Source organism: Perca flavescens, chromosome 9 (assembly GCF_004354835.1).
Source record: "Perca flavescens isolate YP-PL-M2 chromosome 9, PFLA_1.0, whole genome shotgun sequence".
Classification (NCBI taxonomy): domain Eukaryota; kingdom Metazoa; phylum Chordata; class Actinopteri; order Perciformes; family Percidae; genus Perca; species Perca flavescens.
The window spans coordinates 3,681,094-3,901,887 of record NC_041339.1 but is presented as its reverse complement, the minus strand read 5'-3'; the positions used below and the strand labels follow the sequence as shown (position 1 = coordinate 3,901,887).

At 40.4% G+C, this 220,794-nt stretch overlaps 16 protein-coding genes and 3 long non-coding RNA genes across 29 annotated transcripts; 10 read left to right on the top strand and 9 right to left on the bottom strand.

Annotated features, from left to right (window-relative positions):
• Positions 1-11,454: 11,454 nt before the first annotated feature.
• On the top strand, positions 11,455-24,528 carry dhcr24 (24-dehydrocholesterol reductase). 3 transcript variants are annotated; one of them, XM_028587552.1, is made up of 9 exons: positions 11,455-11,662; positions 18,652-18,807; positions 20,157-20,262; positions 20,759-20,877; positions 21,375-21,638; positions 21,723-21,866; positions 23,119-23,316; positions 23,409-23,587; positions 23,782-24,528. In XM_028587552.1, the coding sequence occupies exons 2-9, from the start codon at positions 18,688-18,690 to the stop codon at positions 23,933-23,935; spliced, it is 1,284 nt and encodes a 427-aa protein (XP_028443353.1). In that variant the 5' UTR covers positions 11,455-11,662; positions 18,652-18,687; the 3' UTR covers positions 23,936-24,528. The 3 variants fall into 3 exon arrangements, with proteins under 3 accessions (XP_028443353.1, XP_028443354.1, XP_028443352.1); XM_028587553.1 differs by lacking the exon at positions 11,455-11,662 and adding an exon at positions 12,224-12,310; XM_028587551.1 differs by lacking the exon at positions 11,455-11,662 and adding an exon at positions 13,309-13,636.
• A 108-nt stretch (positions 24,529-24,636) lies between these two features.
• On the top strand, positions 24,637-29,775 carry si:ch211-121a2.4 (transmembrane protein 205). Of its 2 annotated transcripts, none has more exons than XM_028587443.1 (4): positions 24,637-24,934; positions 26,193-26,421; positions 27,188-27,351; positions 27,438-29,775. In XM_028587443.1, exons 2-4 carry the CDS (start codon positions 26,322-26,324, stop codon positions 27,738-27,740), a joined length of 567 nt encoding a protein of 188 aa, XP_028443244.1. In that variant the 5' UTR covers positions 24,637-24,934; positions 26,193-26,321; the 3' UTR covers positions 27,741-29,775. The 2 variants fall into 2 exon arrangements, with proteins under 2 accessions (XP_028443244.1, XP_028443243.1); XM_028587442.1 differs by having other exon boundaries at positions 24,637-24,998.
• Positions 29,776-48,362: 18,587 nt separating this feature from the next.
• Positions 48,363-56,985, bottom strand: slc35d1a (solute carrier family 35 member D1a). Of its 2 annotated transcripts, XM_028588315.1 has the most exons (13): positions 56,584-56,985; positions 56,249-56,282; positions 56,051-56,137; positions 55,886-55,953; positions 55,680-55,751; positions 55,444-55,512; positions 55,091-55,193; positions 53,279-53,371; positions 52,492-52,559; positions 52,147-52,225; positions 51,977-52,059; positions 50,313-50,406; positions 48,363-48,512 (listed from the first exon to the last, which is right to left on the bottom strand). In XM_028588315.1, exons 1-13 carry the CDS (start codon positions 56,691-56,693, stop codon positions 48,363-48,365), a joined length of 1,110 nt encoding a protein of 369 aa, XP_028444116.1. In that variant the 5' UTR covers positions 56,694-56,985. The 2 variants fall into 2 exon arrangements, with proteins under 2 accessions (XP_028444116.1, XP_028444117.1); XM_028588316.1 differs by lacking the exon at positions 48,363-48,512 and having other exon boundaries at positions 49,597-50,406; positions 56,584-56,976.
• Positions 56,986-61,297: 4,312 nt separating this feature from the next.
• aqp12 (aquaporin 12) lies at positions 61,298-62,931 on the top strand. Its single transcript, XM_028588317.1, has 3 exons — positions 61,298-61,892; positions 62,574-62,690; positions 62,777-62,931. The coding sequence occupies exons 1-3, from the start codon at positions 61,298-61,300 to the stop codon at positions 62,899-62,901; spliced, it is 837 nt and encodes a 278-aa protein (XP_028444118.1). The 3' UTR covers positions 62,902-62,931.
• Positions 62,932-63,283: 352 nt separating this feature from the next.
• Positions 63,284-65,475, bottom strand: rpp21 (ribonuclease P subunit p21). Its single transcript, XM_028588190.1, has 5 exons — positions 65,247-65,475; positions 64,994-65,094; positions 64,433-64,515; positions 64,120-64,254; positions 63,284-63,905 (listed from the first exon to the last, which is right to left on the bottom strand). Exons 1-5 carry the CDS (start codon positions 65,301-65,303, stop codon positions 63,814-63,816), a joined length of 468 nt encoding a protein of 155 aa, XP_028443991.1. The 5' UTR covers positions 65,304-65,475; the 3' UTR covers positions 63,284-63,813.
• A 246-nt stretch (positions 65,476-65,721) lies between these two features.
• Positions 65,722-79,220, bottom strand: pak2b (p21 protein (Cdc42/Rac)-activated kinase 2b). The gene is made up of 15 exons (XM_028587471.1): positions 78,570-79,220; positions 76,821-77,179; positions 76,069-76,175; positions 75,779-75,929; positions 75,032-75,063; positions 74,822-74,935; positions 73,727-73,859; positions 73,513-73,576; positions 72,193-72,241; positions 71,397-71,509; positions 70,615-70,732; positions 70,386-70,485; positions 70,098-70,294; positions 66,953-67,090; positions 65,722-66,820 (listed from the first exon to the last, which is right to left on the bottom strand). The coding sequence occupies exons 2-15, from the start codon at positions 77,008-77,010 to the stop codon at positions 66,734-66,736; spliced, it is 1,593 nt and encodes a 530-aa protein (XP_028443272.1). The 5' UTR covers positions 77,011-77,179; positions 78,570-79,220; the 3' UTR covers positions 65,722-66,733.
• A 411-nt stretch (positions 79,221-79,631) lies between these two features.
• Positions 79,632-82,209, bottom strand: pigx (phosphatidylinositol glycan anchor biosynthesis, class X). Its single transcript, XM_028587472.1, has 6 exons — positions 82,053-82,209; positions 81,675-81,765; positions 81,429-81,564; positions 81,067-81,280; positions 80,544-80,644; positions 79,632-80,426 (listed from the first exon to the last, which is right to left on the bottom strand). The coding sequence occupies exons 1-6, from the start codon at positions 82,117-82,119 to the stop codon at positions 80,289-80,291; spliced, it is 747 nt and encodes a 248-aa protein (XP_028443273.1). The 5' UTR covers positions 82,120-82,209; the 3' UTR covers positions 79,632-80,288.
• Positions 82,210-82,437: 228 nt separating this feature from the next.
• cep19 (centrosomal protein 19) lies at positions 82,438-84,684 on the top strand. Its single transcript, XM_028588232.1, has 2 exons — positions 82,438-82,773; positions 83,449-84,684. Exons 1-2 carry the CDS (start codon positions 82,644-82,646, stop codon positions 83,793-83,795), a joined length of 477 nt encoding a protein of 158 aa, XP_028444033.1. The 5' UTR covers positions 82,438-82,643; the 3' UTR covers positions 83,796-84,684.
• A 960-nt stretch (positions 84,685-85,644) lies between these two features.
• Positions 85,645-89,734, bottom strand: ing5a (inhibitor of growth family, member 5a). The gene is made up of 8 exons (XM_028588357.1): positions 89,067-89,734; positions 87,786-87,857; positions 86,907-87,073; positions 86,567-86,678; positions 86,386-86,485; positions 86,050-86,185; positions 85,861-85,922; positions 85,645-85,736 (listed from the first exon to the last, which is right to left on the bottom strand). The coding sequence occupies exons 1-8, from the start codon at positions 89,101-89,103 to the stop codon at positions 85,697-85,699; spliced, it is 726 nt and encodes a 241-aa protein (XP_028444158.1). The 5' UTR covers positions 89,104-89,734; the 3' UTR covers positions 85,645-85,696.
• LOC114562102 (pleckstrin homology domain-containing family B member 2) lies at positions 88,595-94,662 on the top strand. Of its 4 annotated transcripts, none has more exons than XM_028588360.1 (8): positions 88,595-88,820; positions 90,424-90,476; positions 90,630-90,782; positions 91,395-91,497; positions 91,995-92,034; positions 93,762-93,848; positions 94,240-94,351; positions 94,445-94,662. In XM_028588360.1, exons 2-8 carry the CDS (start codon positions 90,440-90,442, stop codon positions 94,576-94,578), a joined length of 666 nt encoding a protein of 221 aa, XP_028444161.1. In that variant the 5' UTR covers positions 88,595-88,820; positions 90,424-90,439; the 3' UTR covers positions 94,579-94,662. The 4 variants fall into 4 exon arrangements, with proteins under 4 accessions (XP_028444161.1, XP_028444160.1, XP_028444159.1 ...); XM_028588359.1 differs by lacking the exon at positions 88,595-88,820 and adding an exon at positions 89,204-89,332; XM_028588358.1 differs by lacking the exon at positions 88,595-88,820 and adding an exon at positions 89,779-89,990.
• Positions 94,663-95,917: 1,255 nt separating this feature from the next.
• LOC114562103 (pleckstrin homology domain-containing family B member 2) lies at positions 95,918-100,701 on the top strand. Of its 2 annotated transcripts, none has more exons than XM_028588362.1 (7): positions 95,918-96,535; positions 97,325-97,377; positions 97,492-97,644; positions 98,642-98,744; positions 98,901-98,940; positions 99,827-99,932; positions 100,041-100,701. In XM_028588362.1, the coding sequence occupies exons 2-7, from the start codon at positions 97,341-97,343 to the stop codon at positions 100,175-100,177; spliced, it is 576 nt and encodes a 191-aa protein (XP_028444163.1). In that variant the 5' UTR covers positions 95,918-96,535; positions 97,325-97,340; the 3' UTR covers positions 100,178-100,701. The 2 variants fall into 2 exon arrangements, with proteins under 2 accessions (XP_028444163.1, XP_028444164.1); XM_028588363.1 differs by lacking the exon at positions 95,918-96,535 and adding an exon at positions 96,541-96,625.
• A 2,347-nt stretch (positions 100,702-103,048) lies between these two features.
• On the bottom strand, positions 103,049-117,899 carry LOC114562100 (vacuolar protein sorting-associated protein 4B). Its single transcript, XM_028588356.1, has 11 exons — positions 117,697-117,899; positions 115,999-116,110; positions 115,719-115,863; positions 110,545-110,603; positions 110,274-110,393; positions 110,042-110,198; positions 108,667-108,815; positions 107,925-108,006; positions 106,637-106,856; positions 103,406-103,546; positions 103,049-103,324 (listed from the first exon to the last, which is right to left on the bottom strand). Exons 1-11 carry the CDS (start codon positions 117,715-117,717, stop codon positions 103,223-103,225), a joined length of 1,308 nt encoding a protein of 435 aa, XP_028444157.1. The 5' UTR covers positions 117,718-117,899; the 3' UTR covers positions 103,049-103,222.
• A 383-nt stretch (positions 117,900-118,282) lies between these two features.
• Positions 118,283-131,101, bottom strand: ankrd29 (ankyrin repeat domain 29). 2 transcript variants are annotated; one of them, XM_028588076.1, is made up of 10 exons: positions 130,939-131,101; positions 129,229-129,339; positions 128,846-128,944; positions 128,177-128,275; positions 126,937-127,035; positions 126,294-126,392; positions 125,962-126,060; positions 125,027-125,122; positions 118,784-118,882; positions 118,283-118,688 (listed from the first exon to the last, which is right to left on the bottom strand). In XM_028588076.1, the coding sequence occupies exons 1-10, from the start codon at positions 130,948-130,950 to the stop codon at positions 118,599-118,601; spliced, it is 903 nt and encodes a 300-aa protein (XP_028443877.1). In that variant the 5' UTR covers positions 130,951-131,101; the 3' UTR covers positions 118,283-118,598. The 2 variants fall into 2 exon arrangements, with proteins under 2 accessions (XP_028443877.1, XP_028443878.1); XM_028588077.1 differs by lacking the exons at positions 129,229-129,339; positions 130,939-131,101 and adding an exon at positions 129,073-129,153.
• On the bottom strand, positions 122,206-124,434 carry LOC114561916 (uncharacterized). The gene is made up of 3 exons (XR_003693407.1): positions 124,396-124,434; positions 122,391-122,450; positions 122,206-122,242 (listed from the first exon to the last, which is right to left on the bottom strand). It is a non-coding gene; the product is annotated as an uncharacterized LOC114561916 (long non-coding RNA).
• Positions 131,102-132,742: 1,641 nt separating the features above from the next.
• Positions 132,743-138,738, top strand: cts12 (cathepsin 12). The gene is made up of 8 exons (XM_028587114.1): positions 132,743-132,782; positions 134,215-134,360; positions 134,454-134,573; positions 135,402-135,566; positions 135,662-135,883; positions 136,381-136,549; positions 137,631-137,736; positions 137,868-138,738. Exons 1-8 carry the CDS (start codon positions 132,752-132,754, stop codon positions 137,965-137,967), a joined length of 1,059 nt encoding a protein of 352 aa, XP_028442915.1. The 5' UTR covers positions 132,743-132,751; the 3' UTR covers positions 137,968-138,738.
• A 17,840-nt stretch (positions 138,739-156,578) lies between these two features.
• LOC114562202 (uncharacterized) lies at positions 156,579-157,278 on the top strand. Its single transcript, XR_003693453.1, has 3 exons — positions 156,579-156,825; positions 156,937-157,096; positions 157,207-157,278. It is a non-coding gene; the product is annotated as an uncharacterized LOC114562202 (long non-coding RNA).
• Positions 157,279-157,649: 371 nt separating this feature from the next.
• LOC114560930 (uncharacterized) lies at positions 157,650-158,635 on the top strand. The gene is made up of 2 exons (XR_003693281.1): positions 157,650-157,731; positions 158,010-158,635. It is a non-coding gene; the product is annotated as an uncharacterized LOC114560930 (long non-coding RNA).
• Positions 158,636-162,153: 3,518 nt separating this feature from the next.
• On the bottom strand, positions 162,154-191,813 carry osbpl1a (oxysterol binding protein-like 1A). 2 transcript variants are annotated; one of them, XM_028587823.1, is made up of 29 exons: positions 191,484-191,813; positions 187,767-187,897; positions 187,592-187,677; positions 187,409-187,483; positions 187,141-187,252; positions 186,911-186,996; positions 186,051-186,195; positions 185,049-185,116; positions 184,903-184,947; positions 183,911-183,984; positions 183,644-183,707; positions 183,427-183,528; positions 182,386-182,514; positions 182,159-182,240; positions 180,390-180,496; positions 177,085-177,247; positions 173,229-173,412; positions 172,244-172,319; positions 170,574-170,708; positions 170,116-170,213; positions 169,831-170,013; positions 168,817-168,924; positions 168,465-168,554; positions 167,619-167,745; positions 166,672-166,785; positions 165,975-166,098; positions 165,791-165,881; positions 163,530-163,550; positions 162,154-163,034 (listed from the first exon to the last, which is right to left on the bottom strand). In XM_028587823.1, exons 2-29 carry the CDS (start codon positions 187,888-187,890, stop codon positions 162,932-162,934), a joined length of 2,916 nt encoding a protein of 971 aa, XP_028443624.1. In that variant the 5' UTR covers positions 187,891-187,897; positions 191,484-191,813; the 3' UTR covers positions 162,154-162,931. The 2 variants fall into 2 exon arrangements, with proteins under 2 accessions (XP_028443624.1, XP_028443625.1); XM_028587824.1 differs by lacking the exon at positions 163,530-163,550.
• A 269-nt stretch (positions 191,814-192,082) lies between these two features.
• On the top strand, positions 192,083-220,578 carry impact (impact RWD domain protein). Its single transcript, XM_028587498.1, has 11 exons — positions 192,083-192,271; positions 194,863-194,991; positions 195,086-195,138; positions 195,260-195,322; positions 197,827-197,912; positions 201,876-202,001; positions 203,282-203,376; positions 205,914-205,987; positions 207,092-207,182; positions 215,733-215,867; positions 219,352-220,578. Exons 1-11 carry the CDS (start codon positions 192,224-192,226, stop codon positions 219,409-219,411), a joined length of 960 nt encoding a protein of 319 aa, XP_028443299.1. The 5' UTR covers positions 192,083-192,223; the 3' UTR covers positions 219,412-220,578.
• The last annotated feature ends 216 nt before the right edge of the window (positions 220,579-220,794 follow it).

Genomic DNA, 220,794 nt, shown 5'->3' with positions numbered 1-220,794 from the left:
TGAGTCTGAGTTTTGTCAGTGTCTAGAGGTAGAAAAAGCCTTCATGACGGATGGTGCTCCTGGCGTCTCTCTTGCTCTGTGCTGGACAATGAGCAGAACAGATCTTGTTTAATTCCGCAGGCTATGGTAAGCCACGTGCATGTGTGTCTGCTGTTTTTATCATGACCTACTTTTATAATCAGTCCATAATCAGGAAATGTGTTGCTTTCCGCTTCTCAGTGTCACAGGTCTGTTTTCAAGTTCCTAATGAGATTCGCTGCTCTTTGCCAAACTGCACTATAACCAGTACGTGGTGGTGTGTTCAAGAGATCTGTTCAACAACAAGACCATTTGTCAGCTCAGCTCCCTAGATGGTGTGTTCTGGTATTTGTCTGTATGTGTGTTAGTTTATCTTGAATACCACAAGGGAAGCCTGGAATGTTCTTTGCTTCCATTGTTTAAGACAGCAAGGTTTGTTTATCTATAAAAATAAGGGGGTTTTCTACGCTCATCGTCCCCTGTGCCAGCCAGGGGTTTCCAACCGTTTTAGCCATGCCAGCGGCATGGCAATATCAGGCGGTTGGTCCGTGGGACCACCCCTTTGGACCAAGCAGAAATAACTATTGGATGGATTGCCATTACAGATACAGTATTAGTGGACCACTAAAGCCTATATAAAAGAGACTTCAGATACAGTATTAGGGGACCACTAAGGTCTATATAAAAGAGACTTCAGATACAGTATTAGGGGACCACTAAGGTCTATATAAAAGAGACTTCAGATACAGTATTAGGGGACCACTAAGGTCTATATAAAAGGTCTTCATATAAATTAGGGGACCACTAAGGTCTATATAAAAGAGACTTCAGATACAGTATTAGGGGACCACTAAGGTCTATATAAAAGAGACTTCAGATACAGTATTGTTCCACTAAGGTCTATATAAAAGAGACTTCAGATACAGTATTAGGGGACCACTAAGGTCTATATAAAAGAGACTTCAGATACAGTATTGTTCCCACAGGACAGTTGCTACTTACTTTGGTGAACCCCTGACTTTACTTTTAGCGTCACCATGAGGTTGACCTTTGTGGTTTTACATAAAATATCTTCAATATATCGTCAACTATTTGACGGATTACCAGTTCAACTCCCCTTATGATGTAATGGGCCTATCTTTGGTGATCTCTTAATCTATCAATTTCACTTTGTCCAGCACTTTAGTTTATGACCCAATACCTGCCAGACTATATAGTGACATTCCCATTAGCCTCAATTGTCTTCCACAGGCGTTTTGCTTGTTCCTCTGTGCATGTGTACCTTTGTATAGCCAGGGCCTGCTGTGGGCTGAAGCGCGTGCCTGTGCGGGGGTGCAGGAGGTGGTGTCCAGGCACTGCCACCTGGAGATTCTTCATTGACATGCAGAGTCCACTGACCATCATTGCCACACCCCCCAGGCCCAGGAACAGTCCGATAAATAGTGCAGCAGAGTGGTGGGGGGGCACGTCCACGCACAGGGCAATGACCCCCCCAGCAGTCATCAGCAGCATGCCCATGCAGAGCAGTATTCCCTGGGGGCGCGGCATCTCCGGAGCAGCTGCACCTCCACTTCAGCGGCAGCCAGTCTACAGGAGAGGAGATGGATCAGAGTGTGTGTGTGTGTGTGTGTGTGTGTGTGTGTGTGTGTGTGTGTGTGTGTGTGTGTGACAGGAGAGGGATCAGAGTGTGTGTGTGTGTGTGTGTGTGTGTGTGTGTGTGACAGGAGAGGGATCAGAGTGTGTGTGTGAGACAGGAGAAGTATCTGTGTGTGTGTGTGTGTGAGACAGGAGAGGAATCAGAGTGGGTGTGTATGTGTGTGTGACAGGAGAGGGATCCGTGTGTGTGCGTGCGTGCGCGAGCAGAAGCAAAAGGAAACGGACACCAGGGGGAATAATAAATGCAACACGTAAATCGATCGTCTCTGCGCGCGCGAGTGCGTCTGTGCGTTAACCGTCGACCCTCTCCCTACCTGCGAGGAGCTGCTCAGCAGATGCGGGGACTGAACGCTTCACCAACTGTTCCCTCGTCTTCTTCAACTTTCATTCCGCTCATGATGCCCGTATGTCGTCCTGAAAAACAAAAAGCAGAACCAGCTCCCCCGCCTCAATCCGTCTGCTAGCCTATATCCTGCGCCTCCGCCGCCGAGCCTCTCTCATCGTATGCTGCTCGGACGCTTAAGTTGCTTTTTCTCCCCGCAGAAGAAGCATATCCGGTTTTGGAGTGATTACGGTACAGAATATCTGTAGGAGAGAAGTTGATGTCGCCAAGTGGGCTGGGCACTGTTTGGTTTTCATCTGGCAGCAGCAGCAGCAGCAGCAGCAGAAGAGCCGTGCAGTGTGTGAGGAAGTGTGTGTGTTTTTATGAGGAAGGGTTTCCAGTGACGGGGAATGGAGGGCAGGGCGGTCGCACGTCTGAACACTGTCACCTTGCCTCTGTTTGACCAAAGCTGTTTCCACACGAGAGAGTTATAGTCCCACTTATATAAGAACCGGTAAACTCTGTTTGTCTTTAAGCTGATGTGGAGCTCTGCTGGGGGTGGAGCACGGGGATCTTCACAGGCCTACATCATAGTAGATGAAGTTCTGGGCCCTGTAGAAAGGCATTTTCTATGGGGCCCCTCTCCGCATCCACAGCTATTCATTCTAGCATCTTTTTGGGCCCTCCTCACATGAGGGCCCTGGGTACTCAGACCCATTCCCCCCCCCCGTCCGACGCCCCTGGTAGATGCTCCAAATATTGGAAATATGCATTTCCTCTGCGTTTCATCTCATTGCCCCCTCAAGCCCCCCAGTTGCCCTTCAATTTTTTTTCACTTATGATGATCCTTGTTTCTTCATTTAATAACTGTATTTTTCAAATATATTTTTTATGAACCTCTGTCCTGAGTTTCTCGTTCTGTGTGGATCAATGCCTTTCCATAAAAAAAAACAATAGGCCTATATATGTATATCTATATGTATGTTATTCACTCATGTTCCTTCATATTCCACCCTACACTTTTGCAAAACAAATTCTATTATCATAGCCAAGTGTGTAACTTTCGGGATGTTTGTTTAGGAATTATGCAAACAAATATTTGCTTGCCACAGCATTGAAACTAGGGCTGGGCGATATGGAGAAAATCAAATATCACGATATTCTTGACCAAATACCTCAATATCGATATTGCGGCGATATTCTAGGGTTGACAATTGGTGTTTTAACAAAATATCTTCACACTTAGATTTTAGATAAATAATCACCTGTAATGTGGATATAATGTCTAAGTGGGGAAAAGGCAAATAATAGAACAGCTAGAACAGTCTGATCACTTTACTGTAATACAGCCTTTAAAACCAGGAAAAGACAACGTTTATGTCATATCACGATATTACGATATCCAAAATCTAAGACGATAGCTTGTCTCATAGCACGATATCGATATAATATTGATATATTGCCCAGCCCTAATTATTGGGAGGGTTGTACCCACCCCCCCCGTATATTATGCCTATGATCACAGCAAATATGGATCATTCCTAATGAAATGTCAGGACCAGGGCGGAGCCAGAAATTGTAAACATTCGGGTCTGGGGGGGCCCCGAGGCATGCTCCATTTCCAAAAGCTATATGCACTACTTTTTAAGCCATTTGATAATAGAATGCTTAAAAATCTGTACATCATTTGGGAAAACAGGGCAGTTGCCAAGGAAAAGAATCATCCTGTAAAGCCGACATCCTGTTTTTATATCTAACTGTCTTCATCGTTCTGAAACCACCTAAAAAAATTGGCTGATGTTACTATTTTTAAGTTATACAATGTAGGTAGGGTAGGATATTTGGCATAAACAGCATTACTAATCTTAAAACCTAGTTCACAGAATGAAGGACGATTTCCCCAGTAACCAAATTTTACTCCATTGATTTGCTGGTTCAGAGGGGAAATGACTCAATGTTGAAGTTATTTTAAAACCCTAAAATATTTGGAGCTGGAGCCTCAGAATCCGCCCCCTCGCTCCACCCTTTGTAAGGACCAAGAATGTGTGCATGGTTTCAAACTTGATTGTGGGATCCATTCTCACTGTGTGTCCTCACTGTCAGAGTGAATACAGACCTCATCCACTGATCCTGTTCCTTTCGTCTCTTTACACCATGAGATATACCTGTGTCCATTATTGATTATTATTTTGGCCATTTTAGGCCTTTATTTTCATAGGAAAGCTGAAGACATGAAAGGGGAGAGAGAGGGGGAATGACATGCAGCAAAGGGCCGCTGGGCGGAGTCGAAGCTGCGGCCGCTGCGTCGGGGAGCTACCCAGGCGCCCCCTATGTCATGTCCATTATTTCCAGTGAGTATTAGAAGACAGCTAAAAAAAACACAGACCAGGGTCATTTACCATGGCTGGTTAATGAGTCTGATATTGTGTCCTTAATCACTAATTTATTAAACAAAGTTGAATACATGCACATTAAAAACATTTAAAAAAAAACATATTTTCCCTTTTTTTTTTCATAGAAGCATGCCTATTCAGAGGTAAGAAACAGTCCTGAACAACATGGTGGTTCTCCTGTTGCAGCAGTGTGTGTGGGACTTCTTCACCGCACATTTAATTCACTCTAGCCGTGCGAGGGCTGATATTTAACACATGCTGTCTATCATTGTATTCCTTTATGACAAACTTCATATTTTTGTAACTTTAACAAAACAGTTAATAAATGTCAGTACATCAAAATAAATAAAAGGAACCTTCTTGTGTTTTTGCATCATTTACATCATGATACATACTTGGATTTTTGTGCATTTTTATTAATAACATTCTATTCATCTCATTATGGCATGAAAATCAACCCGCATATACTACAGATGTGCATAAGTAGGCAAACCATCATGTTGATTGTCACATCACTTTTATTTCTTAAATTATTTGTGATTAACAAAGATATACATTCATTCGGTGCATGTTTTGTCAGAGCGGTTTACATTATATTGTGAGTTTGAACCTTGAATCTGAATCTTTATATACAGCCTATGGTCTGAACTGGGTTAAAAGGTCTCCCGTATTGGTTCAATCATGTCCTGGTGGGAGCAGTTTTTTTTCCACAACTTCCATGTTTGACTTTACTGTGATTAGGCCTAATTACCTTCCCCCAAACAGGTTTAAGGTCTCTGCAAGTTGATTTGCACATTCCATTGAAATGTATGGACGTCTTGAAGCAGTGGTGTAGTCTACGTCAGTGGTTCCCAACCTTTTTTCCTTGGCGCCCCCCTACTCATGTCTAAGAAAAGCTGAGCGCCCCCTCCCCCGAAACCGAAGTTAAGGTAACTCTCGAGATAGAGCCTTACTTTCTTTTTTGATACAGAGCAGTTATCAGCACTTTTACGTTTCTCCGCCACGTTTCATTCATAAAATAGTGATGCCGTGGCGGGATGATAGCAGCTAGCAGCTGACCTGATGACAGCAAGGGTCCCAGGTTAAGAGGTCCTGGAGGTTTGGCCTACTAAGTAGCCTGCAGCCAGAACAAAAATATATAGTTTATACCATTTTTTGCTTCCCGATACCGATTCCGATACCTGAATTTGCGTATCGGCTGATACCAAGTACCGATCCGATACCAGTGTGTCATATATTTTATTATGTTTTAACAACTGTATACTACTATCCCTGTATGAATGTCATATGATTTCTATCTTTGCTGTCTGGCTCAGGTTAAACTCTTTGTAAAACATGAACAAACACAAACAATGAATGTTGTAGAACTTTCTTTTATTCTCCAGTTCGGTTATAACGGAAAAAGAACCTAAATAAACTACTTTAACGTAGATTTTCTTTAGGGCTTTATTACATGGTATCGGATCGGTGCATTAACTCCAGTACTTCCCGATACAGATACCAGCGTTTTAGGCAGTATCGGAGCCGATACCGATACTGGTATCGGACCATCTCTAGTTTTCATACAGACTGTTGTATACATCATATATTCTAGTGTATTATCATAATTTGTTTAACATGCGCAAATACTTTTTTTTTTTTTTACCTCAACCTCAAACCAGATAGAGACTTGCGGCCCCCCCCTGTGATCTTTGCCGCCCCCCTGAGGGGTACCCGGACCCCAGGTTGGGAACCACTGGCCTACGTGAAACACAGGTATATGCAATATACCCACTAAGAAAGATACCCACTTAAAACGCAACAACATACTTTCCATTATATTTTTGATACATTTTGAATTGTCATCTGTGTTTTACTTTCTTCAAATAGGCTAAATAAAGGTATTTCCACCATAAATTGGTGCATAAAAGTGTATCCCAATACAGGAAATGAAGTCGTTGATGCTCAAAATTTCCCTGGGGGAGGACACCCAGACCCCCCACTATGATATGGCCCCCTCCCCCAAAGGCAGATTCTGGCCAATATATATATACAGTACAGTACACCCACTACAATACGTTAGACTACACCACTGTCTTGAAGGAAAGGAAAACGTTTTAAAAATGTGTTTGTTGCAAAAACACTCATATGATCCATTAAAATAGAGGGATTCTATGGTTACTTAAAGCTCAGGCCGTGTTGCCGGTGAGCTCCAGTGGTCTAGTGAGTGGTGATGGAATAACTCATGGTTAGATGAGTCATAGTTCCCTGCTTTCAACAAACCACTAGTACATATGTGGCACACAAACTACAAAAAACAAACATCTATGGGCCTGGGCACTAGTTTCCTAAAGTAAATTATCATCATATCCATCCTGTGTGTGAAGCGTGTAATCCTGATGGGAAAAAAAACATTTGTTCAGGATGACGTTTCCGACATTTCCAGAGAACAAAGGATCACTGCGTTGTTTGATAGATGAGGAAACAGAAAGAAAACTGTCCTCTGCAGCCACCAGGGGTATCCCACAAAGGAGGTCTATCCAAATTTGGTGAGCTAAATTGAAACGATATCCTGGATTTCCTGTGTGCTTCTGTTACCATAGCAACTAATTCCTTTATTTGTGACCTAGAAAATAAGAATTTATTAGCATTATTAGTTTTTTCTGTACTTAATTCCAATTAAATACAGCTAATAATAAAGATAATTTCAGACCAGGCCTGTTAGTTTTCACCATATGGAAGTGATTGTGTTACCATAGCATAAGCTAGAAGAAATACGCTTTCTAGAAAATATTACTTCAAAGATGTTAATTTTATTTTATTGGGTTAGACACAAACATTGTATTTGTTTTTTTACGTTCACAGGGCTGATCCAACATTATATTGGTTGTTTTGTGTATAACATCTGCTGCCCTGAGTCAGTGAACATTATTTGTTTAAATGAGTCTTCTTTGGTGTAAATACATGTGACCTGTGCCTGATGTGTCTGGTCTGTGTTAGCTTAGCTTAAATGCTGGAAGTCACTTGCCAAAAAAACTAGTAGTTTTATAGTTAATTAGTCCAGCATGTAACCCCCCCCCCCCCCGTCAGACCATGACTTGTTTGTATATTTCGGTCTGCTAAGGCTGAATTCGGTGTGATCTACCTTCCATTTCACCATATATTTAGATATGCGTTTACACCTGCATTGTAATTACAGAAGGTTCCAAAAATTTGGGGAAAGCATGCTACGACCCACTGGTCAACGTCAGAAAAAAAGCATGCTTCAAGTGTTTGATCAAGTTTGTTTCTATCAGAACAGAGTCTGAGTAAAAGCCCCAGTGTCATGACCATTTATCTTTTCTTCTGATGAACAAAAAGGTGGGGTGTCCGCAGGGGCGTTGGATTGGGGGGGGGGGGGAACATATAGTGCGTTCCATTTGTACTCAAAAGTCGGATTTTCAGAGGTCAAAGTTGGAAACATGCCCCCCTGACCTCGGATTTCAGAGAACCTCGCAGTACCCCTAGCTCAAAATCCGACATGCCTCAACAGAAGGCTGTAGCTGTAGTAACATACAGTCATTAGCATTTCTGTCTTTTTTTGTGTCTCACTAAATCAATTGTACACACAGTCCTGTCCAACTTCTAACCGTGGACATGTTGTTACGCTATATGTATGCACAAAAAAACAGCGTAATGCGTTGCCACTGGTATTGCTAACAGTTGCTAACCTGGCTAGAGATAACCGCACCATGAAAAATCTGAATATGGAAATGGAACGCATTCAACTCGGGGGTGACGTCATTCCCAGCTCCGACTTCCAAGTTCCGAGGCAGCCTAAATGGAACGCACTATGAGTACCCAGGGCCCTCATGTGAGGAGGGCCCAGAAAGATGCTAGAATGAATAGCTGTGGATGCGGGGAGGGGCCAATAGAGAATGCCTTTCTACAGGGCCCAGAATGTTGTGCTACGCCCCCTGGGTGTCCGTATTGTCCAGCGTCACACCTCAAAGCTGATCTCTCTTGAACGTCCAAACAGGGGCTCTGACGCCAGGTGTGTGTCTGAGTATGCCCGCCGCAGTTGTGTAGAGCTGCACGTGGTTTTGATGGCAACTTCGTAGGGAGGCGGGGGATCCTGCCACACAGGAGGGTGAGGCGACGGACTGAAACCCCCAGGGTCCATGGGAGGGTAGTCGAAGTCTTCACCGCGAGCAGCATGCCTGTGGCGTTCCATCGTCCTACACTCGAGAAAACGGTGGCAGTGAGAAGTCACGTGAAAACAATCACGTGGAAACACAAATACAGTGGTCGTAGAGATCTAGATAGCAGATGGAGTCATGCTCTGTTGGTAGCAGTGTTTCCTGCCAAATACAGGATTTGGGTTTCACAGAGATATTATGGACATCGTGGTTGTGCAGGATAATAAAAAGCTTTTGAATTAAAGCCATTAACATGAGCCATATACACACCTTTAACCAAACAGCAGGAGCTAATCAGATGTTCTCAGTCTATGGATTACAACAGCACTAGCTCCTGCATCCTACTAAGTTGAAGGAATAGTTTGATGTTTAGGAGATAAGTTTATTCATTTTTAATATAAAAAACGATTACCACTCTCATGTTTGTACAGTAAATATAAAGCTACTGTGAGCAGCCTGTTAGCTTAGCATAAAGTAAACTGTAAATTGGGGGAAACGGCTAGCCTGGGGCTGTTCAAAGATAACAAAATACGCCCACCAGCAATAAATACTTTATATCTTGTTTGTTTTATATGTACACAAATGTAAAAAGTGTAAAAACGATAATTCATCGCCTTATGGGGTTTTCTTGGGTGGGACCAGTTACCAGCAACCAGCAGAGACCCTAAGAAGCTACGGGTCCCAGATAAGAAACATGATTTGTTCAAAATCGCATACCAACATACTTTGACGTAAAATTGAGTATGTTGTGCGTTTCAACAGGCAGAAAAATGTTAAATTCAGTGGAAGAGGGAATGTGGATTTACATTTGTCACGTATGTGATTCCGAACACAATCAAAGTGTGGGCATTTCTCCTGAAGTCGTGCAGTTGATCTGTGTGCAAGCCTCTGGTACAATTATGAACTGCTATACCTCCTAAAAGCAGAGGACCCTGAAAGTGAGGACCAGGAAGGACCCTGAAAACTGACAACTGAACCGCTGACGTCATCAAACAGAGCTGCACCCATAGATATAAAACAGTTTCATATCTATGGCTGCTACAGGGAGAATGTATTAGAATGGCAAATTGGACACAGTGTTTAGGGGTGCTTTATAAAATCTATTCTTTGGGGTAACAAAACTGGTTTTCTATACAATAGCCTACAGACAATGCATGTAGCTACATTTAATAAATAGCCTAGTTGGAGTCTTATTTTCTGGCTTTAGGATACAATTGGCCATCTTAAAAATAGCCTAGATTGAACTGTGCAAAACAGTAAAAAAAAAAATCTAAACTGCTGTTTTTCTTTCACCCACCTGGGAAGAAACACCGACTGGGATTCTGGGAAGCGGCTCCCTGGGGGTGTGAAGAGGGCATGGCTGCTGAAGCTGGGGTAGTCGTATGGATAATGTGGACACTCTGGGTCAAACTCCCGATGGTTGTAGTTTGCGGCACTTTTGCTGTTCATAGCCCAGAACAGCCCCAGGATGAGCATGACCACCCCCAGCACCACGCAGCAGAGGGAGAAAGCCTGAAGGCGACTCTGGTAAGAGGCCAGGAAGGCTGTGGAGCCCCCGGTCACAATGAGGAAGGCTCCGACAAAGATTGCTCCGTGGTGCAGGGAAGGCATCCTCCTCCAGGACCGTGACAGTTTCTGAGGTTTCTGTGAAGGCTGCGGACGGCTGGATAGTGTCACTCACGTACAAATAGTCCCACAGAGTGCGCTCTCCATGCGCTCTGACACTGACCAGACATCCAAACCTGTTATGACAAGGAAAAGCTCATTGAATCTTACTTATTTGTTACCATCTCCCATACTGTTTAAAAAACAAATCACGATTGATCACAAAGTCCAACGAGTCCTCACTCTGTAGATCTCCAGTTCCTGGCGAAAAGTGTTAAAATAAAAAGAATGGTTTGTTGAAGAATAAAGAAAAAGAAAACGGTGAAGGCTTTGATGCGCATCTGGCTAAAGTGGAATAGCTGTGTTTATCAGCGAGGCAGATGGACGAGAGGACGGCAGAGCCCATTAAGAAATCTTTACTGGTGCCCCACCCTCCCTCTGTCTAATGTGTCCGAAGGGTACCACTTTAGCCCTGTCGTGTGTATGTGTGTGTGTGTGTGTGTGTGTGTGTGTGTGTGTGTGTGTGTGTGTGTGTGTGTGACAGCAATTTCGCAAAACATAAATGGACATATTGGACATGAAATGGTGTGGAATTTAGACATCCTCATACAAGATGACGTGCTTTTGTAGCCTCATTGATTTATAAAGAAGGCCCGATGTATAACAATCACTGGGAACTGCATCCCTGCGATGTTATTTAATACAATTTGTTTCTATTGTTGACCAAACTGGCTGATGAACGACCTACAGAATTTATTAAAAGTAATAATTAGTATCTAGGCATGCCAGCAAGACGCTGTTGAATTTGTGGGGTGGCCTTGAAGGCTGAAAACCGTGACCTATATTGCAACCATTGAGGATACTGAGGTCTTGTCCTGTTTTCAAAATGTATTTAATTCTGAATTTGTTGGTTTTAGCAACCAGGAGAGAATACACTTTGTCATGATTCTACAATTTAAAAAATACTGTGTAATTTTTTAAGTAGATTACTTTTTTTTAGATTCAATAGCCTAGATTTAGACCAAATAACATTAAAAAGGAAAATAACATATCTATAAATGCAATAAATAAATAAATGCTAACGGCAACATGCAATCCTGTTTATGTTAAGCACAGATGGGGACTCGGGTTTGAGACTCGGACTCGAGTTGCACTTAAAGAGGCACTATGCAGTTTTCTCTACAGAGCTCCCCCTACAGCTTCGGAATAGATATTTGGCAAAGCTGTCGTAAACACTCGCTCGCGACTCTCCCCCCTCCCATCTTCTCCCTCTGGTCATGTGCATTTGTTTTCAAAGAAGCCGGTGAATGCACGGAGCCATGTCCACTGAGGTTTTTCTCGAAATATTACCTTAACTCCCGGGTCCGTAACATTATTCTTTTTTTCCAACAATGGCCTTAGAATGCTGTCGGAGCAGAAGCAACTTGCGTTTGCTAACATCAAGCTGACAAGAAACTCTGTGGCAGATAAAGTTTCTGATCAAAGATACTTTACAACAGCAAGAGCGCCAGGTCAGCATCGGATTTTTCAGGCTTCTGTTTGTCTCAGTTCTCGCCATTCTAAAAACGCGGCTCCGATGTTTACTCGTGTCTGACTCCTCGATCGGTCAGTCTGCCGTTTCCTCTTTCTCTGTTCCTCCGACAATGCTTTCCTAGCTTTCTTCTTTTTTGTGAAAAACTTGCTACCTTGTACTTACAACTAGCCGGTTTCTGGATGGGGCCGTGTATGTGCACAGTGCTGTAAAATAATTTGTTAAATCGCGAGACCTGATATCACGCAATACTTCCTGACGCTGAAGTTGGCCGCCCGGCGGCGATATTACGAATCCCACTATGGCCACGCCAAGACCCGCCCTTCAATAGCGTTCACACACTACTATTGGCCAGGCGTCCATGCTTACGTGTACAGGTCCTATCCCCTGACCAATCCCCTAACCCTAACCTTAACCACTCGAGGTGAAGTGCCTAACCCCAACTGATCGAGCTGCTTTGTAGGGCGGGTCTTGGCGTGGCCTTAGTGGGATTCGTAATTTTGCGGCCCAAAGTTGCAAGGGTGTTTTTTTCGCTCACAGGCGCTACGGGGGAAGCGAGGCGACCACCATTCAACTCGAAAAAAAAGTCATATAACCATTCCAATGACTCCGAAGCTGTTTAGTTAAGGTAAATTAAGCTAAAAAAAACTGCATAGTTCCCCTTTAAATTGCACACAGGGATTCAGACTTGACCTGAGACTCATCCTCATAAGACTTCAGACTGGATTCAGACTCGAGATGCAGGACTTGTGAACATTCTTTATTTTTAGGAAATGTCTGATGAATGTCCTTCTCATCCCTGCGTATCCTCTAACCTTACGTAATCTGTAAGGTAGCCTATGTGCTGCGCGGCTACACATGAGAGAGGACATAAAAGAAGTGCTGAATGTGAAAAGTCAGAAGATCACCAAAGTAATTACAATTCTCCCTGAGTGGAACGTGAATGTTTGAACCTCAAATTTATGGCACCCAATAGTTGTTGGGATATTTCAGTATGGACAAAAGGGATGGACAGACAAATATTGCCATCAATAGAGCCATGCTGCTAGTATGGCTACAAATGAAATAAAAGACAGGTAATGAAACAGTCAACTTAACAAATAAATTATAAAAAATACAAACAACCGTTTTTTCAAGGCCTCAGTATTTTTTTTTAAAATCTGATTACAGCCCTACTATTAATATATTACAACAACAACAAAGTAGAGCTGATTTAGATAATGATGGGAAAATCAGTTACATATCGGCCTGTATTCATGCACTGAATGGCATAGGCATAAGTTTAGTGTCACTAAAGACTTTTTCGCTATTAAAATGTATTTATTCTTCTAATCTGCCCGTCAGACATTCTCATGGCTGATATGGACAACAGATGGGAACAGGCTGCATGGTGTGACAGCCTCTCTGCTTTATGATTGGTAAAAGGTTAGAAAGGCTACTGCTCGCAGTCACTTGTTTGACCAATGAGCGTGAAGCGTTGGCGCTCGGTCCCGCCCCGTTGGCAATTGTAACCAATCGGTGTGGAGCAGAGGAGGGGCCGACCGACCACCTAGCAACACTCACCTATCGCAGTGAAGGGGTGATCGGTTTGGGTTTGGCATAATCGATGCAGAGTTTCCCCGTATCTCCCAGCGGTCAGTTTAATAGTTTAACTAAAGAGTGTGTCAGATAGCCTAGGCTACTTTAGTTTGGAGAACGTTTGGATCGGAACTGTCCACAAACGATGGACTCGCTGTTGTATTTAGCCGGCTTGGTCGTTCTGTTCCTGCTGTGGATCAAAGTCAAAGGTCTAGATTACGTGATCGTTCACCAGCGGTGGATCTTTGTGTGTTTGTTTCTGCTGCCGCTCTCCGTTATATTTGATGTGTATTATTATGTGCGGGCATGGCTCATTTTCAAGATGTGCTCTGCGCCCAAACTGCACGACCAGCGCGTGCGGGACATCCAGCGACAGGTGAGCCATCATCATCATCATCGTGTGTGGTGTGTGTGTGTGTGTGTGTGTGTGTGTGTGTGTGTGTGTGTGTGTGTGTGTGAGAGTGTGTGGTGTGTGAGTGTGTGTCATAAAAGGACAAGGACCAGATTTTTGTCTTGACATAGACCTTCTGAACACACAACAGAATTAACAGGATCCGTGTGTGTGTGTGTGTGTGTGTGTGTGTGTGTGTGTGTGTGTGTGTGTGTGTGTGTCAAAAAAGGACAAGGACCAGATTTTTGTCTTAACCTTCTGAACACACAGAAGAGCGTGCAAAAGTTTGACGTTTATTTTCATTTGGTGTGATATAATGCGTAAACAGTGGTTTTTGAAGCCCTCCAACACAAATTTGATTAAATTATCCTAATGGAGTTTTATAGTTTTAGTAATATCTAAACCTTATACCAGTGTTGACATTTGATCACACAGTGTCTGTTGTTCATGAAAGTTATGTAAAGTGTATGATTGGTACAGTTAAGCCTATGATACTCAGGCCTACTTGATGAATAAAGTGAGGAGTCACCTATGTTACATTTGTTTTGCAAGGAATCATGGGTAGTGGAAAACTCACAGCATGTAAAAGTTTGTTGCTCTATCGCTGTCAAAAGGTGTTTTATATCTACTTTGTAGCTATTTTGTGAGAAGAGGCTTACACTTAATTATCAAAACATACATTTTCTGTAGAGCCCCATAGCTGTCTCAATAAAAATTGTTACTTAAAAAATGAGAGGCGCAGTCATGCCATGGCTGTCTTAGAAGACAACTGTTACATCATCGTTATGGCTTTTATAATTTCAATATCTGATGGTAGTCCTGTTAAAATGTATTCTTGATGTGTATCTTTCGATGATAGTGCTGATTAATAGCCCACTGATTCTCCGTGAACCATCACCTTATCGTGGTGGAGAGGTTTGTGTGTCTCTGTGAACCTGAGGGCTGTGTTGTCTGGAGCTTTGTGCTCCTGGTAGGGTCTCCCAAGGCAAAGTGGTCTCAGGTGAGGGGCCAGACAAAGAATGGTTCAAAAACCCCAATGAAAAAGCTAAGCAGAGATGGAGTGACCCTGCCCGGAGGAAGCCCGGGGCCCCCGTCTGGAGCCAGGCCCAGACGGTGGGCTCGTCGGCGAGCGCCTGGTGGCCGGGTTTGCCACGGAGCCCGGCCGGGCACAGCCCGAACAAGCTACGTGGCAACTCCCTCTCCATCCCATGGGCCCACCACCTGTGGGAGGAACCGTTGGGGTCGGGTGCGATGCCACATGGGTGGCAGTGAAGGTCAGGGGCCTCGGCGGACCAGACCCGGGCAGCAGGCGCTGGCTCTGGGGACGTGGAACGTCACCTCTCTGGGGGGAAGGAGCCGGAACTGGTGCGGGAGGTGGAGCGCTACCGGTTAGATCTGGTGGGGCTTACCTCTACGCACAGTCTTGGTTCTGGAACCATACTCCTGGATAGGGGTTGGACTCTTTTCTTCTCCGGAGTTGCCCAGGGTGTGAGGCGCCCGGGCGGGTGTGGGGATACTCACAAGCCCCGGCTGAGCGCCGCTGTGTTGGAGTTTACCCGGTGGACGAGAGGGTCGCCTCCCTCGCCTGCGGGTTGTGGGGGAAAACTCTGACTGTTGTTTGTGCATATGCACCAAACAGGAGTTCGGAGTATTCGGCCTTCTTGGAGACCTTGACTGGAGTCCTGCATGGGGCTCCAGTGGGGGACTCCATTGTTCTGCTGGGGGACTTCAACGCACACGTGGGCAATGATGGAGACACCTGGAGGCGTGATTGGGAGGAACGGCCTCCCTGATCTAAACCAGAGTGGTTGTTTGTTGTTGGACTTCTGTGCTAGTCATGGATTGTCTATAACGAACACCATGTTCGAACATAGGGATGCTCATAAGTGTACCTGGTACCAGAGCACCCTAGGCAAGGTCAATGATCGATTTCATAATCGTTTCATCTGATCTGAGGCCGTATGTTTTGGACACTCGGGTGAAGAGAGGGGCAGAGCTGTCAACCGATCACCATCTGGTGGTGAGTTGGGTCAGAGGGTGGGGGAAGACTCTGGACAGACCTGGTAAGCCCAAACGTGTAGTGCGGGTAAATTGGGAACGTCTGGAGGAGGCCCCTGTCCAACAGACTTTCAACTCACACCTCCGGGCGGAGCTTTTCGTGCATCCCTGTGGAGGCTGGGGGCATTGAACCCGAGTGGACAATGTTCAAAGTTTCCATTGCTGAAGCTGCAGCGAGGGAGCTGTGGTCTTAGGGTCTTAGGTGCCTCAAGGGGCGGTAACCCACGAACACCGTGGTGGACAACGGTGGTCAGGGAAGCCGTCCGACTGAAGAAGGAGTCTTTCCGGATATGTTATCCCGGAGGACTCGGAGGCAGTTGCAGGGGTACCGAAGGGCCCGAAGGGCTGCAGCCTCTGCCGTGAAAAGGCAAAGCAGCGGGTGTGGGAGAAGTTTGGAGAAGACATGGAGAAGGACTTTCGGTCGGCACCAAAGTGCTTCTGGAAAACTGTTCGCCACCTCAGGAGGGGGGGGGGAACCATCCAAGCTGTGTACAGTAAGGATGGGACACTGTTGACCTCAACTGAGGAGGTAATAGGGGCGGTGGAAGGAGCACTTTGCAGAACTCCTGAATCCGACTAATACGCCCTCTATGTTAGAGGCAGAGCTGGAGGATAATGGGGATTGTCGCCGATTTCCCAGGCGGAAGTCACTGATGTAGTCAAACAACTACACAGTGGCAAAGCCCCGGGGATTGATGAGATCCGTCCAGAAATGCTCAAGGCTCTGGGTGTGGAGGGGCTGTCCTGGTTGACACGCCTTTTCAACATTGCGTGGAAGTCTGGGACGGTGCCAAAGGAGTGGCAGACTGGGGTGGTGGTTCCCTTTTTAAAAGGGGGGACCAGAGGGTGTGTGCCAATTATAGGGGTATCACACTTCTCAGCCTCCCTGGTAAAGTCTACTCCAAGGTGCTGGAAAGGAGGGTTCGCCAATAGTCGAACCTCGGGTTGAGGAGGAACAATGCGGATTCCGTCCTGGTCGTGGAACAACGGACCAGCTCTTCACTCTCGCAAGGATCCTGGAGGGAGCCTGGGAGTATGCCCAACCGGTCTACATGTGTTTTGTGGATTTGGAGAAGGCGTATGACCGGGTCCCCGGGAGATACTGTGGGAGGTGCTGCGGGAGTATGGGGTGAGGGGGTCTCTTCTCAGGGCCATCCAATCTCTGTACAACCAAAGCGAGAGCTGTGTCCGGGTTCTCGGTAGTAAGTCGGACTCTTTTCAGGTGAGGGTTGGCCTCCGCCAGGGCTGCGCTTTGTCACCAATCCTGTTTGTAGTATTTATGGACAGGATATCGAGGCGTGGTCGGGGTGGGGAGGGGTTGCAGTTTGGTGGGCTGGGGATCTCATCGCTGCTCTTTGCAGATGATGTGGTCCTGATGGCATCATCGGCCTGCGACCTTCAGCACTCACTGGATCGGTTCGCAACCGAGTGTGAAGCGGTTGGGATGAGGATCAGCACCTCTAAATCTGAGGCCATGGTTCTCAGCAGGAAACCGATGGAATGCCTTCTCCAGGTAGGGAATGAGTCCTTACCCCAAGTGAAGGAGTTCAAGTATCTTGGGGTTGTGTTCGCGAGTGAGGGGACAATGGAGCGGGAGATTGGTCGGAGAATCGGGCGCAGCGGGTGCGGTATTGCATTCAATCTATCGCACCGTTGTAGACAAAAAGAGAGCTTAGCCAGAAGGCAAAGCTCTCGATCTACCGGGTCAGTTTTCGTTCCTACCCTCACCTATGGTCATGAAGGCTGGGTCATGACCGAAAGAACGAGATCCAGGGTACAAGCGGCTGAAATGGGTTTCCTCAGGAGGGTGGCTGGCGTCTCCCTTAGAGATAGGGTGAGAAGCTCACTCATCCGTGAGGAGCTCGGAGTAGAGCCGCTGCTCCTTTGCGTCGAAAGGAGCCAGTTGAGGTGGTTCGGGCATCTGGTAAGGATGCCCCCTGGGCGCCTCCCTAGGGAGGTGTTCCAGGCACGTCCAGCTGGGAGGAGGCCTCGGGGAAGACCCAGGACTAGGTGGAGGGATTATATCTCCAACCTGGCCTGGGAACGCCGATCCCCAGTCGGAGCTGGTTAATGTTGCTCGGGAAAGGGAAGTTTGGGGTCCCCTGCTGGAGCTGCTCCCCCCGCGACCCGACACCGGATAAGCGGACGAAGATGGATGGATGGATGGATGGATGATTTCCTTGGATTTGGGCCTGCAAGTTAATGTTCACTGTAATTCAATAACAATCTAAATCTGCCTGCCTCTATGGGAATTTAACATAGGGGTGTACTTACTTATGCCCCCTGTATTTTAAGGAAGAAGATTTATTTATTTACCAGACATTATTCATTCACAAAGAGAATTGGTGTCCTTAAAGGTTGTATTTTCCTCATTTTTTTTAATTAAGGCATTAATATCAATTCCCAAAAGATGATTTTTTTTATTCCTCATTTTAGTCAACTTTAGCATGGGTTCATATAGTTATAAGTGCCACTATAGGCAAAATGTTAACACTCTGACTATGCTGAACACGCAGACTATGTAAGAGGGAGCGCACCATGGTGTCAGAGCAGACTGACAACTACCTTGATTACCTAAAATAATTTGGTCAGGTGAGAGGAATCTGACACAAAGTACAGCTAAATCAAACTAGCCACAGGCCTGTGAGAGTTTTTGCCGGTCATGTGGACTCTAAGGGAATAATAAAGTAAAGACACATACAGGCTCTCCACAGTGGAATGAATGAGTTGCAAAGATCACAAAATATACTTTGAGGAGTTAAAATGAGCTGCCAAGGCCTTTGACCTCAAAGAATGTCCTCAGTCTTTTATGACATAAAGCCTTGGCAGACAGCCTTATTGGTGGATTAGTGAAATAGGTAAATAGTCAGGTATGCTGTGTATTCCTCGTCACTTAAGAGATAATCATCCGTTCTTCTCGGTGTCATGTGTTCTGATTTCAGGTGCGTGAGTGGAGGAAGGACGGCAGTAAGACCTACATGTGTACGGGTCGGCCCGGCTGGCTCACCGTATCTCTCAGAGTGGGGAAATACAAGAAAACCCACAAGAACATCATGATCAACATGATGGACATTCTGGAGGTGGACACAAAGAAGCAGGTAGGAGGATTCAACAGACACGTTGTGTTTAGGGCTCACTAACACGCTAAACTAAGATGATGAACATAGTAAATATTATACTTACCAAACACCTGCATGTTAGCATTGTCATTGTGAGCACGTTGGCATGCTTACATTAGCATTTAGCTCAAAGCAGCACTATGCCTAAGCATGGCATGGAGCCACTCGCATGGCTGTAGACTCTGTCTGGTTACAGTTTTGTTCATCATTTACTTTGTACTCATTAAAGTAACTGCTTAAATTATAAGCCTAACCAGCCCTAATCAACTTTATTTAAAGGTAAAATTGGCTTAATAATTTTACAGTTTACTATCTTTTTCTGACGTGGGGGTTTGTCTAAAACCTGTATTTGATCATCTGACTGCCTCTGTTTTGGGCCACATTGGACTTTAAACAGCGGCGCTGTATTCCCAGTTCTCAGCATTTAAAGGAACACGCCGACTTATTGGGATTATATTTAGCTTATTCACCGTATCGCCCAGAGTTAGATAAATCCATACATACCCTTCTCATCTCCGTGCGTGTCCTAACTGTCTGACGCACCCACCGCTAGCCTAGCTTAGCACAGATGCTGGAGGTAACCTAACCTACTAGCCTACTGCTCCCAACAAAATGAGACAAATTCTACCCATATACATACTGGGATACATTTTCCTATTTACATGTTATGATTTGTATAGTCACAGCGTGTAGAAATAACAAGGTCACATGAGAGAGCCATATTCTAACCGTATACATACTGGGAACTATATTCTCAGAAGGCGAAGCACTGCTACTTCTGCTACTTGGACGGAGTGATTTGCTCGCAGCACCTGAGGAGGAGCAGAGAGTTTGCCTGGAGTTCTCAGGTTCTCATAGTTGGAGTAATATCACTCCGCCCAAGTAGCAGTGCTACACCTTCTGAGAATATAGTTCCCAGTATGTATACGGTTAGAAGATGGCTGTGTCTCGTGTGACCTTGTTATTTGTACACGCTGTGACTCTACAAATCACAACATGTAAATAGGAAGGGTTGGCGTTATTTTGTCAGTTATTGGGAGCAGTAGGCTAGATGGAGCCGGTTACCTCCAGGATCTGTGCGAAGCTAGGCTAGCGGTGGGTGCGTCAGACAGAGTTACGACACGCACAAAGATGAGAAGGGTATGTATGGACTTATCTAACTCTGGGGGATACAGGGAATAAGCTAAAGTCCCAATAAGTCGGCGTGTTCCTTTAACCTGTTGAATTTGAATGTTACTTTAAATGTTACTCATTAAAATGTAGCTGGCTGGATTTTGTATTGTCAGCCTGATGGCGGATCTTTACTCAGTGTAATCTTTGTTTTTTAGGTGGTGAGAGTAGAACCGCTGGCCAACATGGGTCAAGTGACCGCTCTCCTCACCTCTATTGGCTGGACACTGCCTGTGCTGCCCGAGCTCGATGACCTCACTGTGGGTATGTCGTTCGTATTACTGTGGATTATTTTCTGGGGAATCGTCACAGAGTGGCATCGTCTGTGGCTCTTGGGTTTCCAGAAATAGACGCACTGATGATTTCCACAGCTCATTGTTCAATGAAGCAGGTCCCGCATCTCCTCAATCAATCACTGTATCCTGTTAGGAGCACCAGCGACTTCTCTAATGCTGTTAGAGGATTGATAGTGTAGCTGGAAAGATGAAACTGGGAGGAAATGGCTGCAGTGTTGGAAGCACCCCCGGATCGGGTTTCATAATGGATTTCCTGATGCCATAAACTGTGCATCAACAATCTAATGTTTTCTCATCAGGCCACGGTACATTCATTTATCCTCATGCCCCAGCAGGCACATACTTACTCTCTCCCAGCAGGCAAGCGCTGCTTTCTGCTTGTGTGTTTTCACGCTGTTGGGTCTCACCTGTGAGGATATTGAATTACTCCGAGCAAATCTTTTATTCTCTCTCTCCTCCCTCAGGTGGTTTGGTGATGGGTACAGGCATTGAGTCATCCTCTCACATTCACGGGCTGTTTCAGCACATCTGTGTCGCATTTGAACTGGTTCTAGCTGATGGCAGCTTAGTACGCTGCACTGAGGTAAGTATTGAGTATGTGTGCCGTGTGTTATGTTTAACCAGTGATCCCCCATGGCAAATTCATAAGTACTCCACTCATGGTTTAAATTGAACTTGTGAACTCGCATTCACAAGATGGGAAGTCATTTAGACAACTCGTCAAGTCTGAGCTTTCAGAAAATTTCCGCTTACGATGTTGTGTATGGGGGGGCGCATTCATATGGACTTTTCTCATAAACACGAGCCCACTTGAAGGCTCGATAAGCACTCTTCCTCTGTCACGTGAACATACTCGTAGCTGGGCTGGACCTTATGTTTAATACAGACCCTCCCCAGGGTTATTATTATTTGCTTTATTTACTCCCCTTGACTAAGGAAAAATTGCAAATCCATCCTTCGTAATTTTTCAACGCAAATAGTGCATCCAGCTGTTTTCTATTTTGGAACCAAGAACTATGAAATGAGCTCTGTAATATTTCGTTCTTGTTCAAATAGACAATTCATTTGTCTGTCACCTAGGAGGAGAACCCGGACCTGTTCCACGCCGTCCCGTGGTCCTGTGGAACGCTGGGGTTCCTGGTCGCAGCGGAGATTAAAATAATCCCAGCTAAACCCTGGGTGAAGCTGCGCTATGAGCCGGTCAGAGGGCTGGAGAACATCTGTAAACGGTTCACTGAAGCATCGGAGGACAAGCGGAACTCGTTTGTAGAGGGCCTCCAGTACAGTCGGGACACCGCCGTCATCATGACGGGAATGATGACTGACCACGCCGAGCCGGATAAGGTACAATGTTTAGGAGCGTGTAATCGACTTGTTTTCACAGGTTACATCCCATTTAACCTCCTCCATTTTCCTCTCTGACATCAGGTCAACAGAATCGGCCTGCACTTCAAACCATGGTTCTTTAAACACGTGGAGGGCTACCTGAAGGGCGACTACGCAGGAGTTGAATACATCCCTCTAAGACAGTACTATCACAGACATACACGCAGCATCTTCTGGGAGCTTCAGGTACTCACAAAATCACACAGAGGCTGTTTCCATGACCTTTACTGCACATATCTGCCAGATATTTGCTTGTCATCATCTTATCCTTGCTCACTTCTCTTTATTACACTCTTATGCTTTTTCTCTACCTTTACACACACACACACACACACACACCCCATTAGCCATTAGTGAGAAGGGCTTGGCATCCTTTGTTTTCTGAGACAGTAAATGGCTGATGAATTATGCATCGTCGTGGTTTGACAGATACCGACAGGAGCTGGCTCTGGGCTTTTGGGTGCTCTCTGTTTTTGAAAGGTTTTTGTAGACCGTGCAAAGGAAAGTCAGGCAGAAAGAGAGCTGACCATCGCTTTGATTACATCAACAATTTGTGATAGACATAATTAATTAGGGTGCTGGTCCAGCACTGGCAGCCCACTCACTCTGACATCTCTCCATTTTTGCATGAATAGGTCCTGAGCATGTCTGTGTGTATTTCAGGCCTGTGTGTAGTGATTTCTAACAAACAGAGTATGAATTGTAATTTCCCCACTGGGGATCAATAAACAGTATAATTAATTAATTAATGTGTTGGACATGATGTAAGAGAGTGTTGGAAGGCTGCCCTCTGCTGGAATATAAGAGCAGTACAACTGGATTGTATCTGTGTGTTATCTCTTTTTTTTTATTATTATTTTTTGGTCTTTTCCGCCTTTATTGGATAGGAGATTTAGGTGAGAAAGGGGAGAGAGAGGGGTAAGACATGCAAGAAATCGTCACAAGTCGGATTTGAACCCTGGACCTCTGCGTCGAGGCATAAACCTCTCAGTATATGTGCACGTGCTCTACCCACTGAGCCAACCCGGCCACGTCTGTGTGTCATCGTAATTAAGCTGGAACAGATATTATAGCAAATGATATGCTCATGTAGAAATTCAACATTATATGATTTAAAAAAAAAAAAAAAAAAAACACAAGATTGTTTATTTTTCTTTTTCATGGAAAGTTGTTTCCAACATAACATCTTGAATGTACTTCTGGTGTCTGGCTGACAGCCCAAGAAACAGAGAAAGACAGCAGATCCTCACATTGAGAGACTGAAATCAGCAAATATTTGGCTTAATAAATTACTTAAACAATGGCTTATTATAATTGTTCCCCTAACTGATTCATTGTTTCAGCACTAGTTAGAACGCAATGCATCTCAGAGCCTTTTTGCCATTGTCGTTTAACCCGTTTATGTACGTCTCTGTGTATATTTGTGTCCTTTCTATAGGATATTATTCCTTTCGGCAACAACCCAATATTCCGTTGGCTTTTTGGATGGATGGTTCCTCCGAAGATCTCACTGTTGAAGCTCACCCAGGGAGAGACCATCAGACGGCTTTATGAACAGCACCACGTGGTCCAGGACATGCTGGTACCCATGAAGAATCTGCAGGATGCCATCACGCGCTTCCACCAGGACATTGACGTAAGGCTCAGATGTGAACGAAGCCTCTAAATACCTGCTGTTTTATAGAACATACTCCTGTTTGAACTCCTGCACGTTTTGTGTAATTCCAGGTCTATCCTCTGTGGCTGTGTCCATTCCTTTTGCCACCAGGCAGAGGGATGGTCCACCCCAAAGGTCAAGAGGAAGAGTTGTATGTGGATATTGGGGCTTATGGAGAGCCCAAAGTCAAACACTTTGAAGCTAAAGCATCAACGCGTCAGCTGGAGAAGTTTGTTAGAGATGTGCATGGGTAAGTCTCAAATAAAAATAATACGTGAAATGTAGCGTTGGTAACTAAGGTGAAATCTTTGTAATGATATTGATAATGTCACGCCCGTGACTAGTGCTGAAACGATTAATAGCTGGAACATAGAAAATATAATGACATTAACATTCACGCTGCGTCTTGCATTTATATGTACATGTGCCATCTGCCTCCTGCAGGTTCCAGATGCTATATGCAGATGTGTACATGAACCGAGAGGAGTTTTGGGAGATGTTTGACGGACAGCTGTATCACAGACTGAGAGATGAACTAGGCTGTAAGGAGGCCTTCCCAGAGGTTTACGACAAAATCTGTAAATCTGCCCGACACTGAACCCCATCACTGGTACCTGACCTCGCCCCGAGTCACAGACACACTCAGGCTCTGACTGCAAGTCATGTTTGCCGGCAGCTTCTGGTTTGGGGATGTTTCAACAAAAACAAAAAACTGGTGTGGCAACTAAACTGTCTTAAGAGGCCCTTCTATCAATGTGAGGCAAGAGCACCAGTGTTGTTATACTTTTGAGTATGATGAATGTATTTTATTTTGCCCTTTTCTGTACACCTACAGCTTGTTTCAACATGCATGTTCTGATTCCATGTGCTGCTTAACACCCTATGTGTAACTTGTCCTTGTTGGGTACATATTGCACCAAATATTTTTCCCTTCTTTTTTTTCTTCTTTTTTTTAAATGTGTATGTTCGGCCTTATCATGACAGAACCTTTGCATTTCTCTGTTCTACATCTTTTAATAACAGGTCAGCCTTACCTAGTGCCATAGACTTTGAAAACATGACTTCCTGAATAGTGTCATATCCATATTTTAAAATATATAGGCTACTTTTGTGATATGAAGAAATCAAACAAACTATATTGTAAGCTACCTATTTTGATATCAAAATCCCTTATCACCAGGACAGTGTGATTGAATTAATTCATTAAAATGTCTTTTCTGGAATAAATATCATTCTTGTGCTTTTTTTAAATATAACGTTAGATTCTGTAGTTAATGGGGGCCCAATACCATGTTGCACTAGTAATATCTTAAGGGTTCACAGATAATATCCACAGCTGTCACACAAATCTAGTCGACAGTCTGAGCAGATTTGTTTGACTATTTGAATAACAGCACAGTGCAAAGCTGAGTTTTTCATTAGTTTTGTTTCTGTATCCTTCAACTTCTTTTAAATGGGAGTCTGTTAAGAACTGTTCGGGATTTTTCCAGAGCCCATTGTGACCATAGAAATACTGATGTTACACTTAGGGTTCCGCCTTCTTCTCCACTGACTTGTAAAATGAGTTAGCAGCGAAGCTGTTAGCCACTGTCAGCAGGTAAGTTTACTTCCAGAGCCGAAGATCTCTGCAACAAGCTGTCTGGAGTTCTTGTTCAACACAGGTAGGCTGTACTCAAAAGAGTTTTTACAATAAAAGTTACAAGATTAGAAAGGTGACGGTTGCTGACTTTAAGGACTGTGAATGTGAACTGCAGCAATAGTTTTCTAAGTAAAGCTAACTTCCACAGTTAACTGAAGCTAACGCTAGCTGTTAGTCTATTTTTATCATCTGCTACACGGTGGTATTTTTGTACATATATAACGTTAGCGTTAGCAGACATTAATAGCTGGCGTTAGCTTACGAAATAATTTGTTTTCGCAAAGGTGACTTGAAGATTTGGTGCTGCCTCGTCAGTCACCAAACGTAGCTAGCTGCTGTCGGGGTTGTTTGGACTTAAATCATGCAGCACTGTTTGTTTTTAGCCTGCAGACTTTGAGAATTAGCCGGGTTAGTGAGTAATATTATTTTTTCTATTGGTCTGTTTGATATCTGTACACTGCGGTACACTGAGTTCAAGACAGCAACCTGGTTTCCTTGACAACAATGCGGAAGTTTAATTTAGGGTGCACACTTCTATGGGTACAAACTGTCCTAGACACCTTCCATTATTGACAGAAATACAACACTAAGGTTACCCTGTTGGTTGTGTTGTCTACTTGGGAAGCTGGATAAGCTGCCGCTGTCCCAGTAACAAGAGGTGTGTAGTTCTTATCTAAAGGTGTGGATGAGTAGGCTACACTAAGTTTCAGTCTTTATAGCAGTAGGGCTGGGCGATATGGAGAAAATCAAATATCACGATATTTTTGACCAAATGCCTCTATATCGATACCGCAACGATATTGTAGTGTTGACTAATGGTGCTTTCACAAAATATTTACACAATGAGAGTTTTGATAAATAATCATCAGTAATGTGGATATAATGACTAAGTGGGTAAAGGCAAATAATAGAATAGTTACAACAGTCTGGTAAGTTCAGAAAATGACATCACTTTACTGTAATGCAGCCTTTAAAACCAGGAAAAGACACTTATGCCATATCACGATATTACGATATCCAAAATCTAAGACGATCTCCAGTCTCATATCACAATATCGATATAATATCGACATATTGCCCAGGTCTACATAGCAGTAATCCTTAAAAAAATTGTCCTGCATTGACTGGGGTTAAACCATAGAAGCTGTGTTCTTACTATATGTTGCATGTTATCACATCCTTAATATACTGCTTATGATTATGTATTGTTTTGCAGAGGCTTTCGAGTGGAGCATCAAGTGCTCCCCCCACCCCCCTCACAAGAGAAAGAAAGCATTACTGGTCTTGCCTGACGGGTCTGTTTTGGAGACTACAGACTGGAGAAGAAAGAGGCTGAGCAGGAAGCATGTCCACTGACAATGAGCCCACGTTCACAGTCAAGCTGCTGCAGCTGCTGCTGCTCTCCACCTACTGGGGAATGCAGATTTGGGTCACCTTTATTTCAAGTTGGTACCATGCACACAGACACATACTATAAAAGTACACAAGAACGTTAGAAACACACAGGAGAGGGATGTTGTCATGCTGTATTAACAACACAAAGATGACTGAAGTGTTCTTTTCAATGTGCGTTTACACCTGTATTTAGATCTGTCCACTTAAGTCAAGTGTGAACAGGACCTCAGTGAAGCACCTTTTTTTCTTCTTATTATTATTATTATTATTGCAACCCTGTTTTTTTATTGGTCGCCTTTATGTCTACTCCCAGACCCTGACTTGTTTTTCCTTTAGCTCAGTCACCAATAATGCAAGGTCTACTCTACATGCTATCCAGCATAGTTGTATTATTAACGGAAAATGACCCCTTGATCCCCAGTACATTGCAACATCTGAGCTTCCTGCCAGTATTTAACCACACACCTTATGTTTTTGTCACATTTCTATCGTGGTATCCAGGCAAACACAATGTTGTAACAGTCTTAACTTCTTAAAACCATAGAGCAGAGTAAGCATGTTTCAAGCATTTGCGTCTGAAATTATTGGGGAAATTCTGTGTGATTAAGTCATACTAGATTTGGGATACCTTACATCTTAATTTGATTATTCAAATTAATTAACTTTGACTTAATTAGGGTAGAGGTCATCAGAAATATTTATTTTCAGGATATTTCGGTTCCATGTAAAAGTAGTCCCCTGTCCCATGATAAATGAGTGTTTTTTATGAATTAAGAGCCCTACAGTGCTAATGCGTTGTTCTGTTTTTTTGCTCAGGCTTTGTAATGGACAACCACCTGAACAGACACACTTATGGGTTTATCCAGAGTCGCCTTGTCCCATTCTACCTCCACTTGGGATCAGCTTGTGCCTTCTTTAACCTCACTATCTACGCTGTGTATCATCCCAGCGACAAGCTGAACGACAGAGAATCATTTCAGGTGTGTTGCGTGTTCAACATCATCGCGTTGCATAAAACCAATTTTCAGAACATTTCTTTAATCTCTGACTTTGCTTTCCCCACCAGATCTTCATCTTCTTTGTGTCGGTGACAGTCGCGGCTGTCAACGCTCAGTGGTTTGGCCAAATGACATCGGAGATCATGGCGGACATGCACCTTATCGAGCAGGCGTGCGGATTGGGTCAGGACATCGGCCTTTCGTCGAACCGCGAAGCTTACGCCAAGCTGTCTGAGACGGACGTCAAATACAGACACCTCAGCGGTCGCCTGTGGCTGTACAGACTGCTGTCCTCCCTCTGTAACCTCTGCTGCTTAGGCTGCAACTTCTACAGCCTCTGTTACATCGCCGAGAACCTCGTCACACTTTGAACTGACACATAGCAGCTGTACTGTTAACTCTTTGAAAAATTGTCCAACTGACTAATCTAAATGTATATTTTTGTGCCAAACCTGTATATATTTAATACATAGTTTTTTGTCTCTCTGCGGTGTTAGGTATTAAATACAAAGTCAGGTAAGCCTTGTTCTCGTGCTTTGGGGATTAATGACAGGATACAACTGCCATGCTAAGATTTTGGACCTCGATTTGTGTTGCTTTTGAAACAAACGGGGCCACTAAAGCTGCATTTCTCTCCTTAGGTTGTAGGGAGACAAATCAGTTTCTGCAATGAGTAATGCCTCACCTTTCACCTAGTGTGGCTGAGGCTTGGTGGCTGCCTTGATACTTTCCCTTCACTATTACAATTTAGTACCTTTCAGGAACCTAAAAGCATTACATTAGAGATGTTTTATAATTGCAGTACCAGAGAAATTATAACAGAAAATAGCCAAATTTTTTTGCATCTTTTTATGTGTAAGCAAAAGAAAAACATCAAGATGTGCTCCCATGCTGCTCAGCACTGCTCTTCCTGTTTGGGTGTAGTTTAAATACTTTGTTCACAGTGTGGTGTCACAGGTTTGTCTGGCTCACCTTTATGTTAACTTAAGTAAAGTAAGTACTATCTTTAGCTCTCCTGGCTGCTTTTTCCTAATATGGTTTAGAATCAATTCTGCTTTTAGCCTTTTCAAACCACACTTGCACCAGTGGTTTGTTTATTGGTATATTGGAATTAGGATTAATTGGTGTTCGTAAACAGTTCCATTGTATTGCCCTGTAATTATGTAGATGCTATAAGATTGGTTGCACAGCAGGTTGGTCTAGTTGTGAGAAAGGATGGTATGGTAGAAAGTATTGTTTAGACTTGCTGAGGTGATGTGGGTCTATTACGACAATAGTATGGAGTCCCCAGAAAATCACAGTGGGGAAAAAGGTTTCTAAACTAATTATGTGTTCCTGTGTATTAACTTTTGCGTTACTTCACAAGTAGTCTCGCATTGCCAGACCCATCTCCACAGCGCGAGTATGGTCTGGCTGCACGTGTTAACATTCTGGTATAGCTGGAAAAACGCTCTGGATTGTTTATTTCTTTAAACCAATCACAATCACGTTGGGCGGTGCTGAGACCCAAATGCAGCCACGGTGCTCTTGCAAAATGGATATACTGTAGATATAACATAGAGCTAAAGGGGAGGAGAATGCCTGGCGTGCAGGATGTCAGGCTTTACACCCACACCCCTTTCACATCAGATCTACTATTTGAATTTCTCACATGCTTTGCTCTGTTCTCTAACACCTCCGTGTCAGTCATTATGTGTTCAAACTGCTGTGGGGAAAATGTATGCAGCCAGGATTGGAAATTAAGCCAAATCATTTTTGAGTTGTACTCGCACTAGAGTTGTGTTCTGTGAAGTACTCTTCTCAGGTGTCAGATTCTTTTTTAGTCATAGTATGAATATCTTTGCGTTGTTTGTTTTGTGTGCAGAGAGGATCTGTGGTGTGGTGAACAAACCTCTCCATGCTATGATGTCCTCTCCTTTTTGACTTGTCCTAGTTCACCTAAGTAGCTGCTTAGGTGAAACTCTTCTATCAATATGTTTCTTCTTTCTCCTGTTCCTTTAGTTTATGTTGGCCTGTGATACATGTCCATTAAACCAAAGTAAAAAATGCCATTAACATCAACTACCGTTACGTAATCAGGGCAAAGGCAGCCGAGTACTAATTCTGATTACTCTTATTTTTGTCCAGACCGAACTGATAAAGGTGACTCTTGTGTGCCCATAACTGGCAAATATAATGCACTATTACCTGGTTTTAAATTGCACAAATTTTTTTTTTATTGTGTTGCTTGTTAGCTTGGGCAGTTTTAAATTAACAAAAAACTTCAATGCAAATAATTTCAATGTTTTGTTCATAAACAAATAAGCTGTATAGTTTAATTGTAGAAGACCACTTTACATTATTTGTGGATGTTTCTGCCAGTTTAATGTTTGCGATAATGTGTTATAATAAAAATAGTTCATGTGGCTTTTGTTATATTGAATGTAAGTTGCCTGAAAACCGATGGAAAAACGTTGTATGTCAAAAAATGCCATAGTATAGTATGTCAAAAAAGGTCATAGTATAGTATGTTGAAAAGAGTCATAAAACGTAATTGTATAGTATGTCGAACAAGGTCATAGTATACTTCGTCGAAAAAGATCATATGACCTTTTTTACATACTATACTATGACTTTTTTAGACATACTCTACTATTACTTCTTTATTACTTTTTTTGACAAAGTATACTATGACCTTGTTCGACATACTATACAATGACGTTTTATGACTCTTTTCAACATACTATACTATGACCTTTTTCGACATACTATGCTATGACTTTTTTGACCATGCTATACTATGTTTTTTTATTACTTTTTTCAACATGCTATACTGTGACTTTTTATGACTTTTCGACATACAATAGTATGACTTTTTATGACTTTTTTCAACATACTATACTCTGACCTTTTTCAACATACTATACTATGACCTTTTTTGACATACTACACTATGACTTTTTATGACTTCTTTCGACATACTATACCATGACTTTTTTGTGACTTTTTTTAACATATTATACTATGACCTTTTTCGACATACTATACTATGACTTTTTTTAACAGACTATACTATGACTTATTAGACAAACTAGACTGTGGCACACTATATTATGGCTTTTTTTTGACATACTATATTATGACCTTTTTCAACATACCATATTGTGACCTTTTTCGACATACTATACAATGACTTTTTAGTCATGCTATACTATTTCAATAAGGAGAGACTTCATTTTGAGTGAACAATTATTTATTGACGTGCACAATAAAAATTATGAATGAAAACAATTCTTTCATGATTAGACCCCATTGTGACATCATCAAATTCCCATTGTGACTTCATCATATAACCTCCCCCGATGGAGGTTAGACAATGATGGGGCTGGATGAGAGGATGCTGAGATCTGGCTGAAGGAGAAGAAGAGTGAGTTCTGGTGAGCTCAGACCTGGGCACTGGAAATGATGAACTGGAGGTGAACGGGGAGGAGGATGGTCGCCATTAATGCCAAAATGACAGCTGACGAAGAGGAGAACATTTAAATATTGACAGCAAGAACATATGCTTTGACCTTTTTTTACATACTATACTATGATTTTTTCGACATACTATACTATGACTTTTTATTACTTTTTTCGAACTATTATGCTATGACTTTTTTAACATACTGTACTATGACCTTTTTCGACATACTATACTATGACTTTTTTATGACTTTTTTCAACATACTATACTATGACCTTTTTCGACATACTATACTATGTCCTTTTTCGACATACTATACTATGACCTTTTTTAACAGACTATACAATGACCTTTTTAATATACTATACTATGACCTTTTTTAACAGACTATACAATGACCTTTTTAACATACTATACTATGACCTTTTTCGACATATTATACTATGACCTCTTTCAACATACTATACTATGACCTTTTTCAACATACTATATGATTTTTTATGACTTTATTCAACATACTATACTATGACCTTTTTCAACATACTATACAGTGACTTTTTTAACATACTATACTATGACCTTTTTTCACATACTACACTATGACTTTTTATGACTTCTTTCAACATACTATAGATATGACACCTTTTTGACATACCAAACTAGACTTTTTTTCGACATCATATACTATGACTTTTTTATGACTTTTTTCGACATACTATACTATGACCTTTTTCGACATACTGTACTATGACGTTTTTCGACATACTATACTATGACCTTTTTCAACATACTATACTATGACCTTTTTCGACATACTATACATGACTATACTATACTATGACCTTTTTTTCAACAGACTATACTATACACGTCCTTTTTGACATTTTCACTATATTATGACCTTTTTATACTATGACCTTTTTTCAACATACTATACTATGACCTTTTTAACATACTATACTTTTTATGACCTTTTTTAACATACTATACTATGACATACTATACCTATTTAACACTATACTTTTTTTTCAACATACTATACTTTGACCCTTTTTTATACATACTACTATATTTTTTTGATACTTTTTCAACATACTATACTATGACCTTTTTTTTAACCAGACCTTTTTTTCAGACAACATACTAACAGACTAACATACAATGACCTTTTTTCAACATACTATACTATGATTTTTTACTATGACTTTTTTCAACATACTATACAATGACCTTTTTCAACATACTTTTAGACTTTTTTCAATACTATACTATGACTTTTTATGACTTTTTATACAGTGACATACTATACTATGACCTTTTTTTCAACATTTTTTTTTAACATGAACAAACTATGACAATTTTTTGACATACTTTATGACTAACATACTATACTTTTTTATGACTTTTTTAACATACTATACTATACATACTGACTTTTTTCAACATACTATACTATGACTTTTTCAACATACTATACTATGACCTTTTTCGACATACTATACTATGACTTTTTTTCAGACTATACTATACTATACTTTTTTTTCACATACTTTTGACCTTTTTAATACTATACTATGACCTTTTTCGACATACTATACTATGACTTTTTTTTTAACATACATACTATGACCTTTTTCAACATACTATACTATACTATACAATGACCTTTTTAATGATTTTTATGACTTTTTTTAACATACTATACTATGACCTTTTTGACATACTACACTACTTTTTATGACTTTTTTTTTTCAACATACTATACTATGACTTTTTTCAACATACTATACTATGACCTTTTTCGACTTACATATACATTGACCTTTTTAACATACTATACTATGACCTTTTTCGACATATACTATAACATGAACTTTTTAACACACTATACATGACTTTTTAACATACTATACTATGACCTTTTTGACACCATTTTTGACACATACTATGCTATGACCTTTTTCGACTTATTATACTATGAACTTTTTTTATTGTGACCATTTTTGACATACTAGATTTTTTACTTTTTTCGATTACTAGATTTTTCCCGACCATACTATATAATCACTTTTTAGTCATGCTATACTATTTCAATAAGGAGAGACTTCATTTTGAGTGAACAATTATTTATTGACGTGCACAATAAAAATTATGAATGAAAACAATTCTTTCATGATTAGACCCCATTGTGACATCATCAAATTCCCATTGTGACTTCATCATGTTTCAAAGGGGGTGGATATTATAGGATACCCCCGATGGAGGTTAGACAATGATGGGGATGGATGAGAGGATGCTAAGATCTGGCTGAAGGAGAACAAGAGCGAGTTCTGGTGAGCTCAGACCTGGACATACTATACTATGACCTTTTTTGACATACTACACTATGACTTTTTATGACTTTTTTCGACATCATATACTATGACTTTTTTATGACTTTTTTCGACATACTATACTATGACCTTTTTTAACAGACTATACAATTACCTTTTTTGACATACTATACTATGACCTTTTTCGACATACTATACTATGACCTTTTTTAACAGACTATACAATGACCTTTTTAATATACTATACTATGACCTTTTTTAACAGACTATACAATGTCCTTTTTCGACATACTATACTATGACCTTTTTTGACATACTACACTATGACTTTTTATGACTTTTTTCGACATTATATATTATGACTTTTTTATGACTTTTTTCTACATACTATACTATGACCTTTTTTAACAGACTATACAATGACCTTTTTAACATACTATACTATGACCTTTTTTAACAGACTATACAATGACCTTTTTAACATACTATACTATGACCTTTTTCGACATATTATACTATAACTTTTTTCAACATACTATACTATAACCTTTTTCAACATACTATATGATTTTTTATGACTTTATTCAACATACTATACTATGACCTTTTTCGACATACTATACAGTGACTTTTTTAACATACTATATTATGACCTTTTTTCACATACTACACTATGACTTTTTATGACTTCTTTCAACATACTATAGATATGACACCTTTTTGACATACTAAACTATGACTTTTTTCGACATCATATACTATGACTTTTTTATGACTTTTTTCGACATACTATACTATGACCTTTTTCGACATACTATACTATGACCTTTTTCGACATACTATATTATGACCTTTTTCGACATACTATACTATGAACTTTTTCGACATATTATACTATGACTTTTTTCAACATACTATACTATGACCTTTTTCAACATACTATATGATTTTTTAGGACTTTATTCAACATACTATACTATGACCTTTTTCGACATACTATACAGTGACTTTTTTAACATACTATATTATGACCTTTTTTCACATACTACACTATGACTTTTTATGACTTCTTTCAACATACTATAGATATGACACCTTTTTGACATACTAAACTATGACTTTTTTGACATCATATACTAGACTTTTTTATGACTTTTTTCAACATACTATACTCTTTTTCGACATACTATATTATGACCTTTTTCGACATACTATACTATGACCTTTTTCGACATACTATACTATGACCTTTTTTAACAGACTATACTATGATCTTTTTTGACATACTATATTATGACCTTTTTCGACATACTATACTATGACCTTTTTCGACATACTATACTATGACCTTTTTCGACATACTATACTATGACCTTTTTTGACATACCATACTATGATCTTTTTTAACAGACTATGCAATGACCTTTTTAAAATACTATACTATGATTTTTTATGACTTTTTAACATACTATACAATGACCTTTTTTGACATACTATACTATGACCTTTTTCGACATACTATACTATGACCTTTTTTAACAGACTATACAATGACCTTTTTAATATACTATACTATGACCTTTTTTAACAGACTATACAATGTCCTTTTTCGACATACTATACTATGACCTTTTTTGACATACTACACTATGACTTTTTATGACTTTTTTCGACATCATATATTATGACTTTTTTATGACTTTTTTCGACATACTATACTATAACTTTTTTCAACATACTATACTATAACCTTTTTCAACAAACTATACTCTTTTTCGACATACTATACTATGACCTTTTTCGACATACTATATTATGACCTTTTTCGACATACTATACTATGAACTTTTTCGACATATTATACTATGACTTTTTTCAACATACTATACTATGACCTTTTTCAACATACTATATGATTTTTTAGGACTTTATTCAACATACTATACTATGACCTTTTTCGACATACTATACAGTGACTTTTTTAACATACTATATTATGACCTTTTTTCACATACTACACTATGACTTTTTATGACTTCTTTCAACATACTATAGATATGACACCTTTTTGACATACTAAACTATGACTTTTTTTGACATCATATACTAGACTTTTTTATGACTTTTTTCAACATACTATACTCTTTTTCGACATACTATATTATGACCTTTTTCGACATACTATACTATGACCTTTTTCGACATACTATACTATGACCTTTTTCGACATACTATACTATGACCTTTTTCGACATACTATACTATGACCTTTTTTAACAGACTATACTATGATCTTTTTTGACATACTATATTATGACCTTTTTCGACATACTATACTATGACCTTTTTCGACATACTATACTATGACCTTTTTCAACATACTATACTATGACCTTTTTTGACATACCATACTATGATCTTTTTTAACAGACTATACAATGACCTTTTTAAAATACTATACTATGATTTTTTATGACTTTTTAACATACTATACAATGACCTTTTTCGACATACTATACTATGACTTTTTTCGACATGCTATACTATGACTTTTTTCAACATACTATACAATGACCTTTTTTAACACACTATACTATGACTTTTTTATGACTTTTTTAACAGACTATACTATGACCTTTTTTGAAATACTATATTATGACCTTTTTCGACATACTATACTATGACCTTTTTCGACATACTATACTATGACCTTTTTCGACATACCATACTATGATCTTTTTTAACAGACTATACAATGACCTTTTTAACATACTATACTATGATTTTTTATGACTTTTTAACATACTATACAATGACCTTTTTCGACATACTATACTATGACTTTTTTCGACATACTATACTATGACCTTTTTTAACAGACTATACAATGACCTTTTTAACATACTATACTATGACCTTTTTTAACAGACTATACAATGACCTTTTTAACATACTATACTATGACCTTTTTCGACATATTATACTATAACTTTTTTCAACATACTATATGATTTTTTATGACTTTATTCAACATACTATACTATGACCTTTTTCGACATACTATACAGTGACTTTTTAACATACTATACTATGACCTTTTTCACATACTACACTATGACTTTTTATGACTTCTTTCAACATACTATAGATATGACACCTTTTTGACATACTAAACTATGACTTTTTTCGACATCATATACTATGACTTTTTTATGACTTTTTTCGACATACTATACTATGACCTTTTTCGACATACTATATTATGACCTTTTTCGACATACTATACTATGAACTTTTTCGACATATTATACTATGACTTTTTTCAACATACTATACTATGACCTTTTTCAACATACTATATGATTTTTTAGGACTTTATTCAACATACTATACTATGACCTTTTTCGACATACTATACAGTGACTTTTTAACATACTATATTATGACCTTTTTTCACATACTACACTATGACTTTTTATGACTTCTTTCAACATACTATAGATATGACACCTTTTTGACATACTAAACTATGACTTTTTTGACATCATATACTAGACTTTTTTATGACTTTTTTCGACATACTATACTATGACCTTTTTCGACATACTATATTATGACCTTTTTCGACATACTATACTATGAACTTTTTCGACATATTATACTATGACTTTTTTCAACATACTATACTATGACCTTTTTCAACATACTATATGATTTTTTAGGACTTTATTCAACATACTATACTATGACCTTTTTCGACATACTATACAGTGACTTTTTTAACATACTATATTATGACCTTTTTTCACATACTACACTATGACTTTTTATGACTTCTTTCAACATACTATAGATATGACACCTTTTTGACATACTAAACTATGACTTTTTTGACATCATATACTAGACTTTTTTATGACTTTTTTCGACATACTATACTATGACCTTTTTCGACATACTATATTATGACCTTTTTCGACATACTATACTATGACCTTTTTTGAAATACTATATTATGACCTTTTTCGACATACTATACTATGACCTTTTTATGACTTTTTTAACAGACTATACTATGACCTTTTTTGAAATACTATATTATGACCTTTTTCGACATACTATACTATGACTTTTTATGACTTTTTAACAGACTATACTATGACCTTTTTGAAATACTATATTATGACCTTTTTCGACATACTATACTATGACCTTTTTTCGACATACTATACTATGACCTTTTTCGACATACCATACTATGATCTTTTTTAACAGACTATACAATGACCTTTTTAACATACTATACTATGATTTTTTATGACTTTTTAACATACTATACAATGACCTTTTTCGACATACTATACTATGACTTTTTTCGACATGCTATACTATGACTTTTTTCAACATACTATACAATGACCTTTTTTAACACACTATACTATGATTTTTTATGACTTTTTTAACATACTATACTATGACCTTTTTCAACATACTATACTATGAGTTTTTTCAACAAACTACGCAATGACCTTTTTAACATACTATACGATGAGCTTTTTCGACATACTATACTATGACTTTTTTCAACATACTATACTATGACCTTTTTTAACACACTATACTATGATTTTTTATGACTTTTTTAACTTACTATACTATGACCTTTTTCGACATACTATACTATGACCTTTTTCAACATACTATACTATGACCTTTTTTGACATACCATACTATGATCTTTTTTAACAGACTATACAATGACCTTTTTAAAATACTATACTATGATTTTTTATGACTTTTTAACATACTATACAATGACCTTTTTCGACATACTATACTATGACTTTTTTCGACATGCTATACTATGACTTTTTTCAACATACTATACAATGACCTTTTTTAACACACTATACTATGACTTTTTTATGACTTTTTTAACAGACTATACTATGACCTTTTTTGAAATACTATATTATGACCTTTTTCGACATACTATACTATGACCTTTTTCGACATACTATACTATGACCTTTCTCGACATACCATACTATGATCTTTTTTAACAGACTATACAATGACCTTTTTAACATACTATACTATGATTTTTTATGACTTTTTAACATACTATACAATGACCTTTTTCGACATACTATACTATGACTTTTTTCGACATACTATACTATGACCTTTTTTAACAGACTATACAATGACCTTTTTAACATACTGTACTATACTATGACCTTTTTTAACAGACTATACAATGACCTTTTTAACATACTATACTATGACCTTTTTCGACATATTATACTATAACTTTTTTCAACATACTATACTATAACCTTTTTCAACAAACTATATGATTTTTTATGACTTTATTCAACATACTATACTATGACCTTTTTCGACATACTATACAGTGACTTTTTAACATACTATACTATGACCTTTTTCACATACTACACTATGACTTTTTATGACTTCTTTCAACATACTATAGATATGACACCTTTTTGACATACTAAACTATGACTTTTTTCGACATCATATACTATGACTTTTTTATGACTTTTTTCGACATACTATACTATGACCTTTTTCGACATACTATATTATGACCTTTTTCGACATACTATACTATGAACTTTTTCGACATATTATACTATGACTTTTTTCAACATACTATACTATGACCTTTTTCAACATACTATATGATTTTTTAGGACTTTATTCAACATACTATACTATGACCTTTTTCGACATACTATACAGTGACTTTTTTAACATACTATATTATGACCTTTTTTCACATACTACACTATGACTTTTTATGACTTCTTTCAACATACTATAGATATGACACCTTTTTGACATACTAAACTATGACTTTTTTGACATCATATACTAGAATTTTTTATGACTTTTTTCGACATACTATACTATGACCTTTTTCGACATACTATATTATGACCTTTTTCGACATACTATACTATGAACTTTTTCGACATATTATACTATGACTTTTTTCAACATACTATACTATGACCTTTTTCAACATACTATATGATTTTTTAGGACTTTATTCAACATACTATACTATGACCTTTTTCGACATACTATACAGTGACTTTTTTAACATACTATATTATGACCTTTTTTCACATACTACACTATGACTTTTTATGACTTCTTTCAACATACTATAGATATGACACCTTTTTGACATACTAAACTATGACTTTTTTGACATCATATACTAGACTTTTTTATGACTTTTTTCGACATACTATACTATGACCTTTTTCGACATACTATATTATGACCTTTTTCGACATACTATACTATGACCTTTTTTGAAATACTATATTATGACCTTTTTCGACATACTATACTATGACCTTTTTATGACTTTTTTAACAGACTATACTATGACCTTTTTTGAAATACTATATTATGACCTTTTTCGACATACTATACTATGACTTTTTTATGACTTTTTTAACAGACTATACTATGACCTTTTTTGAAATACTATATTATGACCTTTTTCGACATACTATACTATGACCTTTTTCGACATACTATACTATGACCTTTTTCGACATACCATACTATGATCTTTTTTAACAGACTATACAATGACCTTTTTAACATACTATACTATGATTTTTTATGACTTTTTAACATACTATACAATGACCTTTTTCGACATACTATACTATGACTTTTTTCGACATGCTATACTATGACTTTTTTCAACATACTATACAATGACCTTTTTTAACACACTATACTATGATTTTTTATGACTTTTTTAACATACTATACTATGACCTTTTTCAACATACTATACTATGAGTTTTTTCAACAAACTACGCAATGACCTTTTTAACATACTATACGATGAGCTTTTTCGACATACTATACTATGACTTTTTTCAACATACTATACTATGACCTTTTTTAACACACTATACTATGATTTTTTATGACTTTTTTAACTTACTATACTATGACTTTTTTTGACATACTACACTATGACTTTTTATGACTTCTTTCGACATACTATACTATGACTTTTTTCAACATACTATACTATGACCTTTTTTAACAGACTATACATTGACCTTTTTAACATACTATACTATGACCTTTTTCGACATACTATACTATGAACTTTTTCAACATACCATATTGTGACCTTTTTGACATACTATGCTATGACTTATTATTACTTTTTAGACATACTAGATTTTTACTTTTTATTACTTTTTCCGACCATACTATATAATCACTTTTTAGTCATGCTATACTATTTCAATAAGGAGAGACTTCATTTTGAGTGAACAATTATTTATTGACGTGCACAATAAAAATTATGAATGAAAACAATTCTTTCATGATTAGACCCCATTGTGACATCATCAAATTCCCATTGCGACTTCATCATATTTCACAGGGGGTGGATATTATAGGATACCCCCGATGGAGGTTAGACAATGATGGGGCTGGATGAGAGGATGCTGAGATCTGGCTGAAGGAGAAGAAGAGTGAGTTCTGGTGAGCTCAGACCTGGGCACTGGAAATGATGAACTGGAGGTGAACGGGGAGGAGGATGGTCGCCATTAATGCCAAAATGACAGCTGACGAAGAGGAGAACATTTAAATATTGACAGCAAGAACATGACTTTTTTTATTACTTTTGATGAAGGAGAAGAGGAGCAAGCTCTGGTGAGCTCTTGGAGGTGAACAGGGAGGAGGGTCGGCCCCATTAAATGAGAGTTGACAGCAGAAAAAATGTTTTATGATATTAAATAATTATGATAATAAAGAGGTGTTTTACTTCATAGGCAGTGTATTTGTGTTATTACATTATCTGGGTCATATTATACTATGACCTTTTTCGACATACTATACTATGATGTTTTATAACTTTTTTCGAGATACTATACTATGACCTTTCATAAACGTTTTTGACATTCTATACTATTCAAAAACCCTATGGAAAAACAAGGTAGAGATGGAGTGACCCTGCCCGGAGGAAGCCCGGGGCCCCCGTCTGGAGCCAGGCCCAGACGGCGGGCTCGTCGGCAAGCGCCTGGTGGCCGGGTTTGCCACGGAGCCCGGCCGGGCACAGCCCAAACAAGCTACGTGGCTCCCATCTCTCCAGCCCATGGGCCCACCACCTGTGGGAGGAACCGCTGGGGTCGGGTGCGCTGCCACATGGGTGGCAGTGAAGGTCAGGGGCCTCGACGGACCAGACCCGGGCGGCAGACACTGGCTCTGGGGACGTGGAACGTCACCTCTCTGTGGGGGAAGGAGCCGGAACTGGTGCGGGAGGTGGAGCGCTACCGGTTAGATCTGGTGGGGCTTACCTTAGGGTCTTAGGTGCCTCAAGGGGCGGTAACCCACGAACACCGTGGTAGACACCGGTGGTCAGGGAAGCCGTCCGACTGAAGAAGGAGTCTTTCCGGGATATGTTATCCCAGAAGACTCCGGAGGCAGTTGCAGGGTACCGAAGGGCCCGAAGGGCTGCAGCCTCTGCCATGAAAGAGGCAAAGCAGCGGGTGTGGGAGAAGTTTGGAGAAGACATGGAGAAGGACTTTCGGTCGGCACCAAAGTGCTTCTGGAAAACTGTTCGCCACCTCAGGAGGGGAAGGGGAACCATCCAAGCTGTGTACAGTAAGGATGGGACACTGTTGACCTCAACTGAGGAGGTAATAGGGCGGTGGAAGGAGCACTTTGAGGAACTCCTGAATCCGACTAATACGCCCTCTAAGTTAGAGGCAGAGCTGGAGGATAACGGGGGATTGTCGTCGATTTCCCAGGCGGAAGTCACTGATGTAGTCAAACAACTCCACAGTGGCAAAGCCCCGGGGATTGATGAGATCCGTCCAGAAATGCTCAAGGCTCTGGGTGTGAAGGGGCTGTCCTGGTTGACACGACTCTTCAGCATTGCGTGGAAGTCTGGAACAGTGCCAAAGGAGTGGCAGACTGGGGTGGTGGTTCCCCTTTTTAAAAAGGGGGACCAGAGGGTGTGTGCCAATTACAGGGGTATCACACTTCTCAGCCTCCCTGGTAAAGTCTACTCCAAGGTGCTGGAAAGGAGGGTTCGGCCGATAGTCGAACCTCGGGTTGAGGAGGAACAATGCGGATTCCGTCCTGGTCGTGGAACAACGGACCAGCTCTTCACTCTCGCAAGGATCCTGGAGGGAGCCTGGCAGTATGCCCAACCGGTCTACATGTGTTTTGTGGATTTGGAGAAGGCGTATGACCGGGTCCCCCGGGAGATATTGTGGGAAGTGCTGCATGAGTATGGGGTGAGGGGGTCTCTACTCAGGCAAGGCAAGGCAAGGCAAGGCAACTTTATTTATATAGCACATTTCAGCAACAGGGCAATTCAAAGTGCTTTACATAAAACATTAAAGAGCAGTTAGAAAACAATTAAAAAACAATAATAAACAAATTAAAAACATTAAAAGAAAAGAATAAAATTGATAGTGCAGTATAAGAATAAAAGTTACAGTGCAGTATAAGAAATTAAAGTTAATAAAATAGATTATTTAAAGAAAATCAACATCAAAAAGATAGGTCTTTAGCTTAGATTTAAAAGAACAGAGTTGCAGCGGACCTACAGGTTTCTGGGAGTTTGTTCCAGATATGTGGAGCATAAAAACTGAACGCTGCTTCCCCCTGTTTAGTTCTGACTCTGGGGACAACAAGTAGACCTGTCCCAGACGACCTGAGAGGTCTGGGTGGCTCATAATGTAGTAACAGATCAGAAATGTATTTTGGCCCTAAACCGTTTAGTGATTTATAAACCAGTAAAAGTATTTTGAAATCAATTCTTTGAGGCACTGGAAGCCAGTGTAGAGACTTCAGTACTGGAGTGATGTGATCCACTTTCTTGGTTTTAGTGAGGACTCGAGCAGCAGCATTTTGAATCAGCTGCAGCTGTCTGATTGATTTTTTAGGGAGACCTGTAAAGACACCGTTACAGTAGTCAAGTCTACTGAAGATAAAAGCATGGACAAGTTTTTCCAGATCCTGCTGAGACATGAGCCCTTTAACCCTTGATATATTTTTAAGGTGATAATAGGCTGATTTTTTAATTATGTTAATGTGGCTTTTAAAATTTAGGTCTGAGTCCATGACTACACCAAGATTTCTTGCTTTGTCTGTTGTTTTTAACATTGTCGTTTGAAGCTGAGCGCTGACTTTCAATCGTTCCTCTTTTGCTCCAAAAACAACCACCTCCGTTTTTTCTTCATTTAATTTAAGAAAGTTCTGGCACATCCAATCATTAATCTGTTCAATGCACATATTTAATTGTTGTATTGGGCTATAGTTCCCTGTCGATAAGGTTATGTAAATTTGTGTGTCATCCGCATAACTATGGTAACTTATTTTGTTGTTTTCCATAATAATAATGAGGAGTTGCAGTGTTCACCTAACTGGCCCACCTGCTTCTCTTCATAATTGTTAGACTAATAATACATAACAAAGTAGAGGGAGGCAGGCCAGCCAAGCCCGATCCGGCAGGGGGAGAGTTCTAAGCCCGAAAAAGCTACCTTTCCTTATGACCTGTCTCTCTTAGTTACGCTGTTATAGTTACGCTGTTATAGTTCTATACTGCCGGGGGACTTCCTTCCTTCCTTTGACACACTGAGCTGCTCTCTCCTCTCCCTTTCTATTACTTTTACTATTACTATTTGTGTGTATCCAGTCCCAGAAATGCTTGTTACTAATCCTAGCTTCTGGGGAGTTTACTCCCCGGAGTCCTTATGTTTTTTCCCCCAGCGTATTTCCTTGGAGAACGTTGGCACCAAGATCCTGGTTCCAGCTGTCGCCGTGGTCCTGCTGCACTCCCTGCCGAGCTCAGCGGTGCCCTGCAATGTCATGCTTCTTCCGGCTGAACCCTGCAGCTTCCCGCTACATCCAGTCACTGTTCCATTATTAATGTGACTATTATTGCCACTGTTCATCACACCCCCAACCGGCCCGTCAGACACCGCCTACCAAGAGCCTGGGTCTGTCCGAGGTTTCTTCCCAAGAGGGAGTTTTTCCTTGCCACTGTCGCACTGCTTGCTCTTGAGGGAATTACTGTAATTGTTGGAATTGTTGGGGCTTTGTAAATTATAGAGTGTGGTCTGGACCTACTCTATCTGTAAAGTGTCTCGAGATAACTCTTGTTATGATTTGATACTATAAATAAAATTGAATTGAATTGAATTGAATAATCTGAGACAGTGGAAGCATGTAGATGTTGAACAGAAGAGGCCCCAGAACTGAGCCTTGGGGAACTCCGCACATCATATTTGTATGCTCAGATGTATAATTACCTATAGACACAAAGTAGTCCCTATTCTTTAAATAGGATTCAAACCACTTTAGTACTGAGCCAGAAAGACCAACCCAGTTTTCCAATCGGTCAAGCAATATGTCATGGTCTACCGTATCAAATGCAGCACTGAGATCAAGTAATACTAAGACTGAAATTTTGCCACTATCTGTGTTTAAGTGGATGTCATTAAAGACTTTAACAAGAGCTGTCTCAGTGCTGTGGTGTGGTCGAAAACCTGACTGGAAGGCATCAAAACTGTTGTTTAGCGATAAGAAAAGGTTGAGTTGTTGAAAAACCACTTTTTCTATGATTTTACTTAAAAATGGAAGGTTTGATATTGGCCTATAGTTGCTCATTAGTGTCATGTCTAGATTGTTTTTTTTTAGGAGTGGCTTGATGACTGCCGTTTTCAGGGCCTGTGGGAAGATACCTGAGAGCAGAGATGTGTTTACAATCTGTAGAAGATCAGAAGCCAAAGAATTCGAAACATTTTTGAAAACACCCGTTGGTAGAATATCAAGGCAACAGGAGGAGGTTTTCAGATGTTGTATTATGTCCTCCAGGTTTTTAAGGTTGATCGGATGAAATTGTGTCATGTTGGAATTGGTTTTGCGTGCACACTGTGACAACACATATCCTGTACTTGATATGGAAGCACTGACTGTTTGTCTAATTTTCTGAATTTTGTCTGTGAAGAAGGAGGCAAAGTCATTGCAAGCCTTGGTAGACAACAGTTCAGATGCTACTGGTACTGGAGGGTTTGTTAATCTATCAACAGTAGCAAACAAAGCACGTGAATTATTATTGTTTCTGGCAATAATGTCAGAGAAAAAGGACCGCCTTGCATTCCTTAGTTCCAGATTATAAATGCGAAGTCTCTCTTTATAGATGTTAAAGTGGACCTGGAGATTAGATTTTCGCCAACTGCGTTCAGCTTTTCGACACTCTTTTTTCTGTTCTCACAACTATAAAATTTCTCCATGGAGATCTTTCCTTACCAGAGACAGCTAGAGACCTTAGTGGGAGCAATAGCATCAATAACATTCGTAATTTTACAGTTGAAATTATCTACAAGCTCAGTGACTGAGGCCCCAGTGAGGGTGGGTGTAGAGGAGAAAAGCTGAATGAATGATTCACTGGTGTTTTCAGTGATATACCGTTTTCTGATTAACTTTGTTTGAGCACTTTTGGGCAGAGAGATAGTGCCGTTAAAGAAAACACAGGAATGATCAGAGAGAGCAACATCAGTCACCACAACCTTGGAAATGTTCAGACCCTAGGAGATAATCAAGTCCAGAGTGTGCCCCTTATTGTGCGTGGGCTGTGTCACATGCTGAGTCAGTCCATAGCTCTCAAAAACACAACACAGTTCTTTGGTCCCTCGGTCCTGGGGGTTGTCAACATGAATGTTGAAATCACCAGCAATAATTACACGGTCAAAGTTAATACAGATTATAGACAACAGTTCAGTAAAGTCGTCAAAGAAGGTTGCACTGTATTTAGGTGGCCTGTAGATATTTAGAAGTAGAGCTTGAGGGGAGGATCTTAGCTGAAGAGCCACATATTCAAAAGAAGCAAAATTTCCGTAAGATATTTGCGTACATTGGAATGACACATTAAACAAAATGGCGACTCCACCTCCTTTCTTATTCACTCTATTCTCACTCATAAGCCACTCAGGGCCATCCAATCTCTGTACGACCAAAGTGAGAGCTGTGTCCGGGTTCTCGGCAGTAAGTCGGACTCGTTTCAGGTGAGGGTTGGCCTCCGCCAGGGCTGCGTTTTGTCACCAATCCTGTTTGTAATATTTATGGACAGGATATCGAGGCGTAGTCGGGGTGGGGAGGGGTTGCAGTTCGGTGGGCTGGGGATCTCATCGCTGCTCTTTGCAGATGATGTGGTCCTGATGGCATCATCGGCCTGTGACCTTCAGCACTCACTGGATCGGTTCGCAGCCGAGTGTGAAGCGGTTGGGATGAGGATCAGCACCTCTAAATCGGAGGCCATGGTTCTCGGCAGGAAACCGATGGAATGCCTTCTCCAGGTAGGGAATGAGTCCTTACCCCAAGTGAAGGAGTTCAAGTACCTTGGGGTTTTGTTCGCGAGTGAGGGGACAATGGAGCGGGAGATTGGTCGGAGAATCGGCGCAGCGGGTGCGGTATTACATTCAATCTATCGCACCGTTGTGACGAAAAGAGAGCTGAGCCAGAAGGCAAAGCTCTCGATCTACCGGTCAGTTTTCATTCCTACCCTCACCTACGGTCATGAAGGCTGGGTCATGACCGAAAGAACGAGATCCAGGGTACAAGCGGCCGAAATGGGTTTCCTCAGGAGGGTGGCTGGTGTCTCCCTTAGAGATAGGGTGAGAAGCTCAGTCATCCGTGAGGAGCTCGGAGTAGAGCCGCTGCTCCTTTGCCTCGAAAGGAGCCAGTTGAGGTGGTTCGGGCATCTGGTAAGGATGCCCCCTGGGCCCCTCCTAGGGAGGTGTTCCAGGCACGTCCAGCTGGGAGGAGGCCTCGGGGAAGACCCAGGACTAGGTGGAGGGATTATATCTCCAACCTGGCCTGGGAACACCTCGGGATCCCCCAGTCGGAGCTGGTTAATGTTGCTCGGGAAAGGGAAGTTTGGGGTCCCCTGCTGGAGCTGCTCCCCCCGCGACCCGACACCGGATAAGCGGACGAAGATGGATGGAAGGATGGATATACTATGACCTCTTTCGACATACTATACTCATAAAGAGGAGAACATTTAAATACTGACAGCAAGAACATACTATACTATGACTTTTTTATTACTTTTGATGAAGAAGAGGAGCGAGGACAAGGGTCGCCACCATTCATACTGAAATGAGAATTGACAGCAGAAAATTTTTTTATGATATTAAAGAGCTATGATAATAAAGAGAGGTGTTTTACTTTATAGGCTGTGTATTTGTGTTATTACATTATCTGGGTCACATAACCGATAAAAAAACGGAAGATGTATCCTGGAATTCAAAAAACTTAAATTTGTTTGAAAAAGTAATTAATAAATAATATTTTAAAATTTGATTGAACAATTATATTGTTAATCGCAATTAGGATTGGAATTGTTACAGCTCTAACAATGACTTTTTTTTTGCTATGACTCATTTTAATTTTTTTGACATGTTATTACTGTAGCTCAGGCAATATCCAGGTAAATAAAAATGCTTCCAATAGTACAGGGAATAATAATCCTCGACGTTCCACTTCCAGGATTCTTTGTTATAATTTAAACTTCGTGGATTTCTGAGGACTATGGTTAACTGCTCCTCAGATCTCTGCAGGGTAAATCCAGACAGCTAGCTAGACTATCTGTCCAATCAGAGTTTTCTGTTGCACGACTAAAACTACTTTTGACCGCACAAGTTCCTTCCTGAGACTATTTTGCAGCGGCTCCATCCAAGACGATTGTGATTGGTTTAAAGAAATGCCAATAAAGCAGAGGACGTTTTTCTCCCATCCTAGAATGTTGTGTAGACTAGCCCGACCCTCCTGTGAGACTTTTAATATAGTATTAAAATAGCACCATTGGTCTATTCTGTTAATTGCATTGTTTTATCTCCTTAGTGTCAAACTGAAAGTGAATTTTTACTTTATTGCATCGGTCCAATCCAATGTCAAAACAAACAAGCAAAACGACAGCTTCAATGTTTTTCTACACTCTTTAGTACCGATAATTAAGCAATTTTGAACATTATACCTGGGGGACTGGCGGCCATCTTGGATTTGAAAGTTGGTTGTAAATGAGACGGCCAAAGAAAATCAAACCACCTATGTAATGTGTAGGATTTTAACATTGGATTTTGGTGACTCCTAGTGGTCGTAAAAGAAAAAACAACGGACTGAAAAAGCTACACATTTGGACAACCTTTATTATTGACTGAATGGAGCCGGTGTACAACTTGGAAGCCAGAGTGACTCACATAGCTAATGTAATCCTGTCTAATGTGATGTTGTGCCAGATATGACGGAAGGGGGAACCATTGCTCTACGGTCATCAGCTGCAAATACAAACAGAGCCTCAGTTACAGAATTGTTAGACCATTGAAAAATAAACAATTAAAAAAAAATAAAAAATAAGAGACTAAAGTTGGATATAAAAAAAAAAATGAAGAGTATCCTGACAACAAATCCAAAGGAATACGTCATGTCAACAGAGGGTTTTTTTTAATGTAAAAATACATCATTGTGTTTCAGCTACAAATCCATGGTTACTGTGTTTGAGATGAGATCAGCATCAACAATTCACAAGCCACTCCACCTACAAAATGAATATTATTCTAAAAAAGTAATAAATATAAAATCATGTAGATAAAAATGTAAACAAAAAAAAAAAAAGTCAATGCTCGTACCTGACTATTAAGGTTTAGAAAAACATGTTTCACTTGCAATACTTAAAAAAAGTAAAACATACATTTCAGAAGAATAATCTCAATCGATAATGTAACAGGAGGTGAGGCAAATCTTTAGCAGGGGCTCCCTCAGTTAAAAGTGCGTTAACACCGTGTCAAGAAATAAAAACAAGAAACAGTTACAGCCTTGGTGAGTCCACAACAAACTACAAAACAAAAGTAATACTGAGGGAAGAAAAATGTAAACCATAATCTTTAAATCATCTCCCAAAAGGAGGCAGAAACATTTATTTAAAGCCACAATCCTTGATGGGAACTGACAGCCCATTGCCCATCCACATTGGTTTGAAGGATGAGGTTAGACAACTGGCATTAGCCTGGCTGACACCAGCCCCTTCTCAGTTGTAACCGAGAGTGGGTCTGTGGAAGCTTCATTCACAGCCCATTTCCAAAGGGGCGTCACCAATGGACACCGCTCAAATGCCTCTGGGCGCAACTGGATCATCAGATCAACGATCCGGGTGACATAGTAGCGACAGCGGCATCAACGGGTTGCTGCCATGTCGGTGGCCGTCGTGTTGAATGTAAACAAAAAGATGCTCGCCGTCGCTGGGCTATCGTCATTGTGTAAAGCCCGCCTCAACGGTTGTGATTGGTGCCTCGATTTTGGAAAAAAAATGGAAATGGGCTTGAATGGGCTCTTGGCCAGACTGACTTGCAGCGCAAATCTCAAATTTGCCAGAAGTTCGTCCGGGTTTTCCCAGGCTAGACTGGCATCACCGTTCGTCTGTAACAAGCTTATAAGTGTATGCGCAGAAATAATAAATTGTACTAAAGACTGAGACAACAGATAATGACAGTGTCAGTGCATCTCACCGTGCTTAGAAGGCATCTAAAGTTACATTCCTCGTTAACAGCAAAACAGAAAATGCCATTAAATGAGTGTGCCTTCAAAAAAAAAAATATTGTAATTATATAATATTTAATAGTCCCAAGATTCATCAGTACACATCCATGCTTAAGTTACTGATAATTCCAGCTGTTCACTCCTGTATTCAGGAAACACTGTCATCCCAACTTTTAACTTTCAGTTTGTCTAAGTGTCAGGAAATGTTGTAATATAAATAATATTGGTTCCATGTTCCCTTGTTCTCAATGCTCACATGTACAGTATCAAAATACAAATATTTAAAAAAAAAAAAAAACATCTAAAAACCAACCCATAATCCCTCTGGAGTGTTCATCACCATGGCAGCAGCAAGAGAGGCGTGGTGATGGTGTGGCTCCATTTCCACACAAACACAGAAAGAGGTTTCCCCCAACATTATTCCCATCATGCCACGCCTTTGCTGCTAAAATACGCCATAAATAAAAGTTGTACTAAAAATAGAGTTTTCTCGTTTGTCAGCATAAAAAAAAAAAAATCCAGTGTGTCCATTATACAACCACCTTGCCCTTGATGTCCAGCTTGGCGTTTTCACTTGCTTTATTGGACTGCTCCTCTGTGAGAGTGATGTAAGAGTACACCAGGCTGCCTGCAATACTGCAACAACACAGACAGTGGCCGTGTGTGAGAATACAAACAGTTCACACCCGTACAAGAACTCCTACATCTTAATGTTGGCGTTTAATCTAACCGAACAACTAAGAAACCTGTTTTAGGATTAATGTTAAGAGAGGCTACAAAAAACTTTTCACCGGCAAAATGAGACATGTCATTTGTATCTAACATGTTGCAGCACATCATAAAGTTCATCAGATTTCTGAACGAGAACTAGCATGCACATATAAATTCCTGCAGCCAACTGGCACATTAGTATGAATAACATCTGCATCAGCAATGACCTTTGCCTTTGCTCAACAGAGACAAATCATTTAGGAGTTCACCTTTTAGGGAGGACCAGTCTGACACAATATTAGTGGACCCGTCCTTCCTTCCTCAGTTGTTTAAAACCAGAAATGAGAACACGCTACATGCATAATGAACCAGTTTTTCATGGAATCCATCCAATAGCTGTTGAGATATTTGAGTCTGTACCAAAGTGGTGAACTGAGCAAGCTCTCCATCCATATAGCATGGCTCTATGGACGGAAAGTGTGGCTAAAAACAACACAATATGATAGTTAATGGTATTTATAGTTCTTGCTCATGTTTATATGTAACTGAGTCAATCTGCCGTGTGGCCATACAATTCAAAATGTATCTCCTGGAATGCCCGATAGGTGAGGGTTTTTGTTGGAGGGAAATTCTACTTAGGGTCCCGAAACAACTTTGGGTGTCCCCGGGTGTAGGGCTGGGCGGTATATCGATAGATTTACAACAAGATATAGGATAAGACAAGTTGAGAAGGATATTACCCCTCTCCGGGGGAGCAAAACTTTAAATATTCCATATTTTAAAGCATCAATCTGATGCATTTTGAGATGTATTTTTTGCCAACCAACAGTGTAATATTTCAATATGCACTCATTAAAGTTAATTTGACTGGCAAAACAGTTAAAGTCCTTCTGACATTACACAATAATAAAAGTCATAATTTTTAAAAACTAAAAAGTTTTGGATCAATTTTTACTTCTTTCAACTATATGTTAAATTAAGAGTCATATTGCAATAATATCATAATCCTACAATGAATCATTGTGAAGACTAAACTTTACTACTTTGGCCAGGCCATCATCAAAAAAGCGAATTAGTACATTCATGATTGTGTCCATGTAGATATTAGCTGCTTTATTTACATTTATTAAAAACGTCGCATTGTTTATCTTTTCATATAGCTAGACGTCTAGACTCTGGGACAAGGCCGTTATGTTTAAATACCTGCCATGCTGACTCCAAACAGACAGCTTTGTCAAGGCAGTTTGGGCTTCAGATAGCTTTTACATCGTCGTCATCATCGTTATGACAAATCATGTTCCAGTATGAACGTGCACACACGTATTCACGGTCGGTCAGTAAAGGAACAGTCGCAGTATATATATAGTGTATACTCTGTAAAGAGATATTATTTTTTTGTCCATATTGCCCAGCCATACCTGGGTGAAAAAAAATCTATCCATCTATGAAGACAACTAGACATTTCAGCATAAATTATAAAACAGACCATATATACCTGATATTCAAACCTATGAAGTTAGTCCAAGAGAAAATGTAGTCTCCACTGAATACCATCCCAATGTATGTCACCAGGACATTCTGCAAAATGAAGGAAATATTAATGAAGCTAATTAAGTTTTTTTTTAAGCGCATTTAACTATTACTTCCCACTAATGTGCAGTTTACCTTGATGCAGCCCACGATCGTAGTTGTTAATGCAGAGTTGTATTGTGTACAAAGCACAGTGGAATACATCAGAACAAACCTGCAAGAGAACCACGTTTCATATTACACATGACTCAACACTTTGCAAGCACAAAGTCAGAGTTTCACAATGTCGATGCAACATGGTAGACAAAAGGCCATTGTGAGCTTCAAACACTCAGCAATGGCCTAGAATCTAGATTTCAGCCACTGATAATATGGTGACACCACAAATATTTGGTATAATCCAGATGTTCAATTCTGGCACAAAACACTATCCTTGCGCACACATGCACGTCACACATAAGCCTTGGGCTGTATTCTTACCCCATGATGCAAGAGAGGATGAACTGGGCGAGGAAAAACATGTCTGACCAACCGTCATATTCCACCGCCTGACAAGAGAAGCACAGCATGAGAAACGACGTACTTACACATGTACATAACAGCATTTAAAAAAAACAGAAGTACATTTAAATATGTAGGCTATTGTGTATTACAAATCAATTGAGTTTAAATATTCCGTTTGTGTAGTAAAAAACTCAAAAGTCATTCCTTAAGTCTGGTCTGGTATTCAGTGGAAGAAAAGAAATATTAGATTAACTGAGCTCTGCAGAGTTGTTGATCACATTTTAGAGAGTGCTTACAACTAACCCTTACATACTTAAAAATTCAACACAGAGTTTCCAATAGCTTTAAAAAAAAAAAGGTAGTAGTCTGTGTCATTAGGGAGGTTTTTCAGTCAAAGGAGGCTGTAGGCACTGCTGTAATAACTCTACTAGGTGCATAATAGCAGCTTTGTGCCTTCATGGCTGCTGGGCCCCAGCTGGGCAAACCAGAAGGTCTCTGCCAACACTGACCAACTCGCAGACAGCCCCTACTTACGGCACACACCCATGCTTAGACATATGTGCACTCACTTCAATTTAGGATTAAACCTTGCAATAACTGATCAGTGCCAAATCCAACTAAAGTAACTAAAGTAACTTCTAAGACTTGATGGTTTAACTACTGATCAAACACTGACATCTGCCAAGCTTGAATATATGTGTAGGGTTTAAATGAAGATAATTAGAAATAGAGCTTATAGAGAAGAAAGAGTCAAACTACTTACCTTCTGCATATCTCCAGTCACATGAGCCAACAGTAGTGTGGGAACTATCATAAATAATGCATTATAATACAACAATCCATATTTCCCCAGCTCCTGTAAGAAAGAGTATAGAAACAGATGGGCAGGGAGCAATAGGAACATGAAAAAATAAGCAGAGCCAGAACAGAGAGGGTTATTCACAAGTCTTTTGAGTGCATTCCTCACTAACTAGCATACACATGTCATGCATGGCCAGCCCACTGCACTACCTAGAACCTCTTGTTTGCATCAGTCTGATGCCGCTTCACGTGGCTCCATCCGTCAATCCCTCACAACATCGCTCACACACCCACACACACAACTCTCTGTCTTGTGCCATATTAGCAGATGGTGCTCTCACAGACATCACAGACTAAATCTGTACCCAGTCTGCTGTAACACGAGAGCTGAGCAGTCTGCTCATGTGACATAAGGCCCCCTGCACACTGCCTGCGTGGCGTGAGCGTGGCGTTTCTGTTGCGTGGTGTTTTCTATGTCTTTGCACACCAGAAACGTGTCTGACGCAGCGCTGCTGCTGCTAGCCTCGTCTGTACACATGTAGGTTTCCCATAAACATAAATATATACCGATTTGATTACAGCAAAGACAACGTCGGCAGTATTGACGGCAAAATAGGCTACAGAATATTTCGTTCTGTATTGACAGGTGCAATATTTGAAAATCTGTAATTTTATTTTATTGTTTTAAATTACATTTATATCTGCATTTATGTCAAAACCTAGAGACTTTCAAACATAAAAATGTTTATTAATATGTATTTGTGTCAAAATGACATATAAACAACTATTCCTATTCTATTTTGCCTGGAAACGCTTCCAACACGCTTGCGTGTCACGTGAAAAAAAGGCGTCGGCTCGAGACGCGCCTGAGACATGCGTGTCACATAGGCAGTGTGCACGCTCTAACCCGTTAACATGGGAGCCGCGCAGCTGACACGCTCACGCCACCCAGCCAGTGTGCAGGGGGCATAAGAGACAACTGAAACAAGCTACAATACTTTTTATTTGACTTAACAGTTAAAGGAACACGCCAACTTATTGGGAATTTAGCTTATTCACCGTAACCCCCAGAGTAAGACAAGTCGATACATACCCTTCTCATCTCCGTGAGTGCTGTAACGCTGTCCGCCCAAGTACTATATTCATCCGCCTGAGAATATAGTTCCCGGTTTGTTTACAGTTAGAAGACGGCTGTGTCTCATGTTACGTTGTTTTTTGCACACGCTGTGACTCTATAAATCACAACATGTAAATAGAAACATGTTGGCGTTATTTTGTCACTTATTCGGAGCAGTAGGATTACTGGAACCATTCACCTGCATGTTCTGTGATGGCCTGATGCTGCTGGAGCCGTCAGACAGCCTTACAGCAAGCACGGAGATGAGAAGGGTATGTATGGACTTGTTTAACTCTGGGGGTTACGGTGAATAAGCTAAATTCCCAATAAGTCGGCGTGTTCCTTTAATCTGTAATTAACCTGACTGTTAAAAATAATGCAAAAAAAGTAAAATAAATAGTAAAGCAGCACAACTTGTATAATACACTGGAGTAATAAATGATTATTTCTTTGCAAATAGAGATATAACAGTGATAATCAAATCAACTTAGTGGGGAATGAAAAGAACCAACCCACGGTGTTTGTGTACACAGAGTACCTTTAAACCAGACGCTGAAGGACCGTTTGGGTTCTCTATATTCACCAACATCATCTCAATGCCAAAAACAGCTCCGACCCAACAATGGATACTATTCATTGGATGGCGCTGCCACATACCTTTGCATCTAATTTTTGCTTCACATAGGCTCCATTGGCTGCAGTCAGCACGTCGTTCAGGAGAATGAACACGTAGCCTTGCAGGTCAAAGGACAGGTCAGAACTACCAACAGAGAGGAGAGAAAGCGAAAGAAAGTGTCCGGGCTGTAAATAAGTGTTCTGTAACTAATGATTTAGCTTTGGGCATGCTGTTTCAGAGGGGCTCCTTTAACTACAGTTCTACAACTATGTCTAATGACCCTGAAGACAATATCACTAAAGCGAGGACATATATCAGGAGAGGACAACACTTTGTAGTGAAGGTTATTCTGGTTGGGTTAACAGCCAGGACACCTGGATGTAGTAGGACTTACCTTGCGGCTATAAACGCCCCGAGGATCATTGTAAATACTGTCAGCTGGACTGGCCTGGAGAATTTCTTCCTGTCAAAAGGTCAAACACAGTAGAGCAATGAAATTCTATCCGGCTGCTTTGAGCTGTAAAAGAAAAGCCTCAGATACAGTACAAAGAGGAAGGCTTGGTGTCCCACTGAGTAAAGGAAACCGTAAATGACTGAGAAAAATGGGTTATCTTTCACGTGAAATCTTACTTGAGAAGAAGTACCTCAGCCAGCATTGTGAATAAGATGGAGAACCTCCTGAGGACAGTAAACATCGGCAGACTGGCGGAAAAGGACAGAAATTGCTTTAACTTGGCCAAACATCAACAGCCATGCCCAAATGAGCTCACGATGGCACTGAATCAACTTCCCTTTCACCATCATTCAGCCTAAATAGTTTAGAGATGAGGACTTACTTTAGCCTTTTGGTTCCGAACAGACCAGTGATTTGATTTCCCACATAAAGGAGAGGTAGAGGAAACGTCTGTAAAACCAGGCAAAATAAAAAATGAAAAAAAACCCTGAACCGATCATGGTGGAAACTGTAAATAATGATTGTATTGATGGATAGGTGGTCTCACCTTGCGAGGTATGCTCTCATCACAGTCTGGGAAGCTGATCACCCTCGCAGCCTTGCCCACCCACAGAACAACCACTGTGGCCAACATCTGCACACACATTCAATAGAACATTATTTTATCTCTGCCTGCTTTCAGGGACTGATGTGGGTTTGGAAATTCATTGTACAAAGAGGGGGGCGGGGGGAGCATTCAACTTACTTGTCCAATTCCGACACATATTGAAGAAGGGAACCTGAAACAGCAGAGTTGAGTCCCCGTTACAAACAGTGAACGGAGTACGTCGTAGCTAACCTAACGTTACTTTGTTACCAGTGGTAACGTCAGGTTAAAATATAGCGTCCTAAAATGCTACTGTAAATTAAGCTCTCCTATTTCAGTCTGTACAAGACCTCGCTAGCCAAAAGTTGCCGTTAGCTAATAGGCTCAACCGCTATCTAGCCGACACAACTTCCAGTTGCTAGGTTAACCGTTAGCTACCACGGTAGCTTCTGAACTAACTCTATAGCCGCCATAAGCGTTAGCAAACCCGTTACCTGTAGTTGGTGAGGACACTTTTGTTCACCACGACGATGAGAAACGAGCTCACGCCGTAAAATCCAGCGGCAAACAGCTTCACGAACAGTGTCAGAGGTCTGTCCGCCATCCCCGACAAGTTCTCATTCCTCTCTGAGTATCTGCTCTTCCCCTGCCATCACTTCGCTCGCTCGCTCGCCCACCGCTACACGCGCGCACGCACACACAAAACACGAGGATGTCGACGTTTCCCAAGTTCCGCCTCAAATCTGAACGTGCGTTAAACAAATTTAAAGCATGGGTTATTTCCTATTTCGGTTATTTACTGTCACTGAAATTAACGGCAATTAACGTGCGGTCTATCGGTAGCTAAAGTCTACATAAGAGAGAAAGCACACTCATACGGAACTGAAAATGCCAACGGCGGATTGCTTTATTTGTTACATGGAGGTCTGTAAACGTAAAGCTGGATGGAGATAGTTATCTTTTCTGCTTTTATCCATTACTTTTACCCTTGAATGTACTGGATTGACAACAAAATGCATTTCCTGCATTTTAATCTTACAGGTGATCTTTATAATTCAATCACAAGTTAGGAGGTAGGCTACAATTCCTTCATGTTACAATGAGAAATAGTTACACAGCCAGTTGTTAGGGCAGTTTTAGACTGTTAGTGCTATATTAGGTTGCTAGTTAGCTTTACAATATATAGACTTTAGACTTACATTAATTACATTTACTGACATCCCGCAGTAAACATGTCCTAAAACAAGTATACAACTGTTATATTACCAGAAGCCAGAGAAGAATAGAGTAATCACACACATACAACATACATCATAACAGGATGATAAAATAACAAATAAGAAAAAAAAAACAAATCCACATGAATAATATGGACGATAAAATAAAAAATACACATGAATGTGCTATAAGGGATGTATAAGCATGAGAGGCTTGCAGTGACTGTGATTCAGTCTGCATGGTAAGGTGATCTATGAGAGGGTGTGTCATGGTGGTAGTGCAAATAAGTCCAATAGTGCAAGGAATATAGACATAGTAATATAAAAACTATATAGGAGTGCAAGGATAAAGTTTTAAAAAAAAGACAGCATTAAATATGGCATTAAATGGGAATAAAGTGGGCAGTAGGATAGACACAAATCAACAGTCAATATTACAGGTTTGAAGTAATAGGGTTACAGCCACTGTTCAAGTATTAAGTCAGACCTCAGTCCAGGCTGGGGGAAGGAGGGAGGGAGGGGATGTGCATATGGGCTAATATAGCCAGTAAACAGGGTAAGCAGTAACCAGTGGGCCAGTGTACATAACTGTTGTTATAGGAGGTAGTGGAAGTGGTGGAGAGGGAGGAGAGGCAGACAGACTATGCACAAAAGTCTATTTCTCCTCTTCCTTTTTGTGAAGTATTGTAGAGTTGTATGGCCCTGTGGACAACTGACTTTCTCAGTCTGTCAGTTGTGCATGGCATTGTGATAGTGCTGTGGAGTGGACGACAGTCATTGTCCAAATGCTCCTTTGATCTAATATTGAAGTGATGCACTCCAGTTCAGCGCCTACGACAGAGCCAGCTTTCCTTACCAGCCGGTCCAGTCGCCCAGCATCCCTCTTCTTAGTGCTTCCTCCCCAGCATACCACAGCATAGAAGAGGACCCTGGCAACAACAGACTGGTGAAACATCCAGAGGAGCTTGCTGCAGACATTAAAGGACCGCAGCCTCCTCGGGAAGTACAGCCGGCTCTGCCTTTCTTATAGAGTGCATGAGTGTTGGCTGACCAGTCCAGTTTATTGTCCAGGTGTATCCCCAGATACTTGTATGTGATTACCACCTCCACATTGACCCCCTCAATAGAGACTGGCAGCAGAGCAGGCTCAGACCTACGGAAATCCACCACCATCTCCTTGGTCTTAGAAGTGTTGAGTTGTAGGTGGTTGAGTTTGCACCATTGCACAACGTCCTCCACCAGGCCCCTGTACTCCTCCTCCTGCCCATCCCTAATACACCCCACAATTGCAGTATCGTCCCAAAAACACAGACGTGTACAGGGTAAACAGGACTGGCGAGAGCACAGTTCCCTGTGGAGCTCCAGTGCTACTGATGGCTGGTGGCTGGTGACTAAGTGTAATCACCAGCCACCAGTGTATGTATGTATATGTGGCTACAATCAGTGTAGCCACACTATCTGTGGTCACCTTGTGGGGGAGGGGTGCATCAGCCTTTGATGGTGGGGGTGAGTGTTGCACTGAGAGTGAGGGGGACCCTTTTTAGGGGGGCTCAGCCAACCCTAAGCATCATAATAATACAAAAATTTTAATTAAAAAAGAATAAATTAATAAAAAAAATCAATTTTAGTGCTTCAAGTTAGGACAAGCAAACTTGTCTGTTAGTGACAGAGGAAAAACAATTACAGGTTCAAAGGGCTTGAAACAGGTTTAATATCCTGTGTCGCTGTCACCGATGATATGCACCTGTAACCCCGTCAAGGAAAGGGTTAACAGAAACTGTTCAGAGGTGGTTTTGCATGGCACTGTACCCGTGTCGCATTCTCATTAGGGGCTGAGCCCCCCTAAAGGTCTGATCCTAGAATCGCCCCTGTTATGTAGTAACATTCACAATGACTGAGTGGGGTTTGGGATGAAGTTTTGGGGCTGCTCACCTCTCTGCATCCACAGTGCTGTACAAGAAGTTCCAGCAGGACACACACACTAGGAGATTCCACAAGAAGTTGTGTTCTATCACCGAAACAAATATTCCATGAAAATTCCAGAAAAAACAAGCAATTAGACATTGATAAGAAAGCATGCATAATATATTTTCTATTTATTTTAAGAGAAAAACATTTCATACATATAAAAATAAGATGGAGCTGCAGGACCTTGGACTCAGGGAACATCTGATCAATGATCTGATCACATGAGCAATCTTATGCACAACTCTTTCAAGTCATATCCCTGAATGTGGCTCTTTCAACCTACAACACATTGTGCGCAAACATATTATAACATACCCCGAAAGTATATATTTTTTGAGAAAGTTCATTTTGAATATGGGAAACGTGTGTTATTTTGTGTCCTTGTGCTGCATGGATTTACAAGTAAGGGCCCAAAACAAATGAAAAAGCACATAACCCAGTATACGAGATCAACTATTTGTTTCTTATCTGTTTCACCGACACTGTCTCTGCTCTGTCTCAGGCAAACAAGGGCCTCGAGACTGAGAGAGGACAAACCCTGTCTGCTGGAGTCTATAAACAACAAACAGACGCTGCTCAAGGAGAAGTAGGAGGAGTGGGTAGAAAAGCAGGGATGGCTTGATGGAGAAATGTATGAATCTTGAGTGCCAAGTGGAGGAGTTCCCGAAAAAAAACCAAACCGATATCACTTCCTACAGCTATTTGAAAGAAGTAGAAGGACCTCAACGCCACTGCTCATTTTTTTATACCATAGACAGTACAATAAATGGACACATCGACGCCATGGACTTCGACTGAGACCAGTGAAGTCAATTAGAAGCACTTTTCCGGTGATGGTTGAGTGTTACTGCGCAGCCTCAAACTGAGCTTGAAGACGTAGATTTGATGTGAGCAACCTGTCTGTAAGTCTTCTGGTAGCTGTGCCAAGAGAAATCTGTTCGTGGATAAATGTTACTTCATATGAATTCACTTGCCGCATACCGAAGTATTTCCAATCCATCAAAACTGTGCTGAAATATTTTGTTCCGATGCTTTCATGGACTCTCTATGGGTTTCTCCCTTGACTGTATGCCTCCACATCCCCCCCGATTGCCTGTGAGCTTCTCCTGAGTATACAGTAATTTATCTGCTGTGCGACAGAATGTCGCGTGGTCATGACACAATCGTTACCCTATTTTTACAAAAACGTACGGAGCCATAACGTGAGGTACAAGGTTTATACATTGTTGTGTTTCTTTAGAAATAAACAATGGACAAATAGAGTCTTTAAACGCTTCAGATGTAAAGTTATTCGCTGTCAAAGTGACGCCAAAATGAATGGGAGTCAATGGAATGCTAGTGGAATGTAATGGCTTGTTAGCCTACAATCCTCATCCTCCAAGCTACACCCCTTCTTCTACTGAAAGAAAAAAAAAAAAACTTAGTTTATCATGTCAGACTTTTCATTTTCTATTTTCACACCACCAGCTGCATATGGGCCTATAGGTGAGAATTTGTATCTCAATTTTATTCTCGATAGATTTAAAGTAAAACTAATATATGATGTTTACTGTAAATACCTCAGTCTTTAGACCAATTTGTCACTGTTTTTGATGAAACATGCTTGCTTAATTGTACTTGTGTGTGCACTGGACAACTAGGCTACTAAGTAAAAAAGTTGATGTCCTACAAGATAGCCTAACATCCCACACATTTTTGAATCCAGTGCGGGCATGTTTTCATTTGTATATTAATTAGTCGTCAGAAAAAGAACATTTACACTATATCCTGTAGAGAGGGGAAGGAAGCATTTAACCGAAGCTGTGATCTAATTATACATGAACACCGAATGAAGGCCAGCTTCTTGACCTGACCTTGTGTCAAGGCCCATGTGTATTTTGGCAGGTGGTTGTGGGATAAAAACATGACGTGTCTCTGATAAGAAATGTGTCTCTGCCATGTGCCACGTTGCCAAACAGACAGCAGAGTGGTCAAGTCAAACCCTCATTCATTTCTTTTGGAAAAGAAACAGCAGATCTGAGCCATGTCGGGACTGAACGCATCTCTCGGATACTTCTTGGCTGCTGTCATTTTTGCAGCCTTGGTCCGAACTCTCCTTAAAAAATGGCCACGGTTTGGCTTCATTTTGGAGTTTGCTTCCTCTTTCACGCTGGTGGCATGTCGGCTGGAGGTGCAGACCATTATGGATGTGGGCGAGTGGGCCGGGGGCTTAGGTCCTGATGTGACTTTTACCATACTGTTTGTGGTGCTGCTGACCCACGGTGTGGTCTGTGGTGATGCGTCAGGGAATCCCACCCTGGTTGTGCTGAAGTTCCTGCAGCTGGAGGCCACCACCCTGCCCACCCTCCTTGCTGTCGCAGCCCAGTTTCTTGGGGCCCATCTGGCCATTCTTGTAGCTGTATACTACTGGAGTCTGGAGCTGACAGACATGCACATGATCAAAAACCTGATGTCTACAGAGTGCAGCACATCTCTGCTGGTCTCTGTGCTTCACGGGTTCTTCACCGAGTGCTTATGCACGCTCTTCTTTCATCTAGTCCTTCTAAACCTGCGACACAGACCTGCTCTGATCCGAGTGCCCCTAATCGCTGTCCTCCTCACTTTCCTGTCCTATACAGGTAAGTTTCAGGGGAACCCCTCCTTTATCATCACTGCAAAAAAAAAAAGGTTAAAAAAAAATCGGCTTATACAAAGAAACTTTGTGCTTTTAAATATGAGGATATAAGTGCAGGACAATTACTGAATTACAAAAAAAGAAACTTTTGCTAATAAAACAAAATATTATAGAAATATGGGAACCCACTGGGAAATCAGGGCAACAAACAGTATCATCTGAGATCACATTTTTTGTGCATCTACATAATGTCTTGCCCATTACTTTAAACGGAAGCCTAAATCACCTGCAACCTTTATTGCCTGATAAAGCTACCAGAAGAAATTTACAACTTACTTTTCCATTATTTACTACTAAATGATGGGTTTCTTGGACTCCATGTTGGTGTTAGTCATGCATCTGCCTCCCCCTTAAAACTGCTCACCAGGTGGCCAGGTTGGTCCAGTGGGTAGAGCAGGCACACATATACTTGGAGGTTTATGCCTCAACGCAGAGGTCCAGGGTTTGAATCCGACCTGTGATGATTTCCTGCACATCTTCCCCACTCTCTCGCTCCCCTTTCTCACCTAGCTGTCCTATCAAAAGTAATCTTTAAAAAAAAAAAAAAACTACTCAACTGTTTAACAGCATCAGCACAATACGGATCGACTAACGTACACTTTATTTGTCCGGTTTTTTTGTGCAGCCAGAGGCTACACCTCAGCCTACATGAATCCCACCTTGTCGTATGGCCTCACCTTCCACTGTCCTGGATTTACCTTCACAGAGTATGCAGTGGTTTACTGGCTGGGCTCTCTCACAGGTATATTACATCACAATGAAATGTACTGTATGTGTTCATTCTTTTAAAGTGAACACACTGTTTACAGTTACCGTCTTGTTTTCTAGGCATGGCTCTGGCCCTCGTCTTGTACATGGGACATATTCCAAGAATCTTTGCCAAGAACCTAATCTATTCTCAGAAGACACGTTCTCGAGTGCCAAAGGGGGACAAAGGAGAAAAGAAAATATGAAACTACACTTTTTTTTTTTTTTAAAACAACCTTTAACCCTCCTGTTGTTCTCAGGTCGAATTTGACCCATTTTCTAAAAGTTTCTATATCAGAAATTTGCGTTTCTATCTACCAAAATGTCCAAAAAAATAACGTAGATGGTTCCATTCGATGCTCTTCACAAGTAAAATAAATGATCAGTTCACTACTTTCATTGAATTTGGGTGTTTTATTCAATTTTATAGTATTTAAAGAAAACAAAATTGATTGAAATGACGGAAAAAGCTTAAAAAACTAAAATGCCATAAAAGGGCAGAAAAAAAACTAAAAAAGTCAAAAAAGCGCAGAAGTGACAAAAACATCGGAAAAAGAGAAAAAAAAACAAGGAAAAAAGTGACAAAAATGACGGGAAAAGCGTCAGAAAACGTTTTTTTATTTTGGATCGAGGAAAACAAAAGGTTGCATAGTGGGTGGGAGGACAACACGAGGGTTAAGTAAAGTAACGGGCAACAAATTGTTAATGGTGAAGAGATTTTTTGTGTACAGAAAATAAAAGATAATGTTGAATTCATTCTTCCATTCTTGTCGGCATCTTTTTAATACAAGCAATACCATCGATAAAGTTTTACTTTTTGAAAAAAAAAACAACAACACAAAAGTCTCAACACCAACACTGTTCCTTTAAATCCTACATGTGTACATGTGTAGCACGCCACACGGTGGCCATCTGTTGGTGGCATTCAAAAAACAAAAATATTTTCACACTGTGTACACTGCAGAAAGATACTAAAAATGATATCACAGAGGCCAAAAAGTTACTAAATCAATAAAAATACTAAAACACTGGAGATCTATGTAACCTCATAGCTACACCTATATTCAAAAAAATTAATATCAGTCCTTCATATGTCACGGTCAGAAAAAGAACTGCTGCTACGTGCTGGCAGTGCTCTGGGCAGCGCTGGGTTTAGAAGACACGTCAGGCTTTGTGTTCTTTGGCTGTTTTTGAATAGAAGGGCCTGGATCTGTGGGTGAGAAAGATTAAATAATGGTCAGTTGCCCTTTTCAAGTCATCGTTGGCTCAATGGGAGTTGAAACATCTTATAAAACAATAAAACAGGGTATATATAGTACTATTATTGATGCTTCAGTGCCGACTATTGTTTAGATGAGGACAGTATGTGTATGGAAACCATCCTCTGCGAGGCTGGTGTACAGTGTCGAGTTGAGCTCGGTCACCTGGCTGCTTCTGTTGCTCCAGCTGAGCCTCGGGCTGGTCTACCCATAAACAATGATCGGGATCATTCAGAAACGTTTTGCTCTGCCCACAGCTGAGGCACCGCACAACAGTGAAGCGGGTCCTGCTGTTTTTTCCTGATGATATAAGTTAACAAATAGGTTAGTGTCATTTTTCTTTAAATTCATCTAACAAATAGAGATTAAAAACACATAAATTAGCTGTTTAGGACATCACCAATCTAAATGCATTCGGTATGCAACGCAAGGCAGCAGCAGGAACTGGACTGTCGCTGTAAATGACGAAGCAACTTACTCCGTTGTCTTGTTGAAGCAGTTACACCAGGGATGAGCAATGAGCAGCACTTCTTACATAATGTTCTCTTCACGGATGGGTCTCTGCAATAAAATCCACAATTAACAGATGTTGAAAACTTATTTATGAACAGGTTAGACCAAAAGGATCAGGCTGGTGTTATTGTATACTTTTATTGTTGCTGCTCATTCCCAAGCCCATTGGTTCCTACTGAAGATGTATATCTTTTAAAATGGGTCACAAAAAAAGTTTCCTATTTAAAATGGCTCAGTACATTTTTATTAACAGATTGGTCATGTAGTTTACAGTAAACATCACTCAAACTAAAGACTGTTGTCAGCTAAGATTAATATACATTTGTTGCTCTAGTAGTGAGCTATTAACGGTGTTTGTGGGATTGACACAAAATAAATAATTGTCTGTGTGACAGGGAAACAAAAAGGGACGCAAATAAAGTCAACACTCGGAAGTGACAGCGCATTGCTGTAATTCGGCCTTCAAAATAAAATCAATAACAGACGAAAGAAACAACTAGACCATATTGAAAGAAAATTAACTTACTGTCTGAGAACTAAACGCCTTGCAATGGTCCTCTGTGTGAAGCAGTAGAAACGAGCCAGCTCCACATTCTCCGGGCTTTGGGATAAAACACAATGCGCTGCCTGTAAAGAGATAAAACCGGTAGAGTGAAATCATTACATGGCTGCTTAGCAAAAAGTAGCTAGCATGTTAGCCACGTGAGTACCGCCAAAGAATTTCTAATATTGGAATGCTACCATGACAGCGAATAGCTTTTACCTTATTTATTTCCTACCTGGTAAAGATAGTTCAGTCTTTGATAAGCGTCTTTGTCTTTCAGTTGGAGTGCCATTACACACAAAGGTAAAAAAAAATACAGTAGCAGTTTCGTTACAGCGGCTTTTGAGCTACAGCTACTACCGCCTGACCTCAGCGGGCATCTAAAACGGTTACACTTCCGGGCAGAAACTTCAGAATTAAAGCGCAGTTATCGCACACCGACTTCGGCAGCATACTACTTCACACCTCGAGCTTTGCCACCTACATCCTAATTTTGTATCTGCACTGCCTGTAGATAATCCAGTTTTAAAGCCATAAAGCCAACATTGGTAATAAAAGAAAGTCTTCATTGGTTCCACCTAAAACATTCAGGATAGATAGGAATTGTTATGCTATATTGCACTACACATTAGTCTAGTCTCACTGGTTTCCTTATGGTTTAATAATAAAAATAAAAAAAAAATGATATTACAATCACTTTCACTCTCAAATCACAAAAGCACAAACAGTTGCATTTATTTGAGTGCGCAGACAAGGCTGTTAGTCGTCCAGAAGAAGAAAAATAAACAGAACAAATCGTCTTTACAAGGCTTCGACAGCTAACCCCTATGATATGGTCAAACTAAACATTAACTACACAATATACACATGGAAAAAGCACATTTGTTTAGTCCAGAAGAACACAAAGGACAGAGTTCAACATACAATACTAATTTTTTTTTTTAATAACAATAAAGGAAGAAAGTATAAACCCTGTCAATCTAACATTTTAATTTGCCTGTAAGGTGCACCTCTGGTATCAGGAGACTAGTGATACAGGGGAAGACTGGTACAGTAGGTCTGTCAGGTGTGGCGATCGTAGAACGACACAATCACAGCACGTGTTCACGATGAACAACGTACTGAAATGTTTCCTATAAAAATAAGAGAAAATGTCCATAAAACACGAGTCAATGTGGAAATAGCAAGAGTGTTCATTGAATGAGACCAACTACATAACAAGAAGGGGGACACATATGAAATTCAAGTATCAAAATCACTAAGACACGGACATGCTGAAAAGGTCAATTACAAAAGGTAGTAAAATCATGGGAAGAGAAACACTGACACAATCAACAATACATTAGGCAACAATCTGCATTTCTTTAAGGCAGTTGATTAAAAAAAACTAAATAGAACTAGGCATCTTTTTCATTCCAAGTTAAATACAAGCCTAGCCCTAACTTATCACCAGGAGAGTTGTTGTACAAAAGAACTACGACCCGACTCTGAAGCTAAGCACTTTAGTTTGACTTGTCTTCTGACGTGAGAATAGAGTTCACATGGAGCGGTGGAGTTGTGCTCTATATTTTTGGTCTTCTTCACAGTGAGGTTTGTCAGGGCTTATAAGGCTGGTGCATCAGGAGTGGAAAGTCACTCTCAGCCTATTGTCTGGCACGAAATCTAAATGGTTGGCACATATCTGTGCACAGCATGGGAAGGCAGGGTAGCTTGTTTCATCAGCTAACGGTTGCCCTTCATGGCTTCCTTGGCTGCCAGGATGAGAGGTGTGAGACTGGAGAGGGGCTTCGCCAGCTTCAGGAACGGATGCTGCACGCCACGGCAAAGATCATAAAAGAGAAGGCGAGGGAAAAGGGAACAACCATTGAATCAAGTGCACGTTTAATCAAAACACAAGATGAGTTCAATGAACATAATCTCACAACAGCAAGAGTTTTTAACCTGCAGCAGCTCTTTGCCTCCGCCTCTTTTCTCTACGTCCATTTCCAAGCAACGGTTGAGGAAGTCTCTGAAGACCGGAGACAGCTTCTCTGGGTTCTGAAGCTCGGGTGTGCCGTTTGTGGCAATCAAGTATAATGCCTGCCAAAGGGTAAGAGACGAAAGAAAAAAGAAACAACTGTGAAATCTAGTTTCAAGAAATAAATCACGTGCAGCAAGTGAATCAAGTCAAATTGGTAAAGCGAGGACATTTTAACAGTCTTGTCTGTTTTTAATTAAATGTTACGAAAGTGTTGCACTCCGTTTTGTAAACCAGCATTCACACAGCAACCATAAAGTCCTATTCTTTTCCATAGGGCTTAATGACAGCTCAGTAAACTGACTTTACAAAGCCATACAATAAACTGTAGGGGATATGGGATAACTGGCTTACAAAAGTTAATAACCTGTTGACCCTGAAGGTTCTAATCCAGATTACATAGAAGTTTGTAACATGCAATGTGAACACACCAAGAGCAGTGTGTTCAGTTTGAAATGAGGTGGGATTATTAAAAAGGTACACTGTGTAGGAATTTCTCCCATCTAGCGGTGAAATTGTATTTTGCATTCAAACGAATAGTGCTCTCTAGCTCCTCGCTTTTTCAAATGCGTGTTGCAACTACGGTAGCTGTTATGTACCAAGAAGCTATGACAACACGTCTTCCAATTTTCCCTTTTTTGGTGACGAGGATTCCTTCTCCCGTGGCTCAGCATTAAGTATGATCCTCCATTATGAACTAAAGGGCAGCGACAAGCGCCTCTCACTGATCTCCTTCTCAGCTGGTTTCAGTCACGTGACGCTGGCTCTAAACGAAAACGCGTTGTGGATTAGCTAGACAGGTCGGCTAGTGCTCTATGTCCCTCTCAGCGATTATAGTTTTTCAAAAACGAGATGGAAGCCTCCTTGGACATGCCCGTCCAATGTAAACACAGATAAGAAATGATTTGCTTACGAGGATAAGTCAGATCATTGGCAGAGGTCATTTTACACCAATGAGGACATATTTATGAATGAAGACATTGATTTTAGCTAATAAAATACTTAAAACACTACACAGTGTACCTCTAATGTACATTGATGTGCAGACATGCTAGGGCTGACACCTTCTGGTCGGCTGGTCCATATGCGTTTGTCGGACCAAATTCTCATTGGTCGGACAATCGCTGGTGTTACTTTCACATGGCGTGTCCACCAAAGCGTTTTTTTTTACCCAGCTGAAAACGCACAGCTAGGAGTCTCTGCTGATCTGCAGAAGTCAAAATGTTGGCACAAGGTAGAGTACTTGCTCTGGCCCTTGCTCTAGATGAAGAGCACACTGAAGCACGATAATTCATTTCTCTATTGTTGTTGTTCAGCACTTGTGTAGGATGTGATGGTTGGTCTTTGAGGTATTTGTCCCGCCCCTCCTCCACTGGGATTGAATGGCTCAGTAAAAAGGGATCGTGACGAGCGCAACGTTTAACCCAAAGTTGAATTTTTTTTCAACTCTCTGTGAGCGAAAAAAAAACCCTTCACTCTCAGCGCAGAAGAGATGCCCAGTGCCACGTCACGCTGCTGGTATTTGTAGCAGTGTAAATACACAGCACTCTTGGAAAAAAACGCTTTGGTGGATGCATATACTGTACATAAATCACTTCTGGTATGTACTGTATATCATTAAAATATTTACACTCTCTGCTCTCCCACACACCCTTGCACTAGCTGTATCCCTGTTTACAGTTACAGTAAATTTGATCTGTAGATTAACAATGTATATTACTTATATTGCTTATATGCGTAAGCATACTTGGCCAATAAAGCAAATTCAATAGTTGTTGTACACAACTAGAATACAAAACACTATTCAACAGGGGTAGCAGACAAACTGGACAGACTGTCTGTTTGCATCTTGACAACTTCTGCTAACAACTAACAAGTCAACTTTTGAACGCCTGGCTTATTCCTTGAATGCTGCTGTTAGTTCATGTGTAGAGCAGGACAAACTCATGACACTTGTGAGGACTGCAGCTGTTCAGCAACTGTGCCAAAGTCTGACACAAACAAATCATTTATCCCATTAGTAACTAATTATTTAAAGTTTTTGATAGGGGTGCATGATATATTGACTTAATATCCTTATCGCGATATTACGTTGCGCAATATTATATCAAAAGTGTCACAATAAGTATGCAATATTTTGTGGAGCGCTGCGCCCCGTCCCTTGGCTGTGTGGCTTAGTTGTGTTTGATTTAGAGCCCGCTTGAAACGCTGTAATGACCATGTTTCATTGGCTAGTTACCGCGCCACTTGCACATGTTAGTGCACGTCAGCGCACGGGTCCACTACGTGACAAACCCTATGGAGCGTACCACGTGACGTGTGTGCATATTTCGACAGAGTGACAGTGTAAGTGAAGAAATAGATAGAGACAACAAAAAGGAACGAATCATGAGTGCACGATATTATCCCAAAAAAAGACCTGTTGCAGTTAATACGCCAGAGCTAGCCAAACAAGCCTTGCTAGCGAGTGTTTCTGCTAGTGGCACATAGTACGACAAGAACTCGAAGAGACATACCAAAATCACCAACGCTATAACGTATTATTCTGCCAAAGATATGATGCCCATCCACACAGTGGATAAAAAAAGGCTTCAAGGAGCTTCTGAATGAACTAGACAAACCACATCCCATCCCGCACCTATTTCTCACAGGTAGCTTTCCCGCAACTTTATAAAAGGCGGTACAGGCAGTTTGAAGTCGGATAGATGGAATATTTTTCATTCATGACCGACCTGTGGTCCAGCCGCACTACAGAGCCATACAGAGTCTCACTGTGCACTATATTGTTATTTGTTAACTTTTGTAATTTTACATACGTTTAAAAATTTCGAAATGAATATTGATAACGTAATATTCATAGTCAATATCACATTTTGTCAATATCGTGCAACCCTTGTTTTTGATATATGATATGCTTATTATGTACATTACACTGTGCCTTTGAAGTGAACCTCAATCTTTTAACAGGGTTGCTTATTGTACAGATGATTTGATTGGGATACTTTCATGTCAAAGTGTTGGAAATGAACACAAAAAAAGGCACAGTTGATTCAAAATGTTCTCACTCACTCGTAGTGGGTTCTCGTTCAGGTAGGGAGGCTCTCCTTCAACCATCTCAATGGCCATAATGCCCAGTGACCAAATGTCTACTTTAGGCCCATAGGCCTTTCTGGTCACCACCTCGGGAGCCATCCAGTAAGGCGTGCCTACCATGGTGCTGCGTTTGCTCTGCTCTGGAGTGATCTGGGCACAGAAGCCAAAATCGGCTGTCGAAGAGATGGAGAAGAGTAAATGCACAGTTACAGTGAAAGAACATACAAATGGGCGGCTCTGGATGACATCAGAACAAGGACTTACTCAGCTTGACAGAGCCATCCATCCCGAGTAACACATTGTCACTTTTGATGTCTCTGTGAATGACCTGGTTCGCATGCAGGAACTCCAATGCTTGTAAACACTGTAGGTATGGAAGAAAGGGAAAAGTTGTTGACAATTGAGTTTTTTGTTTGGCCAATAAGTTTTACATGAAGAGGGACTTGGATTTGATCTCTTTTACATAGCCATGGTTATAAGGAGTGCAGTGTACCTCTCGGCAGACAGCGGCTATCTGGGCCTCATCCATACAGGTCTCCGTTACCACATCTGTCAGTGAGCCGCCAGCCAGGTACTCCATCACCACATACAGCTCCTCGGCCATCAGGAAACTGACACGCACACACAAACACACGGACGTCACACACTGGTGTCCAACCGCAAACTTTTTGGATTTGTTCAAATTATGACTGGATGTTCTACTCGGGCTGCAGGTTTACTTTTAGTCTTACACCGGGAACAAACTGCAGGCCTAAGTGTCGCGTAGCGTAGATACGCCCGATTGTGCACCTGGCCTTTCACACCAGACATATATTTCTACGCGCCGGTCACAAAGCAATCCTTCGGCTCTCTCTGTCTCTCTCTCTCCAAGAGAAAGAGACAGGATGAGTGTGTGTGTGTGTCACTTTGTCTGTCCGTCCGTCGGTCTCTCTCTCTCCGTGTGCCTGATCGCATGTCTCGCTGTGAGAAGTCAAGACCGCCGAAATCACCATGAACCTGGGCGTTTTATTTTGAAATGTGCTTTATTTTTGTAAAGAATCCGGCTGCACTGTGGTCTTCCTGTATGCGATTACCTGCCTGGTTTGACACATACGCTTGCGTATCGCGTAAGAAATAGAGGAGACGACGAAACTATCACTGCAGCGCGCGGGGATACATGGACGTTACGTGCCCGGTGTGGCCGGACAGATTGGATAACATGGGCGCCCAAATAAGAATAGCTGCGCCACGCTGCTATCCGCGATGCTTACGCCTGCGGCGTGCTCCCGGTGTTACCTGTCTAAAAAGTTGACGATATTGGGGTTCTTCAACTCCTTCATCACTAGAATCTCATTGATGATCAGCTCCTTCTTTGGCTGCTTTTGTAGGTTGATCTGTTTGATGGCGACCTGTAAAAAGGAAGAGCGAGAGACCAGATATTTGGAATTACTGTTACTGAAGGGACCACGTTAGTATCAAGTTTAAATATCCAATTTCATTTTCCAAACTCTCCTTTGGTCTTTATTATGACAGCATAGGTATACAGTATGTATTGTGCATGTTCAACTGCTTTCTCTAATTGTCTGTTCTCTCTCACAGTAAAGCATTAAAGGAAGACTATGCAACTTTTGAAAGAAGAAATAACAGTCTTCCTCTTACAAAGGAAGACGTTTAATTCATAATAAATAAAAACACACCCTTGCTCAATTCAACAAACTCAGAAGTTTTGTTAATACAACCATATTGGTCTGGCAAGGTAGCATATGAAATAGACATTGCGGTGTAACTAACAGTACCGGGTCACTTTGCTAACTTGATTACTCTTTACTTGTGTTGCTGTTACAGTATGTAGTACTTACCATTAGCTTATAATTATCACTTGCTGCCACAGTGGCAGCTGTTTAGCAAAAGTTACATAGTCTCACTTTAAAGCTGTATTTCTTGTAGAAAAAGTGCTATATCAATAAAGCTTATTGCTACAAACTATTAGCATATATATGTGTTAACTTATGTTTATGTATTACTGCTGTGCCCCTGGTTAGTCTTTTTATATTCTCCACATGTCCTCATAATGCATTTCGTCACTCTTTACCTCCTGTCCTGTGGCAACATCAATGGCTGTGAATACAGTTCCTGATGCCCTGTGAGACAAATGAGATCAGCAATTTACTTCAATTCAGATTTAAACAAATAGTCCACTCAAATTAGTCTACACATACTGTATATATTAAACAGTTGTATTTATGCTTTCGTGTTTTCACATAAAATCCCTGATGTTAAACAGAACATATGCCCCAGAGCCATGATTCATCTATCATCGTTGTGGCATGACACTTTGTTTGGAATATTACTGACTGAGAAAGTTAGGATCTCAATGGAAGTATCTGGCTTCATAAACCTGACACTGATGAAGCTAAAAAAAAAAAAAAAGCCACAATCTCACAAAGCTCCGTTAACTCTAAAAACTTTAACTTAGCCTACTTTGGATGTATCGTGAGCTAAACCGGGTATCACTGTCACTGTGTGACGAGCCAAAGCATTACAAGATTCTTGTAGCAACCAACGTAATAACTTTGATTAATATAACGCATTTCATGAAACCCAAGGGCGCTTTACACAAGAACAGGGGGACAAGGGAAAAGAAAAATAGTAGGCCAACACAAACACGTACTAAAAGGAATAAAACGTCAGCGCTAAATGAAAGTGGGACGTAATTTAATGTTGGCTACTGACGTAAAACCACATCGCACATTATTCTATGAATGAAATTACATACTTGAGGGCCAATTTGGGGACATTTTTGAATTATTTACAATCCCGTAATTGTCTCCCTCTATTGAAAGCCCAACCGAGATTGACTTGGTTTCGCCCATTGTCTTTCACTTTCCCTTTTAGCTTTTAGTTGTCCTTTGTTTAATTTCCTTCTTTTCTGTGATGGCCCTGCCCCAGTTTCAGCCATAACTACAACATATAACTTCTAAAATAAAATTAAAAATACAATTACAAGTTTTTTTCCCAATGAAACTATGACTCAGACAATGTATATTTCCTGCTATCAAGACAGGAATATTAGGATTCAATAATCACAAGTAAAATATTTAGTCCTGGTACTAACTGGCATCTATCCATTTGCTCTACTTCGGTAAAGAGTATACCTAATGACAAATTGACTGCAGCTTAACAACAGTCAAAATCGATATCATCCAAGCGTGTGTACATAGTGGGTAGAAGTTTAAAAAACAAAACAAAGTAATGTTGATACAGAATAATGACCAGTTTTGTTGAGAAAGAAGGTCATATTATTATTATTATTATTATTATTATTATTATTATAAAATCAATATTATATAGTACATATTAAAACTTAAATCCTATCACACGTTCTGAATCCAACTGTTGGATCTGCACTCACCCCTGACCAATTTTTTCATATCTGGTGTACTTCTTCTTAGGATCTCCAATGCTGACTATCGTTCCTGTAAGACAGATAACAATCACATTATGTAAAAGGAAACAATATAGCAATATATAATGAATACAAAGCAAATAAATGTAACATGTAGGATTGAAACGGCTGTATTGTTGTGTAACAGATTTGGAAGATTAATGATTTATTAATCATTTACTCAGTTTGTCCATGATCTCCTCATCCGACATCTTGCCCTTCTTTTTCTGTCTGTCTGCAGCCTTGGACGCACTTTCTCCGTCTGGACACATGCTCGGAGCAGGGATGGGGTCAATAACAGAGCGAGTATACACCTGTACAATAAAACCATAACCAAAGACAAACATTCAATAAATACCTTTCAAGTCAGTCTTTCCTCTATGTTGATTTTGTAGTGGCGGCCCGCCATGGCAAAATTTCTGCCGCCACGGTATCAGAAATAAGGCAGACGCAAAATGTAGTCGCGGTTGACTTTTAAATTATCCTGCCGAGGGCGCCTGGATAGCTCAGTTGGTAGAGTGGGCGCCCATATATAGAGGTTTACTCCTCAACGCAGTGGGCCCGGGTTCGACTCCGACCTGCGGCCCTTTGCTGCATGTCATCCCCCCTCTCTTCTTCAGCTTTCCTCAATAAAGGCCAAAAAAATGCCCAAAAAAAATAATCTTAAATTATCCTGCTGACATACTGCAGCCCCCATTGGCTGACGCTCACATTGTAATTTAACAACAAGTAGAACTATTGAGAGGTTATTGGGTCTGTCCAGTTTAACTCCACATTCTGTTGTGTTGATGTAGTTTATTGTTAAAACGTTTGCTTTCTTCCGAGTCAACTATTAAACGACCAGCTCCACCAAAAACGTCCCCGCGGTGGGTCCGTTCTAATTGGACAACGTTCAACTTGGACAACGTTCAACTTGTCAGTTCTGTCAGCTCATCGTCCTGATATCAAACATCTGGAAACATTAAAACGGCAAGTGAGTCAGCGTAATATAATATGGTTTCCCTATGAAGAATTTCTTGTAAAATTCATTTTGTAGACCTGTTGTAGATGTTAAGTTTGCCCTATAGTTCCTCAAAAAGGTGAATAAATATATTTGTTTGTGTTGTTGTTCGGACAGACCTGCTCCCACTGCTAAAAAAAAAGTCCTAAAAAGGAAACACTGCAAGCTCACAAAGAATGCCCCAGAAAGTGAAATATGATGTAATGATGATTTTTGTTTTTGTTGATGTCAAGAAAATCACTGTGCTGTCAAGCCTACGAAACACAGGTGACTTACACTCTTTGTGTGTTCTGGTCTCGGTGCCACAACAGGAGGAGGAGTTTCATCGTCGTCGTCATCGTCAATGTCTTTGATATTCGGAGAAGAGGGTTCAGTGCCTTTTTTGACAGGCTGATCGAGAGTGAAGGAAAACGGTTGTTAGCCTTTGTCAAACCAAACATAGTGCAAATAAAACTGCACGTGTGTTTTAAGTCTTGAAGTACTTACAGACTGAGGCCCCGGAGTGAATGCGTCTTTTTCTGTAAAAAAAAAAAAAAAAAAAAAAAACAGAGGCAGAGTTAGAAAAAAGATGTTTTATGAGTACTTCTTTCAAGGCTAACACATTGTACTGTTTTACTCAGTACCGGCCTGGTCACTCATTGTTTTAAGTGAGATAATATTGAGCAAATTCCTCTTCATGAGAATGCAATACAAATCTTATCGATTTGAAGACAAAAGGGTAAAGTGTAATTTTAGGCAATAATTAACGTGTACCTACATACATGGTGGAGTCATAATGCCCTGCAGGTAACTAAATACACGTAATGTGTAGGGTTGGGCATCAAGAACCGATTCCCACTTGGAATCGGTTCAAAAATCATTTGGAGGATTTGGTTTCAAATCTGATCATGGGTTCCAAATTTAACATGTGCTTGAGTTTTGGTTTCTGTAGCAGCCAGGCACTTGTTGTGTTGCAGCCATGGAGCATAGTAAGCGGCACTGTAGTGTGGCTTTATTTTACGTTGAAAAAGCCCAGTAAAACTGCAACCCACCACTGAATCAAAATAAAATGTTCCTCTTATTTGTGAAATAAGCATGTACCCCGCATTTCCCCCCGTTTCAACTCAACCCCTCAAAGAATCGGAATCGAGAACCAATAAGAACCGGAATCGAAAGGAAGAATCGCAATTGGAATCAGAATTGTTAAAATCCAAACAATACCCAACCCTAGTAGAATTTAAATTGGAGCCTCACCAGAAGATGAGAAGCTGAGGTACTTCTGACGACCGTTGCCGGTAGAGTCGTAGAACTTAAGAACGTCGAGCACGGCCTGTGGGTTTTTCTTCTGCTCCGACTTGGTGATGTTTGAGGTCTGGAGTAGTCGAGCCCACTGCTCTGGCATACCCTGCGTATGACAAAAGATGACGTGGTGTCAAAATAACGCAGACGTATGAAGTGATGTTAATGTGTGTGTGTTTTTGGTAAAAAATCAAGTGTCAAAAAGCATGTGTATGTGCGAGAACAACCAAACACTGAAAACTCACAGTGAACTCCCCCGTAACAGCATCAAACCCAACATGTATGGTGTGTTCAAAATCTGAAGGTGGTGAGATCTCTGGTCGCTCTTTGTCTCGATCTTTCTTTCTACCACCTGAAAGTAACCAAAACCTCATTCAAAAAATCACACATGACCACATTTAGACTAGAGATGTTCCGATACCGATACCAGTATCGGTATCGGCTCCGATACTGCCTAAAACGCTGGTATCGGTATCGGGAAGTACTGGAGGTTATGTACCAATCCAATACCACATAATAAAGCCCTAAAGAAAATCTACATTATAGTAGTTTATTTATGTTCTTTTTCCGTTATAACGGACTGTCAAACTGGAGAATAAAAGAAAGTTCTGGGGCATTCATTGCTTGTGTTTGTTCATGTTTCACAAAGAGTTTAACCTGAGCCAGACCGACAACAAAGATAGAAATCATATCACATCCATACAGGGATAGTAGTATACAGCTGTTATATCATATCACATCCATACAGGGATAGTAGTATACAGCTGTTATATCATATCACATCCATACAGGGATAGTAGTACACAGCTGTTAAAACATAATGAAATATATGACACTCTGGTATCGGATCGGTACTCGGTATCGGCCGATACGCAAGTTCAGGTATCGGAATCGGTATCGGGAAGCAAAAAAGTGGTATCGGGCCATCTCTAATTTAGACCGATTGCAAAACACAAAAATACATTTTAACAGTAAATGTATTTCGGGCCAAACCCACCTTTTTCAGCCCCGGAGAAGATTGAGATGATCTTGTGGCGAGGTTTTCTCTCCTCAGGCACAGAAGGCAGGGGTTTAGAGCTGTGGTTGGCTAAGAGGGAGTCTTTGCCAGAGCTGGTGCTGAAGATGGTGCTGCTCACCCTGACCGGAGGGGCAGGGGGTTTATCCTCAGGGTCTCCGTTATCACACATCACTACAGGTCGTTGGGAGCCTCACAGGGCTAAGAAGGCAGGGGAACGCGGCGGGCGAGGATGGCAAACAGACGGGGAGCGCTCACATCAGCATGAGGCGCGGGTGTGCTCATGCGCTATAAAATGCCTGAAAATGACTGCGGAAGAGAAAGGAAGCACCAAGTGGTACCTGGCAGAAAACCAGACATTCATTAAACCATACACATGCTACAATAAGGTTACATATACAGCAGAATGTGGTGACCAATAATCAGGGAACCACTCTCTACTATAAAACAATTTAGTTTATTATAGGATCCCAAGGGCACAGCTACTCTTCCTGGGGTCCACATCGTCACATAGTGACATGTATTATTTAGGCTAAATAGTATAAGTGAAGCTGGTCTAGTATTTGGTAATTGGGAAAACCCCCCATCATCTTGGGCCACAATATTGTAAGGAGAACCCCTACACAAGCTCTTTCCATCTCTTTATCTCAGTATACAGACAATAATGTTTTAATATAAGGAATTGCCACTACTTAAAAGTACAAATAAACAGCTCATAAGGAGGGCGACTGCATTGAAGCATAAAAATGATTGTGTACAAACAAATCATTTGGCAATAACTAGCAGTGCTGGTGAAGAGCAGACAACCACCAGTACTTCTTGACACATTTTTAAAAGAGAGATCTTGCAGATGTCCTCATCATAATAAGGGCTTGTGTTGATCTGGGCATACATGAGGTTTAACTTGATATTGTTATTTGGCAAGTAAGTTATGGTGCATCTCAGGTGATGTTACGGAGTAATCCAAAAGTAATGTAACTAGTTACTTTCAGCAGTGAGTAATGTAGTAAAGTAAGGCATTACTTTTGTAAAGTAACTAGTAATGTGTAATCTATTACCTTTTTTTGAGCAAGGGTTAGGGTTACCCCCCTAACCTCAACACTGACTAGCTAACTCATAGTGAGGGGGAGTGCAAAGACTGTTAACTTCATGTTACATATAAAAATTTGAGACCACAGCTCAACTTATTCCCTCTGAACCCCTACTATTAATCTTTATAAGGTTGAAAATATTTTAAGTATTTATAAGTAGATGCTTTTTTGTGTCCAAATGCTACATGGGAATAATGCAAGTTGCTCTTCTCCCAGTGCACTTGATACAGACATGAAAAGCTGACACTTTATTGCTTATTGTTAAGATAAAAAAATGTCAACATATCGACGTTGAGCCCGTTATTTTCCCTTTAAACGGTATTTCTGTCAAACATGCCCTTCAAATCAGTAACAACAGGGGCGGCTAGCAAGCTAACGTTAGCACGAACTACTTGGCCAACAAGTGTGCTAGCTAAAGCTAACGTTAGCATGCCAAGCTACACCAATGCTTGCAAATCTACAAGATCAGCGTTAAGCTTTAAGCTAATGCTATCCATCTAGTCTGACAACCAAAGCTATGGCTTTCCCCCGACATATTAACATGGCTAAGAGGTGGTTTAGAGAACACCACAGAGGCTGCAAACTATACAGTAAAAAAAAATCTGCTTTATTTGCAGGCTAACAGAGCAGCAGAGCTCACCGGAGAGTCCACACCAGCTAAACTTGAGTAACGGTAGAACTTGACTTCCGATCCTCGACGGCTTGGTAAATGTTTGTAAATCCGTTAAAAGTACCTCCTCTGGTTACATGGGGGCCTTGGTGGCACGCAACGATTACAAATAAGTTAATAAAAATGTGGCTACAACTATTTACAAAGCAACTTTTCGGCCCTTGGATAATTCCGCTACGGCGAAGGGGAACCGGAACTACCGACCCAGCCCTAGCCTATTCAATAAATGTTTCTAATGAATGGTGTGTATGAACTTTGTCTGCTGGCTGTCTCCAAACGTTATACAGCCCGTGTGTAAAACTACCCAGAGCTCTAATAACACGTTTTGACCTTTGGGAATACTAAAAGCGAGAAACACCTTAAAAACAGCAGAAACTGGAAATTAGAAGTTTAATTTGATCGAATAGCATTTAAGGTAATGTAGTTCAACATTTATATGTGAAGAGGATACTGATTGATACACAATCATTTCCATCAGAAGATGGAGAGAAAATGTATAATGTATTTTGAGCAATACCTGCAAACTGGACTGGAATATATTTTAATCCAATCATGCTGGCCCATCAACACAGTGTGGTCTTTTTAAGTTTTTAAATCATGATACACACTTTTGTCTAAAATAAATCATAACAGCACTGTGACAAAAATGCCAGCTGACATTTGCCATACCCAAATAGACATAAGGTACGGTAAGGATATTATAACCCCTTAACACACAGTTTCCTTTATTTCCACTTAAGAGAGCTTTATGGTTTAACCCCATCTTATTCCATATTGTCTGACAGTACCATATGTATACATATTTTATATCTGTGTATGTTTACACTGAGTGAAAAGTCTCTGTGTTTTCATGTGTATTTGGAAATGAAAATCCACAAGACTTTAAAGTAAAGTTATGTGGGTTTCAACAATGTGTGGATGCACAACATAAATGTTTACTGACAGACTGAAGAGGATAAAGAAAGTAGTAAATGTAGCGGACCATGATTTGAGTTAACTAGAAAGAAGAAAAAAAATCCACAAAGATTAAAAAAAAATGTTTTTTACATTCTTTACACCAACCATTTACATCAATGTACATATTGTGCTGAATCTGCACACTCTGCAATGTTCAACAAGTGGAGTGAGCAGATTTTTATTATTGTAGAGTTTAAAATATTGTTTGCAGTTGGGGGAAAAAGTATGTCATAGGGACATGATTTGTGGCCATATACAAATGTTTTAAATTCAGTAAATAAAGAAGTGTCATCTTCACGTAGGCTTGGGCTATGCTCCTACTTCTGAGCTGAAATTATTACAGGTGCAAATCTTCTAGAGACGTTTACTTACAGTAACTGGGACATATTCCCAGAACCTGGTTAACTGAACTATCTGGATTATTATACAGAGTAAAAACCAGGAACCTCCTCCATTTAGAAACCTGGCCTGATGTAAAATAGTCCTGTTCTCTGTTTGTCAGCTCACAAGATAAGGTGTTTTATGCATATTTTCATTCAAAATGATTCATATACACCAGACCTTTTCTATCTGTGCCTATTAATGTCTGTGTGCGTTATCATTTATGGCCCTTTGATTGTTTACGTCGAAAAACTTGATCACAGAGATGCCAGAGTGAGAGTGAGTATCTGACAGAACTGTATAATTAGAGGATCATGAGTTGTTTAACACAAGATATGTTGACAATCACTGTTAATTGATACGATATTTCCACATGTGTTTGGAAAGTGCCACACAGCAGAGCAGTGTGACTAAAAGAGTCCCACCGCACACAAGCGTCACCAAAGACCCGTCGCCCACTGGAAACTGGACACCCATCGGGCCTCGCTCCTACAGGAGACAAGGGATTTTTTATTTTTATTATTAATAAAAGAAAAGGAGCAATAGACAATTATAAACATAAAAAGTTGGACGCTTTATATTTTAGATAGATTTATATAGAACCACCTGCTGATGCTGGAGTTTGACCCACAGACATGTGCTTGAATTGTCGGGAGTACAGGGGGCGTCCACGGCAGTATGAGGCTCTTTGTTGTCGAGCTGCGTACCTAGAAAGAAGAAGAAAAAGTTTAGATTAAGACAAACAATCACTTCATTTTCTGTATCTGTCAGATACCTTTTCCATCCAGTGTTTCTGACAACCAATAAGAAGGGCCTTTATTAATCAAGTTATTGTTGAACCATACAAATTTATGGTATATTCACTCAACTAAACATAATAATAAATAATATTAAAATATATTTGATATAGTTTCTGGGAAGCGAGACACATATGGCTACAGAATAAAAATGACCCACTTGGGCGCCCGGATGGCTCAGTTGGTAGAGCGGGCGCCCATATATAAAGGTTTACTCCTCGACGCAGTGGCCACGGGTTCGACTCCGACCTGCGGCCCTTTGCTGCATGTCATTCTCCCCTTTCATGTCCTCAGCTGTCCTGTCAATAAAGGCCCAAAAATGACCAACTTACATTTTTCAGTCCGCAGCAGCAGCTCTGGAGGTTCTATGTCGACAGATGTAAACGTCTCGCCAACAAAAGAAGGCTTGTGGTAGCGACCGTGTACGGGAATTGTTACTTTTAACAATCTGGGAGTTGGTCCATCAGGGCTGGGATACATATAGGTGACAAATCCCACAGTCTTGTGAGCAGGCACCTCTAGGTCAATGGCTGAATCTAGCAATATCTTACAGAAGACATAAATTGTTAAATTATACAAGAAATACATAGTGTACATAAATGTGGCTTGTAATAATTATTTCCACAAATGTGCTACGTTCCGGCTCAGTTACTTAACATAAATGAAAGCAGAGTATGACAAGTGTCAATCTTACCTGCCAATCGCTTTGATCGCTCAGAGATGCAAGTTGGTACGGATCAACAAAGACACCTCTGGGCCATCTATGGACCAGCAGAACTCTGACCCCACTGAGCACATCAGGGCCGAGCTCAACAGTGGTTACCACCTCCCTGAACACACATCAGAAATCACTTATCCACTGGCAAGGAGCCTTAAAGATGGTTAATGTTTGAAAATACACCTGAAATAATAATAATAATAATAATAATAATAATAATACCTGTGAAAACCCTTCTTGATGATCTCCACTGAAACTAGTGAGGATTTAAGCCATTGCTTTAGAAGACCACAGTGGTTCTCATTCTTCTCATCTACAAACACATGGAGGTTGTATTGGTCAAGACCATAAGCCAGGACATAGCAGACTTTAATTACTGTCATAATACATTTAAATGCATTATTTGTTAGTTCTGTTAAAGCATTAAAAAAAAGTTAAGGATGCCACAAAAGTGGGTTAATGGGGGCCAGATACAAAAGGTGAAATTATAAGTCAAATTTAGATATGTCAGGTTTTCGGACAGGGAAATTAAGTTTGAGTGACACACAAAAGTAATGTTTATCCGGGTTTAGCTACTGTAGGTCTAACAATATACCTTACCCTTTTCGATGAAATGGCAATGGCATGTCGATAAACAAGCCAAGGCATAAAAAAGTACAAAATACATCAAGTAATGGTGAATTACAACAAGCTTTTTACAGCCTTATGTATTCTATTTAGCCAACAACTGTAATACTCGACGCTCTCTTTCAAATTGTTTACGGAAAAGAATGTTGAAGGACCCTTTTGTAGTTCTAGGGAAGCTACGACAGTGCCTGACTAGCGAGACAAAATAAACAGGCATTTCGGGAAAGCTCTGAGACAAAAAATATGTATAAAAAGGGCTGCTCACACACTCAAATATCAATCATCACCGTCATTCTCAGTGAAACAATATGACTTTAAAGCATTTACTAGAAATGTAGGCAGGCTTCGGCCAAGACAGAAAGGTTGGCGACCGACTAACGATAAGCAGCACCCAGGCAACGTTAGCGCGTATCATCCTTTTACTGTCTATGGTATTATCTCTGAAGCTCGCGTCAAATATTCATTGAAAATATATGAATTATGGTTCAAAAGGGTTAGCCTTTTACCGCTGTACTTCAAGTGGACACCAGTTAAAACTAGATTGCTGTGGACATTCAACAGAAGATGAGTTTCGAGGCAAAGCGATGTGGAGTGCAGTTCACTCCTCCCTCTATAGTTTTAATTTATGAACACAAGGAAACTAAACATGTGCGAAAAAGAATAATACCTGTGCGGAACTTCTCAAAATATTCTGGTAAGGAAAGACAATTATTTTGCGACTCGTATAAATGTATTTTTTTTATTGGTCCCCTAGAATCGTTACTGCTATCGTATTCTTCTCTTTTTCTCTGTTATTGATCATTAACTTCGTTATGTCATTTGTATCTTATGTGATTTAATGTGACAAAAATGGATTAAGTGTGTTCAATTTAGACTACCCAGTGAAAAAGTGCCACAACTGCCTCTTGACTCCAGACCCTAGGGGCCCCTCAAGGCTCCATAATGATTAACTGCAATTTGCATGGGAACACGCACCATTTAAATACCTTGTAAACTGTAAGGACAAGGGTTTTAAGGAGGGTCATTTTTTCTATCTGATACTTATTGTTGAGGGCCCTGTACCAAAACCCTGATTATTTCAGTTTGTATTATGCTCCCTTGATCCATATTCCTATATAAATAGGTTTCATCAAATAACCACAAACTGGGCACAAAGACCACAGCAAAGTTTCTGGGGCCCTGGGGAAAATAATTAACTTGCCCTTTATAGTAAGATGTGTGCACACAATGTACCCAAAGGATATGGATACATACATGATCCAGTGTGAAGGAACAGGGGGTCAGTAGGGCCCCTTAGCAGGTTCATCTGACCACGAAGACTTCCACAGAGCAGTTTGAATCCGTGATGCCCTCTCTCCTTAACTTCCAGACTACAGCATGGCTGCAGAAAGGCTGAAGAACCACCCTCGGCACAGGGACTACCTGGAGGGTGTGTCCCAGAGCCAGTTGGAGAAGCTTCACATCATCCTGCGCAATCACATGCAAGGCTTCAGCTTGGAACACAGCATGGCTTCGTTCCGCCTGGACCCCGACGAAGACCTCAACAAACTGGACGACGACGAGCTGGCTCGCAAGAAGGGCCAAATGGACGAACTGTTCGAAAAGAACCGGAAGCGCAAAGACGATCCTGACTTTGTTTACGATCTGGAAATGGATTTCACCAAGACCGCCCAAGAAAACTGCAGCTGGGACGACGAGTCCGATGATGGATTTTGAAACTTTGTTATTCCAATACTTTCTCCGACCTTTCCGACTGAATGATCAGTCAACACACTGATGTTCTATTAGATAACAGGGAAATCTGACAGATGTTTTGTCCATCCCAGGGCCATTTCCATCAACAAGGGAGGTAGCAACATGGCTTTGTGTAAACATACGCGTCACTTTCCTAAAGCCAAGTGGCGTGTTATCTGTACGCATTTTGAGCTATCCCCGTGTATGTCTACACTGTATACACATGGGGCGTCGTCGGGTTTAGGAAAAGAACATTGGGAAAGGCTTTAGTAACACACAAAAATGACAAAAACAACGGTGATGTCAAATGCTTAGGGAAACAATAAACGGTTGGATTTAGGAAAGAAACATCGGGGAAGGTTTAAAAAAAAAAAAAAAAAAAGGTTGAAAAACGCCACACGTGGGTTAAAAGTCCTGTTTTACCGATCCACCGCCTCAACCAACCTCTGCGGACTTACGTCCTTTCATACTACTCGCTACGGCAAAAATTCACACGTCGGTCAACGGCGTTGATAAACACGCTAAAAGCGATTATGCATCTTGATAACACGCCAAAATGGCATAAGAATTTGCGTGTCATACACACGCCACTTTATGAGATCAGTCTGGAGGTAGACTAAATATTAGAAACGCCACAGCGCTTTTCCACAGCTACAGTGGCTGAACAGAAGAATAGAACACTATAGCACATAACATGTTTTGTTTAAGAATGGCAATGAATGAGATACTGCTTAAATAGTGAATATTTATTTTGTTATAAAATACTGAATTTTATAAAATACAAAGACTTTGGCTCGTTTATTTGTGGCTTACACCTAAGTGAGTGATATTCACAGTTGAATAGAAGATGCTAAAATCCTATTAAATAAAATTTGAGTACAACAATAATACAACATTATATATATATATATATATATATATATATATATATATATATATATATATATATATATATATATATATATATATATATATATATATATATATAGTTTGAAGTGATGCACTATGGCAAAGCTTTAAATGAGATTACCTATATCATAAAACCAAGCCTGCGGTATCGAACCTCTTCAGGGGAAAATTTCATTCAAAGTGCTTAAATACCTCATTCAGTTGACATGAGACACTGACTGACTGACCATTAGTACCAAAATACATTCAAAAATGTCGCAGGTTCTTTGAAAATCAGTAAAAAGAATGAATTTGCATTGCTTGTTTGGTTTAAGATAATCAAAACATAATTGTTTACACTGGTATCAATTGCAGTCATTTATGCAGTGCTAATGTATTCCCTAAGGAGGTAGGTAACTAAAAATCTTACACATAATTCCTTTTACCACCAACATTTGGTAAGGACTTTAGGTGTTTAAAATTGGGAATTCTCAGCAGGCTGTTAATTTGTTTAAAAATAGTTCTTTATAAAATTGATATTTCAAGTATGTTAAAGCCACGATCCAAGAATATGTTAGTTATGACAATATATATACAACATAGGACTTGAGAGGAAGGACTTTCTGATTGGTAATAATTTGTGCAATTTTTAAATCCACTGCCCAGACTAATTTACCCAGAGTGCACTGATGATATACAAGTGAATTGTGTAGCTATACTTCGAATCCAGATTAGGCCTTTGAAGAAAAAAAAAAGAAGCTGTATGACCCACCATGTCTATGGAGGGCAATAGGAACTGAATATGAATGAATGAATGAGTATATATATATATATATATATATATATATATATATATATATATATATATATATATATATATATATATATATATATATATATATATATATATATATATATATATATATATATATATATATATGCTACACCAAAAATACATACATTATTAGTTAAGCATTTCTTAAAAGTAAGAAATCTCATTTCTTCTTCTTGTCTTGGGTGCACCTCGGACAAAACCTGAGAGATTTGAGAGGGGAGGGGAAAATGTTAAGGCACAGAGGACAATCATGAGGTCTCTGCATTAATAATGACAATCTTTTTCTCTAGGTTAACACCCTTTAAACTGATTCAAAGTTCTTACCATTTTCCTTTGGGTTTTGAGGCGAGATCAACACAAGCAAAGTGAAACCACTCGATCGGACACTGAGGGATGGAAAAACAACGTCAGTGTTGGTAATCTCTCGCTGAAACAGGCTGTCAAACTGGCTCCCATAGTAAAGAAACGTGTCAAATTGGATTTTAGCGAGAAAGAAGCACTGTAAAAACCTACATCTGGGTTATCACATCCAATCATCTCTCCATAGGACACCTGATGGCATAGGCAGTAGGTAGGCTCATTGGGATCGACTGGCATGTCCAAAACGTCTGATGGTTGCATAGGCAGGAGAGCATCACTCAGGTCTGGGCTAGAAGTCCAACATAATACATAGAGCATGAATTAAGCATGATTAAAAAGTGGGCGTATTAATTTGTCATTGGTAGTATGTATTAAGAGGTTTTAAATAACATAGAATTTTCAGGTCTGATCAAAATTGTGTAACGCAGATTTCTGGAAGCTGCAAACTATTAAACCCTTGTCCGGACTGCACCACCAGTCCAAACATACCTGTTTTTTATCTTTTTCTTTTTGGGGGAATCTTCATCAGAACATTTCCTTGCTCTTCCTCTGGATACACGCTTCTCTCTCAGCCCCCGGGATTCCCCCTCTGTGGAAAAGGTTCACATTTATAGATGTGCATCAATCGGTTTTTGCTTATGGAGGAAAGCCTTTCAGTTACCCAACTTACTTTTCGGTCCTCTTCCGTCTGTACTTTCGTAGCCGCTCACTTCCAGTTTCTCCTTCAGCTCATTCTCAAACCGTGCCAGATCTGCATCCAGTCTGCGGATGTGTTTGTCCACCTGCAGTAAACCGGTTTCATGTAATTAGAACCAGACCACGTGTATGGTTTCATTAGCAAATTAGTAATATACTATATGAAAACCATTTCATACAAGAAAGTGTGACTTAACACTTCTTTTCAACATGTTGACAGGAAAAATCTTTGGAATAGTAAATCTATTTAACATGACAGTAAACTCATAGAATTGACAAGCGACCAAATACCCGTAGGTCTGTTTTGGACTGACCATTTCGTATGTCTGCATTGCAAGCTGGACTTTATCGTCGCTGAACTCTTTGCACTTGCTGTAGGCATGTTGGATCTTCTGCAGGTGTTCCACTCGCTGTTCCGAGGCCAAGTTCTTCACCTTAGCAATGTACTCTTCAGCCAGTTTGTCAATCTCTCCTTTCTTTTCTGTAAAATATGATAACTACAGTGCTAAAAAAACAAAAACAATATTGATTTGCACAATACTTGCATGGCTCCACCTTAAGGAGGAAATAAAACGACCAGGGTCGATAAAAAACATTTTGGGATGGTCGCGGGATGGAAGGTAGACCTTGGCCACACCCACCCACCCACCCACCCACCCACACCCACACCCACACCCACACCCACTACTATTGGTTTTAAACGATACAACACAAGAATACTACACTTCGAGGCGATGCACACCTACTCGGATGTTTTCAGTTATTATAGCTGATAAATATTCTTCCACAGCAGACATTCTGACTAAGCAGGAAAAGCACAAGTGTAATAACAATTCAGGCGAGGAAGGTCCAGGGTCCTGATATTGTTCATGCTGACCCAATGGCCTGATTTGTTGGGATACTTAACAGATCTGAGCCATTGCTAATTGTATTAGTTACAAAGACAAATCACATCTGCTGTGAAAAAGGTCCATTAGATCCTTGCTCAGGTGGACGAAGGTGGAGGAGCTATACTGACAATAACAAAGTCACCAAACTTCATACACTTGCAAATATCATAAAAGCGTAAGGCAAGAAAATGCCAATCAAGCTCGGTCTGTGCCCACCCACATGTGTGACCATGTGTGTTTGTAGGAGCCTTTAAATCCATATAGCATTTGGATGATAATAATTTAATGAAATTAAATGATTACCTTCAGTCTTACTGTCCAGGTCCCGCATCAAAGTAAAGTTTCTCTGTAGCTCACATGGTAGGTTTTCAATACCTAGAGAGGAAATTGACACAAGGATGAGGGAGAACAAGAGAGAGGCATTCCATCCCAACAGTTCACTTATTTATCCACTTAATCATCCACTCTAGGTAAAATTCAACCGATTTCCATGAGTGTTGTAACTATAGCCTGACCTATAAGGATTTTTAAAATGTTAAACCTGCAATAATCATTCCTTCAATAACAATAATAAATCAAATGACAAAAGGGTCAATCACAATGTAGTATTGTGGTTTCAAAAGTCTGAACTGCTCACAAACACAACTATAACCGAATGCTTCAAAAACATCAAAAATAAAGTTATTTACCAATAAATAAACAATATTGTACAGAAATGATATCCATTCAAACTTCAAATTAAACGTGCATTTCTATACTTATTCAGTAATTTCTCTTGCATTCACAATCATTTACATTGAACAAGAATTTGGTTAAGGATAACTGAACCAGTGAATTCAACATTTATGGACTGCTTTAAGAGGTCTTTGCAAACAAAATAACGTTGAATATACCGTTCTGTACTTAAATACACCATAGTATAATCCTAACCCTATAGTATAATAGTATATAGCCTAATGTTTACCACAAAAAGAGACATGGGTGAGCTGGCTCAGGCCCACAGAACAAGAATACTTTCCGCCCTCTTATGTGACGCACTTCAAACACCCCGCCCCGGCGCGCGACTGTACGGGAAACGCGGTTATCAACAGGTTGCAAATGTATGGTGCCTGCCACCCAAAAGCAAACACACATTTTGACCAAAATGGGCGTTATCTAAAAATGTTATAAGATTGAGTATGAAAGCATTTCTTAACAACCTTATTAAACCATTTGCTAGTTTCTAGGTCACCCAACACGTTAGCTTCTTTGACAGAACCCGAAATGGACAGCAACCGCGAGCTACAAACGGTGTTAAATATCTGCCATTGTCCAGCAAATTGTTCCATTACCACCTGAGTGAGTCTAACGCCATTTAGTAGAGTTTGCCTAACTTTACACCACCGACGGCTATATAACGATGCTAATCAGTTAGCTAGCTATAGCGAGCTAGTGACCTAACTGCTAACTGTTAGTTGCTAACGCGCTGTGCAGCTATCTGCCCGAAGCAAAAACAGTATTTGACACAGTAAAACTAGCTAAACCTCAACAGACATACGATGTTTAAAATGTCAATACCAGTACAGTGTATCACCGGATACTCACTATCAAGGTAATGTTCCAAGTATATTGCCGTCGCCATTTCAGGTTGACGTTATTCTCGTTAGCTCTCAAATTGTTGGCCGGAGAGCTGTTGGGCTTGTTTTATAACCCTCGGTCGCCCGTCGGTCAGTGGCACTGGTTTGGAGATAACCTTTTACTTCTGTCTGCAGTCTGGGCGGTAATGAAACGACGCTCGCTAGTCACGCAGAATAAGTTTCCCTCCAGCGCACACACTCGGGAGCCGTGCAGGATACAACTTCTCTGCCTGTGTGAGTTTGTGACTCGCATGCGCAGCGGATAGCGGCTTATCGAACGGTTGTGTGCAAGTATCCTACTGCATAAATAAAATAAAACTGTTCCTCAGATCAACTATTTACCTCAGTATTAATATATAGTATGCACTCGATCTCCACTGCTACAGGGCCTTTCTACAGTTACTACACGTTATTCACTTGATTAACGTACTGTACATTTAAATCTACCAGCTCTCAGTGTGTACTTTACTCGGCTGAGAAAACATCTCTTTTAGCCAGGAAATGATAACCCAAAAGACGGTGAACTAGATTTGCAATCACTAATCAATTTGCTCCTTATTAATGGTTAAAGAACTGATTAAATGTCTAGCAGACGGAATAACCAACGAGCACGCCCTCGTTGCGTTCGCTACCACTTTCCAACAGCTGATGGGTTACGTCATTCAAAAACAAACGCCTCCCTCTCTCTAAAGAGACTGGACGTATGCGAAGATGCTACGCGGGCGGGGCTAAGAGCAACGGTGTCCACTCGGTTTATTGGTCAGGCTTTTGGACTCGCCAACGACGAGCATTGACGACGAGGGGGCATCGTCTTTTTTGTACATCTCACTTCCGTGTTTGCGCTATCCTGTCGAAATACTTAATATTTTTCATAAAACATACAAATAATCAAGTAAGTAGCAACATTACCCTCTGCCTTAACCAATACATGTACTGTTATATTCGTTTCTAAGGACCAGTATTGGTGTTTTAGATAAATGAACATTGTGAGGACATGTAACGTTACGCTAGCTAACTTCGACTGCGTTATTAGACAAACATATCAGTTGCTTTGAGTGATTACAAGGTTATTGTGCTTCACGTTATATGACCAGTATTGGACATTCACGTTATCTTTCTATTCCAACTTGTATTAATAAGAAAGGAGGATGACCTATTCACAACTGGCCTATTGATACTTGAAGCCATCTGTTACCTTGATTTATGCTAATAGTGCTAACAGTCACGAGGTTTTGTTTGGCTATGCCACGCCCAATCACCAGCCCCTAGCTTGTGTCATTATAGTGACAGATACTGACTGATATGTGTGTATTTTATTGTTTTAGGTGTTGCCTGCCTAAGATGGCTATGGTAAAGAGTGGTTGGCTCCATCGACAAAGTGAGTAGCCAGACGGTCTTTAACAGTTTACCACATGGATTTAAAGTAATACTTATTTAATGCTGTTTGAAGGTTCTGTGACATTTGGTATGATATCCTGTATTAATGAATTGAGTTTGGATTGAACTTGACTGTACTTTATTTTCATTAAAGGTACCATACTGCGTCGGTGGAAAAGAAACTGGTTTGATTTGTGGGCTGATGGACGGCTTGTGTTCTATAATAATCAGCAAAGGCGTGACATGGAGGATGACATCCACATGAGGGTTGACTGCATTAACATCCGCAACGCTGTTGCTTGTCAAGGTACTGGTCATCTGTTGCATGAGGATGTCATAAGTCTATATCAACGACGTTTGATTTCCGGGATGGTTTCCGGTGCCGCCGGAGGTTCCGCCAGATGTCCCTCATTTAGGCCGGATGTCCGTCACCTTCCGCTTTCTTTGTGTTGACGTTCTAAACTCTGTTGAATTCATGAGGACTATTGTTAACTGCTCCTCAGATCTCTGCAGGGTAAATCCAGACAGCTAGCTAGACTATCTGTCCAATCTGAGTTTTCTGTTGCACGACTTATACAACAACCTTTGAATGTACACATGTTCCACCAAAACAAGTTCCTTCGCGAGGCTATTTTGCAGCGGCACCGCGGCTCCGTCTGGCGCTTAGTGACGCCCAAGACGATTGTGATTGGTTTAAAGAAATGCCAATAAACCAGAGCACGTTTTTCTCCCATCCCAGAATGCATTGTGGACTAGTCAGACCCTCCTCCGCAGCGCTGTGGAGGAAGGTCTGGCAATTGCGAGTCTAGGATCTCATTGGCTCACACTTACGAGTGTTAAACCTTAAAATATGAACTTTTGTTCATATTTTGAAACATGTCACCTCTATTTATCCTGCTGTATTGCTTCTCATACCCAGAGCTGAACCCTCCAGAGGGGAAGATGCGTGATTCCTTGCTTCAGATAGTTTGCAGAGATGGACGGGTCATCAGCCTGTGTGCAGACAGCGCAGACGATGCTCTGTAAGACAACACGTACATGCTGAGTCATTATTTTGGCCGCTCTCTTTTAGAGCTGGGCGATATGGGGAAAATCAAATATCACGATATTTTGGACAGAACACCTCGAAACACCTTGACTTTTGGTGCTTTCACAAAATATTTTCACAATGAGATTTTTGACAAATACTCATCATTAATGTGGATATAATAACTAAGTAGGTAAAGGCAAGTACAGTAATAAAACATCTAGAATAGTCTGGTAAATTCAGAAAATTAGATCACTTGACTGTAATGCAGCCTTTTAAAAACAGGAAAAGACAACACTTATACCATATTACAAAATCCAAAATCTAAGACGATATCTAATCTTGTATCACAATATCGATATATTGCCCAGCCCTACTCTCCTTTTGTTTCTGTGTTGGTGAAGTTGAATGTTTCAGTTGTTCTGGGTTCATATTTCCAGATTAGAAATTATTTAACTTCTAAGATGACATGATTTCCACTTTGTGTTGCAGGGCATGGACCATGGCACTTCAGGATGCCAGAATTAATGCGGTGAGTTTCTGCTACATCTTAAATGACTTAAATTTGGACTTGATACCAAAATAAGAATAGGAAGTTGTTGTAAAACAAGCCTGTCTATTTTAATGTCTTATTAATTTGACTTTAAACTAAAAAAAATATTATTTCCGTGATCTAAGATGAAACTGGCTGTGTGAAACAACTCTCATATTGTTTGTTTTTCATTATCAACAATCAATCAATCAACATTTATTTATATAGCACTTTACAGCAGCCAGCAGAAGTGCTTTACATCAGGAACCAAGATTAAAACAACATATTATACAATAAAAAGATTGAAACATAGAAAACAGTAAAATCGGAAAATGTTACATAGAAACAGGAGGAGGAGAGGGACATTGTCACACCACTACTATGTATTAAAAGCCATTCTAAACAAATGGGTTTTGAGTTTGGATCTAAAAAGAGCTACGCCTGTAATAGTACAACTATCAGGGGGTAACTTGTTCCAGAGTCTCGGGACAGCAAGTGCTAAAGCCTGATCACCCCACCGTTTATACCTTGATCATGGGACTTCTAAAACCAGTTGATTTGAAGACCGCAATGACCAATTGTGCTCACACAGGGTTAAAATCTCGGACAAATACTCCAGGGCCAGGCCATTTAAGGCCTTGAACACAAACAATAAAATCTTAAAATTGATTCTAAAATGCACAGGGAGCCAATGTAGGGTGTAGAGAACGGGATTGATGTGTGCACGTCTGGATGTATTTGTTAAAAAGCGAGCAGCAGCATTTTGCACAAGTTGAAGTCGTGAGATGGAGGTTTGATTCAGACCACCATAAAGAGCATTACAGTAATCCAACCTTGAATTAATAAAGGCATGAACTGCCTTTTCTAGATCATGCCTGTTAAGGAAGGGCTTAACTTTAGCCAAGAGACGAACCTGGAAAAAGCTCATTCTAACAACATTGCCTATCTGCTTGTCAAATTTCATGCTGCAATCAAATGTAACCCCCAAATGTTTGACAGCAGGCGTAGTGTATGAAGCCAAAGCTCCCAAACTCAAAGCTTGACCGTTTGGTGTACATGAAGTACTGAAGATGATACACTCAGTTTTATCTTCGTTCAAGTTAAGAAAGTTACGTGGAAGCCACAACTTAATATCATTAATACAACTAAGCAGAGAGTTTAGTGCGACACTGTCATTCGGTTTTCATAGGCAAATCATCTGCATAACAATGAAATGACAGGTTGTGCTTGCCTATAATAGCCCCTAAAGGCAACATATATAAGGAAAACAGGATGGGGCCAAGAATTGACCCCTGAGGTACCCCACAAGAGAGTGGAGAGGTCACCAATCATGACAGAGAAGCTCCCATTTGCCAAACAGGAGCTAAACCATTGAAGTGGCGAACCTCGGATTGCCTACACAATGATCAAGGCAAGAGAGGAGGATTGCATGGTCCACTGTATCAAAAGCCGCTGTGAGGTCCAAAAGCACTAAAACAGCAGGATTCCCGGTATCTACAGACAAGGCAATATCATTGTGTACTCTCAACGGTGCAGACTCTACATCTATACCTCTGTGATGGTAATGGTAATCTCAGTGCAGTAGAATAAATTGTCTTTATGAGCGTTTGTCAGAATTCCTTTTCTGATTCCATTCGTCCAAACGTCATGTAGCTCAGTTTTGTTGGGTGTTCATTCTCAGCTTTCAGGTGAATGTGGCCTCATTTGTGTTTTTTGTTTTACTTTAGGTGGTCGCTACACCTCAGATCGGCTTTGCACAGGAAGTGATAGCATCTGCTCCTCCCCCCTACTCAGAATATGCTCCACCACCTCAGGTAAAAGGCATAAACAGTATGCATATGAATTTGTTTCATTTCAGGCTACAAAGCTCCTCTTTACCTCAATACATTTGTCAAACATTGTTTTATTATGTACAATATGATTATACTGCCTTCATACTTTGTGCTGCTGTACTGTATGTGTTCTACTACACAATTTGGCTTGGTCTGACAAGATCCTTTTTGAGGGAAAATCTAATGAAAACAACACCCAAGTAAGTTGATATCTACTACCATCTACTGGTGTAGTAATGGAAGTGTTGAAAAGCTCCACCAAGCACTATTTGTGAAATCAACATTGAATCGAATGACTCTTAGGTAATGTTAAGGGCTCGTACTGGCATCCCACAAAGGATCAACTGTGTCTTTATAGCCTTTTTTGTTTCAGCAGGGTTATGCCCTGGGACCGTATGGAGAATATGTTGCACCTCCGCCACATGCTACACAGATTGTCTACTCTGCTGATGGGCAGCCCTACGCTTATCCTTATCAGTACCAAGGTAAATAACTGCACATTTCCCAGCATAAGTGCAGAAGTAAACAACGTTTAAATTCCATAATTCCAAACTAAAAAATGCTGTTGTTTTTTCTAGGTGGGTACACCACTGCTGGAGTGAACCACGTTGTTATTCAACGCCAGCATGAAGACCGAGGAGACGTGGCTTTGGGCATGCTCGCTGGAGCAGCAACTGGTTTGGCACTTGGCTCTCTCTTCTCTGTCTTCTGATGTCTTCCTTAATGTACATTTAGTAGCATATACTCCCTATGTGTTCTACACAGTAAATACTGTTAGCACTTTCTCATATGCCCTGTGTGGCAGTTTCCCATCCCCTTTGTGTTGAATGAATGTCTCAAAATGAATGTTCTTAACCAAAAGTACAATTACTCACTTTTCAAGAGTTATTTAAATGACAGGAAATACATTACTCCTTTTGTGTACTGTACATTTCAGGTCCTTACTGTTTTCAGGTTTGTTTCTGTTTCATGGAGCACATTTGTCCTTTTTATATTTTGCAGAATCATCTAAATAGCCATGACTTGGTGTTTGTTTTTTACAGGTTTTATGTTCACTTCTGTGTACTCTACCTTTTACTTTGTCTCACATGTATTACTTGTCTGTTTTGGTTGGGAATACGTGTTTTTTCAGTTCCGCGGGTTATTTGTGGTGGAGGCAGTCTGAGAGTTGTGTGAAAGAGGAGTGTACACACACACACACACACACACACACACACACACACACACACACACACACACACACACACACACACACACACACACACACACACACACACACACACACACACACACACACACACATTGTAGCACTTTGAGGTTCCATCCGTTTGGTGGATCCTGGTTGTGATGGATGTCTGTTTTCACCACCACAAATAAGTCTATATATGAGGAAACACTAGCATTTACACAATGTGCTTTGAAGTGAAAAGGGACATCACTCCTCTTAACTAATATTTGCATGCATTATTTATGATCATTGTTTTCATTGGCAGCTGTTGAATCATACTTTTCATTTCATTTGAAATGTTTGGATGGATATTTTGGTTTTCATTTCAGTAGCCTCGGTACGGTCTACACAAATGCAAATCAGGCCAATCAGCCTCTAGAGATTCAGTTACATTTCAATTGGCCTAGGATTTTGTTTTCACTCCAAATGACTTGAATGTTGTCAGATTTTTCCATTATTCATGTTCGTCATGACTACATTTATTCACTTTGAATAGCAACTTCTGCTACATAGAAAACCTTTTTGGTCTGCTCTTCAAATATACTGCATATCATTATTAATGGCCTTTGGATGTTTAAGACTTTTTCCAAATCATTTCAGCAAATGATCAGCTTTGTGTAAGCAGCGTTACATTAATGTCATTTTTCTAAAGGTCTAAAAGATGTATTTTAACATATAACTATATATATGTATTTATATATATATATATATATATATATATATATATATAATCAAAAATAAAGTTAATAATGACTCGTGTTGTTTTGTTTCGTGTCTATTTAACCCTGAGACTTTCGTTCACAGATCATGTCGTGTAGGATACAACAAAAGTGCAATTAACTAGTTTTAATGATGTAACCAGTAAGAACGTTACTTCTGTCTGCAGTCTGGGCGGTAATGAAACGATGCTCGCTCACGCAGAATAAGTTTCCTTCCAGCAGCGGATAGCGGCTTATCGAACGGTTGTGTGCAAGTATCCTACTGCATAAATCAAATAAATCTTTTCCTCAGATCAACTATTTACCTCAGTATTAATATATAGTATGCACTCGATCTCCACTGCTACAGGGCCTTACTACAGTTACTACACGTTATTCACTTGATTAACGTACTGTACATTTAAATCTACCAGCTCTCAGTGTGTACTTTACTCGGCTGAGAAAACATCTCTTTTAGCCAGGAAATGATAACCCAAAAGACAATGAACTAGATTTGCAATCACTAATCAATTTGCTCCTTATTAATGGTTAAAGAACTGATTAAATGTCTAGCAGACGGAATAACGAACTTTCCAACAGCTGATAGGTTAGCTACGTCATTCAAAACAAACGCCCCCCTCTCCAAAGAGACAGGGCGTGTGTGAAGATGCTACGCGGGCGGGGCTAAGAGCAACAGTGTCCACTCGGTTTATTGGTCAGGCTTTTGGACTCCAACGACGAAGGTATCGTTTTTTTTGTACATCTCACGTTCCGTGTTTGCTCTATCCTAACGAAATACTTAATATTTTTCATAAAAGATAAAAAATAATCAAGTAAGTAGCAAAATTACCCTCTGCCTTTACCAATACATGTACTGTTATATTCGTTTCTAAGGACCAGTATTGGTGTTTTAGCTAAATGAACATTGTGAGGACGTGTAACGTTACGCTAGCTAACTTCGACTGCGTTATTAGACAAACATATCAGTTGCTTTGAGTGATTACAAGGTTATTGTGCTTCACGTTATATGACCAGTATTGAACATTAACGTTTTCTTTCTATTCCAACTTGTATTAATAAGAAATGAGGATGACCTATTCACAACTGGCCTATTGATACTTGAAGCCATCTGTTAACCATTTTATTAGCTAAAAGTTCCACGAGAACCAAAATGTCTGAACGACTACCTGATGGCTTGAACAAAAATTTACAGTCCTGGCACTGACAATTATCTAACGTTTATAGGTTCTGCTAATGTCCATATGGTGTCAAACGTTTCTGTTCATGCATGAGCTCATGTTAAGTTGCTATATCAAAACTGTAGGTCAAACCTCGCCATTGGCTTTATATCTTAAACTGTAAATCAATAAATTCAGCCGTCTGCAAAGAAGACCAGTGTGCGTACTTCTTTCTCGATTTTCCGTTAAGTTCGCGAGGTTTTGTTTGGCTATGCCACGCCCAGTCACCAGCCCCTAGCTTGTGTCATTACAGTGACAGATACTGACTGATGTTTTTGTATTTTATTGTTTTAGGTGTTGCCTGCCTAAGATGTCTATGGTAAAGAGTGGTTGGCTCCATCGACAAAGTGAGTAGCCAGACGGTCTTTAACAGTTTACCACATGTGTGACATTTGGTATGATATCCTGTATTAATGAATTGAGTTTGGATTGAACTTGACTGTACTTTATTTTCATTAAAGGTACCATACTGCATCGGTGGAAAAGAAACTGGTTTGATTTGTGGGTCGATGGATGGCTTGTGTTCTATAATAATCAGCAACGGCGTGACATGGAGGATGACATCCACATAAGGGATGAATGCATTGACATCCGCAACTTTTATGCTTGTCAAGGTACTGGTCATCTGTTGCATGAGGATGTCATAAGTCTATATCAACGACGTTTGATTTCCGGGATTGTTCCGGTGCCGCCGGAGGTTCCGCCAGATGTCCCTCATTTAGGCCGGATGTCCGTCAGCTTCTGCTTTCTTTGTGTTGACGTTCTAAACTCTGTTGAATTCATGAGGACTATGGTTAACTGCTCCTCAGATCTCTGCAGGGTAAATCCAGACAGCTAGCTAGACTATCTGTCCAATCTGAGTTTTCTGTTGCACGACTAAAACAACTTTTGAACGCACACGTTCCACCAAAACAAGTTCCTTCCCGAGGCTGTTTTGCAGCAGCACCGCGGCTCTGTCCAGCGCTTAGCAGCGGCCAAGACAAATGTGATTGGTTTAAAGAAATGCCAATAAACCAGAGCACGTTTTTCTCCCATCCCGGAATGCATTGTGGACTAGCCAGACCCTCCTCCGCGGCACTGTGGAGGAAGGTCTGACAATGCGAGACTAGGATCTCATTGGCCCAAAGTCCGGACTCACAGACTCACGTACTTTGGTGCCTTGGCCAAGTGGAAAGCAACAAACTTAAAATGAAAATCCCTAAACCGGCAAGTGTCAGCAACATCTTTGTTATTAAACGTCGCCAAGGTAACGTGATCTCGTGAAGTGCTGTCCCAATCCCATTTATAACTATCTGAGCCCATGTGGCCTCACACACTCACTCACTTAGCACCTGAGATCAATTAAGCCTGTGAGTCTGTGAGTTGTATTTTGGTGCACAGCCTGTGCCCCTAGTGTTTGTTTGATGTTTACGACCCCTGTGTTGTCTCCCGAGACCGGGCTTTTTCACGGTGTATTCAGGGGGCAGGCAGCTAGCGGATCAAGGAGAGATGCCTACGATTTGAGACAAAGATGAAATCGCGCTGAAACCATGCAGGAATTAAACCAACTTTTGTTCATATTTTGAAACATGTCACCTCTATTTATCCTGCTGTATTGCTTCTCATACCCAGAGCTGAACCCTCCGGAGGGGAAGATGCGCGATGCCTTCCTTCAGATAGTGTGCAGAGATGGACGGGTCATCAGCCTGTGTGCAGACAGCGCATATGATGCTCTGTAAGACAACACGTACATGCTGAGTCATTATTTTTGGCTGCTCTCTTTTTGTTTCTGTGTTGGTGAAGTTGAATGTTTCAGTTGTTCTGGGTTCATATTTCCAGATTAGACATTATTTAACGTCTAAAATGACATGATTTCCACTTTGTGTTGCAGGGCATGGACCATGGCACTTCAGGATGCCAGAATTAATGCGGTGAGTTTCTGCTACATCTTCAATGACTTAAATTTGGACTTGATACCAAAATAAGAATAGGAAGTTGTTGTAAAACCAGCCTGTCTATTTTAATGTCTTATTAAGTAAATAGCTTTGACTCAAAACTAGAAAAACTATTATTTCCATAATCTAAGATGAAACTGGCTGAGTGAAACAACTCTCATATTGTTTTTCATTATACCTCTATGATGGTAATCTCAGTGCAGTAGAATAAATAGTCTCTGAGCGTTTGTCAGAGTTCCATTTGTCCAAACGTCATGTAGCTCAGTTTTGTTGGGTGTTCATTCTCAGCTTTCAGGTGAATGTGGCCTCATTTGTAGTGTTATTTATTTTACTTTAGGTGGTCGCTACACCTCAGATCGGCTTTGTACAGGAAGTGATAGCATCTGCTCCTCCCCCCTACTCAGAATATGCTCCACCACCTCAGTTAAAATGCATAAACAGTATGCATATGAATTTGTTAAAAGTGTAGTTTATTTTTTTTTTATTTATATAGCTATTGGCAATGTACCTGTGCATTTCAGGCTACAACGCTCCTCTTTACCTCATTTGTCAAACATTGTTTTATTATGTACAATATGATTATATTGCCTTCATACTTTGTGCTGCTGTACTGTATGTGTTCTACTACACAATTTGGCTTGGTCTGACAAGATCCTTTTTGAGGGAAAATCTAATGAAAACAACACCCAAGTAAGTTGATATCTACTACCATCTACTGGTGTAGTAATGGAAGTGTTGAAAAGCTCCACCAAGCACTATTTGTGAAATCAACATTGAATCGAATGACTCTTAGGTAATGTTAAGGGCTCGTACTGGCATCCCACAAAGGATCAACTGTGTCTTTATAGCCTTTTTGTTTCAGCAGGGTTATGCCCTGGGACCGTATGGAGAATATGTTGCACCTCTACCACATGCTACACAGATTGTCTACTCTGCTGATGGGCAGCCTTATCCTCATCAGTACCAAGGTAAATAACTGCACATTTCTCAGCATATACAGGTGCAGAAGTAAACAACATTTAAATTCCATAATTGCAAACTAAAATGAGACCCCATGTTGCTGTTGTTTTTTCTAGGTGGGTACACCACTTCTGAAGTGAACCATGTTGTTATTCATGAACCCCAGCATGAAGACCGAGGAGATGTGCCTTGGGGCATCCTCGCTGGAACAGCAACTGGTTTGACACTTGGCGCTCTCTTCTCTGTCTTCTGATGTCTTCATTAATGTACATTTAGTAGCACATACTGCCTATGTGTTCTATATATATATATATACACACACACACACACACACACACACACACACACACACACACACACACACACTAAATACTGCAATCACTTTCTCATATGCCCTGTGTGGCAGTTTCCCACCCCCTTTGTGTTGTCTAAATATGAACTATTATTCCTTTTGTGTACTGTACATTACTGTTTTTCAGGTTGGTTTCTGTTTCATGGAGCACATTTGTCTTTTTTACATTTTGCATAATTATCTAAATAGCCATGACTTGGTTTTTGTTTTTTACAGGTTTTATGTTCACTTCTGTGTACTCTACCTTTTACTTTGTCTCACATGTATTACTTGTCTGTGTTGGTTGGGAATATGTAGTGTTTTTTCAGTTCCGCAGGTTATTTGTGGTGGAGGCAGGCTGAGAGTTGTGTGAACGCACGCACACACATTGTAGCACTTTAAAGATTTTTTTGGGGGGGCATTTTTGGCCTTTATTTATTATTTCGACAGGACAGCTGAAGACATGAAAGTGGAGAGAGAGGGAATGACATGTAGCAAAGGGCCGCAGGTCGGAGTCGAACCCGGGCCCTCTGCGTCGAGGAGTAAACCTCTATATATGGGCGCCCGCTAGTCTGGCTATCACCAGACCGAGCTCAATCGTTTAAGATTGAACATTAGTCTGGGGAGTCTGCTCTGTATTTTCTACTGCACAAGAGGGCATAGTTCAAATGACTCTGTACGCAATTGGATAGTCCTTCAACCAATCAGACCAACCATCTGGGTGACGTACTTTTAGGGTTGCTGCACTTCGGTGGCCGCCATGTTGAATGTAAACAAGAAGCTGCTTGACGCTTCTCTATCGTCATCGTGTTAAACCCGCCAATAGCGCGTCAGGTGAATACGCCAGTTTTTGATTGGTTCCCGCAGATTTGTAACGGAAGCAGGATAGACAAATGTACAGGTTTCCAGCCTGAGCTGCAGGGAGAAATCAAATCACCGGCAGATTGGGCTGGATTTACCCAGTCTAGGCGCCCGCTCTACCAACTGAGCTATCCGGGCACCCACACACATTGTAGCACTTTGAGGTTCCATCCGTTTGGTGGATCCTGGTTGTGATGGATGTCTGTTTTCACCACCACAAATAAGTCTATGTACTGTATGAGGAAACACTAGCATTTACACAATGTGCAAATGTACACAATCACTCCTCCTAACTAATATTTGCATGCATTATTTATGATCATTGTTTTCATTGGCAGCTGTTGAATCATACTTTTCATTTCATTTGAAATGTTTGGATGGATATTTTGGTTTTCATTTCAGTAGCCTCGGTACGGTCTACACAAATGCAAATCAGGCCAATCAGCCTCTAGAGATTCAGTTACATTTCAATTGGCCTAGGCTTTTGTTTTCACTCCAAATGACTTGAATGTTGTCAGATTTTTCCATTATTCATGTTCGTCATGACTACATTTATTCACTTTGAATAGCAACTTCTGCTACATAGAAAACCTTTTTGGTCTGCTCTTCAAATATACTGCATATCATTATTAATGGCCTTTGGATGTTTAAGACTTTTTCCAAATCATTTCAGCAAATGATCAGCTTTGTGTAAGCAGCGTTACATTAATGTCATTTTCTACAGGTCTAAAATATGTAGAACAGTTAACTAAGAGATGTATTTTAACATATAATCAAAAATAACAAAGTTAATTATGACTCGTGTTGTTTTGTTTCGTGTTTATTTAACCCTGAGACTTTCGTTCACAGAACATGTCGTGTAGGATACAACAAAAGTGCAAATGACCCCCTTAACTAGGTTTAATGATATAACCAGTAAGAACCTCTAAACCCCCCCAAAAAAACATATATATGAATATAGACATATTTCAAACCCACTGAGCATATTGACAGGATCTATGAGTAATTCTGAACATACAGTAACCCACTACCAAGGACTGAAAGTTAAAACTGTATAAGTGTAGAAAATTTATGTATAGACAAATTTAGAAATGCTTTTAAAAAAATCAATATTGTATATTTTATGTTTCCTGTAAGATGGAATGACTCAATAGAAACCCAAAAGGCCCTGAAGCTGTTGACAACTTTGTATATAGAGAAATAAAAATAACCAGTAAAAGGTTATTTACATATTTAAAAGAGAGTGAGCATTCTTACATTTTAAAGTATGAATTCTCATTCTAAAAGCCAACCCCCCACAACGGATTCTGTTACAGTGCAATAAAATCCCCATTAGACCATACTAAGAGGTATATAGTGTTGAAAATGTGCATTTACCCAGTGTAGCATCGCCATCTACTGTACATATGTGTGATGGAGGTAAGGCTGTTCAAACAAGTAGAGATTATTATCACTTTAAAACAATTTAACATACAAGTAAAAGAAATATTAAACGCTACAAAAGTGTAGATGTAAACATGAGCATCAGTGGATTGACAAATTAGTGATAAATAGCGCTGAAACAGTTGATTAATTGATTGGCCAAAACGTCATCAATTAAGATAGATTATCGATTAATAATTTTAGTCAATTATCCAGTTAAAAAATCATCATCTGAAATTGTTACCTTTTAATATACGCTTGTTTTCTGTTACTTCACATCATAAAATCATGGGCATTTTTGACTGCTAATCATATTAACTAAGAACTTTAGTTAATGAATTATGTTTTTTTTTTATAAATATCTAATACTAATTTGCTTTACATAGTTAAAGACATTTCCACCATAAATTGATGCAGAAAAAAATTCCTAGAATGCATGATATGAAGTGTCTGACATGCTCAAAATTTCAATTTTGCTCAAAAGTAGAGATCTCAATACCCCAACCACCCCCTTGCCACTCAAAAAAAAAAACTTTAGTTAAGCCCTTGGGCTCCAGTAACCTGTGATGGTCATTTTCCAACATTTTTGACACACAAAAATTTATCAAATAATCACAAGCATAATCGACATAGACAATAATCGCCTGTTGCACTCTTATTAACGAGTAGAGAGACTGAGTGTTATTAGCCTTCTTGACCAAAATCCTCCGTAAACTTCTTCAGCTTCTCCAAGTCCTGCTCGTTGACTGTGGGCTTGGTGTTTGTCAGTGACCTCAGCATGTCGGGCTGCACGGAAAACATCACACAGGTCACAACACATGCTGATTAACACTGATCAACGTTAACGCATTGGACGTCTTTTCTTACCATGGACACGACTGCCTCTAGGAGTTTCTCCGAGGGAACGTCCATCCACGTCATCTTTATGGCGTTGGGATCACCCGGCGAACACGGAGTCAGGAGGTCTTCCACCACGACGTCGGGATTCTTCCATGATGACCCGCGGACCTTAATTGGTGTGCGTTTGTGTGTGGATGGACAGAAATTAGAACACAAAGAAACATAAGTAGTTCCGAAACTGTTGTAATGTCTCAGTTGGACAGATTCATACAGTTGTACAGGCTAGTTTAGGCTGAGAACGAGGAACTACTCTAACTTTTTTTCAATGAATAATGTCTCCCAATAAGTGAACTCTCTTGTTAAAGAAAATAATTTATTTGTTTGTTCATTTTTTGTTTGTAAGAACTTAAAAACCCAACAAGAGCAATGGAGATAACTAGGGCTGGGCATCATTCAAAATCTTTTCATCCGGTGCCAATTTCGATACCGCATATTCGATGCCGGTTCCTAACGATACTTTTTTCGATACCATATGTTTTAAAATCCATTTCAACATCAACAAAAATACATTAAACACAAAACTTTTATTTTCCAACTTAATTGTGAATTAAAACAGTTATCAAAATGTAAAAATGCTGGTAACACTGCTCACTCAGAATAACATTAATAAAGTTGCCTTGCCTTACAAGCTCAGCCTGTCAGGATCTGAATCATCAGGGCAGAGAAACCACCGTTGTGCCTGCTTGTCTAAGAGGAAGTGTAACGTCAACAGCACCGCGACTGCCTTTGGCTCGCAATTAATATCACATCACCGCAAACGCTGTGTAAGTTTGAAAAACTAACCACACTTGAAACCCCTTTATTGGCATCGCTGTGACTTCAACAAAACTACAGAGCTGACGACGTAGTTTACTCGGTCCGCACCTCTGTGTGTGTGTGTGTGTGTGTGTGTGTGTGTGTGTGTGTGTGTGTGTGTGTGTGTGTGTGTGTGTGTGTGTGTGTCGGTTGGAGCTATGCTCTCTGTCAATATGCAGAGAGGACATATAAGCTTGCGCTTACGCGTTCAGACGCTTTTGGAACAGAAATTTGGCACCGAAAGATTAATAATTTTTCGATACTCCTAGGATCGGATAATTTTTTCCGGTGCAATAAAAGTATCCATGTTCGGTGCCCAGCCCTAGAGATAACCGCAGCGATTTAAAAAAACAAGAGTCTACAGATGTGCTAGCTGCTCTGTGAGGCTGGATTAGGCACAGCAGTGCTTTGAGCTAAATGTCAGTGTTGGGACCGGAGCAGTGTGGTTAAACACTATCTGTTAAACAAAGACCTCAGAGCACGTGGCCTCTGGAACAAAGGAAACCACATGAGGCAGGCCACAGGCCCTCCTTAAACAAAGACATGCGGCCTCCGTGGAAACTTAAGAGCCTAAAAGTCACACCTACAGACAGTGTAGTTCACACCTTCAAGAACTCTGATTCCCGATTGGTCAGGGGTCCCTGAACGCAGCAGGGGTCCGTGCCCGAAGATATAAAATACCCTGGTCACTCTCTCCTCATTGTCATCCGCTGTATCGGACTATTTTTCCAGTGGACTATTTTTGCAGAAGAGAAAATGACGTTTCTCTACAAGAAAATCGGACAACACGGACACCGCTTTTCTTCTGAAGTCAACGTAACTTGTCACCCGCTGCCTTTGGGGAGAGAAACGTTTTATTTTAGAAATAGGTGTGTGTTATTAACGTCGGTACCCGCTAATTCTGCAACTTTGTTACAACATTGAATGTGATTGATTAATAGGTGCTACTGGTGCACGTCTGACTATTAATCCGACTGGGACCACCGGGTCCAATTTATCGCTGTGAAAGTACTGGATCACGGTACTTGTTGATGATGTTGTGTTGGATACTGGAGCTTGTTTCAAACTGTAATTGCTGCACTGCCAATCTCCCGCCGCGGAGAAGTTCAGTTACTGTACTAAGTGAGATAATAAACCTTCCATTTGTCATTCGGACCACAGCGCCGCGACGTAACGAGAACGTTACCTCGTGGCCCTGTGTAGACAAAGGGACCGGTTATCGCGCGAAAAGTCAGCTATTAGCTCGCCAGAGGCAGAGTAATAAACATCCCCTCGTTGGCCAACTTCTCAGGCCCCTGCCATAACGTCAAGTTAGACCAGAGTCCTGAGTGAACGAGAGGGTTGGTTATTATCAGAACCTCCAAAATCAAGATCCCAAGTGGTGTTCTCTCTCTAAAGTGTGCTTTCTTTCCTCTTTTACACACTAAACCTAACACACATACATTAGCTAACCCTACCCCATAGTCACGTGGTGTGCAACCAAGCTTCACTACCCGCCACATAAATAGCCTTTGTGTATCTTCCTTGAGTAGCCATTTTTCGCCTTGCGCTAAAAACTACAAAGAGCCTTACAGCTCGCGGTGTTGCATCCGCCATCTTGATCTTGCGGCTTAGCTACCCACGTGAACTCGTCTCTCTCTCTCTCTCTCTCTCTCTTTCTCTACCTACCTACCTCAACAAGTATATTTGGTTTATTGATTGAACAACTATTGATTGACAATAATTTGGAAGTTAAATAAATTTTATTATACTTTAAAGAGCAGTTGTTTGTGATTATTTGTGTATCTGTTGTAATAACAGCTGGTTGAACAGGTCAGCGCTCGAATTTCACCCGTCCCGTTCACTTTACAAATATGAGATAAATTAATCAAATTAATTCCCACCTATGGGACTGTTTTCACAGTTCAGTTATTGGTCCCTGATTCCAGGGTGGTGCCCCGTTTTTTACTGTTTGTCAATTACTCATATTCATAACTTTATTAATATTGATAAAACATCTTTGATAAATTGCCAATAATTGAATCTGTACCTTTTACCAATTCCCAACATCAGCATGCTAACATGCTCACAATGACAAATGCTAACATACTTCATGTTTACAATCTTATTAGTTAAGCATGCTAACATTTGCTAATTAGCACAAAACACAACAGCTGAGGTTAATGAGAATGTCACTAGTTTGGGAGGTATTTAGTTGGAAACGAACAAAAAGTACTGGACAAAATTAAAATGTTAACCTGATGATAAATTAAGGGATTATAGTACAGATTATAGGGGCGTGCATATGTTTATCAAATTATAATGCAATCCTTCCAATACGTGATGAGACATCTGTCTTATTTTGGAACATATTTTCCTGCTCAAGTGCTGTCTTTTGTCAAGTGCAGTTTCTTTTTTTTTTACCTTTTTGAAGTGAGTGGCTGACTGCACCTTCCTGACAGGCTGCATGAGGGCGTCCCTCACGATAACGCTGATGTCCGCCCCTGAGTAGCCCTCGGTCTTGTCGCCCAGAGTGATGAAGTCGGCCTCCGTCAGCTCGTTGGGGGTGGAGCCCAGATGCAGTTTGAACATGAAGGAGCGGGCGTGCTTTTCGGGCAGAGGAATGTAGATTCGCTTTTCAAACCTAAGACACACAAAAGATTCAATCGTTACCCCTTAAAGTTTCCCTCGAAGCCCTTGAACGTTTCTGAGAACTTTTCATCTTTTCCAGTGGCAGGAGATAAGGGAACTGATGTTTTCACTACAGAAAAGATGGTAGAGTGTGAGACTGTGTGGTGCCTTGTGGCACTCCAGCAACAATGTTCATTTGGTCTAATTAGAAGTTTTTGACTCTAACTAAAATAGAATGCAACCTGACAGACGTGTAATAAAACTAGTTTAAGACCATGCCTCAGAGGTCTACTCTTTTTTTTCCCCCTCAAATTGATAAGAAGGTTATGTCGGCCACATGAGGAATTCCAAGTAATGACAACAAAACTGTCGGTGCGTCCACATAATAGAAGCCTTCCGTGATTGAGCACCACCCCTCCATGCAGTTGCTTGTAGCCAAGGAGGACACGGAGGATTACAAAACATGAGACACTGGACGACACATTCTTCTGAACATAGTCATACTGAGAAATACAGAGAGAGTTGTTTGGAGCTGATAGTCTTATTTAGCAATATGACTTGAATGTAACAGACGTTAATTAATATCAAAAAGGTACGCGCTAAAGCTTTAGGAATAATAATCAAGAATTGTCATTTGCGATTCTATCCTTGCACTTTTTAAAGAGAACATAGTCATTATTTTTTTGTTTATATCCTCGACATTCCACTTCCGGGACTGCTCCGTTGCAGACAGAAATTCCGCCAGATTTCACTCATTTAGGCCAGATATCCGTTGCCTTGGGCATTCTTTGTGTTGGTGATCTAAACTGAGTTTTCTGTTGCATGACTAAAACAACCTTTAAACATTCCACCAAAACAAGTTCCTTCCCAAGGCTATTTTGCAGCGGCACTGCAGCTTTTCCCGTTACTTAGCACCGCCCAAGACAATTGTGATTGGTTTAAAGAAATGCCAATAAACCAGAGCACGTTTTTCTCCCATCCCGGGAATACAGTTTGGACTAGCCAGACCCTCCTCCGCAGCGCTGTGGAGGAAGGTCTGGCAGAGCGAGACCATTATTTTTACACAGTAGGTGAAACTAACCTCCTCCTGATTGCAGAGTCCAGTGTCCATGGTATGTTTGTGGCTCCGAGGACCAGGATCCCCTCATTATCGTTTCCAACGCCTGAGAGGAGGAGGACATTTTTTTTACACTTCATAAACAAACTACTGCTATTCAGATTCAGATCCCGAGCAGGGGCGATTCTTGGATCAGACCTTAAGGGGGCTCAGCCCCCAATGAGAATGTGACACAGATACAGTGACATGTTATTGTTAACCCCCCCTGCTAAATCAGTAATTTCATTATCTGATCATCTCTGAGCGAGCTACTGAACAACAACGTCAGCTAACGTTTTTTTAACACTATGATAGAACCTTACACTATAAGTCACAGTAAGAACAACCAATTTGACACAATGTTCTAACATTCAGCAATTTTAGTTGCTTACGTTTCAATTTGGGTTCTAATCTGCGCCATGAAATGACCAACTTCTTCTCTCGGGACTACCAACGTTAAACTTCACACCCACACTCCTGCTCTCCCTCTGACAGATCAGATAGAGACTCAGCCAAAGGCAGGAGTCTGGCACAACCTCTTCCGATTGGCCAAAACTAGGTTTCTGTTAAATCCTAACTGTTTGTCCTCTGTCACTAACAGACAAGTTCACAAACTCTAACTTTAAGCTTTTTTCAAAAGGTGGGGCTGAGATGAAATTTAAATTTAAAAAGGGTCTAAAATCGCCCACGAATCAGAGTTATTTTAAGGTTGTCTCTTCTCGCTCACCTTGCATCTGGACAAGGAACTCCGTCTTGATTCTGCGCGCTGCTTCACTCTCGTTCTCGCTCCTGGAGCCGCAGAGGGAGTCGATCTCGTCGATGAAAATGATGGATGGCTTGTGTTCTCGGGCTAAAGTGAACAGGCTCTTCACCAGCCTGGAGAGAGAGACACAGTAGATGTTTATTGTCCGTTTATCGTATTCCCAGTCTTATCGTCGTGTAAAGCAGAGATCTTCAACGGGGGGACCTCAAAGTTACTGCAGGGGGAGGCCTCCAAATTATGGTATGATGTATCATAATTTGTATAATGTTTTAAAAGTTTTGTCAAAAAATAAAATGTGAATTTTGAACATGAATCCAACATATTATTAGCAAATATAAATTGGCCTATTTATGAAAAAAAAAAAAAAAACACATTGATGATCGGCTTGATGGCCTATAGGTAAGGTAGTCACTAAGGTAGCCATCCACAGATACGGTTCATCCTAAGGATTTACGTACCACATGTATGCTTAACATTAAACATGATTTATAAAATCATGCCAACAATTATTTTATTAGCTTAGTATTCTATGCACTAAAAAAGGTATGTATAAAGGCTTTAGGCCGCCAACACGTTATTGCAGCCCCAGTTTAATATGCTACTTCATTTTATACAATATATGTAGTAGGGGGTCCCTGCTCCGTCTCTCTCAGTTAAGGAGTCCTTGGCTTAAACTGCTCATATTATGCTCATTTTCAGGTTCAGAATTGTATTTAGAGGTTATATCACAATAGGTTTACATGGTTTAATTTTCAAAAAACACCATATTTTTGTTGTATTGCACATTGCTGCAGCTCCTCTTTTCACCCTGTGTGTTGAGCTCTCTGTTTTAGCTACAGAGTGAGGCATCTTCTATTTCATCTTTGCTGGGAGTCGCACATGCGCAGTAGCTAGGTAAGGACTACTAGCCAGTCAGAAGCAGAATATGAGGGCGTGCCCTGACAGTAGCTAGGTAAGGACTACTACCCAGTCAGAAGCAGAGTATGAGGGCGTGCCCTGACAGTACCTAGGTAAGGACTACTAGCCAGTCAGAAGCAGAGTATGAGGGCGTGCCACGCTAGCAGCTAGGCGAGCATTATAACGTGTGTTCCAAAGTGACCACGTTTGTCTCTGAAGTAAAGGCTGGACTACAATAGAGCTGTTTGGAGCAGTTTGTGAACAGTGTTTTCTGTTGGAGATGGTAAGTGCCTTTGGGGTGGACTTTGGGTTTTTTCACTTTGTAAACCTATAACATGCACAAAAAAATATATATAACACAATAAAGGAAAGGGGAAAAAAGCATAATATGAGCACTTTAAAAAACGTTGACGACCCCTGGCGTAAAGAACCCGGGCCTCACTTTTCGCTTTCCCCCAACCACTTGGACACAAGGTCCGAGGAGGAGATGGAGAAGAAGGTGGAGTTGTTGGCTTCTGTGGCCACCGCCTTGGCCAGGTAGGATTTCCCTGTTCCTGGAGGGCCAAACAGAAGGATCCCCCGCCAAGGAGTTCGCTTTCCTACACAGACAGACACTGTATTAGAAAAATAAAATTCATTTTCAGGAGGTTTAAGAGGTCTCTTGTTTTCAGTACCTTTGAACAGATGAGGGAATTTGATGGGCAGGATCACGGCTTCTTTTAAGGCTTCTTTGGCACCCTCAAGTCCAGCTACATCGTCCCACTTAATGTTTGGCTTTTCCATGACAATGGCACCTGAAAAAGGGATGGGTTTAATAAACACTTTATAGATCAAATCATTCATTATTTTCAGAAATGTCATGCAATGATGATGATGTGTTGCACGTCATATTTAACTGCTGCATCTGCCTCTATGTTCTTTCAATGCAGTGACGGCGTCATTCACCTGAGAGTTGATTTTCAAACTTCTTTTTCTCTGCGTCGTCCCCGTCACCATTTTCATCCCTGAAATGAAATGACAACAGTCCACCACGTGATTTATTGGCACTTTAATAAACAGTGATTTGTATGGTATGCACTATTGATTCTGCAGATCCCCTAGTTTCCCTATCATTTCTTAGAAAGAAACAGATATGACACTGCACATTCTTAGGAAGGTCACTGAAAAAGTTTCTGTAATGGGTTCTATTTATAAGTATTCATTTGGTGCACTTTGAATTAAATAATTTCATTGATTAAAGCATGAAAAAAAATGCCAAGTTTGTCTGCAGGAAGTTTTAACAATGGATCTCTGTCAGTTATTCCAGTCATTACGATTTCAGCCGTTCTTTCAAGTCAAATCAAACAACTTCTTTTAAACTTAAAAAGGTTCTTTTTTTTTTTTTTACCAATAGTAATGCTATGGAGCAATGTTTTTATGAATGGCTTCCCATTTTTCCTCTTGTGCATAAACATGGTTGAAACAGTTTCAAACTGTTTAATAAATTGGCTTTCAAAAATAATTTATGCAGGCACACGCACACACACACACACACACACACACACACACACACTTCAGCCCAAGATTCTTTATTCTGGGAGATGGTTCAGTCCTAAGTGGGATAGATAAGCACATAAGAAGCTGGGTCCAGATTAGTTTAATGATAGCCAGACAGGATGGAGGAATGAAGGGGTGCCGTCAATCAAGGAGTGGGCTTGTAAGATGGCTAGGGTGGGGGTGTTTGAAAAAAAAAAGTCATATAAAACGGTTTGCTAGACTGGATGTCTATACTAGAAAATGGGGAAAGCACCTGAGCTTTCTGGAGGGCTCCTAAGAAGCTTTGTGTTGGGGACAGACATGTATGATGGGCTTATGGAGTTGTCATTTATACATATGCTTATTTGGTTTTATTTTATGAGGACTATGGTTAACTGCTCCTCAGATCTCTGCAGGGTAAATCCAGACAGCTAGCTAGACTATCTGTCCAATCGGAGTTTTCTGTTGCACGACTAAAACTACTTTTGAACGTACACATGTTCCACCAAAACAAGTTACTTCCTGAAGCTATTTAGCAGTAACCTGAATCCGCCAGATAGATCGCTTCGCATTTGCTCGGCATATCCATCTGGGAACTTTCCGTTGGAGAACTTTTGGAAGGGGTGAAAATACTGGTTAGCTGATTGGATAAACCATCTGTCTATCACCTATTGGTGATAGACGGGCCAAATCAACCAATCAGATGCACAAAGCATATGAAAATACAACCACAAGCCCGCCCCTGCTGCTGCAGGCAAAGCATAGCAACATGTCGGTAAAGGATATTTGCCGTTTGTGTAACGAGAATTTAGGAATAAAAGGCACCATTTCAGGTTCCCGGACCGCTGTCTGAAAATACTGGTTAGCTGATTGGATAAACCATCTGTCTATCACCACCTAACTCGCCTCAAAACCAACGCTGATTGGCCCGGTCGTTTGGCTAACAGCTCCAAATTTTCTCTATCTCAAGATGCCAGACTGATCTGCGAGGGGAGAACTGGAGCTCGCGAGATCAGGACGGTCTCACGAGGCTATTTAGCAGAGGCACCGCGGCTCCGTCCGGCGCTTAGCACCGCCGGAGATTATTGTGATTGGTTTAAAGAAATGCCAATAAACCAAAGCACGTTTTTCTCCCATCCAAGAATGCTGTGTCGACTAGCCAGACCCTCCTCCGCAGCACTGTGGAGGAAGGTCTGGCAATGCGAGAATAGTGGGATATTAGTCTATATCCTTGACGTTCCACTTCAGGGATTGCTCCAGTGCTGCAGGAAATTCCGCCAGATGCATGTATGTCTGTTAACTTCCTCTTAGCCTGACAAGCCAGACCCACATCAAGATGTTGGGTCTGGGAACACACCAGTGGCAGGGCTCAATCCGAGGGGCGGGATAAACAGTTGTCTTTCAAATTCCCTCTGCACGCAATAGGATAGCGCTACAACCAACCAGAGCAACGAAGAAGGTAGCAAAGCTAGTTCCTAGATTAAACTTTTGCTGTATCTGGTCGGCAAAACTCTGAACGCATCTTCCTTTTTTAAGGCCGGTTACACACTGGATGCGTCGCGCGAGCGTGTCAGCTGCGTGGCGTGTCCGTTTATATTTTGGCTCCAGTGTTAACAGGTTAGAGCTTACACACTGCCTGTGTGACACGTGCGTCTCAGGCGTGGCTCTAGCCCCGCTGAAAACACGCGGATGCTAGAAATCCAACCAACGCCTATTTTTCATGTGATACGCAAGTGTGTTGGAAGCGTTTCCAGGCAAAATAGAATAGGAAAAGATGTTTATATGTCGTTTAGACACGAATACATATCAATAATTGACATGTTTGAAAGTCTCTAGGTTTTGACATAAATGCTGATAGAAATGTAATAAAAAAAAATACTGCAAATATTGCACCTGTCAATACAGAACTAAATATTCTGTAGCCTATTTTGCCGTCAATACTGCCGATGTTGTCTTTTCTGTAATTAGATCAGTATATATTTGTTTAACATGGTATTTCATTTTATCAATGGGAAACATACATGTGTACAGACAAGGCTAGCATCAGCCGCCACAAGTTTATATGGTGTAACGGTTTACTTTTCTTACAAAGATAATACTTGAAGTGCAGGATAAATCTCTTGCTGTCTGTCGACGTGCAATAAATATTGAAAGTTATGTACGTTAAACACCTGTCTGTTCTACTCATTTCAACTGACTTGTGAAAACTGCTAAAAAAAATCCAAATTCTTTGACATATAGCAACTTTTTTTTTTTTTTTAAAGTAACGCAAATAGTTACTTTCCCTGGTAACGAGTTACTTTTATTATAGAGTAATTCAGTTACTAACTCAGTTACTTTTTTGAACAAGTAGTGAGTAACTATAACTAATTACTTTTTTAAAGTAACGTTCCCAACACTGCACGCCACGCAGGCAGTGTGCAACCGGCCTAAGAATGACTTCAGTGCCGTTCTTTGTTCTTTTCTCAAAGAAAAGTTTAACTCCAAGTCTCCAGAGTCGCGGCCAAAGCCGATTCGAAAGACCGCTGTTCCCAGCAGCAGCAGCCATAAGCCCGCCCACCGACTCTATACACCATGTGATTGGCCTGACTAGAGTTTGGTTTTTCCAGCTCGCAAGCCAACAGGGAGTTGCTAGACTGACCCTGGCTGCAAATCACATTTGCTGCCGCTAGGATGCGTCTAGATTTGTAGGCTACCTTCCTCTTTTTTCTTTGTGTTGGAATTTTATACTCTGGTGGATTTACAGTGCATACGGAAAGTATTCACAGAGCTTCACTTTTTCCACATTTTGTTATGTTACAGCCTTATTCCAAAATGGATTAAATTAATTTTTTTCCTCAAAATTCTACACACAATACCATAATGAAAACATGAAAAACGTTTTTTTTTTATGTTTGCAAATTTATTAGAAATAAAGAACGAAAATATAATATGTACGTAAGTATTCACATCCTTTGCTCAATACTTTGTTGTGGCACCTTTGGCAGCAATTACAGCCTCAAGTCTTTTGGAATATGAAGCCACAAGCTTGGCACACCTATCTTTGGCCAGTTTCACCCATTCCTCTTTACAGAACCTCTCGAGTTCCATCAGGTTCGATGTGGAGTGTCGGTGCACAGCCATTTTCAGATCCCTCCGGAGATGTTCAATGGGATTCAAGTCTGGGCTATGGCTGGGCCACTCTAGGACATTCACAGAGTCCTGAAGCCACTCCTTCGATATCTTGGCTGTGTGCTTAGGGTTGTTGTCCTGTTGAAAGATGAACTGTCACCCCAGTCTGAGGTAAAGAGTGCTCTGGAGCAGGGTTTCTTCCAGGATGTCGCTGTACATTGCTGCAGTCTTCTTTCCCTCAATCCTGACTAGTCTCCCAGTTCCTGCCGCTGAAAAACATTCCCACAGCATGATGCTGCCACCACCATGCTTCACTGTAGGGATGGTATTGGCCAGGTGATCCTCCAAACATAACGCTTGGCATTCACGCCAAAGAGTTCAATCTTTGTCTCATCAGATCAGAGAATTTTGTTTCTCATGGTCTGAGAGTCTTTCAGGTGCCTTTTGGCAAACTCCAGGCAGGCTGCCATGTGCCTTTTACTAAGGAGTGGCTTCTGTCTGGCCACTCTACCATACAGGCCTGATTGGTGGAGTGCTGCAGCAATGATCGTCCTTCTGGAAGGTTCTCCTCTCTCCACAGGGGAATCCTGGAGCTCTGTCAGAGTGACCATCGGTTTATTGGTCACCTCACTAACTAAAGCCCTTCTCCCCCGATCACTCAGTTTAGAGGGACGGACAGCTCTAGGACGAATCCTGGTGGTTACAAACTCATTGGGACCTTTAAAGCAGCAGAATTTTTTTCTGTACCCTTCCCCAGATGTGTGCCTCGAGACAATCCTGTCTCGGAGGTCTACAGACAATTCCTTCGACTTCATGCTGGTTTTGTCTGACCTACACTGTTAACTGTGGGACCTTATATAGACAGGTGTGTGCCTTTCCAAATCATGTCCAATCAACGGAATTTACCACAGGTGGACTCCAATTAAGGTGTAGAAACATCTCAAGGCTGATCAGTGGAAAAAGAATGCACCCGAGCTCAATTTTGAGCTGGACTGCTAAGGCTGTGAATACTTATGTACAAGGGATTTCTTCGTTTTTTATTTTTAATAAATTTGCAAAAATCTTAAACTTTTTTTAAGTTGTCATTATGGAGTATTATATGTAGAATTTTTAGGAAAAAATTGAATTTAATCCATTTTGGAATAAGGCTGTAACATAACAAAATGTGGAAAAAGTGAAGTGCTGTGAATACTTTCCGTATGCACTGTATGAGGAATATGGTTAACTGCTCCTCAGATCTCTGCAGGGTCAATCCAGACAGCTAGCTAGACTATCTGTCCAATCTGAGTTTTCTCTCGCATGACTATTTAACAGCGGCTTCGTGCGGAGCTTAGCGCCACCCATGGCAATTGTGATTGGTTTAAAGAAATGCCAATAAACCAGAGCATGTTTTTCTCCCATCCCGGGAATGCTGTGTGAACTAGCCAGACCCTCCTCCGCTCCACAGCGTGTGGATGGTCTGGCAAAGCGAGACTAGTGGGATATTGACTCACCCTTTGTTGTCAGACTCTTTGACAGGTTTGGCCGGAGGACTCTTCTCCTTCTTCTTGAGATATTCCTTCAGCTGCTCGGCTCTGTCCAGGTAGTCGGCACACTTAGCTCTGATGCTCTGCGCCGCTCGGTCTCCCTGGGCCTCATCTGCAACACAGGAAGTAACTTAGATCATGGTGCTGGGTTGGATAGAAGTGATGTTTGAATTTTTTTTTTTTTTTTTTAAATCACACTATCACAATCACAATATTGTAAGAAATCAAACACGAATAGGCTCCTCACACTTGACAACATGAAGGAAGTATTGCACTGCATGCTGGTACAATTTGAGTGCCTCTTCGTAGTTTTTGGCTTTGTCCTCCGCTGCAGCTTTGCTGGCGAGATCTATAGCTTTCTGAGACAACACGAAGAAGAAGAATTCAGGAGACCACCTTGTCATATGGCACCCTTACATATCTTTATTTGTAGTTAACAATGTGTTTAAAGGTCCCATGGCATGGAAATTTCACTTTATGAGTTTTTTTAACATTAATATGAGTTCCCCCAGCCTGCTTATGGTCCCCCAGTGGCTAGAAATGGTGATAGGTGTAAACCGAGCCCTGGGTATCCTGCTCTGCCTTTGAGAAAATGAAAGCTCAGATGGGCCGATCTGGAATCTTCTCCTTATGAGGTCATAAGGGGAAAGGTTACCCCCCCCCCTTTCTCTGCTTTGCCCACCCAGAGAATTTGGCCCACCCATGAGAGAGAGAGAGACATCATGGCTTTCAAACAAGCAAAGTAGCAGTTGGTCAAGGCCACACCCCCACCCTCCATCTTGCCCCCCTCCTCAAGAGCTTAAGACACAGAAATGGCACATCCTAAGGAAAGCTCATTGTGGGACTGGCTCTAGTGTCTGTAATTCTGCACCAAGGCTAAATTTGGGGAAAGAGACTTCAGATACAGTATTAGGGGACCACTAAGGTCTATATAAAAGAGACTTCAGATACAGTATTAGGGGACCACTAAGGTCTATATAAAAGAGACTTCAGATACAGTATTAGGGGACCACTAAGGTCTATATAAAAGAGACTTCAGATACAGTATTAGGGGACCACTAAGGTCTATATAAAAGAGACTTCAGATACAGTATTAGGGGACCACTAAGGTCTATATAAAAGAGACTTCAGATACAGTATTAGGGGACCACTAAGGCCTATATAAAAGAGACTTCAGATACAGTATTAGAGGACCACTAAGGTCTATATAAAAGAGACTTCAGATACAGTATTAGGGGACCACTAAGGTCTATATAAAAGAGACTTCAGATACAGTATTAGGGGACCACTAAGGTCTATATAAAAGAGACTTCAGATACAGTATTAGGGGACCACTAAGGTCTATATAAAAGCATCCAAAGAGCACCATGTCATGGGACCTTTAAATGTGATCTGAAAAGTAACCCCTACCTATAGCTGTCAAATAAATGTAGTGGAGTAAAAAGTACAACGTTAAATTTAGAAGTAGAAAGTAGCATCAAATATCAAATGCTCAAATACTTAATAATACAAAACTGATCTTAAAAAAATGCTCAAATACTTAAGTACAGTAAAGGGCATCAAACCTTTCCTTAAGTAAAGTACTTAAGTTTATTACTTCGTTACTTTTCACCACTATAAATGGCTACCACAAGCCAAAGGGATTCTCAAATGTTGTTTTTAACTTATAACGTTAGCTAGCTGATCCTCCAAACATTACCAAACGATTAAAAAAAACTAATAAAGTTATTTATCATTACTTCTAAAGGCTGGTACCGAGTTAGTTCATCTTTATGTTCACATTTACGTACTTTCACATGCTGAATTAGCCATTTAAGATGAATAAAAGCGGACATTTCATCAAAAAGCAGACTGGTTTAACGTGTCTGTTGATGTCGCACACTCTTATGTAACTAACTAACTAACCAGGTAACGTTAGCTAACTTACTAAAAGTTTGTCACTCACCTGTAAATTACTACCGGCCATTAGCTTTAGATATGTCGGTCAAACTTTAACCCGTCGCTTTAGATACAACTGTAAACTATTTCTTCTTGTTAGCTGCTACTTTTGTTTCATTAACAACTACAATCATAAGGCTTGGTGCTTGGTTGTCTTTCTTCCGCATCAAGAAAAAGTTGACTGTCACTTCCGGGGTGGTCACGTGACAATGTTATTGTCCGGATGTCATCAGCTGCTGCGAGGTCATTTCACTGATGCTTTTGAAAACTAATACACTCATTTAAGGTACAGCTACTACACAGATGTACATATTTGGAGTGAGTTAGTTAACTTTGCAGGAAAAAAAACGGAAATTAAATGAATTCAAGCACAATAAAATTGAGTTACAGGTGTGGAAACAGGTGTACGTCTGAAAATACTGACCTCTGGGAGTATTAGGCATTAACACTAAATCATATTGTTACATGTAATATCTATTTTTTATTTTTAAAATTATAATCAGGATGTCTATGACTTTTCTAACTAAAATTACTTAATCCTCACACTTATGGATTGAATAACAAATTTACACTTTATTACGTCTAGTAAAAAGGCAAATAAAAAGTGTGCAAAATATCTAGAAATCTTACAACACCTGGGGTGAACAAAAATAAATGCACATGCTGTATACCAACAGAGTAAAGGAGATGATGCACATGGCAGACAAATGCATTTTGGTTGCGCATTGAGTTGCTCTGTATTTAGTCCAGGTTTATTCAACATATGACTTAATTCCAGTCGCAATCAAAAGCAAGCACCATGTACAGTATATGTGGTAGTTGAGTAGATTTGTCACTGTGTTATGTTCCTCTCAGTACACTTCATCAGTGTGGTACAGCCAGGCATGAAGGTAGGAGTCTGGGTGGTCATCAGCTGTCTCCACTTAAGATGGATTTGGATGGATGTAACACCTTTAGGATGCGATCGCTCTTTGTAAGATCTGCAGGGAGTTCATTATTCTGCAAAACACACACAAGAAAAAGTCTACCAGCTGAAATGATCTGCTCATGTTCTGTCCGTTTATCATCTAATCTTTAAAGCCTAAGTGCCTTACCTTGTTGGGTAGTGTAGGGTCTGCGTTGGCTCTAAGCAGCAGCAGAACAGTTCGGATATTTCCACCCATAACAGCAGCATGTAGGGCAGTAGAGCCGTTCTGGAGACAAAAAATACACATACAGTATGTATTCATAATGATTATGAAGAGGCGTTGCATTCTCCAGTTTTTAACAAATATAAACCTGCTCTTCATCCAGTGCTGCAGGGTTAGTATTAAATGAATAGTTTGACATTCTGGGAAATATGCTTAGACCCTTTTTTATATCTTGTTGGTTTAATATGTAAAAACAAAACAAAAAACATAAGTGAAGTTGAGGTTTTTGCAGGGAGTTATGTGCCAGACTATTTCTTGGCCGGGAGCAGTGACCTCCTGAACAGAGTCAGGCTAGCTGTTTCCCCCTGTTTCCATTCTTTATGCTAAGCTAAGCTAACTGTCTGCTGGTTGTATCTTCATTTTGAATGGACAGACGTGAGAGCGGTAATACAAAAGTGTAAAGACCCCTGGCAGTAGCTCAGTCCGTAGGGACTTGGCTTGGGAACCAGAGGGTCTCAGTTCAAGTCCCCGTATGGACGGAGCGTGGACTGGTAGCTAGAGAGGTGCCAGTTCACCTCCGGGGCACTGTCAATGTGCCCTTGAGCAAGGCGCTGAACCACCAACTGCTCGAGCGCCTTGGGCAGCCCCCTCACCCTGGTATCTCTCCATTTGTGCATGTATAGGTCCTGAGCATGTGTGTGTATTTCAGGCCTGTGTGTAACTAACAATGGAGTGAAAAATTTAATTTTCCCCTTGCGGGTTAATAAAGTATGTCTTCTTCTACATTCAGGTTTTACGGGGGTTTATGTGCCAGACTATCTTCCTGGAGTCTTTATGGTATGCCATGCTAACCGTCTCCTCGCTGTAGCTACATATTTACCGTACAGAAATGAGATGGTATCGAGCTTCTCATTTAACTCTCAGCAAGAAAGCGAGTAAACTATGGCGTTATATTACTGTCATTAGTCAAGAGCGCATTATTTCAATTTGAGAGCATTTCTCACTGATATTACGTTCAGATTTCTTGCTCTCACACTCAAATAGTCACTGCTCGTGCTTAGATTTGCTCTGCTTGTGCTCAAACTTTCTGCTTAGACTCAGATATGTTGTTGTTTGGACAGATTTCCTGCTCTCAGCTTTGAACCTTCTCCTCGCACTCAGGCTGACTCTGCTCGCTTGCAAATTTTCTGCTCTCGGATCTCTCCTGCGCGCTTGGATTTTTTTGTGTTATAACCCTGCCAAAAGTCAACAACCAATAGAATGCCAGCTGTAGTGTTGACCAATGAAATGATCCCTGCCCCGTTGAGGGTGCGTTCACTTTACGTTAGAACGTCTGTTGAGGGCGGCTGCACTGTAACCGATAACTGTAACCAAGTTTATATACCCCCGCGCCGTTCATTGCTTTATTATAAGTATATGTCAACAATGTGCACAGAATGGTCGACGCACTTTCACCTGCACCCATCAGAAAACGGGAGAAAGCTTTGAAGTGGGACATATGAAGTTATGTCCACAACTACGAGGGTGAGTAACATAACTTAAGCACCTAGCTAGCTAGCTAACATATGGCACTAGCATATAGCCTAGCTTGATGTCCATAAACAAATAGATTTTCTTTATTGTATAGCTAGATTGAACGACATATGACGGACTGTATGTGTATATGTGATGACCTCACTTTGTATTTTTTCCTCGTTTGGTTAACCATGTTCCTGGGATTTGGCTGATTTCATGTTAGAGCCAATAGTAAAACCTAAACTGTAATATAACTGAAAGAACACAAGAAACTGGATTGTTTGTGTCAGTTTTTGCATCACTGTTGTGTTGTTCATCAGAATTTAGTCTTCATTCCTTCATATAACATTAGTCTGAAAATGATGAATTCATATCAGTCTGTTTAAAAAGTTGTAACATTAAGTACAATTTCACCACTATAATAAAAACAAATCTAGAAATGATATGCTTTCTTATTTGCTCCTTAAATAGCAGTTATTTGTTTAATTAATACAAAGCAAACTGAACTGAAAAAACAAGTATTTTGTTTTACGTTCTTTTCATCCAGGTGGGGCTGATGGGCTCGACCCCTGTTGATCTGTGTGTGTCATATCACCAACCCATGATAGCTAGAATTCAGCCTGCTACTCCAGATCTACCTACTGTATGGCTGACTACAGACTACAACCATCTGGTCCAGATCTACCTACTGTATGGCTGACTACAGACTACAACCATCTGGTCCAGATCTACCTACTGTATGGCTGACTACAGACTACAACCATCTGCTCCAGATCTACCTACTGTATGGCTGACTACAGACTACAACCATCTGCTCCAGATCTACCTACTGTACGGCTGACTACAGACTACAACCATCTGCAAGTTTTGTTTGTAGTGAATCAACAGCTGCACTAAAAGTCTCTTGGGTTCATATGGGACTTGGTTGTTCTCCATACTGCATCACACACTATATTATATTAGTATATTTTTTGTTTTGTTATATTAGTACAAACAACAGTATGTATCATTACTTAACCACAGTATATATTATTCTGGTGTACACTGTTGACTTGACTCTAATACAGACAACAGTAAGTATCATTACTTAACCACAGTATATATTATTCTGGTGTACACTGTTGACTTGACTCCATGCTATTGATTATACATCACTTTAGCTTACCACTACCTCATAACTTAACCTTAATTGCTCTTGTATAGTTCATTTATCTTCTACTAGTTGTATATACCTCCTATTTAATTGAATTATTCTTAATTTGTGTTGCAATACCTGAATCATCCCTCTTGTGAACACTAGGCTTATCTTATCTTTATTCATAACCCTGCTCACAAACTCACCTTAACCTGGGTCATCTGTTTGCCAATATCAATGTTCCTGCTACAGTAAATCCTATAGGCAAATTGTTCTGCTTTCACCGTAGTATGAACAATACACTTTTAAGGTTTTGTGTCAAATATTGTGCAATTTGTTATGAATTACTCATTCTTTTGACAAGGTAAATTAAAGCTATTTACCAAGTGTCAGCTCTGGTCAATTTAATTGTACTGTTGTTTTTTTTATAAATGTTATGGAAAATGAAAAAAACAAATTTGCCTTGATCAGGGTTTTAATTTGTTGCAAATATGAATATGGTTTTAATAATCTGTATCTTACTGCTCTGAAAAACTACAATGATTTATGAAATATCAGTGATACTTATCAACATTTATTGAATTGATTGAATATATTGGCAGACATTACAGGCACCTATTCATGTCAACAGAGAAAACAATAGTTCTCTCTTTTATCACTTTGATTATGCAGGTGATGGTGCAGAAAGAGGGGTGAAGTCCTTGTAGATCTCTGGCACTTTGAGGACAGAAAGATCCAGCAACTCTCCACTGTTGTCTTTGTATAGTATGCTCCTATCAAAGACAAATTCATAGACATCAACACATAAGATATTAGGTGTACATAGCTTTCTTTAACATCATTACTATATATATATATATATATATATATATATATATATATATATATATATATATACACACACACACATACATACCTTACCTTATCTGATTTGGTTTTGTGGACATCAGTAATTTTCTCTCCCAGGCCTGGTTGTGCACCCTGTGAATTTAAGCAAGAAACATAAATGATAAGTGTATGTAACATGATTTTATTATTATATTACAACAGGGGTTCTCCAGTCACACCTAGAAGAAGAGAAACAAACAAACAAAACACTTGTTCTTTTCTGCTCAGTTTGCTTTGTATTAATTAAAAAAATAACATATTTAAGTTGCAAATAAAGCATATAATTTCTAGATCTGTTTTATTATAGTGGTGAAATTGTACTTAACAGACTGGGTCCGTGTACTTTTTCGTTCATTTGATTTTCATTTCATAAACAGGTATTATAAAACAAAAAACAAATGGTTATTTGATTTTCGTTTTAAAATACAAAATTTGAAATTGAAATACAAGGCATTTTTTCCTTTTCATGGTCAAAAGGGGATGGGAGAAATTTAAATATTCAGAGACCGGATGTTGTCATTTCCAAGGCAACAGCGCCAGCCTAGCCTACCAGTGTTGCTTTCAGCCCAGGCTAAAATTACGTTGGAAACCTATACTCTTGATAATGCTTGGGGGGGATTTTATTTCATAATGTCATATGTATTTATTACCCTCTCTCCCTGCCTCCCTCTGACTCTGTCTCTTCCCGCCGCAGACAACTTCGCCCAAAGAGAGTTGAACCAGCTGACTGAGGAAACAGAATTTCAGTTCACAGCTGTAACGGTACCGTTACGCCACCATTAACAATCCCAGCAAACTTTCTGTTGCTGCCGTTAAACTTGCTGATCTGGCAGAGAGTCACCGGCGGTTCAGGATCAGATCATGGGGATCAGACCTCCGGAGCTGGGTCTAATATTCTAATATTAGCTGCTGCTGCAGCTAGCTAGCAGCTAGCCACCAGCCCTGTGACCTCGGTCCCTGCGGTTCGCTGGCGTTACCCGCTCTAGCTGAGCTGGGAATCTGCCGCACTTGTGATTTATTCATATTTTCTTTTCTTTACAGTGATATGCTATGATGCACTGATGCCAGGCAGGCTTGCTGCTGCAGTTAGTCAGAGTCTGTGAGATAACAAAACTTAATAAAATATAAAATATAACGTGCATATAAATAGACGGAATAAATAAAAGTCCCCGGAAATAAATATAAGTAAAACATATGTATTTAGGCTATTGAACTATAATGACTAGCTAATGCCTATATATATGTATTGCTTCATTTATGTATTTCATGTTCTATTTCATAGCCATATTTATTATGTAAAGGGTGGCAAAAAACGGATGATCAGTCGCTTAGGAAGTTATAGGCTACAGTTTCCCTCAACTGCAGCTGGGACATTCTAACGCTTAACGTGAAAAAGCTTAACGTGGTTTAATGTAACTAAACAGTCAGTTATAAGTCACATAACGTCCATAATAATTGGACTTTGGTTTAGATTTTTTTGACAGTTTTCAGTGGTTATGAGGAGCAATATGAGAGAGAAATTTGGTAAACATTGATCATTGCTTAGGTACATTAAACCACATTAAGCTTTTTCACGTTAAGAGTTAGAATGTCCCGGCTGCAGTTGTTTTTTAATACCTGTTTATGAAATGAAAATCGAATGAACGAAAAAGTACACAGACCAGACTGATATGAATTCATCATTTTCAGACTAATGCTATATGAAGGAATGAAGACTAAATTCTGATGAATAACACAACAGTGATGCAAAAACTGACACAAACAATCCAGTTTCTTGTGTTCTTTCAGTTATATTACAGTTTAGGTTTTACTATTGGCTCTAACATGAAATCAGCCAAATCCCAGGAACATGGTTTACCAAACGAGAAAAAAATACAAAGTGGGGTCATCACATATACACATACAGTCCGTCATATGTCGTTCAATCTAGTTATACAATAAAGAATATCTATTTGGTTATGGACATCAAGCTAGGCTATATGCTAGCGCCATATGTTAGCTAGCTATGCTAGCTAGGTGCTTAAGTTATGTTACTCACCCTCGTAGTTGTGGACATAACTTCATATGTCCCACTTCAAAGCTTTCTCCCGTTTCCTGATGGGTGCAGGTGAAAGTGCGTCGACCATTCTGTGCACATTGTTGACATATACTTATAATAAAGCAATGAACGGCGCGGGGGTATATAAACTTGGTTACAGTTATCGGTTACAGTGCAGCCGCCCTCAACAGACGTTCTAACGTAAAGTGAACGCACCCTCAACGGGGCAGGGATCATTTCATTGGTCAACACTACAGCTGGCATTCTATTGGTTGTTGACCTTTGGCAGGGTTATAACACAAAAAAATCCAAGCGCGCAGGAGAGATCCGAGAGCAGAAAATTTGCAAGCGAGCAGAGTCAGCCTGAGTGCGAGGAGAAGGTTCAAAGCTGAGAGCAGGAAATCTGTCCAAACAACAACATATCTGAGTCTAAGCAGAAAGTTTGAGCACAAGCAGAGCAAATCTAAGCACGAGCAGTGACTATTTGAGTGTGAGAGCAAGAAATCTGAACGTAATACCAGTGAGAAATGCTCTCAAATTGAAATAATGCGCTCTTGACTAATGACAGTAATATAACGCCATAGTAAACATATTTCCCAAAATGTTCAAAGTCAATAGCAGCATCCTCTACCTTGAGAAGGCCAACTGAAGGAGAAAACTTGAGAAGTTCCTCGATGACGCTGTTGTGTCCCTTAAAAGCAGCTTTGAATAACGCTGTTGATCCATCCTTGAAAAACAACAGAGAAAGCATATAATTATCTAACAATCTCCACTTAAAGGTCCCATGGCATAAAAATGTCACTTTATGAGGTTTTTTAACATTAATATGAGTTCCCCCAGCCTGCCTATGGTCCCCCAGTGGCTAGAAATGGTGATAGGTGTAAACCGAGCCCTGGGTATCCTGCTCTGCCTTTGAGAAAATGAAAGCTCAGATGGACCAATCAGGAATCTTCTCCTTATGAGGTCATAAAGAGCAAGGTTACCTCCCCTTTCTCTGCCTTGCCCGCCCAGAGAATTTGGACCACCCATGAGAGAGAGAGAGACATCATGGCTTTCAAACGAGCAAAGTGGCAGTTGGTCAAGGCCACACCCCCCCTCCACCTTGCTTTCAACTATATTGCATGGTCCTCTTTTGACTACATGGTCCTCATCAGCAGACAAAGTTTGCTCTGTTGTCACGATGAAACTGTAGATGTTCAAACTAGGGCTGCTCGATTATAGAAAAAAAATCTTAATCATGATTACTTTTCGTCAATATTGAAAACAATTATTTAACACGATTACTCATTGACTTTTGGAAAGCTGCTGCATTCATTGAATTTAAAAAAACAGTGAAATTGAACTGTGACATTTCCCTTCATAATTTTCCTGTTTGAACTTTGTTTTCTCATTTAAAACACAAGACAAAATAAGAGTTTACTTGCAAAACGTGATGTGCAAAATAATCGCTTTTCTCGATGTCTCTGTTTTTTGTAATCGTCAGAAGCTGAAATCGTAATCACGATAAAAAATGTGGTTAATTGCACAGCCCTAGAACAAACTATTAACTCTAAAAGAACTACATACGTGTCTGTCAGCATCCCGATCTGCACCACGTAAGAGTAGCACCCTCACCACCTCACTGTGACCCATCTGGGCTGCCATCCACAGGGCGGCAGTGCCGTCCTGGAGAACACATTGGGGGGGACAAAAGGACATAAGAGGGAGGAGGTGAAACGGAAGAGGAATATTAATCGCTGCAGGATATCCTCAAGGGATGAGAGGAGCAGTGAGCTAAAGAGGCGACTGTATGTGTGACTATGACCAGCAGTATTTGAATACTTCTTCCACCACTGACTATGACCTTTAAATCTGTAAAAAAAAAGAAAAAGAAAAAGCTAAAGAGGCGAGGACAATACCTCCCTCGCTTGGTTAACCTTGGCACCACATGACAACAGCTGACGAATCACGTTCACATGGCCCTCCTGGGCAGCGAGAAACAGAGGAGTGGCACCGTCCTGAAACATAGAAGGAGAATCCTCTCACACACAGGGTAACACCTTGCTGCTGTACTTAGACCTATAGAAACAACTGGCAGAAAAGCTTCCAACTAATCAAAAGGTGTATTACTAACATAATACTTTAATACTACTATTTGATAAATATATGTATGTGCAGTGAGGTTGTTTTTCCTTGCCTAAGGACAGACACTAATCCTGCCAAATGTCAGTCGTGTATGACTCAGCAGTCTGCAGAAACCTGAGAGGCTGGATTCCAGCAGCTGGGACATTGTGTGCAACTGAACCATTATGTTCCTGACAGACAGACAGATGGACAGACAGACAGACGGACAGACGGACAGATGGTCAGACGGACAGACAGACAGACAGACAGACAGACAGACAGACGGACAGAAAGACAGACCGACGGACGGACAGACAGACAGACAGAGGACGGACGGATGGACGGACGGACAGACAGACAGACAGACAGACAGACAGACAGACGCACTGACAGTGAGAGGGAGGCAGGTCTAATAAAGAGGCTGAAGCTGTGGCTCACATTCAGCTGGTCGTGAACATTGGCTCCATGCTTCAACAGGGTGCTCACCACCTTGGAGTGTCCGTACTGACAGGCGACTGTGAGAGCTGTGCCGCCATCCTGTGACAAACACACAAGAAAAACTATTTAGCAGTAGTCTATATCGACGGTGTTTCATTTGCGGGATTGTTCACGTGCTGTCAGAAATTCCACCGGATGTCCCTTATTTTCTGCCGGATGTCCGTCACCTTCCGCTTTCTTTGTACGTCCTCCAATTTCCACCAACTGCGGAACGGCTGGGGATCCGCTCCGGAACGGCGGCGGAGTCATTAGGTTTCCATTAAAGTCAGTGTGTGTACTTCCACTGACTGCAGAACGGCTGCGTTCCGACTCCGGCCCAGCTCCGGTGATCCACATCCCTCCGGAGCAGATACGCAGAGCTCCGCAGCAATTCAGCACAGGGCAGATAGTGCGGGACAGGAAGTCGAGCACAGAAACAAAATAAAACATCCGGTTCATTTTCAAAATAAAATACACCATGCTCCCGGTGGATCATATTTTCCAAAGCCCAAAGTCCCCCCCAAAGGGACTTACCATCTCCAACAGAAAACACTGTTCACAAACTGCTCCAAACAGCTCTATTGTAGTCCAGCCTTTACTTCAGAGACAAACGTGGTCACTTTGGAACACACGTTATAATGCTCGCCTAGCTGCTAGCGTGGCACGCCCTCATACTCTGCTTCTGACTGGCTAGTAGTCCTTACCTAGCTACTGTCAGGACACGCCCTCGTACTCTGCTTCTGACTGGCTAGTAGTCCTTACCTAGCTACTGTCAGGACACGCCCTCGTACTCTGCTTCTGACTGGCTAGTAGTCCTTACCTAGCTACTGCTTCTGACTGACTCCCAACAAAGATGGAACAGAAGTGAGATGTCTCACTCTGTAGCTAAAACAGAGAGCTCAACACACAGGGTGAAAAGAGGAGGTGCAGCAATGTGCAGTACAACACAAATATGGTGTTTTTTGAAAATTAAACCATGTAAACCTATTCTGATATAACCTCTAAATACAATTATGAACCTGAAAATGAGCATAGTATGAGCACTTTAAGTCTCCAGAGGTGTAAAAAAGCAGCCTGTGCCTCATCTTTGTTTACTGATCTCTATACTCGGATTCCCTGAGATGATAGCATGACAGCAGTCGCCATCACACCCAGTATTATATAAAGACTGTGATGAAAATGCATTGTCCCTGCTGCATACCTTAGTTTGGAATTCAGTGGAGGCACCGAATTCAAAGAGGAGTTTCACAACGTCATTGTGTCCCTGCTGGGAGGCGAAGAACAGGGCCGTAGAACCTGTCTGAAAAGGACAATTTAAAAAAGAGATACTGCTGTTTTCACTTGGAAAAAAAAACATGTTTATATGTATTATAAGTGTAAAATAGAACAGAAAAACATCAGGAGTCCAGGAGTCTTCATAGGCAGTCTGTAAGTTGTTTCAGGTATCAACATCATCAAAACCAATAATTAGTAAGGGGGGGCCGGTGCCACCCCATGCCCCTCTTCTAGCCCTGCCCCTGCTTATTCTTAAATCCAACAAGACTATACTGATGTGCTTCCTACAGCCAAACTCATTTTCAAACATAAAACTGACATTACAGAAGCTACATTTAAAGATATCTAAATCTATATCTAAATGTGTAGCTACAACCAGAAAACAGTTATCTTATCTTAGCACAAAGACAGGAAACTTGTTTGTTTAAACCGTACAACAACTGCGTTTAGTGTTTTGTGGGGCTTACGTACCCGACTATTTCTTGGCCGGGCGCAGTGACTTCCTGGAGTCTCCGCTGGCAGGTTACCTGGTAACCTCTCAGTGACTTATGGTACACTGTTTCTTTGGGCTAGCCAGTTATTCTCCCGATCATACCTCTCTCTGGTAGTTGATGTCCGCTCCTTGCATGATAAGTTCTTTGACACATTCAAAATGGCCGCTGTAGGACGCCACCATCAGCGCTGTCGTTCCATACTGAAAAGAAACATGGCAACAATAAATTAGCAACCATAGGTGTTTATTTTTTTATTGTAAATGACATGCTGATAATGTGGTGATGAAACTGCAAAAATCCTTTCCAACTTAACACAGGAAGCCCTCACCGTTTATTATGATGGGGGTGGGGGGGGACATAAAATGGGTGGTACACACACATCATGCAACCACAGAGGAAAGGCTTGAAGCTCTCTGTGTCCCTACCACAGGTGGGTTATGGGAAAAGCGTGCAGCTGAGCAGCCAGGACATGCAGCGGCCGTACACTGTCTCTGCAGTCCGAGTCCACGCGCCCGCTGTTGAGCAGCAGCTGAAGTAGAGCCAAGTTCCCCTTCCTCGCTGCCCAAAACACAGCATTAGCCAGGGGTGTTTCCTTCTGGAGGGTAAATACACACAACAACCACTGACCTTAAACCACCATTACAGTATTATAATAATAGTATTGTACACACTGACAGTAGAGTACAGCCAGTAAAAACAGCACAGTGTCCTATGCAGGAGTCAAGGTTTAACCCTTGTGTTGTCCTCGGGTCAAATTTGACCCATTTTCAACGTTTTTTTAAATCAGAAATATGGGTTTCTTTGAACCAAAATGCCCAAAAATAACATGGTTGCATGGATGTAAGTTGTATGGAACCCATACAATGATCTTTGCACGTAAAATCAATGATTACTTTTATTGAATTCGGGGTGTTTCTATTATTCTATTTTATAAACATGTTTAAATGGTTTTAAAACAGTATTGTGACTAAACTTTGACATAAACCAGTCTGTGATTCACTCAACATCCTGTGATCTGAACTATTAGTCAAAATAATTCATAATTTGAGATATATATACAAATATTAGGTATAATGTCATACAAATTAGGTTTCATTGACCATGAATTTAAAAATAAAATGTAAAAAAGAAAGTGACGAAAACGTTTTAAAAAGTGTCAAAAGCATAAAAAAATAACCAAAAACGCTGTAAAAAGCACAAAAAAAATTCTAATTCAGAGTCAAACAAACACTGTTCCCGCCTCTTTCTGAGTAGACATTAGGGCTGCACAATATATCGTTTTTTTAGAGGTGGGAAATAAAATCGATTCATGTATGTATCGTGATTTATTTTTTGACGATTTTTAAAATCGATTCTTTCCCCCCAGTATCGATATTTGTTATCTATTTTTGTACCAATGATTCACCTAAATATTTTCTGTTTATACAGTACGGTGATACATCATATCCGTTATGTAGTTGCTGACCGAAAGCAGAAAATGCAGAAAATACATACAGACTGACTGACTGATATTTTTCAGGAATGTCTCATGATATATTATCTCTAGAAGGGTGTTATTCAACTTTGGTTTTTGTTAAAGAAGGAAAAGAAAATCGCAATACTCAATACGCTATAAATGAAAATGGCGATACAAATCAAATCATCATTTATATTAAATTCACTGTTCAATTTGTTCAATAAAAAAACATTGGAAATAATTTCCTTACATTTGTTTTAAATTCAACACACAAGTTATTGTATTTTAGCAAAACACTGAAAGCTGCAGAACTGAGTAGCCTACACTTTAATATCGAGTAATATCGTTATCGCGATATTCAAGTTATCGCATAGCGCATATTTTCCTCATGTGCAGCCCTAGTATAATTCAGGGATTTGAATGAAGTATTTTGCATCAAACATACGCTAGAGCAGCACACTACACAGGTTAATGTGTCAAATTGAAGTAGGACCACAGGCCATGATGTCCTATAGCCTAGGATTGCTGTGAAGTTTGTAATAAACAGCCTATTTAATTACAGCTCACACCGGCTTCCTCGCGGTGCTTTAGTTAAATACACCACGTCGTTAGATAATTCCTGAAAATGAATCAAAGTGTAGGCTACACTTTAAGAGGAAGCAGGTGTGATCTGGTTTCTCATTGAGGCCCTCTGGGATGCGTGCAGAGAATGATGGATCACGGAAAAGGCTGGTTTACCTTAAAAGACATCCTGCAGACCTTTATTGGTGACTCATGGTTCTTCCTGCGCGCTCATTAGAGTAGAGACGGTGCGGAGCGCCACTCGCCTGTTTTTGCTGCACTGTGTCTGGGTGTAGACGGCGCCGGTTCGCGGACATAATAACACACAGCCCGACAGTCAGCTGAGCGCTGCAGTCACTGCTGCACCGAGGCACGGAGCCGGCCGCCGGGTGGCGCTGCTGAGCACACATATATAGACACACACACACACACACACACACACACACACACACACACACACACACACACACACACACACACACACACACACACACACACACACAGAAGCTTTAGGCTATTTCTCATTGCACCACTGTCGAAATTACGTTGGTAGGCTACCCCCGGAGTATTAAAAAGCACAACAATCACAATAAACACGAGAAAAAAAAAATTATATATATATATATATATATATATATATATATATATATATATATATATATATATATATATATATATATATATATATATATGTATATAGGCCTTTTATTTCTTAAAAAGGCAGATAAGGTATATGTGTGTGTGTGTACACACACACACATTTGGTTTAGCCTACTCAATGCTTCATGCTTGATATATAGATTATGATATACTTGTACTTGAGTTTATCTAATTGTTCTATTCCACTACATTTCAAAGGCAAATTAGTCATTTTACTCCACTACATTTATTTGGCAGCTGTAGTTTCAAATTAATTTCTTATTATGTTTACATTACTGTAAATAAACGTGTGATAAACTCATAAATTACAAAACTGATTAATAAACAAGTGGTCCTTAACTTGTTTTGGCTCCCGTCCCTTACAGTATCTAGTTTGGGGCCCCTTGTCACATTTCATTCATTTAATCTTTAACAACAGCGTCCCACTCCCTCCCGCTCCCTCAGATCCTCTTCCTCCATACACCTGTCTGTCCCCTCCGCCCGTCTCACCACCATGGGAAGCAGAGCATTCAGCCGCTCTGCTCCCCGTCCCTGGAACTCATTACCACCCCAACTTAGAAATATTAATTAATTCCCCCATTTCAAATTGCAACTCAAAACACATCTGTTTAAAACTGCCTATTCCACTTGATGTCAATTGCTCTGCCTCTTTCTGTTGTTGTCATTGTTGCTGTATTCTTTATTTTTTTGCTGTTTTTAATTTTTCTTATGTATCCCTGTGCGGTGTCCTTGAGTGCTGAGAAAGGCGCCTTTAAATAAAATGTATAATTATTATTATTTAACAGTGAGTTGTTAGCATCTGTTCCTCCAAATAGTGATTTATGCCTCTAAGCTGCACAGACAGTTTCAATTTGTTTAACTGTTCCAGGCCCATATATGTCTAATTATACATTATTACACAACAATGCGAAGATTTGAGAATTTTTTTTAATTACAAATTATGTGTAGCAGAACATTGTTTTTTCTGCCCCATTAATCATCTCACAACTCCAAAGATGCAATTCAGTTTTCATTTTTTATTTAAATAAATCATCGATGTACTTCCTGTTTTTTGGAAAGTTAGCTGTCAGGTGTTATGCTCACTTATAAACAGGTCATTGAAGGATTTACAATATTGCAGCTTTAGCTCTCTCTAAACGATAATAGAGGTATTGGAGCAGGCAAAGCATCTTATTTTTGTTGACTAATATCCTTCTCAGGTGCTGGCATAAGTGTTGATTAAGGGATCCATTAAAGTATATAGTGAAAACCTGTAGGCTACTTATTGCTAAGCTTTATAAGGAAGGTTGACAGTGAGTCTGTTGCTGTGTAGCGGAGTAGCTCTCAGACCATGGCAACAAAACAGACTCACATCCATGAAGGTAAGCTGGCCAGGGCTTTTTATTTCATATGGACTACAGTGTTAGAAAAAAATAACATCTGAAAGTCCACCTTTTATTTTAAAGACATCTTGCATTTTAAAATGCAAATTGCTTGGTTTTATTAATTGTCAAGAGACATACATGGCTTTTTGTTTGTTCAGTAAAAAGCCCCTTGTTGTGGAGAGAATCACCTCTGCCAAATTAAACTAAAGTATTTAAGCTTACAGGCTGCTTTGTTCATGCAGTAACATGTACAGTTTGGGCTGTGATCCACTGATAAATTATGTGTCAGACATATTGCATCTTTTTACATCAAATTGCATTTTAGTGAGAGTTCAGTCATAAAAATGACATTTTCTGTGAAGAACATGCGGGGTCATGTTAGCAATGTAACCTTGAGATGTAGAATTCCATGAGAGAGAGCGCGTATCAACCCCACTTTAGAAATCAATGTAACATTTTTCACTTTTAGAACACATATCCTGGATTTTTATTGCTGTCTCATGTCTTTACCATGGAATAAGCACATTTAATTATAAAAGTGCATTTTTTGCTGTTGATTAGCTAAAATGGCACTTTTTGGACTTTGTAGAGGAAGATATTAAAAATGTAGCATCACCCTCTACACTGTCAGAAATAAAGGTACGGTTGAGGTCCATTTATGTTCTCTGAGGTACAACTGCTGGTGATGTACCCCCAAAGGGTCATAGTTGATCCATAAGGTACACATTTGTACTTTTTATAGGTTGAAAGGGTACAAATGTGAGAAAGGGTCCATGTCTGTACCATTTTTCGAACATATAGGGGTACAATAAGAAAGATGTCAGTGTTATATTAAAATTATATTGGGGGAGGGAATGGCTAGTGCCTCAGGGCTGTCAAGGAAATTATGAAGTTCTGAAATTCATAGTCCTAGAACATTTAGGTCCATTATTGACTCCAGGGGTAGACATTTGCTCCCAAAGGTACAAACTGTAAGAAAACAAGTATGAACCCTTGTAAAGGGGTACAATTGGTGTACCTTTGAGGGTACTGCCCCAGTGACGAGCTGTTGGACCCCTTAAGGTACACATTATTTCTGACAGTGTATATCCGCGATATTCAACAACGTATCGTATATCGGCTATTTTCCTCATATCGTAGTTTCTGTGTGTCTATGTACCTGTCTTTATGTTATCTGTTGATGTATTTGTCAGTGCATATTGCCATGTGCATGAAACAAATCTCCCTCCTGGGACAATACATATCTCTTTATCTATGTATAGAAGTGACGCAGACAGTTTGGGGTCTGAAGATTTAGCCACCAACTGTAGAATAACTTTACAAAACACTACACATCTATTAGGATTGCACAACTTGCAATTAGTTTCTGCTCTGATGTGCTGAGCTCGACAGAAGGTGTGACTCCACCGTGGTGCTCTTGTCCTTGTAGTGCAGCCGGCCTACTTCCTGCTGCGAGCGGCGCTGCTCTCTGTGCTGCTGTGCGGCCCGCGGCGAGTGGCCTCGGACTCAGATGAAGTGGTCCAGACGGAGTGGGAGGTCTGGAAGAGCAGCTACGGCGTAGCTTACGAAGAAATGGTGAGACCAACTCCACATTTCAAATACAAGTGTAAGTCCACGTGCTCCGATTCACTTGAGTCTTCCTGTGATGTGTTTTGTGTCATCATGCAGGACGACATGCAAAGGAGGGCCATCTGGGAGGAGAACAAGCACATGATCGAGAACAATAATCAAGGGTTTTTCATGGGGATGAGACCGTTCACTATGGCCATGAATAAATATGGAGACCTGGTAAGGAGTAGTGTTTTTCTCTCTATGCTAAAAGCTCCACTGGCTACAACCTCAAATCAAAGTATTTGAAGTAAATATAAAGATTTCATTGCATTAACAAACTTATCATTAGTTTATAGACTACATTTGAAAATCCAGACTGAATTATTGATGATTGCAAACAGTAAAAAAGGGAAATAATCTAAATCTGTGATTGAGCTGAGATGTTTTATTTATTTTTTTTATTTAAAATAAAATATTGTTTGGGCTTTTCCACCTTTAACGGATAGGGAAGCTGAGATATGAAAGGGGAAGACATGCAGGAAACCGTCAGAGGTCAGACTCGAACCCTGGATCTTCTGCGTCGAGGAATAAACCTCTACATATGTGCGCCCGCTCTACCAACTGAGCTAACCCGCCCACTGTTTAATGTATTTTTAATACAAGTCAAAATAAAAACAGTGTAGTACAACCAGCTTTTTTTTCTTGCCAAGAGTTGAATGAGACGATTGAAACCACTCTCATGTTTGTATTGAAAATATTTAGCTTAGCATACAATAAGACTCTAGGAAGTTACTGCGTCCAACCAAGAAAAAGTCCAGCAGATAACCCCCGTAAAACCATAAAATGCCATTTTAAAATTTGTTTTACGGATTAAATGGAGAAAATATAATTAGTGATCTTTAAAGGTGCTGGTAGATGGATTTTGTTACTTTTGGACAGAGCCAGGCTAGCTGTTAAGTGTATTCTTTTTTTATTGGCTTAAATAAATATGGTAAGTTGTTTTGATTAACCAATATGCCAACATCAATAACATATGGGAAACTTCTTTATGTTCTCCATATGTAGACGAGAAATGAGTACAAGGTTTTGCAAGGTGCTGCGATAGACTCCCAGTTTGTGAAGCGAGGGAAGACCGTCTCGGGCCGAAAGCTGCGTATCAATGCTAAAAAGTTAGATGCTGCGATTGTGGACTACAGGAACATGGGTTATGTCACTGAGGTGAAAGACCAGGTAAGACTCTTCTAAATTCATCTTCAGCGGGGTTTATCCAGACTGAATCATGATCGCCTTCAAATCTCCTGTGTGTTTTCAAATGTTCTTTGTAGGGTTACTGTGGCTCGTGCTGGGCCTTCAGCACTACGGGAGCTATCGAGGGACAAATATACAAGAGGACAGGTCAGCTTGTATCGTTGAGTGAACAAAACCTGGTGGACTGCTCCAGATCGTATGGTACCTATGGCTGCAGTGGTGCCTGGATGGGCAACGCCTATGACTACGTGGTCAACAACGGGCTGCAGTCGACAAACACCTACCCATACACCTCAGTGGTGAGGCTTAGGCTACATTTACATTGCTAAATTTTGGTTTGTAAGCGGAGTTTTGAGCCAAAAGCGAACTCCAAAAAGTGTTTTTAGCTTCAATAGAAGAACTAATCTGTGTTTAAACTAACACGCCCAAACTGCATATCTCGTGAACATTCTCGTATACTGGGCATGTGCGTACATCGTGACCCAATCAGGCGACGAAACATTGGTGTCGGTGTTGGTGTTGCCAAAGGTCTTCGTTTGCGGCCGTTGAGACTGGAACACAACCAAAACAGGGTCAGAAGTGTTTTCAAATTTCTCTGGATTAGGGGCTCAGAAACGCCAGAGCAGCGTGAACCCGAGGTGCAGATGTAGCAAAGGATATTTGTTTTTAAACCAAAACGTAGCAATGTCAATGTAGCCTTGCATTGCTGGTTCAGCCTCCATCAGAACATTCAAAATGGTTGATCATTCCGTGTCCAGTTTGCCGTTAACTTTAAGCTCTCCGTTTCTCTCAACAGGACACCCAGCCCTGTTACTACGACAGCAGACTTGCAGTTGCCCATATCAAAGACTACAGGTTCCTGCCCAAAGGAGATGAGCAGGCTCTGGCTGATGCCGTGGCAACTATCGGTCCAATCACAGTAGCTCTTGATGCAGATCATTCCAGCTTCCTGTTCTACAGCTCAGGTTAATTGTAAAATCGTTCGTGTCGTGATTCAAATCAGGACATCCTCTTACCTAGACGACAGATCGTTTGCCAATGACTCCCAAAACAACATATATGACAGTTCTATTCAACATTGTGAAACAGTCACAGTTTTAAACAAGTGGGTAAAGTTGTGAAAAGGAACTACTTGGTTAGGTTTAGGAAAAGATCATGGTTTGAGTTCAAATGAGTATTGTTATGGATGTAAGTCTATGACATGGTTATGTATTAACGTAGTTATGTTAGTTAACTTAGTTTAGTTATGTTAGTTTGACACCAAAAGTCAGTGTTGACTTTTGTCAAATGGGACACAAACAGCAGTCTCCTAGGTGAAAGTTTGTTTGACCCATCCACCCGCCATTATCCATCCTTACGCGGCATTTGGTGCTCTTTATATTACCTCACCTGACTTCCTCCTTTGCTCCTGTCATAATTACTACGGCCACTAGATGTCACCGCCTAACAGCAAATGGAAATATGGGCTGGAATAAGCTGGTTGCACAAAAAACCTATATGGTTATTTTTTTGGTGAGAGTAACAGTCTGATTAAAATATATATTTTAAATTATCTGGAATCAAATTACTACGTCTATGTGAAAGATGTTGCTCATAGTGACACAACCCAATAGAGCCAAAAAGGGTAAATGAAAGACGCTACGTCTTTCAGCTCATTTACTCTTTTTGGTTCTGATAAACCCACTGTACGCTACTTGCCCAGCACCAAACAGCAGACAGACAAAGTTAGCAGCTTGCTGGTGAACATAATAGAGCATTTAGCAGCTAAAAGCCAGATAATTAGGAGTTGGTGGAGACCAAAACAAAGCTAAAAGGAGAGTGAATATTAGTCTTATATTCATCAGGTGGACATAAAAATGACTCCACAAGAATGCTAATGTTGCTCTGTGTCTGCTGTCTGATGTGTAAATAAGCAAATATATGCTAACAAGTTGGTCATATTACCTTTAAAGTTGATAATATGTCACTGTTGTCTTTACGGCTTGTTTCCGCTGCCCCCAGGTGGCCAAACAATAAATTAATCCAGGTTGAAATGTCTTTTTGCAGGAATATACGATGAGCCAGCCTGTAACTCTAACAATCTGAGTCATGCGGTGCTGCTGGTCGGCTACGGTTCTGAAGGAGGCCAAGACTACTGGATCATCAAAAACAGGTCAGAAAAGCTCTCCACATATAGAATAACATGGGTTGATTTTGTCGAACACTACATTTTCTATTATATATCACATGTACAAGTCTTTCTTGTATTTTGTTTAATTATGAATTGTTGTTTTTTCGTTTCAGTTGGGGAAGCAGTTGGGGTGAAGGCGGCTACATGCGAATGGTCCGAGATGGCAGAAACGCTTGTGGCATCGCGAGCTATGCTTTGTACCCTATTTTATGATTCTGATAAGATGCTTCAGTCATGTGTTAATGCTGAACTTCACTGCTGTCAGTGGGTATCGGAAAACAACATCAGCCATTGCTTTAACAGCCCATATCATCTCTAAAACACAACTGTCATCCATATTTTCTGAACTTTTCTGACACTGGATACACGTTTTGAGCTCATATGAACCTTTGACAGTGAACACTTTGCTTCTCTCAGGGATGTAGTGCACACACCAACCTGTGGCCAGAAATACTGTTAGCCTTCCTAAAGTTTTATTGATTAGTCTAACTCACCAAATATATATATAAAAAAAACCCTGCAATTTAAATAATTTAAAGTGAAACTATGGACAGAAGTAAAAACACATCGTTCCACTTTCAAATTAAAATGTGAATTTGGAAGTAATAACACACTATTGGGATTTTGCTACTACAATCTTTAAGCTAATGGTGGCTAATTTTAGCAAATGTTAGCAAACTTGCTGTATAATGTACAGTTCACTGACTTGGGACTTGTGAAATGAATAATAACTAAATGATTAATTACCATTATGCAACCCCAACATACATTTTGTGAATTTTAAACAAACCTCTCACTGAATACTGAATGACTCACTGAGCAATGCTTGCCGCAGTTTATTTTTGACTTTCTTGTTATATCTCCAGACTGCAAAACTTTGGTATTTTTATTACAGTAACACTTATTATACTTAGTACAAAATGACATATTTAGTAGAGGAGGGATGACAAGGTGGTGGTTGGGTGGGGTGTGGGTGGGGGCGGGGGGTGTATATGCTCAACTTGAATATGTTTGAGACAGAACAAATAATATGGTGCTTTGTATTTTCAATGCAAATAAATGTTTCTGCTTTTTTTTTTCTACCATTATAAACAATATTTTATACCTACTGGATGAACTGAAATGTTTTGACTTCTGAACTGACTGGTAAATAAAGTGATAACCATTTCATAAGTGTATTTGTCACTTGATCTGCACGTTGCATAGTTTAATCAAACAGTTCACATACACGAGCCACGGCTTCCTACAGTTCCTAATATCTGAAGTTCAACCACACCTCACTGAACCTTGAGCCTAGTTAAGCACTAGCTTACACTCATCCACATATACTGTTTCTTACCGTCCCGATTTTCTTCATGTGTCTCACATGAAAAGCTCCAAGGTCCACCTGCTGCAGGGTTTACCTGGGGAGAGAAGGAGGAACTTTCTGGGAGAGACGGAGAGGCCTTTTCACTGTTCACGTGGCTTTCTGAATAGCTTATAATGCAGTGGAATATATCTTTGATTTGCAGCGTAGTGTTGTTGTTTCTGCTTTGCTTTGCTCCGGTTTGTAACTCTACTGAGAAAAGCTCAGAGTTTAGGCATGACGGACACAGTCAGATCCATGAGAAGACACACAGCACGAAAAAGTTCTGTGATCCTTCCTTCAATAACCAGACAGCAGGCGCTATCACTCAGGTAATGGAACGCCTTATATATTTGTGTTCTACTTTTTGTCAAAAAAGGAGATTACGTTGCAGAGTGTGCTGCAAAACAATGTCAAGGTATCATTTAATGCTCCACCTGGAATTGTTCTGACGCCTTTCAAAAAGTATTTTTTTATTCTCATGTGATTGTATAAAGCTATAATTAGATATGCATTTAATATTGCCTCAGGAATAAATAAAACATCTTTGCATGGCATTCTTAACTTAATCTTTGATACCTAAACCTTCATCAGGGTACATAAGGCCTTTGCATAGGTCCATTTCTAACACACACTCTTCAGTGTGTATATGACCACATATGTTTCTTTCTGTCTCCATGTCACACCCTGATTTACAACTCTGACCAGTCTTTTTTAGTGACAAATGCATCTGACACTGTATGTAATTAATACGATTAAATTCATGTCCATGCTCAGTTAATCACTTTGCAGCCTGATTACTTAATATGATAATAGGTTTTTCCAAAGCAGGTCAGTGGGGTTGGAGTGTTTGCTTGTTAAACAAACACTCCAACCCCACAGTCGACTGTTCAGCTCTCTGTGTCTGTACAGAAGTGCACACACACACCCATAGTGCGTGGCACTATCTTTGTGGGGACCTGTCATTGACATAATGCATTCCCTAGCCCCTTACCCTAACCTTAACCATCACAACTGAATGCCTAACCTTAACCCTTACCCTCACCCTAACCATAACCTAATTATATCCCTAATCCTACAACCAAGTCTTAGCCCTTTAAAGTTGTGGGGTCCAGCATTTTGGCCCCACAAAGCTGTCGAGTATACTGGACTCCCGGTTTTTGGACCCCATGAATATAGTAAAACAAGAACACACACGCACACACACACACTTGTTGATTTACAACACACTTAAAGGTTGTTCATGTTGTGTTTGAACTAACCGACTTCCAGAACTGTCAGTTCAACACCTCTGGGGGCCGCTGTGAATACTGTAAAGAGGGTTACTATGGAAACGCAGCCAACAGGACCTGCCGTGCCTGTCCATGTCCCTTTACATGGAACAAGTCAGTCTCTTTTTATTACACTAGCTCAACCAAGCTCAGCTGATTTTTGCCCTGCAGCAATATGAAGATATTATTGTGTCTCTGTGCAGTTTTGCGTTGGCCTGTCTGGACATCGCCTCAAGAGGGGTTGAATGCTTGTGTAAACGTGGTTACCGTGGAGCCACATGTGAGAGGTGTGTCTGCTGCTCAAGAAGTGACACAAAACCAACACAAGCATCATTTACATCTTACTGTATTATCAGAGCATTACAATGTTGCATCCTAATCCCTATTGTCCACTGCTCAATGCAAGGCACAGACATGATATTAGCATGTAGGTCTGACACTGAAAATATGAAAGCTCAAAAAGCAGCTTCCCCCTCTTAGTTTTTCCTCTCTTTAAGATGTGCAATTGGTTACTACGGCAATCCAATGGTGCATGGAGGCAGCTGCAAGCCCTGCAATTGCAAGGATGGCTCGAACATTTGTGATTCTCTGATTGGAGGTATATATATATTTTCACACAAATACAGACAAATAACCGTTTGATAAAGACTGCTTTCATTTAAACAGAAAGTCATAACCCTTAGTTTTACTTATATGTGTGTTTATCCCTAACCAGAGTCATTAATTACAATTACAATGTTTTTTAAAGATTATTTTTTGTATACGCAGGCTTTCTGGTAACGCAGGCTTTCTGGTAAAAACTTGTAGTCTCAAAGCCTGAGCTGAGGAACCAATGAAGACCAGTAAACTGGCATTAATGGGATGACATTCACTTTAAAGGGGACAGATCATGAAAAACTCACCTTTTCAGTACTTGTGCACATACATTTGGGTATCTGGAGTGCCTACTAACCCACACACTGTGAAATAAGACAACCCAGTCAGTTTTTTGTGGGGTTAAATCAGAAAACATGGGAGTCAACAAGCCATTTAGTTTTGGCTCTCCTTCCTTTGTCACATACAGGCTTATTACAGTATACCGCCCCCCCATGTGAGTATCTCAACTCACGGCTTGAGAACTACATTTGCATAGTTTTCTCGTAACCCAATCAGAGCAGACTTGGATTTTCGAGAGGGGGCGCTTAAAGAGACGGGCGCTAAGAGAAGTGTTTGAGACAGGTATATTCAGACAGAAAGTTTGAGAAGAATAAAATGTTTTTGAACATTAAAACATGTAAACATGTTCAAGTAGAAACCAAAAATACAAGTAGAAACCTGAAAATGAGCATAATATGTCTCCTTTTAATAGAGTGCATCACATCTGGTAACAGCAGCTGTGGTGCTCACTGCCATGGTGAGTCCGTGTTGAAGATTCAGCTTACAATCACGTTTTGACATGAAGAGTTACATAAAAAAAACAAGATTGTATCATAGTGTTTCATCTTCTCCTTGTACTTACTGACAGAATGTGACGGCTCTACTGTCTCCTTACTGGTTGACTTGGAAAAGATGGACGATGCCCTGGCTCGGCTGCAGCAGCAGCTGCAGAACGTCTCTAATGGCCCTGGTTTACTCTCCAGGCTGGAGGCTAACATCTCTGAAACCAAGGTGCAGTTGATGCAGGTTTTAGATATCTGTGTGTGTAGTTATGAGCTGGCCTTTAAAACATTTTCTATAAAGTGCTTGCCAAAAGAAAAAGATCCCAACTTCTATTCTATTCATATCACACAACAATGTTTATCTATGTTCAGAGTACTTAACCCTCCATCTGTTTTGCAGAGTCTGGTTGGGAGCTACAGCGCTGCGGTGAGGCACCTGGATCCAACGGTTGAACAGCTGGAAGTAGATGTGGATGTTGGCAGGGATGACTTGAGTCAACTGACTGACAAGGTACCCGGAGTGAATTTTCCTCAGTTAATCAAACCGAAATTCCATCAGGAGTTTAGGAAGATAATTGCAATGTTTATATTAAAAAGTAAATGTGAATTATTCTTTGAATACTGCAAGAGTTATGAGGTTTTGAAAACACACGAGAAGCCCTTCACACAATCTTTACATTGTCATCAACTTTTCAGACACTTAAATCTGTATCAGATCTGGAGAAGGTCTTACAGAATGTGAATGGAAGAAAGTTAAAGGCAGAGGATCTTCTCTCTGAAGCTGAAGTGCTCCTTACAGCAACACAAGGTACGTACATCAGTTAACATTAATATGATATACTGTAGCTTATGTGTTGTCATGACTTTACACCACTGTTCTGCGGGCTGGCAGATTCTAGATTGGACCAAAAACACACTTTGTGGGACTTGTTAAGGAAACTAGATGATTGGTTAAAGGGATACGCCACCGTTTGTTGAAATAGGGCTTATCACGGTGAAAAAAAAAATGCGTTGGCCCACCTATCTACAGCCAGGGTAGACCGTGATAAGCCCTATTTCAACAAACGGTGGCGTATCCCTTTAACCAATCATCTAGTTTCCTTAACAAATCTCACAAAGTTTGTTTTTGGTCCTTTAAGTCAAAGTGAGCCTTAGCTACAGATGTATCATTGTGTCTCTGTTACTGTGGTCTGTCAGATTTGATAAAGCAGAAACCTGGAGAGTCAGTCACTGTTTCTGAAAACAACGAAGCCAGGATGATGGAGGAGGCTCAGCGCACTGTGCAGGAAATGAAAGCGAGAGGCTGCACTGCTCTGAGAGACAGAGCTGGCAGGGAGCAGGAGGACACACACAAATGTGAGTTTAAAAAAAAAATGTAATCATTGGTTGCTTTCTGGCATATTTATGGATAAAATGGTCCACCACTGCACCTGGTGTTTGGCTTATCACAATCCACATTCACTCCACAATAATGTGAAGGAGAAGGCACTTCATAGAGGGCAGGCCGCTTTCAACAACTCTCCAACTTTTGAAGCTGCACACACCCCAACCACTTTTCTTCTAGATGTGATTAACAACAACAACAGTCTCAGGAAAATAACAAGTGTGTTCGATAAGAAAATCAATACCACTCTCGTGTATGTACGCTAAGCTACAGCTAGCTTATCTTAGCTTAGCATAAAGACTGGACGCAGGGGATAACAGTTAGCCTGGCTCTGTCCAAAAGTAACAAAATTCACCTACAGTACCAGCAATGTGAACTAATGAATAAAAGGGTAACAAAGATGCTATTGTAGTAATAGTTCTATTCAGCTCTGGCTGTTCATGAACAGATGGATACTGACAGTGCTGTAGTCAAGTCCATGACCAGGACTAGTTGAGACCTAGTCAAGACTGAGTCCACAAAGGTTCAGGTCCAAGTCAAGTCCGAGTCCAAATACCGACGAGTCCACGACAAGCCCGAGACAATAGAAAAACGGACTCAACTACTACAGCCCTGGATACTGATATCCTACATTTATACTGTAATATACTGTACATCCGTAAAAATGAACATCAATGTAATAGTGCAGATTGTCACCATGTAAAATCCCCTCAGTGTTGGACATAATCAGGAACAACATGGCAGATCCTTTGGAAACCAATCCGACTGGAGACTCTCTGATGGCCTCAGACTCTTCTCTGAGCAAGGTGGCTGAGCTGCTGACAGATGCAGGGGACAGAGTCGACAGCACACAGGGCCTTAACCTGAAGGCTCGTACCGCACTACAACATCTGGAGGTGACATGAAACACAGCTGGCATCAGTCGAATCATTTCTCACTCGGTCGTGTCATACTGATGTTTTCACCTCTCTTTGTTCATCATTTGCCAGCATCTTCAAACACAGCTGGAGAGAGAACAAAGTACGCTCCTTCCTGTGACTGAAATGACCAAAGATCTGCTAAAGAATATCACCGACATCTTTTTAATGGTTGAGGAAATAAAAAAAGTAAGCAGCCATCTTTTACCGCCACGATTCCACAAGACAAGTTTTTTTAGAGTGTGCTAACTGAGTTTATTGTGTGTAAATTACAGGAATTTGAAAATCATGCAGCTCAGCTAGATGGTGCAAAGCGGAAACTCTTTAAGAAGTTAAATAACATGCAGATTACGGCATTGGTGCATAAAGTAACCAAAGCTGAGAAGCATGCAGAGGAGCTCAACAGAGTGACAGCAGAACTTCAGTGAGTGTGATGCAGAGGGAATCAAGAAAGTGTCTAGATATCATTTAGATCATGGTTCTTTAATGTTTTTTTTTAGGCCAAGGAGCCCTTAGCTTAAAAGAGAAACAGAGTAGGGACCCCCTTCTACATATACTGTATGCAATTGAGTTGCATATTAGACTAGGCCAGATGGATGAAAATATGGTCCCCTAATACTGTATCTGAAGTCTCTTTTATATAGGCCTTAGTGGTCCCCTAATACTGTATCTGAAGTCTCTTTTATATAGACCTTAGTGGTCCCCTAATACTGTATCTGAAGTCTCTTTTATATAGACCTTAGTGGTCCCCTAATACTGTATCTGAAGTCTCTTTTATATAGACCTTAGTGGTCCCCTAATACTGTATCTGAAGTCTCTTTTATATAGACCTTAGTGGTCCCCTAATACTGTATCTGAAGTCTCTTTTATATAGACCTTAGTGGTCCCCTAATACTTTATCTGAAGTCTCTTTTCGGCCCATCTGAGCTTTCATTTTCTCAAAAGACAGAGCAGGATACCCAGGGCTCGGTTTACACCTATCGCCATTTCTAGCCACTGAGGAATATGGCAGGCTGGGGGAACTCACATTAATGTTAAAAAACTTCATAAAGTGAAATTTTCATGCCAAGGGACCTTTAAACGTACATGTGGAAGGCACAGTAAATCCTGTTTGGCTACCTTACCTATAGTAAGCTTATCTTCAATGTGTGGATTACATGTTTTTTTTTTTTTCACAAATAGGCCAATTTATCTTTGCTATTAAAATGTATTCATATTCATTTATATTTTCAGATATTTTAAGACATATTTTAATTTTTGAAAAAAGACACTGTGGACCCCCTGTTGAAGAATTCTGACTTCGATGAACACTGAAGACAACTGTGTGTGTGCTGACATTAAAGCACCATGATGTATGTTATTGCAGAGTGGTTCATAATGCTACCAACAGTACTGAGCTGCTCAGTGTGCTGGGTATAGGGGTGTATGACAGCATCCGAAATGCCGTAGAAAAGGCAGAGTCGGCAGCAAATCAGTCCAAAGAGGCTGCGGATGAAGCCTTAAAGGTAACTCAGACGCTATTGGTAATGTAACCTGAATGTTTTAATAATATAAATATTCATCCAAACTTACTACTAATATTAGTATTCTATTAATTAGGATGTGAAGGAGGGAGGCCTGGTCAACGGGGCCGCAGGACTCAACGATAATTCAACTCGTTTACGGACAGAAGCCAACGAGACTCAGAGTGACTTCAAAAGTGTGAAAACAGCATAATTTATCACAAATATATTCTGTTCATTTTGAATTCACAAAGGTGAAAAGCTTTTGATTTTACTTTGAACAGTGCTGTCACGTAAAGTGAATACCCTCAGAGGCCGCACGAATACGCAGAAGGAAAAAGGAGAATCGCTGAGAATGGGCATCCCAACCGTTATTGACAACCTCAAAATGATCAGAAGAGGTCGGTGGATCACTTGGCGAGAAAAGATTACACACTGTACCTGCGTCACAGTAGATCATAGTGTTTTTATTTGATTTCAGATGACACAGACGTTCTGATAGAGTCCGCGAAAACAACTGCAGCTGCCTCTAACTCCACAATCAGTTATATAACAGAGAGACTGAGAAATATCAGTCAGAAAGTGGAGAGAATACCTCTGACTAAAGTCAGTGTGAATATAGATGACATGTTGGTTGATGCAGAACAGGCATGTGAGTATTTAATGGCAGAAATCAGCCACCTTCTTAAAGTATTACATGTAGTCTCTGTTTTTGAAATGTATTAATTGTCTTCTGGCAGCTGGAATATAATCGTGTTGTTATGTTTGTCTTCTGCGTCTGTTCAGTGAAGAACTTGAACACAGCCCTTCCTGTGCTGAAAGACAAAATCACACAAGTTGAGGCTCTCAGTGGGAAGACGCCTCCTACTGCCAACATGACAGAAAGCATCAGGAGAATCAAGGATGTAATAGAGGAGACAAGAAACTTTGTTAATAGGGTAAAGTGTGCCTTTCAACTTGTTGTTTCTTGCCTGTCAGCTTTGATTTAATGCCGCTATAAACAATATTTTATTGTATATTGTGAAAGGTGTACCTCGTAGTGATTAACCCAGGGACAATTATCATCTGACTCTGTCATTCCTCTCAGCTCTAAGTAGCCTAAAAGTGTCTTTCGGCCCTATTGTTTTGGTTTTCTGACCTGCAACTGTAATTTTTTGGTTCACTCTCACAGCTCTCGTGTCGTTTTCAGTCACAGCAGGCGAAAAAAGCTCTAAACCCTACTTTACACTCTCTTCCCAGCACCAAATAGCAAACTTAGCAACTAGCTGCTGAGTGCAGTGCAGCATTTAGCAGTTAAAGAGACAGATCTGTCCCTCAGGAGCTGGTGGAGACCAAAAATAAGCTAAAAGCACACTGTATAACAATATAATAGTGAACCTACGTTAATCAGTTGGACACAAACCGGACCAATGAATGATAATGTTGCTCCGTATCTGTTAGATGTGTAAGTAAAGCAACTGTTTGGCATATCAATCTATTATACAGTATGTCAGTCTGGGTTCACACCTTGTTTCTGCTCTAAGGCAGCCAAAAAAATAAAACACAATAAATCATCTTTTTGTGAATCCATATTTACACCAATAATTTTAACCTCAACTGCTCTTCTCACAGCTCCCAGTTGCCACCACTTTCAACGGAAAAGGTCACGTTGAGCTTCGTCCTCCGAGAAACCTTGAAGACATAAAATCGTTTACAGCTGTCGATATGCTTCTCAATCGCCATCAAAACAATCCCTCCAAGGCTGACTTCAGACGAATGAGACGCCAGAACAAACACAAAGATTCCAGCATCTTCGTTTTCTACCTGGGCAACAAGAATGTGAGTGTGTCTGCTTCCTTAAATACAGACATATGCCAGTTTTAGCTTAGAGCTGACATACCTGTCAAGTACTATTATCAGAAAATTTGTTTTAGTAACAGAACATTTTTTCATTTGAGCCAGACAAATCCTGTAAAATCCAGGATTGAATTTAAAATCTTTCTGCTGAACTACAAAGCTCTAAATGGTCAAGCACCATCATTTCTAGAAGAGCTCTTAGTACCTTATTGCCCCACTAGAGCACTGCGCTCCCAGAATGCAGAGTTACTGGTGGTTCCTAGAGTCTCTAAAAGTAGAATGGGAGCCAGAGCCTTAAGCTATCAGGCTCCTCTCCTGTGGAACCAGCTCCCGATCTGGGTTCGGGGGCAGAAACCACATTTAAGAGTAAACTTAAAACTCTCCTCTTTGATAAAGCTTATAGTTAGGGAGTGAGGAGTTGCAGCGTTCAGCCAGACCGGCGGGGGAGGGTGTGTGTCTACAGACGCGGCACCCCTTCTCTTCTCTGCTTCTCTTCATAGTCGTCAGATTAATTTACCATATAATCAATGATATAATCAAAGTAGAGGGAGGCAGGCCAGTACATCCGGCAGAGGAGAGTTCTAGCCCTACCAGGCACCTCTCCTTAACCTGTCTCTCTTAGTTATGCTGTTATAGTTTTAGACTGCCGGGGGACTTCCTTTGACACACTGAGCTCCTCTCTCCTCTCTCTTTCCATCTGTGTGCATCCATGTCCCAGAAATACTTGTTACTAACTTTGCTCTGGGGAGCTTATTCCCCGGAATCCTTATGTTTTTTTTTCGCCCAGCATGTTTCCTTAGATTAGGATGGCACCTAAATCATGGTTGCAGCTGTCGCCGTGGTCCTGCTGTGCGCCCTGCTATACCCTGTTACACCCTGCTACGCTCTGCAGTGCCCTGCTACGTCCTGCTACGTCCTGCTATGTCCTGCTACGCCCTGCTATGTCCTGCGATGCCCTGCTACGTCCTGTAACACCCTGCAGTGCCCTGCTACGCCATGAACTACTACGACTACTATTTCTAGTCACTGTTCCATTATCTTTATTGTGACTATTATTACCACTGTTCATCACACCCCCAACCGGTACCGTCAGACACCACCTACCAAGACCCTGGGTCTGTCCGAGATTTCTCCCTTAAAGAAAGTTTTTCTCACCACCAAGGTTTCTTACTAAAAGGGAGTTTATATATATATATATATATATATATATATATATATATATATATATATATATATATATATATATATATATATATATATATATACTAAAATGCTTGCTCTTGGGTGAATTACTGGAAATGTTGGGTCTTTGTATATTATAGAGTGTGGTCTACTCTATCTGTAAAGTGTCTTGAGATAACTCCTGTTATGATTTGATACTATAAATAAAATTGAATTGAATTTATTATTTTTATTTGTCATGCTCTTCTTTCATTTTCAGGCCTCTGGAGACTACATTGGGATGGCTATCAGAAGCAATGTGTTGATTTGTGTCTACAAGCTGGGTGGAGTTGTCCATGAGGTGGAAACCAGCCAAATAAAAACAACCACCAATGTGAACTCCTCAGACTTTGACAGGGTTGTCTTCCACAGGTACTTCATGCACATGACGGGAGTTTAGAAAGTAAAAGCTCCTCCACCAAGTGTAATCAACAGATTATTTCTGTGTCAACATTCCCTGCAGAGTTTACCAAGATGCTGAAGTTAACATCACACAGAACTTCACATCACAGAATCCAGTCAGCCTCCCTCCTAAATGTAACCTTCCAAACACGACGACCGGCATCTACGAACTGGATCCAGACAGTCTTGTTTTCTACGTGGGCGGCTATCCTGAGGACTTTACGGTATTGTATTTAATTTCCACACTGGTAGAAACTGAAAGAAGACTTCTATCAGACAAGGCTGCTGACTATCTCGTACTTTTGGCAAAGTATCTAACTTTTTTGACTTAGTAAGTCATAATTTAGAATTTTTTACTTAGTATCACATAACGTATTGAGTAAAATGTATGACTTGTAGTATACAAGTTGTATACTTAGTATCTCAAATTTGACTTAGAAAGTCATAATTTTAATTTTAATTGTTACTTACCATTATTATTGTTTTTTTATCATGTCTATCTTTTCATGTATTTCTTTTTTTTTTTTGCCAAAATAAGCTTCCATAAATAAGTGACACAAACTATAAAGTCGCAGATCCAAGTCAACGATCTAATAGATAATTGTTGTAAAGTAGCTGAAAACATTTTCAGTCCGTCTTCTTTTTATTTTTGTAGCCTCCAGTGGAGATGCATTACCCCAAGTACAAAGGAGCGATGAAACTTTCCTACATAAATGACAATCCTGTTTGTCTGTTCAACTACAAGCATGCAGTCAATATGGATGCAAAGCAGCCTATTGTGAAGTAAGCATCAAAAAAGTCACACGGTTTACAGAAATGTGCAAAAATGGTCGAATAACGATAAAGAATCCCTATTATTTGTTTAGGATTCCCCAGTCAGAGGTGTCTGATTATTATGAGGGAACAGGTTACCGCATGGCATTCATAAAGGAGCCGGACAAGAGAAAGAGAAGGCTGTTCAAATTTCACACAAACAGCCGAGAGACAAACGCCTTGCTATTCTACATCGGAAATGAAGTATGATGTTTCTAACTGAGTTCAACAGATTTGCAAAAGCACCAGTCCAACTCTTACTGATAGCAGCTTTATGCTCTACAAAATGAAAATGAAATATCAGTAGAATACAGTGGATGGGAACACTGAACTGGATACAAGTGGTACTAAACATATTACATGATTTTGTGTTTTATCTGCTACTACAGGAGTCTTTTTTCTGTGTGTTTGTGGAGCGAGGCTTCCTGGTGCTTCAAGGACAGCAAGCAGGCCGGGAGCTCAGAGTTCAGAGTGCTGAAAAAGTGTCTCTGTTTGTAAGATGATCTAAAATACTTAACATACAACAATACATAAGGAACATCAAGCAGTGCAAGCTTTCTTAATCCATTCTTGAACTGTTTTACTAAAAATGATGTGTCCTGTCTCAGGACGAACACTTTGCAATCACTATTGCAGACAGGTTTATTGTGCACTACGGACCACAGAAGGTCTCCACAGATCACAATCGAACGAACTTCATGAGTTATTACATCGGGGGTCTACCGTCACAGCTCAGACAGAGGTAACAAAATAGACGCATGCAACATTCACTATTTAGCACATTAGATTAGGGCTGGGTTAGGGCTGGGCGATATGGAGAAAATCAAATATCTAAACAATTATAATATTTAAACAATGAGATTTTTGATAATAATCATCAGTAATGTGGATATAATGACTAAGTGGGTAAAGGAGAATAATAGAACAGTTACAGCAGTCTGGTAAGTTCAGAAAATGACATCACTTTACTGTAATGCAGCCTTTAAAACCAGGAAAAGACAACACTTATGTCATATTACGATATTACGATATCCAAAATCTAAGTCGATATCTAGTCTCATATCACGATATCGATATAATATCGATATATTGCCCAGATCTAGGCTGGGTATCGCCAATCATTTCCAGAATCGTTTAGATTCCGAAACACAAGGTCCCGATTTGATTACATTTCTGCATTAATATCAATTAAGTTAGGGGAAAATTTCAGTTACAATGCCAATTTTGCTTGTATATAAAATACATTCTCAGAGAACTTATGCTGTAAATTGTACAAGCAAGAAGCAACCCTCAACTATTTTTTATAATGGACCAGGTTAATGTGGCGGTCAATTCACCACATCCATAGTGACAAGTCATATATTAAAAGATTGATTTCAGGATTTTATTAATCGATATTAGATCACTCAAACAAAGTTTTAATTGGAGAATCGATTTATTTTCTTCCCAGCCCTAATGTACATTTGATTAGCCTTTTGTATTGTTTTCTGTCTATTATCGCCTTTGATTCTCAGACACAACATCACAGCTCCACCGCTGAGAGGATGCGTGGATCACCTGACAGCAGACGCTGAGATCGTAAAGTACAACAGAACGATTGGCGTCAGCGATGGATGTCCAGTCTCACTGCTGGTAAACTGCCAAAAAGAGATGACCCGGATTCATGGCTGCTCTAAGCTTCATGCATAGGACTGAACATTGAGAATAGAATCTGATACTGGTGTGTTTCTGGCAGTGGTGGAATGAATACTAAGTAAATTTTCTCAAGTTCTGTACTTAAAGCTATGGGGCCCTATTTTGACGATCAGCGTGAAGCGCCTGGCGCAGGTGCGTTTAGGGCGTGTCCAAATCCCCTTTTGCTAGTTTGACGGCTGAAAAAAGGGTTTGTGCACCGGGCGCATGGTTCTAAAGGGTTGTACTTAGTGTCTTCATTAATCATAGGTGTATTTTGGGCGTAACATGCAATAAACCAATCAGAGTGTCATCTCCCATTCCCTTTGCTATTTTGATGGCAGATTTGCACCGTAATATTTTTATTTGTAAACTTTTGCATGTTTGTGTGCTGCTGCACTTCCCTTTGTGTGTGTGTAACAAGCATAGTGTGTGCGTGCTGTGCATGAGCCTAGGCGCATTTTACTAATTTGCTGTTAAAATAACAATGAAATGCTGCGTTACTGACTTTAGATCAGGTTTTTGTTGGTCAATGGCGCAATCACTTCCCGCTGCCTCAAGATAGCAATACACCAAGAATGCACCTGAACACACCTCCCTGTAAGACCAGCACGCCCGTGGGCTCAAAGATGGGCACAGGTGCATTTGCTATTTAAACAACGTGGGCGCTGGACGGGAAACTGACAACTGCATCGGTCTTAAACTGCGCGATCACGGAAGGCTTGTATCATGTAAACGCCCCAACAGTGTTGTTGTCATTACTTAGAATTCCTCATGGGGGAGACAGAAACTACGCACTATAGCTTTAAGTACACATTTGAGGTACTTGTACTTTACTTGAGTCTTTTCTCTTCATGCCACTTCCTACTTCTACTCCGCTACATTTCAGAGAGAAATATTGTACTTTTTACTCCACTACATTCATCTGACAGCTTTAGTTACTTACTTTACAATTTAAGATTTTTGCACACAAAACACATGTAGTTTATGAAATATGATGTTTTATTATAAATTAAACTACCCAACAATATATAGACTTACAAGTCCAGCTGAAATGATTAGACCATTATACATTTACTTGATTGACAGAACAGTTTGGATCGTTTCCAGTTTCTAAAATGTGAGGAATTTTTCTCCATTGAGTACTGTTACTTTTAAATGATTAAAATATGAATCAGAGGTGCCGTTTTAGGTAGAGGGTCAATACTTTAAGTACATTTTCCTGATGATACTTACATACTTTGACTTAAGTAACATTTTCAATGCGGGACTTTTACTTGTAATAGAGTATTTCAACAGTGTGGTATGAGTACTTTTACTGAACTAAAGGATCTGAATATTTCTTACAACACTGGTTTGTGGCTTGTGCAGGGTGTTCGTTCAGCCACGTTGTATTCAGCTCTGTCTGTTGATTCCCCGTCTGTCTGGGGCGAACAGCCAGTCAGAGTCTCTCTGGGCTTCCGGAGCACAGCCAGACATGGTGCTCTTCTCAGGAGCAGCTCTCAGGTAAACCCTGCATGGCTCACTTTCTGCTTTAAACGAGAGACAAAAGCTAATGCTCATAATGACTCTATTAGTATTTTCCAATCTCCTGCAGGGCTCCATCTCTGTCCATGACCTGCAGCTGTCCCTGGCTGATGGCTACGTAGTATTTAATAGTGATAATTATACCTTGAGGTCGGATAAAAGGTACAATGATGGAAGCTGGCACTACTTGTCTGCAGTATGCAAGCCAACAGGGTAAGATTTGTCCTATTTTTGTACCTTTATCTCAATTAGAATTTTAATGGAACCTTTACCGAACCCGTCTTGATTTTCTCAGGCTGGAGCTCAGCATCGATAATGTAAAAGTGATTCAGGGACAATCACCCCATAGCAGGCCAGTGGATCAACATTTGCAAGGAGGGAAATTTAAAGGCTGCATCGCTAACCTCTACACAAGGTTTGGAAACATTAGAAATGGTTATTTATAATGCCACAGCTGTTCTATTATTAGAACACAGATTATGTGTGTCCCTTTCTCCTATAATTACAAGACTTTATGTTTATTTAGGCCTGAGCAGAGCTTTATACCTGCCGATCTAAGCTCATTTTCACAAACGGCAGACGTAGTCCTTGGCCTGTGCAGTCTCCATCCGCCACCACATACCGAGCTGCTAACACCCCCCGTGTTGAAAAAGCCCAAGAAACACAAACCCGTGAGCACTTAGAGCCATTATTTCTAGAGCACCATTATAATTCACCCACTGCTGTTATAATTAATAATAATTATATAGATGGAGATGCAGGTCATTTCTCTGCGGTGTGTCAGATTCAGGCTCCGGCAGGCAGCCAATGTAAACCCCGGCGGGCACACCGGCATGAATGGCAGCTCTCTGCGGAGCACAGCTGGCTCAGTTACACCCTGCCACAAGAGGACCTCAATCACAGGTAATTGTTGTTATATACAATATAAAAAACCTTTGTTCTTTCCTGAAGATGTGGAAATGATGTGTGTTTTTCAGAAACGTTATGGTTTGGTATCCTTTTGTGTATGGCATATAATAAAAAACCCAACATAAATAAAATGTTAATTCAGCCATCCATCCATCTATTTAGTCATTCATATGAACCGTATGAAGGCCAATGTATGCTGCTGTGTTAAATCGACACCGTGGGTACAAACGTATGTACCTACGTAGATATGTATGTACATATGTAGGTACGTGTAGATACGGACCCTACGCTGGACCTTACGCCGTAGCCTGACGTGCACCTCTCAAAAAATTTAACTACACCTCGCGGCAATGGTCTGCTCGGCGTGGCTTGGTAGCGTTGCATTTCCCCCAGACTCATTTCCTGATTCTCCCTCTCCAAAAAAAACAAAATGAAATCAAGGAGAGGGTTAACTTTTCCTGATACACATTTCCTTGCGTGGTCAGAAAGCACAGGGGAGACACTTTGCTTCTCTCACTATGCCCCTAGAGTCGGTACTTGCTCCGAACCTAATCACTGTCACTCTCTCACTGCCTCTACCAAACACTACACACACACACACACACACACACACACACACACACACACACACACACACACACACACACACACACACACACACACACACACACACACACACACACACACACACACACACACACACACACACACACGTCAGCCCTGCTATTCTTTTAAAGCTTAAAGAGATCAACACACAAGTATGAACTTTCAGGCCACTTACCTACGGTGAAAGCTCTGCGTCGAACCTCCGCAGAAGCATAAATCCTGCTTAAGGGACTTCACTGTACTATTCTTGTGTCTCAGGCCTCACTTCTCCCTCGATGTCAAGACCAAGACGTCCAAAGGGCTGATCCTCCACGTAGCCGGGAGAGGAGTCATCCCCCTGCTGGCTCTGTACATGACCAATGGCAAGATCAAGATGTCACTCGGGCAAAACAGAATCATCCAGCACAAGCAGAAGAGCAACGACGGGAACTGGCACAGAGTAATTGACCATTTGCTAAGCTCCGCCCTCCTAGTTACTGTTGCTACGCGGGTTGGCTACGCCTGTCAAACTTTCTGCTCTCGCATGGCACATATGTAGCTTACAATGATAATGGTGGCAAATTTACCACTCGAAATATGTAGTAATTTGGGGTCTACAATTACACACACTCAAACAAATGCAGCTTTTTATTTCTAGTCGATTTTGTCGCCTGAAATGAAGCCTGTCTCTCGTAGATTATGTAGATCAGGGGTGTCAAACTCAACTTCACTAAGGGCCACACTGGAAATGAGAATCACAATATGGGCCAGATATGTAGAGTTTACTGACATGCTTTTATTTAACCGAAAAAGTTAAATATCTTTGGCTGTATTGTTGCATGTCTGCTTTCTCCCATACAGTTTGGTTGACATAGAACCCTAAAAAAGTCAGCAAAAAAGTTTCTTAGCCATCGTAGAATTTAGCAACTCATGAAAAGCAAAGATTAAATTTTTTGAAAGCAGGCTCCCACACAGCCGACTCACAACAACCTGTTTCAAAGCCTGAATATTGTTGTGGGAGGCTCAAAGTCAGCAAATCTGCCTAAATCTGTTTCCTGACTTTTTTGTTGTGACGCACAACTAGTCGGACCAAAATCTGTTGTGAATCTAAATTGACAGGCCGGATCAAAATTTGCGAGGGGCCGGATTTGGCCCCCGGGCCTTGAGTTTGACACGTGATGCAGATTATATCAGCTATAGCTAGCTAGGATGAGGTAATGCTAGTGCTTAAACTCCATCAGTTATTTGAAAACTGTCTCCAGATGAGTTTTCAATGTTTCCAGATTACTTGATTTGTAACAAAAACTGCGAAATGATCCAAAGGATGCAAGTGATGACTACATACATGAAAATGATGAGTTTGGAAAACACAATTTCAGAAATTGTACATTATACGTCTTTAAAGGGTAGGGGGACGTTACTTTGTGGATATTGAGGGAACATTCTGGGAAGGTTTAGGGGACCATATCTAGCGCAAGTTTGGCTCCTACAGGGCAGAAGTTCCATTTCTGACCAGGTTTTTTTCTAATGTAACCTGTAACACCACTAAATAATGTGGTTAGCTAATAACATGCCCTTTGACTTTGGAAATAATTCTATAGCTACTGCAGGCAGCCATACTAGAATTACAGTCCTATACTTTTTTTATAGGATTTTTTGAGTAGAGTTTGTAAAGGCTAAAAAACACATCACCTTCCAAACTCTTTGAATTATTATCGCTCTGATAACAGGCCAATGCAATTAGCTTCAACATGTGGAGAAATCCAATAGACCTTTTTCACGGCAGACATGTTGACATGTCATAGTAGGAAAAGCACAGGTGTATTAAAAACCATTACTGATGGCTGCATTCTACTTAGGAGAGGTCCTGGTATTGTGCATGCTGACTCACTGAACTAGCCTCCTGGGACACTTAATGGAATTGAGCCATCGTTAAGGTTATCAATTTCAGCTGTGCTTTTCCTACTATGACAAGTCAAGATGTCTGCTGTGAAAAAGGTCAATGCTAGACAGGCCTTCCTGCTTAGTTACAGTTGCTAAGGATCACAGTGACAGCAACATAAAATCTGTTTGGTCTTTAGGCGAATGACTTGTGTTGAGTCACTTCTCCTGTGTAACAGGTTGAGTTCAGCGTGGAGAGGAGCACTTTTCATCTGCTGGTTGACGGGTTCCGTGTGACTGATGGACATCTGCCAAACAACGAGGGATCATCTTTAGACCTGCACAACCCCGTGTATCTGGGAGGTGATCCCAAAAGCAAAACCACAAACGTCTGTATCGCACCTCAGTCAAGTGTTTGACTGTTTCTTTTAACGGCTATATTTTCCCTCATTTGTTTACATATTGAGCCTCTTCTCTTTTCTCTTCCTGTCCTCCCTCAGGGACACAACATTCCCATGAACAGTGTTATTGGTTGTATACGGGACTTCAAAATGAATGAGGTCGTTATGGTGGACCTTGAGGCAAGCTACAAAACTTTACCCTGCTTCGATGGGCTCGCAGAGATCGGGACATACTTTGGCGGCGGTCACATCGTCTTGGGTTTGACAAATTGCATGAATCCTAATGTATTTCCCTGTTGTCAGTGTGCAGTATGAGTGCAAGTTACAACAAACAGACCTTAAGTCTAAAAAGGACTATTTCTGTTTTAGAGAATTACTTCACCATTGGCTCGGAGTTTGTGTTGGCCTTCGAGCTGCGTCCTCAATACCTGACAGGTCTTCTCTTCCACGTGCGAAGTCACAAGGCCAGCCTTAATGTCTTTCTAAAGGAAAACAAGGTGAATCCTTCTAAGAATTAACTATGAGAGCTGATCAGACAGCAATTTGAAAGAAATTCAGCATAAAATGATTAAACATTATGTTTAGTGACTGTAATCTTTTCCCAGGTGGGTGTCAGCGTGAGTGACGGTAACAGGGCTGCCAGTGTCTCAGTGACTCCTCGTGAAAGCCTCTGTGATGGAAAGTTTCACCAGGTTACAGGTACGACTTCTCGTGCTGACACTTTACATAGACGTGATGATACATGAGTAGCTATAGATTTTGGATTCTAGTGCTTTCGTCCTCCAGTGTCCAAACAACGTGACGTTATCAAACTAGTGGTGGACTCCATTTCTCAGCAGAAAGCCGTCCCCTTCACCTCCACCTCAACAACACTGGATACACTTTACATAGGAGGTAAATCCCCCAAACATGTCGCAGAATATCTTTCAAAATATCAGCTTTTTACCACTGTATTTATTCTGTTTTGTATCTATGTCGAACATACAAAACATGATAAAAAAAGAAGTGTATGTATGTATGTATATGTAGGCACACACATACGTATATACTGTATGTATACACATGAGTACAATTGCATTAAAGTATATCAATGACAACTAAACAACAAATACATTAAAGAAAAATACTGATGGTGAAGAATTCTCTTTCTGCTTCTCTCCTTCTCCATTCAGGGACAAGAAAGCAGAACCGAGCCCCCGTGCGCTCGCCATTTGTAGGCTGCTTACGAAATGTGAAGCTTAATGGAAGACCGGTTGCATTTGAGACAGGATCCAGGGTGGTTGACCCTGTCAGCATTAATAGTTGCCCTGCAGACTAAGGCCGTGTCATTAACGGGTGACACGCAAACTTCTTTAACCGCACAGACCCTTTGGCATCATTAAAAAGTCATATTATGCAGACAGGCTTAGGTAAAAACCCACAGAAATTAATTTGAAATTCTATTAGGCAAGCACAGTCCCCCGTAATATAATGTTGCTACACCTTTCAACTTTTCCAGTTTTGCACAGTACATGTGCAGTTTATAACGATTACATGTCAGATTTACCACTCAAAGTAAGTAAGCCTTAGTCAAACTAAATTTAGAAACAAAGGTCCTGAATTCAGTCACAGGAAGACAAACACAGGCTTCTCATTTCTAGCTGGCGACCGTTTAATGTGTCAGCTGAAATAACATCTATTGCTAGTAAATTTAACCAACTGTAGCCAGCTAATTAAGCTAATGTTAACTTAATGAGTTGGTTGAAAACGACATCTTCAGTTGGCTTTTTAATGATTAAAGATGACTTTAAAATGAGAATCTTGTAAAGCGGTCTTGTGGGTTAGGGTTAGACGTCTAAGAATCTATTAATTGCAATGGGCAGCCATACAAAATAGCTTGGATTGGATTTTAATTTCACAAAATATAAAAAGCAGTGAGAGAAACAAATATCAAATTTAACAATTTCACATATGTTGTTAAAATTTGGAAAAATGTTTAATTTACTTTAAAACTACTTAAAGGACAAATCCGGTGCAAAATGAACCTAGGGGTTAATAACATGTGTACCAAGTCCACCGTTCTCTGGGATATGTTTTCATGCTAATCAAATGTGACCAGTTTTAGCGCAAACCGCTAATTAGCTTATATAGCTAGTCGTCGGGGCACGGCTAAAGTAAAAAGAAATCGCTATTTCTACACCACTATCAAGGCTCAAAATAGCACCACACTTCAACAGTAGCATAATGAGGGTCCCTACATGTAAACCCATGCATTGAGAACTTTGTTAGCGTACAGTTTATTAAAAAGATAGTTTTAAAAAAGACTTTACCGTTCACTATACAGACAACAGTCATGACCAGTTGAACGTCGAACGCCGTGCTTGAGCTATGTTACTGGTTGCACGGCGTTCGTCGTTTGACTGGTCAGGACTGTTTTCCCAAGATGGCGCCTGCATGTATATGTGAAGGATACTGTCTTTATAAACTATCTTTTTAACAAACTGTACACTTACAAAGTTCTCAATGCTTGGGTTTACATGTAGGGACCCTCATTATGCTACCGTGGAAGAGTGGTGCTATTTTGAGCCTTGTTAGTGGTGTAGAAATAGAGATTTCTTTTTACTTTCCCCGTGCCCCGACCACTAGCTTTATAAGCTAATTAGCGGATTGCGCTAAAACTGGTCACATTCGATTAGCATGAAAACATATCCCAGAGAACGGTCAAACTCGGTACACACGTGTTACTAACCCCTAGGTTCATTTTGCGCTGGATTTCTCCTTTAATAGGGACTATAAGGGAAATACTGGAAACATTTTGGTTCAAGCAGTAACTGACATCTCTGAAGAGCTTCCACAAGTTCTAGATGTTTAAAAGCTATACACTGTATATATAATGCAGGCCAGCTTTTCCTTAGAATAACCACACAAAATAAAAACATCATTTTGCTTTTGACCACCAGTTAAATATGTTTTATAAGCACAATATTAGACAGCTGCAGTTCACTTCACTGCAAAAACACCAAAAAAAAAAATAAACCAGCACACACGCCTACAGTATCAGCAGCTTTACAACATGACATTCTCAAAACTCATTTAACTGGCATAAAAGCCAATCTCCTATTCTACTTGTGACCATGAGATGGAGTGCTTGCCCTAATGTAATGTGTTCAGTTAGTATTGCTCTCTGTATGTGCTACCTGTGGCTTTATTATGTGTCAGCTGTAATGTACCCATTCAAGGCCTGCTATGATAGGCTGCAGTATTGTGTAACCCTGAACAGGACTAAATGGGCGATGAATGAAACACACAAGGCAGCTACAATGGTGGCCACTATTAACTTCCCAAGTAGCATTGTGTGTCAGCTGAAAGAGCTCGGACTTTCACTTACCAAACGTGTGAAGAACAGCAGAAGATGCAGTCACATTAGTCTCTGTTCAATGAAAGTGCCCTGCATTCAGCCTGAAAAACAAAGTAATACATTAATAAAATAACAGTAAATATACACTCATTACTACACTGAGTGCTCACTGAGTACACCATTTCCTGTTTTATATTCAGCAACATGAATGCTGCTATAGGAGTATAAAATATATAAAAAAATAGCATTATCATGTTAATATGCACACATTAGTTCACAAAGACATCAACCTCCTTTAACTTGCCTCTCTCCTTTGCTGTCCTTACCGTCACTCACAGACAACAGGTGCTAGCTTAGCATATTAGCTGTGACTAAACCTGCTTTTATCATGTCACAACAAAAGTATTTGACAGGTTATTGCAAGTGAATCAACACACACTTCAGTCATATGCTGAGGCATCTCTTTTGGAGGAATATTAACCCCCTGCCACTTTTAGTTAGCTACAAAATTAGCAGCTTGCATTTAGCTTTTGTAGTATCCGCTCCAGGGTGTTCCTACCATAGATGTGCCATTGTTAAGAAATCTCTAAAAGACGTGTTTGTTCGGATTTCTGGACGAGGAAGGAGAGGCTGGGGGAATTGAAAGTTAACTAAAAGGTTTAATAAAACAACACTGTGAAAACGACAGTCAAAACACGAATGTTACACTGTAGCTGACAGCGGACTGATCTCATGCTCTCCTTGCGGAGTCACATAAAAACAGTCATGTGACATGACAAACAAATACACTGTAAACAGCGGACTCCAACTGCTTCCCTTGCGGGGTCACAGATTGAAGTCCTGAGACATTCCCCGGATCACACATTTATTCCCCTACATCTGGGTGGTTCCTCAAATGAAAATATTCCCCTTTTGTTCAGATGTCTCTCAAAAGAAAAGGTGTATGTTCCCAATCAGTGTCTTGAGGCTACACCCGGTCACAGGATCTTACCGAGACGGTGTCAATTGTTTCCAAACTACAGCAATACTCGTTCTTTGTCTTAATCACGTCTGGACCAACAGGGGATGGCTCCCCCAAAAAGAGACAACAAGTACCTTTTCTGTGGGGACAATGAGTCTCCTACAGTATGCTAAATAACAGCCATGACCTAATTAATTCTTTAGAAGCTAGAGGTTGGGTGAGGCAGTCAAATGCTGATTAGTGTATTTGATTAGATCTAGCAAGTACATTGTTTTCAAAACAATAGCCGGGTTTTAACTTTTTAACTTCAACACCATCTAGTGACTTATTTAAGCCTTGTGCTGAGAAAGCTACTTACGCATAAGTTACGCTTAAAGCAAAGTTAAATGGCATTAATTCAATATAAAGGCAAACAATATGGGTGTCTTATTATTTCACATTGTTCCTGGCCATCCATTTCTATTTTCAACACGTCATTCACTTGCAAATCACACCTCCATTAGCACATACACTGGCCACTGAAAATATTAACATTTTAACACCTTTACCCCTGGTTATCCCTTGATCAGAGCACAGCCTTCTTCACATGTTGCTTCTAACTGCCCATGAAAACATAAAACATTTAATGTTATTTGCTACGTACCATGGTCAGGGGTGTAGCACAAAATTCTGGGCCCTGTAGAAAGGCATTCTCTATGGGCCCCTCCCCACATCCACAGCTATTCATTCTAGCATCTTTTTGGGCCCTCCTCACATGAGGGCCTTGGGTATTCAGTCCCCTTTATCCTATCTGTCCCGACACCTCTGACCATGGTACACACATAAAGGGTAATCTCTTATGTGCTATAAGACAAAGGCAAAAAAAATTTTAATAAAAAAGGGCCCACTCGTTCCAGGTTGGGAGTTGGACGCAGGCCTTTGATACAGAGACTATTAATTCAGATTACATTATATTTTCAGACTTAGTCTTGCATCCCAAGCATACTTCACATACAGTAAATAGTAAAACATACATGAATACGTTGAAGAGTTTTACTTGGTATATTTCAGTTTCCAATAAAATACTTTCGATGCAAAACTCCTGAAAATCCAACATTTTCTACACCATGTCACCTTACAACCCCCATTCAGCTTTGTTTAGTCTGTCTGACAGGTTGTATGATACACAACAATAGTAATAAACCTCTTCACATAAGTCAATTATTGTGTGTTCAGAGCTCAGCAGACACAGAATTCAGTGGACAAGAAAAAACAGTTCTTTTTTTTTTTACAAGGCAAAATACATCAAGAGGAACACCATATCAACCCTAATATGTACTGACTTCTAGTGGTTTTGTAAGTATGGAGTCAGGAGGGAATGTGAACGACTTGATGAGCTCACTGATCGGTATCTATACAGATAAACATTTAGAGTCAAAACACTATTATGAACATTTAAAAGAAGACAGATGGAAACTAAAACCATGAAGCCCTGTGCATCAGCACCTCTCCGCTGTGCGTGCTAAAAGTCCATTATCAACAGAAACAAACCGGTCTCAATGTGAATACAAATGTAACATTTCAAAGCATTGTCAAACAACTTTACATTTCCTACCTTTTAAATATTGATGATTGACATTTGTATGCTCAATTTTATCATCATAATGTAGATTAAGGCCACACAGTTTAAATACGCTCTTTGCATATTGCTTGTAGTTAAAGTAGATATTTCATTTAAAAAAAAAAAAAAAAAAGGTAATTCTGCTCCGTACAAAGGACATTGCATGATGCTCATTTCTCTGTGCAGGAAATGCCCATTAGTAAATGTCTGGCAGCTGGCTGTAATTCCTGTCCCAGTATCCACTAGAAAAGAGCCAGTCCTGGGTGCTGGTGTGAGGGTTTTGCCCCTGCTGAAACCACCTGAAAATACAGTGGAGACACATCAGCATTCAGTTTGAGCTCCTATCAAACCTACGTGACACCAGCCAGAAAATCATAACTCAAACAAATCAGGGAAAGTGGGTAAGGAAGGTCAGGCATGCTTCATCACAAGGTTATGGGTAATTTGCATGGGAGGTGGCAGTTTTGGTTGTTTGCTTTAGACTAATATTACTTTTGTATTATTTTTTTTTCTTAGCTGCATGAAATCAAGGAGAGAAATGATTAGGGGGAGAGGACTCATGCGTGAGTATTTCCAGGGAAGCTGCCATGCTGTTGGAAGGCAGAGCAGATGAATCACACTGTCTCCAAACTGTGATTCTATTATCAGTTATTCTCTCTCATATCTTAACAGAAAGCAATACGCAGTTATAAAGATCAGATTTCAATTTCAGAGAATAAGAAGTGTCTGGAAACACTGAGACTGCGAGATTACATCACACATTTCAGGCACATCAAACAGCGAGCAGCTCTAACCTTGGGCCCAGGGCAGCACTCCTTAACATCAAAGCAAGGAACAAGCAACAGAAAAACAAGTCAGTCAAAGGGAAAATAGAGATGTGGCTTCAGCATTTCAAAGTATGAAACAAAGATAATAGAATTGTGGCAATAATTTTTTTTTTTTTACATTTACCCAGAAGTAAAACTACATATAAAGACAATGTAAATTACACTTTATTAAAGAAACAGTTGGACATTTTGGGAAATGCACTTATTTGTTTTCTTGCCGAGTATTACATGAGAAGATTGATACTACTCCCTATATGTGTATGGTAAATATGAGGTAAATAAGTTGCTTAGGCCACACCACTATGGGCCTGTGGTTGGTCAACAACAGGGCCTAAACATGCTGCTGTAATATCCCCCGTAGTCTACCTTTACAATTCACAAGCACCAAGCAAAATAATTCATTATGTTATGGAAAAATAATAATAAATGTTACGCCTAAACTAGCTACCGTATTTTGTATTGTTTTGTTGCGTCACATGATCAAATAAGGACTTGACATCGACATACATTTTACCCAGCAATCATCATTGCATAGCTATATATGACAAAAATACATACTAAAGAAAAAAAGAAATTCATTTAATTGAATCTTTTTTTATTTTTATTTTTTTAAATATAGTTGCAGAGCAGAGATATTCAACAGGGGGTCCGGGACCCCTGAGGGGTCCTCAGAGTTACTGCAGTGGGGCCATCAAATTATACATTTTTTGAAAGTTTTTTCTAAATTTTAAATGTCTTAACATGACAACATATTATTAGCAAATATAAATTGGCCTATTTGTGGAAAAACATTGATGATAGGCTTACTGGCCTATAGGTAAGGTAGACACTAGATACAGGTAATCCTAAGGATTCACAGTGCCACATGTATGTTTAACATTAAAAGATCATTCATAAAATCATGCCAGCAATTATTATTTGAATAGCTTAGTATTCTATGCACTAACAAGTTATGTAAAAAGGCTTTAGGCTGCCCTACATGTTATTGTAGGCCCAGTTAAATATGCAACTTAATTTCATATGTAGTAGGGGGGTCCCTGCTCCGTCTCTCTTTCAATTAAGGGCTCCTTGGTTTAAAAAAAACGTTGAAGAGGAGATATGACCACATTACTCCTGTCTTAACCTCACTCCACTGGCTACCCAGACAAGAGCAGATTTTAAAATCCTTCTTTTAACCTACAAATCGCTGAATGGCCTTGCACCCTCATACCTAGCTGAATTGATTAACCCCTATACCCCCGCACGACCACTCCGCTCCCTGTGTACCAATCTGTTAGAAATTCCTAGGGTCAAAAAGATATCGGCAGGCCACCGTGCCTTTTCTTATTGAGCACCATACCTCCGGAATAACCTTCTGTTATATGTCAGAGAAGCCAGCTCTATCACCACTTTTAAATCAAAACTCAAAACATTTCTTTTTTTCCAAACATTATGTACCATTATTATGACTTCCTCTATCTTCTGTTTTTACCCTTGTACCACTTTTTATTTTCACTTTTATGTACATATATACCCGCAATGATTTTAAATGTATTTTATTCCTAACTTTTCACTAAATTCCCTGTTGTAGTGTTTTGAGACCATGTCTTATGGTGATATTTCACTTGAAATAAAATTGAATTGAATTGAAGACCCCTGATGTAGATTAAGCATATTGTTTTGTTATAGATTGCTACGGACTATAAATATATATATAAAAAAAAAAAAGAAAAAAAAGAAAACCACGACGGAGATGGGTTTGCCTCACTCACAAGGGCCAGTTCTCCGCCCAGAACACATTGTTGGAGGGTCCACTCTCTCTACGTGCCCAGCACGGTCTATATTTACACCCCTGGAGAGTGGGATCCATCTTTTCATCCAATTCTCGGCAACAAAGTGGATAAATATATATCCTGGAAATTCTAACTATTCTATTGAAAACAAAAAACTGCATATAAAGTTTATGAAATTGATATAAATGACACTATAGTTTAGCAGATTGAACAGAGGGTAATCTGAGTTGACAATGTTCAAACTTTATTAATGTTAAATATCAATTGTTGCCATTTTATGCACACAGATGAAGACCATTGTCGAAATATTGCCTTTAATTGGTCGGGCCATTCAGTAACAAATACTGCAATGACGTTTAGGTCACTATGAAAACTAACTGCATGCATTAGCCTGTTGAGCTAAGAGAGGAGAACAGTTTGAGCTGTCCAGTTTCATAAAAAAAAGAAAACCCTCACCTCGTCTTCCACTCTTCATCAGATTTGGAGCGGTTTTTACGAGCTGCTCTTTGTTTTTCCTCGAGCCTTTTCTTCTCCTCACTGGCGAGGTCTATTGGAATAATAACATTGTAGAGTTTCAGATTACCGCTAGAGTATTCTTTTTTTTTATTTTCAGTTCCGGCATGTTACCAACAGTTATTACCGATGTCACCGTTCTCCATGGCCCGTATGTCTGGCCTCAGCCTGCAGTCAGTCTGAGGGATGGCTCCTTCCATTTCTTTATGCAGCTCGTTGAGTTGCATTGCAAAGGACGTGAAGCTGTACATCTGCAATTACAGGTCAAATTTTAATGACATTACAGACACATGCTGATTTTAAAGTGCTCATATTCTGCTCATTTTCAGGTTCATAATTGTATTTAGAGGTTATATAAGAATAGGTTTACATGGTTTAATTTTAAAAAAACACCATATATTTGTTGTACAGCACATTGCTGCAGCTCCTCTTTTCCCCCTGTGTGTTGAGCTCTCTGTTTTAGCTACAGAGTGAGACATCTCACTTCTGTTCCATCTTTGTTGGGAGTCGCACATGCTCAGTAGCTAGGTAAGGACTACTAGCCAGTCAGAAGCAGAGTATGAGGGCGTGCCACGCTAGCAGTTAGGCGAGCATTATAACGTGTGTTCCAAAGTGACCACGTTGGTCTCTGAAGTAAAGGCTGGACTACAATAGAGCTGTTTGGAGCAGTTTGTGAACAGTGTTTTCTGTTGGAGATGGTAAGTCCCTTTGGGGGGGACTTTGGGCTTTTTCACTTTGTAAACCTATAACGTGCACAAAAAAGATATATAACGCAATAAAGGAAAGGGAAAAAGCCAAAAAGCATAATATGAGCACTTTAAGACCTCGGCAGAGTTGGCCGGTCGGGGTGCGATTCTCCACAGCAGCTGGCTGCCAGGAATCATCTCCACAGTGTCTGCAGCTGGAGAGGGAACCTCCTCCTGATCCCCGCTGCAACCCTGAACACCGACACAAGTGACAAACAGATGATGCATACATATTAAGCATGCTTTCTGCCAGTTCATTAATACAACGTTTCCTGATAGAATAAAGTTATTTATACATGTTAGCAAAGATCTCATCATATTATCCTTTTATTTGACTTGAAAAATACTAGGGATGCACCGAATACAGGATTCGGCTTCGGATTTGGCCGGATATTGGGCTTTTTGACGGGGTTTGGTTTCTGCCGAACCTTAGAATTTCTTTCCACCAAACTGAACCCTACGCTTGCACTACGCGCGCTACGCTGGTCGACGTGATGACGGCGCCGTTGATTATGGGAAGGTGTTTACGTAGGTGGAGCGTTCAATGCAGTAGGCTGTCAGAAAGTGAAAATGGAACTTGTGAGCAGAACAAGTGTTGTTTGACAGTACTTTCAGTCAAAAGAAGGCCATTCAAGTCCAGCTACATGTTCAATTTGCAATGCTGATTTGTCTCATGGTGTCGAGGACCCTAAACAATACACAACATGGCCGCTGTTACAACATTTGGTATGAAACATCCGAAAGAATATGAGTTGTGCATGAAGGAATCTCCAGACAGCAGCCAGAATGTAGCAACTTCAGGTACGGCAAAGGAAGGACAGTCACACAGAGCATGAGAGTAGGATTCTGTATTCGGTTTCGGATTCGGCAGAATCTTAACCAGTGGATTCGGTATTCGGCCGAACCCCAAAAATCTGGATTTGGTGCATCCCCAAAAAACATACTGATATTCGTCCATTAACTCAGTCATCAAACTGCATTATTCCAATCACACATGACACATCACAAAAATAAACAGCTAATACCGCTTGGCCGCCTTTTTTCTCGCCTGCCCCTTTCTTGTCGCTTTTCTTATGCGCTTCAAAGGCGGCATGGTCAACAACATACACACACTCGGTCCACTTCCCGTAGAGAGCACACAGCTTCTTTTTGCTGTGGGAAACACACAGATATAAATACCTTCAGGCACAAACACTAGATAATGATTTCAGTTAGTCAGTCAGTCAGTCAGTCAGTCAGTCAGTCAGAATATCTCGCGGTTACATATTTAGTCTTGTTCTTGTGGTCATGACCATGGACTTGTCATTCATGCTGAGTCATTGGCTCTGTTGTGTTGGAAACGGCTTGTCCTCCTTTGATTGAGCCAGCTGCTCCGCTTTGTTTTTTTTGTTTTACATTATCTGCTTCAGTGACGTGCTAGCTGCCTTTCTCCTCAGTCTTTTAAGCCCACGTCTATTAAGAGCTGCTTATGATGGGAATAAATACATAAAACAACAATTAGCATCATTATTTGATTTTGTAATGGGCTCATTTAAAGTTGGAAATGTTCTCAGGGGAGTCCCCCCGGCTACTTAACTTTGTAGGTCCTGATTTACTAATGAAGCCTATTTAATGGTAAACAGCTTATTGAGTCAAATTTGTTTTGCAACATGGGAGCAGAAAGGAATATGTTTTGGAAGGCATAAGTCATATAAACTGTATACCAGTGCCATATATTGCAATATGCAAAAAGTATTCACAGAGATGAATAATTCAGTGTGTGTCCACTATTTCCCCTCAACATTCAAGACAAGAATAATAAGTCTGGGTACCAAAGACTACTCATTATTTGAATGACTTTTCAGAACATCATGTGTCAGTGTAAGCCGTACCTTTTATCCAGAATATAGCCTTCTACCTTGTGCAGTTCTTTGCCAAAAAGGCCACACGGTTTGAAATTCAGACAGCACCTTTCACCAGTTCTAGGTGAAAAGAAGAGAAAACCAGCATACAGTATAATCCTCTCACTCTCTGCTGGCTGAGTCATACAAAACTTCCTCATCTGCTCCGTCCATTTTTTCTTGTTGTTCAAACTTCCTCAAATTGTTTATATGAACTGTATCAGACTTGTTCTACTTGATAAATATGCAAAACATGACTCTATAATCTTTAAATAAGCACAGTGTCCAATACATACGTGCAAACATTGTACTTGCTGACTGTGGGTTATTTTGGTCCTCTTACCTGTGGTTGATCACCTCCACATTTCCATACTGCTCGATCCACAGCTGGCCCACGATGATGTTGTGAACGCAACATGTAGGATTTGTCCATGTGTAGGCTTCATTGTACCTGGAGATAAAACAATGACTTAAAAGAGGACCTCTGCCGATTTCACATATCAAAATGTGTTCACTGGAGTACTGCTGCATATGTGAAAACAAGTTCTCTTAAGCCTTTAGACAAGGCAAGGCAGCTTTATTTGTATAGCGCATTTCAGCAAAAAGGCAATTCAAAGTGCTTTACATAAAACATTAAAGAGCAGTTGAAAACGCGTAAAAATATAAAAACAGATGAAATACGAGAATAAAAGTTACAGTGCAGTATAAGAAATGAACAATTGTTTAAAGAGAGGCAGCATAAAAAAGAAAGTTCTTCAGCCTTGATGTAGTGTCTCCAGAGGGAGCTGTGTGAAGTCTGATAAATGACCTCAAGTGATGTCACTTGAGTCAGCGTCGGTTGGGTCTGAATGCTACAAGTCTGGAAATTAAAAGAAATCTGGGGGTGTGGAGACAGAAAGAAGTGAGCTCACCAGACCTCTGTGCCCGCTCCTCATCTCTGCTCGAGGCTAGAGGCTCAAGGTTACATTAGAGTTGCATTGTGGGTAATGTGGGTGCCAGGTTTGGACAAGAAAGAAGAATGTGTGGAAATAAAAAGACGTTATCGCTGGTTCTGCTGCTTTGATTTTTATCTCTTTTTTTCCAGTCAAAAAATGTTAAAGGAGTGCAATGCTAAATCAGTGGAGTACTAAAGTAAAGAAATGTTCAAAATGGTAATGTGTGAAAAAAGTCTACTCATACATAGAACACTAGAAGAGTTACAAACTGATTTGTGTAAACAGTGTCACAGCTCTCATCAATCAGATTTATTTGTCTTTTTAGGAACAGGAAGAGTTGATTGATATTGCATTTTTTAAAGAAAAGATGGTAAAACCCAAAGAATGCCATCTTTTTATTTTAATCAAATAGAAGTTCTTACTTGGGCAGCTCCAGCGTGATGATGCCTTTGGGCTCCGCTTCCACACTCTTGCCCCAGAACTTGAGTTTGGGGTAGATGGATCCATGAAACACAAAGTCTTGCTTCAGGCCCTCGGCGTGGAAGGCGCTGACTGGAGGGTGGTGGCTCACCTGCTCCGATATGAGCCTGAAGCCCAGATCCTCTCTGGGACGCCAGGCATCACAGTGGGAAGCGTTAGAGGACAGTAAGTATTAAAGTATTAAGTGTATAATCAGTGTTGAACAAGTGCTGTATAATCCCACTTACCTGACCAGTTCATAGGTTTCTCCCAGCAGAGGGTTGAATGGTTTACCAGTGCGCTCCCACTGGGAGGCCACAGCGGACACCGCAAACGCAGCCACGCACTGCCAACGGCACATAAGCACACACAAGTCATACACACGCAACACAAAGGTATAATCCAGTTAAAATATGGCTGTACTTGAGACAGTTTTAGTCATTTGCACATGATATGTACAGGATGTTCCAGAGCTGTGGCCAGCCTCAACATCTCCTCATGGCCTCCACATCTTTTGTAGTTTTGATTTAGGTTTACACCTTGCAAAACTCACACACATGCTCTTATTCATCCATACATTCCGTACACCACTGCCTCCTGCCATATCTCCACCCCATCTTATTATACTATTAATTAAATAAATACATTTGGCTTTTGGACATTTTGTGTACCAAGCCTAAGGCGAGTTTGTAACAGAGTGTACTACCTTCATTCTCTCAATAGAGTCTGAGAAGGAGTTGGCCTGGTGGATGAGATAAGTGTGCTCCATGTACTCCGTGAGACGCTGCAAGAAGCTGAGTGGTTCGTTGAAAATCACTGGCATTGTAATCTTGGAGAGTTCCTAAAATTGAAAAGAATGAAAGAGAGTTAAAACGAACCAAGAAAATATTGGTTTTCGAACATGTTGCAGCCTACTAGTGTCTGGATGTCATTTGTACAGTATGTTGCTTTGGAAAAAAAGTGTCTGCCAAATGAATTAATGTACATGTAATGTGGTATCTACTGTAATCTTCTCTGGTGCAAAATATAAAATGACCCTTCACAAAAGTTCAAATATAAGATTAATAAGAATAAAAGGTTTTTGACATTCCATATAAGGATTATGGTGTCTGAGCTCTTTCCTGGTCTAATCTGGAAGTACAGAAATGTACACGGTAATGCTTTACATGCTGCTCAACACATGCTCACAATGGTATACATGCAGGTATGCTGTTTAAAGCTATAGTGCATAGTTTCTGTCTCCCCCGTGAGGAATTCTAAGTGATGAGAACAATTCTGTCGGTGCATCCACATGCCACAAATCGCCGGACGACACCAATTTCTAAACACAGCCATGGTGAGAAATCCAGAGAGAGTTGTGTGGAGCTGATAGTCTTAATTAGCTTTTTGTAGCAACTCATTTGGCAATGGCTTGAATGTAACGGACGTTCATTAATATCAAAAAGTAACGCACTAAAGCTTTGACATGTTCACCATTTAAACCTGCAATAACTAATTGTTTGGCCACTTTGGGGCTGCAGAAGTAAGGGTTAGCCCTGACCACAGCGTTGACCTATTATCACCTTTGACGGTCATATTGCGAGCTTGTTAGCAAACAGTTGTTTATTTACACATCCAGCAGTTAAGGAGGAGTATTATTATTCATTTGGAGACATGTTTCTGTCCACAATTTAAAAAAGTGAGATTTCCATGTCTTTTTTTCTTTTTTTTTTTTTTATAAAGCAGGTTGAGGTGCTATGTAAGTACTGTGAAAGTATCACAATGCTCAATCTACAGAGAATTGCACACATAATTCAGTAATCAGAAACGGTGCCTTTAAACGAGCCCCCGAGACTTCGGTACAGTTGTGTTGTCATAACTATTGTTTATAAAGTGCCACTACAGTGTCGTTACAGTCATTCCCTTTTTGCAATGGCGGCGCAGAGACGCCAAGAGCGCATACGTTCCCATCAGAACAGACTGAACTTTGTTGGGAGGGAGGCTTAAAGAGACAGGCGCTAAATCAATCAGAAGGAGAATACAGGTATATTCAGACAGACAGTATGAGAAAAAGTTGTTTTTTTAACATAAAAGTAGCCTATGTAAACATGTTCTAGTAAAAAAATGCAAGTATAAACCTGAAAATTAAGCATTATATGAGACCTTAAAGTCCAGCATTCACTCTTTTAGCTCTGTTTTGGTCTCTACAAACCCCTGAGCGAAATATCTAAATGCTCCACTATGTTTACCACCTAGTCTCTAACTTTTTCTGTCTGCAGTTTGGTGTTGAGCGGGTAGTGTACAGTGGGTTTATACAGCTTTTTCACTCAAAACAGCTGCGAACGGTACAGCTAGCATGACTAATAAAATAATATAATACATGAACATCATTCTCACCATTCCAATGCAGTTCCTCAGGATACTCCAAATACTGAAGTCATTTCTTGAAAACATTGGTGCAGGTAACCTGGTCCTAGAAACACACACACACACACACACACACACACACACACACACACACACACACACACACACACACACACACACACACACACACACACACACACACACAGTGTTATTACTTATATAAGGTTTGTTTGATACCTTGACTTTGTGCTGGACACTTTTCATTAGAGTAAATAACATATCAGACATATAATAGCTGCAGGCATCATATCTTATTCAAGTGAATATAGTCAACAAAAGCCTGTAATGTATTATGTGACATACTGGAACAAAGCCCAGAGAGAAAATCAACACCGGTACAGTATCAATGGTGGTAAACAGCCTTGGGATCATCCATCAGCACTTATCTAACTGCTCAGTAAGTCCAACAGAAACAACGGACCAACCACGTCAAACTATTTTAAAAGGTTACCAGGTTGGGGTTAAGATAATATACTTAAAATCCCAAGAATATAGTATATAAGCCATGTAAAAAATAACAAGAAGGGTAATATTATAATAAAATTTCGAAATGTATCCAAATAGATCATACTGCAGACCTGATTATTGCATTACACTGTGACCTAATCAAGTTTTAACAGCTCCAACACAGAGCTCACTTTTTTTAATAACCCTCTCTTTCTTTTTCCTTCACCAGTCTGGCCCTGGCTAAATTATTCACACTATAAAGTGGAAAGACCCGAGGGAGGACATAAAAATTTAAAAAAAACAAAGACCGTTCTCTTACAACAGGTTGGGAAATAAAACATCCTGACATGAATGATATACTACAGCAAGAAATAAACTGCAAGAATAGCAGTCTGTTAAGAGGAGAGGAGCACTTTGTTGAGTTTGTTTCTATTGATGAAATTTGGATTAAAGCGGAGAGGGTCAGCGGTCCATTTATGAAACCGTGGGGGCGTACAGCACCGCTGACCTATGCTTTGTGATCCCGTTGGGTTGAGTCTCGTCCTTGTCGCCATGGTGATCCTCCTGGAACATGCCGGTGGGGCTGCTGCAAGGGCTGCTTAATAACATGACAGAGCCTTCGTCCTCGTCCTCGTCAAAGGAACGGCTGGCCACCGTCTCAAAGCCGCTCAGGGAGATCTCCGAGTCCGATTCTGAGATGGACACATGGAGGCAATTCATTCACTTTTCAAATTGGTAGTAAGAGGAAATGTTATAATGATCTGTAAAAGGGTATAACATCAAATTGTTTATTAAAAGTGGGTGGGGAAAGTGAAAGAACAGCGCTTGTCCCTCCCTCATTACCACCACTGAGGTGCCCTTGAGCAAGGCCCTTAACCCCCAACCGCTCCAGTGGAGCTGCTCAGTGGCCAGCAGATCAGAGTGTGGTTGTACTGGGCAGCTTCAGGTATGAATGTGGAACTGTGTGAATGTGATCAGGGCGTTCCTGCAATAGAGAGGCTGCCTCTCAGTGAACCTCCCCTGAATAAATAAGGTAAAATAAAAATAAAAATAAAAAAAAGAGAGATATAATAAGTAAGGGTTAAAGGTACAATGTGTAGGAATTTCTCCCATCTAGCGCTGAGATCAGATATCGCAACCAATTCTCTTGCGCCACGTAGTTCAAAGTACGTATTACAGCTACGGTAGCCTTCACGCTTTTTTCTGATGATGCTGGTTTCTTGCTCTTTTCAATATACGTTTTCTTTTTCTGTAGGAAAAGGAATACTCTTGTTCCCTAAAACACGAAAGGCAGAGCAGTATGTCCTGTATGTCCCTTACGGGCTAACGTATTCCAAGAGGGCGCATGAATATGGAGCGTCTACCCCAGTTCATGCAAATGCAAATGTAAAATGTCAAGCCAATAGGAATACTTGGAATTGATGGTGGTGGTAAATATTCATAAAAAGGACAAGTTTGTGAACGGGCAACACAGATTTTGATAATGACCAACTAAAAACGTTTCACACTGGACCTTTAATGACCAACGCTGTTTCCAATCTCAGGAATTAATGGACGATGGGGAGGCCAACCGGAGTCCATTAATTCCCGATAATGGACCCCTTGAAGTGCATTAACCCCAATAAACATTTTTTAGACAATACATTTATATTTTCATATGTTTTACTATCAAAATCTAAAGTTTTTTTCAAACAATAACTCTCACTGGTAACGCCTGAGGGTTTGACTATTACCTGGAATAATCATTCCCATTCTTAAAGGTTCCTTTGCAATGGAAACGTTGTTTACTGCTCCAGTAAATAGGACAGCGGGCGGTATTTCTAGCCCATTCAGTTCGTTGAACCCTTTGGCTCAGACAGCTACGAGCCAGAAAGCTAACGCTATGCTAGCAAGATTCAAAGTCAATAACATTGCTTATGGTATAAAATCAGTAAATTTGACAGTGTTTAAAAACAAGACAAGCTAGCTTTCCATCCATGTCCCCAAATCAATAAAGACTTTGTCGCAGCCTGAAGTAGAGTGCTGAACAGCGACTGGGATGTGAGATGATCGCTGGGATGCAGTAAAAGTAAGTTCAGAGGGGCAGTATAACTTACTTCTTTTAGCTTGTGTGTTTGTCAGATTTACTGGAACTACGTAGTATGTGTCCCATATCACATTTTAATGGACATCCTACAGCTAATCAGAATTAAGTCTGTGGATATCTTTTAGCATCTGATAATAAAGCCAGTGCCCACACATGCATGATAGCAATTAAACCTCGACAGATCAGCATATCAGGGTCGATATGCTAGCTTAATGCTAGTCTAGCTTTGGCAGACCTTCCTTGACAGCGCTGCGGAGGAGGGTCTGGCTAATCCACACAGCATTCTGGGATAGGAGAAAAAAGTGCTCTGGTTTATTGGCATTGCTTTAAACCAATCACAACCGTCATGGGCGGCACTAAGCACCGGGTGCCGCTGCAAAATAGCCTCAGGAAGGAACTTGTTTTGGTGGAACATGTGTATGTTCCAACCCAGTCTCATGGCAGTTCGTGAAATGGTCACGTAAGTTAATTTGATTTGTGTACACAAACACGTTTATCTCGTTTTTTCGTGATGGTCAGCACGTTTTTTAAACTAATGTATTTCAATGGGAAGCATCTTTCGTGATCACAGCACGAGAAGATGACGTAGCATTAAGAGCGACTACGGTAGAGAGTAGTATGAAAGCCTGAAAATCTGCGTAGAGAGGTTCGTTGGGGGGGTGGATGGGTCAAACAACACAGGACTTTCACCCAGGAGACCGGGGATTGTGTCTCGCGTGTCACGTTTCCTAAACTCAACCATCGCTATCTTATTTTACTAAACCCAACCGTCCCCTTCTTCTTTTCATAAACCCAAACTGTCCCGCTGTATACAGTTATGAAATTGTTGGTATTATAAAAAAACGTGCTCACCATCAGGAAAAAAAAACAAAAAAAAACGTGCTGACCATCACAAAAATAAAACAGTGTTTGTGTACACAAATCAAATAGATTAAATTACGTGACCATTTCACAAACTGCCGTGAGACTGTGCTGTATGTTCAAATGTTGTTTAAGTCGTGCGACAGAAAACTCAGATTGGACAGATAGTCTAGCTAGCTGTCTGGATTTACCCTGCAGAGATCTGAGGAGCAGTTAACCATAGTCCTCACAAATCCACCAGAGGTTAGAATTTTAACACAAAGAAAGAGGAAGGTACCGGACAGACTAGCTTAATGCACATAATGCAGTGTCAGTGTATTCAGTATGTCGGCCAACAAAAAGCAAGAAATTACAGTTCAAAAATGCCAAAATATTTGTCTGTGAGATAATGTTGAAACTGTGTCACCATTTCATGGTTTGTCCACCAGCGAACGGTGACAAGTTAAGTTTTCAACAGTAAAATGTCTCGCTCAGGAAACATCTTGGCCAGGGATCCATATCAAGATTGTTTATGTTAAAAACAAAAGTTACTATTGGCCGATATATTGTTATTGGATTTTTTAAAACTCTCGAGTCAAGTCATATTGTGTTATATATAAATAAAAAAACGGAATTGACTTTAAACTTTACAATATTTAAATGGGTTCAGTCTCAAAAACCCAGTATCATTCGGACTGTAACAACTGTTAAAAGTGAGAAAACATACAAGATATTTTCTCACTTCTACTTTAACATGATTAATGCATTTATTATCTATTTATTTACCTATGTTAGTATACATATACTTTATATACACATTACATATATATATATATATATATATATATATATATATATATTTGTTTGTCGTTTCTGTGATATAATTAATGAATTGTGGACTGCTATAGAAATGAGTAAACAAATCTATAAAATATTATTCATCCAAAATTGTTCACAACAATCATGCTCTGCACCAATCAATGCAGATCTCCCGTGCAGCTCAGCCTCGACACATGCATCTAAACTACCTTTCAACAATAGAACTGGTCACATAAGGTCTCAAGACAATAGCATCAAATTTTGTTGTTACAGATGAAGTTTAAATATATAGAAATAAAAAGAAGTAAGCCTACAAACTCCATTTTCAAAACAATCCTCAAGCATCAGTCAGTTTGAAAATGTTACTGCACCGTGCAGGTTCCTCACTCCAAAACACTCATTCATGTGAAAAGGCTTCAAGTTATTTCAACACAACCAGGCAACACTTGCGCTTACGTCACACTTGAGGAGCGGCAAAACCAAATACCAAAGACATTGACCGGCAGGAGAAAAGTATTCCAGTGTCCTGTAGGTGAATGACAGAGCAGCCGGCGTGAGTGGGAGCTTGTCACAGAATCTCCTGCATCTCCCGAGGGTGTTTGAGAACTTGTCAACTCACCAGACACGGCGTCGTGGAACTCATCTTCGCTGAGGGCGCTCCGCGGCGAGGATCCCTTGACGACGGATTGCTCAAGTTCGTGGTGCTCTGTGGCGAGAGTCTGCAGCGCTTCGGAGAGGATCTTATTCTTCTCGACCTCCTGCTCCAATTTCAGACTGCGCACCTGAGATCGCCACACACAAACACACACACACACACACACACACACACACACACACACACACACACACACACACACACACACACAAAGAAAAAGAAAGAGACTAATCACTCATAGAAACATGTCATCTTCCACATTTGATAACAGACAGTGTTTTCATGGCTACCAACATTTTATTCTGACTCTCATCCCAAACGGAAGAAGGCAAATGTGTGTGACTATCAGTCTGTGATGCAAATTAACAGCACGCTGACTGACTGACTGACTGACTGATCCTCCCATCTGCAGCGTCCTATCATTATCAGACTCACAGAGAGGGACAGAGATGGAGCCGAGAGGGACGAGCCATGTTTATCTGTAATGGAGGACAGCTGCCTTGACGCGGCCATCTCAAATGGCCTGCCAGAGAACAGGATCCCAGCGGAGGAGAGGGGCTCAAATGACGGCTAATGGACTCAGGTATAAACCATTAGCCAAACCTCCCTTTTACACAAGACATTAGTGTTTATAATATGAAGATGTGATAATTTTTCAGCTGCACCTTTATGAACATCTGCTTCCATTCAAAGTCTGACAATGTGTAAATAAATAGTAAGTGTAGAGACCACAAAAAAGGCAGTGTTTTACTGTAGACTGTCAACGAGACAGAAGAGGGACAATTGATGGTAAATGATAATCCACAAGATGGTAACCAGGACCAGAACAGGCGAGGTGACGTGTGGAGAAAGTGCATTTTAATGACAGACTACAGCCATTATTGCAACACACTGAACTTTAAAGAGGAATTTCCTACACTATACAGTGCAATCCAGAGCTGCAGGAGCTTTAAGTGATTCAGTTTATTTCCTTCGCAGACCCCGCTGTTTCAATCATACTGCATACCAATGTGTGTAAACCCCAGATATACTATACAAGTTTGCCTTATTCCTATAGAGACCAGGCCTATTCATGGCGAGAGCTCTGACATCCTGTGCAGCCTTTTAGCGTGCGCACCGCCTTTGCAGATCACAGTTCAAAAGGCTGCACAGCTGGGCGCTCGAGGCCTGGCACAGGTGTAAACCATGAAAGCACTGGCTGTTAAACATTCAAATGCTTCTTTTTCTTTGGCAGTCTCTGGGAACACCAGCAGCTTCTAAATATCCCTGCATCTATGTTGTTTTGTGAGGAAAAAAAAGCTGTGTTAGTGAGCATGAGTGGGAGGAGAAAAGAGGACAGGAAGAAAAGATAAAACATTGTAACTGAGACCGACTTCTGCAAATATCTACTGGTTTTGGCTTTGGAATTTTAACAATTTTGTTCATGTCTTTATGTCCATGTCTATGACTGAAAATGCAGAATGGCTGTGCGTACCCCTTGATTTACATATTCAACTACTCAAGTGTGCGTTCATCACTGCATACAAAGACTGCGCGGTGCATCAAAAGCAGCTGCACTGCTACATATCACTTTGAACAATCAGCATTGGAGCAGATTGTAATTCTTATTGTGATGGTATGTTCGTAAATTATTCTGGTTCAGAAAGTGCTGCCAGTGCACCATAACTGTGATTGGTCATTATGCAAAATGCAAAACACTCTCACTCTTGGATTAGTGCTGTTAAACTAAGTGTTACATAACCGCTGTTCATGTTTACAGTATGGCACTAATGCAAATTCACTACTTGCCTGAAAGAATTCTGTATCCAACAGAATTACACTGAGCTTTAAGTTTACAAGCCACACAAAACCTCAGCAGGGCAGCCAGAGCCTCCTGCGCTAAAAGCCAGAAATGGATCTTATTATCTGAATCACCGTGTAAACGCTCTGTTTAGTCAAATGCTGTTCTAAGTTTGACATTATTACAGTATTGATGTACAGGGTTGGCACTTGCTGTGTGCTATAAGAGGTGCCATCTATCTTTCTTCCTGGAGCGATGTAATCTATCCGCTGAATCCTTCCATTATAATCAAATCCATTGAATCACACACAAAGAAAAAAAAAAACATCTGACAGCTTGTAATCACTGCGCACCACTGGCTGCTTGGCTGCTTTCATAAGGAGGTGTGAATTGTGTCGCTGCTTTCTTATGAAACATGTTCTGTTTTTACATCTTATTCATTAAAGAAAAAAAAACTATACACTATATACCCGAGGGTCACGGATTGTAAGGATCCGGTTGATTACGGCATTTATAGTCTGCACGTTTTTTTCAAAGGGTTAGGTCACTCAAATCAAAAAGAATGTATAATAAGAATGTATAATATAGGAATATTTTTTTCTTACTCAGCCCTCAGTTACACTTGAAACACTCTGTGAAACACACTATGTGTCTTTGCAGAAGCAATTGAGTTGGCAGCAAAAGTTTCAAAGCTGAATATCTTTAAATATCGGCACATATCATTTGAGTGAACCTTTTTTATTGAACTTTTATTTACCTGGGAAAGTCATAGCCAAGGAGGGTTTTGTACAGTAGATAAGCATGAACCAATTAATGTTACGATGGGTGTGTAAGGATGGCCAAATGACCGGAGGAATAAACAGACGGACAATGACTGTCCGTGGTGTGTTTTTGGAAGAGGCATTTGAGCAAACCGGACAGCAGAGTGATGTGGAGCATCAAGCTTCTGGAGTGCACTCTTGCACTCGTCACCATAGTCTTACACAGGGGCGTCAAACATACGGCTCGTGGGCACAGAACCGGCCCGCCAAACGGTCCAATCAGGGCCACTGGATGACTTTGCAAAGAGTGAAAAATTGCAGAGAAGTGATTGATTCGAATTCCAAATTTACCACTTTAATCTCAGAGAATATCCGAGTTCTTTTTCTCTTAATATTACCCCTCTCTCCCAGGTCCGTAACATTGTTTTCTTCTTCCTACATCTGCCAACATCAAGCTGACAAGAAACTCTGTGGCAGATACAGTTTCTGATCTTTCTGGAGTAGTTTACTTGTATGGCCCACTTGAGATCAAAATACGGGTATGTGGCCAGCGAACTAAAATGAGTTCAACACCCCTGGTCTAACATGAGAAGTATTGTCTTATATCGGTGTTCTGCTATGGGTTGCGGGGAGTAAAATGCTGAAAGTCAATGGTACAACTTGACCAATAGCTGATAACAGGCATTCACACAACGACACAAATCTGTCCTGGGGAAGCTGACACGTACCCCTTCCTGTCTGGAGAGGAGGCTGAGACAGACACTGAGACTGGAACTGGTCTCCCTGGACAACTCACAGATTTCTTGCAATTTCTGCGGCAGGGTGGAGGGAAACCCTGAGGGGACAAACGCATCGATGAAAAACCATTAGCACAGAGTAATGAGTGAAATGGAAAAAACTTAAACAAGCTGCTTAAAAAGCAGAAGAAACTAACATGAAGGTCAAGCTGTTTAGTGTTCATTTTGTCTCATGCTCTCAAGCGAGCCTCAGAAACAGATGGTGCGGAAAACTCTTAATTATGAGGATTTCAGACGTCAGTCTATCAATACTGTGCATTTAAATCTGCCTGCAATGCGTCATTTTAATCTTACAGTTTTCATTTCCACTCTCGACTCATTCGGCAACAATTAATAATAACTGCACACTATGAAGAATCATTAGGACCAATAAATACATAATTCCTCATTTACAAAGCATTGTTCCCACATTAATACTTAATTAATAATTATTTTGTAATTTATAAACAGTTATACATGTTTTATTCTTAATTAATAAGCTCATCAATATTGTGTTTAATGATTGTTTTTTTTATGGTTATAGATTCAGCATTTCTAAATTAAGTATATTATCAATTACAAACCAGTTTTTAGGAGTTTATACAGACTTTATATATAGAGGAGCTTATTAATCAAGAACAAAACATTTATAAATGACATACTAATGTGTATTAATTAGGAACAATGCTTTATAGAGAGGCAAAGTCCCTCCCCTTCCGGTGGACCGCCATGGGACCTTAATTCGGAATAAATATGAGCGATGGTGAACGGGGAAAGACAAATAATGATCCCGTTTGAATTGAGCCATGAATTACAGATATGATGTTCATCAGTTTAAAATATGGTTTTGCAAGTTAAGAAAGTCTCAGTTTATTGTTAAACTGTTGAAGTATAAGACTAATTTTCATCTGCAGTCCTTAGGCAGGTGACATAGGACTAGCATAGAGACAGCCAGCAGTCATACAGCACTCATTCGCTAAAATTAAAAAGGTACACATAATGGTGACACATACAGTACATTGACAAAAACAAACAAACAAAAATATAATGACAAAGACATTATTCATCCACTTCTATACTGCATTCAATTTAACAGTGAAAGTGTATGGGTGATGAAATGTGTGACAGATAAAAGTGAGTGCATCTCTGGTTTTCTAGAAGCCACTGTGTTAAGTGAGTTTTAAAGGTGTTGAATGTAGGACACTCTCTTATTGGGAGGGGCAAGCTATTCCAGAGTTTACCTCCTATTATTGCCAATACATTTTGTCCAGACACAACACATCAGGTAAAATGGCGTTACATGGGTTGTGCGCTAAGCCGGCGAGTGAGCCGAGCATGTAGCGATGTAGTTCGCTGAGCGGTTTCGCGCTAAACTAAGTGGTACCACGTCAAACCTACGGCAAACTGAGACTTTCTTCGGTTGAAAAATGATCCTTTAAATTGACGTACATCATATTTGTAATCCATGGCTCAATTCAAACGGGATCAAAAAATAATGTGTCTCTCCCCGTACACTACCATGTATATTTGAATTATTAAGGTCCCATGAGGTTCAACGGAAGGGGAGGGACTTCGCCTCTCTATAAATGATGAAGTATTTACACATACTTAACTAATGCTTCAGTCCATTGCAGTGTGTAGTTATTATAAAGTGTTACTTGAGGTTTCTCCTCTGTTACGTGTATTACAATTTATAGAAAACAAAACTTAATTGCCAATACTTTCTGCCAGCTCGTCACTTTTCAGCATGGACAGGAAAGCTTCCACTCCCTCCTCCAGTTTCCTCTGGCTGGCCTCGGCTGCCTGGTTTCAGAGAGAGGAGAGGAGACCGCAGATGAACAAAAGCAGCGCAGGGCGGGAGGACCGGAGAGCTTTCTGGCACAGCACAAACACTCCGGATCAGTAATCTGACAAGCTGATTATGGATTTTTTTTGTGTGTACAGCCACCTGTAGTGAGTCGTTTAGCTCCCCGAGCGAAATCCCTTCCTCCTCCTCCTCGTCCTTCTCGCTGCCCTGCTCTTGGGAGCAGTAGTGTGTGCTGTAAGCTGAGTGCTCTTCCAGTGCGTCCAGCCATGCCTGCAAAAAGAAAAAAAACGTTATTGATTTCTCTGAAAAGCATGACCATGGAAATATAAGCTTCTACTTTAATTTCAAGAGTTTTTGAGATACTGACGTCCAAAGTTTTCAACCTAAATACCGTAGCAAAACTTAGAAAAGTTCTTTTTTATTGGTCAAAATAACAGACACACTGAAGAAGGTATTGATGATGCTCAAACATGAAAGGAAAGCTGTCACAGGTCGGACTCGAACCCTGGACCTTCTGCATTGAGCCTCTATATACTGTACCAGCCACGCAAATAAAACATTTTAAAATTGAGAACTCATCATTTTTTATCTTAACAAGTGTCTGATTCAGGGGCGGGGCTAGAAGGGGGGCACTCCATAGGCTAGAGTGCTGTACATCTGACAATTGTGATTTCCACTGGATCAGAGTACTGATCACTTGGCTGCCTGTTCTGTCAACCTTCGCAGCCCTTGTCACATGACCAATCAATGTTTCCATGGTGACTATCCAAAATTCGGATACCATGGAACCATCACTGGAATTTTCTTTTTTTAAAGTGGCAGACTGAGCTTATAAAAAAATGTGTATTTGGATATACAATTTCTTTAAAATAAAAACAAAGTGACATTAAAAATGAATGTGATATTTTATGTGATGTTTCATTTAGCAGAATTACATTGTTGTGTTATATCCTATCCAATAGTTCCTATATTTCTAAGCAGATTTTCTATGCTGCATTCTAATAAAAATGGAGCTTGCTTGGTTCTCGTGTGTTCATTCTGAGATTGGTGCTTTACAGGTGGAACATTCAAGAACCAAGTTAGAGCGTGACTTTTAAGATAAAGCCTGTTCAATTAATGCATACAAGTAAAAATAGACCTAGACAAAATGTTAGTAACAGCCACAGGAGACATTAAACATACTTTTCTCGTTGCCTCTGGGTCGGTTTTAGGGGATACTTTGAAGTGATGCACGCTGTCATCGAAGCACTTGACGGTAAAAAAGCAGCTGTCTTTGGCTCGGACCTGGAAACAATGACATCAAAAACATTCGGTGGTGCAAAAGTTATACTCAGCCAAACTCAACACGGCGGTAAAAAAAAAAAAAAAAAAAAAAAGGGGAGTAATTATTTACGCTTACCAAACACTGAGCATGTGTGAGGGACTTGCAGCTTTGTCTTCTGACGTTGGCATCTGCATCTGACCTGCATGACGGAGACAGAGGCGAGGGCTTTTCTTTTGCGGACTTACTTCAACGTTTGACACAATGACACATTTTCAATCCTGTCACTTCCAGCACCTCTCTAATCAAAAGTGTGCAGTACTTTCATTTATCTGGTGCTGTCATCTTATCACGTGTCCGATTCAAGGAGCACAAGCATAGCCAAGGTGAGTGACGGCGACCTACTGTTTGGAGTACCAGGATAAAACCCCATCCTGAACCACGACCCAGTAGGAGCGCCAGCCAAAAAATCTGGAGCTCTGCGGGATGAAGCACAAGAGAAGAATCAGCGGTCTGATTTTCAATGGTTTCTAATATTATTCAGTGTGCTCTGATTTCAATGGTGGCATAATTTATGTTATTTTATCATTAGTTTAGTGTAATAATAATAATAAGTAATTCATTAGTTTATAAATTTAGATAGCTTATACTTTGTCAATTGTTAATAATTGTTTTGTAAATCTATAAACATTATTTGGATGCTATTATGAAGTTGCAACGAATCCTTATACAAATTCGTTGTTAATTAATTAATAAGTGGTTTGTAAAAGCATCAAGTAACATTCATTTGGCCCCATTACATATTGTTTTTGTGATCTATAAAAGATATTATTATTTGATTATGTGTGCACTGTTAACCCACTGTTAACCCTCCCTCAAGTCTGACCCATTTTCAAAAAGTTTCTATATCACAAATTTGGGTTTCTTTCAATCAAATTGTCAATAACATGGATGGTTCCACTTTTTCACAAGTAACATAAATGATCAGTTCACTACTTTCATTGAATTTGAGTGTTTTGAAAAAAAATTGAGAAAAGAAAATTGAAAAACGTGACAAAAATGTTGGAAAACGCATAAAAAAACGTGGGGAAAAACCAAAAAAAGTCCAAAAAAGCACATAAAAAAAAAAAAAAAAACGACAAAAACATCGGAAAAAATGACCTAAAATTTCGATGAAAGAGACCAAAACGTTGGGAAACGTGACAAAAACATCGAAAAAAAGTGACAAAAACATCGGGAAGGAGGCCAAAACGTTAAAAAAAAGTTTGAATTTGATATTCTGACCTAGAAAAAAAAAAACTTGCATGGTCGATGATAGGACAACACAAGGGTTATTAGCTGTAATGCACACTGTAGCGTTCTCTCAGCCAGCACACAGAATCATTCCCAGACTTCACCTTCCAGAGGAGTCCCTCGTACTTCTTGACATGGCGGGTCACACCCTGCAAGGAAAACAGATGAGAAACACAAAGGAAGTCAAAAACAAATCACAGAACAAATCAAAAATAACTTTAAGGAAGCCGACTATCAGCTGGGCACTCACTCGATGACCGTTGCCCTCGAGGATCAGTTTGATTGCTGTATCACTAGCCAGGTCAAACGCTGTCTGGCCTGTGAGTTATGATGGGCACACGAGACAAGTGGGGCTTTAGAACAACAGAACACACATAAACAAAGGGAGAAATATACTGCTGGTATTCAAAAGGTCAGTGACAACTGTTATACATTTCAAGCAGTAACATCCAAACCAGCCCCAGCTTGTGCCTCTCATGTAATCCTAGTTTTTACATTTCTTACATTGGTAATCACGTTTGATTCACAGACATAACCACAGCGTTGGTAAAAAATAATCAGATGTTAAACTGAATTACTGCAGAGATGTCAGCTGCTATTACTGTCTGGGTGAAGGAATGGAGACGGTGTGAAATGAGTCAAAACTTAAAGCTATAGTGCGTAGTTTCTGTCGGCCACGTGAGGAATTCTAAGTAATAACAACAAAACTGTCGGCGCGTCCTCATGATACAAGCCTTCCGTGATCGCGCATGCGCCCCCATGTAAGGGATGTTTATTAATATCAAAAAGTTACGCACTAAAGCTTTAACACCAGAGGAAATATGTTTTAGTACAAGCAGCTGTCTTAGAAAAATGTGGAGATGTCTGATTTGTTAAAGGATAATGCTGGAGTTAATTGATGTCTTCGTGGACCTCAAAGGAGGTCAATGGCACAGAGAAATATGCTATATCAAGTTCTGGCTACACAGGCAATACTTGTTAGTAGGATCAATTCATTGTTGGTTTTCATGGGAATATGGGCATAGTAGCCTACAAAGCTACATAGTAGTAAAAGCACAGTGTATTCAAAACCATTACTGATGGCTGCATTCCACTTAGGAGAGGCCCTGGTATTGTGCATGCTGACTCACTGAAAGAGCTTACTGGGTAACTTGATGAAATTGAGCCATTGTTAAGGTTATCAACTTCAGCTGTGCTTTTCCTACTATGACAAGTCAAAACGTCTGCTGTGAGAAAGGTCCATAAGTCTTACCTTTCTTGTTCTTGATGTTGGGGCTGGCTCCACTTTTGAGCAGCTTCAGGGCACACTGCTTCTGGCCTCGATAGGCTGCCGAGTGCAGCGGAGTGTTACCCAGCAGGTCTGTGCAGTTGATGTCTGGGGTCTTCTTCCTGCTGAGCTGCAGCGAACACACGGGACAAAAACAAATGGGTTGTCTGTTGCCAAATGTCCCGCGGGCCTTTATTATTTAGCTAAAAACTCTTTGATTTCTCACTCTGTGTCCAAGAGCTGGAATATTTAAGGCTGCTCAAAACTTTCCTGTCAGTGTCCCTTTTTTTTTTTTTTTCAGAGCCGTTTCCTAATGAGGTTTTCATGGACAATTGTGTTGTTGTCACTGAGATTTGAAGGCCGTAGTCGACGGTATACCTGTCTGGACTTGTAAATATGTGGTGATATCTGAGAGTATATCATGCTAACATGCTAACACAGTGACAAACAAAGTGACAGGCTGACATTGCCATGCCTATAGCTCTGCCGCTAGCGTGGCTAATAAATCTGAATTGAATTTAACACATAGAAACAGTGTTGTAGTCAAGTCACCAACTGTTGAGTCCGAGTCCGGTCTCGAGTCCGAATCACCAAAGAAGAGTCTGAGTCGAGTCCGAGTCGAGTCACGAGTCCAGAGAATAGCGACTCGAGTCAGACTCAAGTTTAAGTCCAGGACTCGAGTACTCCATCAGTGCATAGAAATATTCCCTTTTACCACCATAGTAACTGAAGAAATTAGCCCAGGTTAGCAGAGGACTTTCCACACTATTATTGGTCGAAATGTTTCCGACTTCCACTCGATGTCTTTGGCAGTATTTGAGCAGGTATCAGCATCTGGCACTCACCAGCTGAGTGAGAGTCGACATGTCTCCTTCTCGTGCAGCTTCCAAAAGTTCCTCCTCCAGTTTCCTCTCCTCCGTTCTCTCGGCCGCTGGGATCAGTAGAGCGATGCGATTTACAAGAGAAAATGGAGGATGATTTTACAATCTGTACATTATATAAACAACTTGTATGTAGACTGAGACATTTATTTTATTTTTTCCGTGAAATTAGATACACAACGCGTCTCCCTCACCTTCTAACATGCTTCTGATCTCGGCATTTTGAGTGACATCTTTGGGAATCTGTGCTGTCCCATTGATGACAGTAGCACATGCATCATAGTGCAGCAGCAGCATGACAACCTCCTGATCAATATGTGATTGATTGATTGATTGGTTGATTGAAAGACTGACTGAATGGATGAATAAATGCATGCACAAAACCATACTATCAACAAAGAGACGAGAAGAGCAGAGAGAAACTAAAAATCGGAATGGTAAATAGAAGATGCATTGAGATACCTTTCTTCCTGTGAAGGCGGCTTTGTGCAGCGGTGTGTCTCCAACATTATTGGGCAAGTTAACATCCGCCCCAGCCTGCAGGGGGTAACAACAGATGGGCAACACACACCTGTTAGCCATTACTTGAAATCTAAAACAATCTTTTTTTTATAATAATATTTTTTTTTTTTTAATAAACCCTACTTTTAGTAATTCCTCCACCACATCTTTGTGTCCAAAGTAACAGGCCAAGTGAAGAGGCGTCCATCCCAGGTTAAATTTCCTCTTACCTGAGAAAACAGGTTCATACTGCGTTACACCACACACACACACACAATCATTTGAAATGTTTTTTTTTCGTAAAGTGTTACTCATGTACCTCTGCAGTTTATGTTGATGTGCGTCTCTTCCTTTATCTTGGACATGAGGAGCCTCTGAACGCCTGGCAGATCCCCGTTCCGGGCGAACAGCAGGAACTGCTCCTCTGGCTCCAGCTCCTCCATGGACCCCCTGCAGAGGAAACGCAGGAAAGAAGCAGCGACGGCGCAAAAAGATGCTTTTTATTTCTGTGACTCAACTGTATTAAAAAGATGCTTTCAGAAGGACACGTGCACCGACTCTCTGAAAAGAAACCCAGTGTCTATAGGAAGTTTAGGCTTATTACTAATCATTTAGAGCTAAATCGCAAGAAAGCTGATGAGCCTGTAGGTTTCTCTGTAGAGGCAATTAGGCACTGAGAAAAAAAAACACTTGTATGTATGTATGTATGTATGTATGTATGTATGTATGTATGTATATTTCATCCATATACATACATACATACATACATCCATATATATATATACTGTATATATATATATATGGATGGAAAACCGAAGCAGCTGAAGCCGAGATATCCTGACTTACAGTCAACAGTGTTGGTTGAGTGTTGAGTGCAAAAACTTACATTTAAAGTCAAGTCAAGTTAAGTCAAAGTTTATTTATACAGCACTATTTATACAGACAAGCTGACCAATGTGCTTTACAGAGCAATAGAATATCACACGACAGACAAAACAAGAAAAATTTAAGAACAAATTAAACACTATTAAAAGCAATTGAATAGAAGTGTGTTTTCAAGAGTGACTTGAAAACTGACAAGTCAGAAGCAGAGCGAATATGAAAGGGCAAGCTATTCCATAGTGTCGGGCCAGCAATGGCAAAGGCACGATAACCTCTGTGTTTTAACCTGTACCGAGGTATGGATAAAAGTTTCTGTGTCCCTGACCTAAGATCCCTGGAAGGAGTGTATTGCTCTAGAAGCTCCGATAAATAGAGGGGAGCTTGATTGTTAAGACACTTATAAACAAATAAAAGAATTTTAAAATCGACCCTAAAGCGAACCGGCAACCAGTGAAGGGAAGCTAAAATTGGAGTGATGTGTTATTTACGTATTTACGAATGCCTTTTAAAAGTCTCACTGCCGCATTTAAAACGGGATTGTTTTTATATTCTACAAGATTTTCTTATATTCTTTAACATTTTGTCTTAGAGACTACAGGGGGAAACAGCTGAAATCGTAAACCTGGTGCCACTTGAAGGTTGTTTTCTTTTTAGGGCCTTCATTCTGCCTTCCGTTTTAGTTTTAGCAGATAAGGGTTAAAGTATACCATGAACAAATGCGTGAACTGTGTCTCTTAGACACATTCTTCCTGTCCCTGGCAGCTGAGATTAACAAAAGGGAAGGTTGAAAAGATGCGAACTGTTTATGGTGTTTTTATTTGTTTGCTCCTACTAAATATATTCAAGGAGGAGTGACTTCTGACTCCTAGAATATAAGAAGTGGGTGAACTATTAGCTCACTAGAAGACATTTTTCCTAAGGTGCTGACTGCACTTGAGAAAACCGTTTTCCTGCATTTGCAAATGTAAATAAATACTCAAAGACCAAACTTTTGGTTTCATTCACAACTAGTCTGTATTTATTTCAGGTTGTACTTTTTTTGAAAAACACTCCGGCTGCACCTGAAACTTCCGTCACACGAGCTCCAGGAACACCGGATCCTACGTTTCCCACAATGCAGCTGGACTGTGTCTTTCCGTTGCCTGGTAAACACTCACCTCTTTCAAACACCACACCTCAAGTGTGTAACAGAGGCTTTCTGCTAAAAAAAAAGTGTCCAAACCCAAGCAGAAATAAATCAAAGATGACATCACAGTGACCTCATCAGAGTTCTTTTCTCACACATTATACAACGGTTTCCAGTACTCTCTGTGACGGCTAAACTCAACTTGATTTTAAAAAACAGTGAACTGCACCTTTGAAGTGACTCTTACAATCTACAGAGTTTGGCATGGGGAAGTTGTCTCGTGTTACATTTCTTCATGAGTCGTCAACTCTCATTGTTTAGGACACATGAGGAACAAGTCACAAGAGTCGGTATTGTCAGACAGTGAGAAAAAAGCAACTGTCAGAATTATTACAAAAGGTGGTAGTCACCAGACTAGCTTTCCAGGAAGGAAACATGTCCTCCCTTTCCCCCTTTATACACTCCTAGCCCACATGACTTTCTGTATTTGCAATAAAAAAAGTTGGCATGCAGAGAGCAAAACGAGAGCTCTTGCTTAATGTTATGGAATGTCACATGGCTATGACAAAGAATTAATGAACCACATCGACAAGACAACACAAGACAAGACAAATAAATCTGATGTCTGCAGCCTGGACTGGCACTGGCACTCAAACAGGTTTACCTGGGCTTAAAAAGCATGTGACACTAACTGTTACTCAGCCTGTCTCTCTACTATACGCTGCAATCACACCTGTAAACACACCTGTCAACGATTCACAACAGCATAACCAAGACATATGCAGAGCTTTCTTTGAAGTTTCCATTCTTAATATTTAAAATCCTGTTTGAATTTGTATTTTGATGTATTTATTATCGTGTTTTATCTAATCTTTTTTTTTAATAAACCAATTATCACTTTTCAGATTAAGAATTAACATTGAAAACATATAATAAGCTTATAAAATACAACACATTTAAAAAACCAAACAATAGACACATTTCCCCTCTAAACTTCTCAGATTATTTCATTTAAATAACAGTTTGAGGCCCAAGGGCGTCAAATGATCCAATAGTAAATCTAAAATATAAAAAATAATAATAAATAAACAAAGTCTTGAGAGAACTCCAAATCAATAATAAAATCAATACAAATTTGTCCTGTAGAATTTTTTTTCTTCTTCTTTATTCTTTCATTAATCATCTCACAACCCCTCAGATCTATCTGGTGACGCTTTTGATGGGGGGCATGACCTGAGTACCACTGTACCACAACAATCAATTAATGTAATAATAATAATAATAATAATAATAATAATAATAATAATAATAATAATAATAATAATAATATCAGTAACAGGGCTCATCTTCCTGCAGAGTATTTCTTTTACGTTTGATACTAAGGTAATAATGCAATAATATATTATTATTATATAATAATATATGAATGCAGGACTTTTACTTGTTATGGAGTATTTTAATGCACTGGCACTTTTAACTAGCCTAAGTAAAGGATTTTCCTATTTCTTCCACCCAGGGGCTATTCTAGGATCAGAGCTTTAGGGGGGCTCAGCTCCTAATGAGAATGTAACACGGATACAGTGCCCCCCAGCTGAATCAGTATTTTCACTGGATAACAATGAATATATGTATTTATTATTATAACAGAGGATAAATGCAAACTATTGAACATGTGAAAAAACTACGAAAGTCCCTTGAGCCCCCGTTAAAAGGGTCTAAAATCGCCACTGCTTCCCCCACTGCTGTCTTGTGACTTTTACTTTTCCGAATTCCACAGAGTGAACATACTAATTTTACTCATTTGGGAACATGAAGTTTAAAAAAAAAAAAAAATACCACTAAAAAATGTCTTGTCTAGCTTAAATTCAACCAGTTGTATGCTACATTTGTAATGTAAAGTCAGTGTGAAGTGGTGCCAGCTGTGACCAGCTGACATGATGTGAAGCTGCTGTGTGATTAGAATAAACACTGCAGCAGATAACAATGATCAGCAGACGGATCAACATATAGTGAGCCAGAGACACTTACTGCTGCAGCTCTTCCAGCCCTGAGAAGTCAAATCCAGCTTGTTCAGACAGCTGTTGTCACACAGGCCCACTGTGGAGCTGCACGTGAAGTTTAAGCCCCTCGGAGTCGTTTCCTGCTGCTGTTACAGCGAAGACAGCGCGGCGCGCATCGTCCCCGTTGGATCACACATTCCCCGGTTATCGTCTTCAACCGAGGCTGAGATGACCGATGATAAAAAATATAGCTGTCCCTGTCTCTCTCTGCCACACACACACACACACACACACACACACACACACACACCTCTGTCCTGTATTCTGTTTACACTGACATCAGCTGATCTTCGCAGAGCGGAACTCGCCCGGGAAAAATCGTTTTCGCCTTTCAAAATAAAAGCCCGTTATTTTACACGCAGAATACAATTTCCAGTGACATATCAGTCGCGCGTTCTTTTACACATTATGGGCAATTAACAAGTATGCATTTTTTTTTAAAGCCAATGCTTTGTTCGTTACGCTTTTGTCCTTTGCGTTGTCTTTTCATAACGCTTTGTAGGCTAATTTTGTTGAGTGATACCACCGACACGTCAGAACCCGGAAGACAAAAAGCGCGCACCCAATCCGCTCTGCCCTGGAAGCTGTTTACACTTCCACACCTGCTGCAGGCTGGTGTTCAACATGTACTATATGTGCCTTAACGTTTATGTTATCTGTCTTTTGACTGAGTTATTTTCATATTTTCAATAGCAGACACTTCAACTAATGGCTGACGTCACGAATCCAGAAAATGAAGGAGATCTTCAGACTCAGGTAAGAGATCATTTTACAACTTCTTTGATAAAGGTAAGACGACTTGGCAAGTTGCGTTCACTGTCTGTTTTGCTGTAGTGTTTTGGTGTGGCCTGCAGAGAGCGTTTGAGCCAAAAAAGAGGCCGTTGGCAGGCAGATTTAAATGGTTTAATATTGATCTCAAATAAGACTGAGATCACTTTTTGTTACACCGTTATGTATTCAGGGGGAAGTTTCACTGAGAGCAATGCTCTCTTTTTCATCACATGCACACCATGCTGTCCAGTAAAACCACAGTCTGATCTGCTGACCACAGTTTGGGGTTAAATGCCTTGCTCAAGGGGGCTTACGTGCAGTTTAGTGTCACAAATTTATTTTCCAAAAACTGAAATGATGAGGGTCTTACTTGAGACAAGTTAAGGTTAGGGTAGCACGTAGTTCATAATTAATTATGGGGAATTTGGGACACTAACCTGCACGTACGACATTGTATGGGAAATTTGGGACACTAAACATGCTCGTATACCGCTCAAGGGCACCTCAGTGGTGGTAATGAGTGAGGGGCAAGAGCTGCTTTTCACTTTACACAGATTTAACCTGCCGTTCCGGGGGATTGAACTGACGACCTTCCAGTCACAAGCCCCCTTCTCTAACCTTTAGAGAATCCAAGCCAAATCCAGGCAGGCTGACCTAAAATAAAGAGCAACGTTCTCTCTCTCTCTCTCTCTCTCTCTCTCTCTCTCTCTCTCTCTCTCTCTCTCTCTCTCTCTTTTCTGCAGGTTGCTCCCAGGGTGTCTGTCTGGCTTCATTAACACATATGCATGTGAGGTTTGAAGCTCAGCAGCTGCTGCATGGTTCACACTGAGGCCACACATCAACACAGTGCATCCCATACAGCAGAACAAGGAAAAACAGATGGACACAAATGAACACAGGAGCACAAAATTAAATGTGTAGGTCTGTGTGCTAAAAGAGCGCTTGTTTTTAGTCGTACAGATGTTTAGCCCCAGTGAGTGCCTCTGAGCTAAGCTTCTGACTTTTGCAACAGACAGAATATTGTCTTATGCAGATGGTTGGAGGCCTTTGCAGGTCTAAAGCTTACTAATTAACAATTTTAACATGGCAGACAACCAGGAAGTTACTGGTCCTGGCCAAAAAAATAGTCCAACACTTAACCTCCCATAAGATGGCGATTTTTAATGTTTTTACACTTGAGTTTTTGTACAGATTTAACAATGTGTTAATTTGTGAGCTTGCCATGTGCTTGTTAGCCTGGCTGACACCAGACCCTTCTCGGTTGTAACTGAGAGTGGGTCTGGGGAAGCTTCGTTCACAGCGCATTTCTAAAGGGGCGTCACCAATGTACGCCCCTCAAATGCCTCTGTGCACAATTGGACAGTCCTTCAACCAATCAGACCAACGATCTGGGTGACGTAGCAGCGACAGCTGCATTAACGGGTTGCTGCCATGTCGGTGGCTGTCATGTTGAATGTAAACAAGAAGCTGCTCGCCGTCGCTGCGCTATCATCATCGTGTAAAGCCCGCCTCAACGGTTGCGATTGGTGCCTCGATTTTGCCGGAAGTTCGTCAGGGTTTTCCCAGTCTAACATAGCCTGGGAAAACCCTGCCGAACTTCTGGGCAAATTTAAGATTTGCTCTGCAAGTTAGTCTGCGTTCATAGACGTCGGAAAAACGTTTTTCCGAGTGAAAACGTCACCATTCACGTCACTTCCTGTTGGAATCAGAGGTGGGAAACTGGGGCTAGATTTTGCTAACCGAGTTTCCAGTTGGTGACGCGTTGTTGACAGCTGACGTTTGATTTCGGCGACTTTGTTTCACTGAACATATTTCAATGACAAACTGTTTATTGTGGACAAATGCCTCTGGCAAGAAACATACACAGACATGACATGTTTCAAATTATTCATAAATAGGCCTATGTATAAAAAAACAACACCTTATCCTTGTCCTTTCCCGTTGTTTGTCCTGCAGATAACACAAACACACACCTGTCCACGTGCTGTTTCTAGGCTTGTATAAGAAAACAGCAGCAAATCTTTTGTTATTGTTGCCTCCATGTTTTCACACACCTGATGCTCTCGGCTACGGCCAACCATTAGTGGCAGTCATGCAACGAGTCGTTATGCCAAACGCCAATATAACAGAAGAAGAAGAACACGCATCCGACCATGTGAACGCTGTCAGTCGGAAAAACAACGTAACCATGGGGGGCGGTCCCTGTTATTCCCAGGTGGCATGAACGCAGCATCATTCTGGCAAAGAGCCCATTCAAGCCCATTTCTAATGTCCCCAAAATCGAGGCAAACTAGGAAAACATAGCAATATATCTACCAACAGCTACTCTGAACATGCTTTACTATTAGCCTATCATTCATTTCAGGAACCTAAATATACAGAAATATAAAATAATAAAGAACAAACCCCCCTACTTTCTGTAACCCTACTCTGGACGGATCCAGGCCAGCTGTTGGAAGCCTTGAGTACATCACTGGTCCACATGCTGAAATGACTTTATGGATTGTTCGCCTCCTTCATGCCGACAGACACGTATGAGTGATGTTTTTGCTTTCTTATTGTTTCCTCTCGCTTAGATTGAAGAGGTGGAGGCTCTGTCCTCTATCTATGGGGAGGAATGGTGTGTCATAGATGAAGCATCCAGAATATTTTGCATCAAAATATCCGACGACTTAGAGGAGCCAAAACTGACAGCATGCTTGCAGGTAGAGAAAAAAATAAATCTTGAATATATTAATCGCAAGTGTGTGAGCATTGCAGTTTGTTTGAAGGATTTATTTTCTTCTGCTTATTGAGCAGATCATTCTCCCGCATGATTATCCGAGCGCCGCCCCACCTATCTACCAGATCAAGTGAGTCTATTTGCCTTTCAAGTTAATCTTGCGGAGATCTGTTGAACTGCTGGAACATTGCACTCGAAACCCCACTCGTCCTCTTACTCAATAACCCTCTGTTTGCTCTCGGCCTTTGTAGCGCAGCGTGGTTGCGAGGCCCCGAGAGGACCAAATTGTCAAACAGCCTGGAAGACCTCTATGTGTGAGTGCTTCTCATCATTTCTGACTTCTCCAGGAGGCACTGCAGGGTCATATTGGCCACAACAAAAGCTTTTCATGATTGTTTTTCCAGTGCAATTCTTCTGTGGTCTCTCTCTCAGATAATCCAACCTCATTTCAGTCAGGAGAGACTTCATTTAAAGGCGCTGACACACCGAGCCGATAATCTGCCGTCTGACAGTCTGGCGAGGTCGGTGACTCAAGTCTGTTCGGTGTGTTCCGTGCCGTCGTCCGTCCGAGGGGCTGTCGGCCTTCATTTTGGCCCATTTGACATGTATAATCGGCGGGGTGGGCACTGCCGGCAGTCAGACTCAAGTGACCCATCTGATTGGTAGAGTGCTAACCCGGAAACGGGGAGCGGAATGAGCGTGACTAAAGTTTCTCAAAATCTGACGAAAATCTTTTAAACTGACCTTCTACGCTGATGTCCTTTCAACAACTTCAACAAAAATACAACATTGCATCTGAACACTTTTACGTGTATCTTCAACTCTGTAGCTTTATTCTGTCAAAGTTGAAAAATCTCCACACAGGCACTCCCTCTCTCGGTGATATAGATTTATTTATATTGAATCGAAAAGACACAAGACATTTTCTCTCTCATTCCTATTCGCTGCTCTACTCCTTAGACCCATCGGATATAAGGAAGGTGATACAGAAGTGGGAACGCGATCTTGGTGGGTAATTCATCAAAGATGACTGGCATGAAGCAATAGTCTCTGCCAAAACCACATTTATTTGCAACCAAATGAGAGAAACCCAATATAAGATACTCCATAGATCCCACATAACACCATTAATTCTTAACAAGATGGATAACCGGACCTCTCCCCTTTGCATCAAGTGTAAATTGATGTCGGGACGTACATTCACTGCTTCTGGGACTGTCGTTTGATTGCAAGGTTTTGGAGCAATGTAGCCCAGGAATTGAGTAAAATGTTCTCACTTAAACTAACAAAAGACCTTGGCCTATTCATATTAAGCTTTCCTTCAAAAACTTTATCTTTAAGTCAAACAGATTTTAAACTTTGTGACAAACCTTTGTTTCTGGCTAGGAGATGTATTTTAAAGCAGTGGATAAGTGACAAACCTCCAACTATCACACAGTGGTACCAAGAAACGTATAAAGTTTTACCCTTAGAAAGACTTACTGTGCGAATGAAAGGGGATAATCATTTATTTGAGGGAACATGGTCAGCCTTTCTGAGGTACTTACCCCCGCCCCTGCGGGACACTGTGAATAAGGGGAGATATGCTTTAGACTGGAACACTTCCACTAGATGATTTGTGTTATTATATCTGTTATTGCCAGTTGTTGGATCTCCCCTTCTCTGCTTTTGCTTTGATCCTATCTGGCTATCTACTTGTATCTATGCTTTTGTATACTGAAGGTTTTATTTGATTTATTTAGGTATTTTCAAGTTAATTTGATTGTTTATCTGTTTTTATTTAATTTACTTATTTATTTTTATTAACATCATCTACCCGGTTATTGTCTTGTGTACTTGTTTAATTTATATTTTAATTCCACTATACATGGTCGAGAGAAGGCGCAGGATGTGTATAGGGTGACTGATGTAACAGTTGGTGGCGGCGGTAGGACTCTTTATTTTTTTTTGGATCTTACTTTATATGTGTAGGTATGTGTGTATCTATCTATCTATCTATCTATCTATATATATGTATATATGTATGTATGTGTATGTATATTTATAGTTATTCCTTTTTAATTTATTTACATATTTTTTTGTTTGTATTTATTTATTTATTTATTTATATATTTGTCGATCTGAAATGAAGACAGATTCAGCAACTGCACGGCCTATTTCTCGCTTAAAATGTTTTCAGAAACACGTTTCAGTGAACTATTTTAGTACAATATGAGATTGTATGCTGAACGAGGTTCATTGACAGTTCATTTCCAAAGGGGGCGTCACCAGCGGACGCCGCTCAAATGCCTCTGGGCGCAATTGGACAGTCCTTCAACCAGTCAGACCAACGACCCGGGTGACGTAGCAGCGACAGCGGCATCAACGGGTTCGGTGCATGGATGTATTAAGAGAACAGTCATGTTGAATGTAAACAAGAAGCTGCTCGCCGTCGCTGCGCTATCATCATCGTGTAAAGCCTGCCTCAGCGGTTATGATCGGTGCCTCGATTTGGAAAAATTGGAAATGGGCTTGAATGGGCTCTTGGCCAGACTGACTTGCAGAGCAAATCTCAAATTTGCCGGAAGTTCGTCAGGGTTTTCCCAGGCTAACCGCTGACTGCAACAATTAGTAGAACAGATTTAAAGTTTGAATGCAACAGTGCAATTGCAGAGATTGTGGCAAAATCTGGTTGGTTTAACTGAACGAGTAAACGCCCACATTCAGCTGATGACAATGCACCTGATTAGGTTGGGGGAGAGAGAGAAATGTGAAGCATGGTAGTCTGCCTGAATGGACTTTCGATGAGCTTCATTTGTATATCTTTCCATTTCTACAGGGAGCATGTAGGGGAGAGCATCCTCTACCTGTGGGTGGAAAAAGTTCGGGAATTCCTCGTGGAGAAATCCCAGAGCTCAGAAACAGGTGAGGTGTGACAAATGAGATTCATCACTTTAAGGGACACACTTTCTCAAGCAATTCTTAATGATTGACGTACTCTTGATCGAAATTCATCAGTTCAGTAGAGCTTACTTTAAACACAACAAGAGTAATTTGTTGTATGTCCCCCTCAGTCACTGTTGCTACGCCTGTCAAACACATTCTTACAGATTTTAGTACTTGAGGATCTTCAAATTTTACACCGGAGTGAACAAAACCAGGCTTCTCATTGGATGCTTGGCTCTGATAAAGCCCACTGTTTCTCAGTCTTCACATTGTTGATCATATTTGATCATTTTTTTTAAACACAAATAGTCGTATCAGAGGTTTCAAGTTTTCAAGTGAATCTACTGAGACTTCTCCTACCTGACTTCTCGTCTAAATGTGGTAGTAGATTACTTTATTGACCCCATGGGGCAGTTGGGTTTGCGGCACAGTCGCAAGGCACTTCATGACAGGACATCAGACATATGATGCAAACAAATAGTCCCTACATCACCGACACCGACAAACATAACATGAAGAACATACATCACACACCACAATACACTATACTCCCTTTGGTATGACCAGGCCAGCTCAACATCTAGCTTATTTTGACTGATTTAAGGCTTTTATGGCTTGTGGTACAAAATTTGGATCTATTCTTGGTCAGAAGGGGTGGGCAGAAACGACGCCTAGATGGCAGTAGTTTAAAATGGTGTGCCAGGGGGTGTGTGTAGTCACATACAATGTTATTGGCCTTTCTTACCAGTCTGTCTTTGTAAATGTGTTCAGTGCTCGGTAGTGTTATCCCAAGTAACTTGCTGGCAGTTGTAACTGTTTTTCTGATTCTTTTTCTGTGACTCTGGCATTTCCGCCCAGCAGTTAATACAGCAAGTTGAAACACTTTTGATAAAAGCTGTATAAAACACAACATGTGGGTTCAAAGTTCTGCTAAGATTTTCCTCCATTACAACAACTATCTGATGTGGTCTCAAGCTGTGATAAGATGAGCACAAAAGCCTGTTGGGGCATTAAAAACCCCTTCTGTGGCTGGCTTTGAGTGACTGCATCAAATTAAGATTGGTATCTATGTAATGGCTTCTCTTACCATGGCAAAATCTTTTGAAGTGTAAAAAGATACCCAAATTAAAGATTTTCTTCACGTGTCACCGTGGAGACTGGTCCGTCTCGATTATCCACAGCCGAGCCCAGCGGTATTCATTATCGAGGCAGACTCTGCCATCTTTTGAGCAACAAGCCTAAAATAATTAATTTGTCATCACCATTGTTGCGTGGTATAAATTATCCTATATATCTGCGTAACTGGGAGCGGGATTGCCAGCTAATTGACAGGGGGATTGGGGAGAGAGGGAGAGAGGGAGAAAGAGAGGGGGGAGTGATGAGGCTAAAGATGCACAGTTCACAGAGAAGGAAATTGAAAGGGAGTTAACATAACAGAGGACATGAAAAGCAAGAGCAATAATGATGATAAAGTTTGTTTGAATGGGACCAGACGGAAAGCAAAGGATGGAAAACCTCAGAGAGACCATGTAAATATCAAGTCTCTGACTTTCAATAGATTGTGTGTGTGTGTGTGTGTGTGTGTGTGTGTAAATGCATGTGTAGAATAAACACTATAGGCATTACTCCACAGAAAGTTTGTTAGATATGTGACCAGTTCAGCTTTTATCATGTTTTTATTATGGTCATAAGATTTAACTGGCTTTGACTTTCTTGAAAAAGCATACCTACTCCTTAGCCTGACGTCGTCATACTCAGATTCTAGTCAGAATCTGAGTCTGATGCTGCTCCATTGGGCTGTCATTATGGCACGTGTTTCAACCGAACCAGGAAAGAAAATGCCTCTGAACTCAATCGGATGGACCTACAACCAATCGGAGCAATCGAGGCTTTTGCCGAATCCCGTAGGAAGGACGGCAAAAACATCTTTCCGATCGACATATGCCTTGATCGCGGTTCTCTGTTCCTCTTTTAAAATGATGTGCTGTCGATTAGGGTTGGGCGATGTCCCCTAAATTGGCAGTTGACGATGTTTACAGTAAAACATCGTGATGGACAATGATATCGTCGTCGGGGCCGGGTGGTAGCTCATATCTCTTTACATAAATATTTTTTTCTACTACTATGGGCCAACAGTTAACATAGAAACGATTAGAGATACATTTAAATGCCCTCTGTAAATGCTGCCCTGCTGGTAGGTTTTACAACTTGACCTACTTTCACTTAAGTACGGTGCAGTAAAATCAATCAGATGTCCGTGGGGGGCATCACGATGGTGCCTCTCCATCGTGATGTCGGCCAGCCATCACGATGGACGATGATATCGTCCATTGGCACAACCCTACTGTCGATATCTTCTATAACAGATGCTGTGGCAGAATCTACACATCTCAGTTCTCCAGCGGCAGCCATCTTTGTTGTAAACAAATTCAACCCAAGCGCTCTTTGGTGACGTGGTTGATTACGTTACTGTTGATCATCTGTCCATCATCGTATAAAGCCCGCCCTGACAATGTGATTGGTCCAAACTGCTCTGGTTCAAGCATAGTTGCTCCACAACGGATCAAGTCCAGACCGAACTTCCCGACCTCAAATGTTGTGGGCGGGGCAAAGTTTGCCTGGCATCCAGGCTACCTGCTTCTCATAAAGAACATAAAAAATATTTGCTTTATTTTTCTCAGTATCAAATCTCATTTAAAAAAAAACAAACTAAATAAATTGATCCTGCTATAATATTATAACCTGACTCGCCAGATGGATTGCTTCGCATTTGCTCGGCATATCCATCTGGGAACTTTCCATTGGAGAACTTTTGGGAAGGGGCGAAAATACTGGTTAGCTGATTGTTGACCTATAGTTGATGATAGACGGGCCAAATCAACCAATCAGATCAACGAAGCTTATGAAAATACAACCACAAGGCCCTGCTGCTGCAGGCAAAGCATAGCTTGTTAGCTCAGCAAGCAAGCAACATGTCAGTAAAGGATATTTGCCGTTTGTGTAACGAGAATTTACGAATAAAAGGCACCATTTCAGGTTCCCGGTCCATATTCCAAAAGAAGGATCCAAGAGAAAAAAGGATTAGCAAGCAGCTAACAGAATTAGGGCTACCGTTGGCTGAAAATACTGGTTAGCTGATTAGATAAACCATCTGTCTATCACCACAGAACACAGAAAGGCTGCGGATGTTTTGGTATTTTCCTGAGATTTGTTGAATGTAACAAAAATGTAGAATATCGCCAGCCTCATCCTTCTTTTTCTTTTATCTTGGAGCCCGACTGCTGTTTCATAGAGCTGATATTATCAACTGATGAGATATTGGCCGCCCACCACCAATACATTGGTTTTGATATACACAGGGTAACTAATATGAAGGGGGAAAAAAGACAATTACTTTACATACTGCAGGAAAATGCATGAGGTCCCTATTACAGTTTGTCCAGAGTCCAATTTAGTTTTAGCACATTTGTTCATGATTGTATCCACCGATTAAACTGGTGCTAACATTCTAACCATTATAATTATTATTATTTTTGGTTCTAAAAGAGTGTCAGTCATGCTCTAGTAATTGGTGTCATCCATTATGAATTGTCTGTCTTGGTATCATAGCTCATGAAACCATGTTAGTGTCAATGTTAAGGTCATGTCATGGTCATTTGGTAATAGATTGCTCATTAGCAGATCCACAGGGAATCTGCGGGCGCAGAATTCCCCGAAGGTTTTTAACAAGTTAAACAAATTAAAATGAAACTCAGAATGATAACACATCTCCACCCCAACATTTAGCAAATTTTCATTCTGGATCACTGCTATTTTAATGACAAGCTGCCTAGTTTGTAGACAACTCAGTGAAGAGACCTTTTTACAGGTCCGGGGTTTGGGATTTAAAAAAAACACGAGCTTTTGGTAAACAAGACCTGTTTCTTCCATGACCTGCTTCAGTGGAGCAGCCAGAGAAGGTGAACATGACAGCTGAGGAGGAAGTGGATGATCCTGAAGACATACCAGACCTCAAGACTCTCCAACTGAACACAGAACATGCACATCTGTTCATGGATCATGCAAACGGTATACCGCTCAATAGAATGATACACATTGTTGCATGCATTCAGTGGTGGCATGTAACTAAGTACATATGCGCGGTCATGGAAGGCTTGTATCATGTGCTGACTGTTTCTTGTTGTCATTACTTAGAATTCTAATGGGGGAGACAGAAATTACGCACTATAGCTTTAAGTATATTTTCCTGATGATACATACTTAAGTAACATTTTCAATGCGGGACTTTTACTTGTAACAGAGTATTTTTACAGTGTGGTATTAATACTTTTACTTAAAGGTCCCATATGGTGACACTTAAACTTATATCTGTACCATTTATATGTGTATATTAAACACTAATTTAATATATATGAACACAGAATACCATAAAAATCCATTTTCACCATATGGGCCCTTTTTTAAAGATCCCATGGCATGAAAATTTCACTTTATGAGGTTTTTTATGATAGGTGTAAACTGAGCCCTGGGTATCCTGCTCTGCCTTTGAGAAAATGAAAGCTCAGATGGGCCAATCAGGAATCTTCTCCTTATGAGATCATAAGGAGCAAGATTACATCCCCTTTCTCCTTTCTGCCCGCCCATGAGAGAGAGAGACATCATGGCTTTCAAACAAGCAAAGTGGCAGTTGGTCAAGGCCACACACCCCCCTCCACCTTGCCCCCCCTCTCTCCTCCTCAATAGCATTTGAAGCTACAGACACAGAAATGGCACATCCTAAGGAAAGAGATATAAATGAGATATATAAAAGACACAAAAAACATATAAAAGAGACTTCAGATACAGTATTAGGGGACCACTAAGGCCTATATAAAAAGAGACTTCAGATACAGTATTAGGGGACCACTAAGGCCTATATAAAAGATACTTCAGATACAGTATTAGGGGACCACTAAGGTCCATATAAAAGAGACTTCAGATACAGTATTAGGGGACCACTAAGGTCTATATAAAAGAGACTTCAGATACAGTATTAGGGGACCACTAAGGTCTATATAAAAGAGACTTCAGATACAGTATTAGGGGACCACTAAGGCCTATATAAAAGAGACTTCAGATACAGTATTAGGGGACCACTAAGGTCTATATAAAAGAGACTTCAGATACAGTATTAGGGGACCACTACGGTCTATATAAAAGCATCCAAAGAGCAGCATGTCATGGGACCTTTAAGTAAAGGATTTAAATACTTGTCCCACCACTGATTGCATTCAATGATCAGCATTAAGCATAGCTTATTTTAAAAATAGATCTTTCTGAGGTATGACATGTGACGCTTTGTGCCGTAGATGAAGAGTTACCTCCCATAAAACATGGAAATGCCATTACAGACCGACGCAGTACCTTCCAGCCTCACCTAGCACCTGTGGTGACTCCCAGACAGGTACAAAACATGAATGACATGTTATTATCTTTTACATTACCACACAATACAGCAAACAGTGACATGAAAAAAAAATCTATGAATATTTCAACTGAAAAGATAAACGATTTTTTTTTTTCTCAAACCGTGGAGACAAATGGCAAACGACAGCTCATTTGGAGTTTCAGTAGAAATGACTTCACGAGGGTCTGGATGAGGAGAGGGGTATAAATGTGCTCATTTACGCAGCAATTTCCCGAAGTGAAACATCATCTGGCTCGTTCCTGCTCTCTAAGCTCACTCTGTGGCTCTCCGTTAACAAACCGACTCGTCTTAAGAGCTTCCACCTGCTGTGGAGCGCTGTTTAGACAAAAATATTTACAGACGCAGCCGTCCTCCAGCGAATAGACTGAATGGACTGAGACCTGCACATAAGGCTGCTTGACTATGGAAAAATAAATCATAATTACTTATAATATTGAAATCAAGATTATTTAACACGATTACTCCTTCAATTTTGGAAAGATTTACATTTATTGAACTTAAAAAAATCCACATCTTGAAGTGTGAAATTTCCCGTTCATTTTCCTATTCCCAAAATAAAAGTTTAGTTTCAAAAAGTAATGTGCAAAATAATTGTCTTTCTCGATTACATTGTTTTCGCGATCTATAGACTTTAAACGTAGCACTTGTGCGTTAAAAGACGCTGGGCACCATTTAGATAACGTTATAGCTGTAGCTTCGTAGCGTAAATGGCATACGTGAGAATTAGAGATGGTCCGATACCGATACCAGTATCGGTACCAATACCAGTATCGGTATTGGCTCCGATACCGCCTAAAACGCTGGTATCGGTATCGGGAAGTACTGGAGTTTATGCACCGATCCGATACCGCATAATAGTCCTAAAGAAAATCTACGCTAAAGTAGTTTATTTCTGTTCTTTTTCCGTTTTAACTATAAAAGAAAGTTCTGGGGCATTCCTTGTTTGTGTTTGTTCATGTTTCACAAAGAGTTTAACCTGAGCCAGACCGACAACAAAGATAGAAATCATATCACATCCATACAGGGATAGTAGTATACAGTTGTTAAAACATAATAAAATATATGACACGCTGATATCGTATCGGTACTCGGTATCGGCCGATACGCAAGTTCAGATATCGGAATCGGTATCGGGAAGCAAAAAATGGTATCGGGCCATCTCTAGTGAGAATACAAAGATATTGAACAACAGTAATCATAACAGTAATCATAATTAGCAAGGAGCCATGTTTCACTTACTTTACAAACATAAAATAACACGTCCGTTGTCGCTTATGTGTGTGTGTTGTAGCTTTTGTGTTGTGGCTTTTGTATTTGTGTTGTGGCTTTTGTGTGTGTGTGTTGTAGCTTTTGTGTGTGTGTTGTAGCTTTTGTGTGTGTGTTGTAGCTTTTGTGTGTGTGTTGTAGCTTTTGTGTTGTGGCTTTTGTATTTGTGTTGTATCTTTTGTGTGTGTGTGTTGTAGCTTTTGTGTGTGTGTTGTAGCTTTTGTGTGTGTGTTGTAGCTTTTGTGTTGTGGTTTTTGTATTTGTGTTGTATCTTTTGTGTGTGTTGTAGCTTTTGTGTTGTGGTTTTTGTATTTGTGTTGTAGCTTTTGTGTTTGCGTTGAACCGTCTCGGCCACCCTATAAAACAGTTAAAGAAATCCACATCTTGAAGTGTGAAATTTCCCTTTCACTTTACTATTCCCACAATAAGAGTTTAGTTGCAGAAAGTAACGTGCAAAATAATTGTCTTTCTCGATTACATTGTTTTCGCGATCGTTGGGAGCCAGAATCCCGATCAAAATTTTATTAATTGCACAGCATTTACTGTGCACATCGTCTTATAATAGTCTGGAAGTGTTCAGTTCAACCAAAGATATAATTGAGAAAAAGTCTTAAAAACTGCTTCACTGAGAGCAAATTGAAGACCTAGTTAGTTTTGAGCCTTTTCTTTATCAAGTGTAAATTATATTTAACGATATGAAGCCCCATAGAGTTCAGTTTTTAAATAATTAAATAAGGCATTGTGGAATAAATAAACACATAAATCAATGGCCTAAAATCAATGGATGAACAAAACAAATTGTGAAACAATTTAAGGAATTATTAAAAAATGATTGTGATTATTCTTATTTTCTGTTTTATTGGATTTCATTTTCGTTTTCATCATATACATTTTTGTTTCCAACTTGGAAATAGCATTTTCCCCCACCTCAGTTCTGTTTCTAGGAAATGTGATTTTCCTTTCATAAACAGTTGAGTAATTTGTGCGTTAGTCATCAGCAGCATCAAATGGCATGTCGACGTCATCTGCACAGACACAGCGTCCCTTTCAAACTGACTTGGTTTGAAACCCACTCCTCTCTCTTGACATACATCCCCTCAGGGTTTTAAGCATGAAAGCAGTTTATATTAAAGCAGAGCGCAGGATAAACTCCTCGTATCAGCTCTTTTCATTTCCAGTAGAGAAGATGTAAAGGCTTGTTAGGATTATGTCATGATGTTCATTGTTCCACCTGTGTTGTGTTGCAGGTTAAAATGGTCTTGGGGAAGCTGTATGAGAACAAGAAGATTGCTAGTGCCACTCATAATATTTATGCTTACAGGTCAGTAATGTCACATGCAGTATGTACTGTATAGCCTATGTATATGCAGTTTATACTTGCATTGCCAGACTTATGGTGCGTTATTTTTGTCCACCGAAGTCGATCTACGAGTTGTTTTCCGGAGTTATGAACCGGAAGTTGCAAAAAGAGCGCCCCCCCCCCCGAGGTCGTATATATACGACTCGAAACATTGTGGTTTTCTACAATTTTAAGCACTTTTGTCTTTGTTGTAACCAAATGAAGAAGTCGTACACATAGCACTGTATACTGCTACCTATAGGCATGTCGCTACAGTCTTATTAGGAGTTAAATACCGCCTAATACAATATTCACACAATAAAGTAAGGTGAACTATTTAAATGAGCTTGATACATGGTTATTGATACCTCATTTGCTCTTACCAGTGTATCGTTGGGTGTAATCGGTCCCAAAACGTCCCAGTTAAGAGAGTAAATGGCGTAAACATTTTCTTTGTAAATTTTTACAATCATTCCCCGAACGAGCCGAGCAGGCCTGCCTTGTTGCACGATCCAAATTCTCTTCAAAACTTCCATCACACCTTAGTTTAAGAAAGCGGAAAGTGACGGATACCAAATGAACCGTTGTCGATATAGACTAATGTGTATATGACCTAACATCTGTCATAGTTTCATTAGGCATGGTAGCACTCCAAAGTGTGTCTCATTAGTGGAGAACTTGAGCTGTGTGAAGATTCAAGGCCTGTCCGTCTTCTCTAAAGGGCACATCACTGCATTAAAAATGTCAAAAAAGCACCAGAGAAAATGAAGACTTTCTGGTAGTATTGTGTACTATGTGAACAGACATGTGTCTATCTCTTTCTGTGTATGTGTGTGTGTGTGTGTGTTTTTGTGTTTTTCTCACGAATTTCTGTGTGTGCATTTTCCTTCAGCATGGTCTAATAAGAGTCAATGTCGAGCTGCTCATGCACTGCCTGGGTGGTCATTACTGTTGACATTCAAACCACTTAAAAAAAAAAAACGTTCCCGGTGAAGAGGCTGCCGGTGTCACGGCATCATTTTCTGTCCAAAATGTCTCAATGCTCTCCCGTCTAATGCCAAGCTGTTGGAATTCTGTCTGTTGCAGGATTTACTGCGAGGACAAGCACAGCTTCCTGCAGGACTGCGAAGACGACGGCGAGACGGCCGCAGGGGGGAGATTGCTCCATTTACTGCAGGTTAATAACAATTCATTGAGAAAATACTGACCTACACGTCGCTCTTTTAGCTGCATACTAAACTGCATGTCGCATTTGTCAAAAAGGAAAAACAAAAGGCACCAAAAGAACTGAGGAGTGAGTCAGTGCAGCACACGTGCAGTAAAGCTTTTGCTCAGAATAATGAATAACATTCAAAGAAAAATTTTATTGTAAGTTGCATCTATAGATCACCAGGTTCTAATATTGATTCATTCAAGGACTGGATGGAGGTAAACATTAAAAAAACAAATCAGAAAGTTATGTTCATCTGTGGTGATTTTAACATTGATTTGCTAAATCCTAATAAGCACAACATGACAGAGGATTTTATTAGTACAATGTATAGTCTGGGCTTTCTTCCCAAAATTACCAGACCCAGTAGGATTACTTCCCACAGTGCAACATTAATTGATAATATTTTTTCAAATGACATGGATAACAACACAGTGAGTGGACTATTAATAAATGACATCAGTGACCACTTACCAGTTTTTACAGTTTACAACCGCAACTATACATCTGAAAAGGAGAATAAACCTCTATTCAGACGGGTCAGAACAGAAGAGTCAATGGTTGCACTGAAAGATGATCTGCTTTCACAAGACTGGGAAATAATATATCAGGAAAACGATATTGACAATGCATATGAAGAATTCCTAAGAATATTTAAATTATTATATGATAAGAATTGTCCGATAAAAAAATATTGCAAAAAACAAAAATATAATGATAGGCCGTGGATTTCAAAAGGATTACAAAATGCCTGTAAAAAAAAGAATTCACTTTATAGGGAATTTATTAAACACAGAACTATAGAAGCAGAAAATAAATATAATAAATATAAAAATAAGTTAATTAAGATTATGAGAATTTGTAAGAAAGAATACTATTGTAAATTATTAGATAATAATAAAAATAATATGAAGGGTATATGGTATGTACTAAATAGTATTATAAGAAAGGGTACGAGTCAGTCTAATTATTCCCAGCATTTTACTTGTAATGAAAAGAACATTAATAATATGGTGGATGTGGTCAATAATTTTAATAAATATTTTGCAACTGTTGGACCAGATTTAGCTGAAAAAATTCCTGTTCCGCAGATAACTGATAATAGATACAATGATCTTATTGAAAGAAATCAATGCTCAATGTTTCTTAAAGCTGTAAAAGAAAAAGAAATAATAGACATTGTTAAAAAATGCAAAACTAAAGCATCCACTGATTGTAACGAAATAGATATTAAGATAGTAAAAAATGTAATTGAGGGGATCTCACAACCATTAACTCATATTTTTAATTTTTCATTCCAAACTGGTAAATTTCCAACTAAAATGAAAACCGCAAAAGTCATACCTTTGTATAAAACTGGAGATAAACACCACTTCACAAATTACAGGCCGGTCTCTTTACTGCCACAATTTTCAAAAATTCTTGAAAAACTCTTCAATGACAGATTAGACAAATTCATAGACAAATTTAAATTACTTACTGACAGTCAATATGGATTTAGAAAAAACAGGTCAACATCACTAGCTTTAATTGAACTCATTGAAGAAATCACAAATTCCACAGACAAAAAGAAATATGGAGTGGGAGTATTTATTGATTTGAAAAAAGCATTTGACACAATTAATCATGACATATTAATTAATAAATTGGAACGGCTCGGGATTAGGGGCATAGTGTTGAAGTGGTTAAGCAGTTATTTAAAAGACAGGCAACAATTTGTGAAGTTGGGAGATTATACATCTGAATGTTTGGACATTGCGTGTGGTGTCCCCAGATGTCAGTATTGGGACCAAAATTATTTATCCTCTATATAAATGATATATGTAAAGTATCTGAATAACTGAAATTTGTATTATTTGCAGACGATACAAACATCTTTGGTTCTGGTCAGAATTTACAGCAACTCTTGGATATAATCACTTCAGAATTCAGAAAAATAAAACAGTGATTTGATATGAATAAGCTCTCATTAAATGTGAGTAAAACCAAATTCATGATATTTGGTAATCATAAATCAATCAGTCATCTACAGTTACAAATAGAGGGTGTTAATATAGAAACAGTATGTGAAATGAAATTTCTTGGAGTGATTATAGATGACAAGATTAGCTGGAAACCTCATTTAAAACATATCCAAGCAAAACTGTCTAGAAGTATTGCAGTTTTGGCTAAAGCAAAGCACAGTTTAGACAACAAATCACTTCACATCTTGTATTGTTCAATGGTTTTACCGTATTTAAGTTACTGTGTAGAGGTTTGGGGTAACACATATCACAATTCATTGAAATCGTTAATTATAAAAAGAGCAATAAGAATAATTCACAACACTGGATATTTGGAACACACCAATTCACTATTTTTACAGTCTAAAGCATTACATTTACTTGACCTAGTTGAATTTCAGAAAGGTGTAATTATGTTCAAAGCGAGAAACAATTTATTGCCTGGCAACATACAGAAAATATTTTCTGAAAGAGATGGGGGCTATGACTTGAGGGGAATGTCAAATTTTAAGACTCCCAGTTTTCGCACTACAAGGAGAAGTTTCTGTCTATCTGTCAGCGGCACTAAATTGTGGAACACACTAAGTAATGAATTAAAGCAATGTCCAAACATATTCCAATTTAAAAAGATGTTCAAAGAAACTATATTCCAGAGGTACAGATAACAACAGTGCAATTAATTAATAATCTGGGCTTACATTGAACAATGTGTAATATGTGTAGAATTATTGTTTATAGGTATGAATTTCCATTAATTACAATTTTTTTATCCCTGTTGACTTATTATTATAACATTATGGGTAAGTAAGGAGCTTGCCACAGACTCTGACAGCTTCCATCTCTTGTTTTCTGTGGGAGGTCAGTACCTTCTCTATCGTAAGCTTTTGAAGACATGTTCTAGTCTGTCTGTCATGTTCTAATCACCAGACCAAGTATAAATCTTTTAAGATTAAACATAAGTCTGGGGAGTCTGCTCTGTATTTTCTACTGTACAAGAGGCGTGATCAACGGGCATAGTTCAAATGACTCTGTACGCAATTGGATAGTCCTTCGACCAATCCGACCAACGATCCGGGTGACGTACTTTCATCTACAGGTTACTGTGCTTCGGTGGCCGCCATGTTGAATGTAAACAAAAAGCTGCTTGCCGTCGCTTCTCTGTCGTCATCATGTTAAACCTGCCAATAGCGCGCCAGTTTGTGATTGGTCCCTGCAGATTTGTAATGGAAGCAGGATAGAAAAAGGTACAGGTGTCCAGCCTGAGCTGCAGGGAGAAATCAAATCACCGGCAGATCGGGCTGGATTTACCCAGTCTAGACATGTTCCTCATTAAAAACACATAGTCTATGTATGTGATATTTAACTATATATTGTATGGAATAGATCAAAGGGGTCACACTCCTGTACGGAAAATACAGACATTGTATGTTCATGCTAATTGTTGTACATTTTACAACATAAAAGTGAAAGTTTTACAGATATTTGAAAATATTTACTGGCCTTAAGTTACTCATGTCAGGTGACGTGGAAACGGGCAGGTTACCGCACCATCAATCTTTGAGGATTACTATTACACCGCCAGAAAGGCTGCATGGCCTCGGTGTCAGTTCACATGGGAACATTTTGTGAAGGGAGATGTGGTCCAGGTAAAAATGGACTTTTTCCAATTCATATTTGAAGTTGTGTAGTTTGTATTAAGATGACAGAAAATGTGAGTGAATAGAAATGAACAAGACTAAAACTATGTCAACATACTCATTCTAAGTAGGTTTTGAGCGTTTAATGTTTGCATACTGGCAAAGTGGCAGCTGTGAAAAATTAATTGTGGATCGGGGTGAAACGGCTCCAGTGACTTCTCAGAAAGAAAAAAAACAACAACATTTTGCTTTAAGTTTAAAAGTGGATTTCTTTTTTAAAGTTGCAGTTTGTATTGCAAGTAGTCTCGCATTGCTAGACCTTCCTCCACAGCGCCGCGGAGGAGGGTCTGACTAGTCCACACTGCATTCCGGGATGGGAGAAAAACGTGCTGGGGTTTATTGGCATTTCTTTAAACCAATCACAATCGTCTTGGGCGGTGCTAAGCGCCGGACGGAGCCGCGGTCCCGCTGCAAAATAGCCTCGGAAAGGAACTTGTTTTGGTGGAACGTGTGCATTTAAAGGTTGTTTTAGTTGTGCAACAGAAAACTCAGATAGGACAGATAGTCTAGCTAGCTGTCTGGATTTACCCTGCAGAGATCTGAGGAGCAGTTAACCATAGTCCTCACAAATCCACCGGAGTTTAAAATGCTAACACAAAGAAAGAGGAAGGTAACGAACATCCGGCTGAAAAGAGAGACATCTGGTGGAACCTCCAGCGGCAGCGGAGCAATCCCAGAAGTGAAACGTCATGGATATAGACTATATTGCAAGGTTAATTAGGTTAATTGTTGACTAAATTGCCTGTAGTTGTGAATGCGACCGGAATGGTTGTCTGTCTTGCCACTCGCCTAACGTTAGCAGGGAACGGCTCTAGCCCTCCTGCGACCCTGAATAGATAGATAAATAAATAAATATATATAATAAAATAAAAAGGTTTCTCATTCATTTCTTTTAGCCTTTTAGGTGTTGATTTAATTGTCCTACATCACCATCATGATCTCTAATGAAGTAAGAATCATGATTTGAACTTTTGTTTAGGTAAGTGTACTTCTTGAGGAAAATACACAGAGACTGACTCTTACATGGGCACATGACCTCACTAGTATAACCCGCACCACTCACTTTTACATAATGGGTGAATTTCCACTCTGTCCCTCTCCTTAGAAATAGCCCACAATAGTATTTTCACACGATTATTAATCTTTTCATTTCAAACATAAAAGAAGCACTTTGTTGTTGGCTGTGCTGTCAGATGGCACTATGACACACACACACACACACACACACCCCACACACTGAAATGTGCAATTGTCCACACACATTTTGTCTCCTCGTAATATGGAATGAAGGCCAGTGAAAGGTTTGTCACAAAACAAAAGCTTTCTGTATTCACAGCTCAGTGGAGCCTTCAGTACTTCTGTCATACGTATTAGCAGTATGTGCTGAGTCATGTCAGAGCTTCTCCAGATGATGTCCATGACTCATGACAAAGTTCATACTCATTTATGAGATGACGGCAGTCGTCTAAGTGAGTGTGACCCTGTTAGAGAGATAAATAAATTGTTGGTGAAACTGATCAGCTGCACATCATTTGGATGTATCAAGCTGTCTTTGACTAATATACAGTGTTTCCTTCCATACAGTCAGCCACTTAAAAAACAGTCTTGGCTCTAATTTGCTTAAATTGCCTTTTGGATAAATAAAAAAAAAAAAAAAAAAAGGCTACAAACTTATGTTAAAACATTGTGAATGCGTACTTTATTAAATTTCAATTTATTGTGACCAGGTTGAGCCTAAAACCAATCACCGACCGGAGCAAACTTTCTAATTTTAAAGCTAAACATTACTAAAACGTGTTTCTGAAAACATTTGAGGCAGAAAAAAGCAATGCAGTAACAGAATCAGGATTCATATTTGATCAGCGCTGCCTAGTTTTACAGTTTGATTGGAGTTCACCAGCAGTCATTGACCCTGTATTAGAGACTCCTCGGCTCTCATTGGTTGTTTTCCTTATGCCGTTAGGCGCACCAGGAGGAGGCAGAGGAACGCGATTTTTTTCACAGATTATCTGATCCATGTAGTACTGTTCTGATATAGTGACAGTTTGAGCAAAAATGACAACACAAATGTATTTTATGGAAGTTACCTACTGCAGCTTTAACCCATGTGCAGCATAGATCCACGATGTTCCACTTCCGGGATTCTTCCGGTGCCACCTGAAATTCCGCCGGATGTCACTCTTTTCGGCCGGATGTCCGTCGCCTTCCTCTTTCTTTGTGTTGTAATTTTAAACTCCGGTGGATTTCTGAGGACTATGGTTAACTGCTCCTCAGATCTCTGCAGGGTAAAGGCTGATTTATGCTTCTGCGTCAAATCGATGGCGTACCCCTGCAGACCCCTCTGCGTCGCCACGAACCCCCCTCCGAGCCCTCCGCCGTAGCTCGCCGTGCACCTCCAAAAAATTTGTAACTTTGTGTCAAGGCGACACGGACTGTGATTGGTCAACTGGTCCTGTGTGTTGATGGTCGGTTTTCAAGCAGCCTACTGTGGGGAGTAGCAACATGCTAGTTCACTGACATAAGCTCTGAAAATAAATTCAGACATATTTTGGTTACAATGACGGGGTTATCCGTTTGTAGAGTGTCTATATGTCAGTAATGTTTTGAAATTAGCACTGCGCCAGCAAGCAGTATTTTGTGGGCAGTTGTGCTAAAGTTTGCTTGCTAACATAACATAAACTGGCTGGCAGACAGCTCACAAATAACCTCCGACTTATTTTCTGGTTACAGTAACTAGGTCAATGGATTTTACTGTGTCTATTTCTCACTACTTTTTACATAATCTGAGCAAGAAAAGGCCAAACAAATAAGATTCATATTTTAGCACGACAGTCTATGGGGTTTGCCATTCTGAGTACTGTTTCGGTGTTGAGCGACACAGGCGACACCCCCTAGCGTTATGGCGGTGAAATGCACCGCGATGCAAAGCAACCCTGACGCAGAACTCCGAAAGGGTCACGATGCCGTAGCTACGGCGTGGAGTTGACGCAGAAGCATAAAACAGCCTTACAGACAGCTAGCTAGACTATCTGTCCAATCTGAGTTTTCTGTTGTACGACTAAAACAACTTTTAAACGTACAGACGTTCCACCAAAACAAGTTCCATCCCGAAGCTATTTTGCAGAGGCACCGTGGCTCTGTCCGACGCTTAGCACCGCCCAAGACAATTGTGATTGGTTTAAAGAAATGCCAATAAACCAGAGCACGTTTTTCTCCCATCCCAAAATGCTGTGTGGACTAGCCAGACCCTCCTCCGCAGCGCTGTGGAGGAACGTCTGACAAAGCGAGACTAACCCACGTGGACATGTACACAAGAGCAGATAAAAAGACGTAGTATCAGGCCACTTCCTGCAGCTGATTGACCTAGTGTAGCTGGAGTGATGGTATCAGGTCCGCTGTCTTCCTGCTCATCCTTCTGAGCAACGCGCTGATTAATCTGCTACTTGTCACTCTCAGCGTACTGGGCACTTTACATGAAGAGCTTTCTCCTTAATCTATTCTTCTCTAATCTTCCTCTCCACAAGCCTTTCTTCCCGTTTCCTCATTTAGATTTGTGCTTTCTGCCTCTGAATGTGGAAGAGGGAGGTAATGAATAATAAAAAAAAGGATCTGATTAATAGCGTTGGCAGCCAGATGTGCCTGAGACTTTTTTTGTGTGCTGTGCGGAGTCAAATTCTCTTTATGTTAAAGACATAGTCTGACATATTGGGGACTTTGCTTATTTTCTTTTTATCAGGAGTTGTGATGAGAAGATTCAATAAGTCAATTTAATATCTGTGTGTTCAGTAGAGTGATCCAGGACATGTTATAAGCTTAGCCCAAAGAAAGCTAGGTGAAAAAACAGCCAGTCTCTATTTAAACTAAAAAAAAACAGAATCCTTTCAACATTTGATCCAGTCTTAATATAAAAAAATAATGATTAGAGCAGCTTTAATTACAGTTGTTACGCTCTTGTTTGGATGTTCTTTTTATGGCTCCCCTTTAACAGGTCTTTTATTGCTTATGTGGATTCTAATTTTAAGTAGAGTTATTATTTATATATATATATATATATATATATATATATTGTGTGTATTTATATCTTGTGTAAACCGCTTTGGTTGATTACAATGGGAGTGCTGTAATTGCTGTGATTTTATGGATGATAACTTGAACATTGAACCTTCCAGTCTTTGGGCTAAACATTTCCTGGAGCGAGCTAGACACACACACACACACACACACACACACACACACACACACACACACACACACACACACACACACACACACACACACACACACACACACACACACACACACACACACACACACACACACACACACAAAAGACACAGACACACAGACACGCACACAGACACATACACACACACACACACACACACACACACACACACACACACACACAGAGACAGACACAGACACGCACAGAGACACACACACACACACACACACACACACACACACACACACACACACACACACACACACACACAGACACACACACAGAGACAGACACACACACTCACACTTCCATTTTCTCATCTAACTCTGTGGAGGACAGCCAAATTTGAAAAATATCCCCACATTTTGGAGTGTCAGGCCATCGGCTTCAGAATGACAGCCGATGGCCTGAGCCAGATACACTTAATGAAGATTCCACCGTATCACATCTGGTGCCCAAAAACTGGCTGCTTGAAACTGGTTGCAAGGGAAGGGTGTTGTGTAACAATTTATTTTGTTCTTCTCTTGGCAACTCCAGCTTGCTCAAAATCATACTCATTTCACATTTAATACGCGTTTGTCTCTCACCACAGATTCTGGACGTGCGTAATGTCATGGTGGTCGTGTCTCGGTGGTATGGAGGTATTTTGTTGGGTCCTGACCGTTTCAAACACATCAACAACTGTGCTCGCAACATCCTGGTAGAGCAAGGATATACTGCCGCCATGGTGAGATACTCTCTGGGCCTCTTACATATCGCTCTGTCATCTTCCGCTGACACATCATCAGTCAATTTCTGGCATTGCTGTCAGTTTTCTGATACTGGGAAGCATCTGATATCTTGTAGTTTAATTGACCTTTACCCTGATATTCATCCATTTATCTGAAAACAGATTGTGGTTGCCTTTTTGACAACCAAAGCAGAGTCTGAAGGGCAAAAAAGAAGACTGTCAGACATATACACTGAACAAAATTATAAACGCAACACTTTTGTTTTTGCCCCCATTTTTCCTGAGCTGAACTCAAAGATCTAAGACTTTTTCTATGTACACAAAAGGCCTATTTCTCAAATATTGTTCACAAATCTGTCTAGATCTGTTAGTGAGCACTTCACAGGTCTCTCTCTCTCTCTCTCTCTCTCTCTCTACCTGAATGCTCACATTCGATGGCGTCTGGCACTTGGATGAATCCTAACCCTAACATCAGATACTGACTGGTTTTCGGAACCCCCCCCTCCGGATGCCCCCAATACAGTAAAACTGCACATTTTAGAGTGGCCTTTTATTGTTGCCAGCCTAAGGCACACCTGTGCAATAATCCTGCTGTCTAATCAGCATCTTGATATGCCACACCTGTGATGTGGATGGATTATCTCGGCAAAGGACAAGTGCTCACTAACCTAATCCTTTTGTGTACATAAAAAAAGTCTTAGAGCTTTGAGTTCAGGTCATGAAAAATGGGGGCAAAAACAACAGTTTTGCGTTTATAATTTTGTTCAGTATAGTTACAGATTATAGTGACACCTAGATTTATTATAATACTGTGGAGTGTCTGTTCGGCTTGCTGTGTGTCTCCCCAGTAACTCTCCAGTAGCTGTCACATTAGGGAAATGGTTGCATTTGAAGTGTCTGGTTGCCACATGTTCTAGAGATCAAACAGTCTCTCCTCTCTTTCACCAGCCTAAAGTTAGGTACAGTCTGCATTGAAGTCTTCTTTGTGTTCTACTAAATTATTCCAAAAGAAACGTGATTGACCTTTGAGCTGCTGCCACAGAGAGATTAAAGGTACTGCAAACCTACTTTTAGAAGTATCCTACTTCAAAACCCCATCACCTTACTGTCAAAGAATCCACACTTGATTTCACTTCCATCCTGACAGCAAAGGCTCAGTTCTCCTGTGGACGTCAAGCCTGGACTTTGTGACAACTAATTATAGGCCACTGCCTGGGTGGAGGGACTTAAAACCTCTGCAGAATAGCTTGTTTCAAGTTCATGAAGTGCTTTAAAAATAACAGTTTAAAATTGATTCTAAAACAAACGGCTTGGTTTTAGTTGTCTTTTTGATTGACAGGTCAAAAAGCAGTGCAATCATTGAGACCTGAAAAATACCTCCAGTAGATGTGATAGCATGGAATTCCATGCTCCAGGGCTGATTTAAAATGGTAAAGACTAGAGAGTAATGTCATGTTTAAAGTTAAGTTGGGATCAAATGTTATTAGGGCTGCCCTCCTAGAAGTTTGAATATTCGTATCATCAGTTATTGACCCCTCAGTCAACTGAGATTCTTGAAGTCGAGCAGTCAGGTTGTTTTTGTTGTTGCTGTTATCAGTGTACGGCTACCTCTGGCATTTTGGCCCCCCAGAAGTAGCTGCAGAGTGAGCGCTCCTCGCTCCATGCTAACATTTGCTAATTAGTACTAAACACAGAAATACAGCTGAGGCGGAAGGGAATGTCATTAGTTTTACAGGTATTTGAACATAAACCAAAAGTTAATAAACTAAATTTTTGGCCTGGAAGATTGATAAAAATTTAGAGAATCACCAAAGTTTTTATGATTTATCCTTAGGGAGACATCAATGTCTTAAGCAAATTGATTGGCATCTATTCCACAGTTTGAGACATTTCACAAATGTCCTTGAGGAAAAGTCAGGACATCTCCAAAGTCATAAGGAGTCATCCTCTGGGGACTGTGAACAAACTTTCATGGCAATGGTTGTTTTTTCCAAGTTGTTTGGGAGGGAGGGGGCATTTTCTATGCTTTTATTGGACCGTTTACAGTAGAGAGACGACGGACAATAAAGGGAGAGAGAGGGGAAGGGAACATGCAACAAAAGTCCTCAGCAGGACACGAAGGGGGGACGTTGGGATTAATGTTCACAGAGTTAATCCTAAAATTGTTGAGATTTGACTCCCTAGACTAACACTGCTAGCTCGGCAAACAAAAATGACAAAAGATCTCACAACAGTGAATAAAGTTGCCAAAACTCTTGGCAAGAGCAAGCATGGACAGGAATTGTAATATAACATGTAGTGTATGTATATACTTGTATTGTATAAACTTTAATACAGGTCTTTTTAAAAGAAAGAAAACAAAATAGGACCTAGAATTGACCCTTGAGGTACACCAATTTAATCTGTGAAGACATGTTTTTTTAAAGATTATTTTTTTGGGCATTTTAGGCCTTTAATTGATAGGACAGCTGAAGACAGGAAAGGGGAGAGAGAGGGGAATGACATGCAGCAAAGGTCCGCAGGTCGGTGTCGAACCCGGGCCCGCTGCGTTGAGGAGTAAACCTCTACATATGGGTGCCCGCTCTACCAACTGAGCTATCTGGGCGCCCCTGTGAAGACATATTGATGGAAGTCCAGAAATTCAGTTCCCACAGACAGTGCCTCATCCTGCCATTTGTATTGTTGAGGTAAAAAATCTAAATTGGAAACAGGACAATAATTCTAGGGAAGAGAGAGTAAGAACAATGTTGATTGAATACAAAATTAGATAAAATCTCTGATACTGGGATTGGATTTAGGAGGAAGATAGATTTAAGAAAACAAGATCTGAACCACCAGTTTTACACCTCAGGACCTAACAAGGTGAATGGTTGCTGCCAGTTATTTTGCAGCATGTGAGTCGCTTCTTAAAAATAGTAACAAGGCTACTTACTGTTGGCTACAATGGAGGGGAAACTCCAACCCCAAAAGCCAGGAACATTTTTTAATGTTAATTGGGACAACAACTGTTTCTGCGTGACTGGTTTACAGCCTTATTGCAAACGCCATATGCGATATGAAGGGGCAGCATGCATAATAAAACGTCCCACATTATCACACTGCTGTATGAAACCAAATTATCATGTATGCAGACAGGCTGTTAAAGTGATAGGTTTACAAGTTGGCAGCATGAATTGTCACCGCAATAATTAGTAAAGGATGTTGTATAAGAGTACTTAAGAATGCAGTGTTTGGTTTGAAGCAATTATTTGAATACATTAAAATTGTAGGGTGCATGCCAATCATTACATTGTTATTTTCACATTTCAGTAAGGCAGATAAACGCAGCAGGGGTTAAGTGTGTCATAAATGGAGTCATGAGCTTTAAAACAGCACTCAAATATTAAACATGAAAAAAAGCTTTGGCACCATTAAGTGGAGATGCTTATGTAAGATAATTATTAGTCTGTTCATTCCATAGCCCATTCCTCTTGTTTCACAGGATGAGGCCACCAAATCTGGAGCGAAGACCAAAAGGCCAAAAAGCAAGAAGACAAAATGAATTTCAGAAGAAGGATAAAAGACTTCTTCAAACACATTTTTACCGTCTTGTGAAAAGGTTGGTTTTAGCCAACTCACGTCTTAATAGAGACAAAGAGGGATTTCTTGCAATTAAAAATAATGTATTCAAAATCACGACGGTATTAAAATGTCTTTTAGCCTTTTGAATTGTTCAAAATTGTTGTTTGAGCTAATCGCTTTAACTCTGGACTTTATATTGACTAAGAAGCCTTGAAATGAAATGTTTACAGTACATTAAAATAATCAAACCATGAGATTTGTATATCCATCAGTTGCACTCTAGGATTGTCGATCCACTGTATTAGCAAACCACATAATCATTACACACTTAAATGAATGGTTTTGTTCACTATTTTCAACAGCAATGCTCCATTATGTCTTGATTATAATGTGTGAATACTTTCCTTGGAAGTGCTAATTCAGCTTTCAGCCGAATCGGCATGTGAATGAAATTCATACACAATCCCTTCAGCGCTTCCAAGAAATATGATCAGACATTACTGCTTAACAAAATGAAGTTCATGAACTCTACACTCTAATTGCCCTGACACAAGCCCCCAGGAAGAGCGCCATGTCTTAAAGCCACCATGGGCTTAGCGGATAAGGGTGTTACTGCACTCCATGGCCCAAAGAGACTTTTCACATAGACTTTGCATGGAGAAAGAAACTTATATATTTCAGCGGATATTTTTTTTTGGGGTACATCAGTTTACCAGCCCGAAAAACTTAAAGGGTCCTTGTTTAAGACGTCATGTTTTTAACATAGTCGAACTAATAGCCGAATCAGGAGTTATTAAACTATACATTATGAATGCACATAATGGACGCGAGCAGACTGTACTGTGCATGCTCAAATGACTGTTCTCCCGGGGTCCTGTAGTTGTAATAATGGATAATACTAACACTAATGGTTGTAATTCACCATGTGTTCTATTAATACATCCATGGTATGTATGCTGTAAAGCCTGTAATGTGGATGAGAGATGAAGCCATGGATGTTATTAAGAGAAGCTCTGTTCACAAAACTGCAGGCTAACCTTAGTAGCTAGCACAAGCTAGTAGCTAGTTAGTAGCACGACATAATTACATCTCCTTGGTTGTCCTAATACATGCATCGTTTATTTAGCTAAGCATGTAAACGATGAGGAACAACGAAAACACAATGTTTAACGTTAGTGAATATTTTATACAATGAAAACGGCGAGTTTATGAGTTCGCCACTTGTAAGAGACACAATAGAGAAGCTCATGAACAAACAACAACATGAACAAGCGTGTTGCTACGACAACACAAACAAACTGTTGCTAGTGCGCATGTCCATCGTGACGTCAAGGGCCAGTCAACGTGGAAGATCCAAGCTCCA

Bases quoted from the DNA above. Each gene is read 5' to 3' on its own strand.
- impact (XM_028587498.1), top strand. From the start codon at position 192,224: ATGGCTGACGTCACGAATCCAGAAAATGAAGGAGATCTTCAGACTCAG. The intron at 197,913-201,875 runs GTGAGGTGTGAC...GACCTGCTTCAG, and splicing joins ATCCCAGAGCTCAGAAACAG to TGGAGCAGCCAGAGAAGGTG. The intron at 205,988-207,091 runs GTCAGTAATGTC...TGTCTGTTGCAG, and splicing joins CATAATATTTATGCTTACAG to GATTTACTGCGAGGACAAGC.
- aqp12 (XM_028588317.1), top strand. From the start codon at position 61,298: ATGTCGGGACTGAACGCATCTCTCGGATACTTCTTGGCTGCTGTCATT. The intron at 61,893-62,573 runs GTAAGTTTCAGG...TTTTTTGTGCAG, and splicing joins CACTTTCCTGTCCTATACAG to CCAGAGGCTACACCTCAGCC. The intron at 62,691-62,776 runs GTATATTACATC...CTTGTTTTCTAG, and splicing joins CTGGCTGGGCTCTCTCACAG to GCATGGCTCTGGCCCTCGTC.
- si:ch211-121a2.4 (XM_028587443.1), top strand. From the start codon at position 26,322: ATGTCCACTGACAATGAGCCCACGTTCACAGTCAAGCTGCTGCAGCTG. The intron at 26,422-27,187 runs GTTGGTACCATG...TTTTTTGCTCAG, and splicing joins TTGGGTCACCTTTATTTCAA to GCTTTGTAATGGACAACCAC. The intron at 27,352-27,437 runs GTGTGTTGCGTG...TTTCCCCACCAG, and splicing joins ACGACAGAGAATCATTTCAG to ATCTTCATCTTCTTTGTGTC.
- slc35d1a (XM_028588315.1), bottom strand. From the start codon at position 56,693: ATGGCGGACAGACCTCTGACACTGTTCGTGAAGCTGTTTGCCGCTGGA. The intron at 56,138-56,248 runs GTAAGTTGAATG...ATGTGTGTGCAG, and splicing joins TATGTGTCGGAATTGGACAA to ATGTTGGCCACAGTGGTTGT. The intron at 55,194-55,443 runs GTAAGTCCTACT...CTCTGTTGGTAG, and splicing joins GGGGCGTTTATAGCCGCAAG to TTCTGACCTGTCCTTTGACC.
- LOC114562103 (XM_028588362.1), top strand. From the start codon at position 97,341: ATGTCTATGGTAAAGAGTGGTTGGCTCCATCGACAAA. The intron at 97,378-97,491 runs GTGAGTAGCCAG...TTTTCATTAAAG, and splicing joins TGGTTGGCTCCATCGACAAA to GTACCATACTGCATCGGTGG. The intron at 99,933-100,040 runs GTAAATAACTGC...TGTTTTTTCTAG, and splicing joins TTATCCTCATCAGTACCAAG to GTGGGTACACCACTTCTGAA.
- ing5a (XM_028588357.1), bottom strand. From the start codon at position 89,103: ATGGCGACGGCAATATACTTGGAACATTACCTTGATA. The intron at 86,486-86,566 runs GTAAGTTGGGTA...CCTTTTCCACAG, and splicing joins AGACGGAAGAGGACCGAAAA to AGGGGGAATCCCGGGGGCTG. The intron at 85,737-85,860 runs GTAAGAACTTTG...CAAATCTCTCAG, and splicing joins TCAAAACCCAAAGGAAAATG to GTTTTGTCCGAGGTGCACCC.
- rpp21 (XM_028588190.1), bottom strand. From the start codon at position 65,303: ATGGCACTCCAACTGAAAGACAAAGACGCTTATCAAAGACTGAACTAT. The intron at 64,255-64,432 runs GTAAGTTGCTTC...TTATATCATCAG, and splicing joins TGCTTCAACAAGACAACGGA to GAAAAAACAGCAGGACCCGC. The intron at 63,906-64,119 runs GTGACCGAGCTC...TCTCACCCACAG, and splicing joins GGAGCAACAGAAGCAGCCAG to ATCCAGGCCCTTCTATTCAA.
- LOC114562100 (XM_028588356.1), bottom strand. From the start codon at position 117,717: ATGGCCGGTAGTAATTTACAG. The intron at 116,111-117,696 runs GTGAGTGACAAA...GTGTTGTCTCAG, and splicing joins TGGCCGGTAGTAATTTACAG to AAAGCTATAGATCTCGCCAG. The intron at 110,199-110,273 runs GTACTGAAAACA...CTGTCTGTGTAG, and splicing joins ATTCCCTCATCTGTTCAAAG to GAAAGCGAACTCCTTGGCGG.
- osbpl1a (XM_028587823.1), bottom strand. From the start codon at position 187,890: ATGGAGGAGCTGGAGCCAGAGGAGCAGTTCCTGCTGTTCGCCCGGAAC. The intron at 168,925-169,830 runs GTAAGAACTTCT...TTTTATCTCCAG, and splicing joins ATCACGCTGGAGCTGCCCAA to GTACAATGAAGCCTACACAT. The intron at 166,099-166,671 runs GTCTTAAAGTGC...CTGTAATTGCAG, and splicing joins GACCGGCCAACTCTGCCGAG to ATGTACAGCTTCACGTCCTT.
- LOC114562102 (XM_028588360.1), top strand. From the start codon at position 90,440: ATGGCTATGGTAAAGAGTGGTTGGCTCCATCGACAAA. The intron at 91,498-91,994 runs GTAAGACAACAC...TTTGTGTTGCAG, and splicing joins GACAGCGCAGACGATGCTCT to GGCATGGACCATGGCACTTC. The intron at 94,352-94,444 runs GTAAATAACTGC...TGTTTTTTCTAG, and splicing joins TTATCCTTATCAGTACCAAG to GTGGGTACACCACTGCTGGA.
- cts12 (XM_028587114.1), top strand. From the start codon at position 132,752: ATGGCAACAAAACAGACTCACATCCATGAAG. The intron at 135,567-135,661 runs GTAAGACTCTTC...TGTTCTTTGTAG, and splicing joins TCACTGAGGTGAAAGACCAG to GGTTACTGTGGCTCGTGCTG. The intron at 137,737-137,867 runs GTCAGAAAAGCT...TTTTCGTTTCAG, and splicing joins TACTGGATCATCAAAAACAG to TTGGGGAAGCAGTTGGGGTG.
- pak2b (XM_028587471.1), bottom strand. From the start codon at position 77,010: ATGTGTGATAACGGAGACCCTGAGGATAAACCCCCTGCCCCTCCGGTC. The intron at 74,936-75,031 runs GTAAGTACTTCA...ACTCTCGATCAG, and splicing joins TCACTCCGGGGCCTCAGTCT to CCTGTCAAAAAAGGCACTGA. The intron at 66,821-66,952 runs GTTAAAAACTCT...CGTGGCGTGCAG, and splicing joins GAGGCAAAGAGCTGCTGCAG to CATCCGTTCCTGAAGCTGGC.
- ankrd29 (XM_028588076.1), bottom strand. The intron at 126,061-126,293 runs GTATTGTCCTCG...TGTGTTCTCCAG, and splicing joins AGGTTAACCAAGCGAGGGAG to GACGGCACTGCCGCCCTGTG. The intron at 118,883-125,026 runs GTAGAGGATGCT...TTTTGTCTCCAG, and splicing joins CTTCAGTTGGCCTTCTCAAG to AACGGCTCTACTGCCCTACA.
- pigx (XM_028587472.1), bottom strand. From the start codon at position 82,119: ATGTATTTTGTACTTTTTTATGCCTTGGCTTGTTTATCGACATGCCAT. The intron at 81,565-81,674 runs GTATTATTATTA...ATGTGTGTTCAG, and splicing joins ATCAAGAAGGGTTTTCACAG to GGAGGTGGTAACCACTGTTG. The intron at 81,281-81,428 runs GTAAGATTGACA...GTCTTCTGTAAG, and splicing joins GCGATCAAAGCGATTGGCAG to ATATTGCTAGATTCAGCCAT.
- cep19 (XM_028588232.1), top strand. From the start codon at position 82,644: ATGAGTTTCGAGGCAAAGCGATGTGGAGTGCAGTTCACTCCTCCCTCT. The intron at 82,774-83,448 runs GTAAGGAAAGAC...CTTAACTTCCAG, and splicing joins GAACTTCTCAAAATATTCTG to ACTACAGCATGGCTGCAGAA.
- dhcr24 (XM_028587551.1), top strand. From the start codon at position 13,406: ATGGACTCGCTGTTGTATTTAGCCGGCTTGGTCGTTCTGTTCCTGCTG. The intron at 21,639-21,722 runs GTACAATGTTTA...CTCTGACATCAG, and splicing joins ACCACGCCGAGCCGGATAAG to GTCAACAGAATCGGCCTGCA. The intron at 23,588-23,781 runs GTAAGTCTCAAA...TGCCTCCTGCAG, and splicing joins TTTGTTAGAGATGTGCATGG to GTTCCAGATGCTATATGCAG.